The sequence below is a fragment of the Myiozetetes cayanensis genome, unplaced genomic scaffold (genome assembly GCF_022539395.1).
Source record: "Myiozetetes cayanensis isolate MyiCay16 unplaced genomic scaffold, myiCay2020 scf5-8, whole genome shotgun sequence".
NCBI classification, from domain to species: domain Eukaryota; kingdom Metazoa; phylum Chordata; class Aves; order Passeriformes; family Tyrannidae; genus Myiozetetes; species Myiozetetes cayanensis.
The window spans coordinates 40,966,786-41,224,015 of NW_026087742.1; the positions used below are offsets into that span (position 1 = coordinate 40,966,786).

The window sequence follows — 257,230 nt, forward strand, 5'->3', positions numbered from 1 at the left end:
TCAATGTCTTTCCTGAACTGAGGGGCCCAGAACTGGCCACAGCACTCCAGGTGTGACCTCACCTTCGCTGAGTACAGGGGAAGAATCATTTCCCTGCTCCTGCTGGCCACACTGTTTCTGACGCAGGCCAGGATGCCATTGGCCTTCTTGGCCACCTGGGCACTCTGCTGGATCATGCTCAACTTCCTGTGTAACTCAAACTCTGAGATCCCCTTCCGCCTGGCTGCTCTCCAGCCACTCTGTGCCCAGCCTGTAGCGCTGCAGGGGTTGTTGTGACCAAAATGCAGGACCCGGCACTTGGCCTTGTTGCACTTCATCCTTTTTGAATCAGCCCAACTCTCCAGTCTGTCCAGGTCCCTCTGAAGAGCCCTCCTGCCTTCCAGCTGATCTACACTCTCCCCCCCAGCTTGGTGTTATCTGCAAATTTAGTAATGGTGGACTCAATCCCCTCATCCAGATCATCAGTAAAGATATTAAACAGAACTGGGCCCAGCACTGATCCCTGGGGGACACCACTGGTGACCGGCTGCCAGCTGGATGCAGCCTCGTTCACCAGCACTCTCTGGGCCCGGCCCTCCAGCCAGTTCTTAACCCAGCACGGAATGCCCCTGTCCAAGCCATGGGCTGCCAGCTTTTCCAGGAGTATATTATGGGAGATGGTGTCAAAGGCTTTGCTGAAGTCCAGATAGACACATCCACAGCCTTCCCCTCAACCACTAGGCGAATGATCATAAAAGGAGATCAGGTTGGTCAGACAGAACTTGCCCTTCCTAAACCCGTGCTGCCTGGCTCTGATCCCTTGTCCATCCTGTAGGTGCTGTGTGATTGCACCTAGGATGATCTGCTCCATAGTCTTTCCATATATCAGTCAGTCAATCATTCAAGCAACTCTTTGCATTCATTTTCACAGATTGCTCTTTGAATGCACAGATGTAGGATTTAAACCATTTTCTGCTGCAAGTTATGAAGCATCACAATGATCCTTCCCCATAATTCAACTTTCTATCTCACATACCATATTACTATCTCATCCTCGCAACATGACAAATCATTCTGCATTGCATTAACTTTGAGTAAGTCCTCAGAGACAGAAGGATTATTTGCATGTTAAGTTATATATGTGAATAATTTTACAGGATCAAGACCATATTGTGTAAATATTTGGGACAGTCTAAGGTATATTTAAATTGTATGGTTGAACTTGGTCCCACATTTGTTAACATAATACACAAATAGTCAAACTTTTCAAGTTTACATATTATCATTTCTTACCAGTAATAGTTGTTTTTAGGTTGTTGATAGGTTGTTTAGATGTGCTGACACACTGGAATTCACCTTGTGTCAAGAAGAAAACTAAAGTGACGGTAGAAAGCCTTGTCCACTTGGAAAGCATTTGAGCATGTCTAAGTCTCTCTCAGCTATCACTGTTTTTACTGTTACCTGACATCCTTCTCAGCCAGCTCCCACTTCTCTCTTTGGCTGGGGGTTGATTACCTATTAAGAACTTTTTTGGTGATCCACCCAAAGCAGTAAACTTTATTTCCTCATGTGCATGGTACCTGAAGGACTCTCAGAACACTTTATCATTAGTAACAAGACCAACTAAATTTCTACAAGATTTCTTTCTTTCTCTGCCTGAGAAAACAGGTCTAAACTCTTGAGAACATTTTTTACTAAAAAGTTCAACAATTCAGTCTAAGTTTAAGAGCCAAAGAATAACTATGAAAATTGACACTGTTAGAGAGAAAAAGTCACAAACAATTTCCAGGAAACTTTATTGGAAAATCAGTCTAGTTTTCAATTTGCTATAGTTTTCAGCAGTTTTGCTTATATGAAGATGGCTATACATTAACATTCCCTCCCCTTCTGGCCATACTTGAAGATTTCTAGGACTACCAAGGGAGCAATTTTGTTTTCATGCAAAACAGCTAAACATTGAAACTGATATCCTTCCAGACCATTTTCTATTAATTTTATGGTATGTTTGGCACATTGAAAGACTTTTATTTTGCAATTTGTCAATGTCTTTAGGTTCAGAATTAGCTTGATATATTTGTTTCTTCACTGTAGACACAAAATATGTCAGTACTTTCACTTGCAAGGATCAAGTACTCTCAAACTGTGAGATTGGCTTTCCTGATGTGACTTAGATTTCTTCCAGAGCAAGATGTACCAAGTCCAGGGAAAACACCAAAATCAACATTCATTTTATCTTTTTTTTCTCCATTTGGGCTAAAACAAATTTAGAATTTTCTAACTTATGATAAATAGAGTAGGTGATCCCCAGGGAAGTGATCACAGCACGAAGCTGGATAGAGTTCAAGAAGTTTGGATGATATTCTCAGGCACATGGTGTGACTCTTGGGGAGGGTCCTGTGCAAGACCAAGAGTTGGACTCGATGATGCCTGTGGCTCCCTTCCAACTCAGCAAATTCTGTGATTCTGTAATAAATCTGTTCGAAAGACGCTAACCATTAAGAGGAAAATTTAAAAAAAGACCAGTACATTTTCCAATATAGTTTTGATGAATGCAATAATGAAACCTGAGAAATAACTTTTTCTCAGTTTGGCAGTCAGTAGGTACCAGATTGGAGCAGCTTTTTGAGTTCCTTCTCAGTGTTATGCTGTACAGGAAGAAAACCACTACAATATACACTGTTAAAATAGTAAAATCAAGAAGTTAGAACTGTGAAAAATGAAGGAATTGGAGCTGCATTTGTGATTTTAAATATGTTCCTTTTAAGACATAATATATTATAAACTGTCATTACACAATTACTTTGAATATTTTCCATATAATTCCGACTCAGAGTGTAGTCATTATTCAAGTGAGTAAATATTTAGTGGCAAACTTCAACCCATCTACAATCATAGAGTCATAGAACAGTTTACTTTAGAAAAGTTTTACAAGAGCCTTTATGGATACAGGGAGATCTGATGAATATGCTACAATGATGCATTGGCCAATAACATTAGCAAACACTAAATTTGAAATATTTTCCCACATTAAATTCTCTTGAATATTTGTAACATTTATTTATATGACTAAACAAGCACAGTTTTTCTAGGGTTGTCATTTCTATACTATAGCCTAAATCCTAAAAATGTCCAAAAACCTTGAATGTGGAAATCTGCACTGCCTGATGCTCCTGCTTGCTCTCAGTACTGTGAGACAGTCTATAAAAGACGGAAAGGGGGAGACATTTCTTCTTGTGCACATGGAATAGCAGTAATTATTCATAATAAATGCAAAAACATTTTCCTTGACAATCAGTTTCCTTCAGTTTCCTTTAGTTGTTCTATATAATCTCATAAAATATACAAAAGAATTTTAAAAAGGGTAGAAAGCCTTCTGAGTGTAATGATGAAGATATGAGAGGGATTCAGACATTTTATTGACTAGAGAGTTAACACAACCTACACACAGACACACACAAATCCTTAGTTTGAAAATGAAAGAAGGAGTGAATAACAGTTTGCAAAATTCCTCAACAGCCTTTCAAGTAAGATAAAATAACAGATTCTCACATTAATAACATCATTCATATATTGCTTCATAAAACTATTAAATGTGTTCTGTTAATATTCAAACTCACGCCAAAGCGCACGTCACTTCACAAGTTTTCTGATGAGTTTCCTTTTGAACATTCTCTGCATATCATTAAGTGATCAGCTGAAAATTATCGAGCTGTCCCAGACAAACACACAGGCATCTACAGACATTCACAGAGGAATTATAGACAGCTGTTTCCAGGATGGTCTCTGCTGCTGTGGTTTCTGTCATGGACTGAGCCTTCTGGTCTCCTCTTTCTTGGCAGGGTACAGCTGTATTGGGTCAATGTGGCAAGGCTGGGGGGGGAGGGTGTGCTGCAGGGGTGGCCTGTGTGAGAAGACACCAGAAGCCACCACTATGTCAAACAGAGCTACTTTCATCCAGCTCCAAAATAGACCCATTGCTGCCCAAAGCTGAGCCCATCAGTGATGCTGGTGGCATCTCTCTGATAACATTTAAGAAAGAGGCAAAAAACAGTGCACAGCAACTACATTAAAAAGGAGTGAGGAAAAGGAAGGAAACAGCCTTGCAGACACCAAGATCTGTGGAAAAGGAGCAGGAGGCAGTGTCCCAGGAGTAGGAGCTGAAATTCCCCTTTGGTGACCACTCTAAAGGGGATACCCACAACTGTGGAGGACCCCACACCACAGCAAGAGGATCTTTCCTGAATAAAGTTGCCACCATGGAGAGCCCTCTCTGGAGCAAGGGAAAAGTGTGGACTCACCTAAATGTCCATTGCCCATTATTCTAAGAAGTCTCTTTATGAAGTCTTAAGGTAAATAGACCAATATTTTTTATTATATTTGATAAATAAAAATAATATAATACACTGCACACTGACCTTTACAAGAACATTTCTTTTTTATCAGGTGTACTCATTAACAGTATTAAGTCTTATTTTTGCTCCATGAAACTTTTTAGTCAGCTCAGACAAATAATTCTAACAAATACTTAGTATATGTAAAGTTTGTCATGCATCATCAGAAATTGTGTCTATTTTTTTAATTAATAGGTTTTAATTAAACCCTTCCAGAAACATCTGATTATAGATCAAATAATAGGCTGTAAAAGTTAAAAAGAAAGTTTCAAATTCTCAGCTGTCAAATAGCAGACAAGTGAAAACTAGGAAAATAATTTTAAACCTATTAGCACTTTTCAGTGTTTCCTGAATAACTCTTAAGGTGCAGTAATAAAGAAAATCACAAATGTTTCAATTTGTCTACACTGTTATCCTAGAAACTTCTGATCTGGGCAGAGTGCTAGAATGAACAACTCTTGGCAGCTTGGGCTTAGTAAGTCCTGATTTTCCTAAGCTGTGGGATGGATTTCCAGAGTCCTCCCTGTGCTTCATGCTAGCCCAGGTATCCGGCTTCTTGCATTTCAAGTACATATTTTAAAACTAACTTTATATCTCTAACCCACACTGGCATCACAGAAACAACTGCCTAGACCTATTCACAGATGACGTGGTTGCATATGACTTGACAGATGCTGTTGATTCCATCTTAATATCATAAACCTATGAAAACACATTCAACATAACTGCAGCCTTCAACACAGAACTTCATAAAGTGGTTCAAATCATTGTTTGCTGCAGGTCATTAAGAAACTAGTAAACAGACTATTTAACAATGATGCTAATGTAAATTTTCCATGACAGCAGTCACTGGTATCCTGCTGACAAATGATAATGTCATTGCAACGTGTCCTTAGAGCTCAGTAATTACTTCTGTATTCATGAGTGTATTTGGCTGGAAGTTTACCTGATCTGAATATAAAATCCCTCTGCAAAGTTTACATGTGCTACGTGCATCAGGTGCATGTACAACATGAATGTGTTCAAAATACCTCTAAAGAAATAATCTGTTCACCTCAGGCATTACACTGTCTTCTTCCTGCCACTCAAGATTCTTCCTGAAATACTGCTTTATTGAACTATTGCTTTAGCTCCTTACCTTACAAGATAACACAATAAGAAAACACTTCAAGGAAACAAAAAGTGAAATACTTCCAAAGGACTGCAAAAAAACAGCTTTAAAAGGGTCATGGCTACTTGTGTAAAACATGCTTTGATATTTCAAACAGCACTAGCATAGTTTGAAGTCCAGTTTTGTGATGATGATTCTTTCAAGTTGGTTTTGAACCTTCTAAACTATTTGAAGGACAACATCTGAATTTAAGCAGTTGGGACACAATAGGTAATATTTCTAAATGAGTTTTTTATATTATTAAAGTGTCCACTACTGATGAACGTTGAGGGTGGATAGGGTGAGGGACCCCAGGCTAGAGGATTTTCCTTTTACTCCTAGTCCTGGAGGGGGAGGTGCTCCCTACCCTTCACCACGTGGCCCACCATGGGCCCCCGCAGAGACCACAGGGCAGCAGCAGGGAGCGAGGCAGAGAGAGAGAGTTTATTGTTCTGGGTAACGACTTAAATACCTCCTGGGGGGGATTACAATGTGACCACTGGGAGTTCAGGAGGTCTTACAACTAGCCAATGACAATAAGGGGTTAACAACCAATAGATGAGCTCTCAGTTATCTCTTAGACATTCCAAAGGTAGAGGTAAGACTAAGGAACCTTGGGAAGAAGAAGGGTGGGTTCACACAAAGAGTTACAAAGCCATTTTGGAAGCATGTTCACTTTAACAACATTAAAACTTCTGCATCCTTTTATATATTGCAAAACTACCCCAACACACTACTTGGTTAAATTTACCTCCAAGTGCATACAGAAATAATTGACACTGTATTTGAAATATCGGTAAATATATGTGAGAAGTAATATTAGAGAGAGGTGGCCTCAGAAGAGAAGAAACTATGTATCTTTAAAAGAGGTATAAGGGGGACTCCAGAGAAAACAGGACACTTTGCCTAACTACAGATGGCATTAAAACGGAGTAGATGTGTATACAAAAGACTTACAAACACCTGAAGAATAATAAAATCAAACCATGTGGATTTTTCGAGAACTATGTCAAGCCAAGCTAATCTCTTGGGTGTGCTGGTTTTGGCTGTGACACAATTAAGTTTTTTTCATAGGAGCTGTGTATATGGTATACCCCATAGGTATGGGGCTGTGTTTTGAATTTGTGCTGGAAACAATCTCAATCACACAGGGATATTTTTGTTACTGCTTTACACAGGCCTTACACAGAGCCAAGGCCTTTTCTGCCTCTCACCTCACTCCACCAGCAAGTGGGCTGGGAATGCACAAGGGGATGGGAGGGGACGCAGCCAGAACAACTGGCCCAACTGACCCAAGGGATATCCCAGATCATATGATGCCATGTTCAGCATATAAAGCTGGAGGCAGAAGAAAGGATGGGAGGACTTTCAGAGCAATGGCATTTGTCTTCCCAAGTCATCATTATGAGTGATGGATCCCTGCTTTACCAGGAGTGGCTGAACGCAACTGCCTGCCCATGGGAAGTGTTGAATGAATTCTTTGCTTTGCTTGCATGTGTGGCTTTTGCATTCCTTTTTCTCATTTTTACACTTCTTTCCCTGATCCCAGTGGTGGGGAAGTGAGCAAGCAGCTGCATGGTGCTGAGATGCCAGTTGGGGCTAAACCATGACAAAGGGAAGATCAATAAATTTGCTGTATCTTGAGTATAGTAAGAAATTTAATATTTTTTTCCATACTAAATTCTCTTAGGAATTATAAGGGAAATGTCATCTAGATGAAAAAAAAATAAAGATTATGTGTGACTTCTTAGAAAGCTCTTCTCAAAGAATAGCTATCAGTACCAAATGGGGATTTTCTTGCAAGCTGGTTCCCCTAGAGATTCCAGGCCCAGCTCTGTTCAATATTTCCATTAAAATGTATGGATTAAAATATTAAAAAAAAAAAAATGTAGATGATGCCAGGATATGTTAGGGTTACAGAAGTGTGGAGAACAACCTAAGAATTCAGGACTGTTGCAATAAAGACAAAATCTAGAATTAAAAATAAATAAATAATAAAAAAGACAGTTCAGAGCACAATAACTAGTAAGGAGAAATGAACACTTAAAATGCCAAATGAGGAAAAAGAACCTGGAAGTTAAAGTGTATTAAAAATGACCTGTGAGTCAACAGTGCAGTATTACTACAAAAGAAGGAAAGGGAAAATCTGTTGTCAAGAATTCTGCAGGTAAGATATGGGTGAGGATCATTTTCTTCTACTTGTTTCCAGGAGAATGCAGCTGAAGCAGTGCTTTCACTGCCATATAGTCACTCTGGAAAGAATACAGCAGAAAACAGCAAAAATGAGAAGAGGGCTCAGAACATATTAGCATGACAGGAAGACTGTAGAAAAAGGGTTTCTTTTAGTCTAGGTAGGCAAAGACTTGATAGATCTTCCAGGATATGGAAGACTGTTAATAGGAAAGACAATGATCTATTGTTACCAATTGTTCATGTGAAAGAAAGACAAAAAGAACTTACTATAACCTGCAGTAAAGACTATATAGGTCATATATTAATAAAAAAACTGAGAGGAAAAAGCTTGAACAGAACACCCTCAGAGAGCCTTTTGGCAGAAATTCTAAAAAAGAGTACCAGATAAAAACCTCTATAGGAAGCTGTAGTGTATTTGATCCTTCCCCAGAGCCAGAGGACTGGACTATATAACCTTTGGAATATATTCCATCTCTGCACTTCTAATTCAATGACCACATGATGTGCTTTAGTAAGGACCACTTATAGATTTTTTAAAAGAGTGCTCTAGGTGACATAAGGTTAGATAATTTCACCCTTTTACAAAGTAGAATTTTCTTCCCCTAAAGACATCCCTGCTTCCCTTGTGCTTACTTACAGATTACAGTGCTATTTAGCACAGAAAAAGACTGAGAAAGTTAACATAAAATGTAGGTTGGGTAATTTTTGTAAGTATGTATACATCAATTATTAGGACAAAATTGGCCCTGTTTTAAAAGAAGTTCCATGAACAAACTGTCTACCAATAATCTTTAGCTTTACACAGTATGAATCACTGTGTATCAAATATTAAATAAACCAACAGTTTAAAATTGCTTCTTTTGAGGGATGGTAAAGCTAAGTGAGATCACTACAGCATATGTTTCATATAATTTTACCTAGTACTGCAACAGACATACCCACCTTGATGTTGGCTAGAATAATGCATTTTCATTATTTATATTTTAAAGAAGAAATAACTGGATAAAAGTGGACACATCGTGACTGTCAGAATACTCGTAGAGACTTATACTTTTGAATAAATACTAGGTATGCTTACAGCATTTAGGGCATCAAAGACTGTTCCGATTTTCCAGGAAAACAGATTCTAGTTCTGCAAACACAGCACATGGCTATAGCTGAATGACAGCAATTATCTAGTCTGCAGCTTCTGTGGTGTGGGGGACAGGGGCTGGAAGCCAACTAGAGCTGAGCCAAAAAGACAGATTTATTTGAGGTAAACTTTAACCCTACCATAGAGAGAATAATACAAGTTTGAATACAGAAAGGCCAAACTTGTGAGCTGAAAATGCATCTTCTAATCCAGGCAATATTGTATGAGTTCTAATTAATGTGAAAATTAAGCAGGAAATAGAGTGTGTGAGTGTGTGTGTGTGTGTGTCTGTCTGTTTTAACAAAAGCATTATATTACATTACATGATCTTTTTTTTTTTTTTCCAGAAGCTGAGAAAAAGCTTCATGTAAGCAACTAATGCTTTGGTATAAAAGTATATATGGTATGATGGTAGCATATTTATTTTTCATGCAGGCACAGCTCTGTTGGAACAGGGAAAGCTAAGACAAGATCACAGGCAGTAGGTGAAAAGTATTATTTTTATTGGCAATGAACCTCACTAAAACTAATTTTTACTAGCAATTTAGTGTACCAAACTGTAGTTACATTCTTTAAGTATGATTTTCCAGAAACAGCATTGAATGTTTCCTGGTTATCATGCTTGCAATATTTTTTATCATATTTGCTTCACTTCATGAGTTAAACAGACAGGGTAGAGGTTTCTTTCAGTAATTTGTCCATTCTCTTTCTCCCTCTGGATCTGGAATCATCCTTTTTGCTCATCCAGCATCATCAATACTGAGGCTTCTGCAGCTGGAGCTAATGTGGTGATTCTCTGACAGTGGTGGCACAAGCCACACAGAAACCAGTGCACCCTTTCACATGGACGACAGCACCTGGGAGGTGAACAAGAGAAATGAGCTAAAAACCATCGCCTTCAAACAAAGGTGAACGTTGGGGTGTTTTTTACAGGAAATGACAATTAGGTCAATACAGCAAAATGCTCTGGGTAGTAAACAAAGGCCATTCTTTATACTGTTCTGACATCTTCCTCACTCTGCTGTGTAGAGTATGTCACAGAGGTTATGGCCAAACATTTTAATGAGAACTGGAAAGAAAATGAAAAATATTTTCTGACTACTGTTGGTGAAAAACACTAAAATACAAAACACTTTAGGGGGAAATACTTTTTTCATGGAAATAGTGGGATGTTTTCATACGATGTTTTTTGGTTTTGCTTTTTTCCTGTAGTTGTTGTTGGTTTTGTTTGTTTGTTTGTTTAAATATAACAAAAAAAGTATTTTTTTATTTAGGGAAAAGTAATTTTTATTCATAAGAATTCGCACTCCAAATATATGTAATTCTCTAAGTTGAGTTTCTGTCTCCTGATTTTGTTCTGGTTTCTTCCCACCTCATTCCATACTGAATTCAGTTTCACTACAAAGTGTTCAACTGCAGGCGAGGTGTCATTGTTACTATGGTTGTTGTTTACACAGAAGATTTAGAACCAACGTCCTACTCCCAGATAAAAAAAGCAAATTTTTAAGCGCTGCATGATTCAGAAGGGCCATATGCATGCCTCCAGTCCATGGCAGAGGAACATGTGGGTGAATGACATTTCTTAACCTGTACCCTCCCTTTCAGGGAAGGACCAGACTTTCAGTATGGGCCATTACTAGCCAGACTCCTCAAATATACACAGGGAAGGCAAACCTTCCTTGGCTACTTTTATGAATAAGTATAAAAATAAGTATGAATAAGTATAAAAAATGAGAGTGAAATACACTTATTTTAATTTCATGTAAGCTTACTGACAATTGGTCTAACGTGTACAGTACTTAAAAGACTAAGCGATAATTCATTTTGAATTCAGGAATTATTGTAAGTGATGGGTAGAAGCTGGTATTAGCAAAAGTTGATCTTTTTTCCTGTATAAACAAGACCAGATGGGCTTAGGTGGAATGAATTTAAGTTCATGCATTTTCCCCACACGCACACCTCTAATTGATGAGGAAATTGCCCTATCCTTCAGAATTGCCTGGCATTTACTACTGCAATAAGCTGTACTTAGGAAAGAAACATTGCTTTAAACTTTTGTGCTTTCTCAGGTACATCCCACGATGCAGCCCAGGTTATAAATATGGGCAGAAGAAACCTATTACACCATTAAAAATGGAACAAATAGGAGATCAAGTTTAATAGGCATAGATTCTAATTTTGTTCTTGTATCAAATTCTCAGGGACTGAAGCTGCCTGGGAAGTATTGCAGAAAAATCTCACAATACTAATTGATTGAGCAATGAAATGGCAGATGAAATTCTGCATCAAAAAAATACAAAGCAGTGCACATGGGAAAAATAACCTTAACTACACATACAGAATGATAGGCTCTAAATTAGCTATTAGCACTCAGTAAAGAGATATGGAAGTCTTTATGAATAATTTCCTGAAAACATTGTCTGCATGCTCAGAGGGAAATGACATTTTAGGAATGATTAGAAAAATAAATGAGTGAAACAGAAACCAGTTTTACACCTGAAAAAATGTGTCCTATTCCATGTGTCCTATTTTTCACAAAGCCATAAGAAGCAGAAGAGAAAATAGTGGCAAGGAGGATTGATATATAGCATAGATTATAGGATATAATCTATCTGAAGGGTGATATTATAAAGGTATATAAAACTATGGCTAATATGGCAAGGTAAAGTATTTCTAGGTCTTTCTTTTTTTTCCTTAGAGAAGTGCCAAGGAATATTCAATATAAAATAATGTTTAAAACAAACTAACAAAACTACTTTCTTTGCATAGGATGCTGCAGACACTGGACGTAAATATAAGGAAATAAAAACTGTAGGCAACTCTTCAACACAAGGGTCTCTATAAAATCTTCAGTTTAGAAGCCTTAAAGCCCTGACTGTCAGAGGTGAGAGGACTCAGCAAGAAAGTACCTCTCTTAAAGTTTAAATGAAGGACTACTCAGCTTATACTCTTCCCTAATAAACCTTTATCATTTAATGTTGCACACAGAACACTGTTATAAATGGACATTGAGTCTAGCTTAATATGGCAGTTCTTAATTAAATTAGTGTTACCACATTTTTCTCAGACTGAAATAATCCTGACTGATATCAGCATGATTTAAATTATAATCAGGACTTTTCACTTTCCACAGGATGGTCACAACAACTTCTCCTTTCATGGTCATAGTCTTTTACAGTACCCCTTGCAACCCAGTAGAAAGGAGCAGGACCAGTGGATGAACATATTCAAGACCAGACGCATTGTATTACAGTTGTTTCAGTATCAAAATAACACTCTTAATGAGAAGCACTATTAAAAAGAATTAACTCTTCTCTCTATACGAGAATTTAGATGAATGAAAAACAATAAGAACGAAAATGTAAGAATAAAAAATCTCACAAGATGAGAGGCATTGCTGCAAAGCGATCTCCTGAAAATGAGTTCTGCTACTGAAAGGAAACTGTATCTTGTTCTGATGCATTGACTAATCTATTCAGTACTGCTGGTATCACTTCAAAAGGTGATGTGAGGCCATATCAGAGGGTGGAGTATTAAAAAGCCTACATAGATGATTTGTATTTTATTTAATTTTTTCCCCTAGAAGTGCTAAGCACTTCACAAAAGACACAGCTTTGTCCCAGGGTTTATAGTCTACCAGATCTACTTGACAGATATGTAAGCTACACTATTTCATAAAGCAAGAAAGGACTAAGAAAGGACAGGGTGTTGAGTCAATTGTTTTTGCCATAATTTATTTATTGCTGAGGCATTTCCAGTGACCACACAGTGAAACTGCAATGAGAATTGCACTTGAAGCAACACCAGTCTAAATGACTGAATCCTTTTTTAGGATGGATCTCTGTGCCCAGATGGTTGTGCCATAGGGAGCCATTGTGGCACAGACATTTGCCTACTCTGAAGGAGCTCATCAGGAGCACTGGCAAATAGGCCAGGGGCAGGGTGTTGTTTGGTTTCATGCTGTCGCTGCCTCTGTGCACCCGGAATCTGGTGAGGAGGGGCAATGGTGGATCTTTACTGATGTGTCTCTTGCTACTGACATTGCCTTTCTCCTTTCCTCTGCACCCCTAATTGTCAGAACCTATCTTTTGATTTATTATCCTTTACAAATAGCACAGCTTTACTTACCCCTTGTCACTCAAGACCTCTTCTCCCTCGCAAAGTTACATGTCTCCAGATACATAATAACATGTCTTTTTAATAGATGGTGTAGCCAGAATTTACATTTTGGATGCAAGAACATATAAATAGGACTCAAAGTTGCTACTTCAGCATGAGGATATTTACCTACTACATATGCATCACAAACCCTGTCCATACTGCAAAGTGTCTGTCTCCTCCATATCCTGCTTTTCTTCTGGGATTCCCATAAGGTGAATGCCTCTGGTATCTGCTCTGCTGTTTTATTCCTCTAGCTAACACACAGTCTTCATCTCTGCTTTAGTGTAAATCTTCTCATATTCTTCCAGTTCCTGCAGGGTCTTCTCATACATGCATTTTGTTCAAGCACAAGACTATCTGATCAAGAAAATAGCCAACGGTTTCCAAACCTTGCCAGAGGGGAAAAAAAAAAATCATATTCATGTAACTTCTGCAGCAGGAGTCATCCACGGGCTGCAGCAGATAGTCTGCCTCTCAGCTGATTCTCTGAAGAGTGAGTCTTCTCTCTAGTGGTGGCCTCCAGCCAAGGCCAACACAAGCTGTTATGTGCCCTAAGGCAAAGCAAACATCCACCACTGACAGCCAGGCACTCCCAAGACAGATTCCCTCTAGACTATCACTTCCATACAATTGATACATTCAACAAAACATATTTCAATACTTTCTTAATTTCTCTGATATTTCATTGTGGAACTCAAGAGTTCTGTCCCTCTTTCCCTTAATCACCAACCACAACCTTCATCGTCTGCCTGGCACCTCAGGTCAGAAGCAGCTTCATGCAGCCCCTTTCAGCTGCCACCAGGAAAACCCACAGGCTCTCCCTTCTGGTCTCCTCTTGCTTGGCAGGGTACAGCTATATTCGGTTGATGTGGCAAGGTTAGGGGTGAGGATGTGTTGTGGGGCGGCCTATGTGAGAAGACACCAGAAGTTGCCGCCATGTAGAACAGAGCCACTCGCATCCAGCTCCAAACAAAACCTATTGCTGCCCAAAGCTGAGCCCATCAGTGATGCTCATGGACCTCTGGGACTACATACTTAAAAAAGGGGCAAAAAACACTGCACAGTAACTACATGAGAAAGGAGTGAGAAAAACAGGCAATAAACAGCCCTGCGGACACCAAAGACAGTGAAGAAGGAGGGGAAGGAGGTGCTCTGGGTGCCAGAGCAGAGATTCCCCTTCATCCTGTGGTGAAGACCAGGATGGGGTAGATATCAGCACTGCTGGATGACCCAATGCTGTAGAAGGCAGAGATGCCTTAAGGAAGCTGCAGCGCATGGAGAGCCCACACTGGACAAGATTTTCTCCCAGGAACTGCATCCCATGGAGAGCCTACACTGGAGCAGTCTTTTCCTGAAGAAGAATTGTCCCTAGTGGGAATGACCCACACTGGAGAGGTAAAAAGCATGAGGAGAAAGGAGGAGCAAAGTGTTACAGATTGAACCCCTATTCCTCATCCCTCTGCACTGCTCAGGAAGAGAAGGTAGAAAAGTTGTGAAAGAAGGAGTGACGTTGAGCCTGGTAAGAGGTGCATGTGTGGGGGTTTATAGTTTTGTCCTTGTTTCTCACCCTCCTACTCAAATCCCAATTGGTAATAAACTAATTTTCCCTAATTTGAGTCTGTTTTGCCTGTGATAGTAATTGGTGAGTGATCTCCCTGTCTTTATCATGACCCATGAGCTTTTTGACCTTATTTTTCTCCACATGTTTTTGGGAATGAGGGCAGCTTGGTGGGCACTTGGCAGCCAGACAATATTAACCCACTAGAGCGGCAGTGAATCTAAAATCTTACCTCACTTTTCTTCCCCTCCAGCCTTAATCTTGATTACATCCCTGTTACCTTTCTTGTTTCAGCTGTAAGATAAATGTTGTGATCAATTACTTGATCCTCTGCCATTCACTTCTCAAAACTTACTGAAATAGGATTTTTCCCCTTTAACACCATAATACTTTTTTTTCTTTGTGTCTTTTAAACAAAATTGCTATAGCATAGCCTCACAAAATTGCTATAGTATGGCCTCATCCCCTTTCTTTCCTCTGCTTTCCACAGCTGCGAAAATGATCCTGAGTTGTCTGAGCAAGGGAGTGTCAAGTGGAGAACAGGATAATTTCCTGGAACAGAACTGAGTGATACCATTACAGGAATACTGGGTTCATCTCTGACAGTCAGCATTAGAAAGCAAAGCTAGAACACGTGAAGGTTTTAACAAAAAAGAATGGATATCAACTAGAAAAACTTACCCAGAGAAGTGATGGATTTCCTGTCTCTTGAAGTCTTTAAATCAAGATTGGATATTTCACTAAAATATATGTTCCAACTCCAACAGAATTTACAGATTCAGTGTAGGAACTTCTGGGTGAGACTCCTGGTCAGATCAGTTAAGACCACTGTATGTTCCTTGTAGACTCTCAAATTAAATTTAAATTAACATGCTACCATTGTATTTGAAAAAGACCAAAGCATATTTCTCAGCTCAGGTTGTAGGCAGCAACTTGCTGTTCCATTATAAGAGACATATGTCTAAAATCCTAATATTTAATACGTAATTGGCATGAATCCACATGAGTATGTGCCATCAAATTAACTAAATGTTTTACCTGTTCCCAAGTACACTTGCTCCTAGTGGTGAAGAACCAGCCAACCACAGAATTATTATCCAGTTTTCATTACTTATTACTTGGATTTACACAGTCAAAAAGTTAAATGCTGAAGGATGGAGGAAAAAAGCAACCAAATTTTGGGGAGAATTTAGGGAGACAAAGGAGGAAAAGCAAGCAAGAAAAAAAGAAAATCAAGCAAGAGCAAAAGCAGAGGTCACAAAAAACCATGGGTAAATAATGTGAAGCACAAGCTTGCAGATTCAGAAGAAGGACTGGAATACATGGAGGGAAAGTAAACAGAAGCAGATGATTTACTGAAACATAAGGGAATAAGTATTCTAAAATGCAGGTGAAGTCTGTTTGTCATTGATCTTCAAAGAAATCTCCCAGAATGTAATTTATTTACAGGAACTCCACACTCTGCCAAACACACGCATACACACAGTCATGTACACAGTTACACGTGTCCATACTGATAAGACAGTCTGTCTCTCTGTCTGTCTCTCTGGCTTCAATATTCTTTGCTTACTCTTCTGAGTATGTGGTAGATGCTAAGGAGCTCACAATCATTCTTCACAAATCAGTCACCCTCTGCAGCAATTGAAAGGGTCTTTCGCCATAAAAGCAGGAGAGCTTGAGGATACAGGGTATAGTAATAAACTAAGAAAGTAAACCTCAGTGAAAGGAGGTAAAAGTCTGATCTTAGAGGAAATGTGTGTTTCAAAGCAGAGCCACAAGGTTCACCTTAAAAATCAGTATTCTTTCATATTACCAATTAACATTTTAAAATTATGCTATTGGAACTCAAATCATTCCCTGCGACTGACAGAAATCTCTCTGCGAAGCCACATGTGAAACTAGAAACTCCTTCTCTGACATACAGCTATTGTTGGGTGATTTCATTACCTATCATTTATTATATATATGTATCTTTTAATTATTAACTGTAACAGCCCCAGACTTCTGGCAGCTCCTCTGGGAAGCTTCCAAGGCTTGAAAAGAAAAATCTAAAGGCACCAAAAGAAAAAGGGTCTAGACACAAAAAAAGCTCCGTTATTTTTTTTTCCCCAGCTAAAAATATTAAGAAAAAAGGATTAAAAAAAAAAAAAAAAAAGAGAGAGAGAGTGTGAGAGAAAAGGCGGCAGCATAGGAGCAGCGAAGTTTTCCTTTCATTTGCTCTCCTTCCCTTTGGCATGAGTGCCCACAAGCGCTGAGCGCTTCCCTGCTCCCGTCCCTGCGCTCCATCCTCCGCCGCACAGCCCGGCGGCGCGGAGGGGGTCCCGCCGCTCCCGCGCGGAGCCGAGCGCCCCCCGGGAAAAGGGGGGCCCGGGCCTGCCCAGCCGCGTCCCGCCGCTCCGCAGCCGCCCAGTACATGCAGATCCGCCCAGCCACCTTCATTAATAATAATTGGTACTTAACGGCACCCGCCCCGGGCGCACAGGATGGGCTGCAGCGCCCCAGCCCGGGGCACTGACCTTGCCTGGCCCCGCTCCCGCCGCACGAACTTGCGCGCCCCTGCGCGCTCGCGGATGGGCGAGTGGCAGGAAAAAAAGGGGGAGGGGGTTGGGAAAAAAAACCCCAAAGACTCCAAATCAAAAAACAGGCCCCCCCCCTTCTTCCCCCCATGAAATTATAGCCAACCAACCACCCCCCCGAAACAAGAACCCCCGCGGCTCTGTCGGCGGCGGGGGCCGCGCGGAGCGGAGCGGGGCGGGCGGCGGAGGGGGGGATGCGCAGGGCGCATGTCCGTCCGCGCCGCGCCGCGCCTCCAGCAGGCGCTCCTGCCCCCCCGCCGCCAAACTCACCACCATCTTCTGCATGTGCAACATTCGCAGCCGGACAGAAACCGCTCCCCGGCGATGGAGACTGCGGGAAAAATCCGCCGCGGCGGGATGGCTTGCTGAAAGCGGCAGCGGCCGCCGGGAGAGAGGCAGAGCGCGCGAGCGGGAGAGGATAGCAAACAAATACTAAAGCGAAACCACACAAAATAAAAAAAAAAAAAAAAAAAAAAAAAAGGGGGAAACCTCTCTTTTTCTCCCCATTCATTCCTTTTTTTTTTTTTTTACATTTTTTTTTTATTCCTGATTTTGTGTGTAGCCTTCTCGCCCTCGATGCCTCTTTGAGCAGCATCCAGCGAGCGAGCGGGAGAAGGCGAGACAGAGAGGCAGAAGAGAAGATGAGGATAATTTGCAGACAGCTTGTCTTGTTGTTTTCTGGCTTTTGGGGACTAGCAATGGGAGCTTTTCCTAGCAGCGTGCAAATAGGTAAGCGCTGCATTGGGCTACGTGCGTGTGTCCAGGGGTTCAATCTTTTGCGAAGTGAGTTGGAAAGGAGGCTTTGAAGGCAGTTTGCAGATTTCTCCTCCAGCACCATCCCATTTCCATGCCTTCACGAACCATCCGCGTGTGTTTGTGTATATGTGCCTCCGAGTGCCTGTGTGTGTAAATACATCTGTGTGCGTTCGCATGCGGGAGGGAAGATGCTTATCTTTTGCAGAACTCATTCCATCTCCGGGTGTACGATATCAGCAGGGGAGGAAGGGGCTCGGGGCTTGATGCCCCTTGAATGCTTCAACCCCCTCTCGCTTTTGCCTGACTCCCGGAGGGATGGCAGTCCTCTGCACGAGAGGTTGCGGTAACTGGCACGGATGGGGGATAAAAGGCAACGCTGTCCTTCGTTCCTTCTGCAGTTGCAAAGTTTAGGATTTTGTAGATGTCTCCCTGTAGTCCTATGCCTCATCCTCACCCCTTTCCCATCGCCTCCGGCTTCCCTCCTTTCGGACGTGTTTCAGATGGGACGCAGCTATCTGAATTCTTTCCAGCTCAGCTCCATCACTGCATCATTTCTCGTGGACTTGTGAAGATGCTGCTAATAGAGCTGAGCTGCTTCCTGCCTGCACATGGCTGCAGAGGAGCAAAGTTCATTATATGCCTCTTCAGTGCAGATTATCCTACACTGAGTTGGTATTTTCTTTTTTTTTAATCCAGAAAGCATCGCTCCCCTTAATCAGCCCGCCACTTAATCTGAGAGATTGTTGAGTAGCTGATTTAGCAGTGTGTTCGGTATCAGGGAGATGGAGGCTAAGCACTTTAAAAGGTCACTGTAATCATGACAAATCTGGGTATTTATGTATGAAAGGCTGGAAACCGAGAAGTCAGAAAAGAAGCATGAATGCATCAGGGAGGTTAAAATCGATTGATGACAGTGATTTAAAGGCAATGGTTGTGATTACGAATACGATTAGTTCCTTATCCATTAAAGTCTTAGGACTTGCCTTACTGTGCAGCTTTGGGAGAGACAGTTGCGTGCAAACAAAGATAGTAAGTAGCTTGCAAATGATTTACCCTGCTTCTTTTCTTTTGCCTTTTTTTTTTTTTTTTCTGGTTTTTTTTATAGGTGGTCTCTTCATCAGGAACACAGATCAGGAATATACTGCTTTTCGATTAGCAATCTTTCTTCATAACACCAGCCCCAATGCATCTGAAGCACCTTTTAATTTGGTTCCTCATGTAGACAACATTGAAACAGCTAACAGCTTCGCTGTAACAAATGCCTGTGAGTAAACATGAAACTGATCTGACCACCTTATGGGTAAATTGCAGTGAAAAGAATATGAAACCACATTGTTATCTTGCGTTTTAAATACATCAGTAAGTCTGTCTTTGGTACAGATACCCTTTGCAGGAGAGCAAAAGGGGCAGCAATCCTTGATAGTTCCTAACTGGAGCAAAATCCCCTCTCCAGCCTTCTGCTGACCAACCTGATGTGACATTTACTTTAGTGTTATTACTGTAGTTTCTTGCTTCCAGGTTTCTATGGAGATGAATTTTGTTGTTGTAAAGAAAAATTATGAATGTCACAATTAGTCCATAAACCCCTCAGTTACTGTTGTTCGCTTTTGTGCATGGGGTGCCTTCTGTGTATTTGAAAATATGTGATAATATTTGTACTCACAAATGGTTTTCTAATGGCTGGAAAGGAGACAGGGAAGCAGTGGTGTGCAGGATAATATATCTGAGTTGCTTGACGCTGCAGTTGATCTGGTGATGTCACTTGTGGCAGCCCTGCTCTTATATTCTAGGTTGTAAATGTCTCTTACCATTTCGTAATGCATACATCCTGTGGATATGTCTCTATGCATCCATACATTGGTGCCAAATCAAGTTAGTATCTGATCTACTTGATTTCACAGACCACCTCAACTGGAACAAATTCTCTTCCTACTATATATTTTATAAACACGCACACACACACCCTCATACACACAGATGCACATACACAATGAGAGGAAAACAGAATAAGAAATGCCCTTACTAAATGAGGTAACATTTAATTTATTTATTTTTTATTAAAAAAGCAAAGTATGATTAGCGGAACTTCCTACATTTCAACCACCTTAGGGTCTTTATCAGTGGTTAAAACACATGCTGGATACTGCTTAATCTCTGAGAGTGGCAAAGCATTATTTCTATGTATCATCATGTATGTCTAGCTTCTTAAAAGGAATTCATGCTATTATGTAAGACAGTGGTATAAAGTGTAGCAAAGCTGAAGACTGTAGTAGCGTTACTACTTTGATGTTCATATTTCAGGACTCTATAGGTTTTCCTTTGTGGCTGTTAAGTTTTCGAATCCCTCCTCTTCATTCAAGAGTGAATTGCCTCTGGAAGTAGATGCCCTAAGCAACATTGCTGAGCGAGTTTAAAATAGAAACATACTGGAAAATGTCTTAGTGTTCATCGTGCCTTTAAAATATGTGCTGTGTTCCTCTTCACTTTCTCACTGCCATCTTTGTGGCTATTCTTAATATGTAAACATACAATGTACTGTGCAATTCTCATGTATAATTTATTTCATGATTGCTAAATTTATTTGTATGAGTTTTCAGTATTCCAAGTTTCAGATGACCTTGCCACCTTATTTAAGAGGAAAAGACTATGAGCTGCAAAAATGGCTCCATTCATTTTATTCAGGAAAGACCGATGTCCCACAAAGTGTGAATTCTGTATTAAGCAATGTATTAGTTGTGTTTGGTGTGAAAATCAGTATCAAATTTTATAAGGTGAAAACATTTCAAAAGGTGCTTTGAAACTGGAAGGAATCAGATCTATGCAGGTGCAGTTCATTGAGAATATATTACAATAGGTGTCAACTTTTGCAGGCACTGATAATATATTCCATGAAAATAAATGACACTAGCTTTCTTTAAACTTTCATTTTTTACCAAAGAGGAGGGAACTAAAATTTTTGTATACTAAAATCAGAAATTTTAGGTGAAGTCAGTTATTTTAGATTCTGCCTACAAATCTAGTTCTGAGAAATAATTTCCGAGGCTGTTGTTACTTTTTGGATTAAGGATATTGCTCAGTGTGTCTATTTGAATGTTAATGAATTAATTCTGATTTACATTAATTAAAAATTGTCTAAAATTGGACCACTTCTCTATATAAGACTAACACTAGGTTCAAAAAAGGTTTGCCCAAAACTTTGGTTAATTAGACTGTTTGCACCAGATTATTCTCTCATTCCAACTGCCTTAGGTTATGTCTACCTTACATTGTTTGAACTGAGGAAAACCTGTTTTGTTATGTTTGCTGTCATTTATAGAAATAGTGATTCATAACCTGATCCTTTTTTGGTTTTTTTTTTAAGTGAACCCAGTTTGAGTTCCAAAGAGTTTAATGACTTTAGAAATGACAAGTCCTTACAGTATGGGGAAAGACAGAGAAGAAAGGGAAAAGTAAATTTATATGTTTGTGTATGCTCATATAATTATGTAAATGTCTATATTAAATAGACGTAATCGTACAGGCCTTATTTATGTTTGTACTTGCCACTTAAACTCACTCGTATTTTTGTATAGTGCAAGTTTGTATTTATTTCATGTTTTTCAGTCTTGTGCCCATAATCTGACTGCTTCTTCTTTTAAAAAACATTTTAAATATTGAAGAATACTTTTTAAACAACAAATCTCCTAATGAAATGTAGGCAAACTGACTGACAACTGAATGAACATATCTCATGTTCCTTAAACTAAATATGGGCAGAATACTGCAAAAATCAATTGTCTGATAGCTGGAGGACACTGGCTTCAATGTGATTGAATTTGCTGGCTTGACAGAGGCTTCTAAAGCGCAGATGTGTGAGATTTTCTAACCTAATTAAAGAACCCCCACCATCAGCTCTGAATTAAGTGATTTCATGGCAATGTGAAATGATAACTCTTTGCTGAACCACTGTGAAACTTGCTGTTTGTGTAGAAATTACTCAGAGCACATGTCCCCAGATATACAGTACAAAAGCCTTAGAGCTGCTGGTCTGAGGTGAATATTTATGTGAGTTCAAGCATAAAGCTCTGAGACATGACCAGTTACCTCTATTTCTGTTTCCATTTTCTTCAGCTATTACTTGTAAAGATTGAGGGCCTGGCCCCTTGCATGTGTAAGGGACAGTAGACAGATTATTCCAAAGGATTATGGATGGCATATTAGCAAGTAACTCACTGCAACATTGGAAAAACTTTAATTTTTCTTTTCTATTCACTAGATAAAAAGTATATATCTAAAGGCTCACTCAGGAGTACTTTTGGAACTGGAATAATTTTGTATATTCACTGTAAAAGCTAACTTCTAATGGTTATTTTACACATTTTTCTTTTCTTCAAACAGGCCCAGAACATTAGTGTTTTTATTCTAAATCATGAATGCATATGAAAGAGCTTGCTTTAGCAGATAAAATCTATTGTAAGTTAGCAAAATTGATCTGATCTGTATTGGTTTGGAGACAGTCCTCTTTCTTTCCCCTTTGCATCTGTGTGTTTTATTTAAACTCTGTTCATTTCTTTTGCACTACATACATTATTCAGAGAATCCCTCTTACTGACAAAGCTAAAATTATTGCAAAACATGAATAGTACAAGATTCTTACCCATCAGAACACAATACACCAGAGCTGAAATATTTTTCTATTGGCATACATTGGTTTGAACTTTATAAGCAGGAAATTCTGCTTGTGATTAGAAATCTACCTACCTTCAGCTTGATTTCACATGTTGGAGCAATGCATATTTTGGAGAGGGTTGTATATATTTATTCTTTAGCTGAATGCAAAATAATTTTCTCTCCTCCATGCACCTTCTATATATTATGTTAGTATATCTCAGCAACACAGTTAATGTGCTTGAATACTTACGAGAGGTAGTGCTATAATTTTTCAAAGAACTAATTGCCTTCCAACTCCTGTCTTGTAGCTGAGAATTTTTCTGTTGAAGTCTCAAGAATCCTTAATATATAACCAGTTTGCAGTTCTTGTACAGAATTAGTTTAAATGGGGAAAAAGAGATCAATTCAAGTCTTTTATTAGCATTTCATACTAAAAGTAAAGCCTTTCTGTTTGAGTCTGTTTGAATTCATGTGTGTTCTGAGATTAATATATACCTAATGAGTGTTATTTAGGGTAAATCAGACACTCCTTTCCTCTTTTTCACGGTTCCATTCTTAGTAGCTTTTAATCTCGCTAGATACAAGCCCCCCAAAATATAACTTTGTTTATTATGTGCCAAATGGATCAGAAGAAGAAAAGCACACTGTAATTAAAAATTTTGTATCTTGGAATAACTTTCCTATTTCTCAAGAGTTAGTCTCTTTGACTCTTGTGCCCTTTGGATTTTTGTGGGGTCAATGACCTGAAATTGGAGGGCCTGATTCTGCCTCACCAGCTGGAGTGCAGTTTCCGGGGCATACCTACTGAGGTTGGAGGCAGCCCTGAGGACAGACATGAACCTCCCTTGTCAGCCTCCCTTCTCTGTGGGTCTGTCTCTGGGCTTGTGCTTGCTAGTGAGGGGAGAGGCAATGTCATCTTGGAGTTAACTTCCTGCTGAGACCTCCATAAAGCTGAGGAAATAGACTCAAATGTAGTATTGCCCTTATATTGTGACTATCTGTCATTTTACTTACAGCAGTTTCAGCTTTGATTTACTAAGCTGCATCATAATGGGATTTTCATTAAATTTGGTTATTAATTCTGCTGTATAATTACAACTCAATTTAGCAATAGAAGCGTAACCTTAGTTGAATAATCAGTGTCATTTAAAACCATGGTGCTCTTTATTTAGAAAGTGAGGTTTCATACAGCTGAATTTTATTTTGCTATCAAGAGCTGAGCTGTATTCCCAAGGATGCAGTTTGGAGTATATTGAGAGTTACCATAAAGGCACACCATAGAGTCAGGTTTGAACTGCAAAAGCAAACAGTGTGCTAGTTGGCTAGAAAAATGGAACTGGATTAAATGGAACCCTTCTAAAGTAGGATCAATTACAAAGATCCATTTGAAGTGTGTGTTTTGCTTTAATACATGGAGTTTATCTCAAGCTAGACATCAGTTACTGAAAACGATTTCTCTTCAAATTTTTATTATTAGCATTTGCTGATGGGATCAAAGAGTGTATGTGTACTTTGGTGTCATCTACCATAAGAAGGTTTCTGTATATTTTTAAGATATAAGTAGATCCATTTTCAAAGAGTTTCGTTGCTCTAAATGTGGTACTTGTAAATAGCCATACAACAGGGAGTAGATCAACTATCAATAGCTCCAATCCATCAGAGTCTGGATTTAATTTTCAAGGTTATTGTTGGGAAAAGAAATGATGGGCCTTTGGTGAAATATAGTCAGATTTCCACACTGAATATTCAGAACATCTATTTTCCTGGCATGAAACAAGACTTTTGTCCTAGCATGTTATTGGACTGTCTAAAAGTGTACTCAAAAGCTTTATTGTAGCCTATAGAAATAATTTACTCTTCATTTCAGAGGACTAATAACGAGGATTGTGTTCCTTCATTCCTCCAGTGAAGTGCAGTACTCCCAGTGTAGGACAAAGCACTTTAACAAGTAAATTAAATTGATTAACTTCAGCTTTATAATTTTAATGTAAGTTTGTATGCTAGTCAAAATAATTCATGCATTTAATTTTTAGATCTTGATTGTTTTGAGACTTACTTGTTCATGAGAGAAGACATCTGCTTTGATTTTTTTCATGGTTTTAGATCAAACTGTGAATTGTTCAAATTCAGATTGTGAGCAGGTGAAGTTCTTTGGATTTAAACATGTTGGACCAAATATTCATTTCTTATAGTTCTTGTTCCTTAATATGTGACTAATTTAAAGGGTGTGAAATTTGTGATAGTGCAAAAGTGAAGAAGTCCATATTATTGTACCAGTGTAATTTATAGGAAAAATTGGCCTCCGCTCTGGATTTCTGTTCCTCTGGGTAGTTAGCTTGAGGCAAAGATTTTGGACTAATACAGAACCAAATCTGCTTCTGCAACTGAAATGGGCATACCAAAATTATGTGATGGGACACAAAGTCAAACTAGATAATTTATTCCTGTCAAAATCAAGAGTTGTTCTGAAATTTGGAAAGTAAATTGACTCAAAGTGTCTTGTTTGGAAATTTTGGTGTTGCTTTACTTCTAATCATTTTCTAAGAAGTTTTATTATCTTCCTGTATCTACTTTAGGTTCTTACATATCTTTATTTCTTTTTATTATTATTTTAAAGATCTCACTGGCTTTTAACAATGTTGATGTGTATTCAGTTGTTTATTAATGCAGTTATGGGTGGAATGCTCTCAAAAATTCTGTATTAGTGATGTCTGCTTTCAGGAACCCAAGTTCGAATAGAAAGGCTATCCTACATTTTGTCACTCAGAGATGTTCTGGCATTTTCCAGAGTCCTCAGCAGCCTTTCCTGTGGGACCTGCTTACTGCTGAGCACTTTGGAAAATCTGTCCTCCATGTGATAACACATGAGTCAACTGTCTTCTCCTCAGTAGTGCTACTTCCTGTTGAGGACTCTGTTTCTTCCCTGATCTTCTGGTCTTCTGATTCTCTTTCCCATAATCCTGATAAAGTGTCTGCCTGACTTGTTCAAATAATTGCAGCTATTATGTTTCTGGTTCCTTATGGTAAGAAGACGGAGCCAGATTGACACATACCCATCACCATTGTCTTGGCAATGCATTGGAAAAATGCCGCTTACCCTTCCTCTTCAGCAGTTACTCCAAAACTGATTATAGATAAGCTTTATGTTGGACTCAAAAGGGAATACCGGGATGTCTACTCCCATGCTGTAGTACTGTACTGGTTGGGTTTTGGCCAGCTATGCTAATATTAATGAATTCCAGTACCAATACTGGCCTTTGTCCTGCAGTTATTTCCCCAGACAGAGCTGCTTGTGATTTAAATACGGCCTCTACCTGAGCAGTGATTGCAGATTGGAACCTATTATAAAGAGGGAGTAGTAGGAATCAGCTTTAGGTGAATATGTTCTCAGTCTTCTGTCTCATAGCTCAAATTTTTAGAAGTATGAAATTGCTTAACTCCTATTATTTTTAAAAACCAAAATCTTTAGAAATTGGGCCCCTGGTACGTAATTGCCTGTTTTCAAAGAATGTCATTTGGGCTCCTCTCTTCTCATGTTTCACAGGCTATTTCAGTGTTGTATTTGTATGTAACAATTGCCCCTGAAAAATGCAGGTTTGTGCTGTACTTTTCACGATATTCACGGGCAACGTGAACATGACTGCAGGCGTTTTTCATTGTGAATATAAATACAGCACAAAAGAGACAAAAAGTACTTGCACCTTTTCACTAGTTTATTTATTAGATTATTTGTGGGGAAAGGTTTTAAACACATTTTAAAGGTATACTAAAGTATATAAATATTTAACTACTCCTAACAGTTCTTCTGTCTCTCACATTCAGACCCAGTGTGAGGTAGATTCTGTGCCACTTCTGTGTGCATGCTCTTCCAGTTGCTTTTATGGTGTATTTTCATAGTACATTCTTAAACCCATAAAATTTGAACTTCATTTTTATTTGCACATTGTCTTTCCATACAGTTCAGTTATGCCTAGTGAATATCCATCAAATAGGTGGTTTAGGAAAGTTCACAGGTAGGGAGTTAATTGGTGAAAAGAATTGAGGCTTCTTTGCTTTGCTAGGCACAGCTCTACAGGATATGGAATTTACTTTATCACATTGTGCTGCAAAAGGTGATGCGTATGTTGGTATTAGAAAGTATTATACAAAATAATTAGGAATTATTATACAAAATATTCTGGTTTTCGTTCATTTCTTTCACATGTATACATTATGCTTTGTTGTTGGAACTAAATGATCTTCAAGGTCCCCTTCCAACCCAAACCATTCGATGATTCTGTGATTTCTTTTTGTTAGAGATTTCACTGATATCACATGGCTTCTTTTTTCAATGTCAGGGTCAGATCTGTTTCCCAGTGGGTAAAGTGATTCGTGTAATACATATTCAAGAAAGAGACAGGGGAAGAGAGTAAATTCTTGTAGAGCAAAGAACGTACAAAATGTAGCATATTATTTGTTCCCAAAAGCTTCCTGTTCTGCTTTAATATTCCTGATGTACAGTAGAAGTATTTCATGCTACTAGATAATGTGAGATCTTGGTCTGGATGGTGCTGTGTTAAGGTCTGGAAAACATTAAGCATAAGTAAGAAAGACTTTATCAAGCACAGATACATTCATGTAAAATGCAGGAGAAAAAGCTGCAATTTTTAATTTTTAAAAGCACATGCCTATCAGTACACTGAGCCCTATGTTTCCTCACCTAAGCTGATGGGGGGAGGGCAAAAAGGAACAAGATTTTACATGACTGTGGTCTCAGCAGAGTAGTATAGGATCTTGTATTAGTGATTTTTTTGTCTCCAGGTTCTCCTGGAGAGGCTTGCTGATAAAGGCCTCCAGCCTTGGTCATTTCCATTTGTTTAAACTGAGAAGAGTGTTTAAGAGTGGACATTTCAGAAACACTGCAGCTAGGAAGATAATTTCCTTTAAAAATCAATAGTCATGGGCTCTTGGCTGACTCAGGAGTTTTTCCAAGTAGAAAGCACAAGCCGGGTAAGAAGCTGGCTTTGGGGCTGTTTGCATACCCTGTTAGTGCTGTCTTGTATCTAGCTGTTTGTGTGGCCTCCTCTTGAGAGCTGGTCAGGGTTTTTTTTTCCTCAGGTTCTTTTTTTTAAATATCAGTATCTTTTGTTAAGTGCTTCTCTTGGGTGTAAAAGCAGCAGAGTAATATTGTAAGTGATATGTTATTATAAACATAAGAACTGGAGTTGCTGTCTGGAGGCACAAGCAAACGTCCAAGGAAAAGAGCATAAGAGGTGCATTGACAGGACCTACATCTGCATCAGCTGTGGGATTATATATGCCCCCTGAAAGTGTGTGTCTGGAAGGTCGGGAGTAATGGCATATGGAAGTGATCCAAGTTCTTACAGATGATAAAGGAAAGATATGAAAGCAGTCTGGGGGATGAAATGTTGTCTGATGGCTATAAGCATCTTGCTTCAAAGAAGAAAAAGTAAAGGTCAAAAAAATAAATGGGAGACTGGATAGCATATAATAATGTTCACAGATTATTGTGTTCTAAGGCTAGATGGGACCATTTTGATCACCCCATCTGACTGGGTGATGCTAGTCAGCCAGATGCTAGGCAGCCAGCCTCAATTAATTCCTTTATCCAACCCATAATTTATCTTTCCAAATAAATCCAGTGTCGAACTGGAGACTGAAAAAAATTACAGGTAAATCGTCATGTCATCAACACATCATTTGGATATGTCACTCGCTATCTTTACCTATGCTGGATGTAGGAGTCATACCGAGTAGGCAAGCATTAAAAAAAAGCCTACCGGGTTTGTTGTTGATCTTTAGTTTAGAGAGATACCATAATCAGCATGATTTGCATACAGTTGTCACAGTTGTGCAGCTCCCCGAGCCCCTGGTTTGTTGTGGCTGGTTGGTACTGTGTCTTCCCTGCACAGAAGGGTGGTGTGGGACACCCTTAGTAGCATGGCTTATGCCATGGCAAGACATGTAAGGACTTACTAGGGCCTTTTTCAAGTTCCCTTGAAAAATACTTAAGGGACACAAATGGAGGGGTAGGGGGGGTTCCCTCTCCCGAGGAAGAACATCTAACCCCACAGAAGGAATTGTGGCTTGAAGCAACAATAATATAAGCTTCATAGATATGTTCCAAGACCATGAAGTACATTTTTTCTAACAAATGTATGCTAATCCCCATTATGTGTATTCACAGACTCTACTTACAAATACAACTTAGTGGTCATATATGTTGTATATATTTCACTTTCTATGAGCCACAGAGGATGTGAATCTATTATTGCTTTCATCTGGAGGTTTGGGCTGTTAGCTTAACCTACCAAGAGTTATGAATTTAGCTTTGAAAATCCCTGGTTTCATCTGCTTTGTATGTTGGAGGAGATGGCAGCCCGAACACAAACATGATGATGAATGAGATTTAATGCACAAGAATATTTGCAGAAAGCAAAAGACTGGATAAATGAATAGCAGAAGCACTCCCATAGCTGTCTTTGATGATCTGTTGCACTATTCTGAATAACAAATGCATATGGAAAGAGGAAAAAAGGACAAACCCTTTCTTTTCTTATACCAAAAGTCACTAAATTAGGGAGAAATAGTAACAGAAGACCTCAGCAATTAATTATTGGTATACTAGTAGATGTACTTACAGCATCCTTTTTGCTATCACTCCATCCATTAAATGGTTTACTTAAATGATTTATTATTTGGTTATTATTAAAATCAGCTGGAAAATGAGGAGGTATTTTCAGATAACTCAGAAGAAGAACGGGCACAGTTAGTGCAAATGCATGTGTGCGGCATATGATTGACAAAGTTGAGCCAGGCGTTGTGTGAGATGATTTTCAGCCCAGGTGGGAGGTGGATCTGCTCTGGTTCTTCAGGGACTTTTGCAGACCCATAATTGACAGATTATGAGGAGTAAGGACTTGAACAAGTTTGGGACCTTGCACCTGCAGTTGTTCTTTGCCCTCCATTGTCCCTCATTTGAGAGGGAGAAGGGATTCAAGACACAGCAGGAGTCGTGTATTTAAGAAACACCATTATTCAGTGTTCGGGTAAGAGGTTTCAGAGAGCAGAGAAAGGACTGATGTGCAGCACAACTTGCTGCATGGGGAATTTTCTGCTTCTGAAAACAGAGTAGGAAGGTGTGGCTGGTGCTTGTGAACCAGGGTTTACAGCTGGTGTGAGCTGACATGACTTTGAAAAACTTTAAGGTTTCAAAGTTGTGGCTGTGCCAAGCTGAAAACTTAGTATGGATGGGAAAGTAACACCTAGTCCACATGTCCAGTGGAGCGCAGGAGGAGTTAATAGACATGAAAGAGCTTAAAACTAAAAAATACTGTTTGAAGAGACGTAGAGAAAATTCTGTTTTATTCCATCAGCCATTCTCCTCTCCCTGCTTTTTATTGTTACATGCCCTAGCTTTTCATGACAAAATGGGAACAGGGTTCAAGGAGTGCCACCAGTGGAAGCAGTGGACAGGATGCTTCCCAGGGTCTGCACCACTGAAGAACATCCCAGCCTCCCAAAAGCTAAGTCACGTGTCCCATAGCTACCCCACAGTTAGGGACAGGCTGTTGTGGCTTCTGGGTTTGGCATCCAGAAGCCACAGCATCTTATTAGCTCCTGTAATGTATTGATTACAAATAAGCATCAGCTTAACTACTGTAGGGAAAGGAAGGAAAGGGAAAGAGCATAAAACATTTATTTCTTGCTTATAAACAGAAAAGAAATTACATCCTTATATGACCTCAGAAAAACTGTGCTTGTTTCTATCTCTTGTCTTATTCGACCCAGTCTGCCTTAGACTCCATCATAGTCAATACTTTAATATTTTGAGGGAGTGAGTGGAAAGAGTAACTGGTGATGCTGTACCACTAAAAGCAGTTTATACATATGAATTGGATTGCTTCCCTCTGTTCTTCCCTGGGTCTCTGGCAGATGTTGAAGGACTCCTGTATTTTTGTTTCCTGATGAAAGCCCCATAAAGCCCATCATTCTATCAGTTACTGTTTATGATGGGAATCTTGTGCACTTCAGAACAGCTGGCAGGCACCAGAGCTTCACACCTTAATCACATTTTCTTTGTCAGCCTTTCACATACTTTGCTAAATGGGAGACTAGCAGAAAATCCTTTGAGCAATTACAATAATAGGATAATAATAATTATTGCAGTTCCTTGCACTTATTTAGTGTCTGCGAGATTAAAATGAAATCCAGCATAATGTTACCCCTTTGAAAAGGTGTGGATATCCCCTGCCAGCAGCATCACCTTGAGAAACTGCTCTCCAGGGCCTCACCTTCCAGCTCCCTTATATTTTATATGGTAAGGCAGGGCTGTACTGCCACCTTCCTATTCATGTCTGTGAGCAATTGACTGCACAAATGAAGTCGTGAAAGATAATGTGAATGAGGGGAATCAGCACCATGGAGAAGGTTTTTTTCCTCTGTGTGCCTATAAAAGACAGGAGGACATTAAAGAGTAATCTCTCCGGTTCAGAGGGAGCATGCTTACATAAGACATTTTCCGTTCTTGACTGCACATCATGTAGATCTTAGAAGTACTAGCGAGAGTTAGGTGTGTGCAACCAAAAATGCAACATAGACGTATAGCTTTAAGCCTGTAGGTTTCTTAAGATGTGCACTCAGATAATGCACTATCTTTCTTTCTGGTCCTGTCTGTGTAAGTGTTGTCTGCAAACTGTTGGATTATTGGCGAAGTAGGTTAGCACTTTCTGTCTACTGAAATAAAATCCTACGGGGCCTTTTCCTGCCCCTCAAAAAAAGTGGTTTGCATTTAATTAAAATTATAAAGTTCAATGTCAAGTTTTCACATTCATGTACCTATTGTTAGTGCTGTGATGATGATAAGTTCCTTAAGGATATGTGTAACCATAATAAGCTGGTGCTGTATTTTTTTTTACCAACACAAAAATAGCAAAGTGATTAAAAATCCTAGATTTTTTTTTTGTGTGTGTCATGCAGACTGTAACTTTCCATGTTGAGAATACAGAACAACTCCAGCTTTTATTGGGAACCTGTTCCGTTTTCTCACCTCTCTCAACAGACAGAGATGGAAGCATTCAAAACCTGTCAGAAGACAGGAACACAGCTATCTCCCGGCATCTGTAGCACGGGCTACTGAAAGAACTGTGTTTGTCACTTCCGTTATTGTGGCTATCTTGATGCTTGACTTCAAGAGAGAAAATAATGGCTCAGACTTCCTAAAATCTGGGATGTACCACAGTTCTGTCTCTCTGTGCAGCAAGTTGTAACCCACAAGTAGACCTCTGCGAAGGGCAGCCTGGATGTGGCCATTCCCAGAACTGCACTGGGTGAAATATCTTTACCCACAGCCAGCCACTCACCATTGTATGAGAAGGCAAACATCAGATGTTATACTGTAGTACTTCTTACTCTCTTCTGTGGCCAAACAGAAGATATTTTGGTCCCCGATGTCTGTCTGGATCTAATCCCCTGGAAATTATAAGATATGACAATGGTCCTAAAGGATTGCAGCAGAGGTTTGCTGGGTTATTTTGTTTCTTACACTGCTGTGTCTATCCTGGTGGTTCCATATGCACTTGGCTTTGCCAAAGACATGAAGAGAGCAGAAGATGGCTGGCAACCCTGTCCTTCTTTTTTCTCCTGCATCTATGTTTCATCCAGGAAAGCCCCTACCCAGATTAATTTTTGGAACTCTAACTGTTTGCTTTCTTAAGATTTTTACTTATGTTTTAAAAGTATGTACTTATGCACTTGGCTGACAGCATTGTCCCCAAAAAAGGAGTTTTGGGGTGATAGGGACAGGTCACTGAGGCTACCCTACAGCATTTTTGGATGGTGTTTTAGGTTTAGCTTCAGAGGCAGACACATGCAAAGATATCTTATTTGGTTTCTTCTATATGTAGAGAAAGGTTTATAAAACACTTAAATACCTTTAAAATGCTCTTTTTTGACTTTATGTGGAGAACTGTAAACCTTAAGGAGATGCTTAGGAGGAGACTTTAGGTACTTAATGCATTGCACATGCTGACAGGGTAAATTCCAATACTCTGTTGGAAGTGTGGATGGAAGTTAATTTACTTAGACCAAGTTGTTAATTTCTAGTTGAAACTGTTGCCCAGAAATGTCTGTAAATGTTATAGCTAACAGAGAGCTGTCTTTCTGTACATACAGTTTTATACTGCTTTCAGCTAATTCAATGATCAAATTACTAAATCTAGCACTCAGACAGCTTTTGGACTTATGACAGTCCCTGAAGGACTTTGGCTTAGTTATTCAGATAGGTAGTTTTCAAAATTTATGGCAGAAATAATAACTCTGTGATAATATTCATCTGATTGCTTATTTAGAGCACCCAGTGTGAGAACAAAGAAAATGAGCAGCTAGAAATTCCTGGGGCAAAGCTTTGTCTCAGTGCTCTGCTGTCCCTCTCAGGATGGTGAAGCCAGAAACCTTTCAGAGACTTAAGGCAATTTTCAGAATTTGCAGAGATGTAAAACCAAAGTGAAATTTGGTCTGGAGCAGCAACTAGTATTAGTAATTTAATGGTGTTTTAGGTGCTATACTTCTCTATTTCAACTTAATTACTGTTTTCTGATATTCAGGGATGTGCACGTGCACTACAGAAGCATTTAGTGAGTCATCTCTGTCCCACTCCCCATCAAAGGATGATGATGATGATTTTCAGCAGTTTGTTCTGCCCCTCTTGCTGCTCTGTCACTGTCAGTGGTGCTACCCAGAGAACACTCAGGATCTCGAGAGGTTGCAGCAGATCTCTTGGGTCTAGGCAGTAAAGAGGGCACCCTGGAAAAATGAGAACAGGCAGCTGGAGATGAGTGGAGTCAAGTCTCAGTGAACTGCCTGGTGTGGTGTTGCGCTGCCTTCTCCCTTCACTCCTGGGCCATCACATCCACCAAGGTTTATGAAAAGGGCCTGCCAACTATCAGGGATGATTTATATATGTGTATTTTGTATTTTTTTCATCATACCTGCCATTTGTGCTTTCCATATTCTGTAATCAAATAGACCAGTTGTAACCTGAAAGAAAGTCCTTCTGCAGTGGGGACAGAAAATGTCCTTCTAACATTCATGTCTTTCTGAGAAGAGGGTTAGTGACATGATCAGGTGTGAGCAAGAGATACAAACATTCAGGTGTAATCTTTCAGATATGCTTAGGATGATGGTTTTGGTTTGTTGGTGATGGGTTTGTTTGGTTTGTTTTTTGTTTGTGCTTTTTTATTTAGTTGTGGTTTTTTTCCACGTTCAGAACCAATACACAAGAATTGCCTGTCTAAAACCTGCCAATCTTAAAAAAAATTTAAAACTCCACAGTGGGTGAATGTGGGCAAAGCTCCATTTCAGTGAGGCACACCAGGGCTGGTGTTGTGTTGGATTAATGCTGTTTCACGGGTCATTACCGACCTGCAGAGGAGCTGCTGCCTCACCGCCACCCAGAGATGTGCCAGTGCTCCCAGGCAGGGTTGGTGGCACACCTCACTGCAGGATGCTGCTGTCTGTGCATCCACTGTCCCATCCCAGCTTGGCCTCAGGAAGAGATGTGTACACACATGGGTAACAGGCAGGGCTGTTACAGGCTGGGGCTGAGGTTAAACTGGTAGAATTGTATAGAAACCATGGTGGGGTTGGGGGGGGCTGCAGCTGTTTGGGAGTAAGGGAACAAACTTGGATTTAGCTCCAGCCATGCTGAGCAATGCCTGCTTCAGTGGCTGGCTGCCAGGGGCTTGGGTCTGGACAAGGAGCTGCCTGGTGCCTGCCCACTAGCATCCTCACAGGGGTGTGGGTGGGGCAGCATGACTGAAGAGGGCATCAGCATTTCTTCCACAGAGGTAAGAGCCTGTAAATGCTGATTATCAGCCTCAGGCTTACTGCAGAGTACTGTCATTAAAAGCTCAGTTGCGACCACTAAGATGAATATAAGTGACTCCAAAAATAGGTAATTTCAGAGAGAAACTTTCAAACCTTTTAATAAGCAAAATAACTGGTGCTTGTTGGTACGCCTTGAAATTATGTGGAGCTCTTTTCTTGCTCTTTAGGGTTAATACATTGTGGCTGTGTCATAAGAGCGTGTCTGCTAAGTGTTTCTAGCAAGACTTCTTGAAATGCTGCCAGAGACCTGGAGAGCTGCATACCTTGCTTTTAACACAGAGCGACAGCTCTGTGCCACTGCATAGCCAGGAATGTAAATACCAAATTTTAATTATCAGGTATATTCATAATTCATTAATAGGAGGTAGACAAATAGCCTGAGATGGCTTTGCAGTGCAAGAAAGATAAATGGAAAATGGTGCATAGATAATAGATGCTGGAGTAGAATGTGTGGAATTTTTCTTTCCTCCATTTTGTCTTGCTGCAGCTATTTTGCTTGAATTCTCAAAGTCACTCCAGGAAGAGGGGCTGGAAATAGGACAAATGTACATCTATCACAAATGTTCAGAATTCTGAAACTGAGCTTCAAGTATGCTGTGAGCTGCTGAATGCAAAAGCCACAGGAGCAGCTGTAATGTTTTGTATGTTCTGTGACAAATGTTTCTCTAGTTATTTAACAGCACCCATTTTAACTGTTGATTGTATTGAATAAAACACTTCTTAATCATATCCCTTCCATTTGTTCTTGAATATATAAATTTAACTGACTTCAGGATAAATCCTCCGAGAATTTCTTATCAGTTTGGGTAGTATGTTAGATGATATGTCATTGATTTAATGACATAAACCCATATTTAGATAATGAACTTCTCACAGTCTTCCTCTTGTAAACATACAATCATCTGCTTCAACAATTCTTTTTCAGGCTAAATTAAAAGTAGCGTGTGAGGAATGTAATATATATTCAGTGTATCACATACTCAGCTGTAACTTAGTCTAGATAGAAGAGTACACTATTGCCTAACCATCAGACTGGCTTTGGAGGTGTACTTAGCTATAAGAAAATGATGGGTACTGAATTTTATATTATAAAAGATAATTATTATAACTGGGAATGCTTTTAACCCAAAGGTGAATAAATGGCACCTATGCAATATATTTGTCCATGGTTTGAAATGCCAGTTTAAATGAGAGATTTAGTGGAAAATAGAAAATGGAAATGCTTATTTTGTTTGAAATACCCTTTTTTTTCCTGTAGAGTGTCTTTGGACACTTACTATGAAAATGGCATTTAATACAATGTAGTGGTTGTGTGTAGGCTAAGTGTTAGATACGTGTTACATTGTTCCTAAATGTGGTGGTTCTTTGGCTGTCTGGACTAGGGCTTCACTAAGAGGCTCCTTGGCTTCTACCAGTCCCTGCACCTGTTGGGAGGGCCCGGAGGAGCACAAACCTCAATGGGGGAACTTAAAAAAGCTTCCTAAGGTATGTCAGCGATTAAAGAAAGACTGGGGAAAGACTGCTGCGACCACAAGGCTGTCAGATCTGATGAAATGTATCTGTGAACCTGCAGGTGAAGTGAATAAACCATTATCCATCCTACTTAAGAAGTTGTGGCAGTCAGGTGAAGTTCCCACTAATCAGAAAAGGAAAAACATAATCCCCATTTTTAAAAAGTTAAAAAGGAAGACACAGGGAAGTAGAGGCCAGTCAGTCTCACCTTGGTGGCCAGCAAGGTCATGGAGCAGATCCTTCTGGAAACGATGCTAAGATTTAGATTAGCTATTAGGAAGACATTCTTTCCTGTGGGGGTAGTGCAGCACTGGAACAAGTTGCCCAGAGAAGTTGTGGATGCCTCATCCCTGGAAGCCTTCGAGGCCAAGTTTGATGGGGCTTTGAGCAATTTGGTCTAGTGGAAAGTGTCCATGGCAGGAGTGTTGGAACTAGATGATCTTTCAGGTTCCTTACAACTCAACCCATTCCATGACTCTTGATTTTCTACTGATCAGGCATTTGGGGCCTGATTTCCAGGAATGGTGTGCTGAAGACACATGCTGTTCCATCAGCCAGAAAGCTAATGGGAGATGCTCTTCTCACTTTTCGAAAAAAATAGAGGTCAGTTTTTGAAATTGAATCACTGAGTGTCAAAGGCAGTTTATTTTGTCTGGAAAAAAAAGTCAGCAATATTTCTACTGAAGCGTATATGTGGTTTCACCTGATGACAGAATCAGTAATTTTGTGAAGTGATTTTAACTATCAACTTCTGTTTCAATTTTAGTTTGTAAAATAAATAAAATCAGCTCAAACCACCTTCTCTATAGTTTCTAGGACAGCTGTGAATTTCAAAAAGATTCAATGCACAGCTGTATATGCTGTATGTGCAATAGCATCTCCTAGGTAAATACCATGGCAAAGTGACTCTAGGTCCAATTTCTGACAGTTTAATCATCTGTGTGCAAACTCAGAAATTTCACTTTATTTAGATGTTCCCATCAGCAATGATCTGTTATTTTAAAAATTGAAAATACACAAAAAATTGAAGAAGAGGAAATCAATGGCATAAATTATTCACTGCTGATAATTATTTCAGGGCATATTCTTATTCCCCATTTCTGAGAGTTTAAGGGGACACTTCTATACTTTAGAAATAAATCATACTCTATAAATTAAAAGCAAATGCACTTGACAGCCAAGCTACAAGTGAAAATAATCATTACTGTATGATCCATCCAATGTGCATTTAGTGATTCTACTTAAAAAAACAAGTTACAGATAGTTCTTCAAGACCCATGTCAGAGAAAATTTCTTTTTGTGGTTTTTCAAAAAACACTATTATGTCAGAGTTATTGCAATTACATGAATGTGTAAAGTTAAGCATACTTACTTCTAAAGACTTAACTGAACAAGGCCTTTAGAGCATTTGATTGTTCTTCAGGGCAAAGCACAAAGATTTTACAAATTGAAAACACTTGCTTGAGGCTAAAGAACCAGTTGCCAGCAGGTTTGGAAGGGACTAAATTCCCTGACTAGCTTCTTGACAGATGGAGCACAATTTGAGAACCATTTACTTATTCAGATATAGGTGTAAGAAACTTCATGATGGCTATGTTTTATGATTGTCATTATTCTCTGTAAATTCTCTATCTGAAAAATTGGATTTTTTTTAAAGAGCAACTAAACTATTATTTGACAATCTATTATCATAAAAATAAATAAAGAATTATGAGTGCTTTCTTGGTTTTGTCTTATAATGTTGTCATGAAAAAGTGTATAGCCTTAGTAATATTCTTCATTTTGCCTAGTAACATTAAAGCTGTAATATAATTTTAGTATTTGGTATACAATTGCTTGTTGGTTTATCATCAAGTTTAAGTGGTATGTTCCTGGAGAATGGAGCACAATTTTTCCCAGTAAAATTAAGTCCCTGATTGTAAAGGGCAAGAACAGTTGCTAAGCTATTGTTTTACAATTCTGTTTTTAATTTTTGTTTTAATAATTCATTAAATATGTCATCATTAAATATGTCATTCATTAATCACATATTAATCTTTGCCTGAAAAAAAAATTCTCTGAATAATTCCTCTGTTTGTTGTTGGGCTTTTGTTAAAGGAAAATTTATGTATGACCTCTTAATAACACTTGAAGTATGGAAACAATTGTTTCCAGAGAATGGAATGAACTTTCAGATTTTAAGTAATAGTAGTGTTAACTAAAGTTATTAATTTCATATATTTCTGTTGCATTTCCTCAACAAAGTTTGTAAGCAACAGATTAAAACCAAACAAATGATGAAACAGCAAACAGATGTGGGTCTTTGCATGATGAGTGGTAGTCCTGTGGGACTGTTTTCTAAGAAAACTGGGGATGTAAACAGTTTGCATGGATTCAAGTTCAGATTAGCTGTGGACTGGCTGAAATCCATGATTCAAAACTGCTCAGAAAGACTCAGAAGCTGTAAATATAAATAGTTGAGTGTTATGAGAATATTCAGGGGAATTATTCACTTCTGGCCACTGCTGGAGATAGGTGGATCCTTTAGTTCTGGCAAAATTACCATTCTTATTTTGGGAGATGTTTCCAGTCCTTTTACAATTATAAACTCTTTTATGTGCTACTGTGCTAATATAAGGGCAGGCTAGTGGACTGCTGAGATGACCCCCAGACATTGTTTCTTGGAAGCAGGGACCACCAGAAGGTGCTACTCATACTACTGAACATCAGCCTTTGTGGCTGCAGGTAATGGCACAAGATGGAAAAACAGGAGAGGCTCAGAACCAGTGAAACAATTATGTGTCCAAGGCAAACACCAGCATTAAGGAAAGCCTCACAGGTATTTCCAGAGGAGAATGTAGCCTTTCTACTCATAAACATCAAAGGATCTGTAGGGTTACTGAGTAGGACCTGCAGCTTCTTTTGCTTAAAGAAGGCATGGTTAATTAATGATTTTGCGTTCTGATTAGAAAATTAACATTGCTAATGCTGTTACTAGATAACTGAATTTTTATATTATAAAAGCCCTTTGAAATGCAATTTGACAGAGCATATATCAGATTAAATTGGATTGATTATGGGAGTTTTGAAGTTGTTGATTTCTTTGAGAGCTCTGTTAACGAAGCATTATATTGTAACAGAACCCATTAATAGCACTGTTCTACTTAGCTAACGGCCCATTACCCTCAGTAGGTAATAAAGTACATGCTCCACACACTATAGCAGGCAGGGCAGGACAGAGTTACTTCACTGTGTCCAATATAGATCTTCGGGTACAGTTCTAATTTTGTGGTGCTGGGACGGGCAAGTCCATAGTTTGGGATTGCCTGTTAGTGTCGGTGGATGTGTTGAGATAGTACCCCACGGCAGGATGGAGCAGAGACAATGTTCTATCGCAGGAACTAGTGAAAAGATTTGATGCAGTGGGACATGGACTGTGACCCTCCCAAAATGGCAATAATTACTGGCAATCCTCACCTCCCTAAAACTTTTGTTTTGCACTCTACATGTGCCAAGGCAATTTTTGCAAACTTGCTGACATGATAGATAGCAAAATGGGTTTCCCCCTTCCAGGTGGGGATATGTCCCAGAACTAGCTAACTGATTTATTTATCTGATATAGCCATATAAAGCAGACCTTTCTAAAAAGCATAAGAATGCTTAAAGACATTACTGCACATTTAGGGGCTTCATTAATTACTAGTGTAGAGTAATTCAGTTGATGACCATAAGAGTAGGGTTTTGTTGGGGTTTTTTTCTGTTTGTTTGGATGTCTGGTACAGTCCTTTTTGTTCCAAGACAAATTTTGGTTAGTGGTTGAACTAATTTCTTTTCCAACCTAAAGGATTCTGTAATTTCTATGATTCTGTGTAGTTTTGCTCAGTTTCTTTTTGGTGATGCACTTTTCTCCCTAGAGGCCAAAGCAACTGTATTCTACTCTGGGGTACAATGCAAGAAATGAAAAATATGCATTAAATATTAAGATAAGGAAGCCAACCTCAAAACTAGTATTAACTAGAGGCTTTGGCTGCATACCAGAAGCTCTTTTCAATTATTTTACAAACTTCCCTGTGTTGGATCTTGGTCAAAACCTTATCATCCTATATGTTCAAAACTTTGGAGAGAAAAAGCCTTGGTGTCTCATTTCTGAATGTTAATGTGCATCTGTGGAGTTCTTTGCTACTTCTCCATACATTACTGTAGTGGTTTCATTGAAGGTAATGAGCAGTGCCAAGGTACAACTCAAGAATATAATTGAAAGTCCTGTGGTGCATAAATACAACAAAGAGTTATTTTTCATCTTCTGAGCTTCTTGATAATAGTGATGATGCAGGAGAAGACATTTGTACAGCTGGCAGCTGAAAACTGTACTTTTTGAGGTTAGGAATATACAAGGTCAAAAAATAAAATCCATGGTGCTATCTGTTGTCTGTTGTTGCAGTAGAATTGCCCTTAATGTAGATGTTTCCAAGTCCACTGTTATATACTATGGTTGTCAGGGAGCCCTGAAAAAGAAGCAGCCTGCAAAGGAAATAAGTAATAGGGGAAATACATTCTACAACAGTGCTGTTGCCATCTTGACATCCATGGTCTGCTTCTCTATGCTTAGGAGATAAAACAAAACTTTTACTTTATTTTGTGAAGAGATTTTTAGGGGTGGCAGAAAGATTGGGGATATGAGAAATAATGTACGTGCTGGAAGTTTCTATTAAATTACATGCCCCGGCTATTGCTGTGTGATCTTGAATGTAAGAGGCAAAATCTGGGCTCAGTAGAGGTTAATAGGTCCAAGAGCAATAACCCAAGAATACCTAAATACACCTGTCAAAGACTGATAAGAGCCCAGGTCTGTCAGCTGCATTTCTGTAGTTCTGGAATTGTGTCAGCCCAATTTCCTCTCTATTTTATTACTTTTCAGTAACACAGATTTCTTAGGAGTGTGTGGTGCCTTGCAACCCCTGAAACATAATTCAAATTATTTGCCACCAGAACTGCACTCACAGTCCTGGAATACTAAAATTCTGTCTGCATTGCAGGATGGAGGCAGTACCTAATTTAATTTTTTTTTAAAAGCCTCAACAAAACAAAAAGAGAAAAAGACACAAAACAAGACACTGCTGGCCCTTGATGCAAGACTCCTCTTTGATAGACTGATTTTTTTTTTAATGAAAATGGCTTTACACAAATGTAATTAGACTGAGTTCATTGGCATTTACCCAAATTTACATTGGCTCTTAACTCTTTTATCAAATTTTCAGTAGTTTGGGTTTCATTTTGAAAAGTATTCTCCTTACCCAGAGGTGGAGACTTGTGAAGCAGGTGCTAGAATCAAATAAAATTTTAGTTTCATTTAGAGAAAACTATGTCAAAACCAAAATAAAAATAGGTATCTCAATCAGGAAGACATTTGTTTTGCTTAGTTAAAAAAATCAATTAAAAAAAAATCAGTGTTTTCAGGAGGGGGAGGCAGAACTGGGAGGTGAATAATGGCTAAAAGTAAAGGGCCATGAAATGCAGGAGAGGGTGAAAAAGTTCTTGTTAATGTATTCTCTTTCAATCAAAATAATGAAAGAGAGCAGAAAGCGTATGGAAAGGATTTACTGCCATGAGTTAAACAGGAAAGTAGGAAAAGCAATTCCAGTGCACTGCAACATGAGAAAGTGCTGTGACCTGTGCCATTTCTACCAGAATGTAGAGATTTCTGGAGCCAGTGTGTTTATCCATGCCATGGTAACTTATTCCATCAGTTGATCTATCCTTCATGACTTTGCCTAACCCCTTTCTTAATTTGTGTATCCTCCTGAAATTCACAGCATCCTGGGGTGGAAAGGAGGTTGGGGACACATCATATTCATGACCTACAGTCTTTTCTTCTTTAAGATACGAAATTAATAGGGAGACAATTCTTCAGCTACTGTCAGTTGGTTTTCCAGAGTTCATGCAGAAAGCTGCCTCAAGTTGACTAATTAAACTATATAAAATGTTGCCTTCAAAATAACATTTAGCCAAACATGCAGATCTGTTGATATTGATATATTTCATTAACCCATTTAGACTTTGTGAGTACGTTTGGCAGCATGGTCTCTCCCTATCTCATTTTTCTCATCTCCTTAGGAATTGCTATATTCAAATTATGTCCTTAAATATCAACTTCTAGGTTTAGTATTTGGCATTTGATTTTTGAAATCTACTTTGAATTCAATGTAAAACAATGAAATTCCAAAATTTCTCAAACCCAGAAGGTGATTTTTTTACTTTTAAATATGTTTCTGACTGTTTCACTGTCAAAAAAAAAAATTCCCAGCAAACTGAAAAATAATTTTATCAGGCAGTTTTCCTCCTGCATGTTCAGAGAAGTCACATAGAGTTTAATTTTATATTAGAGGCCTCAGATGACAACATTTGTATTGTACTCAATGGGGTACTCCAGTCTTGCAGATAATAAAAAAACATGTATGCCATTGGTACATGGCATGCAATATCTGAAGCAGTAGTACTACAAGACCGAGTCACACTTAAGTCCCAAAATAAACAGTTAACTTTTAAATATTAGACTCTGCACAGCTATGAAGTTGCTACAGTGTTCTCTGTGCCCTTAAGAATCTTGTGACTGCTCTGTTAATCAAAATCCAAATGTAACAACTAGTTCTTGAGGACACTCAAGAGTCCTTTGAAGAGATGGTATTTGATCAAAAAGATCAAAATGACAGGGTAAAATTGTCTTTAGTATCTGTGAAACCACTGAAACCACTTCTTTTTCTTTTCCTGAAACAACTGCACTAAAATTTTAAAACCTAGAAAGTGGTTGAAGACTTCATTTTGGAAACTGTACTTTTATGATAAGTAACTCCAGAACAATTTTAAAGTATATTGGAATGTTTGTATGAATGATCAAAAAATGCAAATGATTTAATAAGCGGGCACAATTTTTAATGTTCGATCAGTGAAGCAAGACAGCACAGCAAGCAGGGACACAGCTGAAATATAGAAGCCTAGTCTTGTAATGTTACAGGTAGCTGTTCTCTGCCAGAGTTATTAGAACTCTCATTAAGAAGGAGTAGAAATCCATTTGCTTGCTTTACTCTCAACTGTATATACACCACTTAATAGAGAACAAGAAATAATCCTTGTGACAATCAGCGTAACTAGATTTTCCCAATATTTTTGTCTTCTTGCATTTTATCACCCTCTTCCTAACTAGGAAGATACCCATGACAGGTGAGAAAATTGCTTGATATTGGGGACCTTTTACTGGTGTATTTTGAAGCAGCGGAAAACAATTAGAATCACCACAAATGTTCATATGCACTGCTAAATAGCAACCTAATTAAAATTTAACAGTCATTTATTCTGTAAAAACGATTCAAAGAAAAAAAAAAGGCAGAACTTTTTGATGAGGACTTCTTGTAATATTAATTTGTAAAAAACCAGTGCTCAGTTTTAGGTTTTAAAAGTGATGTAAGTTGTGTAAGAAAATCTACTAGGATGTGCATTTCTGTCTCCACCATTACCTTCTTTTTTTCCTCCACAAAACTAGCACACGTCCCTTAGTGGAATTTTAGTTTTCATAATTACATGTGGTAATCTGTGAAAAAAAGATATTGGATAACTATTTCAGACTACAAATGCAGCACAATAGACCACACACATCTTCTCCTCATTTCCACCCAGGATATTTCATAAGAAAAACAAGATTTATTTTTTTTCCAGTTGGAGGCAGGCTTTTAGTTGTACAGACAGTGAATGAGACTGATTTTACATCAATATTCTCAGTAAAATTAGACAGATGTATTAGTAATCTTGTTCTAGTCTGTGTGCTGACAAGCAGTGCATGAGTAATGAAGAGGTCTTTCCAATGTGACCCTTCTGTCGAGCACTAATGAACAGGGATGTGCATTATTGGTTGATAGTACATAGCAGAATTAGAACAAAGAAATGCAATTTAGGGTGCTGCTTACATATCTAGTGTTCTAGCTACTATAACTCTAGGGAACAGAAGAGAAATGGGACTACTTTTTTCTTTGTTTTTTAAGGAGTTAGTGCTTTTTTCAAGAAAAATGTAGAAAGTTTCAAGAAATTACTGTTCCTAGCTTTACAGTCAAAAAAGCAGACTATCTGACCTGTAAAAATATCTCCATTTAAATTGCATATGGATGAACAGATAAATGCTTAAAAATGAACAGTCATGTTCAGTTAAAGGTAATGAAGACTTTACTTAAAAATGCAAATACATTTCTTTTAGGTTTTGCCATCCAGAATTAAGAGTCAAACAAATCAACTGTTTTCTTTCTTCTTCTCTAACACGCCAGCAGACCTTATATTTTACATCCCTTTTTGTGCTTTGCTAATGTTGGGCAACAATAGTTATTATGACAACATCCATTTTTGTCTACTTTAGACTGCAAATTAACCCTTCTTGTGTTTTGGAATTGGAATCAGGTCCATAGCAAGAGAGAAAAGAAGATATTATGGGATAAAATTTCATCTCAGGAACACTGCAATCCATAGGTGGTCATTCCAGTTAGATGATAGTTGTGGGAATTTGTCACAGGTCCATGGATTGAAGTCACAATAACACATTGCTCTGGTTTGTCCATAGTGATACTAAGACCCACAACACAATCATGCACTGGGTAAAGGCAGATACTCACTGCCCAACATAAACACAATCTTTTGCTGCAATATAGTGGCTGTATAGAGATGATTTTTCCTCTCATTCTGGCTTTCAGCTTTGTGAACAGATGTTCACCAGGAGAATGGTTGAAGGAGAGATGTGATGAGCCGCTTGTTGGAAGTGGTGTGTAGCAAGAGGAGTAGCTGGTGCTGTATTCACTCAAGGAGTCTTTGTCCCTATTCAAAGATAGCTCCAAAGACATCTAAAGAGATTTCAAAATATTTCATAAGCCATGCTACTGTGGAAAAAAATGTATCTCTCTCAACTTTTAAATTATAGATAGATGAGAATGATAGTGTAAGAGATGTTTTTCATTGTTATTGAATAATATATGTTTAGGATAAGGAACACCTAGTTATTAACAGAGCGTGAAATCATCAATCAGTTTCAGTTGACCAGCTAATTTGACGAAACATCTGGTTTGTGGTCTGCATGTCCCACAGATGACTGAGGAAGCCAAGAAAAAGGGCTCGAAAGACAAGCAGTCTGCCAAGTCCAGTACAGTCCAAATTGATTTGTTTCACTAAAAATGGTAGCAGCTTGGTCTACCAGAGTGCCTCAGTGGTTATGTTCCTGTTACACAGCTATGTAAGGAAGCTCAAGGCTTACTCTTATTTGGAAGCAAAGCAGAGGCGATTCTAATCCTTACGTCAAAAGTAGTCTTTCAAAATTGTCTTTGCTTTCATTAATGCTAAAATTTATCCCCTAATGTATATTCTGAGTCCTGTGAAGCTGAGGAAATGGAGGAGGTAAGACATTCTTCTTGTAGCTGTTCTTTTAATTTTGCTTAGTTTAGTTTCAATGAGAATTTGATTGAGCATTTGTTATTATACTCCAGCAAGACTGGTGCTAAGGGCTGTGTTGAGGTCTCTTCCACCTGATGGAAGGGCACATTTCATGTGTTTACCTGTATTTTTAGGAGCTTTGATTTGATAATTTAAAAGAAAACTTCCAGATATTTCTGTGTTGTCTTCAAAATTTTGGAGGAACTTTTCATTTAAACCACTGCAGTGAAAAGAATGCACAATATATGAAAAGCTATCTAACCCAGACAAACTGGATACTGTTTTTTACCAGTTTGGCAATGACTCTTCTAGATAACATCCCTCTCCATGTGTTGGAGATCAGCTGAATTAGTGTCCTGTGTGGTACAGCTTTATTTGCAAAGGAAATGTCATTTTAGTACTTCTATGTTGAAAGATTTTGCAAAGCGAGCCTGTAAATTTTAGAGCAGGGAAATGCAAGAGACTTAATTTTATTTCTCTTTTTGTTTTGTATTTATACTAGATATTTTAAAGTATAATTATTTTGTGTCTGTTTATCTATTTTGCAGGTTTCTCTAGGAAAAACATCCTTATAAATGACAGCAAAATGTGCATATACATATGTATATGTACAGATGCGGGCATGCATGTGTGTACGTTACACTTAAATTCCCTAGTTGTCAGTTCTGATGCAAGTTTGACACCTCTAGTGGAGTAACTGTACATACTTTGGGAAAATAAGGACTCTTAAGGTTAATATAGGCTGTGTGCACATTGTGCTCTTTTTGTTTATGCTTACAAAGATTAATATGTTTATAAGAATTTTTACAGCAACCAAATTAGCCAGGCATGAATTTTCTTTGCCTTTAAACCATTTGCTGGCTGGTGTGTAGGTGTGCTAGGACTGGCGTGGAGTGCTGTCTGATTGTAGGTTCAGTTCTGGGCACTGGAGGAAATAATCCATGGTTTGAACCAAACTGCAAAGATAGAATAGAAGAAAGAAAGAAGTAGCTCCATTGCTCTGAATGGATTTCTCATTCAGAGACACACATGAAGGTATTCTCCACTCCTAAAGTGTGTGTGGAGATTAAAGGCTTATTCCTGAACTCCCCATCTCATAGAGAGGCCAGGACAAAGGAGCCTCTGGAAAGTGAAAGCCTGTTGCTACTGTTTGTGAATGGAAATTTTCACACTAGGAAGAATCACACACTGGCTTTGAGATATGCAACATTCAAAATCTGTCTGGGTACATCACAGGACAAAACTACTCTACCCTCTGTACTTCCTGGACCTTTAATGCTGAGCGTCATTCAAGAAACATCCCCTTCACAGCAAAATGGGGACAGAGTGGGGCCACCCCATGGATTGTTTCAGACATACTTTTCCTTAATTTAGATTAATCATGTTTAACATACATACATATGACGTACTCCAGGACATGTCCTTTAGACACACAGGTTTTCTGCTGCTTTGAAGGCCCCTGGCTTCTAGATAATCACTGCTTGAACCCATAACATAGCTACTAAGAGCTGTGGAATTTTATCTCTGGAAAAGTTGGCTTTTGCAAGGAAAACTGATGGGATAACCTTAAAGCTTTCCCAGTGTGAAATTTAACATACTTGTTACTGTGACCCTGCCGTAGTAACCTGTCCCACCTGTAGCAGCTGACTGAATTGTCAGTCATGCTGTTTTTAACAAGTATTCTTGAGCTTAAACCAATTCAGGGTCATGAAATATGTTTGTAAAACCTGTGTTTTCACAGTAGAAAAATAATGCTAATATAATTTGCTTTCTAAATAATTCCTCGTGTTCTAGTGTAACAAGTAACTAAGATATTTTTATTGTGTGATTGTGACAGTAATCTGGACAAGTGATTAATTAGTAAGCATTGGTTTAAAAAGAGCAAGTAAAACATTAAAAATGTAGTGTTTGATACTTTCATTTTACTGACTGAGAAACATAAGCAGTGTCTTTTAGACTGTTAAAGAAACTTTCTGATCATTCAGGAGGCACTCTGGCAGTCACACTCCCACCACCCAAGACTTTCACTGCTGGGGCTGAAGCCCCTTTACAGCAAGGCTCACACAGCCAGACAAGGTTTCCCTACTGGCTCGACCCTATGTTTACCATAGCAGAGTCTCAGACATCTGAATCCTTTAAGTAATTTAATCGTGGTGCAGAACACAAAACCAGATTGAGCTGGGTGCCTCTGAGGAGGGACCCCGAACAAAGGACACTCTGGGCTTTTATATTTTATACCTTTACCGTATAAACACATGATAGTCTGGGGTCTTTCTGCTGAATCACTGCCTCTTGCTGTTTCTCAGAGTGTCCATTCTCTTAGCTGGTCCTAGAAGTCTCTTTGCTATGCAAAGGTTCGGCACCAGTTCACAGCCCCTTGCCTGGGCTGCTGCCATTTCCTGCCACCCAGGGCACAAGCTGGAACTTGCACTGCAGCTGCACACCTGCACTGAATGCTATACTCAACTATACCACTCAACTATACCACTAAAGTTCATATTTGGTGACTGGTCATAAGTTCCAATCACCAGAGTGCTCTACTATCCCACAAGCTGAGTTTCATGTAATTTACCATTATGCATCATGAATTTTGTAGAATGGGCATTATAAAGCTTTACCTGATGTTTTGTTAGAGTCACAGTGAGGTTTTGCCATGCTTAACAAAACAAATAATAGATTTTCATATACTGGGACCGGTGCCCACAAGCACACTCCAAATTAAACCATGAGGGGCATACTTAATCATATTGATTAGGTTTGTATAGTTAGAGATGTAGAGGAAGAAATTCTAATTGAGTAAAACTCACAGGAATAAAACAAACTAAAGAAGGGCAGTGCTGAACTGCAAACATCATACGTGGTAAATGCCTCTGCAAAGCTATCACCCCATGCTTGCAGAAGAGGCAGGGAAGGAGATACGGTGGAGCCACGTGTCTGCCTGTGTCCCTGCCAGCACAGCCCAGATCCATGCTGTTGGACCCCGCGGGTGCAATGACTGTGGCTGCTGTGGGCTCCTAACATTGCACTGTAGTCAGTACTAAGCATGGCTAGAAATTCAGAGAATAGCTCTGTAACTCATATGGGGCCTCTCTAGAAGGGCAGTCGTCATATGCTATTAAAGATTGCATCTTTTTGTGCTCTATTGACTAAAAATTACAATTTAAACCTATGAAATATACATCACAGTGTCTGTAGACTAAAACATTAACAAGCTTGTACTATTCCAGGTTGACTGACAAGATAATATATATTTAAATAAAAAATGACAGTGGGGCTCCACCAGATTTCCCTGGGATTCAGCAGCAATTAAACATTACTCAGTCTTCTTTGTACTTCAAATTAATGAAGAGATAGAATAATCAGAAAGGAGGCTTACAGCCAGAAAATACCATTTATGTAAAGTTGTCATTAATAGGAAGTCAGTATTTACTGCACTGCAAATACACTGTCTTTCCTTCTGTAGAAAAAAAATTAAGCATAGGCCCATGGTAATGTCATTTCTCTACAGTGATGACTACTGTAGCTGCAAACAGCTATCAAGTAAATATACTGCCGAACACTGTTAGTACTTGTTCTTGCCATAGAAATTAGAAAAGCTTACATACAGTTAATAAATGAGGGCAGTATAAGTAGCTCTGGGCAATAATTCAGACTATCCAACTGTGTCATTTTTACAAGAGGACTGTGATTAACAATAGCTTTCTACTACCAGGAATAGTGAGAGCAGCTTGGGATGGGATACTGGATGTGGAAATTCAGGTTATGGGTCATCCCAGTGCTGCTACCTCAGGCTCAGACCTTGTGGACTTTTGAAAGGAATCTGTTACTTCAAGATGTTGGGTTAGATTTGCAATACGAGGTAAAGACACATGCAGCAATGCTAACCATCGGAGCTGACATTCAGTGTGATGTTGCCACTGAATAACAGCGGGAGTTCACTGCTGAAGAGAAGTCATACCTCAAAATTAAAATTGATTATGGACTTAAAAAGCATTAAATTAGCTAAAGTGAATAAAATAATAAGTTACTGACAGTATTTAAGGAAAAAAACCAAATTGCATGTTTCTATCTATGTACTAGAACAGGCAAAAAATCTCACTAATATCAAGTATAACAACATTTATTCAGTTCCAAGATGGAACTGCCTGACAACATGTTTCCTCAATTCAGTAAAACACGTGGTGGACGTGACAAGGGATAACAGAAATAAATCAGGTCTAAACCTAATTCATTGTAGTATTGCAGTGATAAAGTGTGCTTAAGGTTGCAGTGCCAGATTCAGACACAAATATTGTTATAGCAAAGTAATAATGCTGAAATGCCAGTCATGTTTTTATTCAGGCAATGTTCAAAGTAATTAACAGACAGATTCATTAACATTAATATTATAATTAATAGTAAATGTTTTATGGTTTCAAATATCTTAGCACTTGCCATAACTGGAGGTGACTTCTTTTTGAAGCTAAAATAAACTCTCAACAACCTTGAGGTTTCCAAGTGTCTTTAGTTACAAGTGCAGTTCCTTCACTTAGGATGATGGATGTGAAGTTATTTTTACATATATGTAAGAGAGGGCATAATTTTCAGTACTTATATTTACCATGCATAAGTATATTCTTGAATGAAGAAATATGTACTCTGTCTTGCTTGAAAATTATTTTTATTAGTACAACTACTGTTTAAACCAGATGGAAGTCAAAATGTGATCTGAGAATTCAGGGTTATAGTGATGGTTCTAGTGTTTCTGCTATGTGTGTCAAATTGAAAAAAGGTACGTTTACATAATTATCTTGGAGATAGAATTTTTAAAGTAGCATAATACATGTATTTATATATGCCAGTCATAGTAAGGGTGGTTTTTTGTGCTAGAGGTTTCTAGAGAAGGGAGATATTTTTCCAGATATGTTATTTTTTCCAATAGACTTTTGGAACAAAATGGATTTTTTTTTTTTTCTAAATGATACCTGTAGATTGTTTTAAAAAAAAGAGCACAATTAAAATCTTCAGCCAAAACTGATGATTTTTACACTGTATTAAGAAGTTTTTATGCTTTTATGTTTATCCTTTGCAGATGGGAAATTGTAATTTGTACTGTAACCTGTTTAAAATACTACTTCAAAGAAAGAAGGGAAATTAAATTAACAAAGAAAAAGGTTATTCCGAAAAATTCTGCAAAAATACCTACCACTTCTAACCTGCCTTATGGTTTATGTTTCCTAGTAGTGAGAAGCACACTAAGACAGCATATATACACTCTATAATGAACAACAAAATTTTCTTGTGCCAAGGAAAGGTAATTGTATTTGCAACAAAACAAACAAACAAACAAACCAAAAACACCAAACCATGTTCAGTGCGAAGAAAAAAATGCATTATCAGACAAAATGTCTTTATGAGTTGTGTTAAACCACATTACTATTAATGTTACTTTGCCTTTTGAAATTTCCATTATATATGCTCTGTAAAGAGATGATCTGGCGTGTCTGGGCACATTATTCAACTGCATACCTAGGTTTTTCAGTGTCTTTTGTGCTGTTCTGTATTTTGAATAGACATGATGTATTATTTAGTGTTAGGAAGCCATCATTATTTACTTATAGAAACTCTAGTTATAATAGTAAAAATGGAATATTATCTCCTTGGAAGCATATATTATAAAACTAACACTAGGCAGTAGTTTTGGAGGAATGATACAAAACGCATGATCTTTGTGTCCACTATTGATTTGATTTAATCTAATTAAAAGCCAAATGAAATGTTCTCTGATGAAATGCAGATGAGCAAGAACTCAATATTTTGTCTTTACAGATCTTTGTCAGCAAGGTTTCACTTAGCAGTTAGGGGTGTTATGAAATCTTTTCAATACCTGATATGCTCCCAGGTTTCCTCGCAGGAACCACTTATAATATGGTTGTAGGCACCAGCCCCAAGCCTTGCCAGGGTGCGCTGTCTGGCTGCAGTGTGAGCCAGAAATGTACTTTCCCAGTTGAAGACCTAAAATATCCTGATGTGCCGTCTTGGCTTGTCACCTCAAATCCTCATCAGGTTGTACTGCTTTTCATTGCCGTACAGAGACATGAAGGACAAGCTTCTGCCCTACTTTGAACAAGGTGGGTATAAAACACTATCAGAGCCACATCAGTGATATGCAACTCTTTCTGATATAATTTTGGTGATCTTTTTTGCCAAATGTCGGAAGAGTGAGGCAGGGGTGTGTCAGAGACTATGAAGGGAGCTGGGTTCTTACTGTTTTGATAGGAAAAGTCTGAGCTGGTGCTGACAGAGTTAAGTTCATGTGGTTCAGATTGTTAGATAAAAATGTATAGGATGATTAGTTATCCTTTTTTTTTTTTTTTTTTTTTTTTTTTTTTGTGGCTAGATCCCAGTATGTTCTTGGGAGTTAAAGGATTAAACTTTAGAAATGAAACCTGTGTGGTATTGAACTAGGACTGTACTTTTTATACTGTGATTTCTGGTTTTTTGGTACCATGTTGGTGAGTATGGCCAAGACTGTACTTGGTAGTCCTTGGTTTCTATGTGCTTTGGAGTTTTGGTAGCATGGATACACTGTCTAAATCATCCTAAAAAAACAGTACCATGTAAGAAGGCTTTACTTTTGCATAATCTGGATGTCTTGTGTATTTTTTGCTTTGAACACCAAAGTACTGAAACCATCACATAGATTTATGACTTACTTTGAGGACTTATATCTCTCAATAAGATTTTTATGTGCCCGTTTACCATCTTTATTTTAAATGGGCTTGGTAGATACTTTTTATACCTGAATTAGTGTATAAATACATGATTATTATTCATGCATAAATTCTGTTTTGAAAGTATAGCATTTTGCGTGACTTTTCAGTCGAACAGAAGTGTAACGCTAAGTGTTGGTTTAGTATAAAAATATTGACTGTTAAGTATATAAACTATTGAATTCAGAATGTGAAATATACAGAAAAGTAGATAGCTGAGAGCTGCTTATATGAGTCATCAGCAAAGGTTTAAACTGTGAGGTTGTCATATCAGGAATGTGTCACACTCTGATTTTCTAGTTCAGTTGTTCACAAGCAAAAGTCCTTCTGATTGAAGCATTTCATTTCAACAAGTCACAGATTGTTGTCGCCGTGCGTACTGTATATTACTGTTATCTGTGTTTATAATGTGAAGTTGGTAACATTTAAGACACTCTATGCTAGGCACTATACCAACATAAGGAATCAGTCGCCTCTAAGACATGAGATCATAAACGGAGAGATTGGGAGTGCCCCCTGCCTACCCCCCCCAAAAAAAAAAAAAAAAAACACCAAAAAACAAAACCAAGCATTGCTTATATGGGCAGGCATTGGTAAGGTAGTTGTGATACCAAACTGTACAATATTGTAACAGCCATACTGATATAAGAAAGGAAGAAAATAGATAATTTAGCCTAAATTTTCAGCTACAAGTGTCTGATATCAAGTACTTTAGTACTTGGGAGATTTGAGAATGTCTTACCATTCCCACTGAAATTAACTGGTGAAGGTGCCGGAGGGCAACTCTCGCAATCAGTCCTGCATTTGGAGGTGTTGGCCTTTATATTGCCCTCATATGTAAGCGTATTCTTTTGTAGTTTGCATCCAGGAATTTCTTGTAGAGGTTGTTTATTTACTACATAATTATATTTCTAGCAATTTCTCATGTTTAAGAATGTAGTAGAAAGGTAGAACCAGATTAGTTAAATCACAGAGGAGACACCTATCTGTATCCACAAACAGAAGCTAAAGAGCGCAGTTTTGCCAGTAAAGTCTACATATCTGCAACACACTCTCTCCCTGTTTAAGTGCAAAACCCTGGCTTCTAGGAAGTGAGCTCAAAAGGGTTTTCTGGTATTTCTGGTATAGCAGTATTCAGGACTTGATGCTTACAAGAATGAAAACTTGAAGGCTGTCCATTTTTCTGAAGGACACTCTGGGAATTGCTCTTTAGCACCTATGGAGAAGGAAAAATCAAGACAGACATAAGTATTCTTCAATATAAATTGCTTTCAGTACTGTTAAAAAGGCTGCACCCTTCTCATTTCCTCTGTGTTCCTTTCTGCCTCTCAACAGAGCTTTCTTTCATACATTTATTAAATATGAATTATATGGTAATCTACTCTATTAAATTACAGGAAACATTCATGTGATTTTATGCTTCGAGCTTTGGAAAATCATTAAAGAACTACATTAAAACACTAGTATAGATGTAGTGTACTTATATTCACTTCTGCCAGGTAAGTCTGTACTGAATTTGCCTCACTGGCATAAAACCTCTAGAAAGTCGACATTTTTACACAAATGTAATAACAAACAATAGACTCAAACCAAAATGAAATCACTTGTTCTTTCTGCCTTCTTAAGTAACTCACCTTTGGAGGGTGTAAAGTATCTCAGTAATTGAAAGATAAATGTAAACAATGATATTAATAAGTAATGTTTCAAGCTCAAGTGTATGTTGGCAAGTCTAACCTAACTGCCTTTATGCACCTCATGAGTACCTGCAGGGATTGAGAAGGGTGCTGCACGCCCATGCTGAACTAGTGACAGGCAAAGAGTGACAGAGGGCTGCAGTTTGCAGTAGTTGCTTCACCCTAGTTTTTGTGATCAGCCTCCTGAAAAGAAGATTTTGGCAAATTGTCTTCGTTGGAAATTGCTGAAAAACAGATAGAACACCTCATTTACAAAGAAGTTTTATGGCTTATATGTGCTGATGCTGACTGCATGGCAGCATTGATCCGAAATCTCCTCAGGTGGTTCCTTGTGCTGTGGCTGAGATTTGTGCCAACTGCAATGACTGTGCCTGGCTTGTTGGGCCTAGAAGTTCTAAGGTCTGGCTGGATATCCCACCTGTGCCTCAAATCCATGCTCCAACACAAATTTTTTTTTTGTGAAATTGTATGCTTACTTCTTGAATTTAATTTCTAACCTTAACTGTAGATAGGATACATGGACCCTACTTCATGAGCTCAATTCCATAGCCTTACGTGAAGATATTTTCTCTTGTACACATCACTTTTTTTTTTTTTTTTGCTTATTTTTAGTGTGTGCAATCTGAAATAAAAAATTACATCCTGCATACCTAAGCAGGGAGCAATAGTTCTGCAAAAGACAGAAATACTATCGAGTTGCGTGTGTGGAATTAGTGAACATATTAATTCATCTGATGTTAATTTTTCTCTCAGTTGTCATCAGATGGATCACCAAATTTATATAGCACTACTCACTGTCTTATTTCTACTTTATATTATCCACTGTGAAGTAAAAAGTACTAGGTAAACAGCGGAATGGTTCAATACCCTGTGCTGATTTATGAACATATGCAATACAGCAATGAAATCAGAAGCAATTATAGTGTAGAAGAAAGAAATGTGATTTTTGTGTACACCAGGAAAGCTGAAATTATGTTACCGGTTTGGAGTAAATGTGCAGTTAAGCCTTTTCTCGTGAGAGGATTTTAGGATCTAATTAATGGCACTGTGTCTTGCTCTGATTTGAACTCCTAACCTGAACGATGTAGTAGGTGTTCTGCATACTTGCTTGAGGGAGCAAAGGGTGGTCTAGTCAGCAGTTCACCTGCATGACCTTTACATTTCCCTGAAGGATTTACAGGGTCTGTTTCCTCTCTTGCCGTCTATGAGAGGGGAGGTGTAGAGTATCTCCTGCTTAGCATGCACGCACTTAACTCCTGTTAATCCTTTTGGGAGTTACACTGTGGTATCAAAGTAGGTATATACTTTTAATCTCTAAAGCAGCCCTGTAAGAGGTAACTGGAATTTATAGGTCTTATCAATTTGCAGCAGTGCAGGTGAACAAGAAGAGTCTTTAAAAGAAAGCAACTGCTGACTCAGCTTACGTAGAGGCTTGGGAGCAAAACTGAAAATTCAGCAGTGCTAGTCCCTCCTCAGCTATCAGCTGATTCAAAGTATTACCCTTTTCATGCTAATCCTCAGAGTCTGGTGTAATGTAAAGAATTGGAGATATGGGTGTCTCAATAACAGTAGATCACTAGTGTTTGGAGACCCTTTAAGGGTAGCTCTTCAGGGTATCCTACCACAGTGGACAGGGAGAAGCTCAAAATATTAAGGTTAACTTTACATCTGAAAGCTAACAAAACTGTTTGAGTACATTAAACATTGGTCACTAACATGGAGACAGTTCAGGCAGATTTCCTTTGCTATGAAAAAGTAGTAGGAGCATCTGCACTTGATCACTTTTATATTTTGATTAGTTGAGATAAGTAAGGTTCTATAGTCATCTTAATTTGCATAGCAGCTGTCCAAATAGCTAACTGCCAATATGTGTTGAATAACAGTATCATTGTGTAACATCAGATTTATGTAATGTGCTCTTGTCAAATATGCTCTTGTCATAGGTAATAGAAATGCAAGTTTGTTGAACGGTGCTGAGATGAGCACATTTGGAATCCACATTTGTGGGCCAGCCTCAATTAAATGCAAAAATCACTTCAACCCACAAATAATTATGTTAACCTTCCAATGCAGTCCAAATGGTTCAAATGTCTGTATATCGTTTGCAAATATGTTGAAAGATGTAGGTTAACAAACAATTTAGGAATAAAGGGCGGTCAGAGATGTTGTTCCTGCTGGTAATTTAACATCAACGTACTTTCAAAAAATTAGCTACAGGTGATATGATGAGTAATAGGAAAAAGTACAGTGGAATAAGAAGGCTGATACATAGAAAGTATTTAATTCAGTTAATAAAAATGAGCAATGATGTCTTGAAAAGCTTAAAAATGTTGATGGGTGTTCTGATATTTTGCTCTCAGTTAATTTCTAGTATCTGTTGCTTGATTAATAATTTCTGTAAAATAATGACTCTATATTTATGTCACCTAATATTTTTTCTTTGTAGTTATCTAAAACCATTCTTCATGTTAGGTATTACTCAGAGTGCTTCAAAACTAGTGTTCAAAAAAGGTTTTTTTCAGGTACTATTCATGAGTTACTTCTTGAAAGAAGGCAACTACATTCAATTTGTGTGACCATAATGCAGCCAACTTCGGAGTTTTAAAATGATAAATAACATTGAGTGTTTTTTTGCAATCTTTCTGGGCATTGTACTCATAACTATTGCACCTTGATGTTGAATAAAATGTTCACCTATCTACTAAGTGCCTACTTCACCATGTAGAATGTAAAAAACAAGTACTGTGAACTGAATTCCATAAAGTAAATACTGCTTACACTTGTAGAAATAGAGGCATTTCAAAATTGCAAATGCAATGGAAAAACGCAAATAAAAAACCACTGTGCTTGCAGATACTCATGGAGAAATTTCCTGTATCGTTAAATGCTTCTTTTCATTCATAATACGGAAACATAGCAAGATGCACCTGGTATTTCTGATTAAAGAAATCACATTCAATTTTTTCAACTTCCTGAATCTTAACACATTCATTATCTGAGTAACAGATCTTACAGGAAAAAGTTTTATGGGTTAATTTTAAAGGCTGATAACATGAGACAAAATATCAGAACAGTTAAATGCATGCATAAATCCAGGTAATGGGGGTGGAGGGCAAGTCTGTAAAAATCTTTTTGAACCTGTGACATATTTTGGTTACTGTTCTACAGAGAGAAGATAGTTTTGTAAGAGCTTAAGGTATCTGCAGTTAACTTACAAAGAAGATAACATTACACAAAATGAAGAAACATAATTTTGGAGTTCAGACTTCAAAGTCTAGCAATCTGCATTTCATCTCAGAAATGAAACAAAAGCTGAACTATAAATCAGCTGGTATTCATTATAATTTACGTGCATGTATGTAATTAGGAGTGACTAAAACAGTAGAAAAATACCATAATTTACTATCTTTTATTACAGACTTGTCTATAACTATTTTGTGCCTTAACTGTAAGTTAAGTCACAGCTGTAAGTTGATATCCTTCAAGGACAGGAAACTGCAAAGCAGGTCCTGGTAGGAATCAGAATACTCCACTAGAACGTTGCTCATTGTGATGTTTTGGCCTCAGATTGTTGTTAAGTGAATTCCCCAGCAATGGCAGCTGTTCTTTGCTGGAGCTGGCTGCTGATGCTTTTAATACTGGTAAATTAGCTCCATGTAACTCCATGTTACTGCTGTTGTACAACTCAGTGCGTGGGTGACTGCTGCCTTCCCTATTCCCCTGACCTTTTCCTTGTTTGAGTGTGGAGTCAAGCATGTTAGATTGAAATGCCTTCACTGTTGATTTAAGATTAAAAAAAAAAAAGATTTTGCACTGGGGCACTGAGTTTAGGAAGCACTCGTGGGCTCCATTTAGTTTGCTTTGCTGTTGTCATGGTGAATTCCAACATGGAGGTGGAAAAAATGGCCTGAGGTAATAACATTTGCAGCTCTTCCAGCTGCCTGCAAAGTAAATATGTGTCTGTGACCTTAAATTCTAGGATGTATATTTTTTAATAAGTGGTGAATTTCTGTCTCTAAAATAAATGTAAATTTTAAAAATGAACCCTTTTAAATGTATATTTATTTGTTTTTATTCAAGCCTGTAAGATCATGTTTTAATAGATAATACTATGGAATGTAACTGCATGCCATTTCTTTGAAAACATGTATCTTGGTTCTTAGCTTTCCCCAGGCAGACTCTAAGATCCTGTAATCCTCCCTGGAAAAACAGTAGAGACAGTCTTGTAAACATAAGAGTTTCCTCCATAAAACTGTCCTTGCAAAATAAATCTATGCAATTATCACTCTGTTTGGCACTTACCCTGCAAATATAAGGTTTCACTATTCAATGGGTCTAATTTAGATTAAGTCTTCAGATGAGGGCTGTAATTTCTCTGTCTGCTTACATCTGTGATGATACTTAAAGATATATTATTATTAAACAAAATCATAACTTACCAGTTCTTTTTTATCCAATAAGGTCTTGCGAAGCTATCTGATTACAAGGTGAATGGAATGGGGAGAAAAAAAGTGCATTGCTGAATGGGCTAGAGAGTTTTTTTCCGTCTTTGCTTTTTCTGAGTTTTTGGTGAGGAAACTGTGAATGATAATGGAATCGTGTAGTGTGTCTAAGGCCTCCAGTTTCTTTTGCAATGCTTTAAATGAGAATGCAGAAAATGGAACATTTCCTAAGATCTCTTCTGTTTGAAAGCCATGCTCAAAGGCTCTGTAAAGACTGTTCTATTGCTACCTAGGAACCAAGATAATAGGGACTCTTCCAGCAGGCCCCAGATTTCCTTTGGACCCACTTATGTTGCTACTTTAGGCACGTGAATTGACCTGAGAATGGGCATAGCTAGCAAGATGGCTTGTGGCAATGTCCATTGGGGTCTGGGATTGCATCTGTCATTCCATGTTGCACTGCCTTATCTCTCTGCAGCTCAAAAAAGTCTCTTCTTGCCGCTCAGAATAATCCTTCCTTTAGATGATGTTTCTGTCTTTAGCTTTTCTTACATGACTTCACTCTTCTTAAACCGTGAAATATATTTCTTCAGCACTGGAAGAAGACCTGCAAATGTGTCAGTCATTGGCCTCAATTCAGACTATGGGTATGTGGCAGGCTGGCTGCTGCCGAACTGTCCTAGCAGTTAAATCTATATCTGTCAAAGCTGATGTTTCATTTCTCTATACATTTCTCTATTCACATCTCCAAAATTGGAAGCTGGGTCTTAGAATTATATGAGTCTGTGATCAAAGGTTTGTACTACGGACCTGGAAGCTTAGGACAATTCTGGACTATTCAAGGCTTTTCTGGCCCAAGATGTATCCAAGTCTTAGCCTGCATGGGTAGGTATGTGTCCTATCTATAATACTTGCATGCTGAAACAAATTCTATTAGATTACTGAGTAGAAAATTTATGTACAAAACTTAGTGTACAGTCAAGATTAAGTAGGTTTTAGCTATACTCATGCATATATATGAGTGATCTGATATTTTATCAATTGACATAGGAACTGAGCCAACTTGAATCACTGACAGAAGGTTATAAGGGTGGATACAACATAGCTGCTGTCATTGGATTTGAATGTAAGATGGAGGCACTCAGTATACATAGTGTTTGCATGGGAAAGATGCAGGTTTGATGAGTGCAGTGTGTGGGATTTCTTGGCAGGAGATGTTCCTGAGGTTCTCCTGAAAGGTTTCCCATAGTGTATGTGAGTGTGGAACTAACCAGATATCCAGTGAGCCAGTTACATAGCTCAAGGAGGAAAAAAAGTTGATGGAAGTGCTTTAGGATAATCCAAAAGGAAATAGATTTAATTAAGGTGCATAGCTCTGGGTGCCTTACAAGAATGTAAATTTGTTCCTGAAATCTGCACTGAGTAGTTTTGGAATTTCTGTCATTTGATTGAAAAACCCATGAAGCATCTGTGGGCTTCTACGACTTAAACTCACATGGGAGAATGTCATGGTTTTGCCCAGCTGGCCAGCCCCTGGGGCTGAGGATGGTTTTCTCCAGGTGGATTTCTGGACAAAAAGCCAATTAAAACTGTCAGTAACGCCTTTGCTAATTATATATTTAAGAAAACAGAAGAGAAGGTTGGTTGCGCAGTTGAAATTAGGTAGCCATGTAGGAGCGGCGGCAGGCCCAGGTGGGTGCCAGGCCCCCTCCTTCCCTAGCCTTGGCCTGGGGGCAGGTGTGGCACTGAAGCCCCCCTTCTCTCATGTAGGAGAGTGAAGAAAAAAAAACTTTAAAGGACTGACTGCTTGGACGAGAAAACACTGCAGAAGAAATTCCAGCAGAGAGATAAGGGACCTCCAAGGTCAAAGTTAGCAGCGGTAGGAGAGAGAAGTTCAAAGGGGGGACGCTTCTCCCCCCTCTCTTGCTCTCTCTCTCCCTTCAGCAGTAAAAAGACTGAAAAATAAATCCCTGCTCCCTGTAGAAGTTTGTTGGGGTGAGGAGACACTCATGCGGCTCACGAAGGAGCTTGTGGATGTACAAGGAAGCCGAGACTTCATGAGAAGGACTGAAATGAGGCAGAGTCCCGTTGAACCTATGCTGGAGCAAGAACGGCTCAGGTGGGATGTTAGAAGAGTTGCGACCCTTTAGAGAACCTACGCTGGAGTGAGACGGCTCAGGTGGGATGTTGAGATCCGTGTGTGGGATCCATACTACTACTGAAGATTTATGACCCTGAGAGAAAGGCTTACGCCGGAGTGAGAACGGCTCAGATGAGCTTGGGATCCAAGTGAGGGATCCATGCTAGACCCACGTCAGAGAGGTCTATCAAGGACTGTTCTCCCATGGGGAGGGACCTCTACAGGAAAACAGGGGTGGACTCATAAACCATTATCCCCTGTGATCCTGTGGTGAAGACCCATGGTAGGCAAGTGTCCCCTTGCAAGTCCATGGAAGAAAAGACCTTCAGGACCTGTGTAACCCCCAGCCTCCGGTCTTAGCCCAGGAGGGGGCTAGGCCCAGCCCTGGAGGCCAACACAGAGAAAGAGAAATGAAAGAGTTCCAGCTGCGACAAAAATGCTACAGAGTTATTGAAGAGACCTGAAGCTCTGAGAATGGAGAAAGAAACTGCTTCTCCTCCTTGGACTGATATAAAGGGGGGAGAAGTATTTCTGTAAATACATAGTACTTGGACTTAAGTAGAATTGTTATGGATATAGTTCTTTAGTAATTTTTATTTTGCTAGTAATAAATGTTAATATTATTTTCCCAAATCCGGTCTCTTTTGGCTGCATAAACCTTCTCTCAACTTAAAGTGATTGTGTGGGGGGTGTAAGAACAAATTGACCCAAAGCAAAACCACGACAGAGAACTAGAGAGCAGAATCAGGCAGATATTTGGTATGCATTTACAAGCTCAGTCTCAGTCTGATCTTAAAGTTGTAGCTAGATGCACTTAACCATACATCAGTGCCTCTGGGAGTAGTAAATGGGATGGCAGAGGTCTGTCATTTAACAAAATTTATTTTTCTTCAAATCCTTCCTGAGCAAAGCATTGTATTTGAATAATCTGCTGACATTTTATTCTTACTTTCCCCCAGTAAGAAAAGTGTGAAAGGAGAGGAGAGGAAAGGTTTCTTCTTTTACTTGTTTGAAATAACACTGAAGCATTAACCAATTTAACTGCTTATTTCATAATTATAACTGATGCAGACATACAAGAAGAGTTTTTGTCCCCACTGTTTTTTTGTAAGTGCTTTGCTTTTCACTACTTTTTGTAACTTGGTAGTTATGAGACAAGTTTTATTGATGATGGCTTTAAAGCAGGAATATGTAGTAGTTGTTTAGCATGTCTTGCTTTTTTCTTTAAGATGCCTTAAGCTACTGGAAAAATTATTTACTATGTCACAAAGTTTCCTGCCTTATTAGTTAAAGGAAAATATTTCCCTACAGATATTTTCACATGTAATGCTATTTCCCATATTTCACCAGCTGTTTGCAGTTTAAACTTAATCATATTTGCCTTTCCATCACTGAGGCTCTTTAGAATTACCTTAGAGATCTAGATATTATTTGGATATTTATAGCATAATTAGATTTGACGTATCGTACTTTGTTTATCTCAGTTAGTGCCTAAAGGCTTGATTCTGATCTGAGATCTGCAGAGGCATAGCACCAAATTTGGAATAAACTCTGTATTGGAAATGCTAATAGCAGTCTCTGTCCAAAATAGTTACTCTGCTCTTCTCCTGTCTCCTAAAATGTGCTAGATTGGAAAGACATATTTTTTTTTTTCTAGAATGAATTCGTATTTTTTTTTCTAGAATGAGGTGTTGGAAAGGGAGCCAGTTTGCAGAATTTCACTCTGTTGTGCTGACGGTCTCCATAGATTTTATTGTATAGGTAACATGTGAATGCATTTTATTTGCTCAAATAGATATGGTTTTGAACCTTCAAATGTACTTTCCCACAAAGAGACCTCATCACCTGTACTTTTACTTTACATTTTTCTCTCAATTTTTAGTAAAGCAAAGATCCAGTTATAAAATTTAGCATTCCTGGAAAGTCAGTCTGGTCTAGTGATGCTCCCCAGAGAACTTTATTTTCATGAATCAGTGAATTAACTACCACCCAGAACTGTAGTTTACCATCATTAAATGAAAAATATTTTTGGTTATTTTTCTTCACGTGCATTTTCCAAGGATAACTCCGGGCTTCTGACTGCCATGAATTCTCATCTTTCTTTGCTTCAAAAATGTTTAGTATGATTATACCACACTAGAGATAACGCCCCATAGCGCTACAGCTAGTGCTGTACTGCTGGAAAGAGTTGCAATATGTGTTGGCTGGTGATGCATCAATTTTTACTGCTGGGCATTTGTGTTTGGAGCACACTGAATTACAACAAAGAAATTTATGTTTCCTTGTCTTGCATATGTTGGCAAAACTCTGTCAGCATCCTCCCCCCCGAAACATGTTTTCATCAAGAGATTTGGTAAAATGCTAATATTTGTAACTAAGCTGGTGATCTTGAAGGTTGATGGTATTTGAAACACTTATCTGGCTTGCAGTGGTTTGCCCACATTGACTTGAAGGCAAGGAGAACCCTCCTGTGTTCAGCTCGGAGAACAGAATATACAACAGGAAGCTCCTGGTGTAAATAAGTTAATGTGTGCACTGCTTTTGGTTGAAACCCTCAAATATATGTGCCAGAAAACCAGAGCTGGTACTCCAGCTCAGAACTGGGCCACTTTGTACTCTGGCCAGGCATTGCTCGTCCCTAACTTGGGTGTTGGGTAATGCAGCCCATTGACTCCAGGTTGTTAGGGAATCTTTCAGTTTCATAACTGTCTTTTTGTGTCATTCCAACTCTGACCAGAATAAATTAAATTCAGTGGCCATAATCCTACTTTGTGACTGCTGTCCCTTTTGTGAAAGGGGCCCTTTTAAGAATGTATAAGACTCCCAAAATGTTTATGTATAGGCAGTCTTTCTGAAGACATATAATGCGTTTGTGGATTTCCTTAATAAGATAAAGTAGGGTAGAGGTATTTTTGAATTAACTGTTCTAACAGATCGAAAACATGATTGTGTTTTGAACTTTATTTATAATGTTATGTTTTTATGGAAAAACACTATGCTAAATTAAAGTTTGCTGACATGCAGTACAGGTTTGGGCTCCACTTAAAAAGAGCAATGCACATAAAATACTACACAATTCTCATAAAAATATAGGCAGAGAGACTGATTATTCTGTTTTAACCTTTAGATGAAGAATGCTGTCTAGTATTCATAAGGCAGAGGGTAATGTCTTGCTTTTTGAGTTTGGGTGCTCTTGAAAAAAATGGTTAGTGGTGAAAGTTTCTGTAGAATTTAATTTCTTTTTGGACTGTTTGTGCCATTTTGGAGAAATATGGCTTTATTAAAGAGAAGACAAATGAATATCCTTTAGTCATTAATCAGAGGTTCTGCATATACTACTTAGTACTATTTTATTTGTCAGCTATTCAAATTATAGTGTACAAATAAATTTTAATTGATAATGATTTATGCAAAAGTTATCAATTTCATTATTAGAGAATGTTAGTACTGTGGAAAATTATTAATACAATAAGTATTTTAGAGAATATTTTAGGGCAACAATTATGGCTACTATTAGTATTCCAGTTCTATCCAAAATTTACTGAGCGCTTTAGAAATGCAGAGGACAGCATAGTCTGTATCTAAAAAAATGCATAAAGCAGCGAGAACAGATGTAATATGCCGAGAGTCAGATTGATGCTAGGCAAATGTCTCATTATTTACAGATTTGCTCTTGTCTGTGTCTAAATTTAACACATTTGTGGTATTTAAGCCATTGCTGTCTTCACTGATCCATCTAAGTCAGGAGTGACCAGCCTGTGGCTCTTGAGTAGCTGACACACAGCCCCCTGCCAGGGCTGTTTGCAGTACCAGGATGAGGCTGCCCATCACAGGCATCACTGGAGAAATAAACCCCGCAGCCACAGGAGCTAGAGGATGCTGCCGAGGCCAGACAGGCATTCCAGGGCCATGCTCACACCCAGCTCTGGCTGGTCTGGGTTGGGAAGTGCTCCCATGTCGTCCTTTGTGTATGAAATTCTTGAGAGCTTTGCACTTGCTTCCCTGCTCCACTGCCTTCTAGCCCCATCTGGGGACATGCTGTCTTTTGCTTTCACTCGCATGAAGCTCTGAATACTCAGCATATAGTAGCATTAGGATGTTCGGTTACCTCTATCCCTTTTTCTCCAATGATTCTGGCTTGGTGAATGGGGGCTTTTTGCCTGCAGCCATTACAGTGGATATGTAAGAGCTACCGTAGGGAAAAAGAGTGACTCGAGACACCTGGAAGGGAGTGGGGAGCTTTCCCAAACCTTTCAGAGCAGGTGATCGCCTTGGAGTTGAACCATGGAGGGAAGTGAGAGCATAACTGTGAGAAATGTAACAAATGAGGTGTGAATAATGCCTTTGTGACAATTTGCTTTCAGTTTACTGCAGCTGGATATCTCAGTAGTAAGGCTGGTGAGCACAGAGGTGAGGCTGTGATGAGAAGCAGCAAAGGAGACCCTGTCAGAGATGACTCTTACATGGACCAAAAAATAACGAGTGTGATTTCTGTCAGGCTATTGTGTAGGCATCTCTGTGAATTGAGTTGGTGAAGGTGCAATAGGAGAAGAAAGAAAAGAAAAGAAAACATCGTATATGCAATGTGAGAAAAAAAGTAGTGTAAGTATTAGGCATGACTTGTGGGGGAGTTGTAAGCAAGGAAAAGGGGTAAAAATGATATTGGGCTCTATCAGAACTGCATGGTGAAGCATATCCTGGAGGAAACAGAAAAGCTCTGTTTTGCCATGGTGGGTTTGAGGAAATGCTGTGAAGTAATGAATTAGGTTGATTTATAAAATTGAATAAATTGAGACAAGCCATTATGGAAGAAACAGCTTTGCTATGAGTCACCTATACAAGATGTTTACCTAACAGTGCTGGAACATGCAAAATTAAAAAAAAAAAAAAAAAAAAAAAAAACCAAAAAAAAAACACCACAGGAAAAAGGCAACTTCAAGAGAAAAATGTAAGAAAAAATCATGTGAACTTTGGGTGTTGCAGAAGAAAAGGTATCAGTGAATATGGGTAGACAACTGCATTTGACTGAGCCAAAAATATGGAATGACTGTTCTCACTGTTTTCCAGTTTTTCAGCTCATGGTAAATTAACATATGTCAATTGGTTTAAATTTACAACAGCCTTCAATACTGAAACAAGGTAGCATACGTAAATGGGCAGAGAGACCCGATAAATAACTTATTTGACCTTTATATATTATTTATAAAGGGCTATGCATGCAAAGCACTAAGCATCTTCCATTTTCAATAACCAGCCTGCAGCAGCTACCCATAAAAGCATTGCTTCAGTCTAGCATGGAAGGAAGCCAGGTTAATCAGGGGGTTTGCCTCAGGCAGTAGGATATGGTGTCTTCTGTTGCCGCATTGACATGAACAAGCTTTGTAGTGATACCCAAAAGAAGATTTTAAATAAATCAATGCAAAAAATAAGTTTGCCTGTATGGAACTGATGGCAAAATAAAGTAAGCAAAAATACCTCATTTAAGTCCTCTGCTACAGATTAATTTAAATATGGGTTATGTTTAAGACTTTGTAAGATTAAAAAAAAAAAACCACCCCACAACTTTAAGGCAGATGAACCTGAAGTTCTGGTTTGTGCAAAGGTGTTACATAGGAATGGACCATCTAGGAAAATTATTGTAGGTCAAACAATTATTTATATGGTGTACCACATTCACACCAATGAGCAAGAGCAAGTGGAAGCTGTTGCAGTTGTGCAGTGTCTCTCTACTTTCATTGTACATACTGCTCATGTTTCATCCAGAGGAATGTTTTTATTCCCAACCCCAGGTACATTTTGTTTTCCAGCACTTTTTGGCTAAAGCTTTTTCCTGTGTGGGTGTGTGTATGAAAACTTAGTATCTTGTTATATATATAAATTTTATGTTTTTCATATTATATTATTTAATTCCTAAGCTTCTGCTGCTTGCATAAGTTTCTCTCCCCCTGCTCCACTGATTGCTGCTGCCATTTTTTTTCCTCTCCCACAATCAATTCCTAAATAATGTTTACTGCTCTGTATCTATCAGGTTTACTCTGCCTTTTGCTGGCCTGTTAGAGCTTCCCCATAGCTGTTGTTATAAGAGGGCCAGTCTGTGTCACTGGTTCCATTCAATTCTTCCTGTTCCCATGTGCTTTGGGCAGGAAACTGTTTGATGCCTGAGTCCCTGGATGCTGGAGCCTCTTTTACTCTTTTGGAAAGCATTACCAATTCCAGCTTTCTTCTTACTGTGCTTGTCCATTGCCTTCAGGAGTAAACTTGCTTTTCATCTTGGGCTTCTTTGTAGTTTTCTGTGGGCAAAGTTGTTTCCGTAAGCCACAGACATTTGGTTCTATACTGCCATAGCCATAATACCTGCTTGACATTTTACACTTCTTTTAGATGTATATTGATATCTTTTGCCATATATATATGTATGTAACATTTATTATATGTATTTTGAACATTACTATATATTATATGTTAACATTTCCTCTCCTTCAGCATTAACCACCATTATAAATGGCTTAACAGCATAAAATGTCTGTCACAGACTGTCACTGCAGTCTTGATTGAAAATTATATATTTTTTCCTTACTACATGAGCTATCCTATACTATCCTATAATATCCTATTTTCCAGTTTCACAGTCATATATAACTTAATTACTGGAGTCTTCTGTCAATAGGGTAACTTGAGATTGAAAATGGAAATATTTAGTCTCTGAAACTGAGTTTTTTGGAGGAGGTAATTAAGCATTCCTGATCTGAGGAAAGCTTAACAATGTAAAAGATGCTACTATATCTTTGCCAAATCCATTTCTGGACAGCTTGTGAGCCAAACATACACTGAGCTGTGAACACCTGATTTTAGCGTAGTGAAATGTTATCTTCTGAAGGCTAAAAATATGATCACTTCAGGAATCTGCTTAAAAAGTTAAAAACCTGAGTCACCAGAGACTGTTCCTTCACTATCCCTTCTCTCCTCTACCCTAGCTGCAGCTTTTGTAATCACCACGGTCAGGAGGCCATGGGAAATGCTGCGTGTTCCATTGTGGGAATTGTAGTCTGCCCAGAGAGCTCTGTTTCAACTGAAAATGAAAAATTGTCTAAAGAAGGAAATGACTCAAGATGAACAGTTCTGAAATAAAACTAAGTTTGTTTTAAAAAAATGAAATAGTTTAATTTTATTTGAAATGTAAGTATTTAGATTTTAGTCATGAAAGATGGGAATCTTCAGGTAGTTCTAAGTACATGGCAGAGACCTCTAAACTTACAGAAATTTTATATTCCAAATAATATTCCTATTTAGGAGATGTTGGAAAAGGAGAGCTTTTTTGATCACACTGTACACTGTGACATTATCCTTGTGCCTCTTTTATTGAAATTAGGGCCATTAGTTCTTATCAGATACTTTTATTGTTTTGAAATTTTTTAGTAGTCCTTGTTTTTTGACATGTGGGAGTTCTTGAGATGAATAGGCCAAAATTACAGAAAATAAGGTTAGTAAGTAATCATCTGCGCAATTGAAAAAGATTCATGTTGTTTAGGAAATCCAACCTAGACAAACGCCAGAATTTCTATTAAATTTTGTGTTAAATATGCAGAACAAAAATAGTTACAGCAGATGATAATGTGTGTGTATATCTATCTTTTTGCTTCATTATTTGTATACAGTATCATTCTATGTTTTGTCCCTGTTATACGTCTAAAAAATGTAGTAAATGTAATTTAACCACAGTAGCCTCAGGTAAAAGCTATTTTTTCATTGTCTATATGATGCAGTATAGCAAGAAGAAAAATTGGCAGCATTTTGGTTAAGAGAGAGCCCTCTATCAGAGACAGTTTAAGGCATATCTCACTAGCTGCTTGATTTCCTGATTGCTCAGCATTTTGCAGAAGATTGGAATTACACTAAAAGCAAAGTTACGTGTTTTCTACAAATTATTCACTATTTCCTTGCTGCAAGGCTAGCACAGAAAACAGCTTGCACTTTCCTGGTTTTTCACAGAGGAGCTTTTAGGTGAAGCAAGGCGATAACCTCACTTCACCCAGCCAGATGAGTGTAAACCGAAACACTGTGCTCAGTGCTGAAGTGTCACAGCGCTCAGTGTCAGGCAAAACATAAGCATCAGGAGGAGTCAACTGCTGGTCTTTTCCTCAGTAACAGTCAGTTCATTTCTTTATTTCTAAGGAAAAGCATCCCTATCTATCACACACCTTGTGTTGAAGTGCTAGTGGAGTGTTATTCTTCATGGAAATATCCTAGCTGCCGAGGGGAGCAGTTCCAGTGCTGGCATGATCAGCAGTGGAGCACTCTAGCATGGTGCACAGGGGTTCCCAAACCAAGGGAACCCTGGAAGAATCCAAGAGAGACGCCAGGAGCCTACAGCTCGTGTGATGGTGACTGACAAGAACTAGTCTGAGCCAGGAGCAGTGTCACCCAATTCCACCCCCAGTTCCCCCATGCTCATATAAAAGAAGCCCTTAGGAATCACGAGTGACCAGTAGCACCACCAACAGGATGGGCAAACAGGGTATGGAGCGTCAGCAAGGGCGGGATGTGGCAGTTGGCACAGGACATACAGAGAGGGTGCTCAGCCCTGCCAGCTTGTCCATGGGGCAGTGGTGTCCACCCAGCAGAAAGTCATGGGCTCTCTGAGCTCTGCACCCTCCATGGCTGATGCAACTGCCCAGACAGAGATCCAGTTGGAACACACTGCTACCCCGGTGTCAGCTGCAGGATGGGTTCTGCTCTTGTGCTGCTGTGAGCACCCCTGTGGGAGGTGTGCCCAGGTGGGTTCTGCTCCTTCTGTACGTTTTTGTAGAAGGTAGGCTGAGGAATATGAGAGAGGGAGAGAGAAGCTGCTGCAATCATACCCTACCTTCCTTGAGACAGGCCCAAACAGGCAGACAGGATGCATCATTTGGAGGATTCCTTATGCTCTCTCTATTTAGCCAAACAGAGTGGCTTAAGGGACAGGGAACAATGGCTGTAAATTCCCACTGGGCACAGCAGCCACATCTCCTTTGTGACTCCCCCACCTTTCCAGATGCCCTGGCATAATAGATGTGAGGCTCTGCAAATGGAACCAAGCAATGATGAGGATGATGGTTCACCTAGCTTGGAGGTGCCACAGAGGTTAAGTCATCCTACACCCAGCATCAAAACTACTTCCATAAACTAAAAGTGTCATTGCAATAGGAGTGTCATTGCAATCCCACTCCTGGAGGGAACGGAAGGCCAAATATGCAGACTGGACCTACTTCTTAGGGAAGCCTGCTGCCTCCCTGGGGCCCAGGTTAAAGATGTGAAGAGATTAAGAGAAAGCCTCCTACCCTGGGTATGAACCTCAGATTCTTATCCACTGTTTATTTATCAGGTAGGTAGTATTGAAGTTGCACCGAGAAGTGGGAGGGCAATCAAGAGACTTTGGGGTCTTGGGATGATGGTTTGAGGGATGAGTAGTGTTCTCTATCCATCCAGTTGCAGGGAATGATGACTGAAGAAATGGGAAGAGCCAACAGATTCTCTTAAATGTATGTACGTCTGTGTGATATTCCTTAAATACTAAATTGAAGGAATCTGCATTCAAAGACCTGCATCTATTTTTTCACAATCTTTCCTTTAACTTCAGTGTGTAGATCACTTATAGATGTGATCCTATGTTTACATAGATTCCTAGTTTTGTTAATGAGGTGAATCTGCTATGCCTATGTAGGAACTGATCTCCACAAGTGTTCTGCTACAGCTCTGTTTTGCCATTTGAGGTAATACAAAGGTATGACAGTAAATAGAGAATAGTGTGACAGGATGAAATATAACCTCTAGAGCAAGGCTTTTGCCCTATTCTCACATGTCTAGACCTATGCCTTAGGCTGTGTACAGTGTCAAATAATCAAATTGTGTTGTTTAAAATACTCATTGATATATATGTTGTTTTATTTTCTGATGCTGCAGGATGACTTCAGGCTAGATTTTGCCCCTGTGTGTGCAGAAGCAGTTTCCACTGACTTTGAAGCAAGGTGACTCCACACAGAAGTGGGATATTGTCCCTCAGCCTTTATGGCAATGCAATTATTTAATCAATTGGAGCTGTGTTTTTGCGACACCTCATAGTGCTCCTAATCCATAATAAATGATCAGTCTGGATTTCTGGGTTTAGTAAGTGATTCGGAATAAAACATATTCCTCAGTGTGTTAATAGCATTTTGTCATGGGCTCAACCATGCATAAGTGGGTGTGACTTTCTTTATGTTTCTACAGTTACCTTACTCATGGTCCAAATGTGTATTGAGATAGAACAATATGATTATCAAGTGCAAATATGATGTACTTTTAAGTCCATATTTTCAAAAGTATATGCACATTTGTGCTCATTTAAGTTACCATTGATAACCTAGGCTTTTAATATTTTGGGGTGGGTCTTTTTCTAGTAGCTGTGCTGACTTTGATCATAGAACTTCATTACTGCTTGCAATAGGAAATAAAAATTGTCACATCTTTCAAGTATCTAGAGGAGGGCCTATTAACCAGTATTTGATTGTTTGCCAACAGTATCCTGAGCTGTATGAACAGGAGCAGAGCCAGTAGATCATGGGAAATTATTACTCATCTTGAGCACCAGCCATGTGAAGAAAGGTTAGGGGAGCTGGTCTTGTTCAGGCTGTAGCAGAGATGGCTTTGTGGAGGACCTGACAGCATCCCCCACTGCCTATGGGAGATCATCTAGGAGATGGAACTGGGCTCAGTGAAGTGAGGCAGGGTGAGAAGATGAGACATAGTAAAAGTGAATCAAAAGAGTTTCAGAGTGAATATTTTAAAAAAATGCCTCTATGAAAACAGTCAGGCAGTGGCACAGAATGAGCAGATATGTTGAGCAATTTCTGTCCTTGAGGATTTTCAACCTTGATCAGGTGATACACTGAGCAGCATTGTCTGACCTTAGAGCTGACCTGCTGTGAGCAGGAGGTTGGACCAGAGTCCTCCTGAGATCCCTTCCAGTCTGAACTGTCTTCTGATCCTGTTCCTGTCCTCCAGACAGGTTACTTGAAATCTCTACTTGCTTTTTCTGAATTTTGATCTCAGTTAAACTCAAGGATAAAAAGTACTATGGTAAGGAAATCTTGTGAGATTGTGCTGAGTTTGTCAGCATTGAGAACAGAGTATTGTGACAAGGAACATGGTACTGGAGGAGATTCCTTTGAGCCTCTGATGCAGTCTTTTCTATTCTCACAGGTCACCAGCTGGCAGGCTGTCCCTCTTTTCTTCAGTCTAGAGTAAAAGAAACAAGCAAATTAAGCAGCTAGTTTGGTTGAATTTGATCATATCATACTTATACCTAGAGGAAGAATTATCCAGCAAAGTGTGGATGTGAAGTAGATGATCCAGACATCAAAGATCAAGAAAATATAAGGACTGGATTTTTTTTTTTTTTTAATGTCTCCAGTGTGATTTCAGCAAGACAAACCTTAAACATAGTGGAACCTGGAAGAAAGGATCCTACCTTGATTATATTTTATCTCAGGCAAAAGAGTAGTTGGTGCATCTCTTTCTTTTGTAAGTAGGTATAGAAGCATAACTATTGTGGAAATGCTATAAAAATAGGCTAAGGAAGATATTGTAGAGAAAGGTTTTAAAAAAACAAGTTCTTTTTCACAGCAACACTTTTGCTTCAAATCAAGCAGTGATATATATTCTGTATTTTGACTCTTTAGCTTTAGTAGCATCTGTGTTCTTTTGTGTACCCATAAACAAAACAAATTAGTCAGGTGCAGGTAGTTAGTAAGATTCTGCATAACTATGTAGAAGAGAAAAATTCTTTGTTCCTGACTGATTGAGTTTAAGTATATATCAACATTTCATTTGAAACTTTGGTGATTGAACAGTCATGATCAGTATGGTCAGAGTTTTATAGAGTTGAAGCAGTTGATTTTGGCCAGTAATTGCATATTTATGCAATAAAATTATTGTTGTACCTAATTGCTAATGAGTTTTCTGTATGTTTCTGTATGTTTTTCTCTTTACATTTCTGTATGAAATGTAAAGATCATAAAACAAAGACAAATAATAAACCAAGACAAATATAATGGGATTTTTTTAATAAAATACATGTTATGGTAGCTTTGAACTACTGGAAATTAATAGGTGTTTATAACAGAGGTACTTTTACATGTTAGCATATATACATTAAAAATGTGTTGCAAGCCTTATTCAAGAAAAAATTCTGTTTCTGTTTATGAAGTTTCGTCTGAAATATAATACAGTCTCAGAAAGGAAGAACTGGGTTTATAACAACTGTTGTGAATACATGTTGCTGGCATCACTAAAACTGTGGAAAACTTTTGAATTTTTTTAATCTAATTTTATAACTAAAAAGATTGAATCTAGTTTCTTAAAAACTCTACCTACAATGGTTGCTTTTCTTCAATATACCCATAAGGAATTCCAATGCATTGTCCTAAGGCAGTAGGTTTGATCATGCAGAGGCACTGTAGAGAAAAGCAACATTTCTGTGGAAACATTTCTACACTTTGCTGTTTGTATGATTGGTTTGGTTGCACGTTACCACAGTCACATTTCATCCACCAAGTCTTTTGCCACTGTTAATGATTTTTTTTTCTTTTTTTTTTTTTTTTGCATACGGCAACAGACTGACTGGGAATTATGAATGGATATATACTAATTAAGACAATAAAGTAGTTTAAAGAAACACAAATGTTAATAGAATTTGAAATAAAAAGTAGCTTGAGGCAACTAACAGGCCATTTAAAAATGATTAGCATCAGGCTCAGTGGACCAGTGGTAAAATACAGTTTCCTTTTCAGTAGAGTATAAGAGCTAACGGCCCCTGGACCCTGAGCTTCATTCCAGTGATCACAGCTGTGAACTGTGCTGAACTAATTTTGCTTATTTCTGCAAATGCTGGCATAGAAGCTACTAGCCTTACGTAATGCCTAAGATGATATCTACAATATTTTGTTATTCTTAAAGCAGCCTTTACAGCAAACTAATTTTAGTACATCCACAAAGATGTGTTCTTGCATTATTTCTATCAAACTGTTAAATGCTTTATTAAATTTCGGTGGTCTGTTTTGCAGGCTAAGATTGATATATGAAAGAACAGGGAGGATATTGCTCACTGGTAAGCCTAAAGTCTAAAAATAAAATGAAAAAACATAGGTTTTGATTGAAAAGGCTACTTGGAACAGAAAAGGAAGTTTACATAACCTGACAGCTATTTTAAATCTCTTGTGATAACTGTGATAAAGAAAAATATTTTGTAATGGCAAAGTCTGTTTGACAATCTGCCTCCTTTTCCCCCAGACCCCACAGTTCACCCGCCTTTGGTCCATTCACTGAGATAACAGCGTGCCAGCCAAACAATCTCAGCTCCCTTCTTATCTGCCTTTTCTAAAACTATCACCAGCACATTTCCCAGCTTTGTAGAAATCCCAATTATAGATAGTCCATTTCAAAATGCCTTATGGATGAAGCCCCATTCCTGCCAAAGATATGAGAGAACAAAATGAGAGGGCTTGTGCTCCTATTTTAAATTAGTGAAATTGGGGAAATGCTTAAGACAGTGCCTGAAAATATGGTAGAGGGAAAGCAAGATTAGCTGAAAACTCTGGAAGAAATGAAGATAACTGAAAAACATATTTCTGTCACTTCTTTCTTTTTGTTGACCAGTTTCCAACTACAGAAGTCATGATCTCTGCCTTCAGAAGGTATATTTCTTGTGAAATGAAGAAAACTCATTGCATGTAGAAAGATGTGAAGTGATGCATAAAACTGAATATTGACAGCTGTTTTAGACCAGCAATACTCTCTCCCTTAAATGGTCTGAATACATTTTGCCATCTTTTTGTTATGCTTTACAGATTACTGTTCTCATTTATAAGCTCACAACCTGACATTGTCGTAGGAAAAGAGATGGAAACAGCATTTTGGATTGTTGTGCCAAGTGCAGGATAGGAACCCAAATATCTGTATCAAAGCATGCCAAATTGGAACAATGGGCAGGTAGCTTTTGAGAAGCAGTTTGATTTCTTTGGGTTTATGATTTTAAGTCAGTATGTTGTTCTTCCATATTTTTGTGTCTTAGGGAATACCATGAAAGACAGCAGTGGTTGGAAGGAAGGCTGTGTCATTACTGTAGTCAAGAATATAATAATTCAATTTTGTGACATCAGTTGATTTTAATGCAAGTTGGCAATTTTGCTCTTAGAGGAGAATATGAGGTATGCTAAACAAATTCTGCCTATTTAAAGATTGTGTTGTGTTTCAGAATGGCTACTTGAGTCAAGGGAAGGCAGGTCATGCCAAGCACTGAAAACCTTTACCTATGTTCTACAGTCTGCTTTTTGTCTGGAAGCCCTTAAGAGCTTCGGTTCTGGATAGAGACACCATTTTGTTAAATGTTTTATAAATACAGAGCTACAGAAGAGGTGTTCATTCATAACAAAATGTACGACATAATTATTTCATGTGAAACATTGTTTTGTGTGTGGTAACTATGCTTTATGAGAGTACATAAACATTCTCTTCTCATCAACTGTTAGGCTCTCAGACAATAGCACATTCATTTCCATAAGTATCTCTTGTCCCAGAATTGAAATGAAGTAAACTCTCCTTGTTAAACTAAACACAGATAAGTATGTAAGACAAATATGTTAGATGCAGTTACAAAGTGATGTACTTTATTCAGCTTATCTGCATATTTCTTTTAAAGACATCTAAGCCAACATTTATGTGTTTAAAACAAACAGCTGTATACTTTGCATTAGAATAGAAGAATTTGTGATCCACAGAATTAGAAAACATGCATACATATTCTTACAAAGTATAGACAAATGTGTCTAGACATGTATTAAACTTCTTTTCTTAAGTCTTGTGTTAGCTGGAAGGAGTTATTTAGAAAGCATACTCCATTTAAATACAGCATTTGACACTGTGTGCCAGTTTCAGCTGCTTTCGCTGAAACCTGGCCTTCAGATCAAGAAGTTAGAGCTTGAAGTCATTAAACACAGGGCATGGCCAGGATGTATCTTGAACTCAGATCTGATGAGGCTGTTCTTCCCTTCGGAAGGTGAATGGCTTTCACTGTAAATAACCTTGGTCAAAAGCTTCACTTATATTTTATTTCTAGAAGGGTAATTCCTTTTCCTCGTTATTTTTATTATTATTTGAGACCTATGGCTTTTTAGAAATGCCTTTTCTACATAAAAGAAGTTGAAAGACTAGTTTTTCAGAGAAAGAAAAAACTGCTTGGTGGCAAAAAAAGGGAAGACAATGGAACATGCGTTTCCACTCATCCATGTCAAGTATAAGATTTTAAAACCACCCAACTGTACCTGTTATTGATTCCCACTGGCACAATCATGGGAGGCTAAGAAGAAGCTCTCCTAAAATGAATAGAAAAGAAACTGCAAGGCACATGGGAAAAATGGGGGGGGGAGAGGGGGACAAGGGTAGTAGGGGGCTAGCTTAGGGTTTCTTAAATTCTGGACTTCTGGTACTTCACAGACTGTAACTTCCCTAATGTCATTTTGGTATTACATGTCTGTAGTAAGCAGAATCTATATCTAAAAAAGTCCCTTAGCATGATCATTTAATTATCTGGGAAAAACAGGCAAGCTACAAGATGCTGGAAAAACTTCTGTGCAGTGAGGTGGTCAAAACAACCAGGGAACACAAAGGAACAAGTACGAAGTATGAAAAACACAATCTGAGTTCAGCATGAGACATCTTAAGTAACCATGATTCCCAGATATCTCTAGTCACCCAAACAGGCTAAGACCCAAATTTCTGGAAAGAGCAGGAGAGAAAATCTCTTTAGATGGTTTTGGTTTTGTGAAGTTAAGAGTAATAGTGCCTAGGATTTTTGAGAGAGGGATGAAATATGAAGTATTTGAAGATCATCATATGAAGAATGATGAAAGAAGTCTCAGAGAATCCTTGCTGAACAGGCCAGTGATGGATAATAAGGTTATCTATACTCAGCAATTCTTTGAAAAATATTTTATTCATTACTTCAACTATATGAAGTTATATTCTAACTGAAATGTTAGAATCTTTGGTTTTCAGATTGGAAAACTCAGGATAGCTAAGTGACATGTCTATGGGAATTTAAAATGGGAATTAGAGTGAAAATTTACCAACTCCTTGGCTTTCACTTGTCTATCCTTCCAGGTACCATTAGCTAGTTCATTAGATCAAGGCTAGGAAAAGCAGTAGAAACAGTAAGATGGTACAATTTATAGAGTAATCCTAGGCTGTTAGAAGCACCTAAGTGTTCTGGGAATTATCAATCATCATATGTAAGAAGAAACAACCAAAATAATCATGAAGTACATTTTGGATGTATGTGGCATAGTACATTTCACATTATTTTTAAAATTTATTTACTCTTCAGAACGCTCTTGCACTATCACAGAATAAAACTCATGGAAGCATAGAAATCTCTTATCCACTCTAAATAAAACCAAGTCCTCAAATGTGGCAAGACTGGTAGAATAATTGGCACTTCATAAATCTTGATCTCTGAAATGTCAGCTCAGAAGGTACACCTTGACTGGTGTTAGCACATCTTGGCTGGGGAGCAGCTTCAGCAGAGCCTTGTGCACTTTGTCAGCAACTGTTGTTCTACCAGTATACAGTCATGGGTTGTAGAAGGCAGCTGCAGAATTTTGTTTCTAAATCTTGTGAACAGTTTTTTTTCTCTCTGATCAAGTTGTAATATAATCTCATGGTGTGATACCGTGTTCCATTTATCCAATAGTAACTCTAGTTTCAACTAGATACTTAGTTGTAAGAGTGGCCAAGAAAACAGTGTTTTATTTAATGCTATTTAATCAACATTGTATGATGAATGTCTGTTGATCTTATTGAGGCCAAGAGGAATCCATGGTTTCATTCATTCTAAATGGTAAACAGCAAAGTAGGAGGAATCATTTAAGATTGTATCCTTGTGCAATAGCATGAATCAAAGTAGGCAATTATTTAAGTTTCTAGTGAGGGGACTCTTGATGGTGTGAAATCTGCTACTGAGGGAAGAAAGTAGAATCCCAGCCTCACCTGAGCCAACACATTCAAAAGCTTGGACTGGACAAAGATCATTGCACTTCAGTGGGCAATGCCTCTTAAGGACACACTTTAATTCTAAAGGTAAAACTAAAAACCAGATAGAAAAAAAAAAAATCTTTGTTCAAGTTTGAATGACAGACAGCTAAGCACATCTATCTTCACACTGGACAAAGTTATTCACATCTTTCATGATTACCTACCTTCTATTTCTTCCTTTTTCTAGATGTTCCAGTGATCTGCAGAGATACTTCCTAAGTCAGAGAGAGTGGTTAAGTGGTTAGTCCTCTTTTAAAGTCATATGGAAGCATAGTACCAAACTTCCACAATACTTTAAAAAATGCTTTACTCATGCTTCCTCAAATTACAGCAGAGTTCATGTTTTGTTTCAGTTCAGTGAAAATAGAACACAATGCTTGACATAAGCAACACTGGCTCAGAGTGTGAGTTATAAAATCATAGAACCATTAAGGTTGGAAAAGACCCCTGAGCTTCCTTTTCTCCAGGCTAAAGAACCCCAGCTCCCTCAGCTGCTTCCCACAGGACTTGTGTTCCAGACTCTTCACCAACTCTGTTGCCTTTCTCTGGACTCCTTCCAGTGCCTCAATGTTTTTCTTGTAGGGAGGGGCCCAGAACTGAAAACAGTATTTGAGGTGTAAATGATGGTAATGCGTTTATCAAAACAGATTAGATCAGGAGCCATCTTGTATGTCTTCACCTTTCACATCTCTAATGTAATTCAGTTAATTGCTGTCAATGACAGTTTTGCTGGCAGGAGTACTGCAAAATTAATTTGTATTTCTCCAAAAGGAAGGAAAAATTATCACTATTTTTTTCTGTAAACTACAAATAGTTCTTCTTACGTGTAAAAAAAAACCAAACAACTGTGATTACATAGCTATGTATAAAAAGCTATTTTTATGTAATCAACTACACGCTTCATAAGATACCCTCCCATTTAAAATTGATTAAATTGATTTTTTTTCCAATTCTTTTTCTTCTGGAAAGAAAAACATCTGTTTAAATATGCCTATTTTCTCCCTTTTCAAGGTAAAAGGAAAAAAGAAAGCTAATGTTGTAGAGAAGTGGGCCATCAAAGGATTACTTCTTAAAACAAAATTCATACTTCTCTTTGTTCTGTTTCATTACAATGGGATATGGAAGCAGGTTTTATAAAATCTTACATTTTGGGGGGGGGGGAATAAGCAGCAAAGTAATTTGTTTTCTCTACAAAGAAATGTTTGGATGAAGTTCAAATTTGAATTGAAAGAAATAGTATGTCTCATAAGGAAATGAATCAATCTGAGAATAGCAAAAAATCTTTAATCCTACAGACAATCTAGATAAGTTATAAAACATGATTTCTCTAGATATTCATTTAATGAAGATGAGTTTTCCCTCAGCTGGCAAACTGAAGAGATGATATGATTTTGCAAGAAGATCTCTAACCACCACAAGCATCTGAGTTGAAATGTTCACCTCAGTTAAGCACCTGGGAGTTTTACCATTGATTCCATAAGCCAGTTTTTTTACTGAAGTCCAGTCTAATTTCCATGTAATTTGTTATGCCTCTCTAAGCCCTTGTCCTGAAGGAGGAAAAAAAAATTAAAAGATATCTATAGACGTTTTGTCCTTGAGAAAACCTACCAGTGTCATAGTAACTTCCTAGCAAAACCTTCATGTTTAACTTTTTAAAAAACTACTATGGTTTTGAAAAGCCTGGCTGTCTCACATGTTACTGATATTTTTATCAGCTTTTAAAAATAGCCAAAAAAGAACTTCTGTACTAATGTGGATTCTCATTCACGTCACTGTGAAAGGTAAATGCTTCATGTGGATTCTCTATGGGACAGCTTTCAAAAAGAAAGTTTTGGCAGAGCCGGGGATGTGCACGTGTATGTGCATTGCCAGAAACCTATAAATATCAGATCCATGGAGTGCACAGGGCTGAAGGACAAAGGCACAAAGACTGGATAATTTATTACAGACAGAGCTGTTAAGTGTGTTTAAAAATGAGAAAAGATTTGTTCAGCAAATGTGGAATTCATGAAGAGTGTTCTGTCAAAGAGATTAGCCAAGGCACAGCGGAAAGAGAAATTTTGTAAATAAACCCAGTGGAAGCTTTTTTTTCTTATTCTGCAAAAATGTTCCATTGGATTTAAATTATGTGGAATTATATGTTAATGAAAGTAAAATACTTTAGTGGTGCCAAAGTTTTCAGATGGAAAGCACTTAAAGTTTAAAGCAGTTTTGCTTGTAGAAATTTATGAAAGTCCAAGCTACTTTGTGTTCTTCATCAAGAGATGAGAGTTGTCAGCACTTTTTAGGAAAATAGAGGTACATGGTCTGTACATGAGAAATACCTGTAGCCCTTGTCTGTAAGGGATCTATTTTGGTCATATGAGAAGGGCCTTAGAAAATGGTAGCTCCAAATCATATTGAATCCAGGGATGAAAAGAGGAGAAAAAGAGTTTTTCCTGCAGTGATTTTTTTTTTTGAACAATTTTAAATGTATCTATCTAAATGTGGGTGCCAAACTTTTCATAGTTGTGTAGTCTCCTTTTGCAGCCAAAACCAGATAGGTACCTCTGGTGAATGAATCAGTACACCTAATTTGTCCCCTGTTTTAAGCAGGGATGATCTGCCTTTTGAATGTACTTTGTTTCTGTTTTAGAAAAAGGAGAAAAACCCTTAGAAATTAACTCCCTGATTTTGGGTGACAAGAACCAGGTGAGACAGTCCCTGCCATTCTCCCTGTGTGTCCATACATGAGCAAGACACACATGCTTGTTTCACAACTTCTTTTGGAATTGTCTTTGAGGAAGCTTTAATCAATGTATTAATTTGTGGAAAGAAAATCTTGCTCTATATGAGGCATAGAGAAGAGTTCAGCAGTTGGATCTACAAGCCAGTCTTGCCTGGTCTCGATGGTCTTCTCTGTTATTTTGGGCATCTCTCATGATAACCTTCTAAAGTTAATGTTCTGTAGCTTAGTAATCTGATAAAAGATATTGCACACAAAATACTATATTACAGTGTTCAAATTTATTTTAAAAGAAGAAAATACCATGCATGTTAGTTAAGATAATTTAATTCCATTTTCCATTCCATGGGCAAGAAATGTACTATTACTTTCTGCCATTTTTTCAGGAATTGACTTTGAGCAGAAATAGTCTTTTAGAGCCAATTCGCAAGAATGGTTTGGGGAGAGATAACAATTACTTAAAAAATGTACTAAGTTTGTACCTTGTTTTGCAGTATGTTCTCACATGTGCAGCTGAACAAACAGAACTGCATTTCCCAAATTACCATTTGATCTAGTACATTAAGCCAAGGTTTTCATTGTTCTTAGGAGAGTATTTTTAAATAAACTGGCAGGTCACTTAGAAAAGAGTACTAGAAGTAACCCATTGCTGTGGGTAAAACACATTCATGAATTATCTGTACCTTAAGTTTGATGGATCTGTCTGTTGAATTTACTATGGAATTGCAAGATAAAGGTGCACTAGATATTCATACACATTGGGGTTGCACCCAGAAGCCACATCTGAGTCAGCTGGACTTTTTACAAATACCTAATAGGAGACTGACCTTCCTGTCAAGTGTGTATAGTCCTCAACAAAACAGACAGTTGAGATGTTGAGAACTGAGACATGGGAATGAAAAATGACTTGCTCCAGAGTATGAATTTAATTTCAGAGATTCAGTATCCAACATACCAGACTTCTCATTATGCAATATCCTATTATAGGAGGGTAAATGTTTGAGAGGAATAAGTACTTGAGAAGGTAATGTTTGTCACTCTTTTTTTTTCTTTTCTTCTATTTTTTTTTTAAACTGGAAAGATATTAATTTAGTCTCTTATTGTTCACCTTAATCATTAATGATGTATTAACTTGTAGAGCAATAAATTGATTTTAGTTAAAGTAATGATGGGATATTATTTCTGGTTGTAAATACTTTAGGTATGTTGCCACCTGACATGTGTTGTATGCCTCTTAAACACAAGATAATTTTTTTGCTTGAAGCAATTTGTGATCAAAAGACAAAGGTACATGATGATTTAGAGGGTGCAGGGTCTATAAATATAACATGAATAGGGGTTTGTAGGATGTTGTTGGATGTATTAACCATATAATTTGTAAGAAACTCCTTGTTTCCCTTTTGCCCTATTTTAAATAATAGTATTTAGAAGTATGTTATTCTATTCCAGACAATTCTTAAAGTAGTAGTAAACTGGTCCTAATACATCTGGAATGTTTTTCATCTACCCACTTTACATAACAATGTTTTCTCTTTTATAATCCTATCTGTCATCTTATATCACTGATTTAATTCATGAAGGTATCTCATTAAGTTGGTGTCAGTGCTGCGAATTTTTCCTACCGCAACAGCATAATTTAGTATTAAGTCAGTAGTCTCAAACACAACCGAGAAAGAGCATTTGTGTATCAAATCTATTCTGGATTAAAGTGCAAGATGGTTTAATACTACAGAAGGGTAAATTTAGATTGCTTGTCTTTTAATTCTAGAGCCCTGACTGGCCTTGTGTCCTCTTGCAGGAGGTGGAGGTCAGTGGAGGGATCAGGAGGAGGTGGATTAGAAATCTCGGAGGAGGAAGAGATGGTTGGGAGGATCTGTGCAAAATGAACTGAAACATCTTTTGACGTTTTAACAGGAAACTCTAATCTCAAAGCTGTTGTAGAAATACTGCCTAATCTCATCTCAGGTGTCAGAGCTTTCATAGATATAAGTTAATAAATCATTTGACCTTGGGAGGTGGTTTCATATTTGCATTGAATGATTCTCCCTTCTGTGCTTCATCTCATGTGTAAAGCTTGCATCTCTGCACGTCTAGGCTGTTCCTCTTGGAAGGAGTTCTTTAGGTTGAGAAAATTCACAAAGTATTTTTTTTATATCAATGCTGGCATATGCAGATGCACAGCAGCTGAACAAAATAGAGAGTAGATGACTGTCAACGAGGACATGGACCACTGATAGCATTGCAGACATATCTCACATTAAAGCCTTCATATGCTATTGTGGTGGCAAGGAAGTGTGACTCCCTAAATACATTTTGTATATTGGCTTTCCGTGGACAGGTTTTGATGGGGAGGAGGGGCTACAGGGGCAGGCTTTGTGAGAAGACGCCAGGGGCCACCCCCGTGTTGGAGAGACCAGTTTTCAGCCAGCTCCAAAATGGACCAGCCACTGGTCAAAACTGAGCTTATCAGTGACGCTGTGGTGCCTCTGTGATAACACATTTAGTAAAGGATAAAAAACACTGCATAAGAACAGTGAGAGGACTGAGAAAATGTGAGAGAAACAGCCCTGCAGACACCAAGTTTAGAGAAAAAGGAGGAGGAGGTGATCCATAAACCAGAGCAGATCCATAAACCCTGCAGCCTGTGGTTAAGACCATGGTGAGGCATGATGTTGGTCTGCAGTCCATGAAAGTCAACAGGAGAGCAAAGATCCACCTGCAGCCCATGAAGGACCTCACACTGGAGCAGGTGGATGTGCCCTGAAGGAAACTGCAGGCTCTTGAAAAGAGCTGTGGCCCTGTGGAGAAGGGAGCCCATGGTGGAGCAGGTTTTCTGTCAGGAATGATAGTCTGTGAGGGACCCATGCTGAAGCAGTCTTTTCCCAAAAGATTGTAGCTCATGGGGAGTACCTACAGTGTAACAGTTCTTGAAAATCTGCAGCCCATGGCAAGGACCCATACTGGAAAAGTTAGCGAACGACTGTGTCCCTTGGGGGATCCAGTGCTGGTTTAGGGGAGCAGAGAGAGCAGTTAGAAGAGTCAGAGGCTAAGTTGTTACTGACAGATCACACTGCCCACTCCCCATTTGTATCTCCAAAGCATAGGGGGAAGGGAAGAGAATGTCTTCCTATCTGAAAAATTTCAGAATGCAAACTGCTCTGGGTCTTTCAGTTTTGGTGGTTCCACAGTTTGTGTTTTTATGGCAGATCAGTGGGTCTGTCAGTATATCTGTAACAACCAACTGTGCCAGGACTTCCCATGTAGGAGCTGAAAGCATAGGGAAAAGCATTTTAAAATGCTCATTCCAGAACCTGTATCCTGGAAGACAAAGGGTCTGTGAGCCATGACTCTCAAGCAGGATTTACTGTGTTACTTGGATGTCAGGCTGCAGGTCTTCCAGATTCCTGCCTATATGGTACCCATATCTGGTACCTATTTGCTCCTGTCAGGAAACCTGCTCCACCATGGGCTTCTCTCTCCACAGGGCCACAGCTCCACATTGTTAGCAGACCAGCTGTACTCTGTTTATCAGACTTCACTTTGTAAATATATTATTTAGAGGATTTAAACTATAGGGATAAAAGGAAGAAGAAGAATTTGTTGGTTTTCAAGATAGATTTCTGTTTCAATCTTTAAAACAATAACAGAGGCTTTAGGAAGTACTTTTCTCATTGAGAAAGAAGACCGCATGTGGCTTGACTGTGTCTCAGTAAACCCTGTAGTATACAATTTTTACCATTTTGACATTATGATGTCTTTTCCTGTGAGTCTCGTATTTTTTTAAAGTGATAGTACTATCACTTTGTTCAATCTGCTAGAATAGAGCATATTTAATTCATATTACAACTCCTGGAATAATATTTTTTTGGCTATTTTAGATGCATTGCAATATCTTCTCTGGAGTCTGTTCCAAGTGGAACAGACTGGGCAGAGAACAGATCGAGACTAGCCCTGGGAAAAAAGCCTTGGAGGTGTTGGTGGACAAGAAACTCAGCATGTTTCGGCAATGTGCACTCGCTGCACAGATACCCAGCCATGTCCTGGACTACATCAAAAGAACTGTGACCAGCAGGGTCAGAGAGGTGATTCTGCTCCTCTAGTTTGCTTTCATTAGACCCCACCCAGAATACTGCATCCAGCTCTGGGGCCTCTAAAACAAGAAGGACATGGAAAGAGTCCAGAGGAGGCCACTTAGTTATCCCAGGGCTGGTGCACCACTCCTATGAAGACAGACTGCAAGAGCTGGGGTTCAGCCTGGAGAAGAGAAGGCTCCAGGGAGACCTTAGAGAAGCCTTCCAGTACCTGAAGGGAGCCTACAGGAAAGGCAGATGGAGCCTATTTACAAGCACATGTAGTGACAGGACAAAGGGTAATGACTTTAAACTTAGAGTAGATTTAGATTAGATACTAGGAAGAAATTCTTTTTTGTGAGAGTGGTGAGTCACTGGAACAGTTTGCCCAGAGAGGTTGTGGACGTCCCTGGAGATGTTCAAGACCAGACTGAATAGGACTCTGAGTAACCTGGTCTAGTGGAAGGTGTCTGTGCCCATGGGCAGGGAGTGTTGGAACTACTTGGTCTGTAAGCTCCCTTACAACCCAAACCATTCTATGATTCTATGAGTCTGACCTCCAAATTCATCTCATCTTTGGTCAAACTGATGGCATTGTGAAATTCGCAGGAGAAAATCATAGATGTGATGCAGACAGTAAGTTGTCAGCTAAGAAGAGATGTCTGGTTTAAATTATTAATATATTTCAAAGTATGCTCATGAAATTGTATTTGTCACTGCTTTATATTTGTGAGGGAAAAAATCTTGAAGAAAATTTTCTTAGAATGCTAATATGTGACTGTTTTACCGAGCATAGTTTAGTGCATTTATAATAGGCAAAATGCCTTTAGAAGTGTAAGAGAAATGGATAAAGAATTGGGAAATCCAGGTAGTCATGTTTGCCTGGAGGCATTTTCTGAGAACAGTAGTGAGTCAGAATGCAAATCCTCGTGGCTTTGCTGATTTTTGTGGTCGCTGCTGATTACTGTAAAATTGATTCAGGAGAGTTGCAGGATCTCTGCATATGTTTAAGCCTCATCTACATAGTGTCACAGGCATTTTTCCTCTCTGTGGGTTTTGGACTGAGTAGGAAAAAATTCTCATAACCTTCATCTTAGCATTTTTTCCTTATCAAGGAGCAAAGAAGGACAGATATTCAGTTACTTCTCAGTCTTGGTCTTAAGTATAATAGCACAAGCTTTCTTGGATTGGCTATTTCAGGAATTTAATGGTATTCAGATAATGTTTTATCAATTTGGATCTAGACTGTGGCAAGGATAGTTTGCTTTGAACATGAAGAATTATTATTCCTATACTTTTATTTAAAAGTACTTTAAGGTCATATAATGTTATTTAACTAAATTTCAAGTTTATCTTTTTCCTTCATCCTGAGAATGAATTTGAGCTTTAACTCCACTAAGTATACAATTTCACAGCTTGACATTGATTTCTTGAATTTTTCATTATGTGGAATTTTACTGTATGGACCATGTGTTACAAAAGTATCCTGTGCCCCTGTAAAACTTCAAAGAAGTAAGGCACCATAGCACCTTAGCAAGGAATTTCTCTGAACAGAAAACACGTTAAGTAACTACCACTTACATACATGAGATTTGTGTTCAGTCATTTCAGTTGGCAAAGTTAACTGCACTGTGTTTGAAAATAGAGGAGGCCTGCCGTATCCACACAGAAACACTTTTAAAACACTGAGAAATTTCTTTGCAGAGGAAATTAGTAAGCAGGATGTGACTCCAGAACTAAATGAATGATTATACAGGGAAGATATAAGAAATAAGTATTTTAGAAAGGATTATTAGTGAGAAAGATTGTATTGAAAAAAAGAGAAGGTATAAAGGGCATTTGCTGCAGAAATAAGAGCCTAAGTTAGGACTTTCACTGAAAAATGAAACTTCTAGAGGACTTTTAAACAACAGTAGAAGGTCATTTACATATTTAAATAAAAATACAGGAAATAGGAAAATAATTGAACCTGTTTTATATTGATGATGGGACAGAAAAGAAGGAAAATCTAGTTGGAGACTTAAAACTAATAGATACTTCACATTGATTTTCACTCAAGGAGAATGTCGACCTTAGAAGAGGTGTGATGACTAATAAGAATAGAGGAATGACCTCTTTCTTCTCTGCTTCTTCAAGAATTGGTTTGCTGAAGGACAGATACAATAACAAGATATAATAAGACTTCTTAGTAGAGCTGTTAAATGAGTTGTGATACGTATGATCAGTGACGTTATAGAACAGGTTTTATGGAAAGAAAGCTTTAAAGTATGCTTATAGACAGAAAATGTCATAAAATGCAACCAGAAGTTATTAAGGTAGAAAGCACAGGATTAATCCATATCTTCCAGTTACCAAGAGTGTGAAATAAAATAGACATACTCTTAAGAGAAGTGATTTATGAAAATAGGCACAAACAAGAGAATTAAAAGGCAGGAACAAAACTAAGGAGAAGATGACGATAAATGGTAGTAGAAGATGAGGTACAAGGCTCGAGAAGCACACCTACAGCAGGAAGATATTGGGTGGCTAATTTTACAGTAGACACAGAGATAAAAAGTCAGAGTACCATTATGGAATTTGCTGAAGAGGCATATAAATACATAGATATAAGACCAGAGCAGGCTAAGAATGTAACTGTGAAAGTAAATAATTTTGAGGAGTACAGTAATAGATGTGTCATAATGGAAAACAAATAATAGTGACTAATAAAAATATTATGTTATAAGCAGAAATTTATCATTTGCAAATGACCCAGAAGGAAAAAGGAGCAGATTTTGATCCCAGCGTGATCATCAGCCATCACTGAGGTGCAGATTTAGAAAAGTGCGTTGTCCTACTAGGACAAGGCAGCAGAAATATGGTAGAGATGGGCAAGTAATGTAAAAAGAAGCAGAAAACCTTCAACTAAAACTCTCAACATGTCTGTCATCTGTGTTCAAGCAAGATGAAATGAAACTGGGAAAGTACAGAACAATGCTTCCTGAGATGATTAGTGGAATGGCAAGCCAGTCGTTTGATGGGTTTAAGGGAATATGTGTTGTGTGGTCCAGCAAAGAAAATACTGGGAGAGTTTGTAAGAGGTGTGTATCAATATATTAAAGGTGAACATAGGGAAAGGAAAGCTTTTGAAAAAACTTTATTTATATTTAATCTGGCTATGAAAATCCTTAGGATGGGAGCCATAACAGAGGAGCAGCACATAAAATCCAAAAACTGCCCTCAAGCCACTTGCTCCAGTTCTGGCATCAGAACTGGGTAAATAACCCAAATTTTAGGAGAGAAATGCACCAACTGTATTTTTAACTCTTTATACAGTAAATGTAAAATGAAAGATTTAAAGCTGAACTGATTTGAACTTGCTAACAGTGTGCACTGTACCCTCACTGTGCTGCACTCACAGGATGACTGTGACCTCCAGGCTAGAAGAGAGAGGGCCATCATCTAGTTAAAAGGGTGTGTCTTAAGTTTTCCCATGGTTAGGGTATGTGAAAGAATGCATTTCGAGAAGAGAGGATCTGGAACAGGAGAGCATAGGAAGTACATACTTAGGAGAAAATGGATACAATGATCCCGAGATGGATTGTTCCTTTTTTCATTTTCTGTGATTCTGGAATAGGTAACACTGTTAACGATCACATAGTTTGTAATAACTTTTTTTGTGCTTCAAAAAAAATGGAATGTTCTTCATTAGACCCTTTATGAATTAGAAAGGCAGTATTTTATGCTTGCTTTTATGTGCATAGATCAGTAAAGCCCTTATCTAGTCTAATGAGATCAATAAAAGTCTTTCTCTATGTCTTAAATGACTCCAAGAGCAAACCAAAACTTGGAATATATATTCAGGTCAATTGTTTTCTGTTTTTGAGATTAACACAGAGCAGAAATAAAAGGTTTGGGGCAAAATTCTGATCACAGTGACTTACTATATTTTACTTCAACTGCCCTCTTAAAGTCAAGGAGATTATTCATGAACTAGCTTTTTACACAGTGTCTCTAGAAGTTTTAATGTACCACAAGGGCTTCCTGCTTAAAAGGGAGCAAAGGTTACAATTCAAAATGTACAAATTTCACTTACAAGGTCAGTAACATGTTTTTTATAATTTTCATATTTTAGAATGTGAACACTTTTCAGCTTAAGCTAATGGAAATGCTAAATGTCTGATAATATGCAGAGCTATGGTTAAACCAGCATCTTATTTATTTTATATTTTATTTTAGAACAAAAATTCTACATACTGTGACATTCTATGAATGGGACCCAAAGGTCACTAAAAAAAAAAAAAAAGAAGTTACTTAGCTATTCATTTGTTGGTTTCCAGAACAAGACACACGTGAAAATTGAATTTAGCTATACAGGCAGAACTGGAAATCTTCAAATTAAAAATTTGGGGATGTTGGAATGTGTAAATACATGTTAATATATTCTGTCACTTAAACTCTTGTTTGTTTGGTTTTTCATTTCTTTCAGTTTGCTCCCAGTATTCTAGAGGAGTTTTTGCCATTTTTGGACTATATGATAAGAGATCAGTACATACCTTGACCTCATTCTGCAGCGCCTTGCACATCTCCCTCATCACGCCAAGTTTCCCCACGGAGGGTGAGAGTCAGTTTGTGCTGCAGCTGCGGCCATCCCTGCGGGGAGCCCTCCTGAGCTTGCTGGATCATTATGAATGGAACCGCTTTGTTTTCCTGTATGACACAGATCGAGGTAAGTTGTGACCCAGCTTTCTTATCTTTATTGTTAAAATGACTTTTTCAAGAGTTGTGAATTTTTATGTCCCGTTGAGAGCTTGGAGAGTCAAATTTTAAGGGGCCTTTGGGGTGAAATACCTCTGATTGTGTAGCTATGTGGCTGAAGCTAGAATTCCTTCATCTGCAAAAATTAGATATAGTGTGTACATAGTATGTAATTGACCAGCCAAAGCCTGTTCTTCAAGTCTAGAATACGAAAACCTCTTAAATAATGTTAGTGAAACAAAGACACAGTTCAATAAGCAGGATTTTACAGCTCTATTCACTCTTCAACTCACTTTGTAAGTGACAGCAGTACAAAGAAACAGAGAGGAACAGCCACTTCTCTGCGTCTGCACTGGTTTAAGCTGAGAGCCGAGTGAGCCTGTGGAACTTGCAGACTTTGGAAGGTCAAGGCACAGAAAGGGTCTACCCTAAGGCCGTGGCAGAGTAGTGGGGGCAAGAGGCAATATCTGCCAGGCATGAGATATCCACGGGCCAGCAGAGGGAGAGAGTACTGCAGTAGTCCATCTTCTACTCCTTTCATCTGGAGTTCTCTCTGTGCTGGACTACACTTTTATAAAATGCATAGTTCATTACAGAAAAGTGTACATTTTGTATCCACAGTCTCCATTCCAAATCCCAGAGCAGCTCAGAACTGATTAGGTGGTAAAAAACTGCAAGTGTGTTTCTGCATCTCACCACTCAGTGAGCAATTGAGAGGTAAAATCTGTCCTCCAAGTTGTGTGTTCAGTCTGCTGGCAAAGCCTTCTGCCTTTGTTTGTGGAATAGGCTTGAGCCAACATAGCTGAGCTTCTGCAAAAGAGGCAAGATTTTTATGTTGATGACTTGCTTTCAGGGGGGAAGCAAGCGGCATAGCTGTAGTCAAATAATTATTTTACTACAGCTGTTTCAATATAGTTTCCCATGTGGACTGTATATTCTGGAATTAAAGTGGCTTTATTCCAGTATAATTACCCTACAGTAGAAAGAGGGAATTACATTGACCTAACTGAATCTGTTTAATAATTTGAGTACGGCTATAGAAGTCAGTTTTCTCATATCTACAAGCACTAAATTTTAGTGAGTTTTTAGCTCGATATACTACCTAAATACCTGATTTTAAAGCAAAATTAATATGGAAAGAAAGAGTTTGTATTGTTCCATAATTGCTTGTTTGTTGTTTTCAAACTAGATATTTTTTTAGTTCTTGCTTGACCCATAAAGGAAGTTCTGGGATTAGATAACTGGAAAGAGAAAAATGTAATGGAATTTAAAAGTATTTCTGCTCAAGATATAGTTATGGGTAAAAAGAAAACAAGCACATGATTACAAATGTGGTCCTACAAGTTCAGGAAATTGGTAAGAGAAGGAGTGCACAGCCTGCAATCACCTTTGTCATCCAAATTCTCATGCTTAATTAGATTGAGACATCATTTTTAAGCATGCAAAATCACACCAAGGACAGTTCAAAACAGTCTATAGTAGCATGGTCCTTAGGACGTAGATGGGTTGCCTCGCTCATGAAGATGGGCCATTATTATAGTAGCATGGTTAGTAAATGATTCTTATGGCACTGAACTCAGCAGCTCTGAACTCATCAGCATGTCTTTGATAAAGAGATGACATTTGCCAGCTTGGATGCAGGGGATGTGTCATGTCAAAAGTGGGAGTTTAGGTTTTTGTCTGCTAGTATTCTCGGGAGAGTCAAGACTGGTGCCCAATGGTCTGTCAGCATCTCATAATGATGCCCTTTGCCAACAGATTCACAAGATTCAGGGTACCTCAACCTCACTTGTTAGGGGGAACTCAACAGAGCCAAGACCCCTCAGTGGGTCCTGCAACTGGTATTTTCCACTGCTGGCAACTACAAGGAACAGTTAACAGAATAACCCTTTTTATTAATGCAAATTGTGACAGAGTAATAAGGTTTGAAGGTTGTCTGTTATAGTGTCTACAGCAAAAATACATTTTAAAGCAATCTACTGATACATGTATTAAGCAAGCAAAAGCTCTGATACGAAGCAATCTACTGATGTGCTATGGGGTAAGCACAAGCAAAAGCTCTACTCCTAAAAGCAGCATTTAACGCACGTAGAGTATATTTCTCACCCAGGGCATCCCTCAGGGTGGGAAGAAGACAGACTCAGCCCGATGACTGATCCCCGTAGTTTTGGTGGAGGTCTTCTCCCACTTTCCTCCTATCCCCAACTTACTTTTGTACTATTTTCTTTATGTTTGGGAGGAGTTTGAGTGGCGCTAGTCATAAATACCTTTTATTTCTGATTGGTGTATTTAAGGGGGGTAGAGGTGGTGGTTCGTGCTTTGGCATCTGAGGAGGGGATTTGAAATGGTTGTTGCTTTCAGCAGCAGAACATCTTGATTCTCCCTTATCAGAGAGGTACTGTATGGTCTTAGTACCACAGTGTTCTCCTATTATGTTGGGATTAGAATGGAGGGGGGCCACAGAGTCTCCACTTCATTCTGCACTCCGTTCTGTTTCTGTGAGCAGATGTTTATCGTTGTACTGGGGAGCATGTCGACCTCAGTCCATCCAGGGAGCTGCAGCTGCTTTTTACCTTAAAATTCTGAATCTCCTCTAGATTTAACTCTATCCATCATCCCGCAGGGTACTACACTGGATAGTCTCTCAGATTCTTAAAAGGTCTTGTGATGTAGTTTAATGCAGGAGAAAATAAGATTCAATGCATCTTTTGGTATTAAGATTAATATAAAGACACAATTGCTGAATAAATTTTCACTACCTTTACACAAGAGAAAATTTAATGTGGACTTGAGATATGATAAGAAAAAAAGTAAGCATCATCTCTTACTGTCAGAGTAACTAGGAAAAGCAAAAAAAAAAAAAAAAACCACAAACATTAATGTTGAGTCATAGGGTCTCTGTCAGTGAGGCCAGAAAATAACCTTGTCCACATTTTTACCAGAGATCCTTCCTTTACGTGACAGATGACAGTCTCCCTGTCTCTCTGAGCAGCCCCCTCAAAGCAAATTGAAGGAATGTGAATCCCCTCAGCCTTTTGGTTTTGTTCCTGGGCCTGTAAGTTATCTTTGCAGCTTAACTGGGAAGTTATGATTGAGCTCCTATGGGGGAAGGTAAGCAATACACATAGATTCCAGCCCAACACAGTAGGTGCTTGTGAAGAAGGCAGTATTTAGCAGCTATCAGTACTGTAAAAGGCAGAAATAGTTGGCAGAAAGCAGTATGATGAAATTAACTTAGGCAAGCTTTCATCAGCAGTGGTGGGCATGTTGTTTTCAGACCTGCTTTCCTGGAGCTTTTCCATCCTCCTTGTTTCATGACTTGGTTGCATATGACAGTTGCTGCTTGCTCTTAGGGGTTGAAGAATTAAGTCCTATTATTGGGGTAGGTTTCTCTGCTGTATCATTCCATTCAACTCTTTACCACTGGGAGCATCTATGCTAACATTTCATTTCAGGTCAGGAGTGCACTTTTGTCGCATCTCTCCAAGTTGTTCCCATGTACTGCACTTGAATTTGCACCATGTAGTAGTCTTGGACCTCACAAACTCTGATGAGGTGGTGACTTCAGCTATTATGTTAAACCTTCCTTTCTGATGTTCTGCCAAAGTCACAGTCTGGAAAATCACTGTCCTGTGACAGGATGAAGATACTAGGAAGAATGGCAAAAATACAGAATTAATTGGATCTAGCAGGGGACATTACAGAAAAGGAGAACAGGTTTTTCAAAAGGCATTAGACCTAAGAGAAAGATGAAGGAAAATTCAGCTCATTATTTAACAGGGAAAAGTGAGCAAGGAGAGAGTGACACAGAAGGCTAGAGCCTGAAGGGTCCTTTTGTTTCAATACTTTCCTCTTTCTCTTGCCCTCCTTCCATAAAAAGGTTTAATTATCACCCGGTGCTTAATACAATTAATATTAACAGCAAAGTGCCAGGAACACAGAACAGGGAAAAAGCACACTGATGAACACCATGTTATGCAAAGCGTAGTAGGAAAGGGCTGAAATGAAAACTATGTCTCCCTGAGATACCCAGAGGAAAGGGAAGTCCAGGGGGGCAGAAGTGTTCAGTTAATATTTGATGTGATCTCTAAAGGGATTTAAGTGAAAGAAACAAATGAATTTGAAAGCAGCGTTTTCTGGCACCAGAAAGAAAAGTTGGACCCTGAAGCCACAGAAGAAGGATGGAGAAGTATGTGGGAGATGTGAGAAGCTGTAAAGAATAAAATCATAGAATCATTTAGATTGAAAAAGACCCTTGAGGTCATCAAGTCCAACATTAACCTAGCATTGCCAATATGAAATATAGAATTGAGAGGTGCAAGAGTCAAGCCTACAAGAGGTCAGTGTTAGTTTTCCACGCTGTGTGCAGCTTTCCTGAGACCTGGAATGGCTGAAGTTGCTAATAAAACTGCAGAGATTACCCAGAGCTAAAGGACCCCAGGGTGGAGTGGTAGGGGGGCTGTAGAGCAGCTTGAGACACATGGGAGACCAGGGAGGATGGCAGCCAGCAAGCTGGAAACTGTTTTCACAAGATTTCAGCATCCATTTGAACTCAGTTGTGTTTCCTAGCAAGGGTTTTCAGTCCCTGACTGTGATAAAGAGAGGTAGCACAAAGGGTAGAGCTACCAGCTGGCCTAGCAGTTGGTTCACTAGAGGCAAGGACTGTAAATCTAGAAATTAGGCATCACATGTGACTCTGTTTATGTGCCTTGTTAATACTTTTTTTTTTTTTTTTTCCCCGTTGCTTGTTGTAATTACGTGTTCATAAAACCAACTCAGTTATGGTTGCAGGTGAGAAAAATTCACCTACTGTGCAAAAGGTAAATTTAATTTTCCCACATTTCTGGATAGTGTTTTTGTAGCAACTCCTTTAAAGTTGAAACTGTTGTGTTCTATGACAATCAAACCTGGCAGAAGGGTTATACAAGTCCTGGTGGCCTGTTAGACTTAATCCTACAGTACATAGTGTAACAATCTCTAGGCTTTTGTCTCTAAGAACTTGTGGAGGATAGGTGAATCCCAGGTGAGAACAGGAAATGTCTGGAGAAGGCAGAAATGGTGCAGGAAATTCAAAGCTCTTCCTCTTATTTTGAGGGATATTATGGAGTCGTTTATTTATAATCTGTTTATCAGGCTAATCTAATTTTCTCATTTGGCAGAGTAGCTGGCCCAGCTAGTAAGTATTAGGTTTGGTGTATCCATGATTAGAAACTCCAGTGATATTGCCTCAGGCCTGACATTCTCACAGAAAGAAAGAAAAAAGAAAAAAAAAAGAAAATAGATGTTCAACTATAGCATGGCAATTTGAAAAGCAGAAACCACAACCCCAAATTTTTTACTAATTACACATTTTAAAAGTAAGAGCAGGTCTCAGGTGAAGTGCGAGGGATTTGTCTTTGAATTTGCATGACAGCACAGAGAATGGCTTTGGTATCATACCCAGCCTGGCCAGGGTATGATACAAGACTGGTTTAGGGCTCACAGTGATCCTGCTAAATAGATAGATCAAGAAGGTGAAATGTGATGAATGTGATATAAAGTATAAACACAGTAGGGAAGAATCAAAGTGCAGAATAACTGTCTCAGCACTAGTATCATGGGAAATGTTTCAGGAGTTGTGATGATCCATAAGGTTAATGTACATACAAAAAGCCATACTGTTTCCAATAAAGTAACTGTTATTTTGAAATTTGGAAAAACAATGTTCACGAGAGAAATGAAAGCTGAATATTGTTCTCTCCTCATATTGCTGGCTATGCTGCCATGTCACATGTTGAGATTTTCACTGCAAAAGAAAACATCAAAAATTTTCAGTAAGCTGAATAATGGAATGTGATCAAGTGGATAAGACACATAGAGGAAATCTTGATGACAGCAATGTGTCCCACCACTTTTTCCTTGCCTTTTGAAAGCACCAGGTACATGGCACTAGGATCTGATATCCATTGCTGGAATGGCACTGTGGTGGTCACTGACCACCACATACAGATAAAAGTCTCAAGGGTCCAGAGGAGAGGAAGAATATTTTTAAAAAAACTCAAACATGACCTGTAAGAAAAAGCTTTACAAATTGAGATTTTCTTTTTTTTTAATTCTTGGACAATTAAGGAGAAAGATCAATTCTTTGTACCCACTGAGATGAAGGCAAGAAATAGAATTAGGTAGGCATATTTAAAGTGTTCCTAGGAAAAAATGTTTCAATAAGGTTTGAATAAGTTGATGATATTCTTAGAAATAGAGTAAGGTTGAGTAGATTGTACCACTAGAGGTTTTAAAGAACAGGTTAGTAAATAACTACGGTGGCAATCTGCTTGCTTCATCCACCTCAGATGATCTCTTATATACATCCCCTCAGGGTTTATATTCATATAATTTTCATGATTTCTCTGGGAAATTGGGGCTGGCTTCTTTACAGCAGTTGAGGAACAGAAAAGATAATTTTCTCCTACTGAGCAACTTTCAATAATGTATTATTGCTGTTCAATTATATAGCCTTTGTAAAATATTTAATAGGTCCTATTATTCAAAACTCAGATCAAAAACATTCTGAGTGATCTAGGTATAAACATTGTAAAATCAGGTTGAAGGACTATAATTGTAATATGGTACTCAGTAAGTTAAGTTACCGTTAGCTGAGCATTTATGCAGTAAAAGAATTGGCCCTACATCAGGCTTTACTTGACATTTTTACTGCACTTCTCAACAAATTTGTCAATGTCTCAATAATGAAAAAAGTGGTAATAAAATAGCAAGTTGTAAACTTATTTCACTACCTCAGTTGAAAGAGCTAAGCTTACTAAAGCCAGTAGTGATATAAATATATAACCTACACATTTATCTTCATAAAAATTCTGATTCAAGCCTTTTCTTTGTGAAATAAGTTACAAGAACCAAATGTTTCTAATAAAAAGCAAATTGTGGGTGAACTTACAACACAACGCTGAAAAAAATTATTTTGACACCAAGTGCTCTTTAGTTATTGTTTTCTGCATAGCAATGTTAAGCCCAAACTTGCATTGCTCTTGCCTTAAGCTGCTAGAATGTCTCAAGGTGTTTCAGGTAAACCTGAGAAACAAGCTATGTGCTGGATTGCAAAGATTATGTTGGGAATCTGACTTTGTTCAATCACAGTCATCCAGTTGGTCTTGGTCTCCTTTTTCATTGCAATCACCAGGAAGTTTGGAAGGATTCCCACAATAAGGATTTCTCATCCTACTGACCTTTGGCAAAATGTCAGACAATAAAAGAGAAACTTAAGTTCATGACTGTGTCCACTAAAAATGAAAGATTCTTACCTGCATCATGCAGTTATGTCCCAAACCATTATAAAATAAAGATCAATGCTATCATGAGATTGCAGAATTATTGATATTTTGTATTCCAGAAAACAAACAGCAACCAATACCTGGATGGTATTTATGGTCTCATAGTATTTATTAGACTTCTGTAACATCTGGTTTGTAAGTTTGAACTTTTCCGTATTTTGTGTCTTTACAATTCTTGAGGTCAAAATCATGTTTTTTCACTATATCAGCTGTTAACCTCTTTCAGAGTAGATCCATTAAGTTCAGTGGTCAAACTGGTTTGGAGTTACAGTAGCCCAGATACATCCCAAGAATAGGACGGTTGTAGGTAAACAACTGTTTGTAGGTAAACAGGAAAAAATACTCACTAAATGTGATAAAAAAGCTGTTTGTCTTCAACAAACACTCTACATGGGTGGTGAATCATGTCATACATATTAGGATCCCATTACCACTGTGTTTCTTATTTACCAAAGTCATACTGTAATTTTGCACAGGCCAATCCGAAGTGATACACAAAACATAGAGAAAAAAAAAGTTTTATCAAATATCAGTGAGTTTAGACAACTGTACTAATTCTGACATATGATCTGCTGCTGTATGTTCTCCATAACAGCAAATTCCATGTTTTTAATGAAATAGAGTAATGTGCCTTATTCATCAGTAATTGGTTTGAAGTAGATCTTGTTTTGCCAGTGTGAGATCATTAATAATTATACCAGCAATATGCCAGCTTATCCTCATCCTCTCAGCAGGTGGTAGCAGCTTGAAAATATAGGTAATAAATGCACACGTGAAACTAAAATACGGCTGAATCCTAACATCAGCATCAGTAATGATATTGTGACTTTCCACCTTCCCCTTTTCTTACCACCAAAGAGAAGCAGTAATGGTAAACCATCAGGGTCATCATTTAATTCGCTATATGTGAAAAATCTTCCAAGAGGTTTTCAATTGCTTTATTAAGAGTGCTCTTCTTCTTGATTGAAATGATTGAACATTAGATCAAGGTTGAAATTAACAAAAAATATGGGGTTTTTAAATCAAAAGTTCATCATCAGGTATACAGATGAGTCCCCTGACTTTGATATTCCATGTAAGACATGGATCAAACTAAGCTGCATCAGAACTTTTCTGTGTGTTTGGTCATCTAGCTAAACACTCAGAATATGTGAATGTCATAGAAATATGTAAATCAGAAAACCTTAAATAAACTGCTGCTCATTATATTCCTGATCTGAAGAATTTGCATTCCTTTACTCTGAGTTAGTGGATGCCATGGAGAAGACAAGAGACTCATGATATTTTAAATATTGCTTTTTAAGTTGCCATGACAGTGAATCAGCTTTGCCCTTTTAATGATTTGTTTGTGACAGTGTTGTAGAATCCTTAGAGCTAAATTCTTTTCTTAGTAGCATTTATCTCGGTTTTGTACATGTGTAACTCAAGACTATGCTTTTAACTTCTATATGCTTTTATATTCCAACATCATAACGTAAATAACATTACTACTTCCAGTGGCTTGTTCTAATAATATCAGAAAATTGCATTTACAGAACCTGGTACAAATAGCTAGTTTGTTGTCACCTGCATCTGTAATGCATTCCTTTAAATGGAAACATATTTTTAGTTGTTTTTTAGCTGTATTTAGATGAGAACAGGGCAATATGATCTGTGATTCTGAATATCTCTTCCCATTTATTTAAGAACTTTTCCATACAAGGACATTATACTGCTGTTAAGAAAGGAAGTAACTTTATATTTTTTCTGAAAAAAAACCTGCTGTGTTGGCATTTTTCTTCTAGATTGTCTGCATAGCAAAGTTAAGTTCAGTTGCTTTACGAGATACAAAAAGCAACTCTGAGCACATTCCTGTGTATATGCTGTACCTGAGTATGTGAGTACATATTGAGTATGTAATGAGTAGCAATTTTAGTTAGTTGCCACATACAGATGAGCCACAATGAAAGATCTGAATACTGTGTGTTAGGAACTGTATGTTTTAGAAGTTGATTTTATTATTATTTGATCTGAAGTAAGAGGAGGTGGTTTATATGCAGACTAATTGGACTTGTATTCATCTTTTCTATGAATTAAACAAATTACTTCCAGAGAACAAATTATTAAGCAGAAAGTTGTGTTGTGATTCACTGATATTTAAATTTCATATTAATCATTAGGGTAGACTCTGTCCTTCCTTACATATATCTATATCAGTGGTATCATGACTGACAAAACCTTCTAAAAGCTATTATGAGTGAAGGGACTGTGGCAGCCTTACATCAGCGTAACCAAGAGCATCTTTTCTAAGTCTGAGGCTTTCCTACGTCACCACTACTCATTGGTCAGTAATAACACTGCAGACATTTGATAGATAAAACATGCAGCAGCGTGGACCTCCAAAGAAGGCCTTGAAAAGACTCAGACAAGGAAGCCAGCCACACATCCAAATGCTTATGCTTTAGAAATTTCTTTCAGTATGGACATCCGAGTCCTGCAGCTGCTGTACATAGCCTTTTATATGGCCACAGGTGTTGGCTTCAGTGCTGGAGCACGGAGTGGTAGCAAACAAAGGGGAGTATAGTCAATGCTGCCAGAGACTAGACATAGTGCCAGTTTAATACTGAATGTAAAACAAATACTTGTGCCAATTTGTTTTTAACTGCATTTTTAGTTAGAAAAATTAGCTTGTCTTTTGAGAGCATTATCTATGTGTAGATGAATATTCCAACTATGAAGAAGGCTTTTTAAAAATAAAAATAAATAAACAAAATATAGACTTACAAATATCAAGACCTAGTATTCTTTTATTTATGCACTTATTGTTTAAAAAAGAATCAAATTGTATAAGACTAATTTGATTCTTCATGATCCCTCCTTGGCATATTTTGTGAGACATTTATCCTTTATGTAGTGCGACTTACTTCTTCAGAGCTGGAGCATGAAGTCAAGGTAATTCTGCATTAGAATAAATCTCTGTTTATATTCAAAGACATTTCTGAAGTTGCACATTCTTAATTCGGTTGATTGAACTGTCATTGGGTCATCTGTGCTATCTATCAGTTTAGGGCTACATTTCCTGCTTCTTTAAAGAATGCATATTCCAATGTATTCAGATATTCACTATTCTGAGATGCATTCTGCCTGAAAGTGAAATGTATTTTAGGTGTTTCCTTCATAAATTACAGCTGAATCCTATTTGCATACATATTTATACAAATACTTTGTCTTTGTTCAATTCCAAAAGGACTAGTTGAAGTATAGAGATCCTTTTAAAATGATCGACTACTTATCACAGTACTACAGCTGCTATTTCTGCCTCTGTACAGGGAATTTCCTGCACTACTATTTACAGATAATAGCATTAACAGCTGCTTCTGTTACCAAAATTGCAATGCATGTTTGAGGTATTTAGAATTTTGAAATTGGAAAGAGAGTTACCAAAGGGTCCTTTAATCCTAAGGTCTCGAAATCCCTCTTTTGTATTACTACCTTGGTGGGTTTTAATATTAATGCACACCTGGATGCAGCAGGAAGTTTTCCTTTGGCCGAGGGACATACATTTTGTTCCAGTGTGACTTGTGTTGCAAATGACAAGCAGAACATTTAATGTAGTTTTCAAGATGTGTGCATAAAGGATGGAAGTGTCACCAAACAGAAGGGCTGTGAATGCAGAACTGGCTGCTAGTCTAGGTCCCTATAACAAATACGCATTTTATGTTAATCCATTACTGGGAAAAAAAAAAAAAAGAAACTGTCCTGGGAGTAAGGACTTGTATCCTAGATCATCCCTCCCCCAAGGGAGAGTCAAATCAGCATGGGACAGTTAGCTGTGGAAGATCCTACGTAGATGCTTTCATTTCATAAAACGTATTGGAGGCAATTGTCCTCTGTACAGAGTTAAGAATAAGAAAACTAAATAAAAAATTTCAAGTGTTCATACACGTAATAAACAAGTCTTAAATACATAAAGATAATTATTAACATTTCAAAGAAGTCCCTCATACCAGAGAAACGTGTTTGCAGATGCTTGTTATAAAATGATTTTATATATATATGAATTAAATCAAGTGGAGAGGAAGCAGTTTGCTTTGTTAGTAAACTTGGTAAAAGCAAGGTATTATGCTATCTCTGTATTCAAATATATCCTCTCTGTAAAAAACAAAGTACTGTCCTTTATGTAATAAGGATAGTTTCAAATGGGTCTAAATTATTCAAAGTACTCTTAAGAATCTTTAACTATTGATAGTGAAATAAGGCTGCTTTGCCAAAATTACCATATAAACAGAGTTTGCATTTGGAGTACAAAACAGGTCATGAACCTTACCCTTAAAAACAAATGACTATCCCAATCACAGACCTTTAAATTATTTTTGTGGAGGATCTCCTTTTGTTTGTACTGAGGGTGCAAATTGCTTTTTATCATGTTTTTTATATATATAGATATATGTGTGTATATATATATGTATGTCTATTAATAGTTATATCTCCTAGATTTTTCTGGATGCAGAAGAGCTGAAGTAATTTAAATATCAACAATCTTCTTGTCTGACAAGTTCAGATCATACCACTAAAAAATCTTCTAGCAGTAATTTTAGATTATATATTCTTTTTAATTTATATATTCATTCTCATTAAGCATTATATTAAAACCTAACTGATTTTACAGTCTTCAACTAATATATCTCAATGACTCCATTACTTTGTGTCAAAGCTATTCAAAACAAGAAACATCTAAACTAGCCTTTTCCCATGAAAAGCATTTTGATGTTTAATTTTGAAAGAAGCAGTTTGATGGAAAATGTCCCAGCTAATTCTATCAAATATTTGTTTTACTGAGAAAAGTATATCCTTCTTCTGAAGTTTTTCTTTAAAAATGTTTTAAAGTACCAGCAAGTCATTGTATATATCTTTTTATTTGTGCCTTGTGCTAGATTGATTTCACATCCAAATTCTGCTTAAATAAGCAAAGCGTTCTGCCACATATTTCCTAATGCAACTACATGCTCTTGATCTTGAGGCAGAATGAAAATCTCTGTTCCGAAGCCAACGGTGACGTTCGTAGTGTGTCTTTCTGCACAGGACTTCTATTATCCTGTGAAACATCCCCCCAAACCCCCCACTTGATGCACCCTTCTCCTTCATGATTTGTTCATTTCCCCTTGTGAGAAGAGAAACTTTCTTTCTCCTCTGTATCAGAATATCCACTTATGGGTTCTGAATCCCATGTCTGCATCATGGACTGTGTATAGAACTGCAGCAACTTTATCTTCTGTTGCTTCTGAAACTCTGGTAGGGCCTTCCAAAACAACTCAGCTATTTTGTTGCTCATACTTCCACTGCTGCAGAGAAGTTTAACTATTTTCAACTGCATTATCTTGTGATTCACCTCTGGATCTACCTCTGCATTCCGGCTTTCACATATTCACTCAGATTTATTGGCTTGATTCTGCTTTTCTTTTCTTCCTTGATCACTTTGCATCAGCTTTTTTCCCCAACTACTTCTACTCCCTTGCCACACTTTCCTGTTTCTATCAGTACAGTCCAGTAAGCTTGATTCATTTTCAGTTCTTCTCCATTATTTGAGAATCTGGGAGCATCCCACTGCCACCTGTTTTTATTTTTGCTATTCACAATTATCACAGATCAAGATTTTTAGCTTGAAAATTTAAAAAATCCCTAAGTAATAAGACTTAAAACTAGTCTATGTCTGTGGCTATCATAGAGAAAAAATTTGTCTCCAGAATGAACAAATAACTATCAATACATTTTGATGCATCAATACTCCAGTTTGAATGACATGAAAGACATAAAAATGGAAAAAAAAAAACAACAACCAGATATCAATTGTTGTGTTTTTTTTTTTTTTAAGTTTAAATTGTTTTAGAAAGAGAAAGAATTTTGGTTTTGGTTTACTTACTTTATTTGCTGCTAAAAATGTCTCTGGCCTTCACATGCATAAATCACCAAGCAGCAAAAAGAGAGGTTCACCAAGTGCATTATCTTGTATCCCCAAATGCACTTCCAGGCTGCCAGACAAGTGATAATAGGAGATGCATAGAGGTGCACTATTTTGTCTGTACCAAAAGATGAACTCACAAGTAGCCTAAAAGCCAAATTACATAATTTCTTCTCCTGCAAGTCAGGCACGTTGCAGTGGCTACCACACAGCTGCTGGCCTGGGCGACATCCAGGCAGACACAGTCACGATTGTCTCTTTTCATCTGGGTCATTCTGAATTCCTTCAACAGGAAATGGAACACAAGCAGAAAAGTTTTAAAAACATCCCAGACATGAATCAACAAAAACCCTGAACATCTGCTCATCAAAGCTCATCAGAAAACAGTGTATTTTATTTACACTACTCTTCTGGGTGTACTGAGAATGCCCAATGAGGTTAGAGATCACTAGAATGAAGTGGTATGAAGTGTCCATTCCACTTTACGAATTACTGGCCTAATGTACCCAAAATATGTGAACTACGCTGTATTTCTCTGCCATTTTATTATTTATTTTAGCATAAAGTGGTATGGTTTTATTAAAAAACACAATTCACGTCAAATCCAAACTGGCTAAAAAAGGGTACAATATTTTAAAGAATATTTTAATTTCTTTTGAAGATAAAATGGTTCTAGTAAATGTGGAAACCAGGATAACAGAAAGTGCAGTTAATCAGTTCATCAGAGATACGAGAAACATTTTCATGTGTAAGGAAATGTGGGCTCAGATCCTTAGATAGAGCAGCTCAATGTAACCTACTGACTGCATCCTGCACTGCCAGGGAATTGGGCCACTGCATTTCAGTGTCTAATGTTATATAGTTTTTCTGTTCCACAGGACAGATCCTGTGCTCGTTCGGGTTTTATGAATCCGTGTGTCCTCACAGGAAGTCTTATTACTGGGGCCGGTCTAATTTCAGCTTTGTCCCCAGTAAGAGCTCAGATACCCTTTTTTTCAGCACTTAATATCTTTGTGGAGCTACTTTCAAGCTATTACACAGGGAACTGGTTAGCTCAAAGGTAGATACTGACCTGAGCTACTTCACTTACTTCAGGGAGGGATTCACCTCAGCTACAATGAGAAAACATTGGCTTCCAGTGGCTTTGACCTTGTCCTTGCAGATGTCCTTACACCTCTCTGCATATCAAAAGGGAAACAGAATCTTTTGCAGGAGTAAAATTTGTTAGGGAGCAAAGGGAGTATTTTAGTTTTTCTTGTGTACTAATTCATGTCTTTTTCAGGCTTTTTAAACTGTGCCTATCACCTTATCATCAAAACACCACATATCTTTCCTCCAAGATTTTTCTATTTGTGTTCATGGGAAAGTACCTTCCTTAGTTTTTAAAGGAAGCAAATGTAGCACCCTGGTCACTCTCTTGAAGACACAACTTGGAGATTATGCAGTTTTCTTAGTAAATTCCAGAAGCAGCAATACTTTCATAGTGTTGATTTGGAGAAGGAGGACATCAGCAATGAATGACTGGAGCAGCTGTAAGTCACATAAGGGGTAATTATTTTTTGCAAGTGTGGAAAGGAATTTTATTCTGCATGTCTGCTGTGTAGCTACAAAATATTGCTGGCAATGCCAAAAAGGCTAAACACCTGCTAAAAAAACTGTGAAGAAGATTATCTCTCCTTTTTACACTTACTACTTATGAAATACTTACTACACGTTGGATCATCTCCAGTTTTTTTCTCTTTCTCTCAGCATTTTTCTAGCCATTGAAGCAATTGTTCACCCTCTCTGCCTGACCTGTGAAAAAGACATCTGCTATGTAGAAAGGCCAAATATCAAAATATGACATGCTTCAGTTACCTTGTGCCAACCTTCTAGGATAGAACACTTGTTTGTTTTTTAACCGACCTACTTCTGATTTTTGTCACATGATTTTGTCATTAGGATGTGAGGCCAGTAGTCTTTCCTTCTCCCTATCCCATCAGGCTGGAAAGAGCTTCTTTCTGACTTCTCTCTACCTGTGCAGCTGTAATGATGCTCTGCCAGCAATGTTAATGCTCCCTTGCCAGTTTTTAAACATTCTGCAAAGTAGGGAGAATTAATAACAAGATCTGAATCATCTCTAAAGTAACCCCTGTGTCCTATTCCTCCAGTATGATGTCATTTTTCAGCTCCTGTCTAGGATAATAAGAAATATCTCTTATACCCCCAGAGCTGAGAAGTGTGTTAGTGTGGGTGTGGGCCACACCATTTATTCAGGCTACCCTTTTGCCTTTGCAGCTCTAACCATTTAAAAACCTTTAGGCCAGATTTTACAGTCCATGTCACGCTGCTCAGCTGTTGCAAAGTGGATGGACTCCAGCCAAACCTGGCGAGTGGCCACAGCCTTCCCCTTGTGCCCGCGAAGGCAGCTGGGAAAGGGGCAGCCCAGTTCTTGTCCTCACAGCTTCTCCATGGTGTCACTTGTGAGGCAGCGCAGCCTCAGGCCCACACCACCCTTGGAGGGGAGCCCTGGGCTGGGCTCAGCCCTGTGCGTGCACGTGATGGGCAGCACGTCGGGCCATAGCTGGCACTGCCTCCTCTGTGGACATCCATGTTTTGGAGTGAGTGGAGCTTTTGGTTTTCAGACTTGAAAACAGAAGAGTTGAAACAACTGAAGGGTTTGAGTGGTGGTTAAACTAAGAAGGAGAAAAGACTAACCCTGAATCATACCTGGTAGTATCTGCAATGTACATGCCTACTGTATCTTCAGCAGTGATTATCACTGCAATGTGGGCTTAACGTGTTTCTCTTTCTTTCATCTTATTTCATCCTCTTTGCTCCATTTGGAAGCAGAATCAAAGATCTTAAAGCATCGAGATGAACTGTCAAAAGTGGAAGGTGCTTTGGGATAGCTGTGCTTGGTTAGTACCACACCTTCAAGAAGTGCTGACAAGCATTCCTTTTAGGTTTCAAAAAAGTGTTTCATTTTTGTGTCACTAGGAAAACTTGGACTTTAATCTCCAGAGACCTCTGCAAGCTTCATGACGGTGTGCAGATCAGGAGCAAAGCAGTGGATCATGGTTAAGTCAGCTATGGCACCTGTTTCCTAGCACCTTTCATTTCTGTTACCGCTGCTGGTGGCTTACTTTGGCTGGGTGTCATACTTTCCCACTGCTCTGGGGAACAAGCAAAACCTGGTACCTGGTCCCTTCTCTCCTGTCTCTCTTCTATCACACATGTCAGTCATAAACTTTATTTCATATTTGGATGGCATCCTCTGCTTATCTCCAGCTCTCTGCAGTGCTTTTGGTTTTCTCCTGGGAATGAAGGCTTTGAGGCAACAGTTCTGCAGCTTTTTGTTTCTGTTTCTGCAGCCTACATCTTCTATCTGCTGTTTGGAAAGAAGGACAACACTAACTGTTTGCAAGGGCATCCCTAAACCCCAGTGTGGCAATTCTGAGACAGCTTTTACTGGTAGTGTGGTAAAAAGCAAACTTCTTTATAGAAATGCACACATGCTCTAATACTTTGCCCTTCATCTGTCAGTGGCTGTGCCTTTGCCTTATTCTGCCCTCAGCATCTGAGTTGCATATATATACCACATCACAGTCCCTTTTACCACATCATATAGCCACTGCTTTTATTAATAAGGGGTTATACCACATTGGCTGTGATGAAAATAGAGTGCTTTTTGGTAATGAACTGACCTCAGGTGCTGCTTAAAGCCTTGATGGGAAGGTGCAAGAGAAAGAAAACATCTTTTTAGGTGAAGTGCCGTATGTTGTCTTTGTCCTGGTCAGAAAGGGCCGCCTAGTTTGAGGCACCCTGTTCCCCAGAACCATCTTCCATCTATTTCACTGTTAATACCTTAATATGACAAATTGATATGTCTGAAAGATATGCCTGGTACAAGCCACTAAATTCCTTCTGGTTCTCTGCTCCATTTGTAGTAAAGAGACAGTTTCTGAAGGCCTAAAAGTTATCTGGCTTGTAAAGAAAAATCCACTCTCTGGCAGAGACTAAAGTTATAAAATTTGACCTACTTAACTAAAAATCCTATTAGATGGATTTACACAAGGCTCCCTGAAATCAGGTTGTCCAATATGAAGAATAGGACCTGAGGCCTTTTAATGGGACCTGAAGCCTTAAAGCTGTTTAATGCTGTCAGGTATTTTTTCCAGGTTACTTTTCCTTGCTTCTTTCAGATTGTGGTGTTAAAAACAATGCAAACTAGTGTCTGATCCATATGATGTCCAATGACTAGATCTGTTAAATTACAATTTGATAAACATTGCTGTAAACAAGAAAAAAAAATCTTTTTTTTGCCACAGCTAGTTACATAGGATGGCAAGATGGATCTCCTTGGAGGCTGTTCTGAGCTCTTAAACAGTCAGTTCTCATCTTAGCTTGCTGTAGTCAAACCTGTTTTTTCTTGACTTCATAGTGCTTCATCTCACCCTATACTGCAAAACCACGTGACTTTATTGCAAAGCTAACAATAATGAGTGTTTACTTCCTTGAGATTATCGCTGGAAGAGCCAGGTGGTTTTGTGAAGCTCTCAGCACTCCTTTCTGTCTGAAAAGGAAATATAAAAAGGAAATTTCTATCCTCCATTGTAGAAAGTTGTTTATGACCCTAAACACTGCAGTGGCTCAGAAATTAGGGGCAAAACAAAAATCCAAGCACATATTGTTATCTTTAAATCCTTTTTTTTTTAAATTAGTTTCATAAATATTTTTTATTATCAAGCAATTATTTTTAAGTCTTGTTTTGCTTATCTAAACTGTGGTTAACAAGATCCTACTGAAACAACCCCAACAAATGAACCCCAAAAATAAAACCCCTGCAAAAGATCCTATGAAATCTACAATTGCTAATATTTTAATTCATTGTGATTATCCCCTACTCATTTATTCTCTTTGTCTTCTTCTTATCTTTTAGATAATAACATTCCTGTAAATTAGATATTTTTTTTCACCAGAATCTTGGTACCTTCTTTGCCTAGCTGTCAGAATTTTTATAACCTGGACAGAAGGAGAAAATGCCTTTACCAGCTTGGAATAACTAGTGAATTTGCCTTTTGCATTTCCAGCAAGAGGTACTCAGAGTCACTCTTGACAAAACTTGGTGAGATGATTGGGATGGTATTTCTGGGCCCTGATCAAACATCTTTTCCTCCAGTATCCTGCAGTCTAAGCACAAGGAGAGGACATTACTGTAGTGGGCACACTGAGCTCTTATTGGCTGTGAGCAGTATTAGTACAGTGTGCATTGCAAGGCGGAGTAGCTTATTTTCTAGGTAATAATTGAAATCAGTATTTCAATTCACTGTTGTCATTTCCCATGTTCTTTATATGAGTGTTTATGGGGAGTCTTTGACAAAGATAGATTTATATACTTACATTTTAAAAATCTGTAGTAAAAAATACATGCTGGCCCCAGCAATAAACTTTCTCCATCCTTTAGCTTTTAAAAATGGTTGTGAATAATTCTGTAAGAGGACTAGATTCACAACTGTCATCAAAAGCAACAAAAGAGGCATTTATGCATTTATCCTCTGAAGGATGGTTCCCAAGGCTCCCTTCAGACATGACTAGTGTGCCAGGAGCTTGCAGATTTTGCTAACCTTAAGTAAGGGAATCCCCACCAAGGGAGGGCTGGTTTCACAGGCTTAGGATATAGCCCACAGACTCTTTCACTTACCGTTAAAAAAGTGCACGTGTACATACGTGTGTGCGAGGTAGTGTGTGCATGCATAAGTGTGCACATGGGTATCTACACGTGCATATCTGTGCTTTAAATTTTATTGTGCCCTGTATCTGCAAACAGAAGTACTCCTTAGATTTTCACCTCGGCTTAGTGTGACTTGTCTAATTCAAGCTGAGAACAGGCCTCTTTTCCATATGGTGCTTCATACATGTTTTAGTCTCCATAGACTTGAATAATAATATCTATTGGAATGAGTGCAAATGGAAAGTGAAATATTATTGTTCTGAATTAAAACACTCTACACCAGTTCTGTATTTAATTATTTATCATAAATGGTCATGAAAATACAAGGCCTTATATATTGATTCCTCATTCTTCAGCCCATTAGGGTTTGCAGTACATTTGGCGAGTATTGACCTTCATAGGGTGATGGCCAATGTTACCTCTTAAAACACTAAAATTCTCGTCTCATCTAAATAGAAGTATATATCTTCTTATTACTTCTCATTTTTCCACATGAATTATTGTATTATAAATGAAAATCTATGAATTTAGCTTGGCTTTACTTTGAATCATACATATACTTGAATTTTCAAATAGGGTATTTGAGAGGAAAATAATGTATTAAAGGACTCTAGTGAGACATAATGGATTTATAAAAATAGAAAACTGCAAGTACAAAGACATAAATATTTATGGTGAATTTTCTTATTCCTGTTTATATTTTATGTAGCATAATCTTTCCATCATAGGATTAGATTTGGTCTGCCACTAGTTTGTGGGACAAGAAATTTAAAGCAGCTCCCATCAATCAAAACAAAACACAGTAAACAATGAGTTAATATCAGCACTACAGATGTGAAAGCTTTTCAGTGCATGACTAATGTATGTGCATGTCTTGTCCTTCGGAATTAAAACGACCATTTAGGGCTGAAAATTAAGTCCTAGCTGAATTGTTTTTCAATTAATACAATAAGAGGAACAAATCTTTTAAAATACTTTGTGATTCAGAGATACACTTCATAGAGTGCACACGCTATGCCTTTTCAGCTTGATTCAGCTTTCACTGACAGTGATGAAAATCAGGAGTAACTCCAGCAAAGTCAGTGGAGCTACCTTGGGTAAGATGAGCACAAAATGAGGAATTTATTGTCGTAGCTGTGAAGAAAATATTTAGCAGTGACAGATTATTTCTTTATGGACTATGACACAGCTTGAATGAAAAAAAAAAATTCTAATAGTGGCCTATAAGCAATTGATTTTTATTCTTTTTTCAACACTGAGAGAAGGTAGAGCCATTGTTAGTCACTGCTCTTATGCAGAGAAACAACTGGAAATGTAAAAAGAAGTCTTACTGGATGTGAAGATCTTTTGCAAAGATATTTTCAGTTAAATGATTGGAACACAGTATTTTGCCTTTTTGTAAAGGAAATTGTATGTCTCTGAAAATGCTGACAAAGTCTGCCTGGTAGAAGACAAATTGGAGAAATGTATACCAGAGACTGCCTGAAATTTTCTTTATTTGCAGATCAAGATATTTTATTATATGTCATTTGGCATTATTGCAAATTTCAATGACTAGTAACATATTTAATTCTTTAGTTAATAAATGATGGATGACTTTGGGTTAAACACATCAGTGTAGACTTTAATTTCTGGTATTTCTTTCAAACTGTTCCAACTCCCCTCAACTTTACATACATACAAGTTAGTATAATGATTATATTTGGTTAATAACGAACACTGCAAGTTACTATCTGGAGCTAATAAAATTTAATAATCCATTTAATTTGTCTTTTTCTTGCGGTCCCTTGTCCTTTGCAAATTGGATCTCATGTTTGGTTTTGATCTTTAGCAAAAAAGTACCACTGTATTTCTCTTCTAAAGAATCAGATACAAAGTGCATACTGACACTTAATTCTGACTGCTTAAAATGCAGAGAGCAGAAGATTCACTCAATAACAGAATTTTAATAGCCAATAAGACTTCAAAAAATTCAGTGAAAAGAAAGCAAAAGAAGGATATCAAACCAATTTTTTTAGTTTGGTAAGATTACAAAAGAGCTGCCAACAGGATGAGGAATTTAAGCATCAAAAAATCCTACAGAAAATTACTTAGAACACTATTTTAAAGTTTCCAAAGAACTTCAGGGAGCAGAGACCTAGGCTCAGAAAATGCCTAGTGGGATAAATCCAGACATTGGTAAATTTAAAATGTGGTAACTGTGGGACTATCAAAGTTTCACCAGAGGGAAAAGAAACTACCAAGCGAATACCCAGGGACAGATGGCTTTAGGTTTTATTCATTGCCTTTGAAATGAATCAGAGGACATGCAGAAGCAATCTGAGAAAGAGAATAAATAAAGCTATTGTTACAAGAGGCCAGGTGTTCACTTTCTCCGTTTGAGTGCATATGAACAAAGATAATGGTAGATTTATAGATCTATAAATATTGTAGATTGAAATGGCCATGGAGAGGTGGTCATTTCAAAACTTATGAAAAATTTTGAATATAGTTTTGAAATTATATTATGAAAATGACATAGGATACTGCTGAAGGCAAAAATGCAACATACTTCAATTAACAATTGGAGATTGTGATGAATAACAATATCTTGAGTTATACTAGTAGAGCCAAAGAAGAACTATTACAAGGAAGACAATCTGACAATGTCAGATTTTAAGTCATGGTATCTGAATGTTATTGAGTATGATAAAACTGACAGACAGTGTATGCATGGAAACTGCTTTCTGGCCTTTTTATGAAGCAGCACGGGCTGTAGTGTAAGGGGTAGGATTCTGGATGGATTGGGCTTTGTTCAGTGTCAAATATTATACACTGTAAAGTAAAAATTATGGCAATATATCTTAAATACATTGATACAAAGCCTGTCTTTCAAAATTCTCTGGCCAAAATTTCTCTTGGATAATTTGTCCAATTGTATTCAGTGTGGTAGGACTGTGGTAATTTATCCCAGGTGACAGTAGGTTTTAGAGATCTAAGATAAGCTACATAAGAGAAGAGATTTCAGCAAAACAAAAACTAAGAAATAATGAGTCTTTAACTCCTGAATGAAAAACTATCATAAAGCTAATAAATTGTCTTTAAAACTAATGACAACATAAAGTGAAAATCTAGTTTTTACAAGGAAGCAGCTCCCATGTTTCCTGCTGTTAGCTTGTAAAACTCACCTTTAGGTGATGCCATTCAGGTAATACAGCTGGCTAATGTTTGTATGGAAAATTGGAAAATTCAAAGGCTTCAAGCTAGATATCAAGCTACTTTTTGTTCATCTAAAATTATTAGGTTTGGGAGCAATAAAATCATAAATGTAAATGAAGAAATGGTAGAAAGAAGGATGTGTGTGTTTCTGTATCATTTGTCATTATGTTGCCTAAGCAGTGTGAAAGGTACTTGTATATCTGGTGCTGTGACAGGCAAAGTTACTGCAAATTCTTTTACCGTAGAGTGAAAAAATTATTCAAATGTAGAAAAAGAAGGGGGAAAAAAAGAGTATCCATATCACAGAAAACTGGGGCTTCTTCCATGATAAGGATTCTGCCATGATTAGGATGGCTATCACCCCTAAACTCACAAAAAAGTAGAATCATATTTTTGGAACTACAGAAATAAAAGTTCTGTGAATACTGTAGCAAATAATTAGTGTCTAATGAAAAAAAAAAAAAAAAAAAAAAAAACCAGAAAACCTCACAAAAGATGCAGAAAAATTCCTCTGTTTTCTGATACCTAAAAAATCCCATACTTCAAATGTAACATGGCATAGATATATATCTAAAATCACTTTCAGTTAAGTTTTAAAACAAGTTTTTTCACAGATCTCTGATGTCTTTATCAGTTCTTACATATCTACATTGCTTAGCAAAGAGTATTTGTGCATGTTCTTTGCACTTCCCTAAAAGTAATACTTGTGATAAACTGGTAATTAGCTAATTACCAAGCTGCTATGACACAGATTGTCTCACTTCATCTTTCTTCACTGGTTTCCAATTCTGTCTTATCTGGTTTTTCTGTTCTGTTTGTTATCCTTGACAACTATTTCACCTGACTGAGTGACCAGCCACTGACCACTGTGATTTGTGATTACAGTGTCAGGCATCCGCACTTCACCTCTACCTGTACTTCTCTACATTACACTTTTATTCTAACTCATGGACTGTTCACCCTATGCTGAAGCACTATGTTATCACTATCTGTTAATTAGGAATAGGTGGTGTACCATACAGCTATGCTCAGCTAAACTGAAGCTAAAATGTATTTAGACAATAGTCAAGTGACTGCTAAAATTGTTGAAGCAATTTTAGCTTCAAGTTAAAACTAAAGGCCAAGTCTAGGCAAGTCCAGACACCTACAATCTTAGGGCAATAAAAAGTCTTTGATCCTTTCTTAGTAATGGCAAAATCGTCCTTATCACTGTGTCAATTGTATACATATCAGTATTTGTTTCATGGCTCAGGTTCATTTCTTGCTCAAAAAGTTGCTGAACCATTACCAGCAGTAGGACATTGGTGCTTTACTGCTCTCTGAGTTAGGGTCCATTGTGCTGGGAGCAAGTGGGCTGGCTTGCATAGAGCAGAAGGTAATAGGAGCAGTGCTCTACCTCCAGTCAACTGGGACCACCCTAGTTAGACAGGACTGATGGAAAGTTATGGAAAGTGGCTCTGTGAACTCTTAGACCAGCTCTCTCAGTACCCTTGGGATCATCCCGTCTCACCCCATAGACTTGTGTGTGTCTGTGTGGTGTGGCAGGTTGCTGACCATTTCTCCTTATATTATGAGGACTTCATTCTGCTCCCATCCCTGTCTTCCAGTCTGGGAAACGGATTCCTGGAGAACAACTAGTCTTACTAATAAAACTAATAAAAACTGAGGCACTAAGTACCTCAGCCTTTTCCTCAACCTTTGTCACTATGTTTTCCCCTGCATCTAATAAAAGATGGACATTCTCCTTAGCCCTCTGTTGCAAATGCATTTATACAACATTTTTTATTGTCTTTTGAGCAGTAGCCAGGTTAAGTTCTAGCTGGACCTTGGCCCTTCTAATTTTCTCCTTGCATAACCTCACAGCATCCTTGCAGTCCTTCTGAGTTACCTACCCCTTCTTCCAAAGGTCATAAACTCTCCTTTTTACCGTGAGTTCCAGCCAAATCTCTCTGCTCATCCAGGCTGGTCTTCCCCACAAGCTCAACTTTCAGCACATTTGGACGACCTGCTCCTGAGCCCTTAAGATTTCCTTCTTGAAGAATGTCCAACCTTTCTGGACTCCTTTGCCCTTCAGGACTCCTTCCCAGGGACTCCGTCATCCAGGCTCCTAAACAGACCAAAGTCTGCCCTATGGAACTCTTTTTCAACATAATATAGATATATATTTGCAGATTTTCAATGTCACAACAAAGTGCTTTGTAACAACATCCTAAGAATAAGTAATGCAGGTATAAATAATCAGAACAACCCAAGCAATAGTTCACATCAAGAACCTGCAAAAAAAAATGCTATTTATTGTTAATGAGTGGAAGAATATTAACTAGAAATCTGATGCTACGATATATTCCTATTAATTTTTTCCCTCCTTGGCTAGAAACAGACATTAATTTGAGAATATGCTCATGTACAAATTACATTGTGAGAGTTAATCAAAGAACCTGTACCTAAGTTAAAGGAAATGCAGTTTTGCTTTTGGCTGATTTTTAACTTGAGAGGGCTCTGCCCCAGCTGTAGCTTTAAAAGGAGAAACTGGAGTATCCCCTTTGAAGGCTTACTTTGTCTGCTAAACTGAAAAAAAAAAGCAAAAATGAATGAACAAAAAGCCCTGTTTATTTGGTATTAGAAGTAAATTCCTTTTTAGCCTTCAGTTAGTATACAAGAGAAACTTGTGTCTTCTTTATTGAAAGAATACCATAGCTTCTGCAGTTTTGATCAACATCCCTGTTAAGTCTTGGATTGTTTGTTCGCCTTGGATTACATTTGCATGTTCTGTCTGTATATGAGTTAGATTTGATGCAGTTTTAAAAACAGGACCACAGATGAAAAGAGGGGGAGAGATTATGTTGTCTTGTAAAGCAGCATGTTTCTGACAGACAGCACATAAATGATGAAGAAATGCATCACGCCTTACCATTCCTATCAGTCTGACTCAGTGAGAACTAGTTGACTGTATTCATCACCTGGGCGTTCTGTCATACATGGGGCAAAGATTTTCTGATTTTTGCACATAGCCAAGAGTGCTTCTAGTTAAATATCTCTTGTCAGTCATGTGTATTGAACAAATGCATGGCTTGCTAGACACAGAACATAAATTTAGGTAAAAGAAATAATGTAGCAGTAATTTTCTCCAACAGATTTCTGTTTGCTCAAAAACTTTCGCTAAAGCCAGATTTCAGCCTGTACATATAGGGTATTGTCTCAACAATGATAAATAAAGGTCTGTCCATGTTTAGATGGCTTTTGTGAAGGCAGCTGACCCAAACCCCATAGGGAAGGTGTAGTCTCGAGTCCCAGAGGTATAGCTGGCATCATCTGAGGGGAAGGGCCAGAGAGTAGGTTTCAACTAAGGGCAGCACAACCCTGAAACATACATCTAAGTCAATAGCAAAACAGATCAATAGCCCTGCTAAAATCACAGATACAAATAATAATTTGTGTTGGAAGAGACCTCTGAATGTCACATGACCAATCTCCCACCCAAATATATGGGCCAACTGTAGTCTTAGGTTCCTCAAACCATTCTCTAATCAGTTTTTAGTATCTCCACTCACATTTTAGTATCCTCAAAGATAAGGATACTAGATCTTGGAGAAATCTCCTCTTTTGATCACCTTCATTATGAGAATTGGAAATTTCGGTTTTGGAACTTGTGTTTGTTGGGCTCTCTTCCTTTTACTGTGCACCACTGGAAGAGTCTGGCTGGAGACACCAGTAAGATCCCTGTTAGCCTTCCCTTCCTGTTTTTGCCCTCTGTCTTGTGTGAGGGCAATGAAGGATACAGTTATCTCAATTTAAATTGAACTTAGTAAACCAAGAAAGGCTTTGGCCAATACATTTAGCCTCATTCCCCAAAGCAATCATTCCCCAAAGTGTTAGCATCTTTTTGATACTTCATTTTGGATAGATATTCAAAAAGAGTGAAGAATGTTATTTAGAGTCACAGTAGTAATAGCCTTTTTCAATCTTAATTATGATGTCAGTAGTATAATATCATAACAAGAAGATTTTTTTTCTCTGCCTTGAGGTAAAACTAACTGGAGAGACAGAAAATGCATGTTGTAGGTTATACTTTGCTGGTTAGATGCCCTCTTAGCAGAGGAAAAAACCAAACTGTGGCACTGCTCCACTATGTATTCTGTAGATTATCATCTCCCCTCCACCTCAGCCCATTCTTTTCTGAGACATTTGATGCAGTAACAGTTCTTGAAAAACCAGTGAGTGTCAGGATTGAAATTGTTCCTGGCTTCAGTGGGTAGCACATGAAGAATTGGTCACACAAGGAATAGGGATAATCTAATGGCATAGTAATGTCCCCCTTCTTCTTAGGTATGCAAACACACCATGCTAAGGGCTAAATTTTTTTGCTTCACTGCCTTTGTAGATGGGGTCTGTTTCCCTGGTCTGCTGCACCTATGTGAGCTAATGAAGGAAGTGTAAAGAAGGCAGAAATAAGAGAACACTGTGCCTCTGACCCACAGCACTCTCCTCACAGCAGCTGGACTGTCAGGAGGGCATCTCAGTACACCTGGTGCATGCCTGGCTCCGGCTGCTCCCCCTGGAAGGAGGAAGCAGGGGACTGAAATATGACTTTCTGGGTCACCGTGCACACCCGAATCTGCCCCTGAGCTATGCAATTACACATTTTCCTTATTCAGGGATCATGCTGGCTATGTGATCTAAATAAATTTCAAAGCTTCTTTTCATGTAGCTGTGATTAGATAAGGTGGCACAATGGCTGTTTTTATAGAACTACAGTGCACTCTGTCTCTGTCTTAGCAGAGTGTAGAGAAATGCTGAAAAGAAAATTCTGAAATAATTCTTCCTTCAACTGAAATATTGGTTTTCAAGTTCTAAATGAGGGGTATTTTTGGAAGGGGTTTAACTAGGTGTTTTTCTCTCCTGGGAGATGTGTGCAAAGCTCTCTACCCCATAGATATGGCAATGACAAAGCTAAATTTGATGCATTAAATGTCATACTTTCACATTTTCTGGTGGGCATACATTGTAGTGGTGTTTACAACATGAATCAGCATAATTGTTTCTGATAGGTTGCTTGTATCATTTTAACTTTCCTCCAACAGAGATAGCCCTTTATTTCTTTCCTTCGAAAAGCTGAGCATCTCTTATACAGCATAAGGCTTCATAACCGAATTTAATGTTTTTATAAACTCCAATAAAAATATCTTTTACTGTCTTTGTTCCTGAAGGAATTACTATGCAGAATGAACATTTTTGATCTTAATACAACTCCCCTGAATCATAAATATATTAATGCAGAACATCCAACATCAGACAATTGTAAATGTCTGTATGCCAGAAAATTTGAAGTTATTGTTTCTCACAGATTGTAATTTCTTTTTGCTGGGTATATGCAGAACTTAGCATTTCTCAGTAATGCTTTATTGTACATAATTTTTATATCATAACCACCTTACATGTGATTTAGAATTACTGTGTGTTGTTAATTTAGATTTTCCATGTTTTGTATGGTCACACCATAAATTTTTCCAGCATGCTGTATATGGAAAAGTGTTGTGGGTCCTGATTTGGGGGGGCGGGGGGGTGGTGGACAGGGAGAATCAGAGCAAAGTAAGGAAAAACGGGAGGATAATTAGATAAATCACAGTGTACATTCCTGAAATATGCTACGTAATTATGTCAGAAGTCTATCCCTGAACTGATGCTGATTTGGATGCGTTTGTATTGTGACTTTGCAAAAATGCACATTATGACGAGATAGTATAATGAGAAGCAGAAGCACTTGTAGCCACTGAAGTCTCTTCTTGTCACAGTTTGTGTGCAGCTGTTGTATGTAAAGACTGACAATTCTGTGAACTCAGGATGAAAGCACTACAGGGAAAGGAAAAACAACTACATTTATTCAACAATACGTTGTGAACAATATCCAGGCTACAATTTTAAAATAAATGTATTTTTTCTAGATCAGATTTTGAGTCATTGTGCCAGGATAAAGTTAAAAACTGAAAGGGAGGAAGACTGAGTGGTAATAATTTCATCCTGACTCCTTTCTGGAAATAGGCTACCTCACGTGCATACTGAAGTATGTCATTCTGGCCTAGAACAGTAACTCACAGGTACTTTGGAAATGTAAATGATGGTGCTGCACCATCAGAATTGGATAAATATTATTAATTTTTTTAAAATAGCAAAATTAATCAAGATCTTAAGAAAATTAAAAAAATGGAAAGCAAGAAGTTTTTCATGGATTTAGAAACAAAAGAATCAACAAAGTACAAACAGAAAAAATAATTATGTTAGTAAAATTGTTTATAGAGAACTTAAGTATTTTTTAGCAGTAGTCAAATTATCCCTATCCCAGAGAGAGGGATATATTTGTGAGCAGTCATGGGAAGCCTTCATAGTCTTCACAGAATAAAAGTAACATAATTTGCCTTGTACAGCTCAATAATAACTTGGCAGAGTTTATTTATCATTTTGTATTAATTTCTATTTATTAGTAACTTTATAATGTTTTGAAAACAGAATGATGTTACATTAGTAACATACAAGTGTTCTATGATTCTACATTATACCTATCCTTGGATCATTGAAATACATCCCCTCTAGGTACCTATCAAGAATCAGGCCTTGGCATCTAGCTATGTATTAAGGCTGATATTACATGAATTGAATAAGGCCAAGTTCTTTACTTGTAATATGGGGTTAAGGTCTGGTCTCCATCACAAAAACATGCACAATTAAGTACATTTTTGAGACGTGGAGATACAGAAGCTATTGAAGGCTTTGAAAAAGGAATCTGAAAATTATAAAAGAAGTGATAATTAATATAAAATGGAGGGTTTTTTTCTCATTTAATCTGTTTTATGATTTGTTACATCACATAGCCGATGACTTTTTGTTTATGGAGAGAATAAAGTCTCTATATGCTCTCAGTAACATTCTTGGAGCAGGCAGAAACCAGTGGAGCAGACAGCAGCCAGTTTATAATATAAACTGACACCTTTTTTGCTTTTTTGAACTATTCATTATGCTACAAGTGTTCATATTTTTATTTTTAAAAATCCAAAAATAATAGTGATGTCAGCTACATGTAAAAGGCCAAAACCCCGAAATGCAGATGATTTCACTTCATTATCTGTCAAGTATGATTTTCCAAAGCATGGGAAAGGCAACTTGCTCCATAACCTTCTACCTCCTCTTATGAAATATATTCCATAAATGACATGGAAAAATATAGAGAGAGGAGAACACAGAGGCATACTGCTTTGTTTTTCTTGCAGTTGTTATTTGGCTTTCTGGCTTCTCTTGCACTAACAGAAAGTACAAATACTGATAATACTAAATCACCATTGTTAAGTGGTAAACCCATTCGCTAGTGCTATACATTAGCAAATGAACAAGAAAGGGTTTATTTCTCATTTTCTTTCCTTTTCCAACCTTTCCTTCCAATTTTTGGTGTACTCTGGCATAGGGCTTGGTTTCTTTTAGCTTCATATGGCTGCAAAGATGTCCAAGAGAGTCCTGGCAAAATTGAAGAAGGTGGCAACAATGCCCAGGTACAAAATGGCTGAGAACCCTTGCACAGTGCTCTGGCTTTTTTGCTCTGTAAACATGCATTCAATCCCCAAAATGGTGTTCACTTACAAATGGCAGATATGCTGAAAGGAATTCATGTGGGAGTGTGACATAGTCAAGACTATTTTTTGCCTCCGGTAGGATGGAATAGCTGCTAACAAAATATCCAAGTGATTGTTTCAGCTAGTATTATTCAAAACCTTTGGTTTTAAGATTTCAACTTTTCAGATATAGACTCATTGGTTCACATAGCTAGCTGACAAGTGATTCATTAAACATAATAAGAAATGAGTCAAGACAATGTGGGCTGTGCCTACACTTCATGTTATGCTTTGATTGGGAGATTGCTTTTTGGGCTTCTTGATCCACAGTTTCCAGAACAAAATTACCATTTTCGTCATATTGCATGCAGGTTTCCTGACTGCTTAAGAAACATTCCAAAAATGGGTCTTCCTCAACAACCTTAGTGGATTAATAGCATGAAAATTTTAGAACAGGATTAAAACAGAACAAGCCAAAGGCAAACTGTACCAACAGGGTGGAAGTAGTACGTTCATTTGAGTATTATTTGTTGGTATCATCATAGCACTGGAGAACTATAGTAAATACTTACACATAGAAGTACAAAAGAAAGACATCACCATTACCTAAAGTGATTACATCTACATATTAAGCAGGACAGCAAAAAGAGAGCAAAAGGTGGAGAATTCAGTCATATAGGGAGTCATAAAAAGTATTCTTAACATCATGGCACTGATCATTGCTAAGCCTTCTTACAGGTGTTATGGAAAAGCAGCAATTGAAGGAGGATAATGAGGTGACTAAGCAAGTGCTCACAGGGAATCTGCTCAGCCTACAGAGCTGCAAAGGAGAAAGTTGAATGCTTGAAAATCTAGTCAGTGGACATGAGGTTAGTGTCAAAAGTAAATGATGATATGGTGGAGCTGGTCAGAAAGGGCCTTGAAAGTGGGGAGAAATATTTAAATTAGATGCAATAAGAAAAGAAGAGCAGGGTAAAAGGAATACAAAGAAAGGGACATTGTCACCACAACAGTGAACTAAAAGAAATTGAATAACATTAAGGAAGGATATGAGGGAGGAAAAATTATGTCTGTCAGAAATTAATAAAATAATGTTGAAATAGCTGAGAAAAAGGATGGAATCTATGGTGAGCTTGCACTACAGGCTTAATACAATATGCAAATACTAAGGAATTTAAACTGCAAAGATTGTACATTAGCATGTTTAATATGATAAATTATTAGGGTTCTGATATTTAGGTTAGGAGCCTGCCTTATAAATAAGAGGTGGTGTTTAGGCTGTCACGCTATCTAAGAAAGTAAATAGTCAGCGCAAGAAAGAAAATCATCCCTGTTGGTCCTGAGCTCACGAGGACAGAGTAGAAAGGCAGAGGACAAGCTTAATCTGTCAGAAACACAGGCTGTACTAGCAAATGCATAGGTTATACATTTGATACGTATGGCTATACAGGAAAGTAGGGACAGAGTGCAAATTTAAATGCCTAAGCATAAACTTTAACTGATACAGGTGGGTAGGTGGGAAAGCAGATGAGATGATCTGAGAGGGACCTGCAAATATACTTAAAGGGGTTGTAAGCAATGAATTCAGAAAGCTTAGAGAGAAAGGAGATCGAAGTAGTAAAGACAAATGGATATAATATTGGTACAAATTCAAGTTCTGATTGGGAGGAAAGGATGAAAACTAATGTGTATTCACGGTATATGCATGTTTATAAGCTTATAAAATAAAGGCTGTACTCCAAAGGCAAACACAATTACTTTTTTTTTTTTTCACTGTAGCTGCATTGCCGCTTTATTTTTATAGGAAATATGTGGGTTGTTTTTAGAATTCAGCAATTTCTTGAGAGTAAAAAGGGCATAACACTGGCTTAATGTGTGAAGGGTCTGTATTAAATTTTTCTATTAAGAGCTTTGTTCCACTAATTATATAGGTAAGAGCTAATATAACTGGTTTATATTACATTTAGAGTGCAATATGCAAGAGGAAGGCTGTTGCTTTTCTAAACCTCCTTTGTTTCAGAAAAAGATAATGAGAACTATATAAAATCCTGAAATCATATCCAATTTATCAGGCCTACTATGTGAGCTAATGCAAGACTAGAGACATAGTGCATTGACTGCTGATCATTTTATACCACTTTTAATGCCCAGAAATGAAAAGAAAGGAATTAATGGGGAAATAAAGAGAGAAAATGGAACATACATAACATATTTTTTTTACACTTTGAATTTCACCCTATTATTAGCCTTTTCATATGGGAAAAAAATCCAGTCAAATCAGACAAGTATTCAGGTTTTCTGCTTTATCCCACATACAGGGATACACCTCAAAGAAGTGTTGCAAAATAATATATTTCTGATAAGGATCTAAAGTGGGCAATGAATGTAAAACAAGACAAATATGGTTTCCCTAGCAATGATTCTTCAAGATACCATGATTATTTATTGTTTATACTACAACAGTTAATATTGTGTCAGAATTTCTTTCATAATACTATTATTAGAAGTCTAAAATTTGCTTATGAGGCCTTGCTTTACTCTAAAAATTGACTTCTAAAATGTAAGGTAAATCAGCTCAGCTTATTTTAAGTAGAAAAACGAAAAAGATAGTAAGGAGTAATGGTAACAATTTGAAGCACATTTGTGTTCTGATAACATAAAACTTATTGTGATTCCTAGTCTGAACTGTTGCATTTAGGCCTAAAAATCAAAATTATCTGCGTATCTATTTATTTCTGATAAGACCAGAGGGCTTGACCCAGTGGGGACTGAGAGGCTGTGGAGAAGCACAGGGGGAATTGAGTAGTAGGAGAGGCTCTCGTGCTCTTACCTGGTGAAAAAATTGTCATTGTAGTCCCATCCCAGTTGTCTGTACCTGAATTCAGAGAGTGTAGGGAACAAACAAGTGGGATTAATTGTCCCTGTACAGCCAACAAGCCAGGACATTATGTGGGATTACAGAAAGCAGTGGGATGACCAGAAGGGTGGGAATGTTACAGGTCATGGAGAAGATGGACAGGAGCAGGAGCTCAGCTCTGTGCAAAGGGGTGGCTGCAGCGTGCAGGAGGTTCCCTACGGAGCAAGCTGGCCCAGAGCATGGGTGTCAGGAGCAGAAGGCAAATAAGCAGATGTGATGGTACCTCTGCTAAATGGTGGCTAGTCAGGACGTGAAAGCAGAGGAAACCTTTAGGCAGCTGGAGGAAGCCTCAAAACTGCAGGCTCTGGTATCTGTAGGGGACTTCAGTTGCCCTGATATGTGACCAAAATGTAGTAAGGCAGAGTGCAAGCAATGTTGGAGATTTCTGAAGTGCATCCACATGATTTCATGAAAGTAATAACAAGGGTAGACTTGTTGCACCTGCAGTTACAAGCAAGAAAGCAAGGCTGGAGATGTACAAGGCCGTGGCAGCCACATAAGCAGCAACTGTGTGATTCTGAAGTTAAGCAAGACAAATAGAAGAGTCAAAGCCCTGGTCTTAAGACAAGCAGATCATTTAGGGGTCTTTTTGGCATGATCCAACAGATTTCTACCCTGCAGTGGAAGGGGACCAGGAAGCCAGTTGACCTTCCAGGGCAGTTTCCTCAAAGCACCAAGACTGTCCAGTCTGATATGCGGCAAGTCAAGCAAGCATGGCGAAAAGTCAGCATGAGTGAATAGGGAACTCCTGACAGAGCTCCAAGGCAAAAAGGAAGTTCACTGAAGATGGAAATAGGGACATACTCTGAAGGATTATGAAAACATGACTCAAGCATGGAGCTGTGGAGTAAAATGAAAGTCACCAAAGGGGTGTGAAGAGCATCTGAAAGTTTATTGGCAGAATAAGGAGGAAAAAACCCCTTGGGATTCCACTGCTCAGTGAGCAATGAAAGTAGTAGCTAAGGACACAAAAATCTCAATGCCTTTTTTTATCTTGATTTTTTAGTGGGAAGATCTGCCCTCAGGCCTTCTAAATCACTGAGCTTCGTGACAGGATTGGAGTGAAGAAGTACTGTGTCAGAGATCTTTTAAGTCAATTTTTTTTTTATACAGATCCCGTTGTTCCAGATGGGATCTATCCAAGGGTGCTGAGGGAACCAGCTGACATCATTTAAAGTCTGTTCTCTATGGTCTTTGAAAAAGATCTTGTTGTTCAAGAGTGGTTCACGATAACTGGAAAAAGGAAAACTTGCCTATCTTCAAGCAGGGGAAGAAAGAGGATTTGAGGAAATAGAGGCTCATCTTCAGTTCAGTCTCCTAGAGGGTTAAGTAGCAAATTCATTTCTGCATATATGAAAGACAAGGAGGTGACTTAGAATGGGCAGCATGGATTTACCAGGATAAGGCTGTGCCTGACCAGTTTGATGGCTTTCTACGATCAAAATATTGTGGTTTAACCCGAGCCAGTAACTAAATACAACGCAACCACTCACTCACAACTTACCACCCCACTTATCAATGGAGACAAAAATCGGAAAGAAAAAAATAAATCTTGTTGTTTAAGGACTGTTTATTCCTTTAAAAAAATCTAATAATGCTGATGATATTAACAACAATAATAGTAATGAAAGGAGAGAGAGAGGGGGGATAAAACCCAAGGGAAACAAGTGATGCACAATACAATTGCTTGCCACCCGCTGACCGATGCTCAGCCCATTCCCCAGCAGCATGTTCAACATGAAAGAGATGTCTGCAAAAGCAGACACATAATTCCCACTGTTTTCTGTAGGATTTTTCTGATTATTTTATTCTGGTCTTGACGTTCTCAGAGGTCCTTTTGAGAAATAAATATTACTTGTTTCCTAGTGGGTCTTGTTGCCTGTAGTTTGAACATTTTCACCAAATCATAGAATCAAAGCATGGTTTGGGTTGGAAAGAACCTCTGAAGATCATCTAGTCCAACCTACCTGCCTACCATAGGTAGAGGTAGTCTTTAACTAGACCAGGTTGCTCAAAGCCCCATCCAACCTGATCTTGAACAGTTCCAGTGATGGGGCATCCACAACTTCTCTGGGCAATCTGTTCCCGTACCTCACCAGCCTCATTGTAAAGAATTTGTTTCCTATATCCAATCTAAATCCTCTTTCTGTTTAAAACTGCCCTTTACCCTTTGTCATGCCACTACAGGGCCTTGCAAAAGATCTCATTGCATCTTTCTTCGGAGCGCCCTTTATATATTAAAAGGCTGCAATAGGGTCTAATCAGTTGTCTAGGCTCTGACTCTGTTCTAGCTCTCTGAGCATTTTTGTGGGGCTTCTCTAGACCTGTTCTAATAGTTCCATGTCTTTCTTGTGCTGGAGTCCCCATAATGGGACATATACTCCAGATGAGGTCTCAGGAGAGCAGAGAGTGGAGGGGCAAAATCACCTCCCTCAACCCACTGGCCACTCTTCTTTGGATGTGGCCCAGGATCCGGCCAGCTTTCTGGGCTGCAAATGCACATTGTCAGCTCATGTCCAGTTTTCCCTCCACCAGTACTCCCAAGTCCTTCTTGGCAGGACTGCTCTCAATCCATTCATCCCTCAGTCTGTATTGAGACTGGGATTGCCCTGACCCAGGTGCAGGACGATGCACTTGACCTTGTTGAGCTTCCTGAGTTTTACATGGCCCACTTCTCAAGCCTGTCAAGCCCCTCTGAGTGGCAGCCTATCCATCTATCACATCAACTGGACCACTCAGCTTGGTATCATATGACAGACTTGCTAAGCATGTACTCAATCTTACTGCCTATGTCACTAGTGAATATGTTAAATATTATTGGTCCCTACATGAACCCTTGAGGAACACTGCTCGTTACTGGTTTCCATTTAGACATTAAGCCAGTGACAGTAAATCTTTGTCCAATGCAGCCATCCAGCCAATTCCTCATCCTTCTAACAGTTAATGCATCAAATCTGTATCTCTCAAATTTAGAAATAAGAATGTTGTGGGGAATTGTATCAAAACCCTTAGAGAATTCCATGTAATTTTTACCTTTTTGAGCATTTAGAATTTCGGAGACAGAGAAAGGGACATATTGAGTACTGGTTATGAGATTGTGTACTGTAAGTGTTACTATTTTCACTCTTCTTCCTCAGAGAACTGTGTTAGAAAGACTGGAGTAGTTTCTATTAAGCCCATTAAAATATTTTCCTGTGTTTTAATTAATCATTTAATTTACAAATGTGCACATTTTCATTTTGAAGTCTCTTTAATAATTGTTTTTACACCTTGCTCTCCTTTTCATACCTTTTGTTGTTTTTCCTCAAAACATTAACAGAGGAGTAATTTATTTGGCAACAAGGTTTATTTTGAACCTGTATAAAATCTTACCACATTCAAGTCTGTATGCATTGCTAAGAGGAGAAAAAAATTGTATTTCTTCATCTGTAGTATTTACAGTAGATATCATAACGGTTTCTTAAAAAGCAACATTGAAGATCTGACAGGCATTTGAAAGTATTTCTCATGCATGACTCACACCTTTCCCTACCCCCACCAAAAATAGTGTCTAAATGTCATTATTAGTAAACATTCTAAAGAGTGGCAAATTACTGTTCATAACTTATGGTGTTCATTGATTTGTTGGAAACTACTGTTCTTCTCTCTGAGCTCTATATTTCTTCTTTCTTCTTTTTAAGTATGAGGGTTTTTTTATATATTAAAGATTTTTCAAACAGCCCTGAGACAAGTGTCAGGGAAATTAGATTATCGTACCTCTGGAGAACTGAATTTAGTTGGCTACCACTTTTCAAGGTGCTGTAGGATACGATTATCTCCCGAGATTTCACGCTCAGTTATGTTAAATACTTATGCATTTCCTAACACTTTTTAATGGTTTTGTATTTCTATCCAAACTTACAAGAAATAAGCAGTTCTTTAAAAAGGAGATTGTTGATATTCATGTGCATAATGCTAATCATGATAAATAAAGGTTTATTATTATTATTTGGAGCATGGGTTACGTGAAAAACTGAAATCTACATAAGGTGCAGAAGACTTTTAACCATGGCAATTTTTGTGGCTTCTCTTCAAGAAAGGAATTCTGAGAAGACCTGCTAGGATGATCTTCACTGTGTACAGCTTGTGTCATAGGAGGGAAGAGGCTCTTCTGTAAATGAAAAATTGTTTTTCATAGATATATTAGGAGAATAAAAGTAATCAAAGAAGTAAAACTTTTTAAGCTAAAGGGCAGTGTTGAGTGAAGCAGTGTAGAAATGGTCAAGAAAAAAAAAAAGCAAATTTATATTGTGCAGATGTTTTGTCACAGGATGAATTTTACTTCTAGTGTTTGAAAAAGGAAATATGTTTTGTTCTGATATCATGTGCTTCATAGTACTTACAGTACAAAATAAGAACTTCTGCTGTTTTACTTGTCGTAAACTTTTTTTCCCCCCAGTCTTAGGCTTTGTATCAACATTATCTGAATAATCCAAGAAGACTCCACAATAAATAGAAAGTGATCCTGTTCAAATTCTCCATGAACATCTAGGATTTAGTTTTGTAAACTGAGGGTCAGTAATATTGCCTGTCTGGAAAGACCGCTATGGTAAAAGAAAGATCAGGTCTTCTGAGAAGATAAAAAACAAGAAGCGGTAGGATTTTAGTTGTGTCTCAGTTTCTGGAGTGGAGTTCTTCTGACTGTTCGGGTCAAGTAACTCTTCTACACCTGTCTTTGACAGGGCTTTTAGGAAATTATTCTGTTTCCTTTTGGATTTCATCACATGCCCAATATGTAACCAATATTTTCAAGAAGACCTTTTCTTCTCTTGTTGTTTCTCTGGGGTGTTACATTCTACTTGTCAGATTAAAAAAAACCAAAACAGAGATTTTGACCTGTCAAATGAACCAGCCTCTTGAATAAAAAAAGATTGACTGTTAATTGGCAAAAGCCCCTTTAAAAAGCATTTTCTGTCTTGCTGACTGTGTATTTTGCCTGTATTGCCATATAATGGACTGAATACCTGCCATAGATGACTGGAAGCACTTTGGGTTTCATTGGGACTATGTGTTAAAAACAATAGTCTGGATTTAAGTTAATTTTTTTAATCCAAAGTGTGCACAGGATCCATATCCTATTGGGATAGTGAGTGGGTACAAAGACCTGCTTGTGGGGAAATGACAAAGACAATTCAGAAGGCATACAGGATTAGGCCCAGCTGCTTACTAATGCCAGGAACAAGGCATCTGTGTTTATCAGATTGCAAGCAAAAGCACCAGATGAAATTCTGTAGTGAATTGATAGAAATTAGGTGGGACTAAACAGCATAGAAAGGTTTAATTCCCTTTTCCTAATTCAGCATATTTGAGTGTGGGCAAGGATAACAATAATGAATGCTCTAGAGAATTGGAGGAGGTTTTAACTCAAGGTAGTATACCTGTGCCACATAATGAGGAACAGTCACAGTTTTTATATGATTATCATCATTATCTTTGAACTTGATTACTTCAGTCCTTAGCTAATTCTTAATCTCAGCCTTGGAGCAGATAGACACTTGGAGTAGCTTGGCACTCTGTTTTTTAAAAAAATGAGGAAGTGACTGAATGGGATTTTTGTCTTTAATGATATTGCACAAAAATGGAATGTAGAGTTATTTCCCAAGCTTTTGGGCACTTTCCAATGCATCTTTACCTTTTGATGTCAGTACACTACGTTTGTTGATTAAGTCTTTGTTTTTGTTTCCTGCTCGGTTTTCTTTTCCACTTTGTTTGCAAATCCAGAAATTTTGCAAACTCACAGAGTGTCAATCTAGTATAAAATTTTATTTTTAAGTGTATTCAGGAATCCCAAATGTTTAACAGTACCTTTTAAGGTCATTCTTTATAAGTCACACTTTATGAGTTTATCCCATACAGGCAGTTTGTATGGAAGTTGTATTAATTTTTGAATTTGGCCTATGACATTTATAAGAACTATTGTTTGGACATGTCTGCTGCTGTTAGGCTTACTGTGCAAAAGCATATTCTCAGGAATCTTGCCAGGACATAGATGGAAGTTCCCAGGGATGACATATTCATTGGCACAGGCCTTCTTAATACAGGGAAGTTAGTATTTTGCCCCATTTTAATTATATACCTTAAATGCATCAAATCAGAGTATCTGTAGCTGAGCTGTAAAACTTTACTTGTAATAAATCTGCAGGGCAGAAAACCTGTGGAGTGCCGAAGAGAGAGTGTAACAGATATGAAGAGTTATTTTGAAACAGTGTAGCTTTGAGATATGAATATTACTGTGCTGCAGCATAAAGACCTTTTCTGGCACCAATTTTGAGTGGCACAAGACCACAAGTTCAGTTCCTCGTGGGTTTTAGTTGACACGCAAGCCGGAAGCGTGCATGGAGCAAGTACCAAACAATGGAAGTTGCTTTCCAAACTGAACAGTGAAATATAAGTTTGCTGCAAATTATCTCCCTGGTAAATATTTTGTAGTGTTTGTTAACATGGTAGATTGTGGTTTCTTGAGATTTTTTTTTTTTCCTAGCCAGATATTAACTATCTTGGATATTAAGTGACTGACTCGGTTCCAGGGAGGAAAAGTACTTTTACTATTGCGATCCATTGAATATGCCACACACTTCACCCTTCTAGTTCTCCTCAGCCAGGAAATAGCTAATATTGACGTACTGGCATGCTGACAATGTACTGTTAAAAATGTCATGAATTCTAAAGAGAAAAACCTATGCTTATCTATGGTAGACATGTTTGGCCGTCTTTTAAGTGTTCAGTTTGCAAATAAGGCATGTCATTTAGAAATCATAATCTGTCACTTCATATCTTTTTGAAATGATTATGACATCTGCAGTAGCTTTTTAAACCATATTTTTGATGTTCCAAAACTATGCCTTACATATTGTGACCGCTCTGAAGTTGTGCAGCTGCATGGATATGAGAGATATATTACAGAATGTTGCACAGAACAGGTGAAAAAGTGAAAAAATCTATTTCTTGGAAAAAAAGTTTATCAAGACAAGATTTTACGTAAGGACAAAATATCCGTTCCAGTCCAGACCTTAATTTGTGATGTTTATTACCCAAATTCACCTATAACATTTAATATGCTTTGGGACAGGACAGCAATTTTAGTGTAGAGTACTAGTCCTAAAAAGAAGTGCTCCCTTCCTGCCTACCTTCCTTTCAGCCGTAACGTTGTTACTTGCATACTGGCATCTCATTTTTGTATCTACTTCTTTTTTAGCTTTTACTTTAACTTCCTTTTGTCAATTACATTTTCACCTGGCACAGAATTAGTTGTTGTACAGTTAAAATTCAATGAATGTATTAAATGAGGTTTGGAATTAAATGCTCTCAACTTTTTATTACATCAGATTTCAAATATTGGACCAACTTCTTCTTCTGTGAGTGGTTCCAACTAAAGTTAATAGGAGTATTTTATGAGTTATGCAACAGGATTTTTCCTACATTTTATAAGAAATCTTAACACCCCCTCCAGTATTTCTTCAGTTCTTATTCTGAGAAAATTCAAGTTAGAATATGAACCGTGTTCTAACTTACCTGTTATGCTGAAAAAAAATGACAGAAAGGAAAATACCAAGTGAATTATCTAAATAATTTGTTCCTAAGCATATTTCAAAAGAAACAAATATTAACATAAATAAAAATATATATGTATTCAAATATATGTCTAATTTATATTTGTATAATTTTTGATCATCCTATTTTAAAATTAATTACTGGATATCTGTGTGGAAGCAAGTTGTTTTATTTTCAGACTGATAAGTATGAAAAATGCTTTTGAAATATCTTGTTGACCCAATTAAAAATAAAAGTAGTAATAAACAACTTGTCCTACCTCCATTTGGTTTCCAAAGTCATCTCTTTCAAGACTTTTTCTGCCCACATACTTTGTACATTACCTGGGACAATGAGGCCTTTGAGCACAACATTATGTATGAACATACAATTATTCCTATCAATGTGCCTAAAATTTTAACCACATTCTTTACTGTAGGGTGTATTGTACAGGCCTATCTTATATTTCATGATAGTTGTCTCAAGATCAGAATACCTTTTTTAATCATAAAAATGAATTAACACCAGACTCTTTCACTGAAAAAGGACTTGTTCATTTTAACTACCAAAGAGATGAAAGCTAAACAGTGAAAAGCTTAACATTTTCAGATAGAGGTAAAACTTTAAAGAAATACATATCAAGTAATTACAACTCTTTTCCTTGCACAAATACATCCTAAATTAAGCCATTACTTTTTTTTAAAGTGTTCATTCAGTGATACACAAGTCAAGGTTTCATCATCAATAGAATGCTAAATGTAAGTAAAATTGGTATCATGTAGAGTATTTTTCCATGAATTGATGTTTTATGTCTGCTTAGTTATATTAAGGAAAAATCTCTTCTTTGTGTCTGTCACAAACAACGACAGAAGATACAACATAGTACTTCGGAGTAGCTCTAGCCTGGCCCCGGGACAGAGATCGTTGGAGGGGGAATGGACAACACCACCACATATGAGGACTTTGCAAATTTACACCGTCCTTCCAACAGTAGGAAGGTTGTTTGGTGTAAATGTCCTGCAGCATGTCAATATTGAGATTTTTGTTCTCATATCATCTCCAGCGTTAACAGCTCAGCAGGGAAACTTTTGCTTCTGCTTATATCTGTGCAAATTGTCTCTTATGAAACCCTCTCATAAGGGACATAGGCAAATGTCCAGTTTCTGCAATGGTGATGTTTGTTTATTTGCAATTAATTAGCCTGAGATTTGGCTCAATGATTTGGAACCTGAGTTAGCAGGTAACTTTAGCAAGAGGAATGAGGTCACCCTGTCTTTTGTACTTTGGGACATTGTACCACGTACATCCCAGCCTGGAGTCACAGCACGAAGCTGCCATGTGAGTGTTCCTTTGGGGTGCCACTAGGCATAATTTAGTATTGTGAGCTAAACATGTTGTGCTTAAGGAATTCTGTGCATTTTTACAGCTGCAGCCTGGTCTCCTAGAGACCCTTAAGGATCCCCAGCAAGGGAACCAGGTGTACTGCCTGCTCCCTTCCACTCTGCTTCCAGAGAAAATGCCCTCAAGTATTAATTGTGGCCCACTGATCTTTTTGGAATAATGTTTCAGTGCCCAGGTTGAAAAGACTGGACATCACTGCTTTAAGCAGACTGGAAAATTCAAATCTACATTGTATTTCTTTAGGAAAATAAGACAGTTGAGAGAATTTCTAGTGTTTTAGATACTCTATTAAATAATAACTTGTCAGTCACATTGAAAAGGGCAGTGGAAGCAGAAGCCAAAATATATAAAGAAGTATTAGTGGGCGGTAGATTTTTTTCACAGTGCTTTTTGAGCAATAAGCATAGAGAGTGTTGTTCCAGGCAGAAGTGTGTAAGAAAAAAATAAATAACATTTTATATTTAGGTGGATTATCATCTTCTATAGCTCTTTCAAAAATAAATGTTAACTTCCAGGTACAGCAGCGGAAATCTCAAAAAATTTGGTGAAAGTGGGATTTTTCTGGTTTTGCACTAGTACAACTGAAATCAGACCCTATTTGCTGTCATATTTTCAACCGAAAATCAAGTCTAAAATGCCAGACATATGTTCTAGGATTTAAAAAGTATTCTAGATCTATTCAGGACTTACTGAATTCTCACTTGTCATCCCTCTCAGATACAGAAAATCCCTTTGTTGTGTCTTATTTTTCACCTCCTTAAGTTTTTGCAGCCACTTCCCACATCCTCTGCAGTTTTTTCAAATATTCCTTTATAAACCACTTAGCTAATGAAGAAAAGATTGGAATAAGAGTTTCCCACCTCTCTGATAAATATTCTTTGCACCATGCTGCTGAGTAATTTTCTCTGTCTTTCTCTTCCTTGGTGAATATTTTAGTTTTTGTAAAGTAGGGCTGCTCCAGATGGAGAGGTTTAGACTAAATCACCCAGGACACTCTCAGTCCTAATGATCATGACACAGTGGACTCAGGGGCATCCAGTGACACATGCCCAGTCTTATACTTTCTCAGCAGGGGAAAGGGTATCTGGCTACCAGTGCTCTTCTGGGTAACAGTTTTACAGATACCAAAATGTGCATTTTGTTTCTATTCATGAAGATGCTCTAAATGGAAATCTTTAAAAAATGTCCATTTTTATTAGGTGCCGTTTCCACTTTTTTTGAAACTCTCGTAATTTTTTGCCTGGTGAGCCCAAGGCAGAAATGCTCACTCCTGTTCATTAAGACTTGGGATGTTTTACCAGAGTGCGCTTTTCTGTGAATAAACAGCTGTTCAGGGCAAAAAAAAATACCCAGCTCTAAAATGAGCAAACTTCTTAAGATCATTTGCCTTCAAAATGGTGAGTGCAAGTGCCATTGTATAATGAAACGTCACAGGCACTTAATTTTTATGGAGCAGTTATTGACTGGTCACTGTGTTCATTTTCAGACATTATTGCCAAGGTCAGTTAAAACTAACCAAAGTCTCGATCAACATACTAAAAACTTGCCAAGATTTTAGTCACAATTTACTGTCATGGTCTGTTTTCAGACAGGCCAATCACAGCTTTTAATGTCTGTATTCTTTTACCTGTTATCTTTTCATTATACCTTTCCCATTTTCATGTTTCCCACTAAGTGTCAGTTCCTACAGCTGAGGTTTAATTTGAATTGTTAAATATATTCATTCTACTGGAGCTTTGAACATGAGTTTATGATTACTTCTTGGCATATAGCTTTCCTCAGTGGGATGTAATAAATTAGTCTAATCATATGGTGAGTACTTACTTCATCCTGTGTTTGTTCCTGCTAGGAAGTGAAATTGTGTCTGTAATTGTATGCAAATCCCTTCACCAGAATAATCAAGGGAAGCGTATGTGTAGCTGCCCATCCTCCACAAGAGAAGCATAAAAGTAACCTTTTAACTTTTAACTTTTTAAATTAAAAACTTTTAAGACTACTTAAATGAAATGTTATATCTTCATATGTAAAATGTAGCTACAAAATAGAAAAATTAAATTAGAAGGCATGTGAGTAGCAGATATTTGGATAACATTACTGGTTGCTTTTAGTCCTCTTTTTTTAGATATGCACGATACTATGTTAATAGTGTTCATAGCATTGGACCTGAGAAATAATAATATTGGGATTTTTCATTTTAAACACAGAGGAATTTCTTCTCCTCTGAAAATACAGGGGCTAGATGATGAAGGGTTTTGTGAATTGCCTTTAGAAGGTGCCTATTTCTTTCCATTGCCTGCAGAAGGATACTGGAGTAACTAGCTCAGTTAGCCAGCAAACTTTCCACTGAGATAAATTCTCCTGTAAGTCTCTTACTTTGAGGCATGTTTTATTTATTGGCCTCAAATCATTTTGATTTGCTTCTTTGACCTCTATCAAATATTTTAGCATTATTTTTTTAAATGTTGACACCAAAAAGAGATTTAGTCATGTAGGAGTAGTCCAGTGTCCTCTATGAAGATCACATTATTCTCTTCCCTGTTTCTCTGGTTTTACTTGTAGGATTTGGTTCTTTTTAAGAAACTCAGACTCTAAGCCCTTTTCAGGATTTAGTTGAGAGTGATATTTGCAGTCCCTCAGATGAAGTGCCTGGAAGGTGCAAGATTATTCAATATCACAGAATCATAGAATCATTTCAGTCGGAAAACATTTTTAAGATCAAGTCCAAACGTTACTCCAGCACTGCTGTGCTCACCACTAAGTCATGCACCTCAGTGCTACATCTACACGTCTTTCAAACACCTTTTGGGATAGTGATTCAACTGCTTCCCTGGGCAACCTGTTCCAATGCTTGACAACCCCTTCCATGAAGAAATGTTTCCTAATATCTAATCTAACCCTCCCTTGGTGCAACTTGAGACTGTTTGCTTTTGTGCTGTCACTTATCACTTGGGAGAAGAGACCAAGCCCCACCTGGCTACAACCTCCTTTCAGGTAGTTGTAGAGAGCAAGAAGGTCTCATCTGAGCCTCCTTTTTGCCAGCTCACTCAACTGCTCCTTATCAGACTTGTGCTCCACACCCTTCATCAGCTCCATTGCCCTTCTCTGGACAAACTCCAGCACCTCAAAGTCTTTCTTGTAGTGAGGGGCCCAAAACTGAATTTGAAGTGCAACCTCACCGGTGTCAAGTACAAGGGAATGATCACTGTCATTACACTTCAATAAAAGCCACTATATGAAATCTTCATGTGTTTCAAAAATTGTTTCTCCAGTCCAAAAAGAAAGAGCCTCATCTTAATTCTGGTCTACATCAGAAGAGCAATGAGTTAATTTTAGGAACTGGAAGAAAATCGTAGATATTTAGGCTCATCTCCAAATTGCTGGATGATTTTTGAGGGGGGGAGGCAATCAACTTTTAATAAATTTGGGGTCCTTGTGTCAGTTTAAAAGAGACAATGATTTAGTTCAGACTCACTTCAAACCAACAATACCCATACTTTAATGATAGCATCCAAATTTTAAGTCCTGTTTTCCCAGGATATGTAACATTTTTCTGAAAAAAGTTAAATACTTGAAAGTATAGATTTCAAAAATAACTGAAATTTAACAACTGAAATTTAAAATCAAAAATATTGTGTCTGGGACCTACAAATAGAGCTTACAGAAGGGACAAAGTCTTATATTATAACCTGCTCTGTAGCCCCCAGTAAATATGGCCACAAATGTATAGAGATAGAATTAAGGTTGATGCCTTTAATATGAATGTTTATTAGCACGAATGCCTGTTGTTTCAGCCTGAAGATTCTTATTTCTTTTTGTATCTCTCATGCATGTATTAGAAATGACACTGCCGATAGGCAGAGATCGTCAGGTATTTTATAGTAAAAGACCCCTTTTCTTACAAATCCCTGTAGAAAGGAGGCAGAAGATATGACATCAAGATCTTCATTTAGTACCCACAGTCAGTTCTGTCCTAGGGCACAGGTATCTTAATGAGACAGATGCTTTGAGGGGAAAAGTAATATGTGACAATATAATTAAAGACAGGACCATAATACATTAACTAGAATACATTAGGGTGCTGCTAATTTTAAGATATATCAGCTCTCAAGAGCTTTATCTTGCAGCCTTAATATTCTGTGATGTGTTTTTTGTGGATGTTATTTAAACAAATGTCTATGTACATTTGTATATCATCAAAGGGCAAACTAAATCCTATTAAACTGAAACTAGAGAGGTAAGTAGTTGGGAAGCTAGCAATTTCTGGAAAATAGCTGTGCATCAATGAAGATACTGTGTAAGAAAGATAATTTCTTAACCTATAGTGTTCCAGACTATAGGTTTTGATGAAATTGGGAATCTTGGTTTTAAGGCATTACACTAAAGAAGTTGAACTATAATGTTTAAAAGCAAGGAACATTTACAACTAAAATGGTTATTTGTTAAATAAATTGTAATAATGTTAATAAAGAGAAAAGGTAATAAGTTAAATATTTGAACATACTGTATTTTTTTCCAAAAAAGTTCACTTTTTCCTGTTTTCTGTCCTTTCATTAAAAATACTGATGCACATTAGCCCTAATGATAGTTCCAAGATGACATATCAGATAACTGGTTATTTAGAGAGACTATGAAGCTGATTTGACAGGGAGTAAGCATAGCACAGGCTTTCTCTTTTTTTCCCCTCCCTTTTTTTCCCACTTGTTGGCTTAATAGCTGGGGGTTCTAGGTAATAGCTTGTGAAGTTCTGATAACACTGTAGTTACACACAGTTTCTGATTTAGCATTCAAGGTTCTGTAGTAAGAATTTGCTAAAATTTGCTAAAAATGTGTCTTCCTTGTTGCTTGTAAACTAGAGAGAAGCCAAGATCTCTCACCTGAGACAGTTGTGGCATAACTAAAAATAGACAAATAAAAGCCAATAATACATAACATGCTAACAAGGTACAAAAACTTGCTCTTGGTGTAAATATGCTAGGATGTTTTCATCTCTGTGCATGCTTGTCATAAGAAAGATTATGGGACTTTCACGTTATTTTGAAGGGACTGAGTGAAATGCTAAGGGTAATGGTATCTGGAAACTGTGAAGGCACAAACAAAACTGTCAGACTGGCTTCAAAAACAGGGCTTTTCTTCAGTCCCTGTCAAGTTCCCACTTAGCTCTATCACTTGGCACTTTGATGAGACTACCTTTACAGTGTATTTCATATGAAGGCTGAAGACTCTGAAATGCAAAGAAGGGGGAAATCTTGCTTCTGAGTAGGTGTAGCACAAATGGGACCTGACATAGCTTGAATATTGGATCATGAATTCATATTGTGGTGTAAGACAAACCTCTTCCCATATGGTCCATGAAAGCTCATAACTTGGATGACGTTGTTCCACTTAAAACTTTTTTTTTTTAAAAAAAGAAGTCATGGTTGTTATATATTATCAGAATTTTCTTATAGCTTTATGTTATCCTCAGGAAAGAAGGATTATTAAATACTACAGATGAAGCTGCATGGGTACCAGTCTCTACAGGATTAAGTGAGAGAAGAGTAGAAAGTTTGACCATTAGCCTACAGCTTGGTTTGGAGGTGTGTTTCAACACCAAGAAAATAATCAATGTCACAGTTCTTAGGGAGGCAAGAAATATGAATCATAAAGGTAGTTTCCCTTATCATCAAATATTCTGAAATATTTTAAGCAAAAATGCAATAGAGGAGATGGTTAAATTGGATCCATTATTTCCTCAGTTTTGCTTCATTGACATTTTATTACATCACTGACATTTTATTACGACATTGATTGATCATTGACAGTATAGGTGGCTTAATTCACAACCTACATCATAATAGATACCTCTTTAAGTACATAGAATTTGGAAAGCTAAGTAACCCCAAACATGGATTTTTTAGAAACAAATTATTTGAGATAAAGTAATTCTCATTCTATTACAAAATAATGGATTTTTTTAGATATTGAAAAAAAAAATTCTAGTACAAGTTTTTCCACAATTTCCATGAAATTTTGCTAAATGAGTATAATGGGTTTGCATGGCAAGATTTTGTAGCGGGGGAGCTACAGCGGTGGCTTCTGTGAGAAGCTGCCAGAAGCTTCCCCTCTGTCCAACAGAGCCAATGATGGCCAGCTCCAAGATGCCATCAAACTAAAGCCAAGATCATCAACGACAGTGGTAGCACCTCTTGCATAATGTATTTAAGAAGGGAAAAAACCTGTGCAACAGAGAGGAGTGAGAATATGTGAGAGAAAGGGCCCTGCAGACACCAAGGTCAGTGAAGGAGGGAGAGGAGGTGCTCCAGAGTCCAGAGCTGAGATTCCCCTGCAGCCCATGGAGGTCCACGCTGGAGCAGATCGTAGAATCATAGATGACTTGGGTTGGAAGGGACCTTAAACATCATCTAGTTCCAACAGCCCTGCCATTCCACTGGACCAGGTTGCTCAGAGCCCCATCCAGCCTGTCCTTCTTGAATGTCTCCAGGGATGGGGAGTCCACAACTCTTCTGGGCAAGAATGACCTTGTACAACCATATGGCTGATTGAAGAATGAAGGGGTGAAGGGAAGGTGTTTTAAGCCTTTCTTCCCCTTATTATTTTACTCTGATTTAAGTGACAGTAAATTAAATGAATTTCTCTGAGTTGAGACGGTTTTGCCCATGACAGTAATTGGTGATTAATCTCTCCCTTTCTCTTGACCCACGAACCTTTCATTTTACTTTCCCTCACCCCGTCCAGTTGAGGAGGAAGAGTGATAGAGCAGCTTTGTGGGCACCCAGCAGCCTGCCCAGGTAAACCCACAGCAATGAGTTAAAGAAATTTTGTCCTGATGAAATGTCTAGAAGATCTCTAAAACACTGGTCACACTCAGAAGAAAGTATATCAGGTTCCCTCTCAAATAAAGAGGTATTAAGTATTGATCTGTTCTGTTTTGTTTGTTTTTTTTTTTTTCTCAGTATCTTTGTTAAGGATTTGTATGAAGAAATATAAAATACATTTGTTAATCTTGCAGATCATAAAAATTTAAGAGAACTGTGTGTACTCTCTAGAATAAATTTTTGAAAAAAATCTCATTTTCACCAATGCACTTCAGGAAAGACTTGGATCAACTGCAACATATCCAGAGGAAAGCAAGAAAAATTGTCCAGAATCTGGACTAAAACATTTTCCACAAGGAAAACCTGAAAGAGTCATGTTTCATAAAGAGAAGTGCAGACAGAAAAGAAATGTAACAGCAGTCTTCAGTTACATAAAGGATTGCTTTAAAGAAGAGGGGAACAAACTGTTCTCCAGGCCTACTAGAGATAGGACAAGAATGAGAGGCTTTAAATTATGCCAGGGGAGAGTTAGGTTAGACTTTAGGAAGTGTCTCCTAATGATAAGAATAATTAAGCAATGAATATATTATCTAGGATGTTACAGAATCCTCTTTAGAGATTTTTAAGGACAAAGAAAGTTATCTGTCTAGACTGTTTTAAATATAATTCATATGTCCTGGGGAATGGAGGGATAGAGAGGAATAGATGAAATTATTTCTTTAGTTCCCTGTCATTTTCCAATCTATGCATAATTTCTATGAATTAAACACAAGAAGGACTCAGAACACACCTGTAGTTTTAACTTTCACTCTGTCATCTAAATTGACCTGTTTATATGTACTTTTTGTTGAATATTCTGGCTCCAACTGAAAATGCAGAGAAAATCAGGATTGCAAATGAGTTATCATATGACAAAATTTAAATGACAGAGCTTGCAAATCTTACTGATTGTGTTTGAGTTCTGGAAGCTGTATGTTCACCAAAAATTTGAAACAAAACTGTAAGTTAATAAAAAGGTATTAATCACAAAGAGGAAAACAGAAATACATTTAGAGTTTGAGTGGTTCTAGTTATTGGTGGAATGTACGGTCATGAATCACTCATACTGTAAACAGTGGTTTTCAGCACTGTATTGTCTGGATTCATTTTGACAAGATTTGGCTAGATAAATAGTAGGTTTCACTGAGCCTTATGTCTAGACTGCTTCAGTATTCATTGAAGAAAGAGAAAAGTACCTCTGAGATAGATAGCTAGATACCTCAGACCAAAAAAATGCCTTTTTTTAATGGGATACATATCTCTCCTTTGAAATCTTGGGTGATTAACTTAGACAACTACTCCATAATCAGCTAGAGCTAAGCAACATTAATCCAATCTTGAATATCAAGTATATTGGTTTATCCTTACCAAATGACTTGATCATTTATTCTTCATTTCTGTGGTATGTTGGATTTATAAAAGATTTAGTTCTTCTACTCATCCTGATATGAATTCTTGTAGCTGGAAGTAGCTTTCCTAAAGTAGCTACAGCAGTATCTGGGGCTTTTGGGATCACAGCTAATCTTGGGATGGGGATCTATTCCTATTTGAAAATTAATTGGACCAGAAGAGGAGTAAATGAATTTGTATTTCAGTAACATGCAGTCTATGATGGCTATCTTTGGAAAAGACCCATGTTTGTCAGAGATGTTTTCTGTTCATGATGCCATAACAAATGTATTTCATATGCTGCTTACAACCATTTTAACCTGTTAACTTGGTGATTCAGTATTGTCAGTCTGCTAGCCAGAGTAAAATACAGTCATAATATGTAAATATTTCATCCTCTTCATTGTAGAAAATTAATAATAAGTAACTGTGCAAAAGTTCCAAAATGAGAATTATTACTGGGGGCACTACTGTTTGGAGCAAGTAGCCACTTTGCTTTCTGTCTCCTGGCAAGACCATCAGGAATGTACTTAGAGGGTTGGGAAAATGCTTTCCCAGCATGAAAAGGCTGCTGTAAAACAAAAGTTATTGAAATTTAATTATATCATGTAATTGACCACTGAAATATTTTCTGGTCAAAGCAAGCAAGGAAGGGGGAAAAAACGAAAAATCCAACAACAAAAAAGCTCAAAACGAACAAATGAAAAAGATAAGGAAATAAGCCAAAAATATACATTCCAGCAGAAAAATAACTCAAGACAATGCTCCTTTATCTCTTTAGTTTATTTTAAACATGCTGAAGAGATTTAGAGCTCAGATTTTACTTTTCATATAAAGTAAATAAATGAAAATAAATGATATACTGCTGAAATTAAATTGGATAGGGTGAAGCCTAGCTGGTATACCAGAGAACAAATAAAAAAGCCTGAAAGGCAACTGAAATTTTAAAATCAAAAATATTACTAATGATTTCAGCTACTTGGGTGGAGGCAGATTGTGTATAGGCTCCAATTATGGCACTGTTGCAGTGGGTAGGAGGAATCCTGAACTACAAAATTGCTCATTTTATACACTTTGACCTCCAGAAGACATCTGACTCTGAAGAAGTACTAATCTCACTCTAAACAGATACAGCACCAGGTGCACATCTGGTATTATTTTTGTATGGCTGATGTACTTTGTGATGAAAAAATGCCTATGGAGTGTGGAATGAGAGAAGAAGACTTAAAAAAATCTGAGATTTTGTTTCTAAGGTATTTAGCTGTAGTATCAACCTCAATATGTAAGTTGTTTGCAGTAGGCATCTCCAGCTATGATTTTATTTTAAATAAATGAAGTAGCTTCTCATTTTCATGTTTGGGGCTGTTTTCCAAACATTATGATTGTGTGCTTTTTTTTTGGGGGGGGGGGGGTGAAACAGTATGTTAGATCATCACAATTCCACCTGAGCAAGGAGAGAAGGGATCAGGAAAACAAGGTCTTTGTAGACTTGAGCTTTCTCTGTTTTGGCTCCAGTATACTGAGGGGAAGTTGGTATTACTGGTCCTTAAGCAGTTGTTAGTAGTATCTACATTTAAGCAATGACCTACAAAAAGCAGTTCAGAGACTTCTCAACCCAGGTCATTTGAGGAAAATTCCCCAGAATCTAGTCTCATGAAGAGGAAAAATAAAACCATGTAATGTCCTTGCAGTTGGGAAGGGCTTCACCTTCCAGGCAGTTGTATTGGTGTTTTGTGTTCATAGATTTGATAATTAAAAAAAAAAAAAAAAAAAAAAGGAAAAAAAAGGTGAACAAACTCCATGAAGAACCAGATTTCCATGCTTCAAGAAGTTATGCTTGGGCGCAGCCATTTGTCTTTTTTGATAAATGCTATCTGCATTTCAAGGTTAGTTGATGAGGAAGGGTTATACTACAAAAATTTGTAAGAATTTAGCTTACTTTTATGTATTGACATAGTCCTAAACATTTTTTTAAATAATGTTGTTTTGAAAAGCATGGATTGTGCAGCTCAGCTGATATGAGTTAGCCTAAGGCTTTTTTAGTTGGCTTTTATGCAATAAATAGTATTCCACGATACATGGGACAGAACGTATTACAGAAAATAAATCATTCATCTGTCTGCAGCATAACTGAGGATAAACAGCAGATAACTAGAAAATAAATACCTTTTAGATGACAGCTGTAATATTCATATCTGCTGTCTTTACTTGGGCAAACATATTTCTAAAGATTAAGACTTTTGTCTGAATGGAAATGCTGCATTCTGTTTCTGAGTATTATACCAGGTTAGTTTCAGGGGGGGTTGCCTTATAAAATGTTTGCAGCAACTAATTTTTTTCCCTGTCAGCTGAAGCCAATTATTTTGGACAAATAAGCATTCTCCACAGCATGTCTAATTTTTATGCCAACTGAGCCTGCGAATGCCTTTATTCATTCCATGTAAACGCCATCCGTGTCAGTGTGTTATATTAAAAATTGTTCCTGCACACTGAATAGATGACCATAGCACTGATTACTTGTGTAGAGATTCTGAACTCTTCTGATGGAGAATATTGCACCACATCCACTTACTACTGTTTAGCTGTGTTATGCTATATGTGAAAACCCTTATCTAAGTGCCAGCTACTGACAGGAAGCTACAGAAGCTTCAAATGCATGAATGAAGGCAGTTGCTAATGAAATGTGGCAAGTCAAACCTTGATCCAAGGTAGAAGAAAAGGTTTTCTATGTGTTTGTCTGGTATTTGTCGTGCTTTATGCTGGGATAAATTAGCAGTTTGATCAAAACACATCTTAGTAAAGTTGTTCAAGTGAAGTAAAAAAGGAAGGAGGGGATGTCAATTGCTGTTTCAAACACTATTCATTCTGAATCAAAGAAAATGTTAATTAGTGTCAGGAAGCTGAATTAAGTAAATGTTGACTGCCTGTGTAGCAAAGATCAAATCAAAGTTACCGTGTAAGTGAAGCAGGAACCTCTGTAACATTGGAATGGTTTTAATGTATGTCTATACATGGAAATGAATAGGAAATGAAGCAAGAAATACAATGTTTGGGAAAGAATCTCGACATGATTTGGAGACATAATTACAGGCAAAAAGGAAACTGAATATAGCAACAGGAAAAGCAGAATGATTATGTAGCAATTAACAGGAAAGCTGTATATATCTTTGAAAAAAAATAACAGTCATTGGGTTAAAAATATATGCTGAATACAGAAATGTTGTAATACTCAATACATCAAGTATTTGAATTCATTTCCTGAGATAAAATACTGTTTCATAAAATAAGTCTTATTTATGAGATAAAATATGTTCTGAATTTTATGTATTTATTATAATTTTTTGCATTTTTATCTAAAATGTGTCATCTGAATTGGATAAAAAAACATAATAAATGTTCATTTTGAGCACTGGTGCATAATGTCATAATGATAAGAAAATACAGATTTTAAGTTAATATTTCAAAGACTGAATATATCATAGGATCCAGTAGAAAAATAACTACTCCTAGATTTGCAAGAGAATTGGTTTCCTATGTGTCCTAAAATCTTCGTATTCTGATAACACTATTGTTGACTTATTACTTGACTGGAGGTAAATTCAGATTTTGGTTGTGTTGTAGGTCTTCTGATAATTAGTTATTTAGTAACTGCACACTCGAAAGTGCTCTTTCTGAAATGTAACTTACAAAGATTCCTCTTGAAATTTGTGAGATTATCTGATAGTTCTTTTACAGGGAATCTGTCATGCAGTGTCATTTTCAAATGCATTAAAATGACATCTGGGGGTCACTGCACTCATACACAGGACTCTCTCGTTGAAGAGGGAAAGAGGCTACCACTGGGTAGCCATATCACTAAAGAAAATTTTCAAGAGGTGAAATCTTTCGCTTGAAGCTAGTGGGAAAAATTCTGCCAGATAATGAGTAAAAAGTCACAATACTTTTTTTTTGTGATTTTAGGCAGGAGAACCTTCTCTGAATTGTGTCACTTGTATGAACATATTATTGGGAAACATATCTGTCCTTCTGTCCTTTTTGTCTTTTTCAAACATTAATTTGCATCTGAGGTGTACAATCTTCATTTCTTTAAACAAGTTCACCACTTACTCTGGATAAAAGATAATATAGCATGTGCTTCCTGCTTCAGGAATTGGTTGAGCAAGTTAATATGCGGCTTGCAAGCTGTCCTAATGTTGTAAGCTCCTCTGCTGTCTCTCTACTGCACATCCCCAGTGAGGGGGGAGGAACAAAACAAACCAAAACAACAAACCAAGAAAAACAAACAAACAAAACCAAACAAAACCAAACAAAACCAAAACAAGAAACACACACACACACCAAAAAAAAAAAAAAAAAAAAAAAAAGAGAGAAGGGAGAACGTGAAGGGCTGGTGGGCCAGGATACCCTGAGATTGAAGGCAGAGAGCCTGCCCTGCAGGTTCAGGTGGTGACCCCTTACAGGACACTGCCTTTCCGTTCCATGAACGGGCTTAAAGACGACAAAGGGGGCAACAAATAGTGCTACTGATAAAGAGCAATAATCCTGCCATTAGTAACAGTTAATGTTTCCATGGTGCCCTTCATTCATTAACCTTTAATCTCTTTGCATACATTGATTCAAACTATATAGAATCTCTGAAGCAGATCAATATGATTTCTATTCATATGTCTATACTGGTGTATATATGTATAATTAAGTGAAACAAGGAATTGTTACTAAGAAGCGCTAAAAACTGCTTGGATTAAATGTTTTGAAAGAAAAAAATAATGCAAAGCATTTGAATGCTTTTGTGGTATGCAAATACTTCCGCTGGATGAGTAGGCTCAGATTTTTTCTTTGCTGTGCTGTGAAATGCTCAGATACAGAAACTGTATAAAGCCAATCTGAGAAGCTGAATGCTTGACTGGAAGACTTTTGTGTGTATAAATCATATAAAGATTATCCATAATGCTGTGAATCACTCCCAGCACTCTGATCGCATCAATTGTAAACTTTGTTAATTGCGTACTGTGTGCTGATCATGGCTAGCAGCAAAGATAGGGATACATATATCCTTTTATTCCCTTCTCTGCGGGAGGAAATATTAAGAGACATAATATCGATTAGGGAAAATTTCTGTTCAAAAAATGCCATGATTGTGTTACTAGTGTATTTTATTCTTTTCTTTTAGGTTATTCAATACTTCAAGCTATTATGGAAAAAGCAGGACAAAATAGCTGGCAAGTCAGTGCCATCTGTGTGGAGAATTTTAACGATGCCAGCTACAGGCGGCTTTTAGAAGATCTGGACCGAAGGCAAGAAAAGAAATTTGTAATAGACTGTGAGATAGAGAGGCTTCAGAATCTCTTAGAACAGGTAATACCTGCTTTTAATGTCACTGTAAGCACGTTACTGAAACTCCATATGAGACACCATTGTGCATCACATGTCATTTATTTTCTCAATGGAAATTAAATTGATCTTTTTTTTTTTTTTTTTTTTTAATTTCATGGGCCTATATTTGTATGTCCACTTGCCTGCTCCATTTTCTTTTTATATTTAATACTTGTCTTAGAAGCCAGCATGTCAGTGCAGTGAGCCCCTCCTTTCCCACTTGGGAGGTCTGTGGGCAAAGGGTGCCAGAAATCAGGGCAGCTGCATATTTGGCCCTGCTTCTCAGCATCTCCATGCCTGATACGTCTTGCATCAGAGTCATAGGGCTGGTGGAACAACATGGTGTTGCTGAATTGCCAAGATGCTCTTAGTCTGTACCTTCATAGGGGTAAAGCTCAGTTTTGTTTGAGGGAGAAAAAAAGCTTGGTTAAATTCTGTATTCTTTCTGTTTGCCAAATAGCATAGATTGTGGATTTCCAGCCATAACATGCTTTAAAATTATTGTTACAAATATTTAAACTGATAGTTTTATTACCTTAGTAGAGTGTTTAGAAACATGAAGAACAGTAGAATAAAGATGCTATTGAACTGGGAAAGGAGGTCAGGTTCTTCCATCAGTTAGTCATGGAAAGCTGCTACTAGATAAAGAAAATACTGGTCAAACAGATTGGTTTGGACTGGATTGTATCTATACCAATGTGCAAAGTGAATATCAAACCCTGCCACTCAGATGCAGCAAATCCGTGTCTATACAGTGTTTATGTATAAACTCTTCCTTGAATGATGGAAAAATAAAGTAGTGCTTTGAAAGGAAATTTTTTTCAAATTACAGGAAAACAACTTACAGTTAACTATCTGCTTCTCGATTGATCCCACATCTTACAGTGCTTTGGTGCAAGTTCAGTACATACTGCTGCTGCAGGAATTGCAGGGAACGAATGCCATCTACTGGTGCTGAACCCTCCGCCACCACGCTAGTGCACCACACACCACTCTTGGCTAGTGCATTAGAGAATTTTGAAGATTTTTTAGCAAAAACATTCGTGATGCATCTGCCTCTGAAGTTACTGAAAAATGAAATGTCATTTTTGATACGGAAATGCATAAAATAGTACTCAAAAATGCATAAAATAATACTCATTGGGATATATACATCAATTTTGCTTTCACTGGCAGAAGGTAAAGAAGGAAACTGAAAATTAATAGTGTGGCTGATAAACCAATAACTTTTTCTATGACTGTTACAAAGAGAATAACAGACAGTGCCATATTGCTACAGATATTCATTTGGCCTTTATATTGTTTTATATTCTGAATGCCATTATGTTTTGACACACACTTTCTATAGCTTATAGTTATCCTCTCCAAGTTCATCCTGTACTACAGTAAAACAGAACACCCATGTGAGGGTCTTCTAAAATACATTCAGAAAAACGGTTTCTCTCTCAGCTCTGTGTATGTGTACATGATGTATCTTATTTCTTTCACATGGCATGCAAATGTGACATAAAAAAAGTATGTTCTATTACCATAAGTCTTGACGTACACCCACCATCCTGTGTAGGTGTATCTACTAATTATCCACTCAGTTTCAAAGGAAAATGAAATCATCAAGTACATGTTTGGATCTCACTGATCACACATGTACATTTTATTTGCACCCAGAAGCTGCTAGTCATTTTCTTCCTAGATTGGCACCTGCGTAGTCAGTTCATGCAGGTCTGGATTTCACATGCCTAAGACAGGGAGTTAATGCAAGCATGCTAAGTCATAACAATGAAGTGCATGGCCACAACAGACTGAATCAGACATGGTGAATTTGTCTCACGCCTCTACAGGGCAAGCCTGAAAGCTAATTGAGTCCTCTTTTCATTAACTGCACAGAGAGAGTTGGGGGTAGGAGTTAACACCTAACGTGCAACATACTTATATGACTTTTAGGAAGTGATTTATCTGGCTGCTGTCTAATTTGGGGTGGGATACATTTATGTAGGAAATAATATTTTTTGTACTTGTATTTATTTGTACCTAAATGTAAAACCCTTTAATCTATGCTAATGAAGTGAAAGAAACTAGCTTGTGGGCTTGTGGACTTTTTCTTTTCTCAGTGGTGACTGCCTATATATATATTCTATATATTATAAATATTATATATATGTATATATTTTAATTTTTTTAACATGACCTAATTAAATTGGAGTTCATGTATCATGTGAATTCCTTTCTTCCCCACTGTGCCTGGAGATTCCCTCCATCCTTCCAAGGGACAGTCACTGTACAAGTAGGAATGGCATTATAGCCAGGCTAGACAAAGTATGCAGAAGAGCTGCAGCTTTACTCTCCATTATGAAGGTCCTGGTCTTCCTAGAAAGGCTGTCCTACAAGTGGGCCTGGAGTGCTAGTTTGGGGCTCCAATATGACCTTCAAAGACCAAGTACTGGTTTAAGGATGGGCAGTCAGAAGCAATTTCAAACACAAAAGCATTTAGTTTATCAAAAATAGGAATGAAGCAAAAATGAACTAGCCTAGCGCAGAAAATGCAAAAAACACCCATTTTCAGATATTAGCCATTGATTTTTTCCCTTTGCCATGAAGGCTTTAATAACCTGTAGCATACAGGGAAGGTTGCTTCACAAATGGACTAAAAGTTGGCATGTTCTTCCCTACATACACAGAGGAATTGATTAAGTTCAGTGAGTCTAATTAACTCAACTTCTTTCCTGCCTAGTTTTCCTGTAATTGAGAGCCTAAGTTGTGACTATACTGTAATACTTTGCAATGTACAAGTAAATGTTCTGCAGAACATTTAGGAAAAGTAATTAAATCTCAGTAATGAGACTGTAACTCAAAGTGCTTTGCCCTTAAATCTATGCTAATGAAGGGAGGGAAACTGGCTTCTGGGCTTGTGAGGTTCTTCTCAAGTGACTGCCCATGTATATACACACTCACACTTCTCATGACTCTGTACCTCAAGCAATGAAGACTGGAGACTTTTTCGCTAGTTGTGTCAAGAAGTAAGTTCATGTGCTCCTCCCCTGACCACACCTGGGGCTCACTTATTTCACCTGATGTCTTCTGCTCTCTGTCCACTTCAGCTGCCCAGCTGAGAAAATTAGCACCTTGCTGTTTCCTCACTTCTTGTGCAACTTTAATGTCACCACTTCCTATTTATTTTTGTCTCCTATATTTTTCTTAGCTCATTATCTTTTCTCATTTATTTTCTCCTCTCTGTGTGCCCTGGTGTGTATAGAAGCTACCTCCACACTCTGTACCTGAGACCTGTCTTCAGAGAAAACTTCTCTCCTGAAACCCAATGATGTATTGAAACCCAATGATGTATCTTAATTCCAGACTCCACCATCCCCCCTCCGCCCCGCCACCCGTGCACAACATTTTTCACCATGTGATCCTCCTTTTAGGTTTTATGTTGCTATGGTGAGACTTATGTTTTGTGCAGGGTCAATGCTGAATTCTTTTTGTGGTGAAGTATAGGGAGACAGGAGTTACATTTTCAGATTTCCATTCTAGGAAGGGACAGTAGGACCGGCATTACATTAAATCCAGGAGGTGTATTCAGGCTGCACACAAGTGTTTCTACTTCATTTGCTTGGATTGCACCCTCCTGTCTTAGACTCAGCCAAGGCTTTGGATCTTACTTCTCAAGGATATGCTAAGACTGTGATGGTTTTCCTACTAAAGCTATGCTCCACTACTTGGTCACGCTCACTCACACAAGATTGTACAGTCTCCAGTTGCAACTGGAGATATTTGGGGGTTACTGGAAACATTTGCTTGGTTCCAGTATTAGTGCTAGTTTCTAGTTGAAACTAGCACTAATCCCTGTTTAGACAGCTCAAATCCCTGTTTAAATGCAACCCTGGAACAAGACATCCATTTCTGCAGTGGTCAGAGAGTTACTGTTTTGATTCATCAGTAAGATAGACAGTGTCTTCAGCCTATCTGAGTCAGCAGTTCTCCACCCGCTTTTTAGAATCTGCCCTAACTTAAGCATACCAGGATAATTTTAGCTTTTTCTTCATCCGTTATTCTCAAGGTAGTAAAAGAACACCCTGCCTCCTTAACATCTCCTTAACAACAGCCATAACCAGGAAAACCTTTTTGTTACCTGGGAGGGAAACTCCTTTACGCTCCCCTGGCAGACCTTATCATCCTGCAATTCCAGGCTCCAAAAGACAGCACACAATCATCAAGTCTTTTACCAGAAGTGTTTTCTTTACTTACCTGTTTTAAGTCATATACACATGACTTGTCTTTGGGAAGGCCAAGCATGCCCTGACCCATTTTGACTGACCAGTGTAGACTTGGTATATGGTTGGGGGTGGTGTGGCTCTGGGCATGGACTGCTCCCTCACCGTGGCCTCTCAGGGCAGCCCTGACAGTGCTGGTGCTTGAGGTAGCTCCACAGTCTTTAACACAAGGGGATTCAATGCTTGACATGGCCACTGCTGCTCACCCCCAGAAATAACACAAAACCAATATGTTTCAGTGCTGAGAAGAAGCCCCCAAAGCAGTTAAATGTCTATGGCGGGGGAGTTTGAACTCGATAATCTTTAAGGTCCCTTTCAACTCAAACCATTCTAGGATTCTGTGATTTTATGAAGCTCTCTGCTTAGCTTCTGGAGGGTGTGTTTCCATTTTGGAGAAAACACATCTATTCTAAACAGTTACAGACAAGAGAATGTTCTCTAGAACCTTGTAAGTGATCTCACCAAATCTGATTAAGGGTGCCCCTAGTTTGCTTACCTGGCCCTTTGTTTCATCTGTTCATACGCAGCCATAATAAAAAATGTGCCACAAGTTTTTAATTCAAAAAGTAAACTATAGTAGCCCTTTATTTGTATTGCATAAGTGAATGGAAGCAGAGATGAAGTTCAATTTTCCTGAAGGCATGAAATTAGGAATTGTTTTTACCATTACCTTTGCAGTTTGCTGGGACAAGATAGCAAAAGGGAGTTAAAATGAAGACACAGTAAGACAAAATGACATCTACAGAGTTTTATACAACAGTTATATCTTATATAGCAGAATGCATTTCTAGTGATTCATATTCTTTCAAGGACCGTTATGTCCTTGTTTATCAACGTCCCTTTTTTCATGATGCTTTCAGCAGGTGGTCTTTTAAAAGCACAAAAATATTCTGTTTGAATCTCAGGATGAAAGTCAGTGAGAGACGTGGAAAATTTTCTGCTTCTGCGTTTCTTCTTTCCTGTGTCTCTAAAGTGGTCCCCTCAATTTAATACAAAGAACTTTCTGCTTAAGACAAAACAAATGTTTAAAACCCTTTGTAACACAATTTCCATTTCCTTCCAACTAATCCACTTAACACCAGCAGCAAACTGTATAGGATCTGAACTGTCCAGGCCAAAGTAGTCATTTGCAACATTCGGCACAGTAAGAAACACACAATAAGTGTGTTTCTCTCACTTTTCATTGGGAGTTTTGCTTATTTTCTTGCTCCTTCTTTTAAGTTTTTCTTCCTGCATTTTCAAAATAATGTATGTTTTTGTTTATTAACTCAAAATCAGAAGTCAAGTCAACCTAAGATTGAAGGCTGTTGTACTAAAATTAGAAAATCATTACTTTAAACTGTGTTTACTGAATTTCTACCTGAAATCCAGAATCCATGTTTCAAAATAAATATGCTGGCAAAAGAAATGTACCCCTTTGGTTTTTGTGGGTTTGCTTTTCTCCTAGACCACCACTTCCACAAGCACCATAAATTCTTTCTTCACAGAAGTGTACTGAGCAAGAAAGAAACAGCAATTACTATGGCTAATCAAGAAATACGTGGAAGTCATCATTACCCATGTGCTAACTAGCAGCTGTTAGACAGGAGCTGTAGTGTCCAGGTGCTTCCTATGCTTTTGGTAGCCAAAAACATATGGATCTGTTTTCCACCCGGCAGCCAGTATTAATAAGGACTGTACAGAATTAATGTCTTAGACAATGTCTTAGAGGCATTTTCCTCCTTTCAAATACAGCTGAAATTGTCAAATGTTTTTAAAAATGTGTAGGCAGACCCACGGAGAGCTCAGTAGCACAAAAGGGATTTCCTTAGGAAAGACGACTGAAAATGTATAGCAATGTATAGCAAAACACACATTTAAGGAAATGTCATGCCACTGTCTCCTAAGTTGTACTCTCATTTAGTTGGCTGGGATAGTTTGCTTTTGGTAAATACATGTCATAGATTTCTTTCATTATTTCTTTGTTTGCTGTTTTGCAAGCAATACTGAAGTGTAATAAAAAAATTAAATTGTGATCAGATTTAAAGAATATCACAGAAAATAATTTTTAATACTTCAGTGAAAACATTTTTTCAGCTGTTGTATTTGTTCGTTTTACTTCTTCAGACACTAATAACACTTATTACTGAAGAAGCAGACTGTCATTTTCTCAGCCATAGCTGATCTAACAGCTATTTCTTTTAGTTTATGCAGTGCTCAGAAATGTATTCAGGTGTACAGTACAGTCAATACTAGAAATAGATTTGATAATTATGCTGAAAAGTGTAAGAATCATGAGGGATAATATTATTAACTATAAATACTTAGCCCTTTTCTATTAGTATTTCATTATTTTTTTTCTTTTTGCTGTTAATCTATATGAAAAGGGCATGCAAAATTATGTCAGGAAGATTTCAAAAGCATGAAGTGTTGAAATTGGAAGCAAAAAGTTTTGTTCCCCCATTTCTTTCTCTGCCAGAATTCTCATTGTCAGCACATATTAAGCACTGCAGAGCAAATAAGGTACCAGAAAAAAAGGAGCTAGATTCTTAGAGCTCTGAGATTTGTTTTTAGACAGATTTTGGAACAATTTTTGAAATTCAGGCTATGAAGTGCTGACATGAACAGTTCTGTTCTAGAAACAAAATAACAGAATTGGGATTGGAAGTCACCTCTGAAGGTTATCTAGACATTCTCACTGCTCGGGGAGGCAAGCTTAGATCAGGTTATTCATTCAGTCAAATTTTGGATGCTTCCAAGGATAGAGATCATAGAACCCATTTATTCCCTGTTTCAATACTTGACTATCTCATATTAAAAAGTGAATTCCTTGTAGCTCCTGGAATTTCTTGTGTTGCAAACTGCATCCTTTGCCTTTTGTCCTATTCCTACCATCCAGAAAGAGTCAGGTACCCTCTTCCCTACACCATCCCACTGAGCATTTATACATAATACTAAGATCTGCCTGAGATCTTTCTTCTCCAGGCTAGCCTCTCAGCTTCTCCTCACATGACAGATGCTTCAGTCACCTTCGTGGCCCTTTGGTGGACCTGCTTCAGTATATCCATGTCTCTCTTGTACTGGGGAGCCTGGCACTGGACACGATACTGAAGGTGTGCCTCACCAGAGCTGAGCAGAGAGGAAGGATCAACTCCCTCGACCTGCTGTCAGTGCAGTCTAAGAGGCTATTGGCTTTCTTTGCCATGATGGTGCATGAACAGCTTATGGTAAACTCATTTACTAGAACCTCAAGAGGTTTCCTGCAAAGCCTATTCCTATCCAGTGTGTACCTAGCCTGTTCTGCTGTGTTTTTTGAGTCAGGTTGAGAGTCAGGCCATGAAATAAAGCACAGATGTATACAGGTGAGGTCCTTTGATTCCCAGTACTCTGTTGTCACATCTATAGGCAGCTCTTGAGATAGAAATACCTTACGAGTGAGTGAACTGTATCATCTTGTATTGAGTCTTGCAAATCTATAATGTGCTTGCATCAAAAGCATCTAGAAGGAATACCAGGGTGATCAGATCAATCTCTGGGATACGTTATGTAACCACATCTAAAAAAATCTTTCACTAAGCCAGGCAACATGCCTCTCCAGTATTTTGGTTCCTCATTCTCTATGAAGTATTTCCTCCTTATTTCCAATTACCCTCTTGGGCAAATTTTTGCCGGAAATTTAGTTTAATTGTGTCTTCGTAATGTGTAGCTCAGCAGAGCAAACTGGAAACACAAGCTAACTGTAATTGCATTTTGCCTAGGACCTTTATGTTTACTTCTTTCTGAAAGAGAATGTTGGTACTCCTAATTTCTGTTTTCTCAGGCTTTTCGTAGGCAGTAACATTTACAATGTTTGTTTCTATATTTGTACACAGAGATATGTGCATAAACATATCCACTGGACATACACAGGACTATATTCAGAAAAAAAAATTTGCTCATTTCTGCATGAATGGCAGTGGATTTCCTTTCTTCTTCCATCTGTAGCAGCTCCATCCTCTCCCACCCTTTTCCATCTGGGAAAGTTCAAACCTCAGCACTCTGTCTGTTCAAAGCCTTCCAACGTGTCCACTGTGAGCAGCATTTTCTTCTGAATTTTGCACAGTGAATCAGTTTTTCTGCCAGACGTCATCAGTTTAGCTCCTGATCTACCAGGTTTATTACAGTATTCTTTTCCTGCTCCCTGTCCTCCCCAGCCCATAGGAATTAAATGGGATGTTTCCCAGTAGATGGGCACTTTTCTCAGCTCTATCAGTGCTCTGTATCAGCAAGATCAAGCCTCACTGCTCATCCAGGGCTGTATTTGCCTTTAAACAAAGAAGTGAAAATAGTTATGCAGCATCTGGCACAGATTTAATGCTTCAATGTACACAGCTTAACTGATACATAATAATAAAAAGAGTGTATATTGTACTGTGTAATATTAAAAATTAAACATGGATGTAAATTTTTCATGTAGTAATATACTAGTATCATTAATCTTATCTTGTAAAAATTACAAATCAATAACCTCTAATTAATAACAGCTAACAAATGCTATTAATAAGCATGATAAGGAAGTAACTACACAGTATCTTGAATGATGTTCATAGTTCTCTTAATTTAGTTGTTCAATATAGAAAAAATATTAAGCTGTTGGAGAGCGTACGAAGGAGGGCAACAAAGATGGTGAAGGGCCTTGAGAGGAAGCTGTATGAGAAGCAGCTGAGGTCACTTGGTCTGTTCATCCTGGAGAAGAGGAGACTGAGGGGAGACCTCATTGTAGTCCACAACTTCTTCATGAGGAGAAGAAGAGAAGCAGGCACTGATCTCTTCTCTGTGGTGACCAGGGACAGGACCCAAGGGAATGGCCTGAAGTTGTGTCAGGCAAGGTTTAGGTTGGATATTTGAATGTGCTTCTTCACCCAGAGGGTGGTTGGGCACTGGAACAGGCTCCCCAGGAGAAGCGTTTGGACGATACTCTCAGGCTCATGGTGTGAATCTTGGGGAGGGTCCTGTGGGGCTAAGGGATGAACTCAATGACCCTTGTGGGTCCCTTCCAACTCAGAAAATTCTGTGATTCTGTGGATGTGTTCTTTGACATCGCTGATCCTCAGCTTTCTTAACACTGAGGAAGAGCCTTGAGATATGTTGCTGAAAGTATCATGTATGTGTTTGCACTGAAAACCAAATGTCCCTGATGGGTAAAATGGACCGAGCTGTCACACCAAAAATGATGATTATTATTATTATTACTACCATCAAAACGAAATTAAAAAATGCTTGTATGGAGAAAAGTACAGAAGGTGACAAATTCCACTCATTCTTCATCTACCCTTAATATTTTATCATAGGAATGCTAAACTTGAAAAGGTAATGCTGAATTTGACTACTGAATTTCTCTAAAGAGATCAAGTTGTATAGTTGACTGGCTTTAAAAACATTTTTTTTCTCATCTCAGTTTCCAGTGTGTCCACTAGCTGAAGACAGCAACTGACATTTTTTCAAATCATATTTAGATCACTAACATACCTAATTTAAGATAATAATAAATTCATACTTTAATAAATTGCAAGATAATACTGACCGGAAGGCCAAAATTAACCAGATACATGGATTAAACAATCATTCCTGCACAGTTTCTTCTGCTTCCCTGTTTTTCATAAGCACAGAGGCGTGTTGATGCAAACAATCAGTAGCACAACACAGATAAGCATTTATCAAGAGATGGCACTGCTTTTGCATGTAGTTTAGTGGCATAGTGAAGATTTCTTTATTTCTTGAGTCAGAAATAGCATGGACTATCTGCAGTATTTCTCTATGTCTATAAGATTTGTATGAATAAAGTACATGTTTAGTTCTGCTCCCACAGAACCACAGGAGCAAAGCATTAGGCAAAGAATTTGGTATGTTCATGGCACCCAGTAATTCAGGCTGCTGGCAGCATTGTTGGGCTTTGTACTATTTCAGGGACATAGTAGCGGCTCTGTGTGTATCTGTTCTTAATCCCAGAGGGATTGGAAGATTCATGAAGTACCTTTTCTTCATCATTCTTTTCTCTCCATGCTTTTTTTTTCCCCTTTAGGATAGACCTAGAGTTGCTTCTATGCAACACTGTAATGTCAATGCAAACTGATAGTCGTTCTCCTTGAAGGAGCCAGCTGTCAGCGCTGCCACCAGCGGTTTCCTCACCCCACCGAGCCAGGAGGGGCTCTGCATAGCCTCATTTCTGTAAAGCAGATGGGATTTTGCACACAGTATTAGTCTCACACTGCACAGTAGTAAGAACACATTTTGTCACTGCAGCACACAACTGATGAGGTTTGGACATGACAAATATGTTATTTCAGTTACTGAAAGAACAAATAGACACTAGGAGACAAATTACAAATACAAATGTTTTAAAGGATTTTTGAAGTGATCTTTCTTCTTACACCCTTCCTCTCTTTCCTTGCCTCCTTTTTCTCTACAAGTCTGCATACCCTGTTTAGCTCTGAGTGAGCCTTTCATGGGAGTAGGCTTCGAATGCAAACAACTTTAGCAGCAGAAGGAAGCAACTAGCCATACTCAGGGCACTGATTAATGACCTTTGAGTCACCTCTACAGGTTTTCTTTCCCAGCAGCTTCCTGCACTGCACAGGGCTCTGCCCTGCCAGCTGGTGGTGGACATGGGGGCTGTGTGGGAAGCATCCCTCTTTGCTCAGTTGTGCAAGGGGCAGGTGTGCACAGCTCTTTTTCAGTTCAGCACCTGTCTTCACAAGAGAGAAGGAGCCACTTCTTTGTTTATTGCCTTTAACATCCTCTCTGGTGGTTGTTCACCCTTTCCCCAACAACAATGTCCTTTTTTGAGCACTAGCTGATAAAATTAAGCTTGTTTCTCAGTTGCTTTTTTATGGCTTTGTAAAAGATTTGTCCTGGCTTCAGATATTGTATTAAAAATCCTATTTCAGTTCTGGTTTATATCGTTACCATTTCTGCTGCAATATTTCAGGACAGGTCTCAATCTTCCTTCTTTAACAAGTGTCCACACTTTTTGTATTGTGTTAGACAGACTTCATTTTATTGCAGGTGTTCTTTTTCTTAAGGCAGTGGATTGTGACACAATAGCAAAGAGGAAAACCTTTGTTAAAGTCCAATTGGTAATGCACAGCTATCACCCTTTGAAGATATATAACTGAAAATAAGTCCTTTGCACTCCAGCTGTACTGACCTTCATCTTCTGGAAATCATAACGAGGGACATTTCATGCTACAGAAGTTAAACATTCTTTTAAAATGAGTGATATACAATATCCATTTCATAGTAGTAGAGAACAGAGGATGACTTGGACCAGATTCTGTGTTCTGATGCTAATGTAAGTCTGCAAATAGTTTTATCAAATTCAGTGAACTTGCCACTTAGAGGAAAAAAAATTTCCTAGGCTAGGCTATTGTTCATCTAAATGGAAAGAACAGTATCATATGATAAAGACACAAAGTTCAGAGTTGTGCCTAAAGCCTAAGTTAGATTCACATCTCACTGGCCCTGGTTTTACCACACTTTAAAGTCAGTGATGTAATTCTAGTTACTTTTGATTACCACTGGCACACGAGAGTATCTTAGTTGGTGTTAGGAATGTGCTTTTTTTTACAGTGAATCTCCAAATTACTGAGTTTCACATCGAGGTTGGACTCAAAATACATGAACTTGTTTTCACATGGATAATGCCAAACAAGATGTGCCCAGAAGTGTAATGTGAGCTCAGCCTAGTGACCAGATTAGAGAGTCCACAGTAAAATACTGAAAGGTGTGCTGTGGATGCCATCTTCTTAACACCACAGCTTTTGCTGTACAGATCTTATCCTACCAGCTGCCCTTCTTGCTAATACAGATGTTAGACAATGCTATTCTACCCTCTCTCTAGACTGTGAGTGGGCTTGGCCTTTTGGTCTGAATTTAGGGATGCAGAAGGAAGCACCTGGGTTTTAAGGTACCTCCAGAATTAATAAACTTCTCTAGCAAAGGCTTTCCTGAACAGTGTCTCATCTGTAAAAATCTCAGGCCTGTGTTTGGCTCTGGGTAATATCTACTCCTACATGTATGGAATGGTTGAGGTCTCATCTCTCAGAGTTCCAGAAACTGCTAACCAGTTAAAGAATAGAGAAGGAAAGTGTAAGAGTTTGCATTCCAGACTGAGTAGCTGTCAAACGCCTTCCCTTGTTACAAAGGACTTAAGTTCATTGGCTCAGTTTATCTCAGGGTAGATGTGCAGTGTAGAGAAAGGTGGTTCTTCAGGTAACAAGAATTCATATCCTGTTTTGTAGATTATAATCTCCTGCTTTGAGTACTGAAGAAGAAAAGTGACTGTATGTATATTTTGGATATTCAAACCTATGAGATATTGACAGCTGTTTCACTGAAAAGATACTTTTTTCCTAAATCATAACCAGTTCCTGCTTTTCAAACTGTGTGTGATCAATAACTATAAGACTTTTCAAACGCAAAATCAGAATTGTATCCAATCTTGGTTGAAAATACAAACAATTATTCTCTTTTCTGTTTGCATAATCAACATTTTTAGAGTGAAATTCATCTCATTTAACATTAGGGATATAAAATGTAGGTGTCTACATCAGAGCTAATCACCATCAATGGTTTTTTTAGTAAGTGCAGAAAAATAGGTACTTTCAGGACACAGGTTGTCTAATTAATTTTACACATGTGCTTTAAAATAAGATGAATCATTTCCTCAAAGTGCCTGCTTTTTCCACAGATTATAAAGGAAGTTAAGACAACTAGATGATACATACATGTGTACTTTTATCACTTACCCTAAGAAACAAGTTTTGAGAGAATATGATGAAATTTTCAAATTTCTTTTTTCAAAACTATTAGGTACTATTCACATCAAATCCAGGAATTCTGCAGTGATACCTATGTGCATTTTCTAGGAACAAGGACAGAAGTAAATCTAGTTAATAATTTACATTATTTACTCATTTTGACCGTAACAACAATGAACATCTATCTGTTGTACCTCAACGCTTACAGGTTAATCGTGTCCCTGTTTTATTTGACTGATATGTAGCAGTGATGATCAAAATTTGTGTTATGAAACCAAACCAGGGAGCAGATCACTAAGGGTTTGAATTGATAAAACTAGGTCAACTTCCCAGAGCTCAAAGGGAGCTGCACTGATTTGCCTAAGCTAAGGATCTGATATAGAGTTACCATGTCACAGACATCACCTGTGTGCACCACATGGAGTTCAAGCAAGGCCAAGTGCAAGGTCCTACACCAGGGACAGGTGTTTGTGCAAACACAAGTACAGGCTGGGTGGTGGATAGATTAAAAACAGATCTGAGGAGAAAGACTTGGAGGTGGTGTTGATGACAAGCTCATTGTGACCCAACAATGTGTGCTTGCAGCCCAAAGAGCAGCCACATGTGGCTGCATCAGAAGCAGTGTGATTGGGGCAGGTTGGGTTGGGGCAGGTGATTCTGTGTGGGCAGGTGATTCACCTGCTCTGGTGAGAACCCACCTGGAGTGCTGCATCCAGCTTTGGGGTCCTCAGCAGAGGAACATGTGGACCTGTTTGAGCAAGTCCAGAAGAGGATCATGAAAATTATCAGGTTGCTGGAGCTCTTCTTCTCCTGTGGAGACAGGCTGAGAGAGTTGCAATTGGTTAACCTGGAGAAGAGAAGGCTCTGGGAAGTCTTCATTGCAGCCTTCCTTTACCTGAAGGGGGAATTACAAAAGAGCTGGAGATGGACTTTTTACTAGCAAGTGGAGTGATTTAGCTTGGATACAAGGAAGAAATTCTTCACCCTGAGGGTGGTGAGGCACTGGAACAAGTTGCCCAGAGAAGCTGTGGATGCCTCATCCCTAAAGGTGTTCAAGGCCAGGCAGGATGGGGCTTTGAGCAACCTGGTCTAGTGGAAGGTGTCCCTACCCATGGCTGGGGGGTTGGAACTAGATGATCTTTATGGTATCTTCCGATTCAAACCCTGCTGTGATTCTATGATCTTAAGTCGTATCAGTCCACTTAATAACTTTCAAACTGTGATGCTTTATTTATTTGAAAATGCAAATTTTTAATCTATATCAGTTTCCATGTAATGCAGAGGCAAATACTTTCATTACCATGTACTGCTGAATGAGAAGAGATGTAAAAGTATTATTGGTATGAGGAATCACATTCCTTCTGAAGCCATTAAACCAGCCAGGATTTGAACCTTTTCATTATATGCAAAAAACTTACTTGACAGTAGCATCCTCGCATGTATTGAGTTAGTAATAGGGAAAATTGTATCTTCTCTCTCTCTCTCTGTCACCCCTAATAAAACGTTAGCAGCCATCACTGATCTTAATAGGAATTTTATTGAGTCTAAAATTCATTTATATGAAGGGTAACAATCATGGCTTGGGGGGCGTGGTGTCTTTTGGGGCTTTTTAAGTTTGTTTTTCTTTTTAAATACACTTTAGCTATAGACTATACTAAGGAAGTAAAATTTTGGAAATGAGTTAAAGGATAAAAGAAAAATTGGTTATTTACTTAATACTTTAAAATAATGAAATTAAAACAGTTCTTACAACATATTTATGCTACATCCCTTGGATTTTCCCTTCCACTCTGCAGTAAAAGGCAAGTGATTTACTTAGAAAAACAGAGTCAGGAATCAAACATTTCCAGCTCTTACTCCCCATTTAGATCCTTGGGTGTCTTTGATCAAATTATTTAGTCCTTCATCAACTTGTCCTCATCTCCAACATGTGATATTATTTATTTTTTACAGCAATGGGAAAAGGGACTGCAAGGCTTAGTGAGTGTTTGTTCTGTCGTTTGAACATGAGGTGTGATCCCTAAAGGCAAGAAGCTGTCAGTTCTTCAGACATGGTGTAGAGCTAAGTTTGCAAAGCAGGCAAGGAGACAGATCCATAAGTTTCCCATTACTTATTGAGTAACCTGCACTTGATGGAAAAATTTTACTTGTGTCTTATTTATTCATTTGGAGGGAAGCTAAAATGCTTTGTGGAGATGAGTACATGAGGAGGAAAAAATATATTTGGGCTGCAAGCAGACTTTTTCTAAATGAGTGCTACACTATCAAAAATAAGAGTTCAAAGGACTGTACTGGTATTGAATGCAATCTGCATTTTGCAGGTAGTACTGTTAGTTTCTATAGTAAAAGCAGCTTTAGTGTGCCATGAATCTATTATCAGCATTTTCTACTGACAAAATATTATCTCATTTTTTGTTTTCAGCACATTAAATAAGAGTTATTACATCACAGAAATTGCAATAATACTGATACATGGGGTGGGTTGATATAGTTTTTGTCTAAACCCTGTGGCTGATCTTGCCCTGTCAGGACTGTAGCAGCTGCACATGATGGTTGTTTCCTTCTTGCATCACTTCATGATATATTTTGGTTAAACACTCAAAAGCAGCCTCACTATTCTCGCTCTGTCCTTGCTCATGCTCATTCCCAAAGTCTTTACTGTTTTACTAAGAGCTGAGTAACACTCATAGTACTTGACCACCTCAAGGGCGAACAGCTTTGATCAAAAGAGATGAAAACCCAGTGTGATTCATAAATTCTGCATTTATTTCAAATTAAAAAGTACATCAGTGGATAGGCTTTGTAGCTAATGTGTGACGTCCTCCTTCTGAATTTGTATCCTATAGATAATCACTTTACTTAATTAAATAGTATACCACAGTAACATTTTCAATACAGAAGACACTGAGATTACCATTTCATTACTTTACTCACTCAATTTTAACTTTTTCCCATGATTACGCCCCTGGAAAATTATAGTTACATTATTAGAGATAGACTCTTAACTTTATATAACTTGTGCTAGAGAAAAGAGTATGACACTGTTTTTCTTTTTTATTTCCCTCACAGATTGTGAGCGTGGGAAAGCATGTTAAAGGATATCATTATATTGTTGCCAACCTGGTAAGATACTTTTCTAGAATTATACTCCTGCTCGGTAAGTGAAACACTCAGTTTTACTTAGAAGTTATATCACTTCACACATTTCCCATTTGTCTCTAATATGTGGTTGTACAGAACATATTCTTTATGATACGTAAAAGAACTTGGGTTTGCTGTTACAGCCATCTAGATATGAAGGGCACAATGTAACCTCCTAAATTTTTTAAAAAATCATCAGTGTAGTGTAGAGGACTGCTAGGACTGTACCTTGTGGCTGAATTAGAATTTGAAGGACTGCACTGATTTTTGATTCATCTTTTTATTGTTAATAATGTAATAATTCTGGAGGTAACTTTTCTACATTCTCCAGGGAATATTGATTTTCATGTAAGATCAGCTATTTCCAGTCCAATTACTAGTTTGGTGTTTTCACTCTAAGTCTAAATTTGACATTCACACAGATAATGTTCAGAAGAGGGCAAAGAAGGAGTAAATTCAATATTTTATTGTTAAAATAACTCATTTTTTAAGCCAAAAACATGCCTGGCAAAGCACAGTGAATGTAGGACAGAGTCTAATGTATGCTTTGAGCTGTTTTCTTTCTACTCTCCCTCAAGGAATTTTAGTTGACATGAAATATTTTATTATGCTTTCCTGTACTTGTACCTTAACTTAAGATCACTTCAGATTATTTTTAGGGCCTCAGGTGTTTTAAATGAGACATGTCTATTCTCTTAGGTCTTACAAATTAAATTTTTCAGCATTACAATTTTATAGTTCTCCAAGTAATTTTTCACGTGCAAAATAGGTGCTGTAAACAAGGAACCGGATGTTGCAGTGAAATGCTAGTGGGGTATTCAGGGGAAATAGGCACATCTACTCCTCTGCTTCAGCAGGGGCACACTTTGTTACCTACTGTCTGTTCAAAAATGTGGGTAATATGACCTGATGTGTCACCTTTTATATTTACTGTCAGTATCCCTTAGGACATGAATCAAATCTCTGTCTTTACAGGATTTTTTTCCCCTGGGATATTGGGTCAGTACCCCACAAAATTTTTTCCTAAAAATTTCTAAGTTAAGTTTACACTTCTATTTTCACTGATAAATGCCAATCAGAGGAATTTAAGCTAGCCTTAAACATAGCAGCTAGGAAAGGAGCAGAAAGATTTATTCTTCTTTCTTAGTACTTCAGCAGTTTGCGTTATGCAGTTTCTTGAAGTTCAGTTCTGTCCCTAAAAGCAAATTTTAGTAAAGAATTTGTCTTTATATGTGCTGAACATATTAGCCAGTGAAACTAATAAGTCAGGAGGTATATGGACTTTATTTTTTCTTTTAATGTGGGGATCAGACTAGGTTTTCAATATATAGCAACTATAACAGATCTGACAGCTAAAACACTCCTAAATCACAGAAGTGTGATTCTATGTTGTGTTTTCCTTGCACTAACAGTGAGATCCTCATCTGCTGTCTTTGCCTTCTAATGTCTGTTGTAGTATCTCATTATTTCAGACATTTTCAGCCTAAACAATGAATCCTGGAATAAATATATTTACAGAATACTGTTCATTTTTCAAACATGCAAAGGAAGAGGAATGCATTGTTTAAAGCACTAGTACAGTGCTCATTCAAATCTGCCAAATTTGATGGAAATTGGATTAAGGTTTTAATATTCTACAGGCAGTTTTCAGTTGATTTGCCAAAGGCATTTCTTCAAAAACTGCCTGCCATTCCCAGCAATGTGTTGCTTAGCTGTCAAGACCACCCTAGCAATAATGTGGGAAATTTATTTCTTGGTTTTGTTTCTTTATTGCACAAATGGAAATTATAAATGAAGGTTCAATATTACTCTCTGGTTTTAAATTTCGCCTTCTAATGGAATCCTGCTGGTGTGCATTCTTTATGATACTGTGCTGACCTAGAACAGATTGGACCCACAGTGATGTAGGAGGGCAAACAAAATCTTAAATTGATTTTCTAGGGATTCAAAGATATTTCTCTGGAGAGATTTATGCATGGAGGAGCCAATGTGACTGGATTTCAGCTAGTAGATTTCAGCACCCCGATGGTAACTAAGCTGATGCAGCGCTGGAAGAAGCTGGACCAGAGAGAATACCCAGGATCCGAGACCCCACCAAAGGTACCGGCTGATCTGAAGCGCTACCAAAGATATCACTCAAGTGTTCTAATTTCTGATTAACATTGTTGAGTACATGAATGAATATTTAGGCAGAGGAGAAAGCAGTTGATCTTACTATTATTGGCAACTAATCATGCCTATCCTTACATTTGTATGATGGAAACACAAACTGTAGCACATTTTGCTGATGTACTTGAATATCCTTTGTCACTTATTCTCCAACTTCACCCCTTTACCAGCATCACTTAAAGGTCAAATGCTTAACTGACAACTTAATTTCAATAAAATTTACATTCATTAGTCTAATTATCTCAGTTACTGAGAGTGCAGAGCTTTACCAACAGCTGAATCCTTCTATGTATGAGATAGTACTCATAAATTTACTACCTTTACTTTTTCTTATGGAGTTTCCTTTGGAAATTTTCCACCTCAAAGCCTGGTGTAGTAATCACTTTCAGGCATTATTTTAAAGTGAAATGTCATCCCAGTGTTCCTCTATCCTAATCCCTCACAGACTGATAATAAAATATTTATCTCACACATAGTTTTCATGGCAGGCAAATCACAGTATAGTGCTAAATATGACTTCATCAAAATAGTTTTGTTATTATGTGCAAAAGGGTATATCAGACCTAGTTGAAACTCGAGCCCCTTTGTGCTGGGCACTATGCAAAGATAAGCAATTTGTCCTCCCTTGACTGGGAAACTGGTAGGTTGGCAAAGTCTGGAGAAGGCATCGACACGGGTATTACAAAGCATAACTACATAATTCAGTGAAAATTCCAGAAATTTATGTTCTGGAGAAAAAAAAAAGCAAAAACAAGGGTGCTGTGGGCCATGGAGTACAGACATCCCCAGTTACTGGTGACAGGAACAATTCAACTTATAGGACTTCCTGCCACGTGAACAGGATGATGCTATCTTTTTCGGAGAAGTCAGCATAATTAATTTGAATCACATCTGATTCACCTGGGGATAACCAAAATTTGAGATTATAAAGATAAACCATGTCTCAAAGAGCTTGTAGTATGCAAAGGGAAAGGAAAGGAAGGAAATTAGACTTGAATAAGGGTATTTAAATTTTGTAAATTGCAAGGCATATCAGTAGCGGCCCTGGGCATGTGAACTTCTCCTGATGCAGTATGTTTATCAGAGGACCATACTGAGAAAACAACCTTTTTGTTTATGTGGCTTCAGGCTAACATCTGCCAAAGACTTGCTGTACACGTTTCATTTGGCATGGTCTAAACCTAAAGCAGTTACTGTAGTTAATGCAGAAACACAGACCATTCATTCAGTGTATGGTCAGGGAGAGAGCCAACACAGGTTTTCCAATAGGAAGATCCTGCTCTTGATCATTCTTAAGAATTCCAGTAGCCTGGATGTCTGCTCATTAACCATGCATTTTTTCAGTTATATTTTCTCAGTGAGTTACTGTTTCTTTCTTTTTGTTTTGAGTATGTTGGGGGGATGGGGTTGTTGCTTAATGTATAAGACAAAAAAGAAAAAAAAGGAAGATTTTAATATCTCCAGTTTGATTTGTTTCTTTTATGAATTAAGATGCAGATTTTTCTACCCTTAAGAAATAAAGTTTTAAAGCTGCAGCTATTGAAGTGTCCTGAATTTGTCTCTTTGACAAACTTGCTTTTGATTTTGAGGAGAGCTTTTTACTAAATGAAGGTGTAGAAACTGCTGCATAATGAATCAAACTGGAAATATTTTTTTAAAGACATGCCAGTTCTGAAGCAGTGTGTTTGTTCATTTGTTTAGTACACGTCTGCACTGACATATGATGGAGTACTTGTGATGGCTGAAACTTTCCGTAACCTTAGAAGACAGAAAATTGATATTTCAAGGAGAGGAAATGCTGGTGATTGTCTTGCCAACCCTGCAGCCCCATGGGGTCAAGGAATTGATATGGAGAGGACATTAAAACAGGTAAAGGGAGGCTTTATTCTAGTAATCTTTTTGAATATTGGATATTAGTTGAACGCTGCATGACTTGGAAGATAGTACGCACGAGGGTAGTAATGGAGAAGGAAAAATTATTTTTTAGTTGGCATTTGGGAACAGCTTGGGCTGTTCAGGCTGTTCTGGTTTGTAACATGGAATGTAGGCAGAGGGCAACTACTACTATTTGAAACTACTGTTAATTCTTTTAAGATAGTGGGACTTCCTCCACTGAGCTGGTGAGCTCATCTGTTACTGTTGCAAATAACCTGGCTTTACAGATATTTCATTTAAGGAAAAAGATATAGCTACATAATATAATCTTTAAAATATGTTTATCGTCTTCAATAAAAGTAGACTTCTCCCAGGGAAATCACATAGATAGTATTTTTTTTTCTTTAAAGAAGAAATAATTCAGAGTCATTGTTCTCTGATGTCAGGATTTTGAATTCCTGATGAATATGGATGCCTGGATAGTTCCAGATCTCTGTCAAGATGATTTAGCCTTTCCTTTGAATGGGACAGTAAGAAAATAAAAATCCTGCAGTAGAATTTAAATCATTGCAAATGAGCAGGCTCCACTCAGGAGAAACTACTGAGGAGAAGTGACTGCTGACAGAGCTGGCAGCTCTGTGCCTAGAAGCCAAGGTTTCAGCCCTGGAGAAAAATCAGCAGAGATAGAAATGGACAGAGGGAAAGAGTAAGTGATTTAAGTCTACATCCTGACTCTTAGGGAGAGAAAAAAGCATTTTGTATGCTTCACATACTCTTTGCAGACGAATAGATCTGTAACAATTGAGAGAAGCATTAAGTCAGGCTTTGTGTTTGGGCAGATACATGAACCTTCAAATTCCACCAAAGTGGTTTGCATGGCCAGATCCTGATACAATCAAAGCCAGCACCAATATGGCCATGACTTCTTTGGGATGATGACTACAGTTTAGTGTAGTAGTGTAGTGTCATCCTTTGGTGGCTAAGTAAAGTACTGAAAGGAAAAACAGAGTTCTGGTTTCAGCTGAAACACATGGTGGAAAACTCCCACAGTCAATCTTATGGCTTTACATCTGTCCTTCACTCTGATGCTTTGAGAACACTCTTTTTAAGCCCTTTGCATGTCACCCGTCTTCTGTGTTAGTAAGTTGCTTTACTGCGGCTAAGGTTGTTGTCAAGTTTACCTTAATGAGCAATATATGTTCAATTTGGACATTTAATCCACCAGAGCAGGAGCTTAAAGGATACATGGGCTTAGGCAAAACATCCCTTAGGTTTTTTCATATGACGCTGGATACTCTGCAGGAGTGATGAGAATGGTAAAAAATGTAATTCTCTTTAGAACCTGCAGTTGGAAGACATTGAGCTGCACAGCATGAAAAAGGAGGAGGTCCATTGTGTGTCTTTGTTAGCAGTTAGATACTGACATATCTAAGCCTGTTTTAAGCATGGTCTGACAAGAAAAAGGAATATAAAGAGAAGTAGCCAAATTTATTGCTTTATAATACCTGACTGTTCTACACTAGTGTTGTTGTGGTAATCTAAGGACATAGCCAGGATAACTTGCACTGCTCTGTGACATTTGAAATACAGAATATAAGGCTGGATCTTCATGATGCTTTTTCTTCCATTTTTAGGTTCGAATACAAGGATTGACAGGAAATGTTCAGTTTGACCACTATGGTCGCAGAGTCAACTACACCATGGATGTCTTTGAGCTGAAAAACACGGGCCCTCGAAAGGTACGTGCTGACGATGTTTACTATCCTCGTATCGTATATATGAGTTACATATGATGAAATGATTATGCAAACTTCTATTTATGCAGTTTAAAAAGATATAATACATTGAATACATGGAGAATATTTCCGATGAAAGTATTTTTAACCTGCATTTTCTACTAGATGCTATTATTCAATGCAACAAATTGAGAAACACAAAAGCAAGTGTGCATCTTGGAGTGGTGGGATGTCAGTCAGTCAAGCATACTAATGAAAACCAGCTGGATGGCATGTTGCTAGGCAGCTGGGTGATGGAAAATGGTCAGAACTCTGAACACTAGATATTCTTTGTATCTTATTCAAAGATTTCTGTCTTTAAAATTACTGGCATTTTTAAGCAGGTTAATTTCTACATTCTGTGTAAATGTGAATCATAGGCTTTTACTAACATAGGGTTTTTAAGGGTGAAAGGAGAGAATAGGAGAGAGGAGGAAAAGAGAATGCCCTGAATACTTACATTTTCTGAAATTCATTGCAGTATTTAATCCTGCATGCTTGATTCATTGCTTGTAAGCAACTTAGGCAAGTGCACATTAATATATGTCTAAGCAGATTCTCCATGTCTGAATGCTCATTATCACTCAGCCCAATCACTTTGAAAAGATAAGTCTGGGTACTTTGTTGAGCCTTTCTCATCTGTGCTGAAAATTTGTCCATTTGTCATAGAATAAAATAAATAAAAGCAGAAAATGTACTCAGGCTCATGGATTTTATTTCCTTTGGAGTTACCGTGGCCTGTTTTGTTTGTAAGGTCATCAGAACAAGAAGAGGAAGGAGGTGAGAGTGAATAGGAGATTCATGGATGCTTGAGTACAGCCAAAGCAATCAAAATTGAATTAAACAGCCCTCTGCTGTTGGGCCAGAGGTGACAAGTGCAGTAAATACTGCCACAGATGAACTGTGTGTCCCCAGAGACAGTCACCTGCCACAGTGCTGAGGAGGCACAGTGTTAAACTGCAGACCCAGAGCAGAATTATACACTCAGATGAAAAAATTGCCAATATTTCACAATATAGAGCTGTATACCAAAGAAAAGCGTGTGCCAGCGTATAAGGCATATTGGTGCAGTTGTCTTTTGAAAGTATGACAGATGGCTGAATAATAGACTGGGAGAGGGGAGTTTGTCTTCCCTCTCTCTTGGGAAGTCCACTGTCTCCTGCCAGGCAATGTATCTGACCTTGCTACCAGTCCCACCTCCTTCCTGGCTCTGTGCCACACTGTTGGCAGCCAGGAGGATATTTGGGTGGCTGGGATGCATCAAAAGCAAATGGTGAAATATGCCCTTTCCATCCTCTGTTCGCAGTTGTACAGGAGGACAGGCAAGACGCAAAAGATGTGGTTAACTAGGTCACAACTTCTGTAACTAATTAGGGAATTTGCGTGTCAGCAAACTTTTGAAAAGGTTTGATGTTTCAACCTTTGTAACCTAATTTGGTAGATGCGTGTGGCTGGCACCACTGCAGGGATGTCCCCATCCTCTCCTCTTGCTTGCAGTTTAAGGAGAGGGTGGCTTCAAATAGAAGAGCTATGTCTATGATGTTCTAGAAGGCCTAAGGTGCTTTTCTTACCTTTCAGTCATGCCTCTCTACCACTCTTAAGCCATTACCTGTCTTTGTTATAACAGCTTTGACAGATCTGGCTACTCACAAGAACTTATTTCTCATGTATTAGGTAGTGCTTTGTATGTGATCACTGGACCAATTCTGTGGTCCAGCCTGACAAATCCTATATAATATGTGAGAAATGACTATACTTAATTGAACTAAGAGGCCTTCACTTTTAATGTTTTCTTCTCATGTCCTACATAGCGTGACTTATGAGTCACTCAGCAATATCTTTTCAAAACTAGCCTTTCCAGACAGAATAGTGCATGGCTCTAACCTTTAGAAAAGGGATTTGTGTTGCCCACAGCTTTAAATATGTGAACAGATCATTACAAAATGGCACAGCTAGACAGATTTCCATATAGTTTAGTAAAAGGGAAAAATATAGCAAATGCTTTTGTTAGTTTCATTTATGCAGCATTTCTTACTTACTTCTTCTCTGCAGAACAATAACAAAACTTAGTGGTGAGGGGAAGGGTGTGAGGACAAGGATCAAAGAGATGGAATGGAATGGCTCCTGTGACTGGAGTGTTGTAGTCAAGCGATAGACTTTTCATTGATGCCCAGGGACAGGACTAGAGGGAATGAGCACAAACTGAAAGTCAGGAGGTTCCTTCTGAACATTAGGAAATGCTTTTTTTACTCTGAGAGTGACCAAGCACTGGCATAGGCTGTGCAGGGAGGTTGTGAAATCTTCATCTTGGAGATATTCAAAAGCTATCCAGTCACAATCCTGGACAACTGGCTTTAGATTGAACAGTGGAGTTTGAACGAACAACTTCCAGACGTCCCTTCCCATCTCAATCATTGTGTGATTGTGTCATTCACCATTCATCATGTCACCGAAATAACAAAAAAAAAAAAAAGGAAAAGAAAAATTAAACAAAGCATTATCCATTACGTGTATATGCACAAACCAGTCTAAGATTTGGCTTCTAAATTCCAATTTGGGCAAGAGGAAAATTGATTATCAAGATTTTTGAGTATTCTCTTGCCCTTAGCTGTCTTGTGAGCTTCAGCAGGAGCACTTCAGTGGCTGCTGCGAGGTGCACAGGCCTTCAGAAATGACACTATTCAGTCAAATGCCAAACTGTTATGACAAATTTACTTTGAGGCAGATATTTTTGCAATATTGTTTCCTGTGAGACAAATTCAGCCTCCATGTAAGTAGGTGCAACTCCAATGAAGTTCAATTGCAATACTAATAGAATTGGAGGCACTTTAATCGCTGAATTCAATACTGTCCTTTGAGCAGTTTTTTCCTTGTGTATTTGAAGCATTTATAGGAAAGCATACTGTTATTTAGTGCTCTCACAGTGGCTGTGAATCTATGTACTTATACAAGTGTCATGACATATCTTTAATATTTATTCAATAATCTAGTTCCAAAGTTACTTTAGCACAGGTTTGAATTGAACACGTGTGTTCACACCATTGCACATAAGCTAAAGGTCCTTTAAAAAATGCCTGTCATTTCTCAAAAAATACCTTTATCTCTGTCTGAATTTTCATATGGTACTTACTTTTATAACGCAGCACATCATTCATTTTCTGCTTTCCTTCTGAACTTTATAGCTGTGAGGAATTGCACAATGAAGAACAATCATTCACCATCGTAATGAATTCCCGAGACTGCCAGGTTCTGATGTGCCTATTCTGCCTTTAGTTGGTCACAGTTTTTGACAAGAACTTGAAATGTTCAATAATCAGTTGTATCTGTGACTGTATGGTTGTCCGGATGAAAAAGAATATTTGTTAGCAGTGCATCTTACTAGGAAGAAAACCTCCTACTCCACTATATCATCAATGCTGATGTTTCCTGTTAGCTGCAGACACCTAGATTAAGACTTCTGTGCTGTAAGAGCAATCACAAAAAGAAAAGGAAGACCTCAACTAAATATGCCAGAAGTTGTGCATGGGCAGAGTTTGTGCTTCTTTGCTTCACCTATAGAAAAGAAAAGAAATCACTCATGTTCAACCATACAGCTCCAGGGACTGCTAAATTGACTTGCCTCTCCATATTTATTTTTTTTTCAAAAAGGAAATTAGTGAAATAGTAAATGTAAAAATCAAGAGGAAGGCTGACTCTTTAAAGAGTATACAGGATATATATAATGCGTATGAGACTAGGAACCAAAAGCACTCCCTTGTGCTTTTAGACTCTCATATCACATCACTGCCTTGAGCTGAATAAGAGGTTTCTCCTCATCATGGAGGCAAATCCTATGTGATGGTGAATTTTAGTCAGGACTCTACAACAGTGTTAGAAATAATATTGACTGCATAATTGATTTGATCATTTAGCCAGTTTCCATCATACTGAAATCTTTTCAGCCAAGGCACAGAATGTCCTTTGGCAGTTACACTGCCTGGAGCTCTGCCTGTAGCCCGCTTTCCACTAAAACACCCTTTCCTCTTCTAGTAAGACTGACAAGACATTCCTCTCTCCCAACTCTTGGTCTCATGAACTCCTAATTAATCAAGGGAGTGGGGAAGGGGCAGTTGCTTCTGACTGGTCCCCAGGTGCTTCTGAAACTGAGCTGTCTCAGGTTGAGTTGCATCTATTTGACAGGAGCCTTTTAAATCATGTGTCTGTTAAGTCATGCTGGGAAGAAGGATCAGTCTGCCAGTTCGTTAGGTTCCCAGCAACCCGGGGAGTCCCTTTAGGTAGGATTAGAACACTGTTCTACTGATATATTTGTGTTCATGTTGTCCATTTGACATGAAGCTGAGTGCTGTCAGTCCTGGGACAGAGGAACAGCCACTGAGCCATTCGCTGGCAGCCTTGTCAGTGGATGCACAGACAACCATGATCTAGTTGCAGAAAAGACAATGGGAAAGAATGAGAAAAGAGACAGTAGTTTTTTTTCCTCCATGGGAATACAAGAATGACTGATTCAAATCTGACTCTAGAGTAGTTCATCTCCAGCAATAAACAAAAGCAGCTGTTTCACCTAAAGACCGCTCTGGGAAGGGTTGTGGCAGCCTAAATGAAGCCAAGGAGAAAAAAGAAAACTCTCATCATGCTTTAGTAAGAGGAAAAGCAAGCAGTTTTGCAAGAAGGGTGCTTATCTTGAATGAGCTGAGTCACTGTCTGTTGGTGCTGTCTGTCCTATGAGGGTAAAGAAAGCTTAAATAACAGGACTTCTAATGTAGGTACTAAAAGGTCAGTGCCAGCAGTTAGGTGGAAAAAGCCTGGTGTAAATCTCTTGCTTGGAGTTTCCTGAGGGGCCCATGATGGAGCAAGGAATTGAGATTAGCCACGTGGTTGCAAAACTGTCATATAGATGTCTTTTACTCCTCCATCTAAGACCAGAAGATCTGGAGGATTAGTGAATGAAAATATTCTTGTGGAAAGCAAAAATTCATGTATCTCGTTTATGCCCTAGCAAGGCTTCAAATGAATGAAAATGGGATTTAACTTGTGCCTCTGATTGAAGTAAGTAGCTCAGATCTTTCAGGAGCTGCTTAGTGGAGGTGTCATCAGGTCTCTGTGCAGAAGTGGTGCTAAGTGGTATACTCAAAGTGTTAGATATGTACCCCTATATCCAACGTGACAGCACTTACTTTGGCACAAAATCATCTTTAGATCACTCTGTTGTTCTTATAATAATTTATGTTTGTAACTATGCAGAATGTAGACTTTACTGTAAATTATATAAATTTTATTTTTCAGGTTGGTTATTGGAATGACATGGATAAATTAGTTTTGATTCAGCATGAACCTACACTTGGAAATGACACTGCAGCCATTGAGAATAGAACAGTAGTTGTCACTACAATTTTGGTAAGGTGTTTCTTTTTTTAATGCTTATACTGGTGTGTGACACAATCTCATTTCTAATTATGATCTAATTTAGTCTGCCGGTTCCTAGGTTAGTGGGAGGGTGAGAGCCATATATCTTAATTATACTGACTGTCATATCTGCACAGAAGTTTTTTCTGTATTCATTTAATACAATGATTCACTTGAAATCAGGTTTTTGAAATTGAGTTGTGGTAATTTTTTTCTTTTCTTCAGTCTTTTCCATTTTTTACTGAAGTAAGTCTCAGAAATACAAGTTCTTATAACCTCTAATTGATAAATCTTAACTCACAAGACGAAAAGAAAAACCCAAAACATTCAAATGACAGAATAGAACAGAGGGTATAAAACGAGATAACTATGCCAGTGTCCCTTTTTGTCAATAAATTATAAACTCAAAAATTGACATTATCAAGAGCTGAAATTCTAAATTCAGTCAGCCAATCAGAATTGAATTATCTACTTTTAATTGTGAATAAAAACATGAATTTAGTAGATGCATTGGGACAATATGTTTATTCAGCATTGTAGTAGAATTTACATTTTAATAAAATCTAAACAGATTTGTGGTTTGATTTTCCAGGATAATGGTGTTTTTAAAGAGTGGTTGCAAAGGAGAATGCAATTGCTTCATTCACTTACATTTTTAATACACAGTTTTTCAAAAAACCTGTTTCTTACAAATATGTATTTTAAACAAAATATTTAGCAATTTTTCCTTTGAAGTCAGACATGCCCTTTAAAGCTGATGTTTGTCAAAGCTAACTGGCAAAGGGTGACCTTTACATGACCGCTTTTAAGATTTTACATCTCAGTTCACTGCCCTTTTCACCTGCTTCACTTAGACAAGACATGTTAACCCAATGAACTGTGTATCAAATGGGAAGGAATATTCTGAATGTGTTGTCAAGAAATAATTTTTCTAAGCTAATATGGAGTTTAAAATAATCCAAAGGAAAACATCAAGACATTTTCTTACTAAAAATGCAGTTCATTAGCACATTTTCAGCAGTGTGTGTCAGCATTTATACATTAAGTATGTCTTAACAAATCTCCTGTTGAGGGTTATCATTCCAGGACACAAGCCAACCAAGCTACTATACAGGAATTCAGAATGCAACTCCTAATCAAATTGTGTAATTTTTAATTTTATTTTTGCATGGGACATTTTAAATATATGTGTCTTTTTCCTTAAAAAAAAAAAAAAAAAAAAAAAAAAAAAGACTCAGTGATGGAAAAAAAGTATACTTCAGTACAGTCCTCCTCTTTTCAGCCTCTGATGAAGAATCCTATTTTAAGAAATTGATCAAGGAAGAAAAGAGTCCCAAGATGCTGCGAACATTCCTAACTAAGGCTCAAGTATTAACCACCAGTCTAGTAGCATTGAGATTATTTTTCCATATGGATTACTGTTCCTCTGACTGGATGACCAGGCACTGAACCACCAAGAAAAGTTCTGTGACTAATCTGAAATGTGTAGAACAGATGATGTTAACCTTCAACTTTGCCAAGCTGAGAAGAGAACGATGTGAATAACAAGCTTTCAGTCGAAATTTTCCTCTCATACCAATCCTGATATCTTTGACTGAAGCTATCATACATGAATACTGTAATTTCCATAAGTAGCTCCAAGCTTAGGAAAAGCAAGTAAAATATAATAATGAAAAGTAATATAAAATGCTCCTGTTTGCCAGAAAGGAAAACAAGGAAAACAAGAAACCTTTTAAAATGTGTTATCTTACCTGTCCTGTTTGCATTGAAGCATTTTGATGTGCATAATAAATGTTATCTTCAAAAGAACTTTTCCAGCCCCTGTATTGAAAGGACTGGTGGGATTGTTTGCAAAACCAAAAAGCTGAATTAATATTCCAAAGCATGCCCTATGTTTATGCAGCATGTCATTTTTGGATAAATGCAATTAATTGAAAGCAGCACTGCTTCTTGACCAAAAGTGTCCCTTTTCCATGCTTTGAAATCACAGTGCAAGAGAAATATATCAGAATTTGGTTTGAATAAGAATGTATGGTGATTTCTGCCTTATCGTGCCTATCTCCCATCCACTCCCTGGGAGCTGCACACGTGATGCTAAAGGCAGAATAGAACCATGATTCTTACTATTGGTCTGCTAGGGCAATGTATTTAGCATCCACAAGCATATGATCACAAACAAAAAGAAAAGATGCATTTACCTAAAATAACTTTCATGTTGCAAATGCCACAGAGACTTTTTCAGCTCTTTGTTACCCTCTTCCCATTGAAGGGAAGTTGAACCATTGTAGATGACACAATTAATTTAGGTTGCATGCATATTTTCCAACATTAAACTGAAAAGCTTCTGCAAACAGTGCTGTCAGGCTTTTCAGTCTTCAAAGACAGGTGTCATGGCAGCATAGGAAAAGTTTACAAGTTTTCAGCATGGCTCGCTTTAATTTTTGCCTGAAGCCAAATGGCACAAACTGATTTTCCTCCATTTCTTCAGTTTTCACGAGTGTATGCTTACTTTGCTGTAGTGTGGCTGTATAACTATTGCATAAAAAGTGCATTATAATGAATTAGCTCTGCACTCAAATAACTTTTTGCAGTATTTCCTACTTGGCAAAATGTTTTCTTCATTTGCAACATAGTGAGAGCACGTAGAATTTATTTTACATACTGTGTTTAGGCACTCAGCCTATCCCCAGATTAATCATGTGGTGAAGTAGCAGCCCAGAGAGGGAAGGCAGCAAGGGCAGCTGATGTTTTTTACCAGTTGCCATGCTCTTTATAGTTCCTGTTCTGCACATTATGTATGTGATGCCCAGCCTCCTGCACATCTGGAAAGGACAGATTTTCTACCTATGTGCAGAAGCATTCCCTTCAGGATGCGGAGCTGCAACCTCCAAATGCACAGTAGGCTCATTGTATGACCAGAGAAGGGGTACCATTTGCAGCCTTGCTCTAACACTGAGGTAAAGTGAGTGACTTGTCTAGTTAAGAAGAATGATCATTTCTAATTTAGCAAGTTGAGAAATATAGTGACAAGTTTTTAAGGTAGAATATAGGGAAGTAGGCTGGCAACACTAATCCAAACTCTCAAATACGTTTCATGGTAGAGCCAACTCTGTCCTTACTCTGAGATTGCAAAATTTAAAAATCACAACAATCCTTTAGCACCAAAGCTTGATATATATGAGCTGCATCCGCATTGTGGCTTCCAGTTCAATATTTTAATGAGATATCCTTGGTGTTGGCAGATTAAGTTTCAAGGGCAGGATCCAGTTCTCAGCTGAGTAACCCAAATGTAGATGACTTTACAAAGGGTATTGATTCAGTTGTATTCAGTGACATTTAGGATGGTGTAGGATACACAGCCCCATTTACCTATCTGTAGAGGGGCAGCACACAGGACCTGCAGAATGGCACTTTGGGGTCAAATACATTAGGGTATCTCAGATGACAAGTAGCTTTCATGAGAGGACTGAGAACCACCCTCATTGTTTTTACTGATATACTCTTGATATACTCTTTGACTTACCTCAAAAATTCTAATTATAACCTTTTTTTCTCATAATAAAATTATTTTTTCATTAGAAGTTTTATTAATTGAGTTCTTCAGTAGACTGGAGAATAAAAGAAGAGGTTTGTTGCATGACAATAGGACTTCAAACCGAATCCTGGACACTTTATTCAGAAAAAAAAAGGACAAAAATTCACCAAAAAAAACCTTCCATTGACATTTACAGAAATTTCTTTCAGAATAAAGTGTGATAATAAAAGTGTACCAGTCCTGTTCTAAAAAGCAGAAATTTCCTTGCACAGATATTTGTCACTTTTACAAATTATTTTTGCAATGTTTGAAATCAACTTTAGAATAGGAAAACCAAGCATAGATCTGTTTGATATTTGGGTTAGTTACTTTCTCCAGCTTCCCTTATAGTATGAATCATCAGCTGTGAGCATTTTACTGTACACATGAATTTGTGGCAATGTGGTGAAATGATTTGTTTACATCTATAAAGGTAATTGTTGCAGAACATCAAATTGTATTTACAAATGTTAAGTATTGTTATAAAATTGTGAATTATTTAAGTAAAGCTTGCATCATTTCAAATATCTGTTCCGTGCTAGTCATTGATCATTTCAATGTGGACTTTTCCTTGATTCACTGCCCCATAGAATACTATTAAGCAGCTGAAATCTTGCAAATATTGCCATGTTAAACCTCATTCAGCAGTAAGTTAAATGTGTGGTTTACATCAGTAGGTTAAGAGCTTATAGTTCAAAAATGTAGTAAATACAAATATGGTTCGGAGAGATAATCTTTATATTAGACAAGATGCTATAATTGGAAACAGTGAAAAGGTATGCCTACTGTTTTCAGCTATTTCAGCTAATATTTTCTATCTTTAGACTATCATGGCTACACTAACATTACTACTAATTTAGAAAAAGCTATTGCAATAGGTTATACGGAAGAAAGGTCTTTTTTAGTGCCATAGCTAGAAAAGAGCATCAAGATATGGCTGAGTACATGCTATTGATTAATTCAGGTATTTCATGACTTTGCAGCATGACCTTGAAAGTCATCTGTGTAAGTTACTTGCTAGCAATCTAGTAAAGCTTACCTTTCAATGTCCTTTTATTATTATAAAATTTGCACATGTAATTAGTTTGAAACACCCTCAAAGTCTGAAATGTACAGAACCCAAAAGTAGTGCCACTATTTGATTTTTTTTAAAGACAGTCTTTATCAGAAACTCACATTCAGTCCCATCCACATCCCCCCATCAAATTCTGCCTTAAAAATACATATCTCATTATTTGGCAGGTAACGTAGGCACAACAATTACAGAAACTGTTATTTACTCTGTATAAAATAGATAGGAGGGAAAGAACAACATAGTAAGCAAACCATAGTAGGTGTTCCTGTTATCTTTAATTGTATCATTTCACACTGGCAGATCACACTCAATTGCTGCTTCTTTTAAAGCAGTCACAGCAAGAGCTATTATCTTACACTATAAGATAATTGCATTATAAGAAATGTTCTTTGCTGTATTTTGCTCTAAATCAGCATGATCAGTGTGAAAAAAAGTGGATAGGGAGAGAACCATTGTGGTTCCTCCAAGTCACCCAAGTCAGATCCCTGCCAGAACCAGGCCTTCAGAGGCAGATGCACAATGTCTGGGTTTTGGAAGAAGGAGCAGGCTGACCTGGTGTCCTCTGTGCCTGTCTTCTTTGTGTGCATCTCCAGAGTTATTATTTCCTGGTGTGACTCCAGTTGTATGCCTTTTTCTTGGGATTTATGGCTGAATCAGAAGAGCTAGCAGTCACGAACTCTGGTCTTTGGAACACAAAATTGCTTTTGAGGTGCAGTAAGCAAATGTAGCTGAAGCTTACAAGGGGAGCTCAGAAATGCTGGACACTGGACAGACTTGATTGCACTTCTAGCTAGCAGTTGGCTAAATCACAGACAGGAGGCATAGGATTTTTGCTTCTGTTTATTTTAAACCAGTTTTTCTCCATAACAGGTAGAAAGACACTGATTTTGGGGTTTCCTCTCATGGGAAACATGAGGGAGCAATAGCTGATACATGTGGCCAAAATAGTTCCCAAATTCAATATCTAGTGCAAAGAAAGGGCAGGATGCCTTCTCTATGCTTTTCTCCCTATGCTTTTCTTCCCATGAGTGGGAAAAGACACTCATGTAATGACACATATCCTCCCTTGTTAAACACTAATAGAGGTTACAAAATTTCTATTGCTTGCAGCTGATGTTCTTGTAGTTTCAATGAAGCAAACATTGTCATACTACATGTTTATTTTTATTTTTACTTTTTACTAATTTTATCTGTAGGAAAGAAGTGAATAGGGCAGAGTACTCTCAATGTTACTGTCAAAAGACCCAAAATTAGACAAGGCCAGCACAGAGAAAACTTAAGTTACCAGTATTTTGCAATGTAAATTCAAACAAAGGGTGACTTTAGATTAGAAAAAAATGAATTATGTGAAATGATATGAATATATTCATATGAATGTAAATATGAATTTACATGAAGTGATTTAAAATACCAGCAAAAAGTATAGTTTTATTTAATGATTGCTAAAGTCTAAATTCACACAGAGCTAAAAAGAAAAATTTAGCCTTGATATCGCAGTAATGTAATGTTCACTGTTGTGATGGTATGGTTTACACAGGGAATGCAAGATCTACTTTTCAAGACAGGTTTTACTTGTTTCCAGTGACACTCGCCACTCAAAAATATTTCGGTACTTCTATCTCATGCAGCATGTAAAGTCACTGTCAACTTAATACCATTCTTGTCCATACTTATTGCTTATATTCATCCTAAAATACCTTGCAGAATCTGCAGTGTTTATTTAAATCAGAAGATATGTGTTTCCTTGGGAATATATTTCTGTGTTCTCACTAAAATGTACGTAGCCTCTTAGTAGTTATGCATTCTAAACCTCAAGAGAGCGAGTCATTCAGGCTCTGCATCTGAAATTACACAGACAGTAACCACACTAAGTTAGAGGATATGCTTACTTACTTTGCATTGTATAGGTTCAGCCTCTACTCTATGCTTTAAATTTAGCATATCCTGCACTAAGGTCTTTCATTTCAAACAAAGTAAGCTTGATAAATCTTGTGAAATGTATAAGCCAAATTACAGTGTAAATAGTATATCTTTCCAAAGGGATTTCTGTTCATACATTTTAAGTGTGCTAATACTACCCATGAATTTTTGATAAACTGTGTGTTGTTCAGTCAGTACATGACATGTTTTTTTTTTTCAGAGTATATTCGGTGCACTTCTCCTTTACAGTTCTGCTTCTTTCATTATAGGAAGCCCCATATGTTATGTTCAAGAAAAACCATGATACGTTTGAAGGGAATGACAAGTTTGAAGGATATTGTGTAGATCTGGCATCAGAAATTGCAAAACATATTGGTATCAAGTACAAAATTGCCATTGTTCCTGATGGAAAATATGGAGCAAGGGATCCAGAGACAAAAATTTGGAATGGGATGGTGGGAGAACTTGTTTATGGGGTAAGCATACCAATTTTTGAAGCAGGATTTAATTTATCATAGTATAAGTCATAAAATAGGAAGTACATATGCATTTTATTTAATCTTGGGGTCACAAAAAAGAAATAGAATCATGTTTCAGATCTCTGTGTTTTCACCTATTTTGAAGGGAAAAGCAAATAGTTTCATCCAAGTTCTACTGTTTATTTGACTGGTACCTTGTAACATTAGAACATCCATAGTGTGCATATTCCTTAAAAGGTCATTAATGTTAGAGACCATCTATTCCTGATACATTGTAAAACTTAGGAAGAATATCGCTCATTAATTCATTTTCATGGAATGGTGGACAGATCTTTTTAAAAAGATAGGACTCTTGCTCTAGTTTGAGAAATGGAGAATCCACCATTATATATTAAACAGTATGTAACAAACCACTACAGGCAAGTACACAATTAGGCAGTTCAGAATGAAGACAGTCTTTTAAGATGAACATATAATAAATAATATAATTTAAGAACAAACTTAGAAAGTTAACAACTGAGAGCTTTATGTTATGCAGTGATCTGAAGAAGGATTCTTCAGAATAGCATAACAGTGAACAATTCTGTTGACACATAAAGTTCTAATATTTAATGAAAATAGTTCCAGCAAGCCCAAATATATATTTGCAGTATCTGAGGTTACGAAAAGTATCAAAACTGAGAGCTGAGCTTGCTGATGACTGTGGTTGCTAGGATCTGCTCTGAGAACAGATCAGAATTCTTAAAAAAACTTTTCAATAAAGAAATAAAGAAAATCCTCAAACTATTCAGGTGAGAATATTTCCACCAATGAACTCATAGTATGCCTCAACCTCCATATAAAACACTCCTGTATAATGGTTGATCCATCCTGTTGCAGTTGCAGTTTTCATATTTCCAGTGATGGTTTGGGCCATATATGGCAAAGGCCTTGTGGCTTTTCTAGCAGGTCCATTTCAATTGTCTTCTGTCAGCTAAGTATAGCTGATAAATTCTGTCAACATCATCTCCATTAGCATCAGTTCAAAGGATTCTGCAGAATGAAATAGTGTGTGGGCTGTAGAGTGTGGCAAATGATGCCCCAGAACGTTGGTGATTTCACCTCTCTGTGGGAATGGAAAGGTTATATCTTCACAAAACTCTTTATGTTCTTGGAAGTTCATGAAGGAACCAACCTCAAGTATGTCTTTGAAGAGTAGAAAAACTGTCACCAAGAATGTATATCTGTCTACTTTAGTGGCTTGGAAGCAGCTCAACTCATAGGATATTAAAAAACAAAGATTTTTCAGACTTACTTTATCAAGTATTGAGATTAATCCTTGTCTGGCTGTTAATTTCAATAGCAAACTCATGAACATCAATGGCCAAGCACTGTTTGACACTAGAAGTTTTTTTCAATATTCCAAGAAATTTTGCCCTTTATGAGAAAATTCCCTTGCCCAGATGCATCTTTTCAGTGGCTTATCATCTAGTTGAAAATTATAGAGGAAACTTGATATTACACTTTCATTTTCTGTTTGTTTGGGGTTTTTTTTTCCTCCTTTTATCTTGAAAAATTTACCTCATCAAACCCAAACTGCCCCAGTACTATGCTGGCATACAGAATGCTGTTAGAAAGCTCACACACATGTATCAGCACCTGTGGCTGTCAACACAGCTGAAAGCAATAAAGCTCACAGGCATGAGGAACCTGTTGCAAATTACCTACATGAAGAGGATAACCCAGAATACATGGCTAACACTTCATTTTTTGTAATGGAAGAGGCTGAGGTGAAGGGAAGGCTCTTTCCACTTCTCTGTTTAGGAAGGCTGCAGTCTCATTGTGCTTCAGGGACTACGCTGCAGCAAGGCTCTTGGAACGGCTTTTTTATTGAAGAACTAAGAGAAGTTTGGCTCTTGCCCACTGCTCTACTATCCGAAGGCTCCTTCAGGGTATATCTATCCTGGTGTATCAGTGGCACCAGGGAGTGTCCCTGTGCTTTGGAACTTGCCTAATCTGCTAAATCGCAATGGTCCCTGCTATATTTTTGGCCCATAGCTACTGTCCAAAAGAATTCCTGAGCCCACCTGGACACTAGGACCATTGCCTATAAGCAGCTTGAATGCAGTCATGCTGATTTAGAGGTCAGGTGACTGTCACGGTAGCGATGCAGGCTGTCAGGTGGGGCTTAAGGCAGAGAGCTACACCAAATGTGTTAAATTTACTTTTACAGGTGTGGCTTTAAGGGAAATTGTTCTTTCTGTTAACTTATGAAGTTTGCTGCTAAAGATTTCCACAGGGAATCCCTCAAGAGCATCCTTCCTGCAAATTCCTTGAATCCTTGCCAGATGATTTACAGAGCATCAGGTTCCCAGGCCTATTCCACAAAGCAGAAAAATCAGCTAGCCAGAGACTTTGCTGCAAAGCTCTGCTAGAAGAGTATGTTCATTTTCTCTGATAGATCTCCTAATGACAAACACAAGTACTTTGAGTAGTTGGCTATGCTTCAAGCAAGGCTTTTTATGTGCAGCCAGGACTGGGACAGACTTTGCAATTGAATTAACAAGTTAACGAGATGATCTGTTTGGAAAACATTGAGAGCTTTTAATTCCCAACCACATTAAAGGATTAACAGACAGTTTTGTGCTGGCCAGTGAGATTGAATCCTTTCTGTGCATAAAAGGCTCCCCTGCTTTCCTGCTCTTTGCACCATACCCCAATGCCCTGTCGCCCTATCCATGTTACTGAGAGTGGACATGTGACAATTTTATCCTATGTTCCCTTGAGACCTGTATGCAGCACTGAGTGTTCTGGTACCTGGACTCCCAGGTGCTGCACAGAGAAGTTTACTTGTTTCCTGAGCTCTGTAGTTGAGTTTTCCATCATGTCCCAGAGGAAAGAGCGTATGAACTTCCGCTCTGTAAAGTTTTGCAAAGACTGTGTGGAATGTCATGCTGTAGATGGTTTTGTTTTTAGCACTCTGTTAAAAACTACCAGGAAATCTTGGTCATTTGTCCCCGATATATCCAAATGCATGGAGTAGTGCATATGAATTCTACTTGCCCCGGTGTCTAGCTCACAGGAAAAATGCTGGCTGGGTATAAAATACCATTAAACATGTGCAACAGGTGTTTCCAAATGCACTGTCAGTTCCAACTAAATATTCATTCTCCTGACACACGATGTTGTTCTTTTACTGCTTAACACAAAAGGTCACAATTAATTTCTGTTCAAAATCTGTAAAGCCATGAGATTCTGAGATTGAAATCACTTTCTGCATGATTTTTCTCAGATAGGTTTACTAACTTCACACAACTTGTACCAAGCATAGATTTTACTCACAATAATGATATATGCCATAGAAGAAAATGTCTCTCACCATCAGAATCAATCTTGTCTCGTATAATATTGGAAGGATCCAGAATTCATCTGTATTTGGTAGTGGTGCAGCTTTGATTGAAATGCTGCTACAGATTCAGTTGATTCAACTGCAAAGTATCATTAGTCTTTGTCAAAACAGATTTCATTGGCAACAAAATCATTAATTGTTTACACCATACTTATATTGTTAATCATTTAAATCCATAATTACATGGTGTACGTTAACTGGGCAAAGCACAATTGCTGGTAATTATCATGCACAGTTATTGTCATCATTTAGCTTTCAAAATGAAAAGTTTATGTAGGCCTTAACACGGCACACAGAAGTCTCATAAAAATAATAAATAATATTATCAGTTTTGGGAGGCTGCACATTTTCAGAGGTTTTTGGCATTTAATTATGACCTAGCTATATACTGTCCCTTTACATTTATTGACATGAAATGGATTTATCTAGATCATGAATCATCTGATACTAGATCTCTATTGTAAAGAAATTGGATAAGTTCCTACTTCTCCTCTTAAACTTCTTCAAATACTGTTGGGAGCTAGTTCTGCTGTAGTTCAAGTTCTGCATATCCTCTTTGAGCATTTAAATTTGTAAGATAAATCCTATCCAGTGTTTCATATATGATATGCAATGTGCTAAGTAGGTCTTTAAAATCCCCTCATTTGACACTAAAATGGTGATGTCACTTTTCCAACTCACATTGTGAAAACTGAAAAAACTCAAGGATCTGTATTTTAATCCCAGTGTCAATCTGCAGACACACAAAAAACCCCATTAGCAAAAGCCTTTGAAGACCAATGACCAGGTCTATCATTTACCCTGTGTTAATGAAGATGCCACTATGTGACAAAAACAGAGAAGGTTGGCAGTAAGAGATCACAGTTACCATGAGTCTTGCACTTAATTAATTTCAAAGACTCAACACTAGATATTCTCAGAAACCAAAATTTAGAAATATAAAAAACATTGGCTCTAAAGAAGGAAATCATTCTTCTAGAAAAAAAGGAATTTATGAGTGAGATGAAATACAAAAATATGCAGGAAAACCAGTAGCCCAAACCATCCTACAGTCCTTAGACTACAGAAACAAAGTTTACTTTACAATTTTCAGGCTACTAAAAAGTATATTTTAGACGTAGTATCTTTCTTCATATAATACTTATTTTCATAAAATATCTATTTCAGTAAGACTTATGTAATCATAAGGCATCAAGAAGCCATTTTTAAAAATGCCTGGTATTACAAAACTTAAGATAAAATTCAGGGAATTAGCAGTGTTGTCATAATATTTACCGAAGATATTAGCACCAGAGATAATTTCTGATACCTTTGCAAAATTATGATTTTAGATGTGTTACTTAAACTTTAATAACTTTACATAACATTATAAGTGCTTGCATCGCAAATGTTTCAGAATGACAGATACAATCTGATGATTAATATATAGCAATTTTCATACAAATTTGCATTTTTGGACCACTGCACTGGAATGAGTCATTTCTTTTGAATTATTCACAATTATAAAACTGCAAAAATAGGTTTAAGGTTTGACTACAAAAATCAGTTTAAAATTAAATTCAATAAAATATATATAACTCAATATAAGTGTGTACAAAATAGAAAACATAAAATATTTTAAATGCATTTATCTGTTTCAAAGTTTAAAGATGACAAAAAAGCCTACATTTCAATTTCTTTTTTTCTGTGTCACCCAAGCTATTTACATAACACTTGGATTAAACTATTTGAGCCCATCTTTATTTTTCATCATGTTTTAATCTCATTGAAACAACAAAATGTTCACAAAATATGCTCAATTACCCTCCTTAGCCCATAAGCTATATAAAAGTCCACAGGCTCTGCTATGTGACTGTACCTAGGCACAGCACCATGGTGATGAATAGGAGAAAGATTTCAGCAGCTTTTGCATCTGTTCCCCTCCCACAGGTGCATCTTTTGACCCAGTTCCCCTTGCAATTCCTATCTGAAGTTCTGCTATAATGACAGTTTTAGCATACAAGGCAAGGCAAGGCAAGGAGCAACTCTTAACATAAAATTGCATCCCTAATGACAAAAATGATCCATTAGCTTAGCTACAATGTCTTATAGTTCATGCAGACGTCATTGTTAGCAATCATAATCAGTAATGATTCATTCAAGATTGGCGTTTTCATTCTAAAAACGTTAGAAACCCATTTAAAAATATTCCTGACAGTAGTGGGAATGGATTCAGCACATTTTTGATTCTTTTATCACATGATTTCACACACTTATTTTCTGTATACTTAGAATTTTTCAATGTTTAAAATCTGATCATTCCTATTGAATTATCTTTCTGACAAGACAATTGTGTGCAGTTTGGTGGAATCACAGCAACAGTTAATCAGAAGTTTGTGGCTTCATACTATTTGGAGATTCCTTGAGTCTGTGAACTGGTTTCCCTTGAAAAATGATTATGTCTTATGAAAATATGACAATAAATTACTGTTTCTGGGATCCTCAAAAAAAAAAAATCTCTGTACGTTCAGTCATTATAGGGTCATTCTCATTTTTCATTCTTCCTTGAATTCTTTTACTTTAAATCTAAATTAATGCCTAAAATGATCTTCCTACACTGTTGTTCACCTCTATAAGATTTTAAGAATCTTCTGCTTAGCAGAAAAATTAAGTATTTGTATAGTTCTGTAAACTAAAAACCTGCAATATGTATGTTTTACTAAAAGCATATGGAGTAAATACAGAGTGTGATAGAAAGAAACAGAACAATGTTATAGAGCATTTAAGCCACAGTGTCCTAATGTTAATAACATACCTTTGGAATTAGCTGCTTAGCTGAGTGTATAAACCAACTTCAATTAATCTATACATCTATATTTCTTTTTTCTTTATAGAAAGCAGAGATTGCTGTTGCGCCTCTGACCATCACTTTGGTACGAGAAGAGGTCATTGATTTTTCTAAGCCTTTTATGAGTTTGGGGATATCCATTATGATCAAAAAGCCCCAGAAATCTAAACCAGGAGTGTTTTCCTTCTTGGACCCTTTGGCGTATGAGATCTGGATGTGCATAGTCTTTGCCTACATTGGTGTCAGTGTGGTCCTCTTCCTAGTTAGCAGGTTTAGTCCGTATGAGTGGCACACAGAAGAACCAGAGGATGGGAAAGAAGGACCCAGTGACCAGCCTCCCAATGAGTTTGGCATATTCAACAGCCTCTGGTTTTCCCTGGGTGCCTTTATGCAACAAGGATGTGATATTTCCCCAAGGTTTGTGTCAAATCTTTTTACATTTGCATTTTATCTTCAACACTGAAGCATAAAATCTTCCTTCGTTAATTTTCCTGGCAGTGTTTTGAAGTTCATTCTTTATGAAGCCTTTTCATTTATTTATTTATTTATTTAAATGACCATGATAAGGGCAACAGATAATCTACTTTGAATTTCAGTCATTACTATTATTTAACCAATATCAATTACCACAAACCACAAACAGCCCTCAGGAACAAAAGGTACACACAGGAGAAATTCCACTGAGTTGAATTCTGAGGAACTGTGTTGTTGCTACATTGGTTCCATTGCATTACATCTGTGAAATGCAAAAAATCATGCTGAATTTTTGCCTTCCATCAAGGATTCTCCCATTTCTGTTCTCTGTCAAGTTCTACAGTGCCGCTTTGCAAATATCACTATCTGTGAGAGACAATATTTGACCATCTAGGTCTGAGAAGCCACGCTGTATTGCTAAGCTGTGCCTTACAGAGCATGTGCCTCAGATCTAATATGTGACTCCAGTCCTGAATTTCTCAGCCTTTTAAAGATACTCTGGAACTTTAGTGGGCAGTAACTAAAGCTTCTTAATTAAATGTTATGACCCAATCTTTCAAACTTAAATGCTTCATTTTAGCCATTTGCAGTGAAATTTTGAGTGTTCAGCATTGGCCTAACCCATCTATTATTGAAGTTAGCAATAAAACTGGTACTGATTAAGAGTGGATGGACATTATTCCTCAACAGCCTTCTCATCAAATTACAGGTATTGGAAAGGAAAATGTAAGTTTTTATTTAACAGAAATGTCTCTGTTACCACAAAATTCTTGCTTCTTAAATAAGAAAAATGTGAATGTTCAAATGATTGCAGTAGCCTGTAAAATGTTTGAAAAGTTTCAGCGACACATTTTAATCCTACAGCAAACATAATCCACGTGCAAAGATTTTTGCAGGTTTCTTTTAAGAGGAAACAGAGAATGCTACTGATTGTCAGATACCATGCTTTACCTTTGTCTCCAAAAAGAGATTGTCTATCCAGGATTTTTGTCAAATTTTTTTCCTATTTTAGGCATGTCCTGAAATAATATACCCACTGAGATTACTGTTCAAGAGAATTCAAGCTTCTGTATATGTGTGATGCACAATAGTACAGTGGACTTTGTACTGTAGACGTTAAGATTTGAGAGTAAAAGCATTTATAAGTATCTAAAATGCAGATGATCTTCCTCCCACTGACTGTTACTTAATGACACATGGTCAGCAATAATGGTGCCTTCGCTCTCTCTTTCTCTCTCTCTCTTTGTGGCTTAAGAGACAGGAAAAAGTGCATTATCTTATTCATGTTTAGATCCCTCTCAGGTCGCATTGTTGGAGGTGTCTGGTGGTTCTTCACGCTCATCATTATTTCATCCTACACTGCTAACCTCGCTGCTTTCTTGACTGTTGAGCGAATGGTCTCACCCATAGAAAGTGCAGAAGACCTTGCCAAACAAACTGAGATTGCTTATGGGACACTGGACTCAGGGTCAACCAAAGAGTTCTTCAGAGTAAGTTGGCATATCTATTAGAGCACCTCTCCCTACCAATTGCTCTTATAAGATGCTTGGAAGTGTGAAATAATGTTGCTTTGCAATTATATGTAATATAGTTTGTAATTCCTGCAATACTTTAGCTGTATTTTTATCCCCACAAATCCATTTGTTGGAGTTTTCAGTTTTTTTGATTTGTGGAAAGCTTATTGATCCTGTCACATGGGCAAAAGAGGTGCCTGGGGGGATACTGAAGCCAGTGATAATTAAAGCAGCATTGCACTATTGATTCATCTGAAGCTACGGTACTGATGTGCAGCATTGAAAGCCTGTGATGGTAATTTGGACTCTTGCAGGTTTTGCTTCTGCTTATGGATTTGGCTGTGTGAGTTTTGCTTTAGGGTCTACGGGGGGGGCAGGATATGCATTTTTTAATATGCTGACTTTCAGATGGATAATAAAGAGAAAATTTAACTCGAGGGGATGTGGTTGGAGCATTAGGAAATAGCCTAAATAGCCATTCATTTGTCTGTGCTGTCTCTATTGATTGCTTCATTTTCATTTGCTTTCCTGCGTTAGTGTATGTAATACTCATCATTCGCCAGCTGGAAAACAGGGAGCCTGGACATCACAAGGAGTACATGATAAGCAGTACCTCCTGCTTTATTTCAAGTGTCTAGCAGATGAAAGTTAAGCTCATCTGACTGAAGTGAGTTTAGTGTTTTGAACACAGCCCTGAGTAAATGCTGTGAGCCAATAATCCTTCTTTGAAAACTGCACAGTTTAAGGTCTTTATTTATCTGAAATGTGGAGTTTAAGGCATTATTAGAAGTCAGGAAAATGAAGTGATAATTTCTTCTTATTGCCTAATTGAAAGGAAAATGTTCTGTGTTAGGCACTCCCACGCACTTTAAGTGTTTTTAATTTGGCCAAACTAAACTCAGTGAACCATTAACAAAAATTTTGCATGGAATTTGGAACTACAGACAATATCAATTCAAGGGCAGCTTCTGAGTGACTCCCAAAAGCTTTGAAGTGAAATAACCTTTTTAGTGTTACAGGTATACCCAGAGAAGAGCTTGCCAATCTGTTCTATTAGCTGTAAAAAGATGACTTATAAGACATACTTAACAAACACATAGTGGTTTGACCTTCTCATCAAGGAACTGATCAAGGAGTTCAGTTTAACCTAGTTTTCTAGCTTTCTTCTGTAGGCACTGGAGAAAGAAAAGCAGCCCTGTGCATTCTGTATGGGACATGCGGGCTATGGTGAAATAAATCACACATGGAAGTATCTACCTCTGTGTGGGCTCTAAAGGTATCCCACTCAAATGGCTAGGGTGCTTGGTACCTCATTTTTAATGGGTAGGGTTCACTGATAAGTTTCTAACTACACCTGTCTTCTTCTATATCCAGGGTGTTTGTACACACAGTATGACTCTAGAGGTGTTCTCTGGGAGCTTTATTTTGTATCCCAAGTGGTAGAAACTCAACTCGTGGTCCTTAGAAGCCCTAATTTCATACCAGATGTCTACAAAAGTGGTGGCATTATATTAAATACAGAAGGGTTTTTTTCTGAGAATTGAGATATGTTGGTACTGAGATGGCCAGATTTCCTGTTTTCCTTAGAAGAGTATAGTCCCTCATACACATTATTTATATTTACCTATCTTTAACCCATAGATTCTTCTTTAGTTCATTTTGTAGAAATTTATTTAATTCTGGACCTTCCAGTTTCAGTCCATCATTAGCTGAGGTGGTAACCACAGTATATGGGTAAAAATAGTACTTTCAACTAGAGTGAAGCTGTGGTAATATTTAAACACATGATGCTGATGACTAGGCAGATTTATGTAACTGGATTTATTAACTTGTTGCATTTTCAAGAGTATCCAGTGCTTGTAATTTTTTTTAGGTGATGATGCAAAAATTAATTCCCAAAGAAATAGTGAGGAGCAAAGGAATGGAGTTGTTTTTTCTTAAGAGTTTTAGAACACTTGCACAAACCATTGTTTTGAAGTAATGAGGTCAGGTATTTTGATGCAGAAACACTACTGGTCACAAAAATTTCATTCTTTTAAATCATCCTGCAAACACAGAAACATTTTTGTTTCGAATCACTATGCAAGATCTCTTCTTAAAAAGAAGACATGATAATGAAGTAAAAATGTCTGTAATGACAGTCCTTTCACTTCAGTCTTCAAGGGTTAAGGGAAAAAAGAAAGAAAATCAGTGCTCCTCTTTTAATTTTTCCTTTCTTTCAAAATACAGAAGGAAACATTAAAAGTAACTGCAAATACTAAATATTGTTGCATATGCAAAATTTGAACCTTTATCAATATTTGAACTGTGTTGATCACTTTTTAAAAAATGGTGCAGTTGAGGCCCTCTTATCAAATGATTTCTAATCTCTCACAGTATAGCAATTTTTAATAATATTGTATGTGCTATTTCTAAAAATACTTCTCACAAAACAGGGACAAAGATAAAGTATGGGATGAAGTTCAACAAGGCCAAGGTCCAGGTGCTGCTTTGTACAACAACCTACGGCTGGGCTGGGGACAGAGTGGTTGGAGAGCAGCCAGGTGGAAAGGGACCTGGGGGTGCTGATCGACAGGAAGCTGAACATGAGCCAGCAGTGTGCCCAGGTGGCCAAGAAGGCCAATGGCATCCTGGCTTCATCAGAAACAGTGTGGCCAGCAGGAGCAGGGAGTGATCCTTACCCCTGTACTCTGCGTTGGTGAGAACCGCACCTTGAGTGTGTGTTCAGCTCTGGAGCCCCTCAGTTCAGGAAGGACACTGAGGTGCTGGAGACGGGTCAGAAGAGAAGAGCAGCCAGGCTGGTGAAGGGACTTGAGCACAAGTCCTATGAGGAGAAGGCTGAGGAGCTGGGATTGTTTAGTCTAGAGAAGAGAAGGCTTAGAGGTGACCTCATCACTCTCTTCAACTACCTGAAGGGAAGTTATAGCCAGGTGGGGGTTGGTCTCTTCTCCCAGGCAACCAACAACAGGACAAGGGGACATGGGCTCAAGCTCTGCCAGGGGAAGTTTAGGTTAGATGTTGGGAAGAGAAGTGCTACAGAGAGGGTGATCAGGCATTAGACGGCCTGCCCAGAGGTGGTGGATTCTGCCATCCCTGGGTTTTAAAGAGATTGGACATGGCCCTTGGTGCCATGATATAGTAATTAGAGTTGGATCAGGGTTGGACTTGATGATCTTGGAGGTCTTTCAACCCAATCTATTCTATGATTCTATGATTCTATGATTCTATCAACAGACAATATTTGCATAAACACTGTTTGCATAATACATAAATTAAGACCTAGCCTGAAACAATAGCACAAGAAGACTTGTGTGCCAAGTCTAAAATTTTGTGGTTTTGAAAGCAATCATCTTCATCTTTTGGTATTAGAGTCACATGTCAGTGGTGATTATCTGGCTGGAAGATGAACCTTCAGGACACTTTGTTAGACTTCCAATATTTTTTATCTTTTGATAGGCAAAGGAAATTAGATGCTTAAAAAAAAAATTCAATGCAGCCTTTTTCAAATTATTTAGAGTGTTGTTTCCTCTTACTAATCATGCCCTGTTGTATGTGCGGCATAGCTTTAGTTTTAAATGAAAGTGACTATTATATGTTTACTTTATAAAGAACTGTAAGGGATGTTAAGATGCAAGAAATGTTTGGAAGTGAAGGCTGACAAAGCCAACAAAATATTCTTGAAATTATGACTGATTCATTACTGCTCTCTTCCATTCTTTTCTTTCTGTAAATTTAAATCAATGAAATTACATCAGTGTAAAAAAAAGAATGCATTGGTGGCTTAGTTTATGCTTTGCTCCCAGCCACTATTATGTAAATGAAAAGTAGCTGTGACTAAAGTGGAAAGAAATGGTGACAAAACAGGATATTACTGTGGACAAGCACAGCTGTTGTTGATTTAAATTTTATTATATTTGACAGAAAGATAAAATTATGTGTGTAGACAAATTAAAATAAGCAAGGATAATGTATGATGTTCTGCTATATAGTATTCTTATTGAACATTTCTGGTTAAATGCCACTTCTTTTCAAGACCAACTTATGTTCCTAACAAATTATTTTCTAAGAAATAATGCAATCATTCAGTAATTGGTAAAAAGATGTGCTTCAGAGAAATTATTCTCACCTATACAAAGGCTTTTTAAAGCAATTGTCAAGATTACAGATTTGGGTTTTGTTTAAATATTGTAAGACCTCTTGTTTTGGGGATTTATAATAATGGATATTTTCCTTGAGTGCTCACACAGTGTAGGAACAAGCTCATGGACCAAATCTTGCTTAGCTAGAAACTCCTGTTGACTCAAATAAAAGCTGACTTGATCATTAGGTTAAAAAGTCCTTTTTGCAGCATGCATAAGAGAAGACAAGTGCCATCTGTTATTATAAAAACACTGTGTAGTGTTTAGCTGACACACTGCTGGTTTGCATGTATATATTCTTATTGCTGGAGGAAGCAAAGGAGTTGTTGGGTGAATCTAATGAGCATAGGAAACTTCTCAGCTTTTTCTGACAGCATTTCCTTCCTTTCTTTCTGTTCAAATTTTTTTTGCTTTTCTTTTTTATTAAGAATTTTTTTATTTTTTTTTTTGCGTAAGTGTTCACCTGTAGTTACATCATGTATTCCCAGACAGGAAAATTTCCAACTAATGCACTCTAAGCCACAAATTCTTGCTCATTCTTTGAGCAAGTGCATTTCTTACTCTGATACTGGCTGTATCAGAGTGTTTAAAGTAAATCCACTGATACTACATTTCTAAAAACTTACCAAATTATTTAAGAAAAATGCTTACGGCATTCCACTTCCTTTAATAGCATATTTGGTCCAATTTGCTGTTTCCACCTGTTACTGTGAACTGTGTCTTCAAATATTGTGAAACCTTTCTGAATGTAAATCAAATTAATTCTGAACTCTGAATTATGAAAGCAGAAATCTTACTTAAACTATTGTGGGTTTAGTGGTGAGAGAAATGCTTGAAGATTCAGCTCAGTATTTATGGGGAGATTATTTTACTGTTTGTCTTTACCATACAGGCTTATTGTGGATATCTATTTCATATGTAATTCCCTAAAACACACTTTACAATACTCTGACTGTGTGTGTCTTTATCTAACAGTAAATTCCGCTTTGCAGGTTTTTTTGACTGTTAGAGGCTAGCTGAACTTAAAAATAACATCTGACATTAGATTATTGATACCGTTATTTCTTTTTTCTTTTAAAATAATCATGGAATTCAAATAAAATCCTTGTCGAAGATTTCCCCAATCTCAGTTGTCTGAAAAATTAAATATGATTGATTTTATTTGAACAGTGCCATTCTGAAACGTTGCAACATTCTTTTGTTCTAACTTCTTTTTGATTTTCTCCAGAGATCAAAAATAGCAGTGTATGAAAAGATGTGGACCTACATGAAATCAGCTGAGCCATCAGTGTTCACTAGGACTACTGCAGAGGGAGTAGCTCGTGTCCGCAAATCCAAGGGCAAGTTTGCCTTCCTGCTGGAGTCCACCATGAATGAATACATTGAGCAACGAAAGCCATGTGACACCATGAAAGTGGGAGGAAATCTGGATTCCAAAGGCTACGGCGTAGCCACACCGAAGGGTTCTCCATTAAGGTGGGTGGAATAGTATAACAATATAAAATGTGTTGTTATAGTATTCCACCTTCCCTGATGTCCCTGATATAGCTCTTTTTGTTTTGTGTGTGAACATGGTATGTTATTTTTCTTTTCTTCCATTTCATTTTTTTTTTTGATCAACAAAGGTAAACATTTTTAATTGCAATATGGATTTAGCAGCTCTAGTTGGCATATCTTTCAAGGCCATATAAAAACCAAACTGGTTGAACACTAGCTACCTGAAGTCAGCCTCGATAGAATTAACATCAGTTATCCTATTTCATCAGCTTTTTTCACCAAATTCAACCCTTTATAACAGTATTATGCCCACATTATCTGCATCAGTATCTGCATCAATAATATGGCTACATTTTATGTTTTGTTTATTGATCCTGGCTGCTAATTTCTGAGTAAGAAGCTGCTTGTAACATCTTTTTTTCAAATTTCCTCACTTGGAGGCAATTAGTCCTTCATTAAAGTAACTTCATCAAAGTACTTTTTGTTGAAGCACCTTCTTATTTAGAAAAAACAAAGTTTGTGTTTCTAGCATTATGCATTTCAGTACTGCCTTCAAACTCACCAGTATTTGCTTTGTCATGGTATCAGATGCATTCAGTCAAGTAGGAAAGGTTTTGATTCAGAGGTAGAATATCGTTTGCTTTTCATTCAGATTGTTGGGGGACACAAGTCAAGGTACTAGCTCTGTGTTAAAATTGGCAGTGTTTACCATTCTGATGTCTTTAAGGCAAGCGAAACTTGCCTTTTTCCTCTGTAGATTTGCCAATTTTCTTCAAAGCCAAAGAATGACTAGGAGATTAAGGGAGTGTGGCCTGTGGAGTCTGACAGTTATAGGGTACGTGTGGGTGGGGGAAAGGGAATGGCCTTCAGAAGCAGTCAACACCCCACTTCTCACATTTGTGCTCATGATAAGGGATTACAATGTGAAATAAATTCCCAAAAGGGAGGAATTAGGTTTAAGGGAGGAGTTGCAAATGCAGATGAAGCCCTAGCTAAGAAGCTATCTGTCTACATCTGTGACTGCAGAGGAGACATCATCACCACTATGCAGATAACTAGACTCACTCATAACTCATCATTTTGACTTGCACACAATACACAAACCTCAATAGCTGTAACTGTATTACAGGGTTGGTAATAGGAGTATCATCAGAATCATTTACATCCACAACAAAAGAAGATTTGTATGTGCAGGGGAAAATCAGGCCAGTTATTTCAGTGATTGAATATGAATTTTTGGTCCTTAACACTCAGTACACCTTAGATTTAAAAACTGCCATCTTCACTGCTGAATGAAGTAGTAAGAGAACATAAGAAGGTGAGAGAGGGAAGATGACAACAATAAAAATATTAATTATATAGAAAAGGATGTCCAGAACTCATGGAGTTGTTAAAGGTAGAAGGCAGTGATAATAGGAGAGGCTGACCTATTATCTGGGTATATTTTCAAAGCACTTGGGTTTGGGGTTTTTTTAATATTTCTGGTAGTTTGCTATCTCCTTCTCAGTGTTTCAGGCAACATAAGAGTGGTAGGCAGCACTGCAGTTTAGTGGAACTGCTTTCCTGCAGTAAGGAAATGCCCATTGCTGACAGTCATGCTTTACTGTGCCAAAGCTAGGACAGACTTTTTAAGAGTCACTGTGGCTGCTGTCATATACATCTTGGCAGTGGGCTGTTTGCTTTAAGCATGCCTTATGGTGTTCTTTAGGTCCTGTTCCTTTTTCTACAGTGTTCAATACCAATGACAAGAGACAGTCTGTTATAATGAGCACTGGTAACCAGTGGAAGTTGATTTATGTCAAATTTTGGCTGATTTCAGGTTTGTTTAATTGGTTAGAGAAGAATATCTAGGAGTAATGGGGATGAGGCATAAAGCAGTTAGAAATAAGAGGACCTAGCAGGACTGTTTAGTAAGAACAGAGAGGAGGAGCACAACCATGATTTTGAGGATCCGGTGTGAAATTCTGGTTCCATCCCATCTAAAACCCAAGCTCTCAGATGTTTCAGTGAGGCCATAGTTCGGTCTAACTGGGGGTCAGCAACTATCATGAGGGTGATATGATCAAAAGCATGTAGTTTTTCAAATCCTAGCTTCAAATGTGGTTCAAAAAGGAGAATGTGGGAAATCCTACCCAAAATTGAAATCCTACCGGACTGAAAATTGGACCAAATCTTCTTTCAAGCTGTCTCGACTGGCTGTCCATGTCCATGCCCATGCCTTTCCTGAGCCTTTCTTTCACATGTGCTAAGCTGCTTGTTCTCCTGCTGCACCCCATTCCCTCTCCAGCCCCAGTAACAAACCAGCAGTGCTGCTTACCTACTAAAAACATTAAGCAACACACTTAATGTTCTGGATAAAAATAGTGAACAAGCAATACCTCACACTCATACCACCTCTTCCATGTATGTGTATAGAGACTAGCACTTGCTGAGGAGGGGAAAAGCTTCCTCCCCCTGTGCTTTTGAACAGAAAAGAGCTGTAAATTTTAACTGCATGTTTCAGTATTTTCTGAAATGTTTAAATTTTAGAATATGCTGCTTTTGCTATTTTGACTGCATTCCACATGGTAGTGTTTCTGTCACTGATCAGATGACTTATGTAACTGCTGTCTGCACAGATAATTGCAAATATTGAACATGCAGTTTGAAATCCATGAAGGGCAGGCTGGCTAAGCTAATTACATAAATTAGTCAAAAGACATAATTTGCTATGGGAGTTGTAAATTCTATGTTTTATTTAATAATCATAATTTCCTGTTTGAGTAACATGTAGACCACAAATTGCTTGATGTAGTTCACAAATAATTGCAAGTAGCATATAAATGCTAAACGTTCACAATCTATTCTTGGTCTGTTCAGGACTAGGGAAAAATAACAGGTTTTCCAAATGAATTATTCATATTGAATCATTCACTAAACTGTTTGAAACACCTATTTCATTAGAAGTATTTTAGTCTTAGTCCTCCTCCTACTTACAGTGATTATAAACCAGGAGTTTTTTCCCTGAAAATGTAGTAACAGATGAATAAAACTCACGTGAGTGGAGAACCAGACCATGTATTTTCACGGATCTAACGGACAGAAAGTGGGGTGATTCTTTCTGTAGCATAGAATTAGTGTTGGTTCCTGCCATTACATCACTGGGCTCATGTTCATTACAGAACACATACCCATCACTTTGCTCATGCAGATGAAATCCACCTGTCAGAGCGATCCAGGGACTGGTCTCTCTGTTGCTCATGACCGTAACACATGAGCAGGGTTGTGGATTTTAATTTGAAACTCTTCCTTATTGGGCTCCATTCTACACACCTGCAGTGTTCAACCAGTACCTATTGGCTAATTGAAATGATTTATTCTCAGTGCTGGTGCAGTAGTAGGATTCATGCATATCACTGGATGGAGGAGAATGGGAAATGCCTGATGTGTGTTTCCTTTATGCCCACCAGGCAGTACCACATCACACATCATGTGTGTCTCCTTCCTTCCTTCCTTTCAGTGATATTCATTTCTATATAATGTAAAAGACTGATGTGTTTGAGAAAGAATTTGTGATTGAGAACAAAGGCTCTCACCACAAAAATGGTTGAGTTTCTCTCATGGCACTACCCAACTGTTCTAACTATTTCCTCCTCTTACAACGGTAGGTATCGTTCCAAAGCTACTGTGTAGTATTCAGTGTGAATTAATGAGTTTTTTTCTTCAAAGGTGGTGCTTTCAAAGGTGGTTAAGAGGGTGCTGCTTGTCTGCTTAGCGAGACCTGACTTTGTAAATGTTGTTATTAGAAGATGTTCTCATGGCCAGACTTCTGGCCATTTTGGATCACCCCTGGGTCATCTGCCTTGCCACTTGCAGTAATCTGTGTTTCTAGAGAGTGACACCTGGAGATCTTGTACTACACAAATCCTGTGCCTTGCATGCCTCTGCTTTTCTGTTTTAGATATGTAGGCATCATAAACAAGTTTGAATAGTGAAGAACACGAAAAAGTTCTCCACTCTAAGAGGTAATGGAAAAGGAATTAAGGGCAATGTTGTCTTAAAGGTACACTAAAAAGTTTTTCAACTTTTTGTACCTTGAAGCTGTTTGATGTAAAGATGAATGACAGGTTGGGCTAAAAAGTGAGGAGCTGTCTTTTTTTCTGTTCCTGTTTTGACATTTGGCTGCCCTGTTGCACAGACAACAGTATGCAGTGTGGATGAGTAAAACCTCTGCAGGATGTAAGTGTCTGTTGAGACACTTTGAGCCCAGACAGATAAGAGTGGCAGAATTAGATCTAGACAAATAATAAAAAAACCTGATGTGAGTAGATGCATCAATGTGTTTTAGAAATTGGTGGTGTTTGTTCACCAACCTCATGAAATCCAGAGCCCTGTTAAATTCCTGCTATTGGAACTACAGTTAATGTTTCCATATATATGAATCTGGGGTTCTATATTCCATTCAAGTCTCTATTCCTTTTATGTAGTAAAGGAATAACTCCAGTTTGACTTTAGGAGAAATTTTTTATGTTCTGGAGGGGCAAGCAAAAAGGTCCACCTGGTCATATCTGCTGGGTGACAACTGGTGACATGAACTGACTCTACACCGCCTGAGGTGCTGATTCTTTATCCATTCTTTACTGTGTTTAACGTAAGGTGAGCAATGTGGGCAGTGCATCAGTGAAACAGGTGTTGCAGATATAACTTTCTGATCATATAACCTCTATAACCTAGCATCTTGATCTCAGTGACTTCATCTAGTCCTTTTTTTCCTGAGGTAAATCTCTAAAATTTCCATTCTTTCATTGCTTCATTTCAATGTGTTACTACAGCTGGCAGTGTTATTTTTGGTTTTCACAGATATATCCAGTATGGTTCCATAGAAATGTAAAGTGGAAAGAAAACTTATTTCAGCAATGCATGCTCATTCATACAAAATTTAGGCAGATCTCACCTAGGATGGGATATTCCTTCTTTTGTTTGTTTGTTTGGAAGTTATGTTCCCTATTCTTTTCTTCACTCATCTGAAACAAGCTTGGGACAATAGCAATAAATCTGATAGTGTAGTTTCTTCCAATGGGACAATTAGACTTTTTGTCAGGTGTTGTCCTTGATGTTTTTGGAGACCAGAATATAAGAAACTTATTGTGGAAGGAATTCGCAGATCATCATTCACTGACAAAGCTGTTCATTGTGAATTTAATATATTATTCTTAAATATACCCTGTTTCTCATTTTACCCTGGATTTTTAGATCAGTGAGCTGGTAATTCACACCAGGCTCTGTAGGAAAACAATGAGAGTCATTACACAGTAGTCATCTATAAGGATAGATAAAAATCTTTCCCCAAAAACTTGTTGCATGCTCTGGTCTCTTATGCTTTCTGTAAAGCTGGATTTGTGTGTACAAAAGAATGGGTATGATATTCACAGATTGCCTCTAAGTAAAACTAGGAAAAAATGTTTGAGCTGGCCACACAATTTTTTTAGAGTCAGCATTTATTTACTACAGAGGACTTCTTCCACTGTTGTTTTTCAGTGGTTTTGTACTGCAGAAATCCATGAATCTTCACAAAAAAAGACTTTTCCCGTGAGTGAAGCTTCCTTGTACAAGTTGTATTGTATCATGAAGGAAGAATTTCCCTGACCACCCTTCAGTGTACCCTATATTCTTCAGTTTTCAAAGGTCTTCATAGATTTTTTATTTTTTAACCGGTATTGTTGATGCATCTATCCTAGTTTGTTGTGTTTCTATGTATCTGGCCTGCATTCTTCACTCAATTGTATGTTCCTGTTTCTAGAAAGGTACAGAAATAGGCAAAGGTAATGTATCCTTAGGTCATCATGATGAGGTCTATGGCTCATGTGCTTTTGAGCATTGTTCTGGCAATTCAGAGAAGAATGGGTATTTCCTCTGCTGGTTAACTGTCCTCTAGTTGGCAACACTGGTGTCCAGAGACCTCCCCAGATCATTCTGAAGACAAGCAACCTTCACAGTGAGGAGAGATGCAGAGGAAGCAGGTTTGATTTTTTCATGTTTCTCTTCTCCTGCCAGAATAGCTGGTCTTGCCCTTAGTCAGTGTTTTATCCACAGAGGGAATCATTTCAGCAAAGCACCTAGAAGCTACAAGCTGGTGTTATTTATATATGATGTAGAGAAGATATAGAGATAACTGGTGAATAATAGAGGTTTGACAATTTAAATGAGTGATATGAAATTACTGAGCTTGACTTTTACTCTTTTGAACCAAGGGCCACTGGAGGAAAAAAAAATCCCTGCATAGTTATGAGGTGTTCTGTTGATATTTAAAAGAACAGGATTTGAGTCCACTTACTAAGATTTTACAAGGTCATTTCTTTCTGTGATACAAAATTATTTGAAAACTAGAATGGGATCTGTAACATTTTATACATATGTAAACATTATCCTTTTTGACTGATGGTGTAGATCATACTGTATGACTTTGCATAATATTTTTCCCTTCACTGTAGGCATAACAAGGCTTGAATTACCACCTCATTACCATTCAGTGTCAGAGCTTGTAGCTGAGATTTTTCTCAAACAGGTCAGATCCTTCAGAGCTTGTTGGGTTTTCTATCAACTAAAAATAACATTTACTAGGTAAAAAGGCAGAGAGGAGGTCACTGCTTAGCAAGGAGTATAGAGGTCAGGAGTCAAAAGAAGATCAGTGAAGAGAGAGTCTGATAATGAATGTTAGCAAGTTGTTCTTTCAGCTGAGCCTGGGATGCATACTTAGTTTCGGTTGATTATTTCTGTCTAAAAACAGAGTATCTATTTTAAAAGTAAAAATAAAGCTTTGAGAACAGAGATTAGAATCCAAACTTACTCTTTTCCCCAAGATGTGCAAGCAAATGTATTTAGGCAAAATCTTCTACTTGAAGTGGTTTTGCCCTTTCTTAAAAATTTTACATATGGAGGAAGGAAATTGTAGGATTTAAGTCACCAAATTGCAGTGAAGAGCACTGCTGTTGAGATAATTTCTGATATTTGTATCTTTGGAAAAAAACAACTCATTAGTGTCCAGCAAGTGCTGTACTTGCTGAATTTTCTCTGGCTTGAGGGGAAAAAAAAATCACTATGTCTTTCAAGTACTTCAAAGAGACGTCTCTGACCTGCCTTGCCTCACAGAGCCTATTTCTGTATTGCCACTAGCAGGAAGTTTTCACCCTCAGACTTCAGGGGTGATTCATAATTGAACAAAGCTCACAGTGGATCGGAGAAGGCAAAAGCCACAGGAACTTGTTCTGCTGCTTCTTCTGTTTTCCTACACTACAAATGATACTAGAAGCAACTGATGGAAGGCAAAGCTCTTCCAAGAAGATCGGCTCCCATTTTGGTCACACAGTCACATTCTGGTGCCTTTCTGCTAGTATCATCCTGCTCCTTGTTCCAGGCAAGGTCCTGGGATTTTAGAAGAGTTTTGAAATGAGGTGTTTCCGAGCAGGAGGAAACAACAGTAAACTATTGCATAGAATAACAGTTTTTTATCTAAATATTTCAATGGTAATGGGTATTTTTTAATTAGCAGTATAATCAGTATAAAAGGTTAAGTATAAAAGTATTTAAAAGAAAGTATAAAACCATTCTGTTTTTTCAGCTTTATTGTGGGCCACTCTGTGGTAGTCAGCACCAGGACAAGATGAATAACAGGCTTGTTTTCCACAGTCAGAAAGAAATCAAGGCATTAAAAAAAATTACAGTTCTTGTTTTTCTGTTTCAGAAATATTTGAATGCAAACAGGATAGGAGCTTCACAATATTAAAACTATCCAAATGAAATTTGTCAGGCTGTTCAATTCCCTGACAAGTAAAAAGGGGCATATGTTTAAGAATAACCAATGAATTTCTTTCAAACTATCAGCGAAAGCCAGAATGTCTCAAAAGTACTGATACTATTGCTGTGCATACATTTTACTGATTTTCTGGACATTTGCCAACGTTTGATAAGCATTAATCCCCAGCATATGACAGTGGGATACAAAAAGGTTATGGTTGTTTCCAATCTATAGATCCTCTGAGAAACAAACACTGCTTCTTGGCACTTCAGAAATAATTTTCTCCTGCCCTTTTCTGTGCCATTTCCCCAATCCCTTGTAAAGCATCTCAGCAGAGGGCAAGATGCAGCCCTTTATATTTTAACAATGCAGCTTGTTATTATTTCTCCGTTTTCTTTTCATTACAACTCTCTGGCTGTTTAGGTGTCAATTCTCAGGAAACTGCCCTTTGAAGTTGATGGTACAGTTCCTGAGAAGTAAAAGGCCTATCCCACTAAGATAATAATTGTTCAGGTAAATTGTAGGTAGACTAAAGCAAGGGAGCAGGCCACTGAAAGGCATCTCAGCAACTCATAACAATACCTCTCTGTGGAAATGACATTTGGGGAACAAATAGCACCTGAAAAACAGTTTGCAATAAATCTGTGTGGTAGCTGCAAACTACCCACTTCCAACTGACAGTAAGTACTAGATGGACTCCAAGAGATAAAATGGCCATTTAGTCTTCAGGCAGCCTTGATTCTTGTGAGAAATCCAAAACCAAAAAGTAGGGAGAAAAGTTTTTGTTTTCTTTCTTGCAGTTTTTTGAGCTAAGAACAGTGTCTCAGACTGGCACACTGTATGAGAGAGTAGGCATTATGGACTGAACATCCCAGAATGAAAGATGAAAAGATGTTGACAGCATAAAACAAGATTTGGAAGTTTTAATATATAATTTAAACTTCTGTGTGTCTTGGCAAAACTACTATGAAATACACCTGTTTCCCACCGTCAAAATGTTCTCAAGGTGCTCAGGTTCCAGCTAAAAATGGCCATATGTGCAACTCACTGAACAGTACAAGTTTAAAGTATTGTTTGATAAAATAGTGACTTGTGGTTGATCACTAATTATTCCTCTTAACTGGTCCACTTTGTATGTGGTATGAGGTAGAGTCAAAACTAATGCTCTTAATCTCAACTATCTCTAGGTATCCTTAGCTCAAATCTCTTTATTTTTATAACTCAATGTCTTACTTCCTCTTTCACATTTAATTCTCACTCAGCGACTTAGTTGGAATAGGAAGCAGAGGAAGGCAGGCAGAAAATGGGAGTAAGACAATGAATATGAATAATAGCTCCTATTTAACTATATATTTTACCAACTCGCATGATGCTGAACAATGGTGCGTGCTCTTTTTTCGAGTGACAATCTCTTTTAACAGTTGTTGGCAGGATTGGCAGTTTTCTGTCAAAGTTTGGCTATGATTTTTCCTGCAGTTTTTTATAGCCAAAAGTCAACTTTCATGAAAGTTATCCAAGCCTGACCTGGTACAGAGACCTGTTTTATTGTTATACTCCAGTTATTTGTTTCTGCTCTAAAAGAACACATAAAGATAATAATCTGCCTCCAGCACACAAAGAAAGTAGAGCTTTTTTATTATTTTTTCTCCCACGCATGGGCAAAAATAGTATGTGTGCACAGGAAGACCCAGATCCCTTGCATCTTCCATTACTAGCAGCAGGGCTGAATGAGGCCTGCAGGTGAGAGCAGACCCAACATCTGGCAGCCCATCTGTTACCTCCAGAATAGGTTTTCTCTGTATATAATTACACATCAGTCTCTTTCCAATCTGTTGCTTATATGGTTCCATTTAGTGCAGCCCAAATTTGTAATTGCGTCTTTAGAGAGGCTTTTACATTTAGAATTAGATCTTTGGCTTCCTTGGTATGGATGCAGGCATCTGATTTTGAACACAGCAGCATTTTATGCTGTGTCATTTGTATGATTCAGATCTATTTTAGATCTTAAAACTCTTGAACCTACAGAAAAATTCATGGGATCTAGGTTTTTTCCTACAGAATATCTCAACCTTCTCTAGATAACCCAAATCATTTATATTTCATGTGCCTAAATGCAAACATTATAGGCAATTTTTTTAGATTTTTACATTTTCAACCAAAATTTTGAATTTTAAAGTTTCCACAAAAGCCTTTTTCTGCTTGCAACGCAAAACATAAAGAGCCAGGTTTTAGTATGATACTCATTTCCTTATTGGTTTAAATAAAAAGATAATGCCCTGTGTGCAAAGCTGGGGCTACCAATCCACATTCCAATGCTCTGCACTTACTGAGATTCATCTCCTCAGGTTTTAATTGGTATATGATACTATTTTAATTATATTCTATACCTGCTAATGATATTTTTTCCTTTAAAACCACGTGAACATGTGACAATTAGTTGTGATTTTGCAGAGTTTAAATAAAGTGAATTCAGGCTATTAAAGTATAGTTGAAAGTGAACAGAAAGTCACTGTAGTTTCTTGAGGATTTTGGAATTTTTCCTAATCCAGTTAAGTAAGCAAGATGATATTTTTGGAATCTCTTTTAGATAGTGGGCAATTATCCAAATCAGTTTCCAATTAGAGTGCTTTTAGTTCATTCAATTTGTAGGCCACAAGAGAAGATATGGTGGCATCAGATAAAATAATTGCAAACATTCCTACTATATGTAGAGCACTGCATCCTGGTTGTTTTTTTTGACCTCCTCATTTGAGAAAAACATCAATAAATTGAACCAATTTCATGGAAGATGATCAAGATGGAGCTGGATATGGAGCTGCTCTGGTGAGAGGAGGCTGGGGGATCTGGGCTTGTTCAGCCTGGAGCAGAGATGGCTTTGGGGGTCCTAACAACAACCCACAGTTTCTATGGGGGAGGTCTTCAAGCAGATGGAGCCTTACCCTTCACAGCAGTATAGGGAAGAAGGTAAGTGACATCGGGCATAAAATGAAATGGGAGAAGTTCAGACTGGATGTAAGGTGGAACTGTTTCCCCTAACTGCCTGAGGATGGTCTGACAGTGATACTATCTACCCAGACAGGTTGTGCAGCTTCTTCCTTGGAAGTTTACAAACCGTGACTGGTTGAAGCCCTGAGCAGCTTGGTCTGACCTCAGGACTGACCCTTGTGTGAACAGGAGGTTGGACCAGACACCTCCTGAGGTGCTTTCCAGACCACACTGTGTTATGATCCTTTTTTGACAATTATGGATATGAGAAGGATATCTTCAGCCATCACATTCAATCTGCTGGAGCTACAGGACAATTTGGAAAGTTGTAGTAGCTTATGAAGAGTGATGTTTATGTTTTCTGCATGGTAGAAGCTCTTCTCCCTAACTAGTACAAAAGCTTCTCCTAACCTGGCTTTCCTACCTTAGTTATGATTTCTGTGAACTAAAAGTCAAGCAGATTGTTCTCATTTGAATAAAATTCTCATACTGGAAAACAAAAAGAGAGTGAAGTATCTGAACTCAGTGAAGTAAGTGAGTGTGCTTCATATCTCTTCTTTGCCAGGGCTTAACTTCCTGAGCAGCTTTTTACAACTTCTGAGCATGGACCTTTGTGGAACTCCTGAGTAGGGTCAAAATATGGAAGAATTTATTTGTTATGGGAGTTAAGGCACTCAGGTTGGCTGTCTCCCACTTTTGGCAGGAAAAATTAGGAATATCATGTGGTTAAAGACTGAGTTGAGGAAATATGCACAGAAGTTTAAGCTTAGCTCACCTCTAAGGAAGTGCTTGCCATTGGGAGAATGGAAGGATAAATTGATAAAGAACAGTTGCCTGAAAAGTCACCAAGATTTCTGAGAAACAATGCAGTGTGGTTGGCTGAAGTCATGTCATACTTGTAAGCATAATTATGATCCTGCCCAGATTTCCCAGGAGTCTTGGAGAAGATCAGTTCGCCTTCTCAGGTGAACTCAGGTGAACTCTCACTTCAAGGTTCACCTTTGCAAATCAAAGGTAATGACCATTGCCTGTCAGCTTCAGAGGAATAGTGAAGATTAATAGTGTGGTGGTTTTGTGCTGTGAATATCTGAAGTCCGTTCCTACTTTAGATGTTTGTATGATTATTTCAAATCCATGGAGGTGTGTGCCTCAGGACAAACACCATGGTAGAATTCTCAGTGTCTTTGGTCAAAGAAACTGTTTTGGAGAGAAAACAGTACAGAAATTGTAACTTTGACTAATGACTTCTTAAACAGTCTGTGGTCTATGATGACATGTTGTTTTGTGTTCCCTTTAGAGAACAATGGCAGAAATCTCCATCACCAGTGGACCGTACTCCGTCTGGTCTTTTTTATTAAAAGTGGCATGTGGGCATGTGTCCAGGACAACAGCAATTACATTATTTGTATCTCCATACCCACTGTGGAGATCTAGTAGTACTTTCACTACCTTGTTTTCTTTGTAGCCTTGTATTTGAAACATGAGTATTACTGTATTGCCATGGCTGTGCTTGGTCCAACTGGTCTGAGAGCTGCTATATTTGCATTTCACAGAATGGTTTAGGTTGGAAGGGATCTTAAAGATTATCTAGTTCCAAACCCCCTGCCATAGGGAGGGACACCTTTTACTAGACCAGGTGGTCTGCTGGATGAGAATGTGTAGGGCATAGTAAAGTTCTGGCAGAACCATTGTATCAAACTGACTGTGGCCTTTACTTCCCCACCACAAGCTGCAGTGTAGGGACACAGAGCTGTATAGAAGGGAACATGCTTCCATGCTGCGGGAAGGTGGAGAGTTTGTTGCTGTGTACATGGCTGTACCAATGGTGGCAACATTATATAGCTGTTGCCAGAGGGATTAGATTGCCCTTGTGATCATTTCACCTGATCTTGGGCTGATGTTCAGCTGGCTTCAGGGCATTTTAATTATCAGAACACTGACTATTGGACCGACCATCTCATCTGGTTGCTGGCACTGTTTATGTTTGTCTAAGCATATCAGATATTCCTCATTAACTTCTGCAATAATATTCAGACAGAAAGTCCTAGGAACTTTTCCAGCTAATCCCCATTTTGGCTGCTGACCAAATAAGGCTTTATATGGCACAACTGTAATTGCTTCATTTGTATGGTATTGATCTACCATTAGGCAAAACACAAGCCAGCATTTCAGTAAGCCACAAGTTATGCAGTTCTCTTTATTTTTGCATTGCAGTTGCAGTTACAGTTCCCACCTGGGAAATGGCTCCCCTGTTGTTTTTTTTCTTTCAGTCTCTGATTTTAATTAAAGTAATGAACTTCAAAGTGCTTGCATCATAATTAGACCAAAGCTTAAGAAACCATCTCTTAGCTGGAATCTTTCCATTTATTGCCTTCCTTGTAGTTCTTCTTTATTAAAAACATCTGTATGGAGTCAAAAAGAAGCATGTATATGATGTTACAGAAATCTCTCATGCCTCTTCTCAGTCTAAGTTCAGATCTAATAATAGTATGTCAGCTGTGGAGATCTTGTAAATTAATGATTTGTTTCTGGCAACCATAAAAATCAAGCATCCATCCTGATTTCTGTGTTGCCAATAGTTTTTGACATAGTGGCCACATTTCGTTAATAGCTTTGTGGACGTTGCTGTCAGTGGATGAATAACCTCAGAAGCAAACAGCAGTGTTTCTCTACAGTCTTCTCATGTGGAGTTCCTTTCCTCACTAGGAAAAAATTAATAGATAAGCAGACTGCTTGTATTACAGCCCTTTCAACACTGTACAGAATGCTGATGGTATTTTGCTTTGCAGTCTCTCCATGCTTTGTTCTCATTAGGGTGAGACTAGGATTTGGTGGCTGAAAAGTCTAATCAGACAGGCAAAAGACTGGTGCTCATTAGAAACAGAACCTAAGATAGTGGATTTGTCTCTAAAATAAAAATACAGACATTAATAGAACTGTAGAATCATAGAATAGCTTGGGGGAAAGGGACCTTTAAGGGTCATCTAGTCCAACCCTCCTGCAATGAGCAGGAACTGAGCAGGTTGCTCAGAGCTCAGTCCAACCTGACCTGGAGTGTTCCCAGGGATGAGGCACCTCTGTGGACAACCTGTTCAATGTTCCACTTGAAAGATATTTATTCCTTATGCCTAGTCTAAGTCTACCTTCTTCTAGTCTAAATCTGCCCTCCTTTAATTAAAAAACACTACTCCTTGTCTGGTTGCAACAGGCCCTACTAAAAACCTTTGCTGCCATGTTTCTTATTAGCATCCTTTAAGTATTGAAAGGCCTCAGTAAAGTCTCCCTGGAGCCTAGTCTTCTCCAAGCTGAACAACTCCAACCAACTCTCTCAGCCAGTCCTCATGGGAGAGCAGATCCATCCCTCTGAACATTTTTCTGGCCCCCCTCTGGAAACATTCCAGCAGGTCTCTCCAATACTGAAAGTCCTACAACTAGATGCAGTACTCACAGGAGCAGAGTAGAGGGGCAGAATCACCTTCTTTGACCTACTGACAATCCTTTTTTTTTATGAATTCAACTGAATTTGGCTACTCCATGAATTCCTGGGAACAGCAATAGTATTAATTTTCTTTTTCCAAATGCAGCTGCTGGGAAGACGGCAGAAGTTTGGTTTTTCTCTCACTGTACTTGCCATAGATACCTATGTCTCATTCACCCTGAAAGTGGATAAATGCAATTTCTTTTGTATGACCCTTCTCTGAAGAAATTTCAGAAATATTAGCTAGGATAGAAGACTTCCATCACGTTTTATGGAGTATCATAAGCTGACAGTTGAGGTAGTTTATGTAAAAGGCTTTCAGAGATGCTCCGTTGAGTGCCTTTATAGAAGTCACTCCATTGTGACTCCTGATGTTTTTCTGCCATTTCTGAATCTTAAACTGACATCTTGCACTAATCAGTTGCTGTTGTGAGATCCTGATCCTTGCAAGAAGGAAAATAGCAACAAATCATAAGTAATAGAAAATAGAAGATCGTGTCAAATAGAGCTCCCCTTACCCGTATTATCATCGTATATTCATAAAGGTGACATTCAGCCAGATATAAATGAAACATTGGGGAAGTCTGATAGGGAAATCTTTTCAAATATTGCCAAATTTGAACCAGGTTGCAAAAATGCCAGATATGTTCAATACTGCATTAAAGTCATGTGTTTATTATTATGCCCTGCTACCCACTGAATAGAGCATACATTTATATAGCACATATGGCTGCGTAGGAACCAGAAACCCTAATTTTTACAGTTAGTCCAACAGGACATTTTATTTTACATGATTTGTAGTGAGATTCAGCAATGAGTTCTCTCTGCTTTTGGAGGTCACAGTAACATTTCTTCTGGTATAGGTGATTCAGCCTAGGGCTGGGTCTTCATGTGGATGAAAGCTGTGAAATGCTCAGTCAAATGTACAATATTTCTGCCACTGCTGGGACATGTTGAATGGGGTGAAAAATTAGAAGCTGCTGAAACAGCTGCCACCTGCTTTGTGCTGGAAGATTTTGATATAGTAAAAACCTTCCTCTGCATAGGGTGGCCAGAGTCTGTGATCTCAATAGGCTGTCTTATAATCCATCAGAGATGTCAAATGGATTGAGATAAATATAAAGAAGGAACAACTTTTTAAGTTACAAGGAACCACACTATATTTCTATTCAATAAGCACTGAATTACATTCAAAAAAGATTAATTTTCTTAGCCTCATTCTGGGTGGAAATAGCCATTTTGTGGCATTCAGAGTCATAAATATAAAATGCCTTACAAATATGGTTAAGATATTATGTAAAGGAAAATTTAAATCTACTGGCCAAGATCAGTAATGGTGAATAATGTTTTCAGTGCTGTTAAGCCACCGGTTGGAAAAACAATTAGATAATTTGTGCAGCATTGGGCTCTTTCTTGTGGATGGAGTGACATAAGGAGTTTCAACAGCATGTGCCTGGGTAACATGGCATAATGTCATTTCAAGAGGCTTGCACTAATGCAGTCTAGGTAGGAGAAGAGAGGGACAGCATGAGACATGATAGATCTTCACTGCAGTAGCACTCACCTCAAGCTACTACTCCCTCATCCAACATGGATGGAACCTCTGCCTGGCACTGAACCACATGCTGTGCTGTGCCATGAAACCCCTACGTGTCTGTGCCAATACTGCCATTTTCTTTCAGCTGGGGGCCCCTAAACTTAGGAATTACTGGGGAAGCAGGTGAAACAGCATCCAAACACTCTGCTGCGATGAAACTGTGAGTCAAGGTCTGCTTCACCTAAGGTGTAAAAAGCAAAAGGCTTTATGCCAGCCATGCCAGGGGTGAATGTTACCCCATCTGAAAGCATTAAGTATTTATAATATATATATTATAAAATATATATTATACTGTAAAAATATATAATATAATTATTATATATTTAAATATTATCATTTTACACATTGCAAATTTTTAAATATTAGGGTAAGTGTTTCCTGCAATATCAAATGTATAAAAGCCACAAAGGTGGCTTTTATAGGATTCCTATTCTTTCTGAGGTGAGAGAACGTTTTGAGGCAGTTGGCAGTGGGCCAAGCTTATCTTGAGAGCAATTCCTGCAGTGTGGAGAAAGCATTACATTGGTGCTCAGACACTTTTGAAAAATCCCACTCAAACAAGGGATTTGCTGAGGGTGGAGAGGCACTGGCACAGGTTGCCCGGCATTGTTGTGGATGCCCCATCCCTGAAAGTGTTCAAGTCCAGGCTGGATGGGGCTTTAATCAAAGTGGTCTAATGGAAGGTATCCCTGCCTGGGGACATGGGGGTCGAAACCAGATGATCTTTAAGGTCCCTTTCAACCCAAACCATTCTATGATTCTACATGTTTAAAGCTTTTAAAACATGTATTGTGAATTGCAGGTGTTGGACTGCAGCAGCCTATTCACATAATCCTGCTTATGCTGGAACCATCAAGAACAATTTTGCTTTGTACTGCTTGATGAGAACAGGATTAGGTAGTTGTTAGCAAAAATTAAAATAGCTCAGAGTTGGGAGAAACTAGCGTATCTGCTGCTGCTAAAGACTACCTACTAAACCAATATGAATAGTTACTCTAGGGACAATTTTATGTGTTTTTTATTTACAGCAAAGATATGTATAAAACAGAGAAACAAGCTGAGCTGTATTCCCAGGTCAACTGCTGTTGTTTTTGCACAAGCAAAATATATGTTTAATTGCTTGCACCAAGTAGTGTTTGCATACTGTAATTGGAATATCTTACTGCAAAACAGCTTTCAATATATATAAATATTTTAAACTACAGTCATCAGACCTCTAGCTGGTGTAAATTGTCAGAACCTCTTTGAATTCAAAGTAGCTATGGCAATTTTTAGCAGCAGTGGGTCTCCCATTAATTGGAACTCCTGCTGATCCTCAAGGTGTCAGTTTGGGTCATATTTGTTTACAAAGCTCAGCTCAAGTAACTAAACTGTATACTTAGGATATACATAGAAGATGTAAATACTCACTGCCCCTGGAAATTAAGCATCTTATTTGGATGGCTAAATGAAGAGCACTCTACTCACTTTAGTTAGCCACAATTAAAAAGTATTTGAGCACTGCCTTAATTTTCCCATCTCTAAATAAATAATAATACATAAAAATTCTTGTAAAAATACGTTATTATTGTTTGCAGAATATTTCAATATATTGTTCTGTAGGAGATGTCTTCAATGCAATTTTCCAGGGTTCTTTAAATAACGTTTTTAAATGGTATCAGTTTCTAATGTAGCACACAACCTGCCCAGAGCTTTTTTGCAGTACCTTGGCTTTGTACAGGCCAGTCAGTTCCTCAGGGGTGTGTGACTTTTGCAAGATGAAATTCAGGAGGTATCCACTGTCCTGGTGGTCCTCAGCTGGGCCTGAACATTCTGCTGAGATGGCTGATCAGACCCTTTCTTTGATAAGCATGAATAGAGAAATGGAAGAGCTTAGAAGGAAGGCCTGAGAGACCCATTACTAGTAGTTCTTATTTATTTATAAATGCTGGACAAGCTACAAGAGCTAGTTCCAAGGACTCTCTGTCAGCTACATGTGAAATTGTTTAGATATGTGCTTTGCTTCAGTATTTGAATACAGTTTTTTTCATACAAGTAACATTACAGCATGCAAAACCTTTATAGATCCCAGTACCAATATTATCCCTGTAAGTTCTTGAAAGTGTTTAAAAAACCATGATTTCGAAGTTGGCCCATTTTCATGAAAGTTTAGGTTATTTTTCTTGTGCAAATGCTCTTGCTTTAGCTCTCTTTTTAAATATTTAGATTACTGATCCTTCAAACCTTCTGAGTATACAGTGATGTAAGCTTTGGCTACATCTTCCTTGTTAACAGAGTGCTTGTTTCACTCCTGATTTATTAAACATATTCAGCCAGTGCCACGCAGCTTTACACTTAATTTCTCTTGATGAATTGTCGAACATCCTTAAACTGCGCTACATTTGTGTCATGTTACAATCTGCCATCAGCGCTTTTCAAAACAAGGATAAAATAAACAGCTCAGAAGATGGGCAGCATTTAATTTTTTGCTTGGTAAGGTTGCATTTTAATCTTTCCCATTAAAAATCATTTGACTGGATGATGTACAAGCTGTAAAAATACACCCACTTGTATTTCTCTAAGTGCATTTGAGACAGATCCTCAGCTGCATCCAGAAAGCTCTAGGCTGGGGGTCGAGGGGAGGTCCCTGGCAGCTGTGGCCTCCTCTTCCCAAGCCACCTTGGGTGGATACAGATTAGATCATGACAGAATAACTACAATTCACATCACTGAAATAAGGGCACTGAACTTGGCTTCACCGAGCTCTCTCTGCCTTGTCCTGAGGGAGGATGCACCAGGAATGCCCAGGAGCTGGTCTGCATGATGGCTGCATCAGCAGGTAGCTGCAGGGAGAGACATACAAAGTGCAAGGAAGAAAACTAGCTTTGAGTTGCTTGACACTCATCATCAATTGCCAGCACTGGCTGCCATCACTGGCAGTGGTATTATGGTCTTGGGAAAGCTTGTTCCTTCAATGAACTTCTGCCGATGCACCACCACATCTGCGGCTTTACTTGCCATTGTGCTGTAGTTTACTGATCCCTGCTTCTTTCCAGGCACTAGTTATATAGGATTATATATACAACAACTTATATAGGATTATATATACAACAACTTATATGACAACTTAATCATGTATTTTACCATAATGGAAGGGTAATCTCTGTATTTTCCCAGTTAGTCCATACCTCACATATGTATGGACCACCTAAGGACCTTTGTTCATTCATCATTCAGGTAGTCTTCGTCTGAAGTTTGTTGCACATTCAGAGAACTTGAGGTTAACCAGAGATAGCATTCCTCTACACCATGTGACTTTTAAGTGACTGAGCAATTTCTGAGGCTTTGAAATCCCTTGTGGCAAGAATTTGTGAAAAGCCTTTTAGAGGATTGGGGTCTTTGCTCTGCTTCTGCTTCAACAGCTGGGGCAAGTGGCACCAGTGGTCCTAGGGCGATGGGCTATGCAGTATGGCTTCAGCTTAAACAAAGCTGTCTCTGTGTATGTAGAGTCTCATTAGTGAGTCGTGTTATTTTTGCACATCTTGCTCATTCATTATTGGAATTTAACATTTCCAACACTAAGCAGTGAAACAACAGTGCCGCCGTCTGTAAAGATAACAGCAGAACTGTACTAAGAATCTACCCAGGATGTAGGAAAGTATTTTTGCTATCTAACACTGCCAGTTACTCAGAATTTATGAGACTAAGTTCAGGAAAGGGATTCAGGAAAATGTCAAAGCTGTTTAAATAGCTAAGACATTTAAGTTTTCATGGCAAAACTCTACCGGCTACCTAAATTATTGTTATTAAATGCTTACAGCAGAGATTCTGCCTTTGTTGTAATGAGTACTTAGAGACCTATCTGTGTTCTTATACCATTTAGCATTCAAAAACAGATATTCTGAGACCTTACTTCATGGAGAAGGTCTCCTTCACTATGTGTGCTCAGGCCAAGGCTGAGTCCTTGGAATTGCATTTGGAGATGGTGCTGAACGTTGCAGATGGGAGGTGCTTTACACCCATCCTGTGAAGCACTGTGCATCCAGAGATTAAAAAAGCAGCTGTGGCTGACACGCTGGATACGTATTCAAGTCTAATCAGGCTGGAGAGAGCCTTTTCTGTCTGTTGTGTGTGTTCAAGCTCTGGGCATTAGGCTGTTGAAAACAGACTTAACTTACTGTGCAGAATGCGCTTCATGTTTTAGTTTCTGATTTCTAAGGAATGCGGAGTTGCTGTGCTGAAATAGGTGTGGAAAGTGTTGCATTAGGCAAAATCTGATGCTCCTTTTCATGATATTCTGCTATAGTGTCTCAGATTTCCAGTAGTGCTCTTGATGTTGGCTGCAGTGGTCCCTAGTCTGGACTTCTGTCTCACTCCCTCGTGGTGCAGGGACCTTTGTGTGTCTCTATCAGCCTTGGAAATGCCCCTCCTGTGGCTGAGCATGCACATGAGCTGAGTATCACAGTGTTGTGTGCCATAGATTCAGATCATTTGTTGCATACCTTCCTCTCTGCTTCTAACGGACTGAAGTCCAATAGATGGGTCAACTGTTAACCATTGCTATGACCCAGACTCAATGGAAGTCAAAACAGACCTCTCAGCCAGCTTCCCTGGACTTTGGACAAGTACCCTGCTGAAATTCTTTAGGGTAACAAATGAGGTGTCCCTGTTGGGGATCATTGATGTTACTTTGCAATGGACTGGGCAGTCACACTGTCATCTGTCTGTGCCGTTTTATCTTTTGACAACTGTGGAAGGCGTATCCACAATTGGCACAGGTAGGCTTTAAGGGAAAAAAAAAAAAAAGAAAAGGGAAGTGATACTACTTAATGTTTTAAACTGCTTACTACTATTTATTCATGGGGAGATGGACAGTAATTTTAAATAATAATGATTTAATTCTCATCACTTTTTTCATACTGTAATTCTAAAGGCAACCTAAAAATAACTGTGATCCATACGTTGAAATTACTGTCCATGCACCCAAGTACATGTGAAGTGAGATATCATGAAATGCGAGGGATGCAGTTTTGTCTGAACTGGCTTGACTTACATACAAGGACTACATTTTCTTGTGAGTAATGGAAAAGGCAGGACTGTGCAGCGACACCAAGGATTAAGAGTCAAATATTAAAGCACTTGCCTGTTTTTTACTGTTAAACCCTTAGTCTTGCAAAGACTTCAGTTTCTTTATTGAGGAACACATTGTTCTTCAATGGGAGTTTTGACTAAGTGTGGTATTGAGTCTAATTTTTAAAATGAAAAACATATCTGCCACGGATGCTCAAGTTTCAAAATGCATTCTCTGTGACAGAATAATGCACATTCTAGGATGAGTATAGGTGATCTAGCATGGCTCTGAGGTCTTGGTATATAATTTTCAGTGCAGTCATCAGTGCAAATTTTAGGCTCTCAGTTATAATGTATCTGTGGGAGATATAGGAGTGTTGAGCAAAGGTTCTATGCTTTGCTGACCAGAAGGAAATTATTGATTTCCAAACGTGGACGTGGACCTGGATAACAAAGGAACAGAGAAAGCAGTGTGAAACTAACCTGGTTTTACATGGCCTACTAGACATGATGAGGACAATAATGTGTTATTTATAAACAATACAGTTTAATTTCAGAGTGATGATTGCAGCTTAAATCCACATTTACTTCTTCATCCTTTTTATTTTCATTTCTTTATTGTGCTGTGAAACTGTCTATGGATATGGCTAATAACCCAGCTAAATAACCCTCTCATGAATGGGTTTCATTTACTTATTTATTACTCTAGGATTACTATCAACCAGCTGCAGCTTCTCTAAATGACTGTGGGAAAATTTTCCTTGATAATCTTTAATACTTTGAAAGATAAAATTCAACATTTGGCAAGTGAGAAAGCTCTTTCCCTTCAACATTGAAATTAAACATGAAAATGTTTATATTAGTTGTCAAAAAAAACCCCACCTAGTTGTTTCTAATTCATCTTAGAATATCCAGATGAAAGGCCTAAGTAAACATTAACTTGGAAAGCTTGAAAAAAAGTTGTAAATTATCAGGTACCATCTTCATCCGAGATAAGATAAAGATTGAAAAGAAAGACCTTTCTAAACATTTTAGCATAAGCACTTTGTCTAATTTGGTGAGCTTTAATGTTGACACTTGAGAGACTACAGCTTAGAGGAAATAGTATGAAGATGCTTTTACAGATAGACAGATTGAGAGGGCTTCCCATCTACTTTAAAATCAGACTGAGATCAAGTGGTTTGTTGAATTGAGAGTTAGTGATATTCCTTGAGACACATTTCGTTTTTCATGGGAGTGATCACTCCTGCCTGCATCTGTAGCACTGTCAAAGCAGCTGTTTGTATTATTGCCACCCAGTGTGACAATTTGACATAGCAGCACTAAATTAGACCTTGGTTTGGATCCTGTTGAAGGGAGAAGCAGTTTTGACATTGACTTTGTAGACAGCAGGCTCCAGATACATATCTAAGTCATTTTCAAAATAAGTAATGTTGCTCATCATCCAAAAAAATAGAGTTTCTAGGATCATCTTTCATCTATGGCTCAGTCCCAATGTCCTTACAAGGATAAAATTTAAGTTTAGCTTATTGGAATTCTGTCTGTTAAGTGGCAAGGCTGACCACACAGTTACCTTTCTGAATAGCACAAACAGACCGAAAGCACAGGCTTTGTATTTAAAAGCTGAGTATGAAAAATCTGTAGTAAATATGACTGGTTGAAAAGCAATTTCTTCCAAGAACAAAAGGGACAAATAAAAAATTTCATTCCAGTTTTCCAATTGCTTCTCTCCCTCTGGAGTGTGAACCATAATTAGAGCACTTTTACAAAATCACATTTGTCAGCCTGGCTGCTAAATTCCCTTTAAAGATTTATCCACAAAGAGCAGTCTGTTGTCACTCCCACTATAGCCTACAGTTCTCATTTTCACTGTCAGGGACAGACAAGCAATTACTTTATCTGTATGGAAAATCTCATATAAACCTAACTACACTGAAGCTAGGTAAAGTCAGATCTACATACAAGCAGTTTCCAAACTTCATGACCAGCCAGCAAAGATCTGTCTTGCTTCCAGCAGGAGCTGTATAAAAAACTGTTACCAGAAGACAGTCCCGAAGCTGACATTTGTCCCACAGATGAGCCAAGGTAGTAAGGAACGCTTCATAAGCTGTGAAGTACCGTTGTCTGTACCTGTCTTCCAGGAAGACATCTCACCTAATAAGTGAGAGAAAAATTTCTCTTCTAAGTCCAGAAGGGACCCACAGGGACCAAAGTCCAGCCATCTCTAGAGAGGGTGGATCATTATCCCCAGTGTCTTTTGGTGCCATAGGATCTGATGGAACCCTGCCACTAGAGGATCTCTCTTTCCAGCCCTTCTCCAGGTACTTTGAAGGTACTGCATCTTCTCACTATTGTTGAGGTGATGATGCCATTGACATAGTTCTTGTAAAATCCCACTCATTACTGATGGACAGATCTTGACAGCATTAAACAAATTTAGAGAGAAAAATTTCATCTTTCTCAACCACGTATCATCCCCAAAGAGCAGTAGTTAAGCTGCTGACACTTCTCAGATACTTTGGAGATGCATTGGTGCCACTGCTTCATGTGCCTCTGCAGATGCACAAGTGAGCCTGGGCAGACACGCATCAGAAAGAGTGTACGTGTCTGATAGGCATCAATGCACTAGGGACCTCTGGACATAAAAAATAGGAAGATAAAAGTTTATTATTATGAATTATAAATAAATATTGATGTAGCTGTGTATGTGATACATGACTGTTGAAAGTCTTAGTAATACAGATAGGAAGTTGTACACTTAAACAAGGGCAAATTTTGTCCAGAGGTGATGAAGGCTGCATAAATACCTTGTCAGATTAGTTGTCAACTGATTTTAAAATGTTACATAGTGCCTGTAGTTCCTATAGTAAATCCAGATGCCTTACATTTGGGTTTGTATGATGATCTATGCTGTCTACCCTCTACCATCCAGTCATAATACTCTCTAGACACCTAAAGGAAAACCTCTGAGCATGCACAGAAGCAACTGCATCCTAGGACCAGCTGTGTCCTATTTCTTACATGAATTTCAGACCACTCCCATCAGCCTTGATTTCATACAGAAGCAGTGATTCTGTGCTTTAGCCTTCGTGTTGGCAACACCCCTCTGCCTGCACAGGTCCGAACTCTCTCTCAGGTATTTCTCTCATCTGAAAAAAGAGCATTTAAATGTGATACAGAGGCCACCAGGCTCATGGAACCCCTTTCAGTCTATTGTGCCCATGCCACTTTGTTGCTACCAAAGCAGGATTTGTCTCTCATCCAGTGGTAGCATAACATGTATAAACTCTCCATGGAAAAGTCCTCAGGATGTCCAAACAACCTTCTTGTAACTCAGCATCCAGCTAATTGGCTGGTTTTGTTTTTCCTAGAGCTTGAGCTTCTGTTTGGCTGTTCAGAGGTTTCCCGAGCGAGGATGCACTCCACTGCCATCTTGTTCCTTCATGCTGCAGGTGCCCTTTGGGCTGGGAGACAGTGTGCTCTCCCAAAATAGAAGGACAGTCCCCAGAGTCACAACACTAAACTAGACCACAGGTCTTGCATTTCAACTAAGCCTGTACTGTGCAAAGGGAGCAGGACTCTAGAGCCTGCATCCCAAATGTACAGATGTGCCTACAGCAGGGGATAGAGCTTCAGACAGACAGGATTCTTGGCACCTTTGTCCCGTTCTTTCTGTTGACTGGCTCTAGACAGCATCTTAGTCAGCACGTGAGCTGTTAGCGCTCCTCTTCAGCTCTTCCTCATATTGCCTGTTTCTGGAGCACTGTCCCATAGCTTGTGTGGGATCAGTCTGAAGTGCTACATGTCAAAACTGTATATGGCAAAGTGACTGGCAGCGTCTAGCATAGGCAGTCTGGATCTTGCCTCTTTAGTACATGGGACTACATTTTCCCATCTGCTTGAAAAAACAGCCTAGACACTGAACACATTTCAAATATAGATTCAAATAAATCTGTATCATTCTGTATAGTTATAATTCCAGGCAGAGTTTTATCATCATTTTGCAAAAATAGTTTGGGTTGGTTGATAGAATTTTTGTGCTAAAATCCAAGCTGTTCTGAAAATCATTTCTATGCTGGAAACACATTTTTCACATTTGAAAGTAACCACAATTATTTGTGCTGTCAAGGGCTTTGAAATATGGAAATGAGAGGTTTATTTAGTGTGTGGATCAAGCTTATAAACAGCTTAAGTCCTCATTCCTTCTAACATCTTAACAGCTGTGCAGTTTCTTACAAAATATGTTTTATCGTTTCAAGAAATGCTGTTAACCTCGCAGTTTTAAAACTGAATGAACAAGGCCTCTTGGACAAATTGAAAAACAAATGGTGGTACGACAAAGGAGAATGTGGCAGCGGGGGAGGTGACTCCAAGGTTAGCCTCAATGTCACCAAAAGCGGGTAAACAGTATGTAAAGTAATTGGTGCATCTGCTGGGGCTTTACCTGCGACAAAACAGCTTCACCAGTAGCACAGCACTGCTGGCACCTGCAGCTGAAATCGAGGTGTATGCAATTACTGTCAAAGCAAAAATATTTGCATTTGTTTAAGCACCCCAAGGGGAACCCGTACACTGCCTCTGGGGTGAGATCTATCACTGGTTTTCGGAAACCTGCATCTTCTGAAATTGTGCTGACCCTTTTCCAAGCTTGCTCTTGTGAAAAAGCAGTTTGATACCTTCAGAAGCCTGCTCACCAGCTCAGACTTTTTTCCTACTACCCAAAATATTTTTCAGTGACAGTAGAGGAAAAAGGCAAAAATCAGTGTGACTACCTCCAAGAAATAATTTAATGTACGGTCTAGGCTCAGGGATCCATTATTGACTCAAACAATACTGGTACAAATTACAATTTTCATGAGTACCCAAAATAGGAAGACAAATTTCAGATAAAATATCTTCATGCTGAGATTTCCTGGTATCATTCCAGCAAACTGAAATCCACAGTGGTTCCCTAGGCATAATTTATCAGAATTTATCAGACAGGAATTTTAGGCTGCATATTAGGCTGAGGTGTTGACAGCTTCTTATTCTTTCTGTATTCCCATATCTTCCATATGGCCAGTACCAGTAATTCCTTTCCTCAGCACAACCTTGTTTGACAAACTGTCTGGTGCTGAAAATAAGCAACAATGTGGGAGATGGGGAAGTGGGGAAGAATGAAGATATTAAAAACTACCCCTTCCATGCCAGGCAGCATGTAATAATATTTATTTATGTGCTTGTGTGTGAACAATACATGAGAGAATGCCGCACAGGTAACTGTGCAGGCACAGAGCTAGTCAGATATAGATGATTACACTTGACTGATTTTTCATACACAGTTTATGTAGCTTTCTTTACAGTTGCCTACATATATTTTTTTCTTACTATTTTCTCTCCTTCTCTAGTCCTCCTGCTCTTTCATGCTGTGTCCTGGCCTCAGGGACCATCCCTTGGGCTGTTCTGTTCACCCAGAACTGGTCTCCTAATCCTCTTCACTTTGCCTTCAATCCCGCTGCTCTACCTATTTTTCCCCACACCGCTCTGCTCGCCAGCAGTCACAGTTTCAAAAATGGTCTCTATTTTCTCTTCCAAAGTGCTTAGATATTTTAGATCTGATAGCACTTAACTGCAAGTGGATCAGACACCATCTTCTATTAAGAAAGTTGATAAGTGAACCATAGCTCTACCACATTGTTACTATCAAATGCTCCACCCAAGCCTGAACTTTTGTATTATTTGTATTATTGGGGCCCCAGGGGTATTTACTTACTTTTTTAAAAGTGTCACAGGCAGGGAGTCAAATCATTAAAATATCTCCATTTTCTTAGAATACGATTCTCACAAACTTCCTGTGGTTGCCAGGTGAGATAAAAGCTAGGTAGGAAAATAAGGATATTTTTAACTTACTTTCCCTGCCACAGGTGCTTTGAGTCATGAAGCAGGAAAAGGGGAGCAGCTTATGGTAGGGGGACAGACAGGGCTTCACTGGGGAAGTGTCTAGAAGTGCTGAAGGAGCAGGTTTGGTGTGATGGCAAGTGACAGGAAAAGGAGAGTGGGGGGAAAGAGTAGAAAGGAAAGGCAAGGAGTGCAGTCCATGGAAGAACAGGAAGGACCCATGAATGCAGGAGGGAGGAAGGAACACATTGCCAGTGGAAATAAACAATAGGTGACAAAGGCAGTTCAGGACACAATAGAAAATGTGGTGGGCAAGACAGCATTAGCGAAAGATGGAGAACACGATGGAGCACAACCTGTGGTTCTAGGAGTGTATAGAGCCTGCCACGAGCATTCATCTGACCTCAGGCCTGTTTCTTGCCACACGTTTTCCAAGGCATAGCTGAGTGAGCAGGCAGTACTAGCACTCCTGGGAAGATCCAGGTCTGTCATGCACCTGCACTGCCCACGTTCGGTAGGATCATGCAGATGAGCAGGCATTACCATGCTTCTCAAAGTCTGCATTGCAGCAGCATCTGGTCTTGGGCTATAAACTATAGACAGTCTGATTCCCCAAAGTATTAATTAGCCATTTATCATCTATAAAATCAATTTCCTTGTTCAGGAACAGTTTTGATCAATAGAATTCAATACGAGCCTTTCTACTGAATTAATGAAGCTCTAAGTTGTTTTTTTTGTTGTTGGTTTGGTTTGGTTTGGTTTTTTCTGGCAAATGATCATTAGTAGAATAACCAGGACACTATGCACTGTTGTTATAAACCTGACAGCTACCAACAAGTTCTAAACTAAGTTTGTAAGCATCTGTAGCTAGAACTTCTTTTCATTGTAAGAATTCAAAAAGAACAAATCCTGAGCTTTTTTAGCAGCTCCAGTCCAAATTACAGGGCTTCCTACTATCATGAATGAGAAAAAGAACATTCTTTTCTCTTGAAATACAGCACTGGAGGCTTGACTAATAACTATGCTGTTACTACTTGTGATTCACTAGTCTAGACCCAGAATAACCAGAAGACTACAGAAATAAGGGAGTTTATTGAGAGCTCAGCAGTTTTCCAAAGGTTTGTATTGCTCTGTAAAATGAGATTGCTCCTACCTCCATTCTATGCTCTTAAAAAGTCATCTCTAGCCTCCCCATTTGTTGTTCCCTTTAAGGGACAATCTTCCAAAATTCAGAAAGATGGTTCAGAGAGCTGCCCTGTGTGAACCACCTGTGCTCTAGTGACCTCATTAATCGGTTCATGGCTGAAGATAAAACTGAGGTCTCCAAGTTATTTGAGTGCTTTTGGAAGTATTACCTCGGATCCTAACTGAATGCCATCATCATTTCATGTGGTGCATGAGAAGGTACTGAAACACAGTTTTCACCGCTCTGCTCCATTTTTTTATAAAAGTGTGAGTGGAAGGAAGTTGTGCTGATGAAGATCTTCTCCAGACTCTGCCGACAGCCCTCAAGAGAACATAGGAGCCATTGTTTCTTTCCTTCAGCGGATGAGACTGACCTTACACTTAATTAATTGGCTCAGCCATGAGTGGGTAATGAAAATGCTCCTAAAGCATAGCCATGATTGCATTTTAAAATCCCTGTCTACTAGAATTCTATATCGGTTTTGCAATCACTCAGTATTGTGATTCAAATGCTATAATTACCCATTTGTTCTCCTGAATGCAGCTAGCTCACAACTTCATTAATGCCTTTTTAAAGCTCTGTGATTTTGCTGATGTTGCTGGCTCAAGATCCAGCCTGAGGCTCTTAAAAAACAGCCCTTCCAACAGCAAGTGATTGATGACAGGAGAGGAGGAAATGAGTAAGGAGCCAAGAGAGGAAGTAGAAGGGCTGGGAACACGATGAAATGGTAGAAAATCAGTGACCCTGTGCCCAGGTTGGGTAACAACCAACAGCAACTTCAGGACATGGGTGAAGAACAGGGTCTCCTGTGCTATCACTCAACAGTTTTGCGCTATGACTACAGGGGGAAAATTGTTTTCTATAGATAAAGGGCAGTTTTAGTTACTATTTCTCATATATTATCCTTACATGAATTTCAGGCAGATGGATCCTGTTTATATATAACAGCAGAGATTCTCAACAGGCATATGTTGGAAAAACTACACCAGTTTTCACAAATTGTGCTAGTTGAACTCTAGTTGAAAGTTTAGCCCAATGTTAGTAATTCATGAATCACTAAATAACTTGAACAAAACCCAAATGTATAGTAATTTCCCATTGCTATATTAAGTATGAAATGCTGAACTTGATGGGAAATTTAATTATAAATGCTGGATTTATCCCCTGGATAAAACTTTGGTCAGTGCATTGCTCTTGTTCACATACAGCAAGCCTTACTGATTTTTAGTTTCTGGCACCTTTAGTATCAGTGGGACTATTTACCAACTGATTGTGTAAGCAATGTAGTAACAAATTGTAAGCGACTTGCCCTGAGAGTCGAGGTGATCTGGGTATGCATCTCCCATGACAGCTCTTGAAAATCTACTAAAATGAAAAAAAACCAAACGAAACAAAGCCTAACGTACATTAAAATTCACTACACCTGCAATCACTTACTGTGATTGCAAAGAAGTATTTATGTTGCTATTCTGAAAAGCATAAGCAAAAATCTTCCTTTTCCACTTTGCAACCCCTTAGTCTGGGCTTCTTATATTGGATAATATACATTTCCCATTGCAGCTGACTGATTTAAATTAGGACAAAATCCTGTTTTGAAAGTGTAAAATATTTTAAAATATTTTGAATTCATAGTTTTAAATTTTGCCTGGAATGCTTCTCCCTCATCACAGCTGGGACTGTCTGAGGGCAGGTGCAAAGGGCACACCACAGGCTTGCTAGCACAGGCAAGAAAGTGAGGGGCAGAAGACAGGCTTCCCTGAGCTTCTGCAGTGCCTTCATTTGCAACAAAATTCATGGAGAGGAGAAACAAGGGCCTGGCCTCAGTCACATCACTGGCTGTATTCCAGTGAAAAGTGGGAATTGCCTCATCCGTGCTGGCCATTGCCATTGCATTCAGTTATATAGTGAGAATAGCATGGCGATTTTAGTATGAAATAGATTGTTTTTCATAAAGAAAAACCTGGGAGCTTCCTTGCAGAAACAATGCAGAAAGGATGATATTATAGAAACTGCAGTTGCAAAGAAGAAAAAGATCCCTGCCTGTTTCAGGCTTTATGTGCCTAAACTGTTAATGCTGAAACAAAAACAAGCAAAGGACTTGGAGGCATCTGTTTTCTGACATGTTCCCACCTTGCTGCTGGTCTTGATAGTTCATATCTAGTCCTTTTTATCACTTCAATCAGTTTAATCTGCAAAAACTCTACAGGCTTCTGATTTTCCAAGTGAGAACAGTACCTGTGTGCCCCTTATATTTGTCATAACCAGCCCTGTTACACTGATGGAGCACTAAAATGTGGCTCAGTGCCAGTGCATGACATGTTACAGATGACAGCTAGCCAAATAATATAAATTATTTCTCACTTGTACTAGAAGCAAACAGAGGATCATGTTGACAGGCAACTTGCCAGCACCCCAAACTGCTACCCACTCATTTCACAGCTGTGGGACTCTCATATTCCACTATCAACCTGCACAGCCTGCTGCCAGGAAGCCTGAAGGCAAAATATAAGTTTGAATACTGGAAAAGAGTGAGAAATGGGCATTTACAGTTCTAGAAGGAGAGTATTCCATATGAATTAAATGTGTGGGATTTCGAAAGTGGGTGAAGCATTTACTTAGAGGAATCACATGAGAGTACCTGGGAAATCTCATACAACTGTGGCTACCAAAAGTTTCTCCAAGGCACCAAGGCTTCCTCAAGAGTAAATGAAAAGACATAGTCTTTGTTAAAACTAATCTATGCCCACCATTTGGAGGTACCTACCTTTTCCCCTTAACTACAGGGAGGCCAGTACAGACAGACAAAACTTGGGGCATAATTTAGAGGTGAAAAAACTCAGGTGAAGTGAATCCCCCCCCACTTTAGGTACACACACAAGGAATAACCCGAATGTGTGAAGAGGCATGATCCCTAAAGCTAAGAATAGCATACAGGGTCCAGAAGCACTTATTTATGTTTTAAATATCTATACGAACATGCACAGATATATTAATACATAAGCACTTGGGGATTTCCAGTTAAACCAATTATAGAGTGTAACAAGCCCCTTTCTCTTCATTGGTAACTATCTTAGAAGTTTCAGTTACACTATACTAAAAGTTTGCACTATTTATTTGTTTATTAAGCCTTGAATTCAGGAGTTAACATTTTAGTAATGAATTATGTCATATTATGAGAGATAAATTTTCCCTTAGGAATCTGCTGGCATGCACAGGATCAGGTCCCATGTCATACACCATCATCAGAAGGCTATCTATCACATGCCATTTCTGTTTATCTACCTGCTTCTCTGATATATATTGTATTTGCATGCACACCTGCACATAAATAGATATCCATATGCTACTACATTAAGAATTAGACAATGATTCAAAGTGGAAAGTACATAAAGTAAGTCTGTTAATAAATTGATTTTAAAAAAATAAACTGGTAGAACTGCATGAAGTGGGGCATTACCATAATACTCTGAGATTATTCACTGAGTTTAAGTAATTGCAGTGTAAACCCCAGGCGGTTCATAACTTTGAGGCATCAGATTATGTTTCATTTCATTATTTAACTCTGTTACATCACCCACAGCAAATACCACAAGTAAAAGAAGCTACTCCAAGTAGAAATTTATCATCAGCCTGGGACCCCTTAAACACTGATGTGAATAAGTGAGATTTAAGGAAAAACTTTGAATTTTAAAATAGTGTTGAAACAGGAAATGGAAATGAAAGCCTCACTGTCATGCTCTTAGCTGAAGATAAGTGTATCAGCATGCAGACCTATTACAAGGCTGTGCCAAGTGTTTATGGGCAGCAAATTGTTTGAAGCATCTTCTTTTCTTGCCAGGATAATTTTGAGGGCAGTAAATGAAATACCTATAGTCAAATCATATTATTAGTTTGTATGCATACAAACTAAGAATAGATTGAAAGCAAGGAACACAAATTAATGTTTCTTAAGTCGTATATCCAGTTGTATTACGTATATCTCTGAAGGGTATGTTGTTAATATGTCTAAGCCAATAGTTTTGGGTTCACAGTAATTGCATACTTTTTATTTACAAATTTTCCCCAGCAGTATGTGCCTGTTACCTAAAGCGATGGAGCAGGTCCCGGTCATATGTCTGTCTCTAAACCTGGGCCAACAGTACATGACATAGCACCCACTGTGGCCTCTGCTCTGTCACTTTGCAATGCGATTCTATGTAGTTTTACTTGAATAACATAAAATAACATATATAATGTTATTTATGTTATTTTCCACGTGAAGAACTCCTGTAAACCTTGCCGTTTTGAAACTCAGTGAGGCAGGCGTCTTAGACAAGCTGAAAAACAAATGGTGGTACGATAAAGGTGAATGTGGACCCAAGGACTCTGGAAGTAAGGTCAGTCGCTACAGTTCGGGACCTACTATCGTGTTCACAGAGCGGTAGAGGAAGTAATAAACAAAAATGAATTAGAAATAAAATAAGTAGCTGTATCCATAGAGCAAAACAGCTTCGGCCCGTCTTGAGGGGGTCTCACTTTAATTTAAGGAAGCACTATTGCATTTTGAAGTCTTCAGTGATACAGATCACCAAACATCATCCTACATGTTCAGAGCATCTCCTTGAAAAAATACAAGGCATGTTTTTTGCATTTGGGAAAGGCAGGCTGGATTAGTAGTTTCCTTCCTGCCTGGAGGGGATGGACTTTTCCCACTGACTGCTTAGGAAATGTCCCTTCCCATCTTCTTCTTTTAGAGCTGGCCTACCTCAGCATTTTTCTGAGAAGGAGGAATGCTAGTGGAAAGGATTGCCTTTCACTGCTGCCCAGGAAGATGGTGTCTGGCTGCCTTTGGGAATGGCCCTGGCTGCTTGAGGAGCCAAGGAACACATGAGCTTTGAAGTGAAAGACTTCAATAATTAATCACTTTCTATAGCTTCCAGTGTTCATCCTAATCCATTCCCAAACAGTAATCCTGACAGGTCCAGGAAGCAGAGCCTCTTCTATTTCTCTGTCTCTGGGGACAGACCCAGAAGCAGGTATTTTCTGATGGCTGGGAAGCACCACAGTCAGTTCCAGCCCTCAATCCAGAAAGTCTGACATTTCTTCACAGTGGCTGAGTCAGTGCCAGCCTGTGCAGCCACAGCTAAAGGGAAAGAGTGACGGGCCCTGCTGCTTGCTGCCTGCACGTCCTGAGAGATACCCAGGTAAAAGCAGTGTGGGAAGCAAGCTTTGAACACATTTTGCTTTTTCTGGCAAGTGCTTTGAAGAAAGGAGTGAAAACCAGTTAGGAGGATGACAGAGTACCTGTAAATGACAGCTGAGAAAGCCTCAATCCACCACCTACATTAGGGCAGGTCTTTCTCAGTTCTGTCTCCTCTTTGTTTGCAAGCACCATGTTAGTAAGTGCCACCAGAGGAACAGCCATCTCCAAGATATTCAGACTCCTCTTAGCCATCTAAAAAGACACAGACAAAGCAGAACACAGCTGTAAGCCCAAATCACCTCTGTACATCCATGGAAACTGTTACTGTGCTAATCTACTGATTACACAATAAATAGTGCCTCCTTAAATTAAATATCCAAATTTTTTGCATTCTTCGTAAGTTAAAATTTCATAGAGATTACAATCAGAATTTAAGTACTCTCCTTACTTTAGCTAAAGATTATATAGTCTGCATAAGAATAAAGCTTTATAAGTATCTTAAGGCACCCAATGTAGCATATGGAAGTCAATCCTGAGAGAGTTCCTTGAGAACTATGCTAAAAATACACAGGGATTTCAAGTAAAAAAAATGTGATTCACAACTAAGCAGTATGGAAGTATAGAGAAATGTAGAGTGGTAAATACATCCAAAAAGGCAATTGTTTGTAAAATTATATATATTTAATAATTTGTTAAAGAAAGCTCTCACTGTTGTCTAAATTATCAATAATGTATAAAATTTTATAAATTGCTATTAAGAAGTATACTGTTATTGAGCCTTAGAAGTCCATGGGCATGTTCCAGAACTGTATCTATAGTAAAAAAAACAAAAACAAAAACAAAAACAAAAAATACCATAATAGGTAAGAGGCAAATATATCACGATGTGTATGGTACAGTGTACACTGTCAGAGGAAGTGTTTGTTCAAAGAAAGAAATTAGGCCTCACATGTTATTTTCACCTGTCCTTTAGGTATCAGATGCTCAGTCTGGATCTTTTAAATTAACAGCAATGCCTACCACAAGTACAATTACTGTTTTTTGTAAAGATCAAGCAGAGTCTTGTCTGATATAAATGGATTTCTGGATTCCAAGGCTTCTGAAGAGCTTTACATAAATGCAGTTTCATATCAGTGCTGAAATGTCCCCTAAAGAGAGCTAGACATGTCATTGCCTAATTTTCCACTTAATGGAAGCAGTGCTTTGCATTAAGCAAGCAATGACATCCTGATATGTTGGCAATAAACTTACAATATTTTTTATGCCAACCAGGAAAACTAGTTGCTTAAAATATATTTTATAGATCCAGATAGGTCAAATTTTGAGAAAGTGTGTAAACAACTGTTGTTAAATTCAGCTAAACATTGTTATTTATTTCTATTTCTAATGTTTTAATGTGTGGCTTGTGCTTTTGGGCATCTGTTTTCCAGGGTTAACTGTGTCACTTCTGTTTTCCCAGGACAAGACGAGTGCCTTGAGTCTCAGCAACGTTGCTGGAGTCTTCTACATTCTGGTTGGAGGCTTGGGCTTGGCAATGCTGGTGGCTTTGATAGAGTTCTGTTACAAGTCCAGGGCAGAGGCGAAACGAATGAAGGTGGCAAAGAGTGCACAGACTTTTAACCCAACTTCCTCGCAGAATACCCAGAATTTAGCAACTTATAGAGAAGGTTACAACGTATATGGAACCGAAAGTATTAAAATTTAGGGGTAGGACTTAGGGCCTACTATAGCGAGTGGGTGATGCATCTTGTAACGCAGTGTTGTGACATGTCTGTCTAGTGGTGCTTGCTTCTGAACAGAGCTTTATATTTTTGGAAAACTTCAGTGCAAAGTGGTTCAGTTCTTTTGGCTGCAGATGTACAGTATATTATTCTATGTTGCTAATAGACATCTGCATTGCAAGGAATTTTTAACGTGAAAAGTACATTTTGAGTTGTCAAATCAGTTGGAAGATGACAACTATTTGAAATCAGAAAGTATGTATTCAGAGGGCCAGTTTTTAAGTACTTGATTTGGCAGTCTGTTTTGCCAAAGGTTTGCACTCTACTAGTGACCAATTGCTGCAAACCTGTATTATTTGATGTTGGCCCTAACTGGAACTTCATTATAATCAAGATTTAGCATAGGCAATGTCACTGAACCATAGTTAACCTAATGGAAGAAAAGGCACTGTTACAAGAAGTCTAAATGTTGTTTTACATTCTCTCCCTCCTCCCCTCCATGTCCCTTCATCCTCCCTTTGATACATGTTTTATGCTAATTGTGTGGCACTTTTTTTTTTTTTTCCACAATATCCTGCTTCAGGTCAACCTTTGCCCACTATAATAGTCATATAAAGTCACTAACCAGTGGATAGAACTTGATTATTGTCCTCAGCTTTCAGTAACATACCCCTTACTTAGGTCAAGACTAGTGCATTTTAGATATTCACACAGTCATTTCGGAGGCTGAACAACTGATACTGCCAGGCTGCATCCTGCATAGCTCTCCTGAGTAGGCATGCAGGGGTGGTTTACTAATGTGCTTGCTTTCATCTGTACAGTGAGTATTTTGCCAACTAATGATTAGACAAATCAACTCTCTGACCTTTGGAAATGGCACGTAGTAGCAAATTGAGCTTCTAAATATAACTTTTACATAGCTCCCAAGCTATACGGGCTGTTTTATACATGAATGTGCAGCTAGGACCCTACCCTGTCATGCTACCTAGAGCTCCCTTGCCCTTGCAAATAGCAAGCCACATGTCTCCTCCGTTAACAAAAAACTTGAGCTACTGAGCCATCCCTATAGTGGAAGTAAGAAACACAGATTTAAGGAAATACTTATGTTGCCACCTAGAAAAAAAAAAAAATTGTAGGAAACAACTGGAGATAAAATTATCATTTTTTATTTATTATTTATATAGCGCTGGAGTACACGGCGCTGTACAATAGGTGAAGTGTGCCAAACACATAACAGGTCCCTGTCCCGAGGAGCTTACGGCCTAAAGGCACAGCCGGTACAATACCGAACCATACAGTACAGAGCAAACACAGAGTGAGCAGAGAATGGTGTTTGAGCATGATAGCTGGAGCGCTGCGAGGAATAGGTGGGTTCTTGGTGGGCGAGGGAGGGGGCTTGGTGTACGCTGGCTGGGAAATTGTCCCAAACATAATGTTGCTGTGTAGTTTTCTTTTGTTCTCTGTTGAAGAAAAAGTCATGACCCTGGGTATATTTTAATCATAACAGAGCCACCAATTTTTCCCTTGTAGAAAAAAAAAAAAAGAAAAAAAAGTGTTAGGTGTGCACTTTGTTCACTAGAGAAAATGTGAGGCAGAGTAGGTGTCAAGAGGACTCCAAGCGTATAGACCAGTGTTCATTACTGTGAACTGGGAATCAGGACTTCCAGATGCTAATATTAATCTCCAAAGTTCACTCCCTACTGTCAGTAATAAGGGTCTTAAAAAGAAGTAATCCTGTGCAAGTAATTGTGCAAAATGCAAATGAAGAGTGCTTTTTCCTTTGCATTGTTTAGTGATGCGCTCGCAACTGAGAGTGTCCCCAGGCTGGTATTACAGTAAGAGCCCCAGAAAACATATTCCTTACCAATTTTACAGAATGCTATGCATTCAAAACATAGCCTTAAAGAAAGCAAACAAAAGAATTAGGCTTTCATTCAAATACTGACCTGACCCAAACTATCTGTGCACATTAAACATGGCATGACTTGACAAATCCCCACAGTTCCCACACAGGTCTGTGATTTAAGTGAGACACTATGATTATACTTGAAGAAATATTTTTAGCATAAGTTTTCCTTATAATAAAAAAAAAAAGCTGAGTTTTATATTTTAAGAAAAGATCATTTTTAAGAAAAGTTCGGCTTTCTTTACAACTTGGACTTCCATGGGACTTGTTGCAACACATAGATGAATTCTTATAGGAAAAATACATTTAAAAGGATAAAAAAAAGATATAAGAATGTTGCATATTTTTTAATTGAAAATTCATGTTTGGGTTGGTCTAAACTTCTAATATTCACTTAAAAAAATTTTAGGGCACAAACTTCTAAAATTCACAAAAAATTACCAGGATTTTGAGCAAATATTTACAGACTTCCGAAATTCTTTATTCCGCTTATTTGATGTAATATTTACTTGAAAAAATTCAAGTGGACTTCTTATAAAAATGCTTATGCTCATATGTGGAAGACTGCCAAGGTCCAGTCATCCTCCCCTGGCCACGGAGGCAGTGAGGGCTACCTGTGTGCTGCACTCTGCACAGGATGACTATGCCATCTATTGTTCATATATGTGCTAGTCATAAACCCCTGTTTAGCTGGCAGCAGTACAAAGCCCACAAAACTGGTTGCAGTTATTTCTGCAGAAATATGTCTGTCTTCTGCATTTTGAAACCTTAAATATATTTTTTTATCCAAGGAGTAAAGAGATTGTATTAGAACTAAAACTTGCTAATATGGAAAGATGCTTGGTGGTTCTAACCTTCGCGAGTAACCAACACACTGACTTTTTAAGCTAACATCAAATAGTTTTAATGGTGTATGTTTTAAACTAATATAAAATAGCTTAAATAATCCTCTATTAATATTCATTACCATGTTTGTTTTTTTTTATTTTAGTTTCATCCAGTGAAATGTGAATTACTCCAGGGAAACTCACCTGCCTGTGAGGCAGCAGAAAATGAAGGGCTGGTCTGTATGTATGGACTGGTCTATATGATAAAGGACTAATATCTGTATGTGGGATAGGTACATTCAAAAGGGATGATAGGCAGTGGCACCTGCTGAAGGCAGAGAAGGAAGTTTGCTTAAGGAGGAAACAATCCCTTCCTCTTCCCTGGGTCCATTTTTGTGTATCCGTAGTAAGCCCTTACTGTACAAGTGGAGCTGATGCCGAGAACAGACCCTTATATCCTTCTCTCCAGCTGCTCTAGGGCAAAGCCCTATACTGAGTTCCTCACCCCAAACCCACAGGCTTTTGAAGGGATTATCCTATTATCCAGCCAGCCACCACCACATCCTCTCAGTGGCTGCCTTAGTGGGCCATGAAGCTCAGGATCCAGCTTCCAGCTCAGCTGTCTTCTCTTGCTCTCCTATACCATGCTAGTGTTTATAACTAATGACTAAAATTAATTACAAAATCACAAAAATCAATGAAAAACATTATTATTACAATTAACTACAGAAAAAGTGAAGTGCTACAGGATGGCTCAGTAAATGTGTAGTGCACTTATTTTGACTTGTATACTTTCATAGTCAAGATAGAAAAATCCATTAAAAGTTCATCTTAGATATTTGTGCCAAAGACACCTCCATGTGACCCAGGTACTAGAGGAGTGTGAACAACAAAAGAACCCACACAGGCCAGGATATTTGTATTACATAGACTGAGGATATTAGTTTCCTAAATTCCCATCTCCCATTAGGAACAAGGTAGTGTTTTCACATGATTAATTCCACAACTAATTTAATCACAACTAATGACAAATTTAAAAATATATTATCACTATTAACTGCATACAGTTACCACTAAGATACTTTCACAGTTTGGGTAGTATTCACAATAAATACCAAGACTTTTCCCTCTCATCCCAGATGCTCCTGAAACTGTTTCTGCAGCCAGGCTGTAAATCTGAAATTGCAGCAGAACAATTAAACAGAGTATTAGCCTCACTTGTTAGCTATTGAATAGTTTAAAATACAAAGTAGAAGCTTACCTGGTTACTTGGCTTTATGGCACCATCCCAAGTACAAGTTTGACCTGCTTTTCCTGGCTTTGTAATTGTCTGAGTTGTTTCTGTGGTGTGTTGCTGAGCTGTTGTTACCTCTGCCATGAGAGGAGAAGAGTTATTTTCTTGAAGTTTTTCTGTTCTTCTGTGGAAAGCGCTGAGAAACTGTTATTCTCTCTTTTTTTTTTTTTTTTCTTGATGGATCCTTTTTATTGTCTTTCTGTCCTGAGTGTGTTGTCAATGGCCAGAAAGCCATATAGACTGAGCTACTAAACCACAGTTACACACAACTCATATATCCCATATAAATCTGTGCTCCAACTTAGATTTCCCAGTGGCAAACTCTGAATGGCCGTGGACAGATAGCTGGTCAACATAGTGGAGAGACTGTGATACATAATGATGATTTTCTGGGAAATCTATCACATCTGGAGCAAGCTGTCTCTTTTCCACCCAAGTTTGCTTTCTAGTCTGGTTTGGACTTTGACCCTTCCCCCAAACTAAAGCCCCTTTGGTTTTTTTTCTTGCCATTGACCAAAACATGTTCTGTGCACTTCTACAGACAGTTACCAGTCCTCAATATCCATTTGCAACAGGACTCTGGACATGCACTATGTGGTTCTACACCACACTGCATTATGTCTGTGCTTTGCAAATGCAGAGGTTTTTATGTGCTGCTGGGAAGTAGTTACATTTTTGGTACTGTATAGGCGCAGGTTCCCACTCCCTCATTACCTCTGCCACCCTTTTTGTATCTGGGTGTTGTCTGTTTGTTAACAGTCTGTCACAAAGTACAGTGGCAGCAGGGAGACTTTTCAAAGGGTGACTTTGGACATTGCAATTGACAATTACCAAAGCCAAGGTTTTTCAACATTAGGGAATGCCATAATGCCCTCTATAAGATGAGGCCTTTTCCTGAATTCAGATTACTTATGAGGGCTGAAGCTTTTAGAGTAATTGATTTGGAAAGTTACTTTTATCTCCAAACCCCAGCTGTGCCACAACAGTCACTGTATTTTTGATGACTCCTTTGGAAGGAGCTGCTGATAGCAATGCGACATTAGACTAGTGCATTTCCATAGAAGTGCATCAGAAGCAGTGGAAATATTTGAGAGTTCCTATCCCTATACATTTGCACTCGTATATAAAATTAACTTCACATATCAAACACCATCTCAGAATTTCACTGCTATCTGAGAAGGAGAAACTGGGCTCAGAGGGATAAAGTTTGAAACTCAGAGATCAGTAATAAGGCAAATAAAATGATATTATGATGTTTGTCATCCCTTTGCTCCTTTGTGAATGCACCCTCCTGTCTGTTTTTTTCCAATTGGTATTTCAGACTGCATCCCCACACACCATGTACATGAGTTAGTTTCTTAGACTATAGCTTCTGCTGACTAGAAGTCAGATTTCCCCACTAATATCTTAACATGGTTATCTCCGAAATCTCTTTCAATGTAGCATAATTTGGGTACCTGTTTTTTCCAGGTGTCCTTGCTGCATTGTTTGACTTTAAACACCTCCCATAAATTTAGTCATCTGGTAATCATTTACTCTAAACTAGTCATCTTCACTTTTTCTGTTATGACATGAGAATGCTCTGTTAGTCGTTTTTGGATGACTTAAGTTAGATAGCATAACTACAAATCTTTAAACAAATCCAGATTTTTTGCTTGAGTAATTTAGTCACTAAACAATATATTTTATTCTGATTTGTCTAAAAGCAAAGATTTTAAAGTAAAAAAGTTTAAACCTTCTTGTGGAAAATTTAGACAATGTAGAAAATTATGTTTTCTTTCAATAAATTACAGTTCCTTTGAAAGTTCCTACCTTCTCTAGTTGTAGGGAAATATATATATCTGAAAGAGATTTGAGGACAGTTCTCAGATTTCCTGATACTAAATATGTGCATTATGAAAAGAAGTAATAATTTCTTTAGATTTGATCCATGGAATTGCCACAGAGATAGATGATCCAGCTATTGCAATTTATAAACAATTTTCAGTAGTTAGATTTTATCTTGACATTCCTAGTTGAAGGTCTAAGCCTATAAACACCTGTGCATGATTTTATTTACAGATGCTAATGCTGTCATATTCACAGATGCTAATGCTGTCAGGTTCATAAAGATCTTTTCACTGTATATAAATATAGTTTGAAGAAGTTTAAATGAAGGTATTGCCTCTTCAGTTAATTTCATTATCAAATTCAGATTTTACATTTAAATCAGTAATGATTTATTGTAATGAAATTTACCCTCAGAATTGCTAGTCTTTTTTCCCCTAGTAGACTTAAATACTATGTATTATTATTTATGGTTATTACTATTTTTATATTTAATGTTAACATAAAAAATGCAGATGTCTAAAATTTAATATTTTGGTGTTTGCTGTGTTCTGGTTAGTTGAAGGACAGAAACATTATAACAGTTTCCTCTTTTCTGCTTTTTCTTCAAACCTAGCTTACCTTTTCTGAAGCCATAAGAAACAAAGCCAGATTATCCATCACAGGGAGCGTGGGAGAAAACGGACGTGTATTGACTCCCGACTGCCCGAAGGCCGTGCATACTGGAACTGCAATTAGACAAAGTTCAGGATTGGCTGTAATTGCATCGGACCTACCATAAAAACCAAAAAAATAATTGAGTGCCTTAATCAAACTGTGTTGGTGACTGATGGGAACACAGCACAGACTGTAACGACATGGGAGTGTCATTGATGAACTAATAATTTGGCTGAGAAAGGGAAGTACGTCCAAATGCGCCAGACATCATCAGCAACAATGTGTGCATGAGCTCAGCTCGGAAACCCAAACTCAGATTTTATATCAGGAAAATTCATAATTTAGTTTTGTTGGGGGGAGGGGGCTGGGAAGGGTGTATTAACAGCAACAAATTTCACTTGAGTGGACTTAAAACTAATAAGACTTGCCAATTTAGCGCATTAAACTGTGAAGAACATGCTCAGAAAGGACACCATTTTGGTCTTTGTCTTAAGAGAGAGAGAAAAATAGCTATAGAAGTCAATGAACATGCTAACCTGTGTCTCCAGAACATCATTATATACAATGGAAGAATACTCAGCTGTTCAGCTGTAGAAATGAATCACTAAACTGTGATAAAAAAAATAAATATGTAAATCCTGTGAAAAAAATAAAGAAATTATTTACATTTTCTTTGGAAAAAGAGGAATATTGAAACATGCTTGCTTTTTAACTGATGTAAATTCAGTAGAGGACAACACAATTCTTTTTTCTAACCATCTTAGGGAAAAATCATTGCAATAATTGATATAAAATGCCATCACTGTAATAAAATTCAGAGAATTTTTTTTTTTTTATAAAAGTTGTTGGTCATCCTCTTGTTTGCTGTTACCTTCATTCTGTTCCATCATTCTGTGTTCAAAAGATTTTCATCTGTCTAATACAAGAAACAAAACGATAAAATGTTTAGAGTACTTCATCAGTCTGCAGTGTAGAATCAAAAGAGACTACGGGTCACTCATGTTACAGATATTATTTATAATCTTGTTCTGTGTAAGAAACTGTGGTTTTTGTACCCACCAAAAAGAATAAAACGAAAAATGTTCTTATAATATTGACAGAGCTTGAGTTGTTTTCTGATCATTAGGGATGCCACCTGGAAAATAGATAAAGGTGGTTTATTACTTACAACAGGATGTAGTATCTTATCAGAGAAGGTCTGAGTCCCTGAAGATTTTTTAAGTGTTTTTAAATCCATAGAGAGGAGGGACTCAAAACAGCCAAAGTATTGTCACGATTATTCACTAAATCTTTTACTACTAGTCACTAAAACCCTATCTGAGGTGTTAGGGAACCATTTAGTGTCCTCTGGGTAGGTCAAGGGACAGGATGCCAGGGAGCAAGAAAGTACAAATGACAGTCTTTCACAATGATGTGATAGATACAGCTTACTTGGTACCCAGTAATCTCGCTTTTCATCATCCAGCCTATGAATGGCACACCAGGAAAAGAGTAGCAGCCACCATTTGCATAAAAGCCAAATGTCAACAGGAGTAGGCATGTCTGTAGGTGCAGAGTTGCAGTAGGTCTGTTCTGTGAGGGTCATTCTCCTTGGCCGTACTAGAACTATCAGTAGTGTCCCAATCCAGCATATTGCCACCAGTGTAACAACTTCATGCCAGAGCCCAGACTGCAAATCAAAGCAAACTTGGATTAATCATAGCTTCTAATGCTCTCATGACTTTGCCAGGTCCATGAGAGGTCATGTTTCAGTGACTTACATTTCACCACAGCCTTGTTCTGGTGCTTATCTCAGCCCCTAGGGCTCTCACAAAGCAGAGTGTGGGCACTGGATGGAGCCTAATGTTGTCCAGCAATGACCAACTCTTAGCAACCACCACAAAGGATGACCAAAGGCACTACTGAGGTGGTACTCTTTCTGTGTGATACAGACAGCTACAAAATAGAAAAGCAGGTGTTAGTTTTAGTCGAGACATCAACAATATAAATACAAATTTCTTGCTTAAAATACTAGAGACCCTTTATAGTTACTGGGGGGAAATGTTGCTCTCACTTAATGACAGTGAATAATGTCATCTTAAAGTACACCTTAAAACATCAGACTGTTGAATCACAGCAACAAGAGCCTAGATACTTCCACTAACCTTAGTATAGGCTGTGGGCAACCAGTTCTTATACAGAGCTTGACAATGCAGGCAAACGTGAAAATAAGATGACACTTACCCCTAAGGGACAATGACTACAATGTGTACAGGGGGTCTGAGAGACAAAAGACACATAAGACTACAATGAATCACTGTGACTAAACTTACTTTATATCCATGTTTTACTGGCATGTTTAGAACATTCATGAGTTACCGTGAACTGTTTTGTGTTTCTTTGACTGATAGGTGAGTTGATGATCTCTAATTTGAATAAAACTGGAAACCTTATTTTGAGTAAACCCCTCCTAGACTTCTTTTTACAGCTAAATTTAAAAAAAAAAAAAAAAAAAAAAAAAACCAAAACAAACAAACAAACAAAAACACAGCTTCTGGGTAAATTGGTTTGGGGTTTGAGGTTTTAGGGGTTTTGGTTGTTTATTTTTTTAAGAAAAAAAAGTGTTTGCGTCAATTTTTCATAAAGTTACATATTAGAGACTGAACATATTGAGAGATTGAATACGAAGAATACTGTCTATTTTGGTTTACTGTGTCTGTCTGTTTTTCCAGGAGCTTGTCTTCATCCTTTCCCTGTCCAGGACTTGAGCAGGAGTGTCCTGGGATATTTTACTGTCTTTCAGTGTTTCTCCTCTTATATGCTCCCCTGTCTCTTTAACACATTATATTTATTTTTCACCTTCAGTAAACAGCCCATTACTGCTCTTGGGAATATCAATCCATAGAGCTCATTATTAATTTTCTAAGTCCGTTTTCCACTTGGCAATGAGGCACTCAAGTCCTTTGAGATGTCTTGTCCACTTCCAGCAACAACTGAGGATCCCCACCAAGAAGGATTTAGAATTGAGCAGCGTGAGCAATGCAGGCACTGAGCACCATGGCCATGGAGCGATGTGACGGCATGGGGCCAGCAGCCACAGCAGGGAACTTCCAAGGCTTTTCCTTGCCAAGGGAATGCTTTACTCAAAGAAAACTTGGTCAGATGAGGTGAAGAGGAGACTCCAACTTTGCTGATGCCTCTCATATGCATATTTGTTTAAAAAAAAAAAGAAAAGAAACTAGATGGGAAAATACTATAGCAGAGGGAGCCGACTACAGTTCAAATGGTTGAGAAAGCAATCTCAGGGTATTGGTTTGCTGTCTCCATAGTAACTTACTCTATCATCTTATTCCAAGAGGGTAGATGCTGCATGACTGCTGTGACCATAGAGAACAGCCCTGGGGAGAAGGACTTGGGGATGCTGGTGGATGAGAAGCTTGACATGTCTCAGCCATACGTGCTTGCATCCCAAAAAGCCAACTGCATCCTGGGCTGCATCAAAAGTACTGTGGCCAGCAGGTCAAGGGAAGTGATTCTGCCCCTCTAGTCCACTCTTGTGAGAGCTCACCTGGACTGCCACATCGATCTCTGGAGTCCTCAACATGGGAAAGGTGTGGACTTGTTAGAGCGAGTCCAGAGGAGAGCCACTAAATTGATCTCAGGGCTGGAACACCTCTCGTGTGAAGACAGGAGATAAGAGTTGGGGTTGTTCAGCCTGGAGAAGGGAAGGAATCCTGGGTTAGATCTAAAAGCCCCATGCAGATGTCTCAGATGGCCTAAGGCATCTCAAATGGTAAGAAACACCTGTGGGAGAGTAACTGAATTGTGTTCAGCTGAGTTATTTTCAAGCCTCCATCGACCAGATCTCCATGAAGTATGAAAAGACCTTAGAAACACCATTTTCCTATAGATCTCTTCATTTATCTGTCTTAATGATGAACTGGATGATACCTGTATTTGTGTGCTCTAAAATAATTTTAATGTCAATGTAATCAAGAGCAATTTATTAACATTAACACTCACAACAATATTAGACTCATCTACAAAATAAGTGTCATCTGAGCTGGTGTGAATCACACTGTAGGACCAGCCTGTTTTGACATTCACTGTTATTAGTTAGTAGTTTTTTTGTTCTACATATTCAGCCCTCCCACTCTGGTTGTGTATTCTATTAAACACCTATTAAATTTAAAATCAGTACAGACTTGCTGGGTTGTCTGAGGACCTCTTGTGCAAAATTAGTTTTATACCACCAATTGTCATTGCTGAATTTCACCTAGAGACTATCCTAGGAGCTGCATGTACATGTTCTGAATTGAATTTGCCTCAGTGCAATTGAGAACAGAGCCTGGGGAAAGCAGTACAACTTTAACAACTGGTTGTATTCATTGCATGTGATGAAGGAGGAGAGTGGTACCTGTTCACTTCTGTTGGTAATTCTGTACTACCTTCTGCCCTGAGAGGATGTCCAAATGAAGAACAAATATCCTTTAGTATTCAAAGTGTAAGTAGACCTTCATCAATGACTAGAAAATTACATCAGAAGGGAACTCCTAAAGCTCTCAACCTGCAAAATTTACCTACCATACCAATGCCAAAAGCAAGAAAAGGGCAGCTTGCAAGAAGCTTCAAAGATTTTTTTGTAGACATGGATAAATTAACATTGTTACAACAAAATGTGTAATTGGCATGCAACAGCAAATTTAACTTCAGCTGCAATGTCTAAGGGTAAGAAGTCACCAGTGGAATTATAAATAGAAATTTAGAGCCACTTCCTTTTCTAAATGAGAGGAGTGTCACAGGTTCCAAATAACTTATTGATTTCCTAACAATTGCATTGAATGTAAGGTCAGGGAAGCTGAAACTAGTAAATAGGAAACATGGAATAATTTAGATTGGAAGAAATTTCTGGAGGTCATCTCCTTCAAACCTCCATTTAAAGTAGATTCAGCTTTGAAGTCAGATGCAATTTCAATGTTTGAGAGGTTTCTCAGTGTTAGTCTACCAAAATTTTAGCATCTCCAGTGTTGAAATTGAATAACCTCTCTGGGCAACCTCTTCAGAAGTTCTGACCACCCTCAATATCTTCCCGAAGGCAAACATTTCCTAAAATTTTTGTGGCTATTCTGCATTGAGAGTATATCCAAAATTAGCAACACATATCCCAAGCTGCTTACTTAAATGAAATATGTGTAGCTGAGCTCAGTGTAACTGGACCGGTCAGTTAGGAGACTAAGGCATGCTATCATCGCACTTCAGAGGAGTGTGCACTTCTGTCAGCCTTTCCTTATGCTAAAACATGGACTCACACCCCTAGCTCACTAGTCCATCATCTTTCATTAACACCAAACATTAAAAAGTTTTAAAGGCCATAGCCTGAATGTCTTTTTTAAGTGATATATCTCTAATAGGTTGGAGCCCCTGTTGGTCTAGTGGTAAGGGCGCGGCGCTGTCACCGCCGAGACCCGGGTTCGATTCCCGGTCAGGGCCACTCCCGGGCAGGTGGAGCTCGTTAGCCCTTAAAGGCAACCCACCTACGTCCTAAGGACCTCGCTGCCACCGTCCAAGCTCGCTTGGCCCCGGCAGATGAACCTTAGGATTAAAGGGTGGGCTCAGTTCCGCGCACACTGTGTCTCACCTAAAAAATCCAATGCGCAGGCTGGAAGGTGGAAAGACCTTCCCTGGATCTTCGCTCGCGAAGACTGGCCATTATCTCTAATAGGTCTAAAGACCTTCAACAAGGCTAAACTGTTGAAGTGGACTTTAAAGTGCTTTAAGATAAGTTATACATTTTGTTAAGTCCTTGAAAAATAATCATATTACTTTTTAAGTTATTGTATATTTTAGCTATTCCTGTAAGGATTCCAGTGCTAAGACCTTGATTCTACCCAGCCTTACGCCTGACACTAATTGTTTCAATCCACGTGTAATGGCTGTAAAAATACAGCCACTAGGGTGGATGGGAAGATCTGATCTCATGAGGTTTTCAAACCCATTTTGGTCTAATTATGTAGAAATTTTGGAGAATTTGGAAGGCACAAGGTTTCAGCAGTTTAAATCCAGTAATTCTATTAAAAGAATCATTCTACACATTACAATAGTCATCGAGTCCATAAAAATATAACAGAGGTGGTGTCTTCTCTTCTGCAGTGCCAAGATATATGAGATACTTTCCCTGCTTTGGTGAGCAGACCACAAGACTGAACAATTTAATGTTTTGCCTGTATTGTAAAAGGAACCCTTATATTCTGGCTACCTACAATACTGTCAATTGCTGTAATTTCCCTGACATTTCTAAAACAACTATGAGCAAAAAATGTTTTTTGGCTAAAGAACAGAATCAATATTGCACAAAAAATTCATCTATTAAAAGCTCCATCATGAAGATTAAGAAATAACTGCTGGAAAGCCTGTCTAAGTGCAATAGCATTCTGAGAACATCTGATGATATTTGGGGTGACACTCCTTGACTTTAAACATTTCTAATTTAACTATCCAGGAACTTGGAGGATGCAGCATGTATAACTGATTGTAGATGACTATTTGTGAGTGACATAGTCATGCCCTAACAATCTTTTCTGAGTTTTGTTGGAGAAGACATCCTAGAATGACTTACTGAAATGTTAACATTTGCAGATGCCTAAATTTGGCCAGATGGCTCCTACTCATGATGATCTAAGTCCAGCCATGACATTGTGAAATGGAGTGAGGCTAGCATGATCACAGCATCAGTGAGACAGGGAGACAAGAAAGAAGTTGCTACCATCACTTCCAAACTGTATGTTTATGACCTTCAGCTGTGCCTTCTGCAACCGGACTTGTCTATCTTGCATTGGCCTTTTTAGCGATCAGCGTACTTGTAGCAAGTGTGGGTAGAGCCCTTCTCAAATCTTCCTTTGCAAAGCCTAGCCATGGTGATGACAGACTACCTGATGCCTAGAGGTTGCTTGTTTGCCACTCTGTGTGTACAAACACACAGCTATGGACTCCCTACTGCTCTCATAGCTGCTATTTAGATAACACCAGCCCCTAGAGATGACTGCATTTCCTCAGCTCCAAAATATTATGTTGGTGGGTACACACTTTATTAAAATTAGCATTTTAGTAATACAAGCCACTGGTGAGCTGGTGGGAACCCTGGTTACAACAGTAGCTGGATGCTCTGAAATCTGAATCCTCAAAGGAGAAGTGAGAGGAGGTGGGAACATATTTCACTGTTGATAAATGTATCTTCAGCAAACCTCAGGCATGACACTTTGGATCAAGAGGGTTGAAGGCAGTTCAGTGCAGCCTGAGGACCTCTGCAGGTACCAGGAAACTCTCTCTGTGCATTGAAATAGACACATTTCCACTACAGCTTGAACTTGAATCTGCATCTCCTACAGCTTAAGTGAGTTAACTATCTACTGGTAATATAGAAATTTCCATGTTCATATTACTCTATTAATATTTAATTATTCACACCAAGTGGAAAGTCTACAGAAGAAAGGCAAGCCACGGGACAGAATGGTTTCTATCCTCGTCACTGGAACTATTCCATGGATAAGACATAAGATAGTAACAGGCAAACTGAAAATACATGAAAATGACACCATTTATATGAAGAGTAGATATGAGTTCACATCTTAATTTAGAGAATATTAAAACTCACTCTAATACAAAGCAACAAAATAAAGTCACTGTACGAAACACTGAATTGCATTATTCACAAAGAAAATGTACACAAGTGCTTCCTTTCAAAACAAGCAATTATGACTGAATTATGTTAGAAAGAAATGCCTGCTGTTTCTTCAGAGACATTTCTGACTGCAAGGAAGCTGTAACAACCCTGAGGAAGGAGGCTGTCAAACAGGTTGAGTTACACTGATAACTGTGTCAGATTAAGTTAGGTTTGATATTTTGCAAGCCTGTGATCAGTTGCTGAGGGCTTTGAAGTGGTGAGCATGATGCAATCGAGTCTGAAGCTCCTGCAGAGCTCCTGAACAGAAGGGGAGGTTTCTTTCTTAAACATATGGGCACAACTTCTAACTTGTCTCCTCTTTCTCCCCATCAAACAGAATCTGTTTCAGGCGAGAGAGTGCAGTTAAGGTCACTGCTTTCAGACAGGTTCCTCAGTGCTCAGAAGGCAAGAAGCTGATGTGGAAATGCTGCTACATCCTTCTCCTTCCATGTTATTTGGTCATGGCAGCATGTAAAGCCTGAAAGAAGGTTGTAAGACATTTAAGCCATTAACAAACACAGCTGATAGGATTTGGTCCATCATGCTGATCTACTTTCCCATGCATTCAGACCTGTCCAGCTGATTACCACATCTTCTGTTAGGAACTGAAAACCAGGAGTCACTGTGGCATTAAATTAACCTAGCAAAAAAGAAGTGACAAGCAGGAACCCATTCTTTCTACTTAGGTCAAATTTTGTGGCATGTTTCTACAGATAAATCATAGGTGTCCTGCCTGACCCAAAGAGGAAATTGGTTGATGCTTCCACTCAGCATTGTTGTAATCATGTTTTTTTCTGAAGGCCACTGAAGCTCTTGGGGACTGCGTGTGGTCATACAGCATTAGCAATTTGTGGTTAACCTGAAAAATGGTCTCTGGAGATTTTATTCCCACAAGGCAACAGAGGCTTTTGATTTTCCACCAGAATAGTGAAAGCGAAGTTCACCCAAACCAGTCATACTGTCTCATTGTGTTATGAGTCTCAGTAATAATCAATCTACAATCCACAGACAAGTCACTTTATGGGATGCTCATCTGGCCACCTGTGGATCAGCAAATCAGTGGAGCAGAAAGGCCTTTTCCCAGGTGCTTTGCTTCAGGTCCTGCTTCTGGTCCCATCCATTTTATTCTTCCCTCCCTGCTAGGTCACCTTGGCCCTTTTCCCTGTCTGTGAGATTCTAGACTAGAATTCTGCCTGTAAGGCATCAGTGGGCTATAGCTAGGGAGGAGGAAAGGGATTGATGGAAACGGAAATTTGAATGGGTGAGTTGTGGACCTGCTCTACTTGTTGGTCTTTGGCTGCCTTTCCTCCCTTACAGCTCTCCTGCTGTCCCACACACTCTCTTCATTCTCTTTCCATATTTCAAGCCCCACTACAGCTCTGGTCTCCAGCATTTTCCTGTCAGAGCTCCTTCTGTCAAAGCCTGGCTTGCCACTTGGTCATGAATTTCCTTGCCTGTCCCTACATCAAACCCTAAGGCTTTCTCCCACCCACTGGGGCTTCTTCCACTCTTGCAGCTCTTCTTTGTGCCAAGATGATAAAGGCTGTGATCCTGTCACAACTCAGTCCACCCTTTCAAGGAAATACAGTATCTCCAGTCCTTCATGACAGCGAACTTCTGACTAACTTCTAAACCTCAGACTGCATACAGTGATGTTCCCAGGACTCTTCCCGACTGAACCATGTCCATCTTGAAGTTTCATATAAAAATACTCCTCCAACTCAAGCCAGATAAGTCATCACAATTGAATGGTTCATTGCAGACAGAATTCCTAAATTTTATATTTGTTTTATCTGCAGGATGTTGGTGCTTTTTCTTCCTGAATTTTTTCAGTAAAGCTACAGAGCCATTCAGACTTCATTCTGCATTCCTGAAGTGGATTACTCCTGTTTAAATATACAGTTTTACATTTGTCCATCTTAAATTGCATTCAGTTTTTCTATATTATTTATCCAATATGTTAGCCTCATGTAAAACTTTTCAACATTTCATACAATATAGAAAATAATAAGGGAGAAACAAAGGAAAAAGCATATTTTAATATTGAGAAAAAATATGAAAAATTACAAACTGGAATGCTATTAATATGTAGTACAATATTTCACTCAAAGGTTTTCTTATTAAAATGGTGATTTTATGAAAAACATTGCAGCAAGACTGCATTTAAAATTGTCACTTCAGAGTTATTTTCAAAATTATGGTAATTTAATGTTTTTGTGGCATTAGAAACCGATGATGTTGGGTTATTATAGTGATAGAAGTGACGTGGTGACTTTGTGGAACTGACTGACATTACGGTGACAGTTTGGGTACAGTTGCTTTGTTTATGAGCTTGCCTTTGAAGCCAAAAGCCAGATGAAGGTTTGCAAATACAAAGTTTTCTGTGTATTTAATGCCAAATATCTTAACTTCCCTCCGACCAAATCTACAGCTGAAAGATAAATATTTCAACAGTACTTCCTCAGGCCCATTTACTTTAATATCCATTAGGAATATAAGATTTATACCCACACATTAAGCTTGTAATAAGAGATAAACACCACAGTTTAGTAAAGCTGATATATCTGAAGAGTTTCCCAGTAGCCGGAAAACAGAAGTAATTTCTAGGCAGAACAACCATTTTTTCTTTTCTGGTTAGGTATGAAGTCATCAATCAGAAAGCTTTATCTTCTGTTTTTTAATTAGCCCTCTTGGATAAAAGCCAAAATTAACTTTAAAAAATATTTATTCAGTAAAATGATGCTAAGACAAAAAAATTTCCCTTTCTAAAACATCCTTTCATATGTTCTTTGTAACAAGAAAGAAAAGGAAAGTAAAAGACTTGTACATTTTCCAACTGTGGTATTGAAATTTTTATAGAGAATCAGCACATGCTGCTGAGCAACATTTCAGTCAATGTGAAGACTGGTGTCAGCCTACAAAAAAAAAAAAAAAAAAAAGGAAAAATGCCAAACTCCACAGTTCCAACTACTATTAATGTCCAGCAGAAAATGTGCAAATTAAATAGAAACAAACTTTGGCAGTACTCACAAAAATGGACAGTACTTGGAGGAAGTCCTTGGAATGAGACATAGAAAGGCTAAATCATTTGTACTGAGCTGTTCCTAGTGGTCAAGAAGAAATTCGAAAATATTAGAACAAATCCAATGGAGGAAGACTGTTCCAAAGAAAGAGAGAGAATCTCCAGAAACACCAAGTCAAGAGCTGTGTACAAAGGCTTGAAGGGGACACACAGATGAAAACATACAGCAAAAGGACAAGACTCAGTGGAGAGAAGTAGCAACAGCAGAAATCCAAGTAATACACAATTTTTACAGAAAGGTTGATTAAACATGGAGACAGACTGTTGCTCAGAGGAATTGTTGAATACCCTTTCTCAGGGGTAATTAAAAATTGCTGAACACAGTTCTGAGCAACCTGATCTAACTGTGAGGTGGGATGTCCTAGCTCTGAGTGTGGTTGGAACAGAAACTTGCAATAGCCTTGAGCTTCCTGCTCAACTTAAATGCTATTCTGAACATATTTTTCAGTGGAGGACTGTTTCCTTCCTGTCACTGGCCCTGCAACATGAAACAGTATTGCTCCTGGAGTAGACAACCTAGAAAGAGATAGAAACAGTCTTTTTGTAGCCAAGCAGCTCCTACAGAGTGAATCAAAGAGAAAAAGGCAGCATGATTGGCTGACATGAGATTTTGGGGTCATTATAAAAGTACATTCCATAAGTACTATTTTCTGGCTTTCAAACCCTTTGTGGCCAATGTGGCAGCAATGTCTCAGAAAGAGGAGGGAAGCAACAAGTTTCCTGGAACAGAAGGAACAGGTTGCTGAGGAGGAGGTTCATGCTAAGCATGTGGTACAGAAGCGTGTTCTGTGACATGATGTGGAGGGCGCAATTAGATGCCGATCATACACAAAATTTAACAGTCAGCTGCACACCCACAGATTCTTATTTGTCCACCCCAATGGGGAACTGGCATTCTTCACCAAGGATTATTAAAGTATAGTATCAAAAAGATGAGATCATATATTAAACCCTTGCTCCTTATAATGCCCTGCTTCCCCACAGCCTCCTTGCTCTATCTGCTCCTTTCATGACAGGTACCACATACTTTCCAAATCTCTTCTACTAGAAGACTCCCCATTTTGCAAGATCCATGTGTAGTTGCCAGGACTCCTGCTTTCTAAAGGCACACAGTTTGCTATATACAAGAAAGAGGGATATTTTCATCTCTAAAATTAGACATTTAAGGACAAAAACATGGAGTCAGAGGAATGGGGAGAGCAGCTATAGTCAAGTCCCTGCAGAGAAAAGGAGATGTGTGATAGATGCAGTGCTGATAGATGCAGTGGTCCTTGCTGATGGGAGTAATCATTTGTAGCAGAATAAACGCAAAGCAGTTTCACGTGAATCATATAATCACTTAGTATGGAAAAGACCTTTAAGACCAGCGAGTCCAGCTGTAAATATAACCCTGCCAAGTCCACCACTAACCATAAAGTCCAAGGGGTTGCTATTTTCTGGTGCTTATTTTGGAAGAAGATAACATAATGGCAGGATTGCAAGGACACAAGGAGCATTTACTAGCATACAATATAATTTATACCATATAAAGATGAGAGAGAAAACACTGATGGTAATAGGTACACCCACATTGGGGGCTGTGTGGGTTGGTCACTTGGTTTCACAAGCTAATTTTGTGTGATGCATGCTGAGTCCCATCTCACGATACCCACCTACCACCTGGGGTGTTTATCTACTTGAGGCACTCAAGACTGTGATCATTTATTAGCACAGACAGTTTGGGCAATGCCTTGCTCTTTTCAGAGACTCACAGGTCTACCACTGAGAAGGGAAAATTATAAGCATCTCATCAGAGGGCACCTCCTGTACTGGTGCTGGGCTTCAAATGCCACACAGAAGTGACTTAAAGATGTTGAGTGAAAGAAAATATAGATCCCTTGGTGTTTTGTTATAAGCTTTCAGGGGTAAAACATGGCTTTTTACAATGTTAAACACAGCTATTTTCTGCATCCAGGAATTCAACTGTGTTGTTTTGCCTTCATGTACTAAAACACTCTACCCTCTGAAATCTCCTATACGGATATTTCTAGACCTTAATCAAGCTATGTTGTCATGACATATTCTCTCAGATAAATTAAATTGATTTATTATTTAAATATATTTTTTTTACTAAGGTTTTTTTTTCAATCTGGAGCCACTCTTGATACAAGTGTCCTTGGGCCATGTCAGCACAACACTTTAGTCAGCCATATTTTATACTCCTAAAAGCTTTGTCAAGCTGAGACCACTTTGGCAGGAAGTAGGGAAACCTCACCGCAGCTCTGTGAGACCCATTCAGATGTGTGCACTTGAAGACAGAAAAGTCTGCCTTTCCTGTGGATCTGCCTGCTTCTCTCTTTGAAAGCATGGCAGGTTTGCTGTCCCAGCAGCAACTCAAATGAAGAGATGCTCCCAATTGCTGCTACCTTTCCCTCAGAAAGCTGTCAATGAGGGCACCTCCCAGACTCTACCACAGCCACCAGTCTTGGATGGACACTCAGGGAAGAGAAGGATGAAGCCGAGTTCCCACCTGGGACCCCTAGGAGAGGTTTTCCCCCAGAGCTGATCCTGGACCAACACGACTGGCCAAATCCCAGGGCAGCCACAGACTGCTGGAGAGAGGACAGGATGGGATTAGAGCCCAACCACACTCGGCAGTGAGTTACTATCACATGCTGCAGTGAACATGCGGTGGCTTTTTCCCTGCCTACTCCTCGTGGGCCTACAACCTTGTTCTGTTAATTTCAGTGGGAAATGTGATGAGTAGGTGAATATGCCCTCTAAATTGGTATTTCAGGCAGAAAAGATTAATTTATGCATATTTGATAATTGGTGATGTGTTTCCTAATTTGATTTTTTTGGATGATTTCCTATATACCCACACATATACACACACAAAATAAAGGATAAAAAGTTTTTTGGCTGCTGTACTTTGTGTACATTAGAAGCATAGGGGGTTGGTGGCTTGGGTTTGGGTTGGGTTTTTTTTTGTCAAATACATAACAGCTCCTAAAACTTACCAAACAGCCTCTCTTTGAAACTAAAATTTCTTGTGTAACCTTGGGAAAAATATTGCACAGGCACTAGCTGCTCGCAGACCACACCAGTAAGTCTTTACATCAGCCTTTATTTACAGAGAAAATGACATTTGTTATAATTCTCCTTCAGTCTTTTCATCTTCATTTGTGCTTCCAGAAATAACTGCCTGGTAGTTTGGTGACAAAGCTGTCTGTCCATCTGTAACCCTCTTGGGCGAGTTTGCTAATGTTGTCAAATTTGGGTGCTGATGTATGGGAAGCACTGAAAGGCGCATGTGCTGAGAATTGATTTGAGCCCTTCTTTCCGCTGCTGACATAAATATGCTCGGCTTTTGCAAACCTGGTTTTCCCTGAAGATCCCTATCACCTCTTAAACATCATCCCCTGGGTTGCAGAGATTACCAGCAGTTCCACTGGAGGTCAAATGTCAAAAAGGAATAAGCCAAAAATGCTAAATCTAAAAACTCTGGAGGCATTTGGCTTTAGTTCTCACAAATACCTTGTTCAAATTTCCTTTAATATTTGTTTAAAACAAGTTCCTACCATTTTTCCTCCCTTTGCTCCCTATTATTTCCCTTCCTTCTGTAGCATTAAAAAAAAAATAAATCTGTATATTGGGCAAAAATTGTCTGGGCAACTGTTGTACCTGAGGCTTTGGGAAATCTGAACAGGACACTTCAGTTTTACTCCTTATGTCACTACACTGGTTTAAAACAGAATTTAAAATTTCTGTTTGAACTCCAGGTTGATTGAATATGACAAAGTAGCAGAGATAAGTATAGAAAAAATATCACCAACAAAAATGCAGGATTAATAGGATCAGTGTGGAATTTACATTAGGAAAAAACAAAGACACTGACAGAAAAGAAGCTCGATGGGAAGATATAGGTTCACCTGAAAACATCGTCTCAAAGCTCCCCATTTGTATGTGTTTGATTTCTGGTATACATTTTTAGCTATCAAATTAAAATTAACTCTAAACAATGCCATTAGAAATGTAAACGGTAAATACATAAGCTGTATCTGTTACAAATCTGGACCTGCTCACTCTTCTCAAACACTCATCTCAGCAGAGTCACATAGCCCAGGCCTTTGACAAGAAATATTCTATGCAATTAACCTGAGCAGCTCCATCCCGCCCTTCCAGTTCTGCAATTTCTTTTTCCTTGGGTGCACCACTGATTTTCTGGAAGTCACACCACAAAAGTTCACCATTACTTTTGGAGGAATGATTTCAGACTAAAATCCATTTGTCTCAGTATCATACAATCAGTTTAAATAACCAGTATTGTCAATTCTTAACAAGGGAACTTGCTTCTTCCTTCCTTTTTTTCTGTCTCTAAGAGGTACTATTTTTTTTTCCTTAGGAGACTTTGAATCAGTGCCCATGATGTCCTCTTGGTCACTTGATAGGGAAAGTCCTTTAAATTTCCTTTGGAGTTACTAGTGTTGTTAATTTGGTCTCGTCCTGAGAGTATCTCTGAATTCTCCAACTGTCCTTGCTCTCCACGCTTTTCTTCTCTAGCTCCACTCAGGGAAGCACAGCAACGGTGGAGAGGCTGTGCAGCAGGTGGGAAATGCCCTGCCACAGGACCTGGACTACTTGTGCTACACTGGACAAGACTAATTAAGGAAAACAACAACCTCCTTCCCTCCCCCTGATGAATATCACCCAACCAAAAAAGTCATGTGTCTCAGATTTGCAGCATGCACCTCGGTAGGTGCACACCCATACATGGGACAAGTGTTCAACTGCATCCCCCACGGGCTGAGGGGCAGCTCTTATCCTAGGAACCATGGGATCCATCTCCACCAGAACCTTTATTCTGCTAAACCTCCTTTGGGTTCTGTGCACACACAGAGACATTGCTGTTCACATGTCCATCAGCTGAAGGGCAGCAGAGACACTGTTGAGCTTCCCTTGATGCAGGCAAGAGTGAGGACATTAGCTCAGTGCTTCCCAGGAGAAGGGCCACAGCCTCTGACACCATAAACACCATGTAGAAGGTTCTGCTGACCCCAAGGTATGGTAGCAGATCATGTCTGGAGGTTGCTCCCCTCCCTTTGGCAGTGTCAGAGCTGGTTCAGGAGGAGGCTTTTCAGAGTCTGCTCCACTTGCACTGTTTTTGTTTTTCCCCTAAGCTCTTTCTGAACTCTTGGATGAAAAGCTCTGAACTGCTCACAAAGATCAATTTCTTTTCCGAAAGATTTGTTTTCTACAGGAAATAACTATTTTCTACAAAAAGAATAAACATATTAACTACTCAGACTTAACAATGTTCATATATCAAAAGAGGCAGTGTGAAGAAGGCACAAGAGACTTATTTTCTGAATGAATTTGCTCATCCTGAATAAAAGCTGGCATCTTCTAATAGGCTGAATTTTCTTTTCTGGCAAACAGTCCAGCTAAACTGACAAGCTTCTGAGTACAGCCTCCTAAATAAACAGCCTTGTCTTCTTCTTGCAGAAACATTGCAATTATTATAAACACTGCAGATGGGAAAACAATTTGAAGGAAGGGAAGCTGGCAGGCTGCAGGAAGGAGGAGGAGCTGGCACGTGCCCTTTGATTCACAGGAAGGGTCCTTTTGTGATAAAAATTAAGTAGGGCAAGTATTTGTCTTCATTTCTGCCTCTGAAAGAACTGCTTCCAGAAAATATTTTGTTATCAAGATGATCTATGACAAAAAAGAATTAGATTATCTACATCGTATATACAAGGCCAGCTATAAATCAGTCCTTAGAATAGTATGTGACTATGCATATTTGACTTGACAGAAATGCTGTTTCTTCATTGTGAGACAGCACAGAGGTTGACAATAACCCTTAACTTGTCCTTTAAGAGTAAGAGCTTTCCTGGATACCATTTTGGATTAGCCCACATTTTTTTCTCTATATTTCTGAGCCAAAAGATCTCTCCTGTCCAAAATTGTAAGAGAAACAGTGTTATTTCTTTTAACTACAGCCTGCTCTGAATGATTTATTCTGCTCTTAGTGCATTATTGCACCAGCCACCAGCCCTAGAGAGGATGATGCATGTGCCAGTGCTCTGGAAGATATCTGCAGGGAGATCTGCACATGTTTAAAAGCAAGTGTACCCTTGCCCACACCCTGTGCAGGTCTTGAAAAGCAGCATCCCTACAGTCAAAAACCAAAAATAAAGATTTTTTGTTTAATGTTTCCATTAGATTGGTCCATTATTGTCTCCTGCCTTTAGCTCTGAGATTTTTTTTCTCTGCCAAAAGCAATACGAAAGAATAATAACACTTACCTATGGATTTTATTCCTTTCTGTCTTTTGTGCAATTCTTTACGGTTTTGGGCACTTGGAAGTGACCAGTCACAGCTCACTGGGATGCTGAAGCTCTTCTTCTCCCTCAGCTGCTCAGACTCGGCACAGACTGACCCCTGGGATGCCAAGGTTACAGACCCTCATACTCCCTATGTGTCTATGTTGCCTCCAGCCACCACCTTGGTTTCACCTCCTGGGCTCTCAGGTTGTCTCCAGAAATCTTGTGGCATGTTCCTCAGGGAGTGATCACCAAGCAGCCCTCTTCTTTAAGTGCTCAAGGCATCAGTGGGCTAAGGAGCTGTTCTTGTCCAGTATATCTGAACCTAGGCATGGTAAAATTAAAAATTAATTTCTTCACCTTTGTATATTCAATTTCCCCACTGTTTCTGCTGTGTTTTTCCTTTCTTAATGGCTATTTTGATGCAATAGTGCAAAACCATGCATACTAGAAGTGAAGTGACTGATCAAACAATCAGTCTTCATAGCATTTCTCCTGAATCCTCTTGGGTTGGGAGTTTGCTCTGTGCATAAGCAACCCAAAGTCTTTCAACTAAAAGACCTTTGTGTTAGTATTAGCATGTGTATAAAATAGTAGTGAAGGTTCCATTTAAGAGTCATTTGAATACCTGAATAAATAGAAAAGTATATTGGTCCTGGAGAGACAAAAGAGGTGAGGTGCTATTCAGTTCTGTAGCTGCCATCATTCTGGGCTTTCACCCTTGTCTCTGGTATTCACTTACTGATGCCTAGTCTCCCCAATTCCTTCTCTCTCTACTTGTTAAGTATCATAGTTAACTCCTTTCAGCTGTTTTAATATCGATTGTCACAGCAGTGCGTACTACCTGCTTTACTGCCCAAGTCCTCCTGTTGGCCTCTGTCCTTGAACTACCTCTGACTGAATGTTGAACCTTAGACCTTTACCAAAGTTCTGGATACAAAATAACCTTGATAGATTTTTGCAGACACATCTGCCTCATCTTGCTTTGGTGAGATGACCAATCCCCCCTCAGGGTACTGGAGGTTGGGTTTCTGAAGCGTTTTTAACTCTTATTTCTGACTAGTGGGATCTCACTGCTAGTCCTTGGAGGAAGGATGATATACAAAAAGGATGGCAGATAGAAGGCAGAAGGAAAAGTCCAAGGTGTGGCCCTCAGCAAAAGTCAAAGAGCAATGAAGACAAGGGAATTTTATAACATAAATAGGAATATTTTCTATTTATGTTCAAAACCTTGAAATAGCTTTTGCCCTCATATAATGCAATTCTATAAAATATGCAAGAACATGAACATTGCTTTATTGAACCAAAGTAATAGTCTGTCTGACCAGAAATTCTGTCCCTGAAATTGGGTCCTAGCAGATCCTTCTCAGAAAAGCGTAAACATGCCCCACTAGGATCAAGCTTTCTTCTGCTGTAACCTCAGGGCACTAGGATGTCCCTTGTCCCCAAAGGCTAAAGCACTCTCTACCTTTACTCGCTTGGTGTGGCTGTCCTGGCTGTCCTTGTGACCCACGTTGCACTCTTGCACCCCATACCTGCCAATTCCTCCCTTGTTAGGAAAAGGCACTCCCTATATCCTATGACTGTTTGAAAATTGGCTGCCATTTCAGAAAATTGTTTGACTCCCAACACTTTGATGACTGAAAACCTTTGGAAATTCTTTTTTTACAGGCCTAGTACTGAGAAGTAATAGTAAGTAAGATCATCATCTCATTTCACGTAACCCTTGGAATAGTTATAAGAAGCAGTTAATGGTTTTCTCCAGTACATTAAACAGGTGACTAAAAGATTTGCAATCCATTAACAGATTAACACACAATAGTTTTCTGTGGAACAATGTCTAATTTATATCCTTCCTGTTTTGGAACCCAAAACTTCAGAAAATGCTTTTCAAACTTCAATTCTCTTTTTAAGTTCTCATTTGTGTAATCTCTACCTATCTCGGTGAAATAAATATTAGTCTGAAAAGCAGTATCTGGGTAGCTAGATTGACAGAGGAACAAAATTAAAAATTTGCTTCTTCCTTTAACTCTTATACACTCTGTGATGGGGCTATCCATCACAAGTGAGCTATCTTAGGATTGATCATGAGTCTGGCACAATGTAATTACTGAACCAAAAGCATTGTATTATATAGCATGAAATGAAATAGCAACTTTGCCTTCCACATTATGAACCTGTTGACTAATGATGGAGTGTTGCAATTAGAAAATATGGAAGTAGTAAGACAAGGTATTTCACAGTCTGCTAATGTATAGAATAAAACCACTGATAGTGTGAAGCAGGGAAATTAAAAACAATAAAACTGGAACAGAAAATAACAGTGGTACTCTTAATAATCTGTAAAAGGAGAGGATGGAAGTGTCCTCTAAAATAGGTCCAGTTAAACAGGATTATGTGCAGTATCTGAAAAGGGCTTCTCCTGGTCTTCTGTCAGTGGACCTATTTTTTTTCTATTATGTTTTGCAATGGCTGAGAACTGTTGCATTCATTTGCATAGGAAGTATGACCTAGCATCAGGAGATTTTGCTTTAAGAGGCCAGGAAGGAAAAACAAGCTTCCTCAGCCCCATTGCCCTGTGTTCCCTTCCTGACTCCCATTGGATGCTGTGAGTGGCAAATGCCTAGATTGCCGTGTCACTGCTAGATTGTCTGGTGACACCAAGCCAAAAGCACTGGTGGTGCAGCTAGTCATTTGAAAAAATCATTGTTTTGTTACAAATTGACCAAAAAAAAAAAAAAGAATGAGAGGAAAAGATGAAGTACTATAAGTTGTTTCAAGTTCTTTTTGGAAAGTGTTCTTCCCTGCCTCTTCCTATTTGCTTGGAGCAAGCATCTTCAAAAAAGTTGATTATCTGAGAAAAAAAAAAAAAGGGTGGGCATTTATTATAAAATGCAATATTTTTTATTTTCTTCTCACTTTAGTTAAAAAGCAAACAAACAAAACAAAACAAAACAACAAACCTAGATTAAAATCTTTCTATAGTCCTAATACCAGCTACAAAGATTCTGAGTCCTTGATGTAAAACACCATAGCATGTGGTAGCATTTTTGGACACTCTCTGGCTTAAATTCGCTTAATTGATTTCAGCAACAACAGAGAAAAATCAGTCTTTCCTCCTCCTTCTTCTCCCATCTAGCACTTCTCTCAAGGCTCCTGATTGACATGGAGTAGGATTTCTGAGGGTATTTTTGTGTTTGTCAAATATCAGCCCTAGGTCTGACTCCGTCTCCTTGGAGAACTCCATGTCTTTCTGAAGGGAGCTTCTGGAGGAGGATGAGCCAGAGAGGCAGCTGATATCACTGATGCTCTTTTGTGGCAACTGCATCAACTGTTCTGTGAAAAGGTGAAGAAATATGAGTTACTAGCTTCTGTTCCCACTTGCAAGGGGGATTTCAGAAACCTTTACTCTCCTGGCTGATGACTCCCTGGATAGTAAAGACACCTTGAGGCGATGACAATGCTAATGCTTAGTCTGAGAGCTTATGAAATCCTAACCATCTCTTATTTGTCTTAATGATAATTTAATAGTTTATCTTAATAAATTATTATTTTACACCTTGTGTACACATTGCTTGCAGCATCTCTTTAGACACAATGAAAGTTTCTCAAAATGTCCGAGAAACAACAAGACCACTTACTCCAGGGAAAGAAGTCGCCTTTGAATCCTACTGTGCTTTGTCAGCTGTGTCCTGTTGGGAGTATGGCTGCTGTTTATCCTGGGCTGTTCTTGGGGACCGCATTTACAACCTTACCCTGTGATCTCCTCTGGCTGTTGGTAGAACACTGTTAAGCATTAGCCAGCCTGTCTCCAAATTGCATTGTGAAAACACCTGGGAGCACACTGCCTCTCTTCATTAATGTCTTAGCCAGGCCCAAATTGGTGGAACCCATGGTTAATAACAGACAGTAAGGAACTTTCTGAGGTAGCTTTTATTTTACCTTTGTTATTCAGCCTTCTGGTTCTAAAATTACAGGCTAGAAACCTCTTCATAGAGTAGTGGACATAATGGCATTTACAAAGGTCCCAGCACATGTTCCCACTGCAAGACCAGAAATCAGATGGCACACATGGAGTCTGTGAACTGCCGCCTTTGTCAGCAGCTGTGAAGCTGCATGCTGGACCTCAAGCCACTCACCTTCCCTGTTTGTAAATTCCCACGAGGGTCACAGAGCCATGAGATCTGACATCAGTACACCAGATAAAACCTCAATAAAGCAGTTTAAGATGAAAACAGGATGTTTCTCTATCACCAGTTTTCCCTGCCTCCCCTACCAAATGTTTGATCTTCACTCCTCTCTTTTTTTTCTCCAATACTCTTCCTTCAATAGGTGTGGTTTCCCCCTTGTCTTAAACCTCTTCCCAGTCCAGAAAAGTCACTCGCTACCTAAAATCACAGGCCCTTCTTTTAAGCAGGGCTACAAATCTCTCCCTCTCTAGCAGAGAACTGAGTTCATTTGTATGTCCTACCTTTGGTTACATTTACATGGTTGAAATCTTGCCCTTAGGCTTTGCTGTCAGGATCCCAGGTTGGTGAATCAAGAATTGAGGTTAAAGAGATTGCAGATTAGTATCTAAAGATATGACATTTAAATTCAAATTTCCAGAAAACGACTGCATTTTCATTCTTAAAAAGAACAAGCTATAAAATTGATGTATAAAACTCTGTAATTTTCTCTAAATTTTATGTTGAAACTGTATTTTCAATGATTTATCAGGATATTTAATTTCATCATTCAGTATTTTCCAATTGGTTTTCTATAACCAAAGAATGCATCATTTCCCTAGGAGGCTGAATAGCTGTTAGAAAATAATTGCTAATATACTGCACTATCAACATCTGGAGAAGTGTTCAAATTTCTGAAACAATTCTGGATTCAGAAACAGTTCAAATTTATCTATATATTTTTTCCTGTAACCTTTAATTCTCTTGGGGCGTAACTCTGAAGGTGTCCAATGTAATATACAAACCATTATCCTAATGGATAAGTCATACAGTTGGAGTAAAACATGAAAACAGAAGTACTAGAATCAAAGCAGTAGCTCAACTATCTGTCAAAAAAGGACCCAGATTCCACATTTTGTCATTTCAGGTCAGTTGCTTCTTACAGAGAAGACTGTAGGAAGGTTCTCTCTGTCCTGGTCTGGTCTTTCTGGTCACTTCCTCTTGCAGAGCTGGCTATGTTGCCCCTTGTTCCTACTCACCTTGTTTGGCAGTCAGAATAATTGTCTAGAAAGTTGGTTACCCCAGGATGCAGCAATCATAAAATCCATGTTATTCCACTATCTCAGTCAATGCTCTATGCACTAGAAAATCCTGACAAACCTCCTGAATTCTGCTTCTCTCATGCTTTAAAGGAAAAGATACGTAATTTCTCCAAAACACAGAAAGCTATTTTTAATATTAATTTCCTTCATACATATCAGGGAGCTAAAAATTTGTCACTTTATTTCAATGTATTAGATTTCCATGGCAAGGTCTTGGTAGCAGGAGGTGCTACAGTGAGAAGCTGCCACAAGCTTCCTCGCATCCAACAGAGCCAATGCCACCCGGCTCCAACACGGATCTGCCACTGGCCAACGCCATGTCCACTGGCAAGAGGGGTAGTAACTCTGGGATAATGTTATTTAGGAAAGGAAAAAAGTTACTGCAGCCAGAGAGAAGAGGCACAACATGTGAGATAAAAAAAGCCTCGTAGACAGCAAGGTCAGTGAAGGAGGAGAAGCAGCAAGTGCAGCAGGCACTGGAGCAGAGATTCCCGTGCAACCTATGGTGAGGCAGATGTGTCCCTGCAGCCCATGGAGGCACACAATAAAGCACCCTGTTCCTAAAGGACTGGACCCTGTGGAAGGGACCCATACAGGAGCAGTTCATGAAGAACTGCAGCCTGTGGGAAGGACTCATGTTAGAAAAAATTGTGGAGGACTGTCTCTTGTGGGAGGAACCCCATGCTGGAGCAGGGGGAAGACTGTGAAGTCCCCCTGAGGAGGAAGGAGCAGCAGAGACAGTGTGTGATGAACTGACCACACAGCCTGCATTCCCCTGCGGAGTGGGTACAGAAAATCAGGTTAAGGCCTGGGAATAAGGGAAGGCTATGGAAAAGGTGTTTAAAGATTCAGGTTTTCTCCTTACCTTACTCTTCTTTGATTGGTAATAAGCTAATTTCC

At 38.2% G+C, this 257,230-nt stretch overlaps 1 protein-coding gene across 11 annotated transcripts; it reads left to right on the plus strand.

Moving 5' to 3' along the window:
• The first annotated feature begins 17,407 nt into the window (after positions 1–17,407).
• On the plus strand, positions 17,408–235,068 carry GRIA4 (glutamate ionotropic receptor AMPA type subunit 4). 11 transcript variants are annotated; one of them, XM_050333054.1, is made up of 17 exons: positions 17,408–17,869; positions 19,002–19,160; positions 88,777–89,016; positions 144,118–144,302; positions 160,435–160,488; positions 162,448–162,606; positions 164,377–164,544; positions 166,185–166,289; positions 171,609–171,719; positions 178,567–178,773; positions 185,038–185,408; positions 186,757–186,955; positions 192,347–192,594; positions 224,823–224,937; positions 227,203–227,337; positions 228,649–228,831; positions 233,935–234,076. In XM_050333054.1, exons 1-16 carry the CDS (start codon positions 17,782–17,784, stop codon positions 228,781–228,783), a joined length of 2,679 nt encoding a protein of 892 aa, XP_050189011.1. In that variant the 5' UTR covers positions 17,408–17,781; the 3' UTR covers positions 228,784–228,831; positions 233,935–234,076. The 11 variants fall into 11 exon arrangements, 9 of the variants coding, with proteins under 9 accessions (XP_050189011.1, XP_050189012.1, XP_050189013.1 ...); XM_050333055.1 differs by lacking the exons at positions 224,823–224,937; positions 228,649–228,831 and adding an exon at positions 217,758–217,872 and having other exon boundaries at positions 227,203–227,450; positions 233,935–234,083; XM_050333056.1 differs by lacking the exon at positions 228,649–228,831 and having other exon boundaries at positions 227,203–227,450; positions 233,935–234,083.
• The last annotated feature ends 22,162 nt before the right edge of the window (positions 235,069–257,230 follow it).

Excerpts from the sequence above, each read along its gene's own strand:
- GRIA4 (XM_050333053.1), top strand. The coding sequence starts at position 17,782 with ATGAGGATAATTTGCAGACAGCTTGTCTTGTTGTTTTCTGGCTTTTGG. Across the intron at positions 19,161-88,776 it reads CTTCGCTGTAACAAATGCCT|TTTGCTCCCAGTATTCTAGA; the intron begins GTGAGTAAACAT and ends CATTTCTTTCAG. Across the intron at positions 160,489-162,447 it reads ATTATATTGTTGCCAACCTG|GGATTCAAAGATATTTCTCT; the intron begins GTAAGATACTTT and ends TTGATTTTCTAG.